This window comes from Passer domesticus, chromosome Z, assembly GCF_036417665.1.
Source record: "Passer domesticus isolate bPasDom1 chromosome Z, bPasDom1.hap1, whole genome shotgun sequence".
Taxonomy (NCBI): domain Eukaryota; kingdom Metazoa; phylum Chordata; class Aves; order Passeriformes; family Passeridae; genus Passer; species Passer domesticus.
In genome coordinates this window covers 899372-1185764 of record NC_087512.1, presented here as the reverse complement: position 1 = coordinate 1185764, position 286393 = coordinate 899372, and the positions used below count along the sequence as shown (strand labels likewise).

Below are 286393 nucleotides of genomic sequence, written 5' to 3'. Positions count from 1 at the left end.
CTGGAGCATTTGGTGGTCACTAAACATGTGTTTGAGCTGCTGGGGAGGGCATGGAGCATGCAGGGTTTCTCCTGGTGTAACACCAAGCAGCCTGGGGCAGGGGGATGGAACGAGGTGATCATGGAATCACAGAATGGTTTGGGTGGGAAGGGAGCTTAAAGCTCATCCTGCCATGGGCAGGGACACCTTCCACTGTCCCAAGCTGCTCAGCCTGGCCTTGGGCACTGCCAGGGATCCAGGGGCAGCCACAGCTGCTCTGGGCACCCTGGGCCAGGGCCTGCCCACCCTCCCAGCCACCAATTCCTGCCCAACATCCCAAAATGTGTGCCTGCCCTGTGGCAGTGCAGCCATGGCCTGTGTGCTGTCCCTGCAGGCCTTGTCCCCAGTGCCTGGGCAGCTCTCCTGGAGCCCCTGCAGGCCCTGGCAGGGGCTCTCAGGTGTCCCTGCAGCCTTCTCTTGTGCAGGGGAGCAGCCCCAGCTGTGCCAGGCTGGCTCCAGAGCAGAGGGGCTCCAGCCCTGGCAGCATCTCTGTGCCTCCTTTGGACCTTCTCTAACACCCCACGTCTCTCTTGTGCTGAGAACCCCAGAGCTGGGTGCAGTGCTCCAGGTGGATGCTCTTGGGGCAGGGTAGAGAGTGGGAATCATCTCCCTTGACCTTCCTATGCCTGTTTTGATACAGCCCCGGGAGTGTTTGACCTTCTGGGCTGTGGGTCTGGCACACAGCAGCTCACGTCCAGCTTTTCACACACAAGAACCAGCAACCCCTGGGGAGCCTTGATCCATAGGGCCCCATCAGACTCAAACCACTGTACAACACCCACCTCAAGGTCTGCCCTGTGCCTCTCCATCCCTCTCCCTTCCTGATGCCCATCCCTGGGGTGCAGGAATACTCTGGCCCAAACCATTTTGTTCTTGCACCAAGACTACCACCCAAGTTGCAGCTCTCACCAGAACAACCAAGACTGAGGGGAGCTGACCCCCAGCTCTTTGGCAGGAGATCTGTTCCAGCCAGAGGCAATTCCCCAGGCAATTCCTGGGCCAAGGAATCCAGGGAAATCCAGCCAAAATCCAGGAAAGCAGTGTGGGGGAGACAAGAGATCCTCACTGTGTGCCGTAAGTGCTTTAAGTCTGTGGCATCACCTCTGCTGAGAGCAGGGCTTCCCACAGCTAAAAATCACATCATTTTTGGTTAACCTGAGTTTGCCTTTAAGAGCAAATAAGGGATTCCTGGCATAAATATAATTTCACTAAAAACTAGAATTAAGGACTGGTTTTGGTCATGAATTAATAGGCAAATTTATTTTTGTAAACTCAGAGAGAGCACAAAATGTTGGGAAATGAAAACAACTGTTTGCACCAGGTGTTTTTGAAATAAATCCCAGCAACACCACAGATTTTATCCTGCACTTTTTTGTTGACTGAGGTGAATGAAGCCCTTCTGGTGACCCAGACTTTTCCCTGCTACATCCTGGGTATAAAAACCTCCCTCTCCACAGGCAAACAGTGTTAGTCAGTTGGTCACACCACAGCCTATTAATATGTAGATATTTTAATCACCCTCCAGATCCTCTCACAAATTGCTCTGCATGGCTTTTTCAGAACACACAACCAATTTGCTACTTTTTAGTGGCATTTCTTCAGCAGTTTCTCATCTGTCCAGAGCATCTTCTCCTCTCTAGAGACCCAGCACATTGTGGGATCTACCCCCAGCATTGCTGTCTCCCTAAAAAAAAGTTACTTTAGAGTTAGAGAAGTCTCAAAGCAAGTTGTCTTTGTCTAAATCAAATAGCTAATTCAGCTGAACCCCCCATTCCTGGATGGAGAAGCCACTCCTCTCCACTCACAAGAATGAGAATTTAAGGTTGCAATGAATCCCACTATAAAGTCCCCCTAGGAAAAAAAAAATCCTGTAATGACAGAGTTTGACTCATACTAAACTCACTGCAACTGTGGGGCAGGGGGTATGAAAAGGGGGAGGAAGTAAATCCAAAGGCTTCTCCATTCTCAAGTTTTCACTGAAAAGGCTCTGACATGAGCAAAAGCATATTAAAACTAAGTGCTTGGAGAAATGACTGCTCCCAGCTGTCTGTCCTGCCTCCTTCCCCTCCAGTGTCACCGTGTGTGTGACACAGACAGCCTGGCTCAGGCAGCAGCTGTTAAACCACTGGAAATTTCACACAGATTTAGGGTTTCTTTCATATGTGAAGTGTAACCTGCAGCTGTTGAGCAGCTGCTGTGCAGGAGCTTAACCACCCGTGCAGCAGAGCAGGGGATCCCAGGCCAGGGGGAGGACAAGTACCTGGGGCACCCAGAGCACCCACATTTGATCTGCTTCGACCACAGCCCAGCCCCTGGTGCTCATCAGAGCTTTGGTTTCACTCAGGACCGTGGCTTTGGGCTCTCTGCAGGTCCCTGCTGCCCTCAGGCTCCAGGTGCACCAGGCTGGTGCCACCCAGCTCAAACCCCCCCTGGAAGGAGAACTGAAGCAGTGCTGTGACCTTGCAAGTGTGGACACAGCCTCTGCACCCTGTGAGACCTCAAAGTATTCAAACATTCAATATTTAGGCTGGAGGGTGTGCATGACAGTGAAACAGCAGGATGTATGTACAGATCACAGACTCAAGGAATTACTTGGGTTGGAAAAGCCCCTAGAGGCCATCACGTCCAACCATCCCCAGCACTGCCAAGGCCACCACTGCCCCCTGCCCCCAGGTGTCACACCCACACAGCTTTAAACTCTGCAGGAATGGGGGCTCTACCTCTGCCCTGGGCAGCTGTGCCAGGGCTGGACAGCCCTTTTGGTGAAGAAATTTTTCCTAATGTCCAATCAAACTCCCCATGAAAGCCAAATCCTCTGCTATTGGACTTGGTTTTTTTGTGAGGATCATCAATTTTCTTACCACTTGGCTAAGCCAAAGTCTTAAATACTGACAGCTCTTGGCATTTTCTGGATTTCTCGGGACAGAAATGGAGCCCTGGGCTCAGCACAGGACATCAAGGAATGGTGTTCCACAGCCCTGTGGGAGCTACAAGGCTCCTGCTTACTCCTGTGGGCAAACATATATTTGTTACCTGGAGAACACTGCCTTTAGCCTCCAAAAAGGCTGAAACAGCAGGATTGTTAACCTGGAGGACCACAGCCATGCTAAGAATGCAACAATTTCAGTGCCCCTCTGCCAAAGCAGGTTTTCTCTGCTGTTCAGCGTTTCTTGGGGTTTGCAGTTCCCAAACCACCCAAAATGCCAGCAAAGACCAGAAGATTCCCTGGGGCAGGTGTTTGCACAGGCTGGGGCACGCCAGTGTCTTGGAGCTGGCCTTTCCTACCCTGCTCCATGCACATTTCCCTAAGGCACTCAGGAGTGAGGCTGTCCTGGGATCCTCTGATGGCTTTAACAGATTGACCATGACCACACCATCAGCCTCCTGACCAAGAGCTGTCAGCTTGCCACCACGGACAGAAGAACCACTTAGTTTTGCCACAGTTCTCTCATCCTCTCTAGACAGGCAAAGAAAACCAAGCAGAACGTTGGCTTAGAAAACACAACCAAGTAATTTCTGTATCCTACTGTCCATGGAAAGAGGTCTAGTTAAATTTCCTTTCATCTAACCTCATCCATTCTGTTTTCCATACAAATGATCTTATCCTCTCACCATAAAAGCTCAAGACAACACCAGATTGCTCGCTGTTGCCACAAAGTTGTTCTTATTGATAAGCACAAGTGAATTTATTTGGCCTGTTGGTGCTTGTTTAAGAAATGTTTATGAGAAATGCTCCAGACCAGTTCCAGTGGTGCTTCATTGGTGGTTCCTAGCAAGAACTGTGTAGTGTTCACTCTCTGAAATAACTGGGGGAAAAAACTAGCATTGGAGGATACCATTCTGTATCAACCCTGTTGTGGACCACATTTTTTGTCACACACATCAAACTGGGAGTGGTTTCCTAATTTCTTCACATGAAATTAATGAAGAATGAAACACAGGTTTGCATTTCAAGCAGCCACACACCCCACTAAAGTTTCACTGAGAGTGTAAATTAAATATAAGTGAAATATTTGCTCTGATTTGTTAGTTCTTATCAGCCTCAGCCAGAAGATATCCCAACGCCAGCCCCGGGCTCCCAGGGTGTAAAATATTCCTACTGGCAGCACAACCCCTGTGAGAGCACACAAGCCTTGCACACACACTCTGGGTGACAGAGCAGGAGACTTTCAAGAGAAGCCCCGTGCTGAGGGATGAACTGTTGGGATTTAGGAATGGACCTGGGGCAGAACCTCAGATCTACCCACCTTTGAATTTCCCAGAGTTTTTGTATTTGTGTTACAGCATGAATTTGTCTGTTCTTGCCCTTTGACACGTTCTAAAAACCAACAAAGCTCTTGAACTCCCACTGAAGAGCACTTACAGAGGCTGGCATGCTTTTCCCAGGAAAAAAATCCTACAGAAAGGAAACACTCCAACCAAAACATCCACATCCCTGGCTTGATCTAGCCCACAGGCACAGTGATGAGAGAGAATAGACCTGTAGATATCAGAGGGGGTGGAAATCATAAAAAATTCCAACTCAAGAGGCAGTTTCCTTCATGCAGCATCATCTCCCTTCTCCTTTTGAAGAAAGACACTCACTGCTTTGGAATCTCAAGAATTTGGAATTAATCCCGCCCCCTACCCCCCCCACTCTTTTTTTTTCCAGCCTTGTAGGTGGGAAATATTACAATGCTAATTGACATTTTCAATCACTGATCCTTTGAAAAACACCTGCATGGCCCTGCTGATAAAATTTGTGGGCAGCACCAGCCACTGGCAGCTCTCACTGAGGGCACGGCAGCTGCCCTGGGATCTTCCAGCCAGACAGAGGTGTTCTGACAAACCCCATTTTTCACTGAGCTGTACAGAAAGTTGCAGCTGCAGTTGCTATCTGTGCGGTGGGAAAATGTGTTCTGGAGGGTTTCAGCTGGAAAAAAAAAAAAAAAATTTGGTACAAAATACAATGGTATTGTATTGGTATTGCATTGATGGCACAATTGCAGTGACATGGAAGAACCTGGGAGCAATGCCAAAAAAAAAAAAAAAGTACTGAAAAAGTTAGTGTAAGACAGAAGTATTCTCAAGTCTCTGTATCAAAAGCAAGAACAAAAACCATTTTCAATCCACCATATCCATTCCGAGTTCACAATTCTGGCTGGGGCATCTCCACAGCAGAGAGGGTGGTAAGATTTTTAGCTATTGCACTGAGTGAAGGCATTTTCCAGTTGGGATCCTTGCCCACGGCAGATTCCATCCATTTTGTGGTCCAAGGGCACAGTTCTCTCTGATTTAGCCAAAGGAGGGCTGAGGAGTGCTTTGATCTCTGCTTATGAGTGCCTGGACTGGGAAAATAATTAACGGGTACTAATCAACCCCAGCAGCTGAAGCCAGACAAGTGCAAGTAAGAGTAAATCTGCCTTTCTCCAAAGGTTTGATTGCCCACATGGGACAGCCCTCATGGGAGGAAACAGACCTGCAATTCTGGGTGTCCTCAACTCCAGACTTTCTCAAGAGTGCCCTTCAGCCCAACCCAAGTTATTGTGAATGGTAATGGGGGCAGGAGGGAGGAAAGGGGAACGAGGAGGAACTGGACACTTTTCTTCTGCTGAGGAAACCCTTTGGCACCACCAACCAGCCTTTCAGAGGGGAGCACCACTTGGGAAGCAAAGCAAGAAGAATTCCCTGGGGAATGGCCTGTCCTTTGCAGGAGAGAAATCTCTCCCAAAGCACAGCTTGTTCTTCCTGCAGCACCAGCCAGCCCTGATGCTGCTCAGGGTTGGCTGAGTGTGCCTGCAGTTGTGTCAGGATATTTGTTGTCACTGCCCAGCAGAGTGCTCAGCAATCCCCTGATGTTCTCATCCTCCCCTGCACAAGTCAGTGCCTTCCAAGTTTTTCCTGCCTCCTCTTTGTAGGGGCTGAGGAAGCACGAGAGCTGTGGCCTGGGCTGCCAGCAATGACCTGGAGGGAACAGAAAAGACACCAAGCAAGACATTTCTCCCTCAGTGTTAGGAGAAACTCAGCCAGCTGTAATAATCTCAGGTTGTTCAGTGTGGAGTGTCTGTGCCCAGGATGACCCACGGAGACCTAAAGAGGTGGCCCCCAGCCACTGCTGGATGCAGCCCCTGGACATGAGGGCTCCCCTGTAAAGGCTTCAGATGCTGCAAAGTAAAAAGAGAAGCAGCCCTTTGGGAAATTAAATCCATTTGGGCAGGCTCAAATTAGAATTGTACCCCTCAAGGTTTATAGAAAGATGCGTCCATGTCCCTCCAGGGTCACTGCTGTGAGCAGCTGCTAATGGCCAGCACACCAGAGAGGGGTGGTGCCAGCTGGAAGGTGTTGGTTTCTTGGTAAATCCTTGGAGAAATTCATGGAATCACAGAATTATTTGGGTTGGAAAAGCCTTCAGAGGCCATCGGGTCCAACCATTCCCCAGCACCTCCAGGGCCACCACTGACCCATGTCCCCAGGTGCCACATCCACCTGGCTCAAGGGATGGGGACTCACCACTGCCCTGGGCAGCTGTGCCAGGGCTGGACAGCCCTTTCCATGGGGAAATTCCTGCTGTGCCCACCCTGAGCCTGCCCTGATGCCGTTCCCTCTCCTCCTGTCCCTGTTCCCTGGAGCACAGCCCGACCCCCCGGCTGTCCCCTCCTGGCAGGAGCTGTGCAGAGCCACAAGGTCCCCCCTGAGCCTCCTTTGCTCCAGGCTCAGCCCTTTCCCAGCTCCCTCAGCCTCTCCTGGGCCTCCAGCCCCTTCCCAGCTCCCTCAGCTTCTCCTCACTTGTTCTGTACAATACGAGATTTCTGCCTGGCTCCTGGTAGAGACAAACTGAGCAGAGTGAAGGGAACACCGACTTTGGGTTGGTTTTTGTTTTATTTTTTCTGTTCTTAGAGTTGTGCAGAGTAACAGCTCATTTGCATAGCAGCCCCTGTGGTAGGGTTTCCCTTCCATCTGAAGGCTCCTCGTAGACACCTTGCAGGAATTTTGTGCTTATGAAATTGTTCCAACCTCTGCAGCTCAGCTCCCCTTGGAACAATGCATTCTCTGTGAGCCCCTGAATAGAAAACATCAGCCCATAGTGATAGAGCTCCTGTTAGTGCCCAGCCCTAGACATGGGATAAAAGTGCTTTTCAATGTGTACTTGGGAAAAAAAATTTGCTTTTAATGCTCCCACAGTACTCCTTTTACAATGCCAATGCCACTTACAGCCATTGATAGGAAGAAGTTGGACTAATCTTAGCAAGAAGTTCCCATGACCTTTCAGTATCTGCAAGACTGCAACTTTTCCTAAAATTATCTTTGCAGGGAAAACAATGTAAAATATACCAAAGGACTTAGAGCAGACAAACCCTTACTTGTTAAGGAGCCCAAATATTGCAGGAAGATGGTTTTGGTGATTTTATGCAGCTGGTGTGAGGAGGGCAAAATTCACAGGGATCGAGTGGGAATATTGAAGAGCAAAATGAAAGTGAGCCAAAGGGTTCAGCAGTGATTTCACACAGTGCTTCATGGAGCATAACCTGGGGAACTCCCTGCCCTCTTATATCATCTCAAATTTGCAACTAAAAGGAAAGCAACTGTGATTAATTTTGGAACCCCCTTCACTTTCTTAGAATCAATAAAAAAACTCCTCAGGAAAAAAAAAAGTTTAAACCCTCTTTTTAGGAAGCAAGCTCATAAAAGGATGCAGGAACCAGCAAATTAGAGACACACCCATAAATCTTTCAGCAAATACACATCAAGCAGCAGCACTGGGAGGCAAGGTTTAATGGAAGAAGAGCTGAATTAGGAAGGAAAGAAGAGAAAGACAGAAAGAAATCTATTCTCCCTGATGTCTTTGTGTACAGTAAACTGTATTCAACACCTCTGCCAAGCAAAGCTTTTATTCTGGCCTCTGCATGCTGCAGTCAGCCAGACTGACCAAAATCCCCCCAAAAATGTGAGAGCTGGAATAAAACAGTGATCCTGGCAGACCAAGCATCATCACAGAAAGGTCTGGGTTAGAAGGGACCTTAAATTTCATTTCACCCCTGCCATGGGCAGGGTCCACTGTCCCAGGCTGCTCCAAACCCCATCCAACCTGGCCTTGAAACATATCAAAATGATAAGAAAACAGTAACAGGAAAAAAAAAATTTTTTTTTGAAGGACCAGGAAACAGCCAGAAGCCAGATTTGAGAAAAATAAATGCAAATAGGTTTTGTGATGCAGGAAAAAAATGCCACGCTCTTGAAATGTGTCATCCCATGACACTTTTTAGGGGAGTAGCACTGAAAAGCAGCAGGCTGTGGAACAGTCATCTGTTTCCAAGTGGGAAGTGCACAGTTTCAGAGCCAGACCTTTTCCTTACATAAAGGGTGGGAGAAGCACTTCACTGTTTTAATGACAGGGAACAAGAGAAAAAAGAAGAGGCTGTGGTGGGCTGGAGTTAAAATGGGGTAGTCACATCAGCCTGGCTCTGCCGGGACCCTGGACAATGACTCTGCACGGGCCAGTGTTCTTGTCCTGATGTGATCTCTGGGTTCTCCATTTCAAAATCGAACCTCATTTAAAAAAAAACAAAAAAAAAAAAAAACAAAAAACCCAAAAAAACCCAACCCCCCCCAAAAAAAGCACCAAAAAACCAAAAACCAAAACCAAAACAACAACAACAACAACAAAAAAACAAAAACAAAAAAAAAAAAACAAACCAAACCTAAAACCAAAAAAAAAACCCCCACAAACCAAAAAACCACCAGACCAGCTCTGTTTCTTAAAGCTTTTCAGCACAGGAATTTGCCAAGGCACAGGTAAGGTTACTCCTGGGACATTGGGGTGACACCCCTTGGAAAACTGTCCACAAGCCTAATGTATTTTACATGTATTTTAATATTTTTAAAGCAACAGCAAGCTGCTTTTCATGCAAGTAGAGATGAAATTATATGCAAAAACTGAAATAGATTCCTTTATTTTCATCGGGCCTTGCAGACCTCACCACTAAGTGTTTACAGGCTGTCCATTTAAGATTTATTTTTATATTTGGGTATTCAGAGGTAGGCTCTGCAGCTTCTGCTCAAGTAGAACTCCTTTTTTTCTGCTGCCTGTGAGTAGTTTTTTCCTAGTAAAAACAACCATTATTTTTACTAGCAGCAGCTGCTGTCCTGGGCTCAGCCCAGCAGCACCCAATCTCCACAGATGTGGGAGTTTTCCCTTCAATCTGGGAAACACCAGCTCTGATCTTTTTTCTTTAATCCAAGGGTTGCCCAGCCCTCGAGCAGGAATGAGCAGGGCCTGGCTCCCTGCTGTCAGAATATCTTGGAGATGTGGGCAGTGGGCTCATGGCTGGGCTCTGCCCATGGCCACCAAAAAGGGACCACAATCCTGACCAAATTCCAGCATGGTCACCTGGAAAATCTGCACTCCCAGCACTCCACGGCAGCCTCCTGCTGAACACCAACGGGATGTGGGTTCCTAAACCCCTGGGCATTTCTGAGAAACTCCAAATGAAAGGAAAAGGATCCTTTCCTGGCCGTGGAAGGTCTGCAAATGCCAGACGTTCCGGCTGCCTACATTCAGCCTCAAGGCCCCTTTGTCTCATGTGAGTTATTCATAATTACTCAAGCTGCTAATTTTCCTCTCATGTAAATGATGTTGGGAGGCAAAGCATGAAGGTAGCTAGGCACGTACAGGATAATGGATTGCAGGAGGAAAGAATGGAGCTGGCATGATGTGAGAACGGCTCTGGGTGCTAGGCAGGTTCCAGCAAACTGGAAGGCTTCTGGGAATTCCCTAGAGATGCAGGTGGCTCAAAAAAAAAAAAAAAAAAAAAATTTCTCTTCAGATTAATCACCAAAGCATTGAAAGGGTGAAATGTTTCTTCTCACATGGAAGAAAATCCATTTTAGTGCCATGGTGCTCCCTCCCCAAACCAGCCCCCTCTTCTTCCAGCTCAGGGATGTTTTGTTCAGCCACCCCAAAGTGGAGCCCCTGAGGACTGCTGGGTCAAGACTTTTGAGGACATCCTGTCTGTGTTTACTCTGCTGGAAAAACTTCCAAATGAGGCCTTATAAACAAGCTCATGGGTTTTTTGGGATTTTTTTCACAGCATCTCCACCTGACAGCTGAGTGGCCATCTCCTGGGAGCACATGGCCCTCAGCGCACAGCCACGAGTGCCCGCCTTCAGATGAGAGTAAACACCAGCAGATGCACTCAGACATCACCAGGAGGTTATCCCAGGCACTCCTGTGTCTGTGCTGGCATCACCAGCATCACCAGCACTTACATCTTAAACCTCACTGCTCCTCAAGTCAAGTGGTTTACACTCACAGCTCCCTGGCTGGCTGCAGTGTGTGCTTTGCTAGCCCTGAGGAGGTCAGGAGAGGACGAGGCTGGAGTTCCACAGGACAGTGGGGTTCTTGCTTGTCTCACATAGCGTGGGGGAGTGCTGAAAAGCAGCTCTGAACACACCTCCAGTGAGCCCATGGAGCCTCCAGACCACGTCAGGGATTTGTTCAGCTGGAAACTTTCACTAGGTGCAGATGTGGGCTGAGGTTTTCACACGTCTCTGTTAATTTTTAGCCTAATGGGGCTGAGCCCTACGGCCAGCATTTTCAGCTCTCATGACTTCCTGAGCCTGGGACTTCTTCCCACAGGACATTTGTCCTTTTGTACGGGAGCACCTCTGGGCAGCACATTTCCTCTCCTTACCTTGCACAGACCCACCGTGGACTTCACCATAAAGTGCTTCCAACCAAAAAGAATCTATAGCTCAGCTAGAAAAGATGGGATAGTCTCAAGATACTGGTCTTACTGACACATCTGTACACAGCTGAAAAGGGAAAAAAAACCAGCCAGAGGCCAGTGAAGTGCTAACAAGGATGGAAACACTTGCAGAAAGCTTTGAAAAGGACAGGGTTTCACTCTCCCAAGTCCATGCATTGTCCCACCAACGTGTCACAGAGCATGAGGAGTGAAGCTTTTTTTGAATAAACACACACAACCAGGGGGACTTGAACTTGGGCCCATTAATGGGAAGGATCACATTTTTCCTGTTCCAGAGAAGAGGAAACAAAGGTGTGGGATCTGTCTTAGTAACTGGAGGAAGGAGAGGGCGATTCCAGCCTCTTTCCAGCAAAAGAGCAACATGTGCCAGCCAAAGAGCTGAGTCAGCTAAGCACCATCTGTGTAATTAACCATAACATGAGTAAGATTCCTTGGTTTCTCTTATTTTATCTCATTCCTTTACCGCAAATCTATTTTTTCAGCCTCATGTACCCTTTAATCTGTCTTGTCTGGTTACAACTGTGTCAGGGTGAGCTGAGACACAACAAGGTGTTCTCCTTCCCTGAGGCTGGAGGCTCTTCAAACTGGGCTATGGGGGCTTGAAACCACTGTGCTGCCTCCCCAAAATACTGCTGTGATGGGCGCTGAGGTTGGCTCCAACAAGGTCTACAACAGGTCCCTGAGGAATTGCTCTGATCTCTGCTCCCTGTGATCAGGGCAGCACCCAGGGCACGGCTGGAGCTGTGCCAGGGAGGTTTAGGTTGGGTATCAGGGCAAGGCTCTTCCCCAGAGGGTGCTGGCTCTGCCCAGGCTCCCCAGGGAATGGGCACAGCCCCGAGGCTGCCAGAGCTCCAGGAGCCTCTGGACACCCTGCCAGGGATGCCCAGGGTGGGAATGTTGGGCTGTCTGTGCAGGGCAGGAGCTGGGCTGGGAGATCCTTGGGGTCCCTTCCAGCTCAGGGTACTCTGTGACTCATATCAGACACCACTTGGCTGCTGCTGACCAGGTATGGGAGTGAAAAAGGTCTCTCCAGTGACCAAAAAACCTCAAGAAACATCTCTGACCTGTAGCAAGACACTCAGAAAGGTGCAGTGCTTCACACTGCTCAGCAAGAACATCACTCTTGCCCAGCTACACCCCCACATCTCCTGGGCTCGAGTGCCTCCCTGAAAAGGTTCAGTCAAGTCACAGCTAATGCTGTGTGTGGCAGCAGCTGATACTGCTCAGAGCTGGTTTTCAGCTCTTAAATGCTATTTCTGTTTCAGTTCACTGCCTGCAATCTGTCTTGATGTGAAACACCTATCCCACAAAAGGTCTTTCAGCTCTACCAAGCCCCAACAGATAACTTTATGCAGAAATACCTAATTTGTCACACAGTCAAAAGAACACTGCATTTTCACGTGCAACTCCAGGAAGCAGCATGCTCTTAAGATGTCACCTGTTGGGTTTATTCCTCATTTCCTGCCCAGAAAAATCCATTAGTCTTCAACTCAACAACCACATCTCAGGGCTGTAACCTACCTCTCACCTTTTCTGTTCACTAGCTGGGTCAAGAGGCCAGAATGGGACTGGGAAATGCAAAGATGTCACTGGTCCATTTCCAAATTGCTGTACGTTCTCCAGAGGTGCATATTCAATAAAACCCCTCCTCTCTGATACCTTCATCCCTTGCTATCTCCTTTTTCAACAGTTGGGTTCAAGCTGAATGAATCAGTGATCTTTAAGGGAATAATATTATTCCTTGGGTTTTAACAGGGTAAAAAGTGATTTTACATGTTAACATTTTCAATATGTTTTGGAAGGCAAACTATAGCTAAGTAATAGCTTGGAGCACTTTATAATAGAATTCTAAAACAGTTTGTGTTGGAAGGAAGCTTAAAGTTCATATTGTTCTAACACTCCTGCCATGGGCAGGGACACCGTCCATTAGACACGGGGATCCAAGCCCCATCCAGCCTGGCCTTGGGCACTGCCAGGGATCCAGGGGCAGCCACAGCTGCTCTGGGCACCCTGGGCCAGGGCCTGCCCACCCTCCCAGCCACCAATTCCTGCCCAACATCCCAAAATGTGTGCCTGCCCTGTGGCAGTGCAGCCATGGCCTGTGTGCTGTCCCTGCAGGCCTTGTCCCCAGTGCCTGGGCAGCTCTCCTGGAGCCCCTGCAGGCCCTGGCAGGGGCTCTCAGGTGTCCCTGCAGCCTTCTCTTGTGCAGGGGAGCAGCCCCAGCTCTGCCAGGCTGGCTCCAGAGCAGAGGGGCTCCAGCCCTGGCAGCATCTCCGTGCCTCCTCTGCACTGGCTGCAGCAGCTCCACGTCCTTGCGCTGCTGGAGATTCCCTTTGAAAGTAATAAAATGTACAAAAATTATTCCATATTTGTTCAAAAAAGAACCACTGAATATCTGGTCTGTGTGGGGCTGGGGTTTTCCCCTCCTGGACAGGATGTCAGCAACGTTCCCATTCCACACAGAAACCACACATTACAACTTCAATGCTGAAAATCATCAGCACCATCACATCCCCCTGCAGAGCTGGAAGCAAGCCCAAGGGGCCTTCACTATCACTTAGCAGGCATCAGACAGTAAAGAAGACACCTCTGCTTCCCTTGTACATCATATAAACTGGAGGCACAGCCAAGTGGTGGAACCACACACAAGCTGAACCCTGTATGACCAAAGCAGGCTGGCACCTTCCATGAGGGCCAAAAATAAATTGGGTCAGGGTTGACTCGCTCTTCCTCACTCTTAACACCCCCTCAGGTTCATGGTGTTCAGTGCTTTATTTAAAAATTTAACCTTTGGGCTTCTGCTCTTACAGGAAAAATCTAACTGTCCCCAGCACAAAACCAGAAGATTTTTCCAGTGGGTGCTGGGGAAGCAGGGCTCAAACAGCTCAGGAGTGAAAAGGTAAACAAGCCTCCCTGAAACCATGGTTTCAAACAAGCCAGGTGATTTCAAACAGCCTTCTGTGTTGGGACGAAGAGATAGGGAAGGGATTAACTTCTATTTAATTCAATAGGAAAGAGAGCCTAGGCCAAGGCTGATGTAAAACTGAAATGCTTCTAAAGGGTGGAGGTGAGGAGGGAGCACTTTCATTTCTCCAGGTGGCTCTTTCATTTCTGGAACTAGGTCCTGGCTGAGTTCAAGACCTCCAAGGACTACTACGATTAATTGCCTCCTCCACGGCTTCTGTAGTCCTCACTCTACTGTATTTTTTCATAATATAATCACAAAAAACCATAAGGAACTATTGGGAAGGAACATTTTCAGTTTCTCTTCTGAACACTATCATGCAACAATTCATGCAACTTTCCTGGAAAAAATTGACCAACAAATAGAGATCAAAATAATGTTTTTCCAGGAATTTATTTTTTTTTAAAGACTAAATTCTTCTAACTCCATAAAATCAGAGAATGATAGCACCAGCACCCCAAAAAATTGTCCCGCATCTTCAAAGTATCAACATTAATCAATTTTCTAATGAATTCTAGTTCAATTTTCTTTTGGGGTGGCAAAATAATTGCAAAGTGCCTATTTCAACAAAAGTATTAGCTCTTGATGTCACATTAATTGAAGATTAGGCTACAGATTTTCTAATCACATAAAGGAATAATTCTAAGATAGATCATTAGAATCGACAACTTTGTATTGTCAGGCCATGGACCAGCTCCAGCTGAAAAGCAAAAAACTTCTACCCAGAAACACAGCCCATTTATGGAGATGTGTGTAGAGAGGGAAAAAAAAAGAGAAATTAGGAAAAATTGTGATTGAGGATGCAGATTTCTTCATAATGGCAAAACTAAAGTTGGATTTTCATAGGCGTCAACTAGCAAAATGAAATTATATTAATAGACTTTAAAAAAAGTGTTTTCTGAAGACGCATGTGAACGACTGGTTCTCCTCAAGGCCACACATCCCATACTGCCCAGGCATGGGACTAGGGCCCAGAAGAGATTTTTTTAATGTATTACTGCTATGGTATTGCACTGGGGATTTCCTTTAAAGAGCAGCCGCTGAAGGCAACAAAGCAAATTCCCCAGCTAGCATTTCAAGGAAATGAGAAGTGTCTCAGCCCTTTCTGAAAGCCTCCTCTGTCACTGCATAGCATGACCATATCTGCTGAATTCTCTCTGCAAAAATCCCCCTCTCAAATGAGGGCTCTGAAACCTTCTCAGAAGATGAAACCCTGCAAATTTCTCTGTAGTGAGTGAGAAATTTCTCTCTGTCAGCAACACAAATTCACCAGGAAAAAAAAAAAAAAAAAAAGTAGTTTAGCAGAACTTAGGGAAAATTTTCATAGTCGGGTTTTCTTTTGAATGCTTGTGCAATGATAAAATCAAAGTCAAAGATCTGGAGATAAGCTCCAGTTGAAGATCTGGAGAGGCCGTGGGGACCTCACCAGGCTTTCCCAGCTTGCAGGGCAGGATGCTTTAATGGCACCAGGTACGTAACACCCACCTTATGCAAACAGCAGCAGCCTGTTGGGTAAAGCACGGCTTGTTCTGGCTTGGGGCAGGCAGGCCCTGCCTCCCAAATGGCACATTTGGTTCCTGGTCTCACTGGGACCCTCCCCATCCTGTGGGGCTTGGTGGGGTGCCTCAACAAACACCCTCCCTTATAGGACCACAGGGTGGTTTGGCTTGGAAGGGACCTTAAATCCCATCTCATTCCACCCCCTGCAGTGGGCAGGGACACCTTCCACTACCCCAGGGTGCTCCAAGCCCTGTCCAGCCTGGACGTGAATGTTCCACAGCCTCAAACTGCACCAGGGGACGATCAGGTTGAACATTCAGAGGAATTTTTTATACAGAAAGGGTGATTTAACACTGCAAATGGCTGGCCAGGAAGGTGTTGGAGTCCTGATCCCTGGAGGTGTCCAAGAAATGGCTGGATGTGGCACTGAGTGCTCTGGGCTGGGTGACAAGGTGGGACTCGGGCACAGCCTGGACTTGATGACCTGGGAGTGATTCCAAGTGATTCTGGGATTCTGTTTCCAAGGATGGGCTGTCCATCACCCCTCTGGGCAATCCTTTTCCTCTCTTGGACACAGCAGCACAGGCACATGCTATTTTTAGCCATGGGGAGGGATCTGTCCCAAAACCATAGAGGGAGATGTGCCCTGCTGAGGTTCTGATGTGCCTGGGGGTCATGCCTGTCCCAAAGCCACAGGAGATGTGCCCTGTTGAGGTCCTGATGTGCCTGAGGGTCATTCCTGTCCCAAAGCCACAGGAGATGTGTCCCACTGAGGTCCTGGTGTGCCTGGGGCTCATTCCCAACCCCAGCCAAAGGAGATGTGTCCCAATGAGGTCCTGGTGTGCCTGGGGCTCATTCCCAACCCCAGCCAAAGGAGATGTGTCCCAGTGAGGTCCTGGTGTGCCTGGGGGTCATGCCTGTCCCAAAGCCACAGGAAATGTGTCCCAGTGAGGTCCTGGCAGGCCTGGGGGTCATTCCTGTCCCAAAGCCACAGGAGATGTGTCCCAGGGAGGTCCTGCTGTGCCTGGGGGTCATTCCTGTCCCAAAGCCACAGGAGATGTGTCCCAGTGAGGTCCTGCTGTGCCTGGGGGTCATTCCTGTCCCAAAGCCACAGGAGATGTGTCCCAGTGAGGTCCTGTTGTGCCTGGGGCTCATTCCCAACCCCAGCCACAGGAAATGTGTCCCAGTGAGTCCTGGTGTGCCTGGGGGTCATTCCTGTCCCAAAGCCACAGGAGATGTGTCCCAGTGAGGTCCTGGTGTGCCTGGGGGTCATTCCTGTCCCAAAGCCACAGGAGATGTGTCCCAGTGAGGTCCTGGCAGGCCTGGGGGTTATTTCTGTCCCAAAGCCACAGGAGATGTGTCCCAGGGAGGTCCTGCTGTGCCTGGGGGTCATTCCTGTCCCAAAGCCACAGGAGATGTGTCCCAGTGAGGTCCTGCTGTGCCTGGGGGTCATTCCTGTCCCCAGCCACAGGAGATGTGTCCCAGTGAGGTCCTGTTGTGCCTGGGGCTCATTCCCAACCCCAGCCACAGGAAATGTGTCCCAGTGAGTCCTGGTGTGCCTGGGGGTCATTCCTGTCCCAAAGCCACAGGAGATGTGTCCCAGTGAGGTCCTGGTGTGCCTGGGGGTCATTCCTGTCCCAAAGCCACAGGAGATGTGTCCCAGTGAGGTCCTGGCAGGCCTGGGGGTTATTTCTGTCCCAAAGCCACAGGAGATGTGTCCCAGTGAGGTCCTGCTGTGCCTGGGGGTCATTCCTGTCCCCAGCCACAGGAGATGTGTCCCAGTGAGTCCTGGTGTGCCTGGGGGTCATTCCTGTCCCAAAGCCACAGGAGATGTGTCCCAGTGAGGTCCTGGTGTGCCTGGGGGTCATTCCTGTCCCAAAGCCACAGGAGATGTGTCCCAGTGAGGTCCTGGCAGGCCTGGGGGTTATTTCTGTCCCAAAGCCACAGGAGATGTGTCCCAGGGAGGTCCTGCTGTGCCTGGGGGTCATTCCTGTCCCAAAGCCACAGGAGATGTGTCCCAGTGAGGTCCTGGTGTGCCTGGGGGTCATTCCTGTCCCCAGCCACAGGAGATGTGTCCCAGTGAGTCCTGGTGTGCCTGGGGGTTATTCCTGTCCCAAAGCCACAGGAGATTTGTCCCAGGGAGGTCCTGCTGTGCCTGGGGGTCATTCCCAACCCCTGGGCCCTTCCTGCCAGCCCCACACGTAACAACCAGGCCCTGCCTCACACCATCACTGTCCAGCATGAAGAGTGATAAATAATGGGGGAATGTCCAAATCTACTGGCTGATCCATGCCTGGATAGGTCCTCCCAGCTGCCCCAGACACACGGAAGCAGTTGTGAGCTGACTTGATGTCCCTTTTCCTCTCTCCTCAGCACACGAGTAGGGCCCCAGCCATAGCGATGCCTCCAGAGCACAGCATGCTCAGCACAAATATTGCTGCTGTTACTTACAAGCAGTAATTAGAGAGGGCTTTCTCCACCCAGGTACTTTGCAGCTGAGTTGGATGCATCATTTGCTTTGATGATGAGCTGCATCAACCCAGCTGGCCCCATCCAAGGAGCTCTGCTTGCAGGAGACCCCCAGCCCAGGGAGGGGATCATGTACCTTGGAGGACACCAGCACAGAGCTCCATTTGGATGTGGGATGAGCTGGATTGCTCCATTCTTTAGAGCAGAGCCTTGAGCAGTCATTGCTACCAGCTCCCCCTCTAAGGAAGATCAGGGGAAATTGTTTTCTAGCTCCTTTCCATATAAAAAGTCCTAAAAATGTGAAGAAGCCAGCAGGTATGGCTGAGACCATTCACACTTTGATTCTTCAGCAGGATGCTAAAGAGATGAGAAGATCCTTCTCAATACATAAATGTGACAGTTCAGTGCTGGTAAAGCTCAGGATAATATCCAGCCTGGCACAGTGCAGAAGAGAGGTGGACGTAATCCTGAGGAACAGCAAATTCATTTATTTATTAAGTCTCATGCCAAAAATACTAGAGCAGTATTTGCTTACAGAAATATTTAGTTCAGTCTGGGACTGCCCTTCCTGAAGCTGGTGTGGGATTATTTATCTAGGCAGAAAATTGCAGGGTGTACTCAGGTAGGAATAATGTGTCCTGAGCTGGGATCTGCTCCTGTCACTGGCAAAACAACTGGCCTGGCAGAGCAGCCCGTGGGGAAGGTGACAAAAGGGTCCTTTTCCCTCCTGCTCCAGAGGAGGAAACGTGAAAGCATCTCCTTGAGGAGCCCCTGAGCAGAGTGAGCAGCTGAAGAGGACACATTTCCCCCAGGTGTGCAAGTGTCCTGTGGCATCCCTCTCTTCTCCCCAGCCCTTGTAGGATGAGTGGGATTGGGGGGAAAACACTGATTTCAGGCAAAGGCAAGAGCTGTTAGTAGATCAAAGGCTATGGAAGAGAAAAGTTGTCCTAACCACAGCTCTAACAGGAGTGTGTGAGAGCCACAGCCATCTCTGCCTTCTGGAGACCCAACTCAGGTAGAGAAGAGCCCACCTGGAAGACCTAAGCAGAAGCTGTTGAGTAAATCTGTTTTACAGCAGATTTACTGCTGGGAAAAAAAAAAATCCAAACATTTACTGCTCTCAAAAACACACAGGGACAGGACAAACCTTGCTAAATGCTTTCACACCCTGATGAAGTCTTCATCAAATTCCATTGGGAAATTTTCTCAAGCAGTTTTCCCCAAGGTGAGGGAGGCAGCTCCCACCCCAGAAGTCCTCTGGTTCAGCCAAACACCATGTGGGCCTCTCTCCTTTACCACAAATCCACTTCTGACCTGACGTCCAGAGGCTGTCATTCCATAATTTGCCCCTCTTCCCCCCTGCCCATCATTACTCCTGCACTCTCCCTGCCAGCTGCTGCTGCTACAGCACCAAAGCTGTGTCAGAATCAGACCCATTTTCCTCCTGCACGGGGCTGGGCAGGTCAGCAGGGTGCAGGACATGGACAGCCACCCCCAGGCATCCCCATGGTGGGTGCCCAAGGGGGAAGAGGGTCTAGTGACAGACTGCACAATTTTGGATGGGGCTGCAGCCCCCTGTACCCAGTAACGTCTTGTTCCTACAGATAAAACAGGGACCTCATCCTCTTTGGTTCTGGGATGTCTCATGTACACTAGGACAGTAATATAAGCCAGAAATATCTCCCAGACCAGGCACTCTCACAGCTGATAATGAGAAACATTTTCTTTAACAGAACACTTCCAGGCATAGAAACGTTGAGAAGAAACCTTATCAATATTAAAAATGAAGACAAATTATTCCAAACCCCGGACAAGGATTCTACAAATCTGTGAATTGCTCCCGGTGGTGGGAGGAGAGAGCCAGCAAGCATCTTGTCAGGAGTCCATGCAGAGGTGGGCACCACTGCAGGAAAACCCTGGATAAGCTCCTGGGGCTGACCTGTCCCTCTGCTTTATCCCCGTGCTGAGCAGCGATGGGGTTCTGGGGTGACCATCCCAGCCAGGCAGCCCTGCTGGGGCAGTGGCTACCAGGAGCAGGAGGTGGAAACCTGCTTCAAAGCAATCCGGGGTAAACACTGCAGCTAAAATCCTGTGGGCCTATCACTGCAGCTAGCAAAGCCTCTGTCTGTGTCCCAGATAGCAATTTGGAGATAAGAGAGCATGCAGGGCCCACGGAGCAGTTGGATTGTGTCTCACCCAGCGTGGCAGTGACTCACGCTGCCAGCATGGGTAAGTAACTCCCCCCTCCATCCTTCTGCTCTTGCTCCATCTGCACTAAGATTGGTGTAGAACTATAGAAACTGTATTAATAAAGGTCTTTTATGTGGGTTTAATCGCCTCCCAGGATCTGCCAGACCACAAACTTGAAACTCTTTATGAATGTGACTCACTCCCAGGGCACACGTTCATTGGTTGACAGACTCTCCTGATTTTGCCCTGTGAAATTCTTTTTCCTATTGGAAGAGAGGGCCTGAGGTGTTACCTATGCTGCAATGGAAGTTCACTGACTCACAGTAACCCCAGATACTTGTATTACATTACTTGATACTCATTCATTCATCCCAGAGCAGCCTCACAATAAACAGTGACCCCCCCACTTCAGCAGAAATTACCATGTGGGCAGATACACTTCCTACTTTTGCAACACATTTTACAGGGTAAGGCTATCTGCAAGACTGAAAGGAAAAGAAAAGGAAGTTCTTTTTCTCCTCAAATATATTAAACATCCAGATTTGCCACGGTGCACTTAAAGAAAAGATTTTGGATGAAGAACCTCAATGTGTTTTGAATCAGTATCAGGTCCCACTTAGGAGCTGGTGTCTGACCTGCAGAGAAATGCAGTACAGCCAGAGACGAATGAATTTTAGTGACATTTTTAGGGTCAAATATGAGCTTGGCAAGTGATTCATAAAGAAGAAAGTTGATAAATATGGATGCAGAGATCAGCACCGGCAATTTAAGCTGAGCTGGGGTTGCTGCAATATTAAACCCATTAAATGCCTGTATTGTACAAAGATCCCTCCAGTTCCTGTTGCCCTGAGCTGCAGAGGGATGGGGGATCCCGGGTCAGGCTCACAGGCTCTGTGCTGCACACATAATCCACGGAGCCAATTAGAGGCTCATGCACATCATCACAAATCTCTGCTGGTGCAGAAAAACGGAAAGGGGAGATTTCCTGCTTACAAAGAGCCAGGAAATGTCCAGCTTGGCAGAGGTGTGAAACTCAAACCCTGAGCACAGGTGATGGGCTCAGCTGCTAAAGAGGAAACTATTCACAGGGGGGGCATTGCAGAGACCTATGGATTTGACCCTCTTAACAAGCATCTGTTTGTCAGGTTCAGCAGTTCTCAAGAGCCCGGGGGCACCTCCTTGGCGTGTGTTTATTTGTACATCTGCACTCACAGCACTGCACAGACCATCTCCCACCCAGGGCTGCCCCTCAGGCAACCTCCCAGGCTGCCCTTCCAGTGCAACAAAAATCAGCCCCCAGATCTGGACCTGCTCTCTGCCCTTACACATTTACACCAGTTAAAGTGCCTCGTTGGAAAAACTCAGAGCAAAGCAGGCAGGCAAGAGGTAAATGCATTCTTACATATCTTCTCCAAAGCGCTGGATTCTCTGCAGAGCAGGACATAATAAAAAGCTAATATTGCCACAGCTTGTCCTCCCCAAACTGAGCACTGGCTCACACACTAAAGAAAATGTCTTGGATGTCTGTCTGGAACACAGCCACTTGCTGACAGCCTACTATAACATTATATACAGGGCTATCTTACCTTCCAATTACACGTCCCCAGGGTGTTCCCTAAATATGACTACGCTGATTATATTCAGCAACCCTCCTTTTATTGAAAGGCACTTATTTCCCCTCTCCCTCCCAATTTATTCCAGACACACTAAAAGGCTGAATAAAAAACACTGAACTCTGTCGCCCGTTTTAATTTCAAACATTATTTAAATTTTAAATTTTAATTTCCAAACACGGGTTTTGTTTTACGTATTTCTCAAATGCTTTCAGTGTCCTGGTGCATCCTGCTGGTTACTCCAGTCACCACTACATTTTTTTTCCAGAGCAAACATCTGTATGAAGTATCTTCCTCAATTTGGCACAAATTTGGCACTAGAGGTGAGAGAAGAGAGTCCCAAGGATGAATGAATGGATGGATGGAGTTCCCTACTCCATCCACCTCGGATGCAATAACACAGAGCTCCTATCACACACAGGAAAGGTCTCTGATATCACCACTTCTTCTGTATTTGCACAGTACATTTGGCTCCCCTGTGAGCCGTGACCACGTCAGCATTGGCAAACTCCACTCCAGTGTTGACATCTCTTGCAAACACCCGCTTCATTCAACAAACAGCACTAAAATGCACATTAAAATTGTTGAGGCGTCAGCAGAGCAAAATAATACGCACATGGATATTTTACCAACATGCTCATGGACTGGAGAAAATCCTTATTTACCACAGATTAGCAGACCTCCTCTGTCAAAAGGCTAAAAAAAGTGCAGCAGCCTGAAATAGAAACAAACAAACCTTGTTTGGTCACTGAGGTCAGTGCTACTCTCTCGTCAGGAGCTTTGTCATCCAGCTCTCAGGAGTGCCCAGGGCTGTGCTGCAGTGATTGCAGCCATCCCTGCATGCCCAGGGCTGTGCTGCAGTGATTGCAGCCATCCCTGTGTGCCCAGGGCTGTGCTGCAGTGATTGCAGCCATCCCTGCATGCCCAGGGCTGTGCTGCAGTGACTGCAGCAATCCCTGTGTGCCCAGGACTGTGCTGCAGTGATTGCAGCCATCCCTGTGTGCCCAGGGCCATCATGCAGTGATTGCAGCCATCCCTGTGTGCCCAGGGCTGTGCTGCAGTGACTGCAGCAATCCCTGTGTGCCCAGGACTGTGCTGCAGTGATTGCAGCCATCCCTGTGTGCCCAGGGCCATCATGCAGTGACTGCAGCCATCCCTGTGTGCCCAGGGCCATCATGCAGTGATTGCAGCCATCCCTGTGTGCCCAGGGCCATCATGCAGTGATTGCAGCAATCCCTGTGCCTCACCCATCACACTCCCAGAGCCTGGTCCCCAGCCAGCATCCCCTGCTCCTGGCCAGTGCAAGATGCTGCCAGGCAGCCCTGGAACCTCTCTGCCTGCCTTCCTAGGAGCTGATACAAGAAGCAAAGAGGTGAAAAGCCATCCTGACAAAGGGACCAGGCTCCAGCTGCTGTGAAAGCCCCCAAAAACCCCAACTCCAGCCAGCAATTGCCAGTGCCAACATCTGGATTCACTGAACCCAAGCCGTGGCTTTGATTTTCTGTGATTCACCTGTGAGATAAAGTGCTCAATCAGCTGCATCAGATACAGGGTAGAAGAATAGACCACTATACTCTCCTCAGAAAACCTGGCACACGCAGATATCCTGGCTGAGGTTGGGCTTCCCAGTGCTGGAGGCTGCCTGCCCCGTAAGGCCATGGGGCTCCCCAGGACACCGTGCACAGCAGGCTTTCCTAGAAGACTGCTCCAGTAATTTTGTTGTCAGAGCATTTATTTTAAAGGTGTTTGTAGAAGGCAGAGATGGATAATCGTGGCTGAGCAGGAAAGCACAGGCTGGATGAAATCCAGGGTGAGTGCACTGAGCGGAGACACAGTGCTGTGGGGCTGCTCCCGTGAGCTGCAGGGAGATGGTTATGGATGTGCTGCACTACAGCCACTGGGGTTTGCCTTTTTTCCTTTCTCTTTTCCCTTTTCTTCTTTTCCATGAAGAGCTAATATCTTGGGAAGCCTTCCAAGGCAGCTCGAAAGGGAGGTGGACATGCCAAAACATGATGTGCGCTGGACACCGCTCCCCGCTGCAGGCTGCCAACCAGCTTCTCCAGCCAGCTGCTTTAGGAGTTGACAAGTTTTTCCATAGTCCAGGATCAAATTTAGAAGCAGTGATCCAGCTAGCAGCAAGCAGCACATATGGTTTCTTTGTCAGGAGAGCAGCAGGTAGAGATCTTCCAGCTCAGAGGACTGATCTGTCTGGTCTCAGGTCTCCCTGTTGACTCAGAGCTTTGGTGGGATTCAGGGTGGAAGACCCAAACCCACCCCAGGCAGGAGATGCCAGATAGGTCCTTTTATCCTCCCTTAACTTCCCCCACCACCTGCACTGTGTGATCCATATGTTTATTTGCTCTGCAAGGCAGGGCTGATTCCTGGCACTCTTTGGAAAGCCACCACCTGCTCCAAGAGACCTTGGTGACTGCCCTTTTGCAGTCATTATGTTTGCAATAAAATTCAAGCAAGCCCATAAAACCAGGGGGAAAAATCAGATCAAGTGTGGGTCCAGCCCCGGAAGAAGCAAGAATTTCCCTGGATTAAGCTCAGGGGTGCTCAGATCTCAGCCTGGGCTCTCTGCCAGGCACCAAAAGCTCCCTGCAAACCCAGTCTGGAGACAGAGCTTTGCCATGGCAAATGGGCTGGGAATATCTCTGAAGGGGCTCTGCAAATCCCCATGCACTGTAGCCAGGGCCCTGCCAGGAGACAGCACTGGGCAGCTACTGGGAGGGGGGAAATGGAATGTTAAAGTTCAGGTCTTAGCACCAAAATCTCACCTCAAGCTTTGTGCTGGGTCACACTGCAGAGTGGGACAACTGCCCTGGCTCTCCCAGTGCCTGGGCTGCTCTCTGGGGCTGACAAAGGCAGAAAAGCTGTCTCCACCTCTAGCACTGAGCTGTTTCCTCACCCCCAGGGAGGACCAAACCTGGTGTGCCTCAGTTTCCCCCAACAGCACTTGCCCAGCAGCGCTTTGAAGTCTGTCACAGTGAAGCTCATACCACCTGTAAGAGCTAAGCACCATTGCAATGTAATTATAATCATTTCCCCGCATTAAACGTGGCTTTTTCTTTTCCACTGAGAGCTTGCAGGAGGGAGAGCAAGAGGAGCCCTGCTCACAGCCCTGCTGCTCCAGGCCACGTCCCTGGACTCGCACCAGCCTCCTGCACCATGTTTCCTTGGGGAATGCAGCACAAAGAGCGTGGGAAGCACGGGGGGACCGGGCCCTTGATGTGCAGCTCCCAGACAAATCCCGTCGAGCCCTCTCCTTCTCCCTTGCCTCTGCCTCTTTGTAGCCGTGACCTCTCCCTGGCGAGGCCAATCTCCTCGATGGCATTTCGGGGCTGACCAGGGCGCTGAATGGGGAATCAGCCAGAACACAGCCCGCTTTGTTGCAATACTTCTGATATATGTAAATGGGGCAGGTTGCTGCTCCAGCCACCAGCAGGTAGGGGCCTTCCCCCAGTGGCAGAGCGTGGCCAAGCCCACGTTCCTGGGTGAAACACAAGCTGCATTCCTCCTTCCCGGCCTTCCCAGCAGAGAGAAACACGAACGGCCCGGATGAAGCCATCCAACATTTGGTATTTCACAGGGCAAGAATGCACTCCATCCTCTCTAGGATAGGGTTCTCATGCCATTTCTGCCACTCAGCTGGCTTGGGGGTCTGCAACAGGACACAGCATCCCACGGTGCAAGCTGGCAGTGCCTTCAGGCCCAGCTGGTCCTGCTCCTTGTCCGTGCTTTCTTGAGGTTCTTTTGTCCTTTACCTCTGCTGTGGGGTCACCCATTGTCCTGAATGATGATGGGTTGGCAGTCTTCAGGGGAAGGTGACAGATCATTCTCTCACCACGCTTTGGGGCACTAAACTGGTGTTTGGATACCTCCTGGTGCCTGAGGTGGGAGGTAAAACACTCCCTCCAGACAGATTGCTACTATCAGGTTCAGGCTGGAGCTCCGTGGGCCCAGGAGCAGGGAACTCAGTCACAGAACTGCCACTTGAAGCCCAGGACTTGTCCCATGTTTTGGTCTATGTAGTGAATAGACACACAAAAAAAATCAAGGTTTGGCTGAGGGACAGACAAATCTTTCAAACACATCTGAGGGGAGCTCCAAGACAGACACCAGACCTTCCTGCCGTGGTGTTTTAGTGACTAAGAGTCTATCCTGTGGCAGAGGGGAGCTGAGGGGAGCCACCAGAGGAAAGGGAAGGTGGGATTTTGCTCTACACATTCCCATTTCAACACACAACACTGTAGTTTTGCTTTTGGTAGCAAAACACCGGAGCTACCAGGCAACAAAGACAGCAAAGAGAAGAGAAAAGGAAGAGGAGGAGACAGAGGGGGAGTGGGATCAGAGATTAAAGGGCACCCTGAGCCTCATACAAAACATTTTGCTTTTGATCTTGCCCTTGATCATGGAGGTCCATCCCACTTTTGCACAGTCAGAGCTCGTATTATGGCTTGTTTTCTCAACAAAAAGAAATACAACACCAGAAACTGGCAGAAATTGGCTCTCACACACCAACCTGAGCAAGGGTCACATTTCCAAAGAGGTCAGTGTCTATCCTGTCTTATGGGAGGACACAACAGAGCCTAGAAGGTCTGGGGTTTGTCTGCAGCCCTGATTTCTGTGAGAATGTAGTTGAGCAGTTCAGGATCCAGCTCCTTCCACCATGCCCCAGGCTGGCAAGTTTGTAAGCAAATTGGACAAAGAAGGAGAGGTCTCAAGGAACCAGTTTTTCTACAAGGCTTCTGAAAGTTTATGTAGGGAAGAACAGAGTGAGGAAAAAAAAGATCCTGTAAGCATATCCATTCAGAGTAAGAATCAATCTGTGGGTTCACATCATATTAAATATTGGAGAAAAGCACCAGAGACCTCTTTAAAAGCATTGGCCATCAGAGAGCTTTTAATCAGAGCTCCTATTTTCTTCAACACCAAAGTCAATCAACACCAAGACACAAACTCATGGTAAATCAGGCATCCTGGCTGCAATGCTCGCAGGGTTTTCCCTTTCCTCTCTTTTGGACAAGGTACAAGAAATAAAAAGCTCATTTCCAAACTGTGCAGATTTGAAGTGAGCAGCTGTTCACCAGGGAAAGACCGAGAGCTAATTACCAGGCTCATCTAACCACCTCCTTGTGAGGCTTGTAGGATGATTCAGGTTGGAATGGGCCCTGGGGGAGCTCTGCAGCCTGAACCCCTGCTCGAGGGAAGGTCAGCTTGAATTCACTCCAGCTTGCTCAGGGCTTGGTCCAGCTGAGTCACAGGAGCCTCCAAGGATGGAGGCTGCAGCCTCCCTGGGCAGAGCTTCTGCTGCAGAGCCCTAAGTTGGGATGTCAGGGGCAAGGAGGTACTGGTTGGTGGTAAGGGAATCACAGAAATGTCACAGAAATGTCACAGAAATGTCACAAAGAGCACAACTGACCTCCCTCTCACGGCTCCTGCCTCATCACCTATTGACACCAGGAGGACAACAGTTTTGGCAAAACCCAGAGCAAAACCCACGTTAACCAAAAACACCTCTGCAAAATGAAGTTCTCCAGGGAATGCACAAAGCAGAACCTTTTCCCCTGCAGCTGCATTAGGAAAAATCCACCCGTTGCCTGCCCACGGTGATCTCAAGCCCTAAATTTAAACTAGGAAATCAGCTGTCATTGGGAAAGTAACCTGGGTATTTTCAGCGACCCAAGAGGAGGATTCCTGGCATAGCCTGGGGCTGCTCCGTGGCAGTCACAGAGCTCAGTTGCCTTTTGTGGGAATGAACCTCGGGACTGGCCCTGGGGAGGAGGGGAGCAGGGGCAGGTTCAGCTGGTGTGAGGTGTGATGGGTGCAGGTCCCAGCTCACTCCACATCCCAGGGCACAACCAAGCCCTGGGAAGCCTTTGGCAAAGCCCAAATGTACCCAAGCAGTGGTTATCAGGCCCGGAATAGTTGGTCTGTGACCACTGCTAGTAAAGAGCTGGATGAGCCCATAAATGCAGGTGTGTGAGGTTTCAGCCCAACAGAGAGGGGGGCTGGTCCCAGCTAGCCCAGCCCAGGTGTTTTTACATAATATTTGCTACCTTGCAGATGTATTTACATTCTCATCCCCTGCTTTCCTGCATGACCAGAGCTCGTTTCCAGCAATTTGATGCACACTTCATGCAGTAGGGCACAGAGAGCAGGAACTGAGCAGTTTAGATGATGATCCAATGTAGAAAAGGGCTGTGAGCACACTCTTACTGTATCCCTGGCTGTCCCAAAGCACTTTCTGACACCAACAGCGAGGTGCAGCTCAGCCCAACATGGGAGCAAGCCCAGGCGCTAAAATTTTGATAGGATCAGAAAATTAAAGTGGTTTGTTACAAGCAGCAACTTCTTCCTGCCAAGGTACAAGTGCAGCACATAACTGTACTGGTGGGAAAGAACCAGTGCTAATCTTCACTCCTGTTTTATTCATGGCCTCATTTCCCTCTGCCAGAGGCAGTGATGAAGACCCATCCATGGGATTGTTCTTGTGAATGAGTGAACAGGAAAGAGCCCAGAATTACTCTTAGTTCCTAGACCAAGACTGGGGGATTGATGCTCAAAATACCTACTTATTTACCTGTGATCTGAGTCTGTGACAGTGGGGACATCCTCCTCAGATTTAGCTTTTATGTCAGCTCCTGAGCTGGCACTGCCAGAGCACAGCCACACCGTGGTGAGAGCAGGGCAGGGTAACAAGCACAAAACTGCTGCCTGGTTTTGTGTCACCTCCCCCTGGCTGTAGCCCCCCACACAGAAATGTGTCCTTTCCTGCACACAGAAATGTGGCTCTGGTGACAGCTCCCTCAGCACAAGGAGCCTGAATCTGCTCAGCATTTTCCACCTGCACCAGGCTGTGCTGCAAGACCCTTCTTCCTACCAGGTTAGGGAAGTGCCTGCAGTGCAGCTGCTGATCCAGGTGTTTCTCTCATGTACCTTGGCAACACACAGCTGAAAGGCTCCCAATCCCACCTTTGTGTCCAGCATCTCCCTGCTCCTCTCTCCCTCATTCCCTGGGCTGCTGGAGACTCTCCCTCTGTGGAATAAGAACTGAGATGCTCCAGGGAAGGAGGCTCGATACTGAAATCACAGAAACACAGAATCTTAGGAGAATTTGGGTTGGAAGGAACTTCAGTGATGATCCAACTCCATGGGCAGGGACACCTTCCACTGTCCCAGGCTGCTCCCAGCCCCATCCAGCCTGGCCTTGGGCACTGCCAGGGATCCAGGGGCAGCCACAGCTGCTCTGGGCACCCTGGGCCAGGGCCTGCCCACCCTCCCAGCCACCAATTCCTGCCCAACATCCCAAAATGTGTGCCTGCCCTGTGGCAGTGCAGCCATGGCCTGTGTGCTGTCCCTGCAGGCCTTGTCCCCAGTGCCTGGGCAGCTCTCCTGGAGCCCCTGCAGGCCCTGGCAGGGGCTCTCAGGTGTCCCTGCAGCCTTCTCTTGTGCAGGGGAGCAGCCCCAGCTGCGCCAGCTTTTAAAATGCAGACTCCACTTCTCCACTTTCCCTCTGTTTGAGATATTTTCATTCCATTTACCCATCACTGCCTCTGTCACCTCCAAGAGCTCCCACTCCAGAGTGCCACAAGCCCATTTCTTTGGCTTCTTGCTCCTAGGTGTGACCCAAACATCTCTGACTGCTGCTAACCAGAGCTCAGCTTTCCTTTATCCTCCCTCCCAGTGTAAAATCTGATTTCTTAGTGATGCCCCAGACTTCATCAGGCCCCCAAGCCCCACTCACAGCCTCCCAAGGTCTCCCTTTCCCCCCCAGCCCTACACCCCACACTCCTGGAGGCAGAGGAGGCCAAACTGCACAGACAAGCCCTGGCTTGGCAGCGATGCCAAGAAACTTGGAGATTTCCTGCTGGAGCACCTATGGAAAATGAATAGCTTATTTTTTCCTCCGTGTGTTCCCATTTATTCACACTGAACACTCCCCAGTGTTTCCTGTCTCGGCAGAAGCTGTGTTTGCTGTATCCAAAACCCTCTCAAAAAAAGCCACTAGACAGTCACATCCCATCAGGGTGGCTGCCCCTGGATGTTTTATGGGATCACGGCATCAAACAGGTTATATTTGTACTGTTTTCACCAAAAATAATCCTCCCCACTCTCCAAAAGGGGTTTTCAAGGACAATATTTTTTAAAATAACTTTAAAAATTGTTTCAATTGTTGCAGAATTTCTTGAAGACCCCTTATTTTGCTATCAACAGAAACAATCAGATTTCAGAAACTATTTAGAAAACCTTGCCTTGAGTAAATGAACCCCAGAACACTCAAGAAGTCACGTCCACCTGTTATCAGAAGCCACACACCTTTGTAAGCACCTGGGTATATATCATTTAAACCTCCCCCTAAACCTCCTACTATTAAATGTGGCATTTATTACAGCTACCAAATGCTTTTAAAAAAATCTTTTTACTTATTTAAGAACTTAAAGATATTTTTGGGGAAGGTGTAATCCATTCTGGAAAGTCTGCTCCACATTTTTAAACCTGCTGATAAAGTCACTGCTGTTGTTGCAAAGGTTCTGTCAGTTCCCTGAAGAGATGCAGAAAGTATTTTTATACTAAAAAAGTTGTGGATGCAGCATCATGTCCATCCTTAACACATATGAAATGCCTCATTGTTAAAGACTAGAGCTGGATAATTTTGGCAGCCTCTTTTTATCACATCTCAATTACTTTTTTTTCTTCCAACAAAACAGAAATATTTTCTCTCGATTTCTTGAAACAAGGACAGTTCATGCATCATTTGGCAGCCCTGTGCAGGCGGTTTGTACTTGAATTTCCAGAAACACAGTGTGTTATTTACATTGCCAATTGCAACACTTTTTTCTGTGTAAAAGCTCCCTTAGATTTCACCAATCTTTGCCTTTTTTTTTTTTTTTTGAATAAACAGACCATGAAGGCAAGAAGAACACTGCAGGGAAGGAAAATAGCTCCAGTACTGTTCAAGGAGGCCAAACACAAATTCCACACTCTCTGCAGGCTTAGGTTGATAGATTTGCTGGGATTTCAAGGCACAGCCCCAGAATTTCATCTTCCTTGGGAGAGTGTTGATGCATGAGATAAATCTGTCTCTTAATGTGCTGCTTTTCCAGGGGACTGTGTTGATTAGCTGGTTGAACATGCACTTCTCACTGCTGTCCTGTGGAAGTCCTTCAGGGCTCTCCAAGGCTGGCAAGGAGGACTGGTGAAGGTTGAGGAATGGAAGGGGAGGTGAGCTGCTGGGGAGGCTGCTCAGCTGCAAATTCATCCCTTTTCTGTTTTATTATTTTTTTTTTAAACACGCAGATTTGTTGTTTAAACAATACCAAAGCCACAGATCCCAAACTGCCACCTGCTCCCACGCACACAGAGCCACACAGAGCGACCCCGGTGTCTGTCCCTGCCCTCATTCCACCCTCAACACCCATCCCTTTCCAATGGGAGCCCCAGTTTTAGGGAGACACTGGAGTCTGCAAACACCCATGATCATTTCTCTTTAAGCAAGCCAGATGTTATTAAATGGGAAACACCACATGAGCTGATATTCCACGTTCACGAGTTTTTAGAAACGAAACAAGAGCTTGCAGTAAATCAACCCCATTGGATTAATATGCGGGGGGGGGGGGGAAGGAAAAAATCAAATCCTGGAACATATAGTTGTAGAAATAAGACACAAGACCAGAAAAAGAAACATCCAGAAAGTTCATTTTTAACTCTAGAAGTTCACATTTTCAAAAGGCACAGCTCGTCCCACACTCCCACCCCTGCAGAGGAGAGAGGAGAAGCTGAAGGCATTTAGCAGACATTTGCATCTATATTCTGCAAGTAGCAGATGCAAAGGAAGGGATTCATTTCCCCTAACATAAGCCATCTAAAAATTAAATGCTGATAGTCATCTTGGATTCTTTTTAAACCCCGATTAAAATAGCTGCTATGTGCAGGTCTGCCCTGCTCTCTCCCCAGAGATTACAGAAAGCACTCAAGTGCCAAAATTAAATAGGGGGCTGAAATTAAACCAGAGGTATCCCACCCTCAGCACAGCTCCTGAATGCATGGCCTTGTATCCAAAGCACACTGGAATCCCTGGAAAAATCACGGCTGTAACCCTGGAAGGGTGTTTCAGTCCTCTGCTGCTGCTGCTCAGGGATTCGGGGAGGTCAGGCTGACCTGAGGTGCTGTGTCAGCCCCCAGAGCGACCTGCCCTGCTGGCTGCCAGCACCCAGCACCCTCCAGGACAGCACAGCAATGTCCATGTGCCTGGGCTCAGATGGAAAGGCAGGAGTGGAAGCAAAGAAGGTGCTCATGCTGTCACACTCTCTGCTGAGATCGATTTCTTGTGATATTTTTACTGTCAGATATCCTGAGCCCTACCAGAGCAGCATCACTCTGAGGGCACTGGAACGGGCACTCCCGCGGTGCAAAGGCAGGAACCACAGCAGAACCCTCAAAAAGGGGTCTAAAAGGGTGAAGAAAAATAAAACACAAAGAATTTAAACATGTCTGTGGCCCCTATTTTTCATTGTGCCAACCGCGCAGGCCAGGGAGCGTGGGCATGCCTGTGTGCAGGCACAGGAGCAGGAGGGAACACAGCCCGACCAAAGCAGCCTCTCCTCCCGAGCAGCAGCCCACAGCACCCCTCATCCAAGGCCAAGGGTGCCCCGCCAGCAGCACCAAAGCCGTGCTGTGGCAGTGGCACACTGGAGAGCAGCGAGGGATGCTCCCAAAAGGCAGCACCAGGAGACCCTGAGGCATCCAAGGCAGGGGAGGGAGAACTCCTGGAAAGGAGCCCCCATTTTTGTTGCTGGAGTTTTGCACTGCAAGGTTTGTGATCGAGGGCTCTGCCCTTTATTATTGGCACATTTTGAACACCCAGCTTCAGGGGGAGAGTGCGTGGGGAGCAGAGAGGGGACCAAGCTCATCTGCTTTCATTCTTTCTATTTATTTTTTTTTTACGTGGCAGGTGCTGGTTTTCCACGCACGCTGCCAGCTCCACACAAGCATTCCTTTTTTTTTTTTTTCCTTTTTTTTTTTTTTCCCTCCTTCCTAACACGTTCCTTTGAGAAACAAAGGTTCGACGCAAAAACGCTGCCCCCGATGAAATGTGGAAAGCGCCCGGTCTGGCTGCTGGTGAGTGCTGCTATTCATCTGACTAAGCAGCGTTTGACATTTGGGCTTGGCGGGTCTCAAGTTTCCCTCTAGTAAGATATGGGCTGACTCCGCCGCAGCCAATCTCGGTCGGAGGCGCGGATGGTGCCGGAGGGAGGGAGGGAGGGAGGGAGGCATGAGCACATCCCATGAGCGCATCCCAGACGGAGCAGCACCCACGGGCTGTGCGAGAGCGGCGCTGCGAGCCTGACCTCAGCTGCACCGCTGCCCGGTCCCCCTGGACCTGCTGGGGATGCTGCAAATTCACACCTTTTTTTTTTTTTTTTTTTTTTTTTTGGTGTGTGTGTGTGTGTGTGTGTGTGTTTTTTTTGGGGGGGCGGTTTTGGGTTTGGGTGGTTTGTTTTTTTTTTTTTGTTTTTTTTTTTTGTTTTTTTTTTGTTTGGGTTTTTTTTTTTTTACATTTCTTCATGACTTACACGTGGCTTTTTGCTCCTCTCCCCCCATCTACCAGGGTTTCGTGTTTCCTCTTGCCCCGCGTGGTTTATCTTCTGCAGGCAAGTGGAAGCTGCTGTACAAGAGCAGCGTGGTGTTTCCCAACCCAGGTCCGAGCTCGGCGCAAGACAACCAGCAGCACAAAAGGGAAATCCTTACTGTCAGCCAGTGCTTCAGAGTAAATCCAGTCAAACTGAAATCATACCAAAAGTGACAGGCTTGCGGAGCGCTGGCTGCGTGCTGCCAGGAGGCTGTGAGCTGAATCCACAGCTCAGACGTGTCCTCCCAGATGGAGAGAGTCCAAGCCAGACAACAATACCACAGTCCAGCCTTCTGAGAGGTGTAATCCACAAAAAATCCTGCTCTGGGTGGATGTGTCACTGCCCAAGCACAGAGAGCCAGCTGGAAAGAGCTGGCATGTTTGCCTTTGATGAGCAAAGCATTAAGTATGATTTGGTAGAGACTTTGTGGTACTGGGGAGATCTGTAACATCCTTTAATCTTTACATTTCTCTTTGCCTTTTGTCCTCCTGCTCCCAACCCCAAGATTTTGCTTTAACTACAAGCAAGGACAAAAAGAAGGGAGCTGCAGCATAAATGACATGAACACTAAAATAAGTGCCATTTATAAGTAAGGGTTCTTTAAGTATTACCACTCCCTGATGCAAGTACTAAACTCCTTGTCCACAAAATTTAAAACAGGCTTGTACAACACAGTTTTTCAATGAGTAAAAATCCCTTACCACTTCATTTTGTACCAGACTTCCCAGGACAGTTACTTGCAACATTGCCACAGAGTCTCCCAGCTCCTAACAGCACCGTCCCCAAAGACACACGTGTCACCCTCATTTCCACTTCTTGAGACTTTCTACTAGTGGAAATGAAATTTGCAGAATTCATTGCGTAACTTGTTCAAAAGGAGTTAGGAACAAACATAAACACATCTCGTGGATGACAATGAGCCCCTGGGAACCCTGAAGTCCCAACAGGCATCCAAAAAGTTATCTAAGGACCTGACCCCAGTCTCACTGAGTGCAGAAAAAAAACCAAAAAACTCCAGTCCACAAGTGCTGCTGAGCGCTGTAAAGCCATGGCTTATAAATTTTATTTGCCAGGTACCCCCATCTGTCGCCCTCAGGGGATGAATGGCCTCACCCCAGGATGGTTTTCTGCCCGGTCCCTGGCTGCCCAAGAGCTCGGGCAAAGCTCAGCCCGACTTTGAGCCATCTCTTGGTTGGAGGAGATGCTGGAGCCCTCCTAAGCAGGGTCTCGGGGCATCACTGCAGTGACCAAGCCATGTGGTGGGACTGCAGGTCTCACCTGTGCAGCATGCTATTGCAGTCCATGCAAGATGTGGCATGCTCCTCAGCTCCAAGTACACCCAAGATACTCATCTACTCTGCAAACACAGCCAGGCCTCCACATGAGCCTGGGGAGTGCTCATGTGGACAAACAGGGGTAGGAACGGCCTCGCGCACAAATACGGGTAAGAGCAGCCCTGCCAGAAGCAGCTGCACAGGAAACTCAGGGCATTTCAGGGACAAAACTGCGGTGTCACCTCTCCCAGGTCACCTCAGAGAACCTCTGGCAGCTGAGACAGCAGCACAGTGCCCTCCTGCTGCCTGCTTGGGCCAGGGCAGCATCCCCAGGGCACGGAGCCTCCACCCTGTCCCTCCAGCCTGCAGCCCTGGGCTGGGGCAAGCACAGCAGCTGTGGGAGGAACAGAGCAGGTAGAACCAGTGCTCCCCACCTGCCAGGGAGCTTGCTGCTGAGCAAGGCCAAGGGCACAGTCCAAAACAAACAGCAGCAGAAGCCACTTCTCCAAGGAACAGCTTGTTCATGCTGTCGAAACCTCGAGGATTACTGCAGAGCAGCCCTGTCCCAGCAGGCACCTCTGCTGGGCACACTCAAGGGCTTGGGGCACGCCTGGGAAATGGAATGAAGAGGTGAAACCCAGGAGCAGGGCCTGCCTTATGCCACAGGCTGATCCCAAGTCCCACATGTTTGCTCTGGTTGTCCTTAGTGCACACACAGAGGGAGGAGGGACTGACACAAACCCAGCTCTGAGCACTGACAGTGATGCAACTCTGCATCCCACGAGGAACAGGAATGCAGGTTTTTCTCTGCCTGTTCCTCAGGAAGGGTGCAAGCCTCACTACTGATGGTTTCTTGTCTGTGCCACAGGAAGATGAGCAGGCTGAACCCTGCCCCATAGGGGAGCAGCAGGCTGGAAGGGATTTCTTCCAGCTGTACAACCACCACCTCTGACACCTCCCTGGAGGGCAGGAGGAACAGGGTGCTCACTTTAAACTGCCCTTTAAAATCTAATTTTCCTTATTCTAGCACTGAGCTGCACAGCTACCACGTAACCTCAGGGCTGAAGCTGGAGGAGTCCTACCACTCTCAGCAGATACATTCACGCAGGTGCATAGTTGTGCAATAGCAGTTGCAAAAACTTCAGTCATTCAGGCATCAAGACCTGAAATCGGAGGAGAGAGACCTCTTTTACTTCTTCTCAGCACAAGGAGAGCTTGGAGAACACCACCAATCTGCAAAAGCCTGTGAGTGATGCCTCAGCTCACACTACAAGGCCACCAAGCTATCAGCACTGTGCACACACCTTCACAGGCAGCTGCCTAGATGTAAAAAATTTTTAGAAATACAGTTGCCATCATTAGAATGTTATATTCCCTGTGAAGAGTCCTTGCTTTGTTTTCCTATCTCAAACTCTCATGGTTGAAAGGAGCACAGGCAGCTCCAGTTGCAAGTTTACTAGCAGATTAACAAAAACCTTGATGAACTCCAGCATATTTCTGGTGGTTGATGTCCTAAAGGATTTTATTTATATGAAATCCATGCTTTAAACAGCTGATAGTCACTTCAAAACATGTCAAAATGACCCCTGTTCTGGTCTCAAAGGAGCTCACAAATCATAAATTTACGTAATAAATTAAACTTCCCCTGGGACAAACAACAGACTGTGAAATGCACTCGTTCAGCAACTGCTGAGAACACTCATTTCCTAATCAGGCCCTGTGGATGCAGCACACACCAACTTAACCTTATCTCCCCTCATCTGGGACTCAGACTATGTGCTCACACAGCAGCTGTGCTCCTCCAGAAGCACCGTGGTGCTCAGGTGCCAGGTTTTTCAGAGATGAATCAAACACACAACAGTGAAGAAGCTGCAGGAGCTGCACATGACCCAAAACCTGCCTGGCACAGCCCCATCCCCATTCCTGGGGAACGAGGAACCTGGGCACTGAACACCTCTTTTGGCAGCCTGGAACCCTCTGTCAGAAGCAGATCAGGAGCTGCTTCAGCTGTGGATGCTGCAGGTGACTGGCTGGAATGTCAGGAGCCACCACAGCATGGAGCTCCCCACCCGCAGCCTGGCAGAGGCCAGGGCCAGCAGGAGAGCTCAGCTGCTCAGGAGCACTTGGGGAAAGGGCCATGTGGCCAGGCTGGTGCTGGAATAAGCTCAGGGGTTGGGGTATAACATGAGATCAGGGCCAGGGACTTGAAAGTCAGGTTTTGGCTCATTATTTACAGTCTGCCAGATTCTGACATCCACTGCATGGTGTGCTGCAGCTTTGTACCAGGCATTTGGTACATCCATGATATCCCATCCCTGGAAACATCCAAGGCCAGGCTGGATGGGGCTCTGACCAACCTGATCTAGAGGAAGGTGGCCCAGTTTATTGCAGGGGGTTGGATTAGGTGTCCTTCAAAAGTCCCTGCCAACACAAACTGTTCTGCGATTCCGTGGCCTATTCCAGCACAATCAGTGGTAAATAATGGCTTGATGAAGTATTTAACACAAGGGAGGCATCTCAGTATTTTAAAGTACTTCATTACCTATTTTTCACAGAAAAATAGTATTTTAAAGTTCATTTTTTACCCTAATATTATTTTTATCCTAATAGTCCTTTCCCAGATCTTGAGGCAAAAACAACACTTGAGCTCAAACTGTGCACAGGGGAGTGTGTCCAGGAGAGCATGAGGAAGTGGGACAGTGGGGAGGGTGGGAGCCCAGCCCTTGGGTGCCTGTGCTGTGCTCTGCAGCGTTGCACATCAATTCCAAATGTCTCTTGCACTTGTGCTGTACATCCCCCAGGCCCACGGATGGGAGACAGCAACGTGGTCTGGTGGGAGGTGTCCCTGCCCATGGCAGGGGGTGGAACAAGGTGGGCTCCAAGCTGCCCTCCATCCCCATGTTCTATGACAGGAGACCACCTGCAATGCCAAAACAAATCAAAGAATCTCCTGATACACAAAAATCTGGCTCCTGCTCTCTCTGAGAAGCAGGCTGAGGGATGAGAGCAAGCTCACTGCACCTTCATCAATGTCATGGAGAGGCCCATTCCAGCAGTGGCACCCCTGTCACTCTGGCTGCTTCCAAACCTCGTGCAAAGTAACTGCAACCAGTGCCCAAACCACACAGAGAACAAGGGAGGGAGCAGGGAAAGAAAGGTGTAAACAGACGAAAAAGAGGAAAAAGAGGAAAAAGAGGAAAAAGAGGAAAAAGAGGAAAAAGAGGAAAAAGAGAACATCTCTATATGGTGAGAGCCCCAAGCCCCTAGAACATATAGAGATGTTTTCTTTTCTTATCTTCCACATGTGTAGGGATGGGAGTCACTGACACTCCCCCTTCCCACCCAGGGGAGTCACAGTGAAATCCTCCTCTGAAGCCAGTGATTGAGACTGGAATTACACAGGTGGTAGCAACATACCGCAAATTCCTTGGGTTTGGTTGGTTCTCAAGTCATCCTCAGGGAATCTATTTTTAGGCCTGCAACTGCATTTTTCCATGGCACTCCATGACCCTTCCTCCCACCCCAGTGCTGGGCAGAGCAGGGAAAGGCTGAAGACAGAGACCAGCCCTCAAAGAAACAAGACCTGAGCGAGGGGCACACGTGCTCTGAATACAAGAGTCATGGGCCTCCACCTGGAAGCTGTTCTGAGAGAGAACAGCAGCACAGAGCCCTGCAGCACACACTTCTGCCCAGAGCACCAGCACTCGGGGTTCCCAGTCTCCAGGACAAAATGCTCCAGGCGGTGCCAGAGGCAGGACACCCCCGGTGAAGGCACACAGCACGTGAACCTCATCCTTTGCTTAGAAACAGCATTAATGAATAAATGCTACTCTTTGTGTAGCTGCATCCAATACCTGCCACAGTGAGTTATTTGTTTAGATCCATGCTTGCCCTTTCTCTCAAACTCAAACTCCTCCATCTCAATTTATACTCCATACCCTACCCCATACTCAGCCTACTCCACATTCTCCTTCCTTACAATCTCTCCTGCATCTTATTTGCAGACTGACACTTGCCACTGTTAGAGAAGTAGTCATAAATGCTCTACTTTTTGCTCACCACAACCTCACAATGCTTTTCTCCAAATTAGTGTTACTTTTTACCATTCCAGCAACTGTAGATTTGCTGAATCACACAGTTTTATTATTATTTTTAAGGTGATTTAGAATTTTCTGGAGTCAGGTGAATGTACTTTTATAAAAAGAGCACATCTTTAGTTTGTACAGGTGAGGAATTTTAGCCTGGTGAGTGTCAGAAGAGGCTCCTGAAAATGAGATTTTTCATGCTCAATCCAATTAGTGTTCAGTAAATACAACTTCTCAATGCTCTGCCATCTCTTAAGTTCTCCCTCCAGTGTTAAATTTATATTGTCTTCTGCTTCGCACTCTAGATTTTTCAAATCCCATTTCAAGACCTGAAAAATCTCTCTTTATAAATAACCTCAGCAGAGGGGAAAAACACTGTTGTGTAAAACACTCTTACAAGAAAAACAGAAAGCCCAATGATTATATCATGTGTATCTTGTACTAGAGCTAAATGTTTATAAAGGGGGATTAATTTTTTTCCTCCCTGGCAAAGGCTAAAGTAAATACAACACTGGAGAAAATATGTGGCATGCACTCAACACTGAAGAAATATGTTTGGATATAGAGCAGTGAGGAACTCGAAGAAGAATCTAACACCATAAAAATTCTGAGCTTCCAGCTTGCTGTCAGTGTTCAGATCTCTCAAAGGAAAATTTGGGTGAGTTTTCCTTTGAGATGTGGTCAGACGGTGCATACAAGCTCCATTAACTGATTAGTTAGTAACAGGAATGAAAAACATTTCATAGGTTAAAGAGGTTATCAGGCAGAAACACAGAAATGAGGGCACAAAGCCTTTCCCCTCCTCCTGCTTCCTGCAACCCCACAGCTCAGGTTTTGGCTCATAGATGCTCTCTTTGTTCTTTTATTTTTTTGTTGTTATTCTAAGTCCCCTGCTGCTAATGTGGAGGACCCGGTGTGATGTCTGTGTTTGGGACAGAGAGGAATTTGGGGTGCCTGGCTCTTGGTGCCCAGGCTGGGCATCAGAACCTCTCCAGACTGGCAGGTTCACTCCCAGAGCTTGCTGCCTTCAGCTTCTGTGCAACAGCTCCCTGTCTCGCTGATTTTCAGAGATCAAAGCTCTGCTTTCACAATCACTAATGCCACATTTGGGCAATGCCTGATCTCACAGAAAACACATCCAGCCCAGGCAGGTGTGAACACACAGCCCTGCTTCTGCTGAATCAGAGCAAGAGCATGATCACCAGAGGGAAATCAATAGCTGCTCTGGTTTAGTGCCTGCCAGGAGGAGTCTGTCATGATGGCAATTTCAAACAGCTGTGGATTAGCAGCCTGAGATTACACCTGATCTGCCCTGCAACTCCTATGGCTCCAGCATTTTGACCAAGATCACTGGCTCTACAGCTGGACTTGTTCTCAAAGAGTGCCCTCAAATAAGTCCAAAAACATTACCTTTTGATCTTAACTCACTTCCATGAGCAATACTAATCCAGTATAAAACTAAAACCAACAACCATATGTGTAATTCAAACTTAACTCACGCTCCAACCCACCTGCTGAATTTACATTTTCATTTAAATGTACCAAAGTCAGCAAAGACATGACCAGCACTAGGTTCCTTGTAGCTGTTTCCAGAAGAGGGGAAGTGCATCCCTGTTACTAAACCCTGAGCTTTGAGCTCTCAGAAGGATTAATTTCCCTTCTGATCCCCCTCAGCATCCCAGTCAGACAGCACAGACTTTGGCAGGTGGAGAGGCCAGACAGAGCCCTGCCCAGCTTAACAGCATCACACCAGATGGAAAACGTCTGGATTTGCAGATGGAGGAAGAGCTTAATAGAAATACTCTCACGATGAGGTGAGACTTCCCCAAAAATGCGCACTTTAGGAGCTTCAACATGTAATTTTTTTATACATAGAACGCTGCACAACATCCCATCTTCATTACTGGAGCTCCACTAACAGTGCAGCAGAACTGCTTACATCTAATCCAGAAAGGAATGCAACAGGTAAGTCTGTCTCTGTCAGGCCTCTGTACCTTCTCCCCCCCCCCCACATACAGTTGTTTAAGATTAAGGTTTAATAGTTTTTTTTCTGGACTGAGGAAGCACAGAATCTATTCTCTTCATCTCCTGCCAGTCACCTCCCCACAAACTGCAGTTGGGACCCACTCTGTAAAACACCAAACACTTCCCAGTGCCCTTGGATTCCAGCAGCTCTGGGGTGCAGAGCAGCACAGACGTGTTGGTGTCATGGCAGCTGCCTGTTTAAAAACCGTAAAAAGAGAAACGGGGCCTGAATTTTCAAGTGTTTCAGTTTCAAGGTTTAACCTACCAAGCACTCGGGATGCCTTTGCGAGGCTGGGTCAGCTGCAGGGTGTCTAAAACGCTCCACCCAGTGGCAGAAAGCTACACCTGCCTGAAAAAGTAAATCCTGCACAGTTCTATGCAGGCAATAAATCCCACAAGTGCTTTCTTTCCCCACATGGTTCAATCAAAGAAAGAAATTAACATTTTCGTTATACTGCATAATAGAGACTGTTCATGTAAAGAATACAACTGAGCCTAAAATGGGGGGAAAAAAAAAAGTATGCACTCAGTACACTCAAAGTATGTGATTATCCCTCTAAAATCTAACACATTTCTTATCTCCCACTTCTTCCAGGACACTTAAATTCCCGTAATCCCAACTGCTCTCAGCAGAGATGCCTTAATTTCCCAAAGGCAGAAACACAGTTCTACCATTGTTACATCCAGGAAATCAGAGAACATAGCTGGGAATTAGTACAAGGATCAGGTATTCCTGCAGTTATTCTGCAATAAATGATAGGGCTTACTAGCAAAGGCAAGCTCAGACCAAAGCCTCAAGGCTCAGCACTCCTACATTATGTGGAAGATTGGCTCAGGAATCAAACATCAATGCTTCTGCTCATCTTTAATGATAACTCAGCAAGAAAAAGCCAGCGTTTTGAATCCCTGCCCATGGCACTGGGGTTGGAAGTAGATGATCTTTAATGCCCTTTCCAACCCAAACCATTCTGTGATTCTGTATTCTGAAGCACAGTAAACTGTGTTTGTGCAGGGCCTAGCACAGGTTTTGGCCTTCTGGGAATGCCATGCTCCAGGGTTAGAAGTGAAATCAGGAACTACAGAAGAGGAATGCAGAGGGATTGTCACTGGTCTCAACCATTCAACAGTTTAATTTGCACAAAGAAGACTTAGATGGGATATTGGGAAGGAATTGCTGGCTGGGAGGGTGGGCAGGCCCTGGCCCAGGGTGCCCAGAGCAGCTGTGGCTGCCCCTGGATCCCTGGCAGTGCCCAAGACCAGGCTGGAACAATCTCACCTGGTGGAGGGTGTCCCTGCCCATGGCAGAGGCTGGTATGACACAGTCTCCAAGGTCCCTTCCAACTAAACCATTCCATGATTCCATGAACACATCACTGACCTGGCTGGGTGATGTGAAAGAAGCTCCAAGTGTTACAGCTGCACTGCCTGAAGTCCCAGTAACTTCTGGGAAAGGATTTTTCACTGCCTCACTTTAGTGTGGCAAAGCCCCTCAGCAGAGGTTCTTACAGAAAATGAACAGGAATGAAAAATGGAATTATATGGGAATAAGCAGTTGGCTCACACTGCAAAGAAAGGTTACTGGCAGGAGGATGTACATCATCTGTGCTGATAACACATCTGTCAAGCTATCTGGAAGCTGAAGCTTATGCACAAAAAGTTCTCTGGAAAATAAGGTGGACATCATGATGCATTTTGCAGAACATACACCATAATTCAGGATGACGAAATGCAGCTCTCATGGCTAGAATTATGCATGAATCTCAAAGATTTGAGTGATAAAAAGGGGAAATGAAACATTATGTGCTAAATAAAGCACATGAAGGGGATTTACTGTAAACACACATTGATGAGCTCAGAAAGAACTGTTATTGCACAGGGATAAGATCCTGGAAAACTTATCCAGTTCTCTGAAAATGAGAATTCAGCAATCATCCTCAGTCAAATAAATTCCTGCCCATAAATTCCTCCATGATGGCAAAAAGAGGGGCAGCACCCATCCATGATCTCTGTGACCAGACCTGAGGGAATGACATGAAGCTCTGTAAGGGCAGGTTTAGGTTGGATATCAGGGCAAGGCTCTTCCCCAGAGGGTGCTGGCTCTGCCCAGGCTCCCCAGGGAATGGGCACAGCCCCGAGGCTGCCAGAGCTCCAGGAGCCTCTGGACACCCTGCCAGGGATGCCCAGGGTGGGGTTGTTGGGGGGCTGTGCAGGGCAGGAGCTGATCTTTGTAGGTCCCTTCCAGCTCAGATTATTCCATGCTTCTAAGATTCTAAGAAGGAACAGGGAATTAGTTATTGGTTATTACAGAAGGCACTGTGGGGTATTAAATAAAAATCCTCCTGCGAAAGATGACAAAATCCATGTGACAAATGTAATTTGAGCAGTGAAATCTCAGTAATCCCAATTTACTATGATAAGAGTAGAAAGAGGAAAACTGACACTGTATTAGATAAACATCTGGTTGGCTGCCCTACAGTGGCTGGGTTGGTTGGTTGCAGATTTTTTAATCCACATAAACAGTGCTAAATATCTCTACAGTTGTTAAAGCCACTGCATCCATGAAAAGGTGATCAGCATACTTCAATTGTTATCCATCAGCTGTAGCAACACCTGCCTTGACCCGAATTTCCTGCTAGGCTAGGCAGACAGGTTTGAGTAACTGCCTGGCTTTCACAATCCTCCCATGCCAGCAGAGAGGCAAGAAGCTGTTGTAGGTAAGGAATATTTGACAGTGGACACAGGATGAGCAGGAGTAAAGGCTGAAGTCTCTGGTGCTGCTCCAGGGCTGTGGAGAGGTGTGTGCTGTCCCTGACAGGGCTCTCCCCAGTGAGTCCCTGATGCTGCCATGCACATCAGAGCAAGCTGCAAGTGTGCATGGCAGCCTGAAGGACTCCAGTGGGCACAAAGACTTCACTTCACCCCAATGATATGTTGGTTCTGCCAAATGATTCATAACTCCAACTCCACTGCCTCTGAGGCAGCTTCCTCAAGAGCTGCACCTCCCAAACTGGTCAAGCACAGCCCCACACCAACAGACCCAAGAAATATGGGTGATACTATTAGAGGAAGTTTAAGAAAGAGATGCTAAATGCATGCAGTTACTGTGTGATAACAGCCCAGATGCAGCCCCAGCCCTTCTCAGAGGGCTGGCAGATTTTTTGGAGTTCTCTAGAAACTACCTAATAAACACCAGTTATTCCTCAAGCAGAAGAAACACTCTCTCCAAAATCCAACACTGATTTCCCAGAAGTAACAATTCTCACACTGGTTTACTTTAAAAATAAACTAACAAACAGAACACCAAGTGTTTTTTCTTTGTGTGTTATATTTATTATTCTTTTGGGAGGCACAATGAAAATTTCAGCTTCTGTTCCTTTCCCTTGCAGAACAGCAGGGTACAGGTTAACAGCCATCAATCTACAATCAATATATACTTCAGAAAGTCTCTGATTACATTTTCACATTTCCTGATAATAAAAGAGGCACATGTGCCACACAGTGTCAGTAGATGAAATAAGTTTAAGCAATACTTGCTTAAAAGGCTACACTGACTGCTATTTTAAGGCAGGTTGGGTGAAAGTTTGACAGGCAATTTCCTCAGGAAATGAAAATAATTTTGCCTACAGAAATGCATTGATTGAAAAGAGGCTTTTAGAAAATACTTCATCAGTGTGAAATTATATTGATGCCGCACTTCCTTTAGTTAGAAAGACATCAATGAATCTTTTTTGTTCGGAATTCTGACTCCTCAGTTGTTCCTTTACCTTGCAGGAAAGGCAGGCAGCGATGCTCTGGTGTCAGAGGAGGCAGGTTTCTCGGGGAATCAGCAGCTCAGGCCAGGCTGCAGTGCCCAGGAGGCCTCAGGCTGTGTTCTCAATGAGCACAGCAATGCCTTGCCCGCCGCCGATGCACGCTGACCCAACCGCGTACTTCCCACCACGGCGCCTGCTCAGAAACAGCAACAGGGAAGATCAGTTACCTGCAGGGAGCCACAGCAGCTCCTGCCCTGATTTTATGAGAGGAAACCAGCTACCAGCTGGGTGTCACTGACAATGACGTTTTAGAATGTGTATGTTGTTATTTTTCTAGTAAAATACCATGAAGTCTCAAGCGCTGTTGAAATATTTCTGAACAATGACTTCAGACATCATCTGGTTACACCCCCTGCCACAGGCACAAACTTGTTCCACTAGACCCCACCTGAACATTTCTGGAGCAGTTTTTAAACTACCTGAACACTGCTGAGGTAGTTTTTAAATGCTAGGTTTCGTACAACCACACTCCAAGAGTTCTGCAAGGTGCAAATGATCTGAAGTTTCATGGCTGAGCACTAAGACAGTGTTGCAATACAACCAAAGAGACACAGTGATCTCTACCCTGAGGGGGGAATTAAAATGCTGCTAAGCATATTAAGCAAGCTAAAAGAGCCAGAATTTCTGAAAATGGGTTAAAGGAGAGAGCAGGTGACAACAAAGTCTTTTAAAGCATCCCCTTCCAGTAGCTAAAGGACTGGAGAGGGACTTCTCACACAGGAGAGAAAGGGCAAAGGGGAATGGCTTCCACTGTCAGAAGACAGGGACAGATGGGATCTTGGGAAGGAATTGCTGGCTAGGAGGGTGGGCAGGCCCTGGCACAGGGTGCCCAGAGCAGCTGTGGCTGCTCCATCCCTGGCATCCCTGGATGGGGCTTGGAGCCACCTGGGATAGTGGAAGATGTCCCTAGGACTCCATGATTCTATGAAATGCACCACATTAAGAAGAGAACAGACTTTGCTCAAAAGCCATTTCAAAAAAATGAAACCTTCTCACAGGCTCCTGTGGGCTTAGGTGAACTATCAGATTTAGGTGAACTAATGAATGCTGTCGTAACAGGATGGGATGTGAGACAAGTGCAGGACCTGCCCTGCAGCACAGAGGTGGCAAATCCGTACAGAAAGAGGCCCATTCCAGCCAGGAGAGTTTTAGGCTGGCTGACTGGAAGAGTTCAGTCTCATGGTACCCGTGCTCAAAATCCATCCAGCAGGCATAAATCCATCCACCAGCTGTGCACCCACGCTGCTGTCTGTGTGCATACCTTAACTCATGCACCAGGTGAGCTGTGATCCGGGACCCCGAGGCCCCCAGAGGGTGCCCGATGGCGATGGCACCTCCGTTGACGTTGGTTTTCTCAGGGTCAAGGCCCAACACCTTTTCCACAGCCAGATACTGAGGTGCAAATGCCTCATTTACCTAAAGCACCAGAGAAGGGACAGAACTTTAACACCAGCCTTCAGCAGTATGTGTGCAAACAAGATTAAATGAGGTGAACTGGTCCTCCAGGTCCTTCTGAAATGTTAAATGCTGTGTTTGTAACAGCATGCTCAGCCAACATACATCTGTCAATCTAACCCAACTAAATTCAAATACTGAGCAAGTATGAGGTGTATTTTCTAAAAAAAAAGTACAGTATGTTCTGAGGCAGTGGGTCCATGAACAGCCTGCTGCTCTGACAGAACAAGGCCCTGTTCACATGTATCATAAATAAAAACATGAGCAGTCCAGCCAACGGAGTAAAACATCATGTCACATGAGGATATTTTTGTTCCACAGAATGCGATCACACCATTTCCAGTTTCCACGTGCCTGGAATTTTTGAGGTGACTGTGCAGCAGAAACTGGATGGACAGAGGTCAGGCAGGTTCCTGACAGGCAACAACACCTACATGGCATGAGTGGAATCCTTCTGCTAAAAAGATAAGGGGTAAAATCACTGCTCTTGTAAAAACATCTCACCTCTACTAAATCCATATCCTTCAGGGTCAGTCCTGCTTTCTTCAAAACCTCTGTTATTGCAGGTACAGGGCCTGTTTGGAAACCACATGCAGTTAGTTAAATTAAAAAAAAATATTAAATTAAGTATTAGAAACTTGTTTTACATAGGATAAATTCATAAAGCCTCATGAGAACCCCTCCCACAAGCCTCTGTGCAGACAATGAATTCTGGATATGTCACTCACCTGCTTTATCATAAATATAATATTTATATTATTATATAAGAGAGCTCCTATATCTCAAAACTACTTGGGTCTCCTTGCCAGCATACAGTCAGGGAAAGCCAAGAGTGTCACTACTGCAGCGCACAGAGCTTTTGAGTCAAGAGAAGTGACAGCCCCCAGGTAAAAAAAAAACAACTTCACAATGGTTGAGGCATTTTCCTTCCCAGTACTTGGTTCTATTTATTCTTTCCTCACAACTTGCAGCCTCCAGGTAAACAAAATGGGAAAAATACAGGCTGCTCTAGAGTTTGCTGGTCATGTGATTAGTTATGGGTATTGTTGTTTTGGTGTTCTTAATATAGCTGAAAATCTTCTAGTAAAAAGCCAAACATTTAATTCATTTATTCCAAACAATTAAATCCTCCCTCAGAACCACGACATGGACAACTGAAGAAAGTAAGATTTTGGGTTTCAGACTACTAAGAGTTTGGCAACAACACCGTCCTCTGGAAGAAAGCTTCCTTCCATAACCTAATATAAACTACTAAGGGAAATTAATCCCAAACACAGCTACCTAAGGAAACACACACTCCAAGAGAATTTGGAAGGGTTAATCAAATACATGCTTGTAGGAGAAACATACTGAGATGTTGGGTGGTGGCTGATCATTCCAAAACACCAACAATCCTAAATGCTACAACACCACCAAAAAACGGCGTTGAAAACACACAGCTCAAAGAATAAATACATAAAATAAGTAAAATTACCAAAAAGATAGAAAAATTAAAAGAAGTAAGGGCCCAGTTCAGAGCTCAGTGGAGTTTCAGGGAGCCCCAGGCAGCTTAACACCAGACTAAGTGCATCTTATTAGGGAAGGATTTTAGTATGCCTGTTACGCATCAGAGTAATGGCAGGGTCTCATGTAGACAACACAAAGACCCCTAATGACAGCCAAGTAAACTTTTCCCCCTCTCTCTCTTTTTTAAAACAATGAATTCTCTCACTGAACACTGTGAGACAGGACCTGCTATCAGTATGTGAAAGGACAGTGGCTCAGACTGAGCTCCTGTTTGTCAGATCTGCTGCTGTCACGTCAATAAGCCTCATCTGGTCTCTCTGAGCTGCTGGGGACAAGCTGTGGTGTGAAGGAGTTGGGATACTAAGTGATCCTCCATATGATTTATGAAGTTTTTAAACAAGCTAGAAGAGTTGCCCGAGCTAGAGAGAATGGGCTGGTTTAGGAAGAACAATGCCAGCACCAAGTCCCGCAAAAAAAAAAAAACCCTCCCTCCACATTTGCTTTGAAGGCTGTGTCAGTCAGACAGTCTGAGCAGGAAAACAAATCTGACAATGCCTCATTTGCATTTCTACTGACACACAGAACCTGCCAACAACAGCTCCTCTGAACAGAGCACAGAGAGGAAAAGCAATGCTGGGATACAATGCTGTCTGCAAACTAAAGTGAAGGGAAAAATCCTGTGGTGTCTGGATTGGCTTTGAGGGACTGTTTGCTCTAAGAGAGGAAACAGAAAATACCTAATGAGGAAACAGAAAATATGGGACTAAAGCAACAAAGAAAGAGTTTGTTTTCCCTAGCAATACCTGAACAGATGCATATCCTGGGATCCAAGCAGCCTGAGCCACTGAGTAACTGCTGAAAGGTCACAGTACCCCATCAGCAACAGGTGAGGCAGGCAACTCAAAGTTGCACATTTTATTAAGGGACTTAGAGCTTACAGGAAACAAAAGTGAATTTTAGGAGAAAACGGTTTTACAAAAATGTCTGAGTGTTTGTTTCCTTGACTAAAAGAGACAGTAAAAAAGGGGAAGAAGGAAGAGCCTGGGGGACTATGCTCATGCTATTACTGTGGGTCAGACACTGCTCACACCCTTCCAGCCAAACTGAGGAGCAAATCTGTCCCTGTGCACAACAGGGATGGACTGACACAGCGGGCTGGACAGCAGGACACACAAACACCTTCAGAGCCACCAGCCTGAGCACAGTGAAGCATCCTTTCCTTCCTTTAGAATGCCCATGGCAAGAACATTTTAGTGCTGCTTTATGCTGTAAATGATGTGCTTTATTGCAACTCACCAATGCCCATGATGGAAGGGTCACAGCCAGCTGAGTGATAAGCTACTACTCTTGCCAGAGGAGTGAGACTGTGCTTTTTAAGTGCTGATTCACTGGCAAGGATGACTGCACCAGCGCCATCACACACACCCTGGCAGTAAGAGAGAAGCACTCTCAGTGAGAAAATACAAAGAAACAAAAAAATCCTCACACTTTTTAACCCCCAAAATCGGCTTGAGTCTAAGGTACTATAATTAACATTTAACAATGTTTCTTCAAAACAACGGAAAACAATCTTGGGGAAAGAAAGTTAAATATATATAAATGTTTCATGAATTCCAGTGTGTTAGAAAACTAAGTCTTTCCTGCATTGGAAATATGATTCTGCTGACTTGCAAGAACATTATTAATAATGGATAATGTATGTGCTATTAATTATAAAAGATACTTTACAGACACCCACACTTACTGTGGCTATGATCTATTTTAGGTATGAATTCAGACTATGATCACAGCACTCCATCTGGCCCAAAGAACTTTAATCAATTAATTAAGATAATGACTGTGAGAGGAACAGTCCACAATGACATGCTGCTAAGCACTGAGTATATTCTGGGTAAGACCAAAATGTGGTTTGTGGGAGTGAGGACAGTAGCTGTGGTACAAAGATGAGCAGCAGCAGTATGCCCACTGAAAAAATGTAGGTTTAAAGCAAGTAAGTTCAGTTACCAGTGCCCCCCAAAAAAGTAGAGTGGCTACACAACCACTGCAGCCCCAACTGCACAACTCAAAGCTGATGAGGAAATGCCAATGCCTTACTGCAATATGAGTGGCAATCCACAGAATCAAATTTAGGACTTAGGAGCTGACTGAAGGATCCCCTGGCACCTGCCAGGATCACCTGGCACGAGGCTGGGAGAGTCAGCTGGGGCATCTAGCTGCAGAATTAGAAGTCATTTTCGTCAGGAGACACCACTGGGAGCCAACTCGGTGAGAGATAAAAACAGTGGCAATAAATTTGGAGAGCCACAGAGGGGACATGTGCCCAAGCCAGGGGGCTGATGTACTCACTGAAGCATTCCCAGCCGTGACTGTTCCATCCTTCTTAAAGACACATGGGAGTTTTGTCAGCTGCTCCATGGTGGTCTGGGGTTTGGGGTGCTCGTCCTTTTGCATGCTTTCCTTACCCTTTTTTGTCTTCACTTCAATTGGTGCCATCTCAGCCTTAAAGTAGCCAGCATCATTAGCTGCAACCACAAAAAGGAAAATGAAAAGGACCTGATAAAAACATCAAGATGATTTCTCAGCATGACCAACAATCATATTTTCATGTGCACACAGCTTCTTGCTCTATTCAAACCAAAAGTTCAGGGACAGCAATATTTATGCTTTATTTTGTTTATTTATTGTTGGGGTTTTTGGTGGTTTTTGTGGTTTTTTAAGAAATTGGGCAAAAACTACACAAGTACACTGTCAAACTTCTCCAAAGAAAGCCTCAAATACTGAAAGTTTATTTCGGGTTTAAATAGCTAAAGTCCTTCTGGTTTGGTTTTTTTGTCTAAACCACTAGGTTTATTTTTAGTACATATTCCCCTTTCCTGCTGCTTTATTTTACAGCCCTGTCATTTCTCAGATGACCAAGATGTAAATCTCACTCAGAGAGGAATGTGCTAAAAACCTCCTGAGCCACATTGTTTCTGTTGATAAAATACTGTATATCAATCAAAATCCTGCTCAAGGTGATCCTCCAAAGGCTCTTACTGTCAAGCAGGAATCTCAGAATGGGATTCAGCTGCCTAAACAACCTAAAACAATTCAAGTCATTGGAGGCACCTAAGATGCCCAAAAAAGCATCTGGCCAGATTGCCTAATATATAGCATGAGACAGAGATTTAAAACTGACAATGTCTGTTCTGATGTTGTTTAGCTACCTCTGGGCTTCTCAATAAATTCCTAAAAACTTTTTTCTTTCCTGATTACACACAGGGCTCTCTCTCTGCTGTGGGATAAGATGACCAGGTCCTACATGCAGAAATAAAAACAGCAAGGTAAGATCCTAGAAAACAAGAAACACAGTTTCTAGCAAAGGCTCTAGCTGCAGGAGTTAGGTAACAAGAGGAACAAGCAGAAAAGGTAATAAATGATGAAGAAATGTTACAAAAAGCACTTCTACATCCATTAGAAAAAATACAAAATCTTCCTTCAAGAGTGCAGCTGTTAAAATGCACCATCATTAGAATCTAAAACAATGCTTAGACCTTTCCTTATATTCACCTCCGGCCTGCAATGTACGTTGAGCCCCAGGATGGCCACTGCACATTCAACTGGATTTTGGCCTAAACTTCACAGAAACTGAGTCACAGAAACCTGGAATGGTTTGGGTTGGAAGGGAGCTTAAAGTCCATCTTGCTCCAACCCCCTGCCAAGGACACTTTCCACTGTCCCAGGCTGCTCCAAGCCCCATCCAGCCTGGCCTTGGGCACTGCCAGGGATCCAGGGGCAGCCACAGCTGCTCTGGGCACCCTGGGCCAGGGCCTGCCCACCCTCCCAGACACCAATTCCTGCCCAACATCCCAAAATCTGTGCCTGCCATGTGGCAGTGCAGCCATGGCCTGTGTGCTGTCCCTGCAGGCCTTGTCCCCAGTGCCTGGGCAGCTCTCCTGGAGCCCCTGCAGGCCCTGGCAGGGGCTCTCAGGTGTCCCTGCAGCCTTCTCTTGTGCAGGGGAGCAGCCCCAGCTGTGCCAGGCTGGCTCCAGAGCAGAGGGGCTCCAGCCCTGGCAGCATCTCCCTGCCTCCTCTGCACTGGCTGCAGCAGCTCCACGTCCTTCTTAGATTGGAAACCCAGAGCTAAACACCTCTGAATTATGGTTTTGGGCACATAAACCACCCAGAGAACAGTTTAAAACACAGCTCCTAAACAAACATCCCCTCTTCAGATTCCATGTGCTCTGACTGTTCAAGCATTCAAGAACATTCAATTTGCAAAAGAAAGCACAGGGTTTAGCTGAATTACAGCACATGCTGGCTCACAAGGAGGATGTGGGTCACTTTGGAAGACTGTTCTGCCGTGGAGAGGAAAGAAAGGAGTGCAGTCAGGCATGCCTGGGACAATGCTGCATCCCACCAGAGGGGCACCAACAAAGGACATTCACCAACATGAATCCTGCTCAGGCAGGAGCTGAGCCGTGACTGGCCAGTGGTGTTTGCTGCCTCAACAGCTAAGGAATGTCCCTGAGGAAGGCACGGGAAGGCAGTGGAAAGGGCCTCCCACTAATCCTTCTGAGGGGTGCAACACTTCACAGCACATTTTCAAAGTCAACCCCCTAAGAGTGTGTTATTTGTACCATGGGGCCAACAAAATCACAAATTACAGCACGCAAACAGAAGGACAGGAGCACCAAGAGCCAGAGAAACCCCGAGAACACTTTGAACCAATGCTAAAAACTGACTAGACTTGAGGCTGGTGTCACACGAACGCCTGCAGTGCTCGGTTCACTCACCAGCTTTGCACCTCTGCTGGGTTTTGAGCGCGTACCGGTCACAGTCCTCCCGTGAGATGCTGTATTTTGCAGCCAGGTTCTCAGCTGTCACTGCCATAGGTATTTTAACATGTGTGTCTGTTAGGGCTTCCCACAACGTGTCTTCCAGCTGTGGAACATCAGAAGAAGAAAATCAGAAAGCATGGAAATACTATATTTATTACAGACAGCTTCTAACTGTTCAGCGGTCTCTTAGAAACTAATGGCTCTTGGTAAAATTAATTCAGGTTACCTATAGATAATTTACTGACTTAGAATGAACACAGTGAAAAACAGTGTGCAAGTTCTTGGGTGCTATTCTAATTAATCTCCATTGCACTCTAGTGCAATTCTTTCCACTCACACGTGGCCCCAAGAGGCTCAGGGAAAGCTTTAAAAATACATTTTTAGTATTTCAGCGTATTTTGCTTCTGTATTAATTATTTATTAGAGCCCTTGTGAGCAAACTTACTGGTTGCCAGGAAGTAAATGGGAGGCACTGTGAGAAGGCACAACAGCCTAATGATTCTTTAGCTCTTTCTCTACTGTCAGGTAAAATCCCCTTACTAGAGTCAAATGTTTCTGGGGGTATAACATCTCAGGGGAGAAGATACCCAAGTTTACCTTCACTCAACCTGATAAAGGTAATCCAGTCAGTTCAGATGGGTTTTGCTATCTCTGTCAGTAGTAAAGTTCTGCAGGGTAAACCATTCATTCACCTGTCACTGTGTAATTCGGTTATCTTTATGGTAAGAACATAGCTGCACCTACTTGGTGTATCAGCAACTTTGTGAAGGTGCTGCCTGTAGGACAGTGCCACACAAGAACAGAACCAAGGACATCATATTCACCATCTTCACAATGGAAACACAGCAGGGAGAAAAAACCCAAAGGGCTGAAACACTGAAATATCCTAATTTTGCATTCTGATGTCAGTTATGACCTACTGAGTAAGTGGTGGCATGCTATTAATTTATCCTGCTGCACATTTCCCACAGTATTCACTTAGGACTTATCTTCAGAAGAAAATGTAAAGATAACTCGCTTGTCAATGGATTTAACTTCAAGGTTCCACTTTGAAATTGAGAGATGTTCACAGCTTGGAGCTATATGTGCTCTTTAGCAGTCTATCTATCTACTGCCAGCATTACTTGCTTAAACTGTGTGTGCCTCTGCTTCACAGACATTTTGTACATAGTGCTTGCAGAGGATGTACCAAGTGAACTAAATTTTGTCTCCAAGAATTTATTGGCATGTTTAACATGGAACAGGAACTCAAAAATGGTTTTGAAAAAGCTGGAAAACTGGCACACTTCACCAGATGGCCTGAACCTACTGTTTTGACACTGTCTGAATACTAGATAAACACTTTAAACTACAAATTCTGGGTCTAATCTCCAATAATTTCATTTGCAAGGATTTAGTGCCTACAATCCTGATACTAAGCAATGCTTTGCTCACAGAACAAAGGAAGTACCTTGAGCTCTGCTCCTAATCTGGTTCCGAAGCGAACCTTTCGAACCGCGTAAGGAGCCTGGCTCATGCTTTCAGCTCCGCCACACAGAACAACTTCCGACTCATTCAGGCAAATTTCCTGTCAACACAGTAAAAGAAGACACATCTAGGATTTAGCTGGCTGCTTGAGTAAGAAAATAACGAGTGTTTTAAAAGAAGAGGTTGTCACCTGCAAAGCAACGAACTTAGAATGAATCCAAACTTAGCCATGTGTGTACATGCATGAAGGGTTCACCCTTCTGTTAATGGTGGGGTCTGTCTCCTTCATGCCACGTCCCTTTTTCTTCCCTTCAGCAAAGAATGATTGTATCCATGAGGGAAGAAGAGAATATGGGTGTGCACACGTGACAGAGCAGAGGAACAAAGACATCAGGCATCGGCATGCTCGTGTGGTTTCTTTCACAAAGGGTTGTGCTTGTGGTTTTGAGCTCCCGCTCTTCTCAAAAGGAATACAAATTACACTTCAAAGCCTGAAGTAAGACCTTACAATTAAAAAAAAAAAAGGGACATAATAATTTTAGAAAACAATAGCTAGGTAGCTGCCAAAGTACCCAAAACACACTAATTCATCAATGGCAAAGCACACAAAACCTAAAAGCCCCAGTTCCTAAATGCACCATCAGAGCATTCAAAAATAGTACTTCCTTAATATGCTTCACTAAGTTTGACTTTGAGGTTTTTTATGAACTAGAATGAAAGAAAATTAAATTACCCCAGAGAAGCTATGGCTGCCCCATCCCTGGAAGTGTCCAAGGCCAGACTGGACAGGGCTTGGAGCAACCAGGGATGGTGAGAGGTGTCCCTGCCCATGGTAGGGGGTCGAACTGGGTGTCCTTTGATGTGCCTTCCAACCCAAACAGTTCCATTATTCTGTGATCTTGATATGCATTTGAGATTTCTAATTAATAACTTGTGTGTAGCAATACGTGCTGAGATGCTCCCCACAGCTACTAAAAACTTTGTGAGCACCTAAGCAGCACTGGCTGCATGGAGAAATGCCATCTTTGAAAAGGACCTCACCACCATACTTCCAATAAAAGTGGTCACATTCTGCAGCAGATTTTATCAGTGTGGAGAAACATGGGTATGGCCTTTGCAAAAAGCACTAGAAAAAACGGTTGGATATTATTGCAAACACGTAACCTTATCTTTACATTTTTCACATTTTTTCTTCTAGAGGATCAGACCTAAAATAATTCTTTAGCCAAGGAAAACCAAAAACATCCTACACAATCAACAACCTGCTTGTTCAAGTATTCATAAAAGCAACGTATGAGCAAATGAACTAAAAATCCCTGTGCTCTGACTCAATGGTTTTGGCCAACTCCTCAAAGAGAAGTTGATTTTCTTCTATTTTAAAAGAAATGGCATCATAAACTACTTAACCCATGAGAGGTTTGGATCTTTGAACAAAAGCACACTTAAAAAGCTCAGGTTGCTGCTTACACAGCCAGCCAGGTGAGAATACAAACAATGATCAAGAGATTAAAGACTCCTGGAGTCCAGTAATTCCAGTCCATACAAACAGGATCGTGAGATGCAACTGTAGCACAGCTGAGCTCCATTTCACCAGCTAACACTTGTTGCATTCCTCATATTAAACTGAGAATCACCACAATACTTGGATTTTAAGAACCAACCACACAATGTGGCATTACAGTAGCTGAACTCCTGCAAAAAGCTGTGCTGGACAATAGAAATCTCTACCAAAAATCCCAAATCTCTACCAAAAATCCCAAATCTCTACCAAAAATCCATGTCAAGACCCATCGCAAACACAAAGGACACGTTCCTAAATGTTAACAGCCTGACCAAAGCTACGACTGACACAAACACAGCTTTGTACCTGACAGCCATTGGCAATGGACTGGAAGCCAGAGCCACAGAGCCTGTTGACAGTGAGGGCTGGGACAGATATGGGAACTCCCACACGCAAACCAACGTGTCTTGCAATGTAGATGGCATCTGAGGAGCTCTGCGGGCAGAACAGGAAAGAGGCTTTGTCACACTCTTGCTGGTTTGGTAAGCAAAAAAAATTCTTGATGAAAAGTCAGAATGGTGTAATTGCATCCCAGACAGAAGATGGTGTATTTTTATCACTCACCAGAAGCACTTCAGTTTAGCTCAAGAAGACACTATCCTACAAGATCTTAATATGCATTTTAAAGAAACTGTGTTAAGTCAGCAACTTTTTTTTTTTTTTTCCTTATCCCTTATTTTCAAAACAGCACCCACACAGCAGGCTGACACAATAGCAGATCCCACCTGGCAAGCTGCAATTATTTAAAGGCAAATTAATATTGCTTAGACTAACAGGGGAAGGCCTCCCAAAACCAGAGAGAACACCTATGCTCTTGGGGAACATGCCCGAAGCTAAAATGTATCATAACAACAAAGTTCTGTGCACAGTGCTACAATACTATCCCAAGTGCAGAAAAAAAAATTAACCAAGCCACTTTTGCTGAAGAAGGGGAGTTTGAAATAGTCATACATTCATAGTTAATTAAACTTAATCAAACAATATCAATAAACCACATTAAAAAAAAAATCTACTAGCAGAGGGAAGTATGATGCAAAGGAAAAGACATTTCAAAATCAAAAGAAACTTTATCAGGAGATTGCTATATTTTATGTGAAAGCACTACAGGAGATTTGAAGCAGCAATGCTTTCCTGGGCCACAAACAGCTCTTACAAAATTGAAAAGCTGAATAAAAGAAGCTTAGATGGTAGCTGCAGGAGACAGAATAATTTAAAGCTACTCTTTTGGCTGAAAATCCAATGAAGGAATACCGCCTATTTCTTTGCTCATTGTGCAAGTTCTCAGCTACTTGCTTCTTCTGCATCCTTGAAACACAAAGTGCAAAATAAAAGTCCCCACACCTTAATAGTAATGGTGAAATCAGAATACAAAGCAAAAAAACCTAGGAATGTTCTTTGCTGTCTTGCCTAAAACAAAGATCTTCATTTGTAGGTGTGGGTAACTGCAGTTCAGTAATGCATACAGCATCCTCTTTGGAAAAGACATGATTGTCCAAATGTCTCTGCCAATCAAAGCATGTATCCTTTCAGCTCAATGGAAACCCATGTTCACTCAAAAAAAATTATATGGAAAGCACAAGAGAAATTGACTCATATCACGTACAGGCTTAACACAGAAAGGGATTTATGCAACTCAGTGAAAAACCACTGATGACCAAGTCATTAAAATGGCTGAAGCCATTAAAACAAGGGAAGCGTACCTGGGATTAGCAACCAACCAGTTAATTGACACATGCTTTTAGGAGGTCAGCTCGTCCTGTCCTGGTTTAAACTACCTCTGGCACTAAAAAAAGCAAGCTAAGCCTCGCTCCCAACAGCACCACAAATCACACAGGATACACCCCTCAAGCACAAGCAAGAAACACTAGACTGCGAGCTGCTACTGACCCCTTTCACCCCCACCCCTTCGGCTGCCAGCCAGAGGCAGCTGTCCCCAGGGCCACACCGCGGGAGCCTGAAACAGCCCCCGGAGCAGCAGATTTTCCAGGCCACCAACCTGCATGACGTTGCCCACGACGACGCTGTCGATGATCTCGGGGGGCACCTTGCCCGCGGCCAGCGCGGCTCGCGCGGCATGTTCCGTCAGGTCGGTGGCCGAGAAATCCTTCAGCAAGCCCCCGTAAGTCCCGAAGGGAGTGCGCTTGGCTGCCACGATGAACACACCTGCGGCGGGGGCAGAAACGACCCGCAGTGAACACACCCCCAGAGGGGGCAGAAATTACCCACAGGCACGGCACATGGCAGGCAGGAGAGCGCCAAGCCAGCCTCCGGCGGGTGACACCCCAAAATTCACAGAAACTTTGTAAGTGTAGGCAACGTGAACACAGGAAGCTCGAGATAAATAGTGTAATGGTGCTTCAGACAGGGAAGGCATGAAGGATTAACAGCCAGAAAGGAAAGCTGGGAAGATTCTGGGAATGCGGTGAGGTTTGACAACAAAGTAGGGTTGGATACAAATGTGGAGTCGGAGTAGGCTGCCACGTGCATCAAAAATTAGTGCTAATGCATTAAAAACATGCCAGTAACATCTAGGACATGCTGTAGTAGACACCTGTGAAAAAATTAGATAAGGAACAGTACTTTGGGTAGAGGCCATTTCTTTGTCCCAGAAAAATCAGCAGTTTTTCGGTTTATATGCAGAAACAGTTTCCACAAAAAAACAAAACAAAACAAAACAAAACAAAAACAAAACAAAAAAAAAAACCAAAACAAAAAAAAAAAAAACAAAACAAAACAAAAAAAAAACCCCACAAAAAACCAAACAAAAAACCAAAACCAAAATAAACAAAAAACCCACCAAAAAACCCCAAAAAACAACAAAAACCCACAACCCATCAAAACTCAAACCAAACAATAAAGCACAACCCCCCCAAACACTTTTTATATGCATTTCAATTTTGAGTATTTTAGCTTAAGAGGAGAAACATCCCCTAATCAAAAAATTCATGCTCCTGCCACCAGAAATACATATGCCACCTAAACTGCTTCAGCATGAATCTTCTGGCTCCTGAGAAGGAAATCCAGTTTTTACTAGGCAGGAGACCATGAGCAAGCACTTGTGTGCAAATGCACGGGCCAGGAGCAGTGGATACAAGCTCCAGCTCAGGGGAAGCCATCTCTGAACCAAAGCAAACATCTCCTGGCTGCCAGCCACACTGGCTCCCTGCTCCCACGTGCAGGAAAACAAGTGGGAGGCAGGCTGTGAACTCTCCCCCAGTTGAACCACATCGCTCACAACCCCGTCTCCACTGCTCCCATCAAACACCCAGCTATTTTAGGGAACGCTGCAGGGACACGCACAGATGTAAGAACGCAGACAAATGAAAATGCCTGCTCATTAAGCTGCTCGTGAGCACTGATTTCAGGTCATCTGATCCGTGTGACTTGGCTGTTTTGTCAGAGAGAGGGTGCTCCTCCACCCCGCAGGCATTTGCACCCCCGGGCTGCATGACTGCTAGAAAAGGACATTCCAAACTGGTCAAGGTCAAGGCTGCCCACTGACAAGGACCTGAACACAGTGTAGAGATCTAAAATGTGCAGGGAGGATGCTCAGGCCTTATCACAGAATGGTTTGGGTTAGAAGGGACTTCAAGGATCATCCAGTCCCAACCTCCCTGCCATGGCAGGGACACCTTCCACTATCCCACGCTGCTCCATGCCCCATCCAGCCTGGCCTTGGACACTGCCAGGAATCCAGGGCAGCCACAGCTTCTCTGGGAAGCCTGTGCCAGTGGCTCACATCATGGCAAAGCATCTCTTCCCAATACACAACCTGAACCTTCCTTCCTTGGCATATCTTTTCTGCAGTGAGGCCTTGACACTCACATTCTTCACCACTTGTCCTGTCCACTGATTCCCTGCCTCCTCCAAATTGTGCCAACCCTAACTGATCACAAAGCTTTGCTGCAGACCAAGCTAAAAAGAACTCTTTCTCCTCCCTCTTGGCCAGGCTGTCAGTTATCCACGTTATTTGTTCAGTCACAACCACCGTGGCGTTGCCTCACGAGCAGTCCAGGGGCGAGGATGGAACTTTGCCCTTAAACATTCCTTTCACATCGACACCACCTCTCTGTCTTTCACGGAGGCTGCTCACTGCTGCCCACTTCCCAGCAGCACCACGGGGCCAATAAACCAGCAGAGGTCACACAACAGAGGCAGCTGAACACCAACTCAGCAGAAAAGGAGGGCCTCATTTTCACTTGGATCAGTTCCGAGCCCGAGCTCACCTTCTGGCTGCTCAATAAAACAATAACTCAAGGCTCAGAGAGAGGATTGGACAGAACCAGCATGAGAAGAAGATGAAGGAGCAGCAGCACAGTCTGTGTTATGTTGAATTAACCTGGACACAGACACCCCCTCAGGGCACGTAACTCCAGAGCCTGCCAAATTTTGCTTGACTGGAGAGGCACCTGCAAATGCTACCCCCTCCCCAGAACTTCAGGAGAGGCAACAAGGGGTGGCTGAAGTGCTGAGTGAAAAAGGACTCTTTGACCTTTGACAACTCTTGATAAATTTCTATTAATTAGTTCTGTCCTACATTATCAAAGAAAGAATCCAGAGTCTCTGCAGTTTTCCAAGGTGAAAAACATGGCACGAGAGCAGAACAGTACCAAATGCATAGAGATCTGACAACTTTTGGGGAAAGAAAGCCAGGATCACTCTGAATCTTTACCAAACACTGTATTTGAGACATCTTTTAAATTGGTTTTGTTAACCACTTGCTGTCAAAGAGGGAACTGAAACACTACTTAATACTCCAACATATCTCAAATGTACTTGGTATGAAAATAATTTTTCATCAGATCCTATTCTGAAATCCTAGAAAACAATCAATAACATAAAAAAGAAAGTTGAGAAGCAAGAACGGTACATGAAAGTGTTTTGGACTGAGATAAGAGAAAATCCAGCAGTGGGCACAGAAAACTAAAATCAAACTCTTAAGGGCAAGGTGCCCTCTGTGCTATCCAGCTCAGCAAAACCATCAGAATTAACACAATGCTGACTACACAGGCCTTAGCACTGCAATCTCACACCATGACTGACATGTATGTTATTATTTAGGTACAGTCTGTCAAGTAGCAAAGTGCTGTCAAATAGATAAAAAGCCCTATTGCAATAAATTTCAATTTTGTTTTCATACAAGAGCATGTCTTAAAAGGTGTATTTTCCTCATTTTTAAGAGTCAAAGAATTTAAACAACGTAGAGCATAAATTAGTTCTTTGCACCAAACAGTTTTAGGAGCTGTGGCGACTTAAAGGAGTTTATCCTGCACTTTCAGGGCTAACACAGGCAGGGCCTGGATGTGACAAACTCCCTGTCACTGACAGTTCAGGTGTCACTCAGAGTCACTGCACGTAAACAGAGAATCACACAAATAAAGAATCACATCTTTGTTGTAAAAGACCTCTATGACCATGGAGTCCAACCATTCCCCAGCACTCCCAAGGCCACATCCACACGGTTTTAAATCCCTCCAGAGACTCCAGCACTGCCCTGGGCAGCTGTGCTAGGGCTGAACAGACCTTTCCATGGAGAAACTGTTCCTGACACACAATTCAAATTCCCAGTTACATGACAGACCACACTCCTCGCTGTTTGTTTGCAGCACAACTGAGCCAAGGGAGCTAAACACTGAACCACTGCAGAAAACAGTGCTGAACACACAGGCTGTCACTGACACTCTCCAACCCCCTCCTCACCTCCTGCACCCCCTCTGTGCTCCCCATTCCCACCCCATGACCACATTCCCACTCTCTGAACCCCAATCCCACTCTCTGAACCCCATTCCCACCCCATGACAACATTCACACTCTCTGAACCCCAATCCCACTCTCTGAACCCCCATTTCTATTCCGGACCACATTCCCACTCTTTGAGCCCCATTCCCATTCTCTGAACCCCATTCCCACCCCCTGACCATATTCCCACTCTCTGAACCCCATTACCACCCCCTGACCACATTCCCACTCTCTGAACCCCAATCCCACTCTCTGAACCCCATTCTCACCCCATGACCACATTCCCACTCTCTGAAACCCATCCCCACTCTCTGAAACCCATTCCCACCCCCTAACCCCAATCCCACTCTCTGAACCCCATTTCTATTCCGGACCACATTCCCACTCTTTGAACCCCATTCCCACCCCCTGAGCCCCATTCCCACTCCATGACCACATTCCCACCCCATGACCACATTCCCACTCTCTGAACCGCATTCCCACCCCCTGACCCCATTCCCACCCCCTGAGCTCCAATCCCACTCCCGACCACATTCCCACTCTCCGAACCCCGTTCCCACCCCCTGACCACATTCCCACTCTCTGAACCCCATTCCCACCCCCTGACCGCAATCCCACTCTCTGAAACCCACTCCCACCCCCTGACCACATTCCTACCCCCTGAACCCCATTCCCACCCCCTGAGCCCCTTTCCCACCCCATGACCACATTCCCACCCCATGACCACATTCCCACTCTCTGAACCCCATTCCCACCCCCTGAACCCCATTCCCACCCCATGACCACATTCCCACCCCCTGACCATATTCCCACTCTCTGAAATCCATTCCCACCCCCTGACCACATTCCTACCCCCTGAACCCCATTCCCACCCCCGACCACATTCCCACTCTCTGAACCGCATTCCCACTCTACGACGATCATTCCCACCCTCTGACCCCACGCAGCCCAGAGTTTTTGGGAAGTTCCTCGTTACTTCCAGCTGTCTGGCCGATCAGGCACGGACGGGACAGCGGTGAGGGAGATCCCCGGGAGGCACGGGAACGGCTCTCGCGGCTCTACTTCTGTAATTCCTGCGGGCCCCACGAGCTGCCTCGCCCTGGGGGCCCCTACAGCGCCCGAGCCCGCCCTCGGGGTGCGCCCGGAGCCCCTCAGGGATCGCGGGGGGACGGGAGGGATCGCGGGGGGACGGGATCCTCACCCCTGAGCAGCGCCATGGCCACACCGCGCCCGGCCGAGTGCGGCCCCGCCCGCACATTCGCCACGCGGAGAGCGGGAGGGGCGGCCTGCAGGCAGTTTACTTAAAGGTATTTCCTACGCGTAATTTTAGTGTCTTGATAAATGTATCGTAAATGTGGGGTGTTTATTTGTTTGGTTTTGTTTTTAAAAATTTGTGTTTGTTTGGTTTGATTTTTTTTTTCCGTGCGGTTTTGGCGAATCGGCGGCAGGGGAGCGGGGGCGGGCGGTGGCGGCTGAGGGGAGAGGAGCCCCTCCGCTCTCCTCACAGGTAATTGCAGCGTGTCGCGGTTAATTCCAGATAATCGTGGAATCCCTTCCGTTGGAAAGCACCTCCGAGATCATCGAGTCCAACCTGTCACCCCATCCCCACCTTGTCACCCAGCCCGGAGCTCTCAGTGCCACGTCCAGGCCCTCCCTGGACACCTCCAGGGATGGGCACTCCAACTCCTCCCTGGGCAGCTGCAATTCCCGACCTCCCTTTCCACGGGGAAATCCCTCCTGATGTCCAACCTGAGCCTGCCCTGTCGCAGGTGGGATCTGTAAACCTCCTCGAGGGGGTTGTGGAGGGTCGCACCCCTGAATTTGTGCACAATCCGTGGCTGACCCAGCGCTGCCCCGAATTGCAAGCTTTGGCTTCCCTGGACACGGATGGAGATGAGCAGGAGCTGCTTGCAGCCCTTGTGTTTGAAACCTGCCAGCATTTGGATACTCTTCAAATTTTCCAGCACAGCAGGCAGTGAAAAACACGGGGATAAAAGGGGTAAAAAGCCTGCAATCGTGTATTGGTCTCTGGAGGGAAGAGCTGCTCCCTCCTGGGGCTGCAGTGAACACCGAGTCTCAGTTTTGATGATGCAGCACCACGGATGCTGCAAGAACAGACAGCAGGACCGATCCATAGTTTACTCTGATAATATGAAATAGTTAAAACCACACACAAATATCCTAGAATCCAGAATGGTGTGCATTGGAAGTGACATTAAACCTCATCCAGTCTGCCCCCTGCCATGGCAGGGACACCTTCCACTGTCCCAGGCTGCTCCCAGCCCCATCCAGCCTGGCCTTGGGCACTGCCAGGGATCCAGGGGCAGCCACAGCTGCTCTGGGCACCCTGGGCCAGGGCCTGCCCACCCTCCCAGCCAGGAATCTGGACCTCCAAGGTACACCACAAAACCCCCCTCCAGAGTTCTGATGGTTTAAATGCACCTTGTGGTATGATTTATCTGTATAATTGCTCCAGTGGAACCATCCCAGCTGTCAGGCAGAAGACAGGGAAGCCATTGGAAATATTTTGTGTACAAATAAAAATTGCCATATGTCTTCAGGGATGCATTTAAAGTTGTGTAAATTTTCTAGAAGAAGAAAATGTTATCCTGTGAAGACTCCCATTTTTCATTTAAAATAATCTCTCAACTACTTTCTCTACATAATTCCAATGATTTAATAAATCTATAAATCAGTGAATGTGCAACACTGTCTTAAAAAAAGCCGAGGGTTTTGCTGTATTTTCTCCCTTTGCCATTGACTTCCCTCATCTAAGTCTCATTTAAGGCCAAGGGAAGGGATCCTGCCCCTGTGCCCTGGGCTCAGGTGAGACCCCACCTGCAGAGCTGCCCCAGCCCTGGCTCCAGCAGCACAAGGACGTGGAGCTGCTGCAGCCAGTGCAGAGGAGGCACGGAGATGCTGCCAGGGCTGGAGCCCCTCTGCTCTGGAGCCAGCCTGGCACAGCTGGGGCTGCTCCCCTGCACAAGAGAAGGCTGCAGGGACACCTGAGAGCCCCTGCCAGGGCCTGCAGGGGCTCCAGGAGAGCTGCCCAGGCACTGGGGACAAGGCCTGCAGGGACAGCACACAGGCCATGGCTGCACTGCCACAGGGCAGGCACAGATTTTGGGATGTTGGGCAGGAATTGGTGGCTGGGAGGGTGGGCAGCCCTGGCCCAGGGTGCCCAGAGCAGCTGTGGCTGCCCCTGGATCCCTGGCAGTGCCCAAGGCCAGGCTGGATGGGGCTGGGAGCAGCCTGGGACAGTGGAAGGTGTCCCTGCCCATGGCAGGGGTTTGTAGCAAGATGGACTTTAAGCTCCCTTCCAACTCAAACCATTCTAGGTTTCTGTGATTTACGCACATGCACAAAGGGTGGCATTTCCTCTCCTTTTCTGCACTCATTTACAATGGCTTTCAGGGCCATAACACTCCACACTCAGTTTCTAATTATCTGCCAATATTTCAGCATCTCTGAAATCATGTTATAACTTCTAAAACCTCCAGTGTCATCAGTAAAAATGATTATCCTAATTTCTGTTTATAAACCACTTAGAAATGTTTATATTGGATGGAAGTACATATTGAAAAGGGTTATTTTTTTGCATTCCCATTTTTGACCAAGAGCCACAATTTCTTCAAAAGTGTTTATTTCACAAATTTTTTTTTATCCCCAGCTGAATATTACAGTGACTATTACAAGCATTTTCTTATAAACAAAGGTGTAGTTTACAGATTTGTTCAAAATGGAAAAATATTTTATAAGCAGTAGTATTTCATCTACAGTATTCACTCATGTATGTCATTCAACTTTGACAGCAGCTATACCTTCTGCTCCTTAAGGTAATGACACTTTACACCACAAAAAATAAAATAAAAATATCCCCAAAGATTTCAATATAGTAGCACTTTTTCAATATACTTCTTTTCTTCTGATTTCAAATTAATCTTAAAGTCTTTGTCCACTGGCATTCACACCTTGAAATAATTTGGATACTCATCAGGGTTATGTCTTGTGGATTGTTTTACTTAACATCTACCTTGCTAGAATTTCTTTCAGAAAAAAAAAAAAAGAGATCAATTTATGACTGTAATATATATGTGAATCAATAAAGTTTGAGGAAAAAGCTTTATGGAAGTTCATGCAATTCATTTTAATTACGTTCTATTTATATGCAATGATAAAATGCTAATTTTTCAGTTAATGGTCTGAAAGAATAAGTTTGCACAATTTTATTCATTTACTATTGAAAACAGAGGAAAACAACCATTGTGTAGCTTTTTCATTTGTACCTTTTGTACAAATTTTGTACCATTTGTACCTTTTTGTAGCTTTTTCATTTGTACCTTTTACAAACCACACAAACAAGGAATCATGTCCTGCAAAGACTTCAGTGCTCAAGTTGCAGGGTGATGAAAAGCAGCCACTGTGCTTAAAACATGCCCACACTTTGGTACTGTTTCACAAACATTGAGAAATTCTTGTAGATCCAGTGGAATAAACTGCATGAGCAAAAACATGTTTGTAATGTTGGATTGCAAAAATTCAGTCTTGAGGTCTAATGTTCTTTTTCTACAGTCACCTACAGCAGCTTTATCAGATAAGATAAGCAACCTCAGCTACAAAATGCCAATTAAAAAAAAAAATGAAGAAGAAAGGGAACCTTCTGGTGAAAATGAAACATGGACATTGTCCTGGATGCTTCTTGTAGGTCAGCCAGCAAATGCCTCAGCTCATATTTGAAGTGTTGGTTCTGTAATGCTGGTGATTTGGGCGTTTTGATGGTTTAATTTATTTTATTTTATTCCCAATAGTGCTTTTCTGAGATATAAGCCATCACATTTGCAGAAATCACCATGGGTCACTATTGTTTGGGGTTTTTTTCCCCAAGAACTTCAAAGTGTTTTTGAAGACTTCCTCAATGTAAGATTTTATGAGTAGGCTTTTATATCCATAGACAACTTTTTCTATGACAGAATAATAAAAATATTCCACTGTTTTAATGCTTATTTCAGAGAAAGAGTGGTTGAGTTAAACAGCTGAAGGCACAGAGTGGGAAAATGCTAAACATAATAATCAATATTTAAAAATAAAGACAGATCTGGAGAAGAGCCAGCTTTCTCTAAGCCATGCTTTGTGTTCACTTTGCTTTTTAAATAAAGAAGTGTAAATCTGAGGAAAGAAGGCATGCTTGAGCATAGCAATTTAACTAAATTAACATTTAAATACAAATTTTTAAAAGTGCTAACAGAAAAGATAACATATATTAAAGGTATTTCATACAGAGTTCTCTTCCAGATGGATCTCAGTGGATAAACTACGTGATCACAGATCAAGCTGTTAAATCCCAGTTCCCATCTACACATACTAAGAGTTTTTAAGAAAGAACATATAAATTACAATCCTGAAAGTGCCAGTGAAGGACCATTATCCCCTAGAAGACCATTAAGCACATTTTACAGTGGCAATCAGCAACAAAGCCACTGCAGAAGAGGATTCTGCAGCAACCTGTCACGTAGTCTGAGTGATAAGCATAGGTTTAATCAATGCATTGGGAATTGTACTCCAAATAATTTACATCAGAAAGAGGTAGAGACCGAACTGCCTGAAACTGCTGACCTAACACGAATCCTGAGCAACAGCTCTCTCTTTAAACCACCTTACAGGAAGGCTGAATCCTGCTTTGAATTATTTATTCTTCAACCATGACGACTGTTGGAGAGTGGAAAGAAGGGAGAGGCGACAACTAACAAAATTCAGAGCACTGCAAGGACATTCATTGTGAAGAGAGGTAGGTGAAAATAAATAGATATTGTGGGTGAGTGGGTGGCAGGGCTTGCTGGGCGTGGGCAGCAGACTGGTGGCATTACCCTCACTGTATAGCCAGGGGAGATGAAGGCACTACTGAAGACACAGCAGAGGTGAGTGCCCAAGGATTGCAGTTTGGAGACAGCCCTGGCTCTTTACAAGCAAAATATCTGTAATTTGATGGGTGATAGTTAAGGGGGAAAAAATTATTTTTTAGCCTGAAGTCTGTCCTTCAGTGGTAACAGTTGCTCTGAACTATAGTCTCAGTCTGAGTCAAGGTATTTACCCACCAGCACAGAGCGATATAACTCTGCACAGCACTCAACAGATTATTTTAAAATGTGCTTTTTTGGATAGTCATATACATATATAGTACATACAGGACTACTGCAGTTTGTATATACACCGATTATGTACGTGATGTCTAAATCACAACACGTTCCTTGCCTAGAAAGGAAACTGCAGCAGACTGGAGTTAGTGTATCTCCAAGAAGCTTCACATTCTGCTTTCAATCTCTGAGCAGACAGCCTACCTGGTCATAAATTTGCTGTTTGGATTTACACCAGCTACAAAGAGTCAGATGGAGAGAGTGGATTTTTTCTCAGAAAGCTTTTAGTCGTGATGGAGCTGCGGACCACAGAAGGAGCCGCAAAAGCACGTGAGTTGAGATTGATTTAAACAAGACCACTGTGGGAGTGGAAAGGGCAGAATGCTGGCAGCCACACATCCTGGCTGCAGTTTGGCACGTTGTGCTGTGGCTGAAGCATCCCCACGCTGCGCAGTCGTGGAGCAGCACCGACCCTGGCGAATCCACCCTCGTCCTCCCCTGCCCAGCATCACCGAGAGCTCAGCGTGTGCTGCCAAGGACCAAAGAAAAACCAATGGCTGCTCCCCTTCAACGTCTGTGTGCTGAGGTCAGAGGGTTGGTTTGGCTTAGTTTGTAAGTCTGATTTGAAAAAAAAAACTAACAGAATCTGAATTGAAAGCAATTATTCATTTAAGGTTGTTGTAGCTTGGGTTCACTCTTAAAGAAATGGCTTACGTTTCTAACATACTACCTGACAGCTTTTTTTTTTGGTTTGGTTTTGTTGTTGTTTTTTATTTGTTTGTTTTGTTGTTTGGTTTTGTTTTGGTTATTTTTCTGTGTTAAAACATTTCATCTCTTATAGAAATTTTAAAATTTTTAAAATACTCTTCATTTATCCAAGCTGTGTGTTTGCATGATTCTTAACATTCTGGATGGCGACTGAACTGAATGGAGTTTTTCCATGGACAGCTACAGCTAGGATTAACCCACTGAACACAGGTAGGGCTGGATGATTAAACTGGGTTCCTTAGCATGATCTGTGCATGGGATTCTGACACTGGCCGTGTAAGAGGTACAAGAACCTTGACTGCCACTGGATGAAAGTGTTTGACACTCAAAAGCACAAGAAAAGCCAACAGTAGGGATCAGGAGGATGCTATACTAGAAGCAGAAGGCTTAAGGCAGTCCTTTGCATCATGATTATTTCACCAGGACAAAACCTTTACTAACATAAATTTGGTAATGCAAGAAAGTCCAATGGAACAAATTCCTGCCAATTTATCTAAATTCCATTAAGCAGATGCACTGAATGTATTTAGGAGGAGCAACAGTATTTCTCAAACATACAATTAGTGACAAATTCCATATCAGTGAAAACAAGCAGCATCCCAGCCCTTTTACCTTTATGATGTGATAAATACACACCTTCTGCAATTAACCTTTTCAATTCACTATCATGAATGCTGCTACTAGCAAGAACTGAAGGCAGAACTGCATGTTCTGCTATTCATACACTCAAGACCACCTGCTACTAGACAAATGACACATCCTTCAAGGCAGCACAAGTGTCTCAAATTTTGTTTTTGTCATAGACACCCATGAAAATCAAAATAAGCTGTCTCCCACTTCCTGGCTTTTGGAGATGATTATGGGCTTTGAACTATGTCAACATAAAATCAAGAAGTAAAAAATAAATCTATTTTTCAAGTATCCTTATTTCTTAGATGCAAATTACCAAAAAAAATCACATACAGACCAGTGTCTTTTTTAGTGTACATTTTAGCATCCATTTGTTACTGTGTTCTGGTTCTTCCATAAGCCTGTTTGGTCCATATTTAAAGAGCTCTTTTTTTGATTTTTTTTTTCTTTTGTTGCTGGAAGTCTCTGGGAGACTCTCTGGTGAGAGGTGAGTTTAATTCTACTTTCTTCAGACTTTATTGAGGAAATCCAAGTTGAGAGAAGCAGGGAGATGAATGGAGTCCATGGTGATGGCAGATGGGTTGAAGGGGAACAGAACTGGGAACATGTGCTTGAAGTCTAACAGCAGCTGTGGAGGGTCATTCCGTTCTTGCAACTGCTTCTGTTGGGTGTGGGAGAAGAAAACAAATTTAGCATCAGCTGTTGCCTTTTCTTGTTGTGTTTTACACCACCAAAGGTTTGGGAATGTGCATCGTTTTACAGATACTGCAGAAAACAGAACTATTTTGTTTTCCTCTGCAGCACCTTTCATTCTGTGCAAGTATTTACAGGAACTTCTATACAGACTGTAGGAAACACTGCTTCAGGAGAATGTGGTTACATTTTCTACATGACTACAAAGATACAGGACCTGAAAACAGGATGATCCCCTTGGCAAAACCAGGATTACATGACACCAGCAGACCACCTTTGATTAAACTGCTCAGCCATGGTGATATGTTCTGGGGGTAGCTGAACACATGCCCTTCCTTTTCCTCCCCGCTCCTTGTGAACATTAAAAGGTGTTTGGCTTTAATTTGTTTATTTTTCCTTCAGTTGCCAATTTCTACCTCCTTTCTCAGAAGTAACTCAACAAAGTTACTCAACACTCAAAGTGCTGTTGACTCAAAGTCAACAACACTTTGTTGACTCCTGCAACCTTAATCCTCAGTCGTATTGCTACTGAAGAGCTGAATTGGCTGAGCCTGGGATTTGGGTGCTTATTGCCCTCTGTGATTTACAGCCTGGTTATCCCTGCAGCTGTGTGCTGTAAGTGTGTGCACACACAGAGTGCTGAATTCAGGACAACCTGCAGCAGCAAGCCTTTTATAAAATGCCCGAGTTAGCAGTGATGTAATACAGGTGTCACAAGAACTACAGAGATGTCATTTGTGCCCTCCAGTTGGCAGCCCTTTAAATTTACCTGTATGTTTCGTATGAAAGCCACAGTCACACGTTCTTCAAACTCGTTCACAGGAGTGTAGAGATTGAGTATCTTTACAATCTGTGAAAAAGAAAACGTGGTTATAGTCGTGAGAAGCCAGCTTCTCCAGAACACAAATCACCAGCAGCAGGTTGTCATGATATGGCCACAACAAGTCTGCCATGGCAAAACAGAGGAAGAAGCAGCAGAAATATCACCCTGGTGTTTTTCTTTGCCTGCTGTAAGGTATTGCAAGATCTATAGACCTGTCAAAATCACTTATGGGAACATCTGTAAACTGGCAACAGACTTGGACAACAGATTTATACAGGGTTGGCACATGGTGACATGGATGACTTCTGATGTTACCTCTACAATACTTCTCTTGACGCTCCCTCACTCCCACTCCTCCTCTCAGCTTTTCTCAAAAATGCATGTTCAGGACAGGGTGATGCAGATATATTAGAAAGGCTCTCTGAGAACCACTGGAAATCAGCTCACACCTCCCACTTCTCCATTTCTACAATATTATCAAATTAAGGACAGGCAATCCAGCAGTAAAAAAATGTGAGTTTATATCCTCCTGGAATGAAGTCTCAAAGTTCAAGGTCATATCCAGGCAGCCTAGGTTGGTACTTCTAAACCTCCCGCCCCAAAGAGGAATCCTTGGTGGGCATCCTGCAGACACAGCCAGTTTAAGAGCTGGCAAAAGACAATAGGTGTGGCAATCCTTAAAATCAGTGGTTTTTGGGAAAGCTGCAAAAGGCAGGCCTCAGAGAGAGCAGAACTGCCATTAGAGCTAGGTGGGTTTAAAATGCCAAGGATCTGACTTTCACAACAAACTCCTCGGGGCTGGGTTTCATCTTTGCACATTTCTGGAGCTCCAGTGCCATCAGTGGCACTGTAAGAGAGGGGCCACCACTGTGACCACGTCTGGGAGGGGCCAAGATGTGACATCAGTCCTGAAAAGCACAGGCTGTGCCCACTGAAGGAATGGCACAGTGAAGAGCTGGCAGCAGGAGACCACCCTTTCCCACTCCTCAATCAAACCCCTGCCCTGCTCCCTACCTGCTGGGTCGTGAGCGACGTGCACAAGGAGCAGATGGCCTCAGCATCCTCTGAGGTTTTCTTCTTCAGCTGCAGGAGCTGTGCTGCCTGAATCAAGGGCTCCAAAGTTTGTGCTGCTCCACTCTGCTGAAGATTCTTCCCACGCAGCCATTCCTCCAGCTGGCTGATGTTAAACCTGGATAAGCAACCAAGACAAGATGTGAGCTGAGAGGTAAAAAAAAAAAGCAGTATCTTCAAAACTCCTCTTTGGGGCTCAAAGTATGTTGCAGTGCTGGTATATGTGGCTTTTTGTGATGTATATTTGTGATACATGCAGCAAGAGACAATCAGGCCAAAGCTTAGTACTCAACAACTCAGAGTAAAACACATACTCCAAGTACTTTACAAATAGATGAACCATGTAACAGCCAAAAAACAAAAGGGAGGTGCTTTTCTACAGCATTCAGATTACTCCAAGTTGCAACAATTAAAATGAAGCTTTTAACCAGGTTTTAAATGCTAACAAAATCCTGCAAGGTACCCAGATACTTTTGAGAATATCTACACAGAAAACGCTTTTGCTGTGCCCACTGGCCTCAAGGGGAACACAGAAAGATCCAGCGTAGGAAGGGGAAAAGGAAGATTTAACTAATTTGCATTGAGAAGTGCACTTTATTTTCCTATTTTCCACCAACTTAGTACATTAACAAAGCTTCCCTAAGCAGGCAGAGCCCTGCCCCAAGCCCCACCTCAGCTGCATGCCCGTGCTCCACGAGCAGACATCCTTCCTCAGCAGGAGGTTGTTCAGGGCGATGGCATTGATCATGTAGAAGAGCTGCTTGAAGACCTGCTGGATGATCTCTGGGTCCAGGCCCTGGTCACACATGATGCTGTGGAATGTGTTCAGCTGGCGAATCATTTCATCCAAGCTGTAGGAGCTGTCACCCGCATTGGAAGCGTATTTCCTGTAGCCCACTGGTTTGACACTGGAAAGCCCTTGGATACTCTCATTTTCCAACACAGCAGACACTGAAAAGAGTGTGGGAAATGGGCTAAAAAGCCTGCATCCATCTAAACTGATCCCTCCTTCCAAGGGCTGCAATGAACACATATCAGTTCTCAGTGATGCAGCACCATGGATGCTGCGAGAACCGACAGCAGGACAGATCCATGAACGCTGGTTTACTCTGATAGTACAAAATAGTTCAAAAACACACAAATACCATAGAACTATGCAAGAGTTTGGTTTGGGAGAGACCTTAAAGGCTATTTTGGTCAAACACTCCTGAAATGGGCAGGGACACCTGCCACCATCCCAGGTTGCTCCAGGCCCTGTCTAGCTGGACCTTGGACACTTCCAGGGATGGGGCATTCCTCAGATGAATCCTCAGGGATTTAGCTGAAGAGATAACTCCTCTCACACCTTCTCACTTACCCTCAAAAACAAGGTCTTTATGAGTCTTTTTCCTCTTCCCAATCCTCTCCTCTCTTATAATGTACATTTCCATCCATAAAAAGATTAACCACAAACCTGGTCTGGAGGAGAAAGCAGACCCACCAACACACCCTCACCTCTTCCACTGCCTCCCCAACAGAAATAATAGAGATATCTTCTGGAGTGGGAGGGAAAACCCTCATCCCTATTAGCTCCTATCTTGGGGTAAGATAAAAACTCTCTGGGTCATGCTGTCACTGTGCAGAGGTCTGAAAAACAGAGAATCTGGGCCAAGAAACACCCCTCAGAAGGGCAGCTGTGGGCTCACCGATCATGGGCTGCAGGATGCCCTCTGCAATGTTGATGAGCTGCTGGTAGATCTGGATGGAGACGTGGCCCAGCACCTGGCGGTACTCGGTCAGGTCGAAGTTCTTCAGGCAGTGCTCATTCTGCTTTGCCGTGTTTTGGGTCATGAAACCCTGAACAGGAGAGGGAAACACCCAGGCTCATTATCCCACACACTGACGCTCCATCAAAACCGCTGCGTTAAACCCCCCTGCACCCTTACAGCACAGCATACCAAAATATGTTACCAAAGTACATTATAGAAAAGATCAAAACTCAAAAATCACCTTTCAATTACCCAGGCATTTATTAATAAATTATTGCTAGAGAACTACCTTTTGAAGAAAATCATTAAACTACCAGTTTTTCATTTCATCCTTAGTAAGGATCTGCACATTTGTATTAACTGCAACATACACAGGAGTAGAACATTACATCTTAGGCCCTCTGAAACTAAACCACCTTTTTAGCTTATCCCTTTGAGTTCTGTTTATAGGAAACAAAATATTTTTAAATTAAGATTTTGGAAAATTGAAGAAAAAAATACAACTGCATGTTATGTGCTGCTTTGACAATATTTTAAATTGTTCTGAAATTCATAAATCTCCTGAAATAACTACATTTGTTGCCTGTCTTCTCTGATACAGCTGATCTATAATCCTGCATTTGGCTGCTGTAAGCCCTCAGTTCTGGGGTCAGATATTAATACCAGTTTTAGTGACAGAAGCCAATGAGATGTTTTAATTAACACAGATCATTTAATTACCTGTTCATATGGTCTTACTTGGTGTGAAAATCAGAACTATTAAACTGTTTTTGTTGGTTGCTGACTGGCAAAATGCAAAAATACAACAAGTATTTTCAATTTGAGTTGATTTCGCAATTTCCCCATTTTTCTGACTAATCATAGAGCACCATGATCTTCACCTGACAGGACTGCATGTGGGTTGGGATTTTCTTTTAAGCCTTTCCTTAAAAATAGGCCAGATTTAAAAGTAAAGATAACAGTATCTTGCAAACTGCTCTGAAGTGTTTCTCCACTCTATATTTTGCAACAATTGCCAATGGAATTTGCAAACAGATGGTTCATTTAACACAGTAAATCATGGCAAACAACATAAAATTTAAGACTGTGTTTTAACCCAGCTGGTTTTCTGGAGAGTATTTTCTTTAAATGCAGTATTATTATCCAGACAGAAGAGGGCAAACAAGAGCACAACTGCTAGTAAGTATTCTCTAAAATATTTTTAATTTAACTTTTAATTTTAAATCTTCAAAATCCAGTGCTGAGGTTTTACACACAAACTATTATCTTTTGAATGACCTGATTAGTTCATTTAATTTTATGTAATTTTTTTTTACAGTTTGAATGCTTAATATATCTAAAGAAATATCTAAAGACTAAAAAAAATCAGGATTTGGGTCTGTTAAAAATTTTAATATGCAGAATACACAGCTATAAGCATGGCAGTGTGCAATGTTGTAGGAGAACTGTGATAATCCCTTTTGAAAGGGATCATCTTTAACAAAACTTATTCCAAGCTACGAAATATTGTTTAATGAAAAGCTGTGGGACCAATTAAAACCAGAACAACCTTCAAAATGGCCCACCAGAAAGAGCACAGGGAGGCTGGGAGAGCTGGGGCTGCTCCCCTGCACAAGAGAAGGCTGCAGGGACACCTGAGAGCCCCTGCCAGGGCCTGCAGGGGCTCCAGGAGAGCTGCCCAGGCACTGGGGACAAGGCCTGCAGGGACAGCACACAGGCCATGGCTGCACTGCCACAGGGCAGGCACACATTTTGGGATGTTGGGCAGGAATTGGTGGCTGGGAGGGTGGGCAGGCCCTGGCCCAGGGTGCCCAGAGCAGCTGTGGCTGCCCCTGCATCCCTGGCAGTGCCCAAGGCCAGGCTGGATGGGGCTGGGAGCAGCCTGGGACAGTGGAAGGTGTCCCTGCCCATGGCAGGGAGTGGAATGAGATGGGATTTAAGATCCCTTTCCAACCCAAACCCTTCTGTGCCTTTATGAGCTTTCCCAGGAAAAGCTAGCTGTGCTGTATACAGATTATAGCACTGCTGTGCTACACCCACATTAACCAAGGAGAGCAGCCCCATCCCACAGCCAGAGGGAAGCCCCTGGAGCCCGGGGGAGGCAGGGCCGTCCCTCAGGGATGCCAGCCCGGGCCAGCTCTCACCTCCTCCCCGCTGTACTGCTTCAGGCAGTGCAGCAGGCGGCAGGTGTTGGCCAGCCAGAACGACGTCATCTCAAAGTCATCCTGGTGCTTCTGCAGAGACAAAGTGAGAACACGTGAGATCCCCCCCCTCCCTTGCAGTGGGGGGTGATGGCATCACAAAACTAACCAACTTGGAGTTTCCCCACCCATTATCAGGCAGCTTCCCCTCTGCAGCTGGGCAATATTAGCTGTTCTTCCCTGCAAACTTTTTTTTTTTTTTTTTTTACCGCTAAATTCCAACAATTTTATTGCTAAGATCACAATTCTCCTCGCTCTTCTAAAAAGGGAAGGGAAGCTCTAAGAGCAAATTGCCTTGAAAATCACTGTGAGAGCTGAGTGCCACGCTCTTGGATATGGTTATTGCCATCTGACAGCCCCGCAGCCCCAAGACAGGAGCAAATGGACACCTGCCTTCAGCACTTTCTTAACGCCATTGATGGTGGAGGTGAGCAAGGAGTGCACCTTCTGGTCATCATTGATGTAATCTGCATGTCTGATGCACATGTAGAGGATGTAAGCAGGAAGGCAGGGAACAGTAGCAGACACTGCCTGGGGCTTGAGATCTGGAAGATATCACAATTTTAAAAATGAAGGATTTCACAAAAAAAAAAAAGCAAACTTAAATTTCCCCAACTGCAGCACACAAACCACATCAGAACAGCTCCCTGAAGCTTTCAGGAATACCCGGCACAGTAAATCCTCTGCCTGAATTGATGACACATTAAATCACTCCTTCCCTCAAGATACGGAATCCTAATGGCAGCTGTGGGCATTTGGAGCCTCCAAAGAACAAGCTTGTCTGATTAGGGGAACTTCAGTGCCCACAGCAATGGGCTAGCACTGCTCTGTGAACACTTTCTGCAAACTCACTAGGCTCTGCTGGGGCTAGAGTTGTAGTGAATACCAACACCTTGCCAGGGAAGCCTGACTTCTGAAACAGCACTGAGTGAGGGGATGCTGCAGCAACTCTGACCAGCCTGCGCAGTGCAGAAGAGCTCACAAGTTCATTATCTATTGTCTGTTTTTACTTCATAAACCGAGCTACCTTTGTTCCACTGCTGTGCCAGATCCCAGGGGTCTGTCCTTCTGCCACCCCCTCCCCATCTATCACCTGATATGAAGCTCAGCAAGTTACTGCCTGCTCTAGAAACTGTAGCCTTGCTTTCTGTTTCCCATTTTTTGCTATCTCCAAGGGATTGCACCCATCCTGGTCTATCTGCTTAGTGCAGCACCACTTTACCTACCCAAACTGCCATCACCACAAACATGCAGCCCCAGAAGGGATTAATTGAGATCTATTTGCCTACCTTTATTTTCTAATCTCAAGTTTACAGACTGCCCCAGGCACAAGAAGGAGCAGCCAGGCAGAGAAGCAGAGCAAGTTCCCCACCTGTAATGAGGTTTCGGATGAGGAGTGGCTCATCTTCTTTGTAATATTCCAGCATGCCCTGAAAATCCTTCTCCTTCCTCTGGACAGCAACCTGCATGTTGCGCTCGTGCGGCCTCCTCTCCACTGGCACCATTGTATGGGATGCTGTGAAGAGAAAAGGTTATCAACACCTGGCTGGCACCTGGAAATCAACAACTATTTAGGCCCTCCACTGGCCTTAGTGCAGACACCACGTCAAAAAGTCATATATTGAATTCCCAATAATGTCATCAGCTTTGACAGACTTATAAAAACATAAACAATCAGGTTCTGGATTACCAGTCCACAGAGTTCTGACTCTGGATGAAAGAAAAAGTACAAAACTTGAACTCAGAAGAGGAAAAAATGAAGCCATGTTTTATTTTCCAAGAAATCACAAATTGCTAGAAAGTAGCAATCTTAGTGTATGATTTTCGCAGAGCCAGGCAAAAAGCAGACAGGCAATGCAAAATCCCTAAGCATGGCATCTTCTGTCTGCCTGCAAAGCTGCAAACCACGATGGCACACTGCTGAAGTGTAATAAAGCAGAAGAGACCAGCATGCAAATACTGCAGCAAGCAGCACGCAAATCACATTGACAGAGAGCAGCTGGGCGAGCTGTGGAAACCCTCCAGTTACTCAGCTTAATTTCACTTAATGCCTGGTTTACAGAAATTAACTCATGAGAATGGGGCTCTCTGATTAATCACGGCTTCTCCAGAGAAGAGGAAGTGCTTTCTATACAACACAGATGCCACATTTGAGGTGATTTCTCATTAAGCAGAATATACATACACAATTTGGTACTTAAGGGTTATAATTCCCCCTTCAAAATTGACAGATCAGAGCATTTTCCTGCTGGTCACTGGACTCCTTTTTGTATCTCTGCCTGGGTCACTGCATTGACTGCAATGACAGCAAAAAAGTTTCCTTAAATATCCTCCAAACCCTGGTACAGGGTGAGTGTCAGCTCAGCCTGCTGCTAGTTCAGTGCCAGAACAAGCAAAATCTTACTTTCATAGAAAGAAAAAGAGAAAAAAGAAACCCAGACCCTGCAGCTCTCCAAGACTGGCCAAAGAAGTAAAACCCAAGTGCAGCTCCCCCAAACTAGTATCTCCAATGCACAAATCACCTTCAAAATCTTGGACCTTCTTCATGTAAATCTTCAGCTGCTTCTTCAGCTTCTTTTCATTCTTTTCTGACTTTTCCAGCAATTCTTTAAGATCCTGAAAGACAGGAGTTACATTTAAAAGAATTCCCAACACTAAACCCAAGAACAACTCATTTGGGGTGAGTTGGAAGTCTGGAGTCTGGTCTGTGCATCACCAAGACATGGCATGGTCATCTCACTGGAGGAGGAGCACCACACACAGCATTTAATTCTGGCTGTTAATCACATTTAAACAGTTTTATTTACATACTGGGGTTGTTGAAAAAATGCTAAAACTCAGGAGGTACCAACATTCCCTCCAGAATTTGCACACAGATACAGAAGGGGAGAAAGGGAAAATTTATGATCATCCAGGCCAACTTTTTGGAGTGGCAACTGCCTTTCCACACTTCCAATACAAGCAAGTAAGATGAAAGACCTGTGCTGCCTCTGTGCCTAACAGAGTAGAAGGGTCCCCAGTGATCTGATTTGGAAGGCAGTGCCACAAAGTAGACAGGCTTAAAAAAGCATTTTTAAAAAAATTAAAAATAAAGCATCTATGTAGTCACAAAAGTCATACAGCCATGGAACATCAGCTCAAGGCCAAGAGCCAACACTCCCAAATGCACCAGTGGGAGAGGCTGATGGATTTTGCAGAGTTTGGGAAGGGTGAAAGAGATCCCAGCGCCCTTCTCTCCTTGTTATGGTTCATATCTCCTTCTCTCAAACCATTTTTTGCTCTCTTTCTGTGTTTTCAGCACAGCCTCTTACCAGGTTTTCATTGGTCAGACGTGTAATTTCTTGCTGAAGTCCAAACTCCACCTGGACCTCTGGAGAGAGCTGCAGAGTCTGCAGGAATGCCTGCTGCTGCTTCTCCAGTTCCTCTTGCATTAAATCCACCTGGTTTTTCAGAGCTTCCATCTCCTCCTCGTGCTCCCTTCGCTGGTCCTGGAGCTGTGCTTCCAGCAACCTGACAACAGGACCACACTGATCAGTCTGCGATGTCAGCATGACAGGAGTAACCACCACTTGAGTTTAGATCCTGCAAAATCAGCCAACTTGGGAAATACTCTGTCAGCCTCCCTATAAAGCTGACTAACAAGAAGCAATTATTGCCACACTAGTCTGTCATTTGCTATACTGCAGATTAAATACTTTTGAAATTAAGATATATTAAATCAAATGTTGTGATTGTGAAATCTCAAAGCACCCTTTTTTATTTAATTTCATCAAATATCCAGGTTCCTTTACTTGCAAAGAGCAAATACATGTCAAGAAAGCAACACAACACCTGCAGGTTTTGTTTTCAAAAGCTCAGCTTGAAGGACATTTGTTCCTGTGCTCCTTTCCTGTCAAACATTAAATTCTCACTCTTGAAAAGTGTTGTTTGCTAAGCCAGAATGCCTTCTTAAATCCAGTGGAAAAATGATTCATCACTGAGATGTTAACTGCAGACACCTGTGCTGATGGTGATGGTGACAGCCTGGCAGGTGACATGATAATTGATTTTAAGTGTCCCCTACCCTCTGCTACATGGAAATCTCCCTTCAGCCCACCAGCTCTTGCCAGAAGATTGAAGTGACTCCAGAAGGTTTGAGGATTCTCAGAGAGGGCCACCAAGCCAGAAACTACAAAGTATAGTCCCAGATTATACAGGACAATGGCGGCCAAGAGAAGGAATGACCCAAGGAGATCACCAAGCCCCTGCCCTGCCACAGCTCACAGATGAGCCTGGTCGGAGCTGTGGGTCACCTCACACCCAGCTCAGGGCCTCCTGACAGGGGATGCAAACAGCAATCCTCAAAGATGAGGAGGATTCTGCTGTTGACAGCCCCACACTGACCCAGAACATGCACAGACACAGAGCCACAACTCGCTCTGGTCCATTGGGAAATCGATTGTGATCCACACCTGTCAGCTGTTCCCCTACAGGAGCAACTATGCATGGAATTTTCTTGTAGTTGTTTTGGCATTTTTCTGTAATAACTTTTATAAAGAGTGCATGCTTTCAGGGAAGATTCCTGGATGAAAAGTACTAATCAACCCCAGGTTGTTTTGTGTGGTTGTTGTTTTTGTTGCCTTTAGAAAATTTAGCAACACAATCTCTACTCCCACATCCCAGCACAAGACAGAAAAGCATGTTTTCCACCTATAGAAACATGAGAAATAATACAGTCAGCCTTATAATCCTGTCAGGATTACTCTTAATAGGCTTGGAAAATACAGACCCACCATGAAATAAGTATTAAGTACTTAATTTTCATTTTATTTCTTCATACTGGGATTAGCTGGCATTCAGTCTGGATAATCTATGAGACACCCTCAGAAGAACATGTTCCTTCTATGAACCTGGGTCCCTACTTTGCCTGGAAAAACACATGAAATAATCTCTGTTATTTCTTCCTGTTACTGTCTAGTTTTACCCTGATACCTCTATCAGATGGTCTAAAGATGTGACCACTTTAGACCACTCTCTACAAAATACTTAAATTTTTAATCTCTTTAATGTCCTTAAAACTTTAATAAAATCATATATATTGGAGCCCCATAACTACCAAGCATGGGGGTGATGCAGGACAAGAATCCAGGAGGGATATTTGCCCAGCAGAGCAGGACCTGGGGAGAGCTGTGGAATGAGGGCACCCTGTGTCCATCACATGTCTTTCTCAACCACAGACAACACATGGATGGGAGCACAAAATCCCCAGGATCATGTGAAGGTGACAGCACTGGGACACAAGCACAGAGCCTCCCCTTCCAACAGGTCAAGGACTGGGAGAAAACACTTCTGAGAGGTGCCATGTCTTAGTGCAATTTGGGAGGGTTTTTATGTCTTCTTGGAGATCCCAGCTTCCCATCACCCAATTTCCCATTACTGTCACTTAATCCTTACTGGATCAGAGGTCAAGCATTAGTGACAACAGCCACCACCAGCAATGACCAACTGGAACCATGACTCCTCTGAAAATTACAGGAGGGTCTCAGTTCCTGCAGTTTGGAAATCCTACCTCCAGCTGCTCCCAGACAGGAGGACAGGGCCCTGTCCAGGACTACATGGCAACAGCAGAGCAAGAGAAAGAAACAAGAGGGAAAGGAAAAGGCAGGAGAAGGGAGAAGCAGCAGTGGGGAAAAACAGAAAGTGTTTGACCTGGCAACTTGCTTTAAACCTTGATAAGCCAAGCCGAGCTCTCCATCTTCATTGAGATAGCCCCAGTCCTCAGTCTTGCTAGAAATAAAGGACAGAAAAAGGAAAGAAGAGGACAGAGAAAGACAAAAGGTCAATTGAAAGAGAAGGGGAAAAGGTGCAGAAGCCTTATGCATTTAATTCAGTATTCGTTTTCAGAGCACACTTTCATTGCATTGCATTTCTTTTTCCACCACAGGGAAGGAGAGCCCTGCCCTGGTTGTGCCCTGTATGACATTTTAAAAACAAGTTTCTCCATCTCTTTTTCACAGCAGCAACTCCCATTGGCCTGAAATAAACTCTACTCCTTCTACTTCAGCCAAGGGTTTCCTCAGCATTTGACTCAAACACATCAGTCTTTCCTCAGAGCAACCTTTGGTCCAAACACCACATGCATCCACACAAGATCAATCTCCTCTGTATACATCCAGGCAGAATAATGGCCAGGAAAATCTCATCTCATTTTAATACTTTTAGCAGTTGGCTTTTTTAGTCTCCTTTTAGCAGATTGTTTGTTTTTTGGGTTTTTTTTCCAAGTTATATGAGGCAAGAAGCTGATTTATCTTCTTTAATGAGGGGCTGAACACATAACAAATGAGTGAGGTAAGCTGGTCAGCTTGATCAGAAACACTTGTTACAGCAAGATTTTACGTGGCTTTGATGTCAGTTAGAAAAAGGTGTTTGTTTTAAGCAATAACAATTTTAAAAGTGAGCAAGGAAACCATCAATCTTAATATATCACTATATTTTTAAAAAACCCAAAACCAAAACACAAAAAGAAGAAAGCCAAACACACATTTTGAAAAGAGCTGTCGCAGATGCCACTCCCTGGCAAGAGAATCTCTGCACATTTCAGTGGCAAAGCACAACACGCAAACACTCATGAGCAAGTCTTCACAGGAGAGAAGCAGTGAGAAACGTGGTGTTGCAGCCCTGCTTGGAAGGGGCTCTGGAGGTGCCTCTCCACCACAGACAGCTTGTGCACCCCTCCCGTGCCAGTGCTTGAGCACAGCACTTCCCAAAACTGGCAAACATTTCAGGCACTGACACTTCCAAAGTTCATCTGTTACAGCCACATGTAAGAATTTAAATTAAAAGCTTGTTGCTATCCCATACGTAGCAGGTTTCTAAAAGGGTCTGCAGGCTGACAGATAAAGGGAGGTTTATTGGTCTCATTTGCATGAATTTGTTAGTGAAGTCTTTTTTTTTGGTTCATATAATCTTATCAGGACATGTCCTCAGGCACTGAAAACCAAAGGAAAAAGCAGGAAGGGTCCCCACTATTTATTGCACATCAAAAACCTGTGAAATATCAGGTGATGAGCAGCATTTTTAAGAGATAGCTTCCTTGGAAAAATAGCTTTCCTTCCTTCTTTAATCATAGGCATTGAGGTAAATGAGGAGAGGCACTCAAGAAAATGTCATTATAAGATAAATATATAAAAATGCTGTTTTAAGGTAAACCTGCACTGGGAAAAAAGCATTCAGTCCATCTCTATCAACACAGCACTGACTCAGAAATCACTGCACTCCCCCTTCTCCCAGAAGGTCACATTGACCAAGATGTAAAAAGGGGTCCTTTCAATGTAGTTGGAGTAATTGGCATACGAAACCTAATTTCCTAGAATGCTGGGTCAATCCTATTCTCAAATAAGGCTGGAGAGGAGTTAAAAGGGCTGATTAACAAAGCTGTGTTTTCCCTTTATCCTGACCTTTGGAGGCACAGGTCTGGGGAGCAGCTGGGACCTGCAGTCAGCAAACTGTGCTCACCAAAAGCAAAAAATTCCTGCCCAAACACCCCCCTTCCCTGTGAAAGCAGCTTAAAGGAGGTGCATGTACCCCAAACCCAGAGATGTTGATTTCAGCATCTTCAGTAAATTACCCTCTCTTCATAAAAAAGGGCACATTTCACTTCCAGACACAGGTGGACCTTTTTGTTTCAGCTAAAAGGAAAAATAGGGTGCATCACAGACTAGATCTATGGCAGAGTGGGAAGGTATCCATGGGAGAGTGGGAGGCAGAGATATGGTACAATCTCCACAGGATGGTCTCTCCCAGCTGCAAAAGCATCCCTCATGTGAAGCCAGCATCAGCTCTTCCCTTTGCACAGCAGCTGCAGCTGGGACTGGCCCAACGGGAAAGAAAAAAAAAATATCCATGTACTCTACAGAAATCACTTAGAAGCAATCATGGAAGCTAATTTGAAAGACACAGCCTGATTTACTTTGAGCTACCAGGTTATTTATTATCTCTTAACACCATCACCCAATCTCTCACTGGCTCTGCATTTCCACCAAGATCAAACAGGCTTGAAAGAATGATCCCAGGAACTGAAACAGGGAAAAAAGCCTACTTAGCTTTAGATTCAGACATTGTAGGAGAAAAATGAGGTAGGAGCTAACTTGATTTTCCTCTTACCAGCTGAAATTCAGCAGGAAAGAAAGAAAGAGAGAAAGAAAGAGAGAAAGAAAGAGAGAAAGAGAGAAAGAGAGAAAGAAAGAAAGAAAGAAAGAAAGAAAGAAAGAAAGAAAGAAAGAAAGAAAGAAAGAAAGAAAGAAAGAAAGAAAGAAAGAAAGAAAGAAAGAAAGAAAGAAAGAAAGAAAGAAAGAAAGAAAGAAGCTGAATTTAAAGCATTTATAAAGAAAAGGCTGATTTCAGTCCAAACTTGCCCTTGACCTGGAATCAAAGGGCTTTCCTCTAGAAGCTTTGTGGAGAGAGAATTGATACATGAGCAGAGTTAGCAGCACCTGGCAGAGTTCTTCCTGTTTTCCTCCTGCTGTATTTAGAAGTGCTGCATGACATAGAAATGGAGAGAATAAAAGGTTGATCTCCCACCAAAATAAAGCCATGCTCTGTCCTCAGCCTAAATTACTAAGACATGGTGGCTTAGAGCTAGAAACAGCTCCTCAGTAGAGCGAGGTTTCACCACATCCATAAGCCTGGGCTGGTGAAAAACTTCCACCTGGTCAAAAAGCACCCCAGACTAGGGGGTATAGAGCAGCTGACACCCCTGAAGGACTGGGCCATCCAGAGGGACTTGGACAAGCCCAAGCAGTGGCCCAAGGGAGCCTCATGAGGTTTAACAAGGCCAAATGTTGGAGCTGCTCCTGGGTCAGGGCAGTCCCAGGATCAACCCAGGCTGGGGCAGAGCAGAGGGAGCAGCCCCGGGAGAAGGAGCTGGGGGTGCTGTGGGTGAGAGCTGGAGCTGCCCCAGCCTGAACTCCCCTGCTCTGGGCTGATCCCAGCGTGGGCAGCAGGGCAGGGGGATCCTGCCCCTGTGCCCTGGGCTCAGGTGAGACCCCACCTGCAGAGCTGCCCCAGCCCTGGCTCCAGCAGCACAAGGACGTGGAGCTGCTGCAGCCAGTGCAGAGGAGGCACGGAGATGCTGCCAGGGCTGGAGCCCCTCTGCTCTGGAGCCAGCCTGGCACAGCTGGGGCTGCTCCCCTGCACAAGAGAAGGCTGCAGGGACACCTGAGAGCCCCTGCCAGGGCCTGCAGGGGCTCCAGGAGAGCTGCCCAGGCACTGGGGACAAGGCCTGCAGGGACAGCACACAGGCCATGGCTGCACTGCCACAGGGCAGGCACACATTTTGGGATGTTGGGCAGGAATTGGTGGCTGGGAGGGTGGGCAGGCCCTGGCCCAGGGTGCCCAGAGCAGCTGTGGCTGCTCCTGCATCCCTGGCAGTGTCCCAGGCCAGGCTGGATGGGGCTTGGAGCAGCCTGGGACAGTGGAATGTGTATCCCTGTCCATGGCAGGGAGTTGGAACAGGATGAGCTTTAAGGTCCCTGTCAACTCAAACTACTCTACGAAAGAGAAATAAGAGTGTTTCTTGCAGAGAAAATGAGAGAAGAATTGGCTCTTGCTTATAAATCCCACTTCAGAACTGCAACCCCACCAGAAAAGGTTCTCATTAAAATATGTATTGATCAAGATGAGAAAGGGAAAGCATTTCCGTTTCTCATGCTGACACCCTTGGGCATAGAGCTGTGTAAATACAAATGCAAATTTTTGCTGGGGGAGGGAATGTTAATTTATGTCCACAAACACAATAATCCAGGCTCCCCAAGCATTTGTCTTCATCCATTTTATTGCTATCAACACTTGCCTACAGCTTATAAACCAACCCAATAAACAGACAACTGCACAGGGAACCTTGTAATGGGGAGGTTGGCGGTGCTTAATGAGCCACTGGATAAATCACTGCAGAAAATCAGGGTGAGAGCATATAGAGCTACTGCTGCTGTATTTCAAGAGCCAAGCTCCAGTCAAGCTTCACACAAAAGAGAGAATAATGAACTGACCCTGGAGACTGCAGATTTCCCCTCCCAAAACTTAAGAGACCAAAAACCACCAAGGCCAGATCACATGAACTTCTTAAAATTGCAGCTCACCCATGAAATTGCAAGGAAAGAGACTTGTACTCCTGTGGAAAATTAGATCCTGGAAATTTATAGGCCCTGGAGGGGTTTAAAATCCACGTGGATGTGGCACATGGTTTCGTGCTGGTCTTTGCAGTGCTGGGGGAAGAGCTGAACCTCAAGAAATCTTTTTGAGCCTAATGATTCTACGATTCAGTTCTTTCAGCAGAAGTCAAGTGAGGAAACCAGAATGTTGGGAGGAGGACTGGAGCCTCCTGGCAGGCTACAGAAGGCAATGTGCACCAGTATGGCCAGATACCAATTTATACTGGGGGCCAGTGGCGCCCCGGGGTCAGACACACATCCTGTGAAAGTAGCAGCCCTTATTTTGACTCCTTCACCAACCCCTGAGCATAAACTAACCTTCCCTGCACACTGGAAAATTTAGGGAGTAATTAAACAGTAAATTTTGGGAGTAAATTGTGCCCAACAATGGCATTTCACATCTTGTATGAGCACCCACAGCTCCAGGAGAATGTTGGAAAGAAGGGAGAAGAAGGAAAGAAGAGAAAGTTCATAGAATTCATTAAGTGACCAAAACCTACTCCTTGCTGCAGGAAGCACACCGAGCTCCGCTGATTTACAGCCAAGAATGTGATGTGCAAATTAATCTCATCACCTCTGCTGCAGGAGGGGCAGAAATTTCATCAGCAAGTTCACTTCAGGAAAGCAAAATATTCAACGGCAAATTGAAAAAAACCACAAAGACTAGTTCTGATCTAGCCACACATGATGTCCAGGTGGGAAACCAACGTCACAAGAGTCCTGGACCCCAACAATCCCCACTGCTCCAGGCCTCCAGATCTGGTGAAAGCTGGCAGAACAGCCTGGCCAGAGCCCCAGTCCAGCCATCAGGGTTTTGAGCTCCACTTAAATGGGTCTTTCCTCATATTCATACAGGTGTGAATAAAATCCTCATTAAGTCAGGTCCCAGCCTGGAATGTTAACCTTTTGCAACCACTCTACAAAGTAGTAAACCATATTGTGTTATTAAAAGCCATTAATCCACAATGGCTGGATCTTCTTCCTTGCTGAATGGGAATTATTTAGGGGGAAAAAGCTTCAAACATCTGCATTTGTCAAGAGAAAAAAAAAGATAAACATTCAATTTCCTTGAAGTAAAATAAAAATTTACTTTTCATAATATCTTGCTGTTTAATCCATATAATTTTTTTCTTCTTGCAAGATACTGCTTTATTATTTTATATCCTCCTGGGCAGCTGCAAGGACTGATTTAATGCTTGGCAATATCAGCCCATTGTTACTGTCAGGACAGACACATGTTCCAAGTATTAATCCTCGTTGAGGTAAACTGGCAATAAAACAGTTGTTCCTGACACTCAGTTTGGGTGCAAGAAAATCAATAATATGAGTGTTTCCAGGGAACACAGCATGTTTGTTAGTTCAGTTTACCACGATGGGCTTTTGCCTCTGGGAAAACCAGAAGAGAACTGTGGCATCTTCCCCAGGCTTTTGCCCCTGGGAAAACTAGAAGAGAACTGTGGCATCTTCCCAACAGGGTATGAGATACCTGAGGAGCAACTGAGGGAGCTGGGGGTGTTCAGCCTGGGGAAAAGGAGACTCAGGTGTGACCTTATCACTCTGTACAGCTCCTGAAAGGTGCTGTGCTTAGCTGGGGTTGGTCTCTTTATCCAGGCAGCACTGACAGAACCAGAGGACACGGTTTCAAGCTGCACCAAGGGAAATTTAGGTTGGATATTAGGAAAAAGCTTTTCATGGAAAGAGTGATAAAATTCTGTTATGGCTGCCCAGGGAGGTGGTGGAGTCACCATCCTTGGATGTGTTTAAAAAAAGACTGGATGTGGCACTCAGTGCTATGGTTTAGTTGAGGTGCTGGGGCTGGGTTGGACTCGATGTTCTTGAATGTCTCTTCCAACCCACTCATTCTGTGAATTCTGTGAAATAAATACAAATACAGTCCCAAATCTTAGTCTTCCTGCTATTTCCATACTGGAAGCAAAGTCAAAACCCCTTTGCTCACTTCCATGCTTGCCTTTCCACTTGTATCTGACTGGAACTAGATGATCTTAAAGGTCTCTTTCGACCCAAACCGTTCTGGCATTCCACAATTCCGTAAGATGTGTGCTCTTGATGGCCCACCCTTGAGTCCACAGCACAGTCCGGAGGCTGGCAGCCCTCAAGAGCACGTTGATTGTGGTGTGGATCCCTCTGTCCCACAGCATTCCCCCGTGCTGGGGGGGTCTGTGCCACACTTACCGGTTGGTCTCGCACATGCCCTGGTAGGCTTCGATCGCGTCCTCCTGGTCGACGTGCCGGTCACTGTTGGGCCAGCTGGCATTGGGGGAGATGCTCTCCTAAAGTCGGCGTGCAAAACAGCAACGTGACTCCCTGCTTTAAAACTCTGCCCAGCCCTGAAAGGTCCTGACACCAAACAACTCCCAGTTATTCTATCAAAAGCACCCCTGGGGCATCCACCGCACTGCTGAGTTTCTATGAATCCACACACATGCAGCAGGAGAGATAAGGGACGGAAAAAAGGTGCAGTGAACTTGGGAAGAGGATAAGCAGGGTGCTTGGCTTGGTCTGAAATACAAAATACACCAAAACCTTGAGGAATGATAAGACAGCAAATCAATAAAGATTGAGTTTCTGGAAAATGTCCATTGGAATGTGCTCTAAATACAAATCCCATCCCAGCTGTTTGAGAGACAGGCTCTATTCTTGCCTGTGTGTCAGAAGAAACACATTACAGCTGCACCAGCCTGAAGTGAGCAGAATCTGAAATTCTAGAAATTCTAGAAATTCTGGAAATTCTAGAAATTCTAGAAATTCTAGAAATTCTAGAAATTCTAGGAATTCTAGGAATTCTGGAAATTCTAGACATTCTAGACATTCTAGAAATTCTTTTCCCTCGCCTCATTTCCTTGCAGAAAAAGTTATTGCTTCAAAACATCGCCAGGAACATGCTGAACCACACACATTGGTGCAGGGTGGTGTGGGTTGGCTTACCCTCTTCAGGTGTGGGGGTAGGCACTCTACAGCAGTACCATGCCACAGATAGTCCTGGGCTGTCTGAAACACCAGGGACTGCATCTCATCCCCAGGCAGGACATCCTGTGTCCCTGCACAACCCCCCATAACCTCCCTGTGCCATCCTGCCCACCAGAGCAGAAATGGCACTGCACAGGCAGCCAGTGAATCTCCACCAACAGAGGAGAAGAAGGAAAAAAGAAAATCCATTACCCTCTCCTTTACCATGTTTTTCCCCGTCTCTTTCTGCTGGGCTGCCTTCATGATCTGCGACCTGAGGATGAGCACCTCCTCCTTGCGCACCTCCAGCTCCTCGTTGGCCGATTTCAGCTGGTTCAGAAGGAGGTTGTAGCCGTCCTGCACGTCGTTGGAGGAGTTGTTCTGGGTGGCGTGGTCTGCGATGGCCTTCCTCAGCTCATTGAGCTCATTTTTCAGCTTCTTGTTCTCCGACTCCAGCTCTTGCCTCTGGAAAACACCGAGCCATTAAGCAGTTTAGATAAACTGCCCTGTGGTGCCTCGTCCTGCTCTGAGATGCCTCTAGGCTGACTCAATTATCAATGGTTATGGATCAATACAAGCCAGAAGCTGGGTTTTGCTGCCAGCCCAGCCATCTGTGGTTCAGGGAAGGCTTTTGCTTTAGTCAGCAGCCTGTTGCTATTTAATAACAGCCCTAGCGGGGTATTTTTTATTTGTTGACACTATTTCTAAACAAAAAAGCAGGCTGTTAAAGAAGCTAAGCACGCTCTTTTCTCTTCCACCTTTTTTCCTTCTGAATCAATAAATCACACAACCCCCACAACATTCAGCTCACCTTTCATATTCATTAGATCAGCAGGAAGATCTTGGTTTGCCCAAACCATCATCATGGCAGGCATACCTTAGGTGGCCCAGGGTCTGCGAATTCCCTCTTCTTTTCTCATACTCTTTGTAATTCCCCCACCCCAGTGCTGTGTTTATAGCTGGAGGATTTTCTCACCTTGATATCTCCTCAGCCACTGGTGTTTGACAGGCAGGGCCAACACTGTGTTAGTTTGATGCCAACTGATTCTCCTGAATAACAACATCTTAGCTGAGATAACTGAAGGGCTTATTCACTTCTGCATGGCAGCAGAAGACAGCAGGATAGAGCTCTGACAGCTTTTACAGCCTTTATTTTAGTCTGTCGCCACAAAGCTTTGTTTGCAGGTGGCAGCATAACATTGGGCAGCTCCTTGCCACCACCATTGTGGCCCTTGCCACATCCTAAAACCCACCTGGAGAATCCCTGCTGGGTCAGGAGCAGCTTTGCTCCTGCACATGGTGCAATCACACAATCATGGGATGGTTTGGGTTGGAAGGGACCTCAAAGCTCATCCAGTCCCACCTCCTGCCATGGGCAGTGACACCTTACAATGTCCCAGGCTGCTCCAAGCCCAACCCAACCTGGCCTTGGTTCCAGGGATCCAGGGGCAGCTTTTCTGGGAAACCTGCACCAGAGCCTCACCACCTTCACAGCCAAGAACTTCTTCCCAATATCCCATCTAAATCTACCATCTTCAAGCTTAAAACCATCAGTCCTTGCTGTGGGTCACAGACTGGATGGGAGCCAGGCTCCTTGGAGTGCTGTTCACAACAACCCACCTCCCTTTGCATGATCCTGCACCTCTGGCTGGGTGGGAGGGTGTCACCCAGGAGTGCTCCCTCATGTCCCCATGCCCCCAGACTTCTCAGGCAATGCCAGACCCCGACAGGACCCTTGTCCAACACAGCACAAATAAACCCCTGAACGTGAGCTGACAGTCTGCTGTCTGATGAGGGGTCAGCTCTTTCCTAGGGACCAACCCCCATCCATGTGGATTCTCCAGTGTCTACAACAGCGCAAGATCATTCCCCAGTGTCACCCACGTGCCTCATCTCCCTGCTGCTTACTGAGCCTTTCCACAGCTTCCTTTCACAACCCCTCCTATCTCTGGGATATCTGCTTCATTATCAGCTTGGGCTGAGTCAAGCTAATGACTCCAAAAATGGCTGGGGGGGGATGGGGGCAATTTATACAATTTACTCAGTGTGTAGCTAGCACAGCTGTGTAAACCCCATTTCCATAGGAAACGGGTGTTGTAATTATAAATCCTTACAAATTATAAATAGCATGGCTTATCACAGCAGAGGTGTGAGCAGAATAGCTGATCTGGCATCTGGGCAGCATGCTCCTAGCTGAACAGACAACATCAGTAATGGGGCATATTAAGGTACTTTATACCATCTGTCATGAAAAATACCAAAAGGATAGGAAATGCCTTAGATCCATCAATTCTGGTTAATTCCACATTAACCATGTATATGAGATGTGGGCTTTTCTGTAATTGGTGTTTAAAGCAGGAGTTGGAAACGTGTGCATGGTGGGAATTGGTATCAAACTGGGTTTAACTCTTCTGCTACATCACCCCTCACTGGTGGTGAAAGCAGTTACTTGCTTTTCTACTCTTCTCTTAATAATAAAATAACACTTCTGTGGGTTTTGTTATTTGCTGGGTAACACATCTGCTTTCCTTTTTCTTAACCTTCATCCTCCTCCTCTTTGTGTCCCTTTCTCCCTCTCATTTTTGCAATGGGTCAGCCACACTGCCAACTCCAAGGCCTGGTCATTTCAAGTTCTGGCTAGAAACAAAGCCAGGAAGACCAGGAAAGAAAGCAAATACCAATAACCCTTCTCCAAGAGCCCCTGCCATACACTCCTTCCAAAATTTACATTTAAATATATTCCTTGCTCTTTTCTTTGTGGATTTCATGGAGCAGTGTTAAAACACCTTCTGTCCCCAGCTCACACACCCTTTTTGCATCAGCACTTGCCATGGAAGATCAGCAGCTAAAATAAAGTGCTGTGGATGTGGAAAGAGATTTCTACTGGCAAAGTGAAAAATGCTCTTTTTTTCAGCATAATCCAGTCAGGTTGATTTATTTGACAAACATCTGACAAATAAATTTGACCAAAATATTTTACAGTCAGAATGCACTGAACTTGAACTCACACTGGTCCCAACATATGCAGTGTTAAAGAGCTCTGACAGGGTTACCCAGGCACTAATGCTGATGGAAATAGCTTCACTCTTTAGCAAAGAGCCCACAGAGCAGTGCTGGGGGAAGTGTGAGCCTGCCTAAGTCACAACTAAGTGCTTAAGGTTAGCACTGCCATGCCAGGATTTTCCCCCCCTTTCTTCTTTTCTGGTACTGTGCTGGAAAAGAAAATTAAATCCTCCATGCAGCTCATTTTATGATGGGCTTCCAATTCTAAGGGACGAAATGAGTGAGAAACTGAATTACGCATCGTGCTCCTGCTTGGAATCCTAGAATGTGTGAGTTAGGAAGCACCTTTAAAGGCCATCTAGTCCACCTGCAGGGACAGCTGCCACTAGAGCAGGTTGCTCAGAAACACGGAGGCAGAGCAGGGGCTCCTTGGTGCTTTCACTCCCACTGCCACTTTCCCAGCTTGAAAAAACAAGGAGAATACATTTTTCACTGGCATGTCTGAGGGACATATCTCCCTGTTTTGCATTCCTGGATAATGATTAACCAAACATCTGGCTGGGTGTATTTGGGACAGCCTCTTCTGAGAAATGTATTTCTCCATTAAAAAGCACAGGTAACTTCTGCCTGTAAATTTATCATTGTAAGCTCGAGTTCCACACATTTCAGTCTTAGGAAACTAAAAAAACAGATGAGCCTCTCTAACAGAGCACTGTGCCTCACCCAGTTCCCTCCATCGGAATCTGCATCAAGAACAGGCTCCCCACCACATGCTAAATCCAAAGGCAAATCCTTGCCATCATGTGTGTCATGACAGCAATAATTATGGTAATAATTACACCAAGACACCGAGCTGGAGGACAGCAGACACCTCTGAAGTATCAGACCATGGGCTGGTTGCAGAAGCCAAACCTGCACAGCCATCCAGTAGCACCCACACCTTGTATTGTCCTGCTTGAGGGGCTGTGAGTGCCAAAAAAATGTCTGAAATGGGACACAGAAGTATGGAATCATACTGAAAAATAGTAAGGAAATAGTGTGTAAGTTAAAGCTCATCTTGTCCAAACTGAAAGAGAGAAGGTTTGGATCAGAAAGGAGAAAAAAAATCCTGTCTGTGACGGTGGTAAGGCCCTGCCTGGCCCAGGGTGCCCAGAGCAGCTGTGGCTGCCCCTGGATCCCTGGAAGTGTCCCAGGCCAGGTGGGAGCAGCCTGGTCCAGGGGAAGGTGTCCCTGTCCATGGCTGACTGACTGGTACCTCACAGGCCATTCAAGAGCATCCACAGAAATGGATGTCCCATGTGTGAGCTTTCAGGCACCTCAGGCTACTTCCCCAAGATAAAGTCTTTTTTAAGCTGGTAAAAATGGAAAATAAACATATTCACAATAAACTCTTAAAGGAACCAGAGACAGTACGAATATCTGAGATATAAATTAGTGGGAGAAAGAGAAGAACAGCTTTGTCATAGCCATGGAAGCAGCTGTCAAGGGGGAAGGAGAGAAAAGAAGCCCTCAAAATCAGCAGTCAGTCACTCTTGTGTTGCAGACAGAGATTTCAGCCTGTGTCCTATGTTCAGATGTGGGGAGAACAGCAGGGAGGTGCATTTGTTTCTCTTTTTCAGTGATCCTTCTCAGGAAAACATTCCTACAGGAAATGTGAATTCCCTGCACATTCATTTTCCATCTTTTTTAGACTAAAGTTTAAAGAACCCTGCATTTTTAGCAACACATACCACCTATTCTTATGAAATAGTATTAACATTAATTGGTAAATTTGTTAAAAATTTAACATTTAACAATTTTTTAAAATGTTTTAGAAATGTAAAACTATGAATGCTGTTATGTTAGTATGCAGAAAGTAGGAAATTTCAGAATTAGTATTTCCACTCTGAACTTCCAGGGTTAAACCTTAAAGAAAATACAGTTAGTGAGCTCATAAAGAAGTTGGAATTCCAGAAGGCATTCAAGGAGGTGGTAGTTCTCATCTGCTGTGTTTTCCCCTTCTAAACTGCAATTCTACTTTGAATTACAAGGTCAAGAGAGTTAAACCTTCCACAAATATGTTTAACCAGCTGGAGGACACTTGTGCAGTGACCTGGCCATGCTTCTTCTCCAAGGGACTAAGGAAATTCAGGGGGGGTTTCCCCCCACCACAAACAGCACATTTGGCCAGAGCTACACCAATATCATGCTAGGAAAATAAAATTTGATTATTAACTGTCATAAAAATCTACCGAGGGTTAGACATCCTTTTTTTTTTTTAATTTTTTTTTCCCCTCATCCTTTGGAGGAGATGATGCAGAAGGAAAAATTTATATTACTACTGACAGATGGTTTAGCATCATGCTATTTTGGAAAACATATGTTCCTCTGGACTTCTCAGTTGCATTGCAATATTTGTTAATGGGATAGGGAGAGAAGGAACACCAGAAAGGTAGCTCTGCACTGAAAAAACCAACAGCATAAAAAAATTTCCATTAGTAACGTTATCCTAGGACCTGGTTTTCTGAGGATAAGCAGAACATAAAAATTGGTTTAAGATAGTTAAGGCCAGAAGTGTTTGAATACAGTTAGAGCAGGAGGATAGAATGCACAGAAGCTGCAGTAGGAGCCAGGAGGTTTCAGTTGCTCTGATTGTCACAGGGAGAAAGTGATGTGGACTGTCAAAACTGTCAGGATTTAGAGCTTGGGGGCAAGACAAATTCTAGGGTAGGGCAATAGTGAGAAGACACAGGATGACTGTGCTCAGCTAGCACCTCTGCTGGGAGATGCAGCCATAGAAGGAGGCTCAAATCACTCCACAGATTTATCTGGGTTTGACCTGAGTGGCACCTTGGGATAGCACAGAAGGTGGCTAAGAAGCAGAGGTGGAGCCTGGAACAAGAAACAGCCCATAAGAATTTACACCTGCTGCAAAGCCGACTGCTGAGACCTGCAGTGCCTGTCAAAGGGAGCCCAACAAAATCCCAGAGGGAATACCTGCCATGGGAAAAGCCCTCTTCACCATGAGTGGGTTTGTGAGGTAACAAACCTCCATGGATGACTCCAGACAGGTAGATCAGCAGAAAACAGATGTCACCCCAGAAGAAAACACATGTGTGCCCATCCCATGCCCAGGAGCAGAAGGAAAGCTACAGCTTTCCAACTGCCCTCTCTAATACATCTGATTACAGCAGGTTTGGAATTATTATCACATTCACACCATTTGTTTGGGCTGCTGGAGCCATGCAACAGGTTACAGTACAAAGAAGAAGCCTCTCACTCACCTTCAGGCTGTTGTATGCAAAATCTTCATGTTCTGAAGTCACTTCAGTCTTTATTTCAATTACCTGTGCAGATTAAAGAGTACATTTGTATTTAGGAACTGGCACACAGCACAGAGTAGCTGGGCACATCTCCATCAGCATTCAGCCCTGCTGGCCTGCTCAACCATAATAATGTCATTAATTGCCATCAGACAGCATCCCAGCAACACCAGTGGGGCAGAGGACACTCCAAGAGAAAATGGTTTAGTCTCTCATTAATATCTTGACAACTGTGCCTCGCTGCAGCTTTCAAACAATGACAGTCATTAAGGGAGCAATCTCCAACACAGCAGTTGGAAAACAGGTTTTTAATCCTTCTGCAGCAGGAATGAGAGGCTGGGGAAGTCTCCCATTTCGTGTGTTGCCTGCAAATTGCAAGGGGTGATCAATAAGGGTATCTAGTGAAGCAAGTCAATAATTACTGCTGATGATTTTGTTGAGTCTCCTACTGCATTTGTTCAAAGGTACACTGATCTCACACTGGAGAGTAATAAAGAAAATAATTCCCAAACAAAGCAACAGAAGCCCCAGAAATTCCAAATATGCATCCAAGAGGGATGGCATTTGCCCAGCAATTTGTAAAAGAGCCATCTTCAGTGCTTCAGGACATCAAGCACACAGCAGCACTGCTCTTTCATAGCACACTCTGGCCTCTGACAAGCCACAGAGCCTTGGCTACAGATGGCAGGGAAACCACATACAAGAGATCTGCTATTAAAACCCCCAACCCAGAAGTCAGCTCACCACAACCTAGAGAGCTGTATTTTCAGACTCACACAGATTCCTGTCCCCCGAGTTACCACTGGGCTGCCAGTAATCTTAATTTTTTTAAATATACGTGCTTTTAATTTGCTTTCAGGCAAGCAACTCGAATTTTAGGGAGTTTGAGGTTGGTTTTTGTTTGGGTTTTTTTGGTGGTTTTTTTTTTCACAAGGAAGGAAGAATACAGCACAAGACTATCCCTGCCTTGCAAAGGAAATTAGGAACCCCTTCTTCCAGCAGCTTCCTGATATTTCTGAATTACTACATTACTTTTAGCCTGTATTTCTCTCTGTGATCATTACTGAGGAAAAAAACCTAACCAAGACACAGAGATGGTGATAAAACCAAACTGGGGACACCAGCCTGACTGACATGTGTGTGAAGTGCTTTTCAGCTCATGCCACACACTGCTGGATGGGGGGAAGCCAGGACAGCAAAGAAATGCTTGAATAACAGGAATCATCCAAAAGGGAGGTTTGTTGAACATGCATGGTGCCACACGTGAGACACAGGCCCAGTGCTGGTGGAATAACGTGTGCCAAAACTGATTCCACGTTTCATTGCTTTCAAGATACTGCCCTAAATATGTTATAACCAGTTTGTTTAAACAAATAAATACAGTAGTTCCCCTGTCCAATTGTCCTTAGCTGACAAAAAAAAAGTTTATCTTCATTTTCCAGATGGATTTGTTGCCTCTTATGTTGAACTTGTCACTCTCAAAGCTAAATTCCTACATCATGTGGCCTCAGGCAATCATGGAAAGCCAGTTACAAATATGAAATATTAGTATCCATTAAAAGATGTCTCTTGCCTGGGATTTCTTGCTGTCTTGCTCCTTTTTCTCCAGCTGGGCTTGCAGCTTCTTCCTCTCCAGCTCAAGCTCCCTCACTCGCTTCTGTAGCTTCAGGAAGAGGGTCATGTCCATGGCTGCTTTCTCCATCCCAATCTCCTGGAGAAGGACAGGAGGGAGGGGGAAAAAGAGAAGACCTCAGTGTCAAGTTCTAAACCCATGCACAGTGCTGGATGCACCCTGTCTGTGCATCAGCCACAGCCAGGAACAAGAGCATCCTAAGAAACACGTGTCCTTCCAAAGAGCAAATCCGCATTTTAAGCAACTGTGTTTAGTAAAATGCCTGACTTGCTTTGTTACATCACTGAATGCTTAACAGCCCAAGAGATAAGTAGGTGATGGGGGTTAAGAACCCCAAAAATGCCCCTTTTAGTCAAGAGTTTATTTGTTGGGTTTTTTTAACTAGCACCTAGAATATTTTATATCAAAGCATTGTCAATACTGATTATTTTGACTTCAGAAAATGCTTTCAGAGCTGTTCAAAAACACCAAAGCAATATAATGCAGCAGCCAGCAGGGGGAAATAGGGGCTTCTGCAGATGTGTATTGGGGTACAAAATATGGTCCTGAAAGGGTAGGGCTGACCCTAGGGATACTGATCGCCCGTAAGTGCTCAAGAGTCAGAAAAGTGGAGTTTAAAAAGCAGCCTATTCTGTCAGATGTAAGTAAAAAACGCATTTCTCTTTTGCACAGGATTCTTGATAGCCAAGGAATAATTTGTGCTGCTCTTTTCTGCATTAGGAGACTGTTGATTTGATTACAGGGCTCTGCTGGCCAGCAAAGCATCAGTGAAGATGCATGGGAATGAAAATGCTCGGGGCAAGAGGTCAATAAATTCTGGTGTCCTTGAAGAGAGGGATCATGATACGGACATCATGGTACACCCATCAGCACTGGGTGTAACTGCTGTGATGAATTTTCATCAGTCTTCAAGCTGGTATGGCCCAAAGACAGCTCTGTATTATTTTTAGAGCCCTGATGCTGCAACAAGTAGAATTTGCCAGAGCACCACAACCCTGCAGTCCCTCTCACACAACTGAGGGTGCGCTTCTACACCATGGAATCAGTTTCATCCATCACACCTCACTGCCCAGCCTGCAGTGTCCCCCTGTGCTGCAAACCCCACAGCCATCACACTGTGCCCTCCCTCCTCATCTGCTGTACCTCCACCTGCTGTATCACATCCTCGGTGTCCCCGATCTCAGAGGTGCAGATGGATGGGTTATTGGAATCAGACTCCAAGCTGCTCTGGTTGGATGGGTTTCTCCTGTGCCCCGGTGTTTGCTGCCAAGAAATGAGGCGGACACATAAAGCACCCAGTGTTGAAGGATTCCTCTCCAAGCGTTGCTTCTTGAGAGCAAATATGTGACTGTATACTTGTTACCTTACAGAGAATTACATGTTCTAAGTTTTTATGCCCTACCCTTAAAATTCATATTAACACTTCAAAGTGCAGAAGTGATATAGAAGCTCAGCTTAAAAATTCTGCATGAATTAAAGGCTCTTCATGACACCAAATGCCTGGTAAGTGTGAACATGCAAATCTGAGCTCAAGGTTGTGCTGCTGACAGCACCCTCCAGGACCCTCTTTATACACTCAGCCTTCCATCAATTCCAGCAGCACTCTGATTTTCAACAGTTTTTCTAACACTTTAGCAATGCTGTAAAAACTCTGGGTTTTTCAAATTCTGAAGTCATATTGCTGGAGGTTTTGTTTGTTTGCTTTTTTAACCCAACACCTACACACAAACATCACTGACACAAAAGCATAAGAGCATTAAGCATGACCCAGCTTCTGCTGAGGTTCACAGACATCTCCAAGCATTTCACAGAGAAGCACGCAAGACCAAGCTCCTTTTGCAAGGCACACAAAAGTTTTGGCTCCAGTGCAGATAGGTATCCTTAGAAATATCAAGCACAAACTGCCCACTAATGGCAGTTCTATTAAATGTTTTGGGTGAGCCACGTTATCTAGGCACCAACATCAGGTCCAGGGCACAAGGGAACAGGGATAATTCCAGTTTCAATACCTTAAAAATAGTCATTTCATCTCTCAAGTTGTCATATCTCTGCTCCAGACTTGCATACTCTTTTACCAGGTTCTGATAACGAGATCGCTCCTCTTCCAGCTCTTTTTTCATTTGCATATTTTCCTCAACTGTGTTTCGTGCAAATTCATCTTTAAAATAGGAAGGGGAAAAAAAAAAAGAAATTACCAACTTTAGCTGAGAAACCAGCTTCTTGTAAACAGGTGGAACAACAACAACAACAACAACAACAACAACTAATGAACAAAATACTCTCTGCCAAGAGCCTTTAAAATACATGTAAGCATTCACTAATATTTAGAGACTAATATAATCAATATTTAAAACAGCTTGAGCTCTTCTGCTTGCAGAGCAGTCCTTTGCCTTGAGTTAAAGAGAAGTCTCCAGTGCCTACAAACTGTCATTTAACTGTGGCAGCTCCAGCTCCCATGGACCAGCCATAAACCCACTTAAGAAAAGACCAAAAATACATTTGGGTTGAAAGGTGGTGCTGCATATAAAAACTTCCCTGCCTGCTTCCCACCAGCAGCTTTGGCACAGGAGGAAATCAACAACAGCTCTTCCTCGTGTTATCACTGACCATTTACCATGGCAAGATTGTGGGGTTCAAAGAAGCTTTCATCCAAATAAATTCAGTCATTTGTTAAAAACTCCCTCTGGAAGCAAACCTGCCCCCTCCTCTTCCTGAGAAACCAGGCAAATGTAGCCCATGTGTTGTTTTAAATGGGTGAACAACAAATCAACTCCCTCCACTTCCTTTCTCCCATCTTAGATGCTCCAAAAGCATCCTGTAAGGGATGAATAAATATTTGCGGCAAGATCCTTCTTAGTATGTTATCATCATTCCTTCATTTTGTGTTAGGCTAGGAGCAAAAGCCACTTCACAAGTACCACAGAACAGTGGTAGTTACATCCACAGCATGATGACCTTTGTAAATCCTGCTGCAAAATCAAAGCTGAAAAGGATGACAAAAAATAGAAAAGCTTAACACATGCATGAGAGTTCCTTTTGTGAAATGGGATCTTCCCAGGTTGCTTCCCCTATGTATAACTTGTCAGCTAAGTCTCTGCTTTTAAAAAATACTTACAGGCTCTTGTCACAGTAGAGAAATCCTTTGCCACAGCTCAATAATGTGAATTGTGCTGTCCCTTGGATCCCTTATTAATTATTCTTGGGACACAGCTATTCCCTACTCCATCAGCTTCACTGCCTCCCACACTGTCTGCATGAAATGCTTTAACATAACTGAACTAAAAAGCCTTGTTAGGTACATTATTCTGTGTTTCACCAATTAAACTGGCCTCTGGCTTACCTGTTGTGCAGGTAGCTCTGTTCATGCAGTAGGACAGCATGAACAGAATTACCTGCACAACAAAATAGAGACAAAAGCCACCAGGAAAGGGTCATGGGAAGATTAGCACTTTTCAAGGCAGGGAAAATGAGCTTCAGGGGAGAATATTAAGCCCTTGTCTAACGGAGGCATGACGATGCCATAGGCAGTTTTTCCTACCTTCAGACTGACAGAGGATCCTGTTGTTCAGCTCCTCTTTTTCCTGCTTCAGGAGAGCGTTTTCTTCTTCCAGGTCGGAGATACGCTAGGGAACAAGGCAGAGAGTTACTGCTGGCTGCAGGGCAGAGCTCCTGCAGGGATTCATTTCATCTGGCAGGAGACAGGGGGCTTTGTTCGGCCTCTCTTTGCTCTTTAAAAGATCTGTTCCCCTGTGCTTTGCCACTTATCCTTTGTACACCAGTAGCAGAAACACAGGAGAAATGCAATGCTACAAAAGAGAATAACTTTCCCTTTCCTGAGTGCACTTGTCCCTTAAATCAACATTTTCAGCAGAATCTTACAAAATACTGAGCAGCTGGACTTGGTGGCCATGACCTGCCGAGGCAAAGCTCTTGGAAGTGATCAGGTCATCAAATCAGAGGTTTATTTTTAGATTTCAATGGTCTTCATCTTTGTCTTCAAGTCACAGCACTGAGTCACAGCTGCTGGGGAAATAAATCTACTGCTTGTTCCCAGAGATGTAGCACTTCAGGAGCTGAGATGGACACAGTGAATGTGAGCTGAGTGAATAGATCAGGCTTTTTAAACTTTATTGTACCCAATCCATGCAGCACGATGAGTCACTTCAGTGCTTCCCACAACTACAGAACCTCTGGTACAGCGAGGAATGACATGTACCAGAGCCCTTGGCAAAACAACAGCAGCATATTTAGCAACTATTAACAACAATTGCCTCATAAAAAATAATGAGAACAGGAACTAAATCCTGAAAAGTGCTATTTTCACTTGTCACAACTGCAAAGCTGGACTGATGCTGACAGCAACCAATCCTGGAACATTAGTCAGCTTCCTGAATTCTGGTGCATTCAACAGCGTTATCTCAAAACACACAACCATCATATTGCCAAGTGAAATTCGCTGCCACAGCTAAGCAGGATGATTCTGCTGCTGTCAGGGGGAGAACACACATCATCCCAGCACGTGTCATCCCCTATGTCTGCTCCTTCACTTCCTGTAGCCACTGCTTAGGAAACAGCAGAAGGATCTGAAGGCGCCAACGATAAACAACAATGTAAACACCACAATAAGAGTTTTCAGAGCCCAAGAGTAATAATTTTGCTGTCATCACCAGATTAAATTTATAGGCAGCCCAGCTGGCGTGAATTCCTAGCACAGATTTCAGTCTTCCACACAAGCACGCTCAAATTAAGGCTTTTTATCAAACACTGGCTATGCCAGATACATGCTAATGATGAGGACAAAGCACAGTGAATATTTTCTTGTAAGTCACAACTGAATCAGTCGTGATCCATGCACAAACTGAGAAACCTCCCCACTCATTAATCTCCCTGTTAATTTACTCCAGCTGTCTGCATAACATCTGTCTGCACCTCTCACTGAAGGCTGGAGTCTGGATGTACAACTAGAAAGTGAAAAATCCCACAATTTATGTGTACAGAGCTACTCATGTTTTAAATGCTGTGAACTGAGCCAAGACTTTAATATTCTATACCAAAACCAACTGCACTCCTTCAACTTAAATCACATCTGCCATTAGATTAGCACTAGTGTCTTCAAGGTAGGAAGAATTCTTTAAAAACTGGAGAAGAGATGCAGGAGTGATAGTATGGAGGAAAACCTGTGCTACAATGGGACAGCAAGGAGCTCTACTTGTTCATTCCATCAGGAAAATATTAAAGACAGTGGGGTTATTTTACTAATGCTTTTTATTGGGAGCTGATAAGGAATTCTCTGCCCAAAGCTATAATGGCTGGAAAACAAAACTGGACAAAATTCCTGAGTATTCTCAACTGTGCTGAGACAATATTTGGAAGAGCAAGACTTAACAGAATCCACAAAATTCAGTCTCAGATTTTAAAATTTCTAATCCAGGTTGGGTAGAGGTATTTTTAAGATGTTTTCTTAAGCCACTGGATTTGTTTTCTGCATTCAAGTTTCTACATGTAACAGGAACAAGCTCAAAGATCAAAACCTGTGTGTAACCAAGCCCAGTGGGAACATGAACAGTCCACTGCACACAGGGAGAGGCAAAGGGAGCAGGTCATAGAGTGGCCAAGCAGCACCAACTCCATCCCTGATACCTACATGGACAACTTTTATACCTCCTGCTTCTCTTTCCACAGGAAACAGATCTTTGGAGGTGCTTCAAATGCAAGAGAACCTGCTCTGAAAGATTTCTGTGGAAGATGCTGAGCAGGGAGCACCTGTGATGGCTGCAGCTCTTATTTAAGTGTCTCCCTGGAACAACCTGCTCATAAGGCCTGCCTCCCACCCTCCCCCAGTCTTGTAAGGAGAGGATGATGGCATTTGGCACTTTCCTAATTAAATTCCTGGCCAGGTTGTGAATTATCCTAGCTCACCAAGTGAGAAGAATAGGTGCTACTAAAAGCCCTGGAAGGAGCAGTTGGTACTTATCCAGATGTTTCAAACTTTATCATAAAATTAAATAAGAAGAGCTATTCTAAAACTAAGGGCAGAATAGCTATGATGAAGAGATTAAAGGATTTTTTGTCAGTAACTAAATCATAACTGACATGGATTTGCAGGAGATTCAGAAAAATTAAAGGCTCATCTCAGTCTCAGTCAGAAGTGAGATGTCTTTGGGAATATGTTCCCCTACAACCATGCCCATGGTGTCAACTTGATATTGAAGGCAAAAACTGTTTCTCGCCTGCATTTAGTTTCATTATGCTTCCCAGCTTCTAGAAGATATTAGAACAACTCAAAAATCTCTTCCCAGAATTTTTCTTGGGAAATGTTCTGGCTAAATTAATATTTTCAGGAAGGAAACAGATCAGCTCCATCTTCCCACTTATAAGGAACCAAAGGGAGCAATGTAAAGCTAATGCCAGAAATAGGAGCCTGCACCATTAGAAATGTTTTATAATTAAACTGTCTATTTTCATGGTGAAATGCACAATCTTTGCTCTGCTGTAGGCATTTTTTACAATAAGGGAAAGCTTCTGCTTTGTTTTCATGCTTTTTAAAAGCATTTCTTCAGTGATTAATCCAACCTTCCATCCAAGTGCTTGAAGGCGATTTGCAATCAAGAACAAAGAGACATAGTTTATCCCCAGCTTCATCACCCTTAAAATCAGGCCCTAAAAAGCCTGTGCTGCACCCAGCTAATGAACAGAGCCCTGCGCCAAAAAGAATCTAATCATTTTAGAAGGAAATCACTGGTTTCACATGTCCCTGTGTGTTGCACCACGAGTGCCAGGAGTGGAGCAAGGGATCACCTGGCAGCTCTCTTGGTCCAGCCAAGGACAGCAAGTGTACAGATTGTTCATCTCTTTGAGAAGCACACCCAAAAGTGCGTTTTAGTCATGCCAGAGGTTCAGGGTAAATCACCCTGAGCACAGTCCTTCACCACAGCTTCTCAGCCCCAAACCCACCACCTGAGGACTCGGCCTCGAGGGGAGGTTGGCCACAGCAATGGTGCTGTGTAAAATGCACTAGAAGAGCCTCACAAGGACATTCTTCCATTGTAACTGTAATAATAACAGAGCTAATTCCAGGCTCTTTTTTTTTTTTTCTAATTTCCAAAAGTGACTCCTCTTCAGGTTGTCACATACCAAGTACTGTTCTAGAATAACAGCTGCAAAACAGCTTTTTCTTTGCAATTTATTGAGTAGAAAAGCCCTAAATTCTTTCCAATAGCAAGATCAAAGATTCAATTCAATTTTTGGCACAGAAGAGATATCATGGATTTAACTTGAGCAGCCGCAAGCATTTGCAGAAGGAAACTGAGCTCTCATGTCAGTACTTGAGGTTAAGAGAATGGGTGTTACTCAGAATTAATCTGATCAGTGAAGAAATTCAGGGCAAAAGGCCCATCTTTTCTATTTGCAGAACAAACTCTACACTCTGAAATCTCTTTCTCCCACTAGAATGCCTTCTTGTACAATGGTGGCAGTGTTGGACCACTCCCACACCAAGAGATAAAGCACAGGAGCTGCACATGATTGTCCTTGTGGTTCCCTTCCAAACCAGGATATTCTGTGGGTTTGCATGAAGGAAGAATAAGAAAAAAAAAATCTATTTAGTATGTATCCCAGCTCCAAATGCTATAAAAACCTGTAACAAACAGAAGCTGGTGGTGGAGCAGTGCCTCTCCTCAGGGAGGGAAGCTGGTCCACACATTGGTCATACTCTGTGTGTACCTACCACACCAGCTATGTCAGAAACTGAGCCTTGTGTCCCATCTCAGGCTAGGATGAGGAATATTTACATCTTCCTAATATTTGCAGCAGCTGTGACAGACCTCCCCAGTAATTTGCATTACACACCATGAGGAATGACTGTATACACATGAAGTTCTGGCATTTACATGAATCTCAGGACAAGAAAAGCAGCTTCAAGTAGTGCCAGGGCAGGTTTAGATTGAATATTAGGGAAAACTTTTGCACTAAGAGGCTTGTAAAGCATTGGAACAGACTGCTGGGGGCAGTGGTGGAGTCACCAGCCCTGAAAGTGTTCAAAAACCACACAGAGGACACAGTTTAGTGCTGAACACAACACTTGAGGACATGGTTTAGTGCTGAATGGGTGGTGCTGGGCTGCTGGTTGGATTTGGTGATTTTACAGGTCTTTTTCAACCTTTAAAACTCTGTGATTCCATGATGTTCATGGTTATATTAGGCATCCTGATTTCCAGATGTGTTTCCAGACTTGATGATTTTACAGGTCTTTTTCAGCCTTTACAACTCTGTGATTCCATGATGTTCATGGTTATATTAGACATCCTGATTTCCAGATGTGTTTAGGTTTGGGGCATTTCTTTGTGTTTGGCAGCACAAAAGGCGTCAGGGTGAGGTGTCCTGACACAAGGCAGCCACTGCTCCTGCAGGGTGGGGTGTCCTGACACAAGGCAGCCACTGCTCCTGCAGGGATGTCCACCTGTCCTGCCCCAGGAGCTGGGGTAAATCCTAGGGGCATTCAGCAGCAGAAATAACACTCAAAGAACAACACTCCCCTTCAGAGCTGTGAAGGGCGAGCTCTCACCAGCATGGACACCTGCAGGAGACAACCTGAGGCAGACAGACAGACAGACAGACAGAGGTACCTTCCTCAGCAGGTCCCTCTCCTTGCCGTGGCTGTCCTCCAGGACCTCCCTCTCCCCATGAGCCCTCTCCAGCTCCATCCGCAGCTTCTCCATCTCCTCCTGCAGGCTGAGGAGCTGCTTGCCATCGCCCTGCTGGGTCTGCTGGTACTGCTGCAGCTCCTTCTTCAGCTTCTCCACCTCGGAGGAGTGGGCTGATGTCAGCATGGACAGCTGCTCATTCAGAAGCTTGTTCTCCTTGTTCTGCAGCCAGCATCCCAGAAAGAAGGAAACAAGAGCACAAGAGACATCAATGCATGCAGTGAGGCGCTACAAAAGTGACCACTCAAATCCTCAAGCATGGTGGGTGACAGACCCACAATAACAAACCTTTCCATGCTAATGATGCTCATAAAGCAAAAAGCTATTTCCAGACTGTGACAAAAGCTCAATAATATTTTGGCAACAATTACAGAGCATTTGTCAAATTGGTACTACGCTGATATCACTCAGACCAAAGGCAAATAATTCTTGGTAGCACTGGCAACTAAACCAAAATACTACACTTCTGCTTCCAAGCAGCATTGCTTAATGTGGTTGGTTTGCAGTTCTGGGGGGGTTTGTAGGATTCCTTTTGCAGTTTACCCTTCTGTTCCTGAACCCCATGCCTGCAGAAACCTGGAGTGACAATACAGAACTGCAGATTCAAGCACAAGGAGCTCCCCAGACTCCAGTTAGGTCATGTGCCAGCTCAGCCATCCTTTCATTTGCTCAGGTTTTCATTTCTAGTACTCAGCTCTGATTTTCTCCCCAGTTTTGAGAACTGAAAATTTAGCAGGCTTAGCTGAATTTTGGGCTTCAAATCAAAGTCAATGGGCACTACATTGTGACTAATAAAACATCATCATTATTAAGCATCCCCAGGCCAAAGACCTAGAGCTTTATTAAAAGCCTACTACATAAGCTGTGCTGAGTGTGGGTAGACAATCTTGATACCACAAGAAGCATTCTGAAACTTAAAATGCATTCTGTTCTTTCAAGTATGCTCTGATCATCCTTCTGGCCCTTCTTAAGGTGACCTCCCAAAGCACCCCCTCTCACTGCATCTCAGTGCTCTGAAGCAAGATAAAGACACATCTCAAATGGAAAAACAAGTAAATGAGGCATATTAACATGTTTTCCTTTGCTCCCTAGTAATGAATTATTAATGAACATCAAAATTCAGCATTTGTATCATATTAGAAAATTATAATTTCTGCATGACCAAAGGCATTTCATAGAATCCTAGAATGATTTGAGCTGGAAGGGACATCATGATCCCTGCCAAGGGCAGGGACACCTTCCACTGTCCCAGGCTGCTCCCAGCCCTGTCCAGCCTGGCCTTGGGCACTGCCAGGGATCCAGGGGCAGCCACAGCTGCTCTGGGCACCCTGGGCCAGGGCCTGCCCACCCTCCCAGACACCAATTCCTGCCCAACATCCCAAAATGTGTGCCTGCCCTGTGGCAGTGCAGCCATGGCCTGTGTGCTGTCCCTGCAGGCCTTGTCCCCAGTGCCTGGGCAGCTCTCCTGGAGCCCCTGCAGGCCCTGGCAGGGGCTCTCAGGTGTCCCTGCAGCCTTCTCTTGTGCAGGGGAGCAGCCCCAGCTGTGCCAGGCTAGCTCCAGAGCAGGGGTTCTGAAGATATTTCCAAATAAATGCATGTTCAGAACCGTGCGTATATGGTTTTACACAACACCCAAGAAAGATTTTCATGCAAATATAAGATAAATGCACAGGAATGGTTCTGGATTTTTTTATTAAAAACTACTGACACGAGAGAGCATTTACTGGGTTGCTCCCCACTGCAATCAGAAATTGCTCAACAAACCCTGTTAAACTCAAACTTGCTGTTTCTTCAATTTATTATCCAGCCCTGCAGATCTGAGACAGTCCTGGTTTCAACCCAGGCTCTGTGAAAAAACTTAATTTATTTTGCTACCAAAGGCAGATGTAACAAATTCCTCAGCTTGTTACCCAAACCAGTTTTATTCACAAAAATGCTCAAAGAGGTAGTAGTGCTTGCACAGTAGAGAGAGTGTCGAGAGCTCACAGTGTGTCGAAATATTGGCTGCAAGAACATGCAACACTAAATTAGGCACATGCCTTGTAAGTGTCTCGGGCAATTCCAACAAACAGATTTAAAGAAAATTACCTGAAGGAAAAAAAAAAAAAAACAAAACCAAAACCAAAAAAACAACAAACAGGAAAAAAAAAAAGAGAAGGAATTGGTCCAATGTGAATAGAAAAGAAAGTGCTCCAGTGAGGATGTTTTGCAGCAAAATAGATCAAAATCTTTCTTCTGTGTGCAAAAAATCACTCACAGATTAAAAAACCTAATTAAATGGTTCCAGTTACAGATGCCAGAGCATCTGAGCTGAGGCTGACATACAATAATAGGTTTTAATGTTTTCAAAGAAAGATCTCTTCCTTAGGGGCACACGGAAGACTGCATCTCTACTCATGCATGAGCTAAAGTAGCAGAAATACAAACATTTTCTTTCACAGCTACTCAAAAAAAAACAATACAACTGCAGCTCTCCAGGTTACCTGTTATATGTTTGGGTTTTTTTCTTGTAAAGTTAATTGGTATTTTCAAAGGTTGTGTTTATAGGTTAGCAAGGACTGAAAGCAAGATCCTTCGGGAAACTACAGTACTGCAAATGTGCCATGCCAGAAAAAAACATTCCGTGCACTGGAAAGAGAATCCACTGGAACAGTGCTCCTTAGCACTTCCAGAGCATCCCAGGGAAACCTGGCAGCCCTGGAAGGATGGTTAAATTCAGCTCACTGGACAGACCACCACGGGTAACCCAGAGCAGGAAAAGCTACACAGAAAGCATCAAAGAAACTCCTACAAAATGGTCTGTGGAGAGACTGAGGGAGAGAAAAATGAGCTCGAGGCCATTATTTCTGCCTGGTTTAAAGCTCTCCATGACTCCTTCCCTAAAGCACATCCTTCTGCTGCTTTCATAACACATGACAGGAAAGCCAGTGTTAACCAAATGTTGGGTTTTTTCCTTCACTGTTCCACTGCCACGCTTCTCCTAGCAAGAAAATAGGGAAAAATACAAACTATAAAATATTAATGATGTTCCAGTGTCAAGTCCAGCTGCCCAGCAGCTCCAACACTAATGTTCACACTCATTGCATGAGTTCAGCCCAAATTATCTCAACCTGGAATGACTCTTCCAACTCCACCAAAATACCTTCTGGATGAAAGGTCATACCTTTCAAACCTTATTCTGAGTTTCCAATTCCTAATCTACCACTAGCAAAATCTAAGAATGGAAACAGGCATTTTAAAATTAAACACCAGGGCCTGGAAGTTGGACCCTCTTGCAGTGCAGTTAATGCAGTGTAGCCAATTAACACTGCAGTGAGGGTGACCACAACTCTCTGTGTGTCCTGACTCTGCACTGACTGAGCCAACACAGAGCCACTGTCATCACCCCCAACACAGAGCTGCTCCTGTCATACTGGGGTGGGGAGATTCCAGCTAGTGAGGGAGCTGTGTGGAACGGACAAGGGTCTCTGACAACATCTCAGAATGATAAACTGGAATTATCACAAACTGGTGCTACAAATAAGGGGTAATCCCAGCTGAAGAGAATGTTCTCCTACCTGTAAAAATTCAGTTTAAGGGTACAAGTGGATGTGAATCTCCCTGTTGATATTAGTCAATACAACTTGGTCCCATTCATAATTTCTTATGATCACCCCTCAATTCCTTGTACAGCAACACAGAAAGTATTTAACTAAGTAATTTGCACATTAGTAGGTGAAAAAATTATTCTGCTATGTCTGTAAAATCAAACCATTATTTTGCAGCTTATTAATGGCAAATGGCTACTGAAGAAAAGACCCCTGTGATCAAAGAGTCACTGTAAGGTCCTTAACTCGGGGATATGTCACATCACACCATCCCACCCTCCCCTTACTCCTGGAGAGTTGTTGTGTCTAGTAACAAAGTATTTACCTAAATTGCTGTTTATCTTCCAGGGAATGTGACTCCCAAGACACACAGTTCACACCACCAGTGGTGGCACACACTCTGCACACTCAGTGCCCACGGAGCAAAAAGCACAGCAGGGCAATTCAGCCCCAAACCCGTGACATTGGATCCCATCTGTGTGGAAACTCAGGGCACCGGGAATATTTCTCTGCCTGCTCTGGGCTGCCCTGAACCCCAGGGGAGCACTGACTCTGACCCGCGTTCATGGAGAAAGTTTCCTAGACTTCAAGATAGACCAGAATCCACAGAAGTGTGAAATAGATTATAGAGAGTAGTGTTGGTGCATCGCTTGGTGAGAAATTTAGGGTTTGGGATTTTTAGTATGTTGCGGATGGAAGCAAGATGGAGGGCACAGGGTGTCACCCTGGGTTTCTTCTTCATGCTTCTTCTTCCTTCTATTTCATGGGTTTGAGTGGCATTTTGTAATGGGGCAGAAAAGTCCACATTGTGGGCTCTTTGCATCAGTTATTGGGTTAAAAGGGAAAATAATCTACGTGTCAGTTCTTAATTGGATAGTTTAGTCTCAAAAGACCTTGTAACAAGAGACTGTTAACCATTTTGTGCCTTCTAATGAAAAGCTGCTGAACTCACAGTAGTGAGATTGTTTTACTGATAAGAAATAATAAACACTTGAGTCTGAACACTAATTACCGTCTCAAGTGCCTTCAATCCAGAGAAACCGACACACATGGAGCTGGCTTGGGCTTTCAAGCAACACTTTCCAAAACTGCCACTCTGTTTTCCCCCTCTGAGCCCTGCTGGGCAGTCCCCACACCAATTCCAGTGCAGTTTGGAGCAGGTTGTGTCCTTACAAACGCTCGGCTGCCGCCAACACAACTCTTCCCGCATGACACGGAAAGGCACAACAGGGAGGCTGGGCCTGTCCCAGCACAGCCCGGCGCGTACCTGCTCGTCCACCTTCCTCTGCAGCTGCACCACCTTGTTCTCCATGCCGATGTTGAGCTTCTTGAGGTGCTGCGCCGAGCGTGCCTCGATGCGGAGCGCCTGGAGCTGGCGCCGGGCCCTGAGGCGCCGCCAGTGGCACTGCAGCACCACGGCGGCGGCCCGGGCCCGGCGGAACCGCGCGCGGGCCAGCCAGCCCCGCGCGTACTTCTGCAGGATGGTGGCCTTGTGCTCCGTCAGCATCTGCAAAAGCACAGGCACAAAGGGAAGTTATGAGAGGCAAGGCGTGGAATTGAGGAACCACAGAACGGTTTGGGTTGGAAGGACCTTAAAAGATCATCCACCATGGGCAGGGACACTTCCACTAGATCAAGGTGCTCCGAGCCTCGTCCAAGCTGGCCTTGGAAACTTCCAGAGATCCGGCTGCTCTGGGAAACCTGCGCCAGGGCCTCTCCACCCTCACAGCCTTCCCAATGTCTTACCTAAATCTACTTTCCTTCAGCTTAAGGTCATTCCTGGAAGGTCACCTGTACAGCATCTCTGGTTTGGCTGCAACAAACATTAAATCCTTCCCAAACTGCCTTCACAGCCTTCCCAATATCTTCTCTAAACCTACTTTCCTTCAGCTTAAGGTCATTCCTGGAAGGTCACCTGTACAGCATCTCTGGTTTGGCTGTAGCAAACATTAAATTCTTCCCAAACCGCCTTGGAAAGGGCTTCTCCACCAAGAAACGCCCTGGTAGATGCAGGTGCTGATGGCTGGAAATAGAGGCTGTGGTTTTGCACCCTCCTTCATGGACAGGCACTGTTCTCAATGGATGCAGGCAGGACACCTCTCCTAGGAGCCTGCTTCATCTCAAAGTAAAACCTGCTTGGCCAGTGGCATGAGGGGATATTATCCTAGTTGTGAGGACTTGGTGGGAGCATCTGGGCTCAAGTGTGACTTTTGGGACCACCCAGAAAAGTACTGAGACCCACCAGAGCCACAGCTCCAGAATAAAACTCATTAACAGACACACCAACACTCAGCAATGAACGTACTGTCCCCTCAGCATCAGACATCACCCACAGCAGAACTGATCTGTAGGGTTTTTTTCTGTGTTCTGCCTCTGCATTATGATAATTTTTACTGCAGATAAATTGTGCCCTGATGGGATTTCATATCATGTGTATAACCTTCAAATGAAACCATGAGTCCTTTCACTACAGTCTGCAGCTAGTTCTCTAGCACAGTTCAATTCGTAGTAATTTTTATCTGTTTTCATGAAATTTCTGGCATGTTTGCATTGAATTTCTTCCCCAAAATTTACAGCTATCTTGTCAGTCAGTGGCAGTTCAATTTTGCTCTCTAAAATTGAAGGCTGACATTTTAGAGATACAAACAGCATGTTGTTAATAACTTCCTTATGCTTCAGTCTGCTAAGGAAATAAATAGGAGAATTTGTAGATTACCAGACATTTTATTGTTATTAGTTTGGGTTAAGTTGTCTCAGAAAAGGCTATCCTCTCAGCTTCTCTTACAAATACTTTGTTTCACCCTAAGGCTTTCTTTGCAGTTGCAAATTTTAATTCAGAATAAAGGGATTGTATGGATTTAGGAGGCAGCAAGAATGACTGTGAAATGAGGTTTGTACGTCTCCAGCCTCGGCATTCATAAATGGGGGAAGCTAGGGATGCCCAAAGAGGTGGAAGAAATCCCATTGTATTGCCCTGGGGACTTATTTCAGCTTTACAGTGAAATTTGGTGGGCACTGGGCATGCCCTCACCCACAGATCATCACCCACAGTCCTGCATCTGTCGCTGAACATGCACTGGAACCAACACTTATATCTAAAACCTATACCTAGGTGCTCCAGAGATGAAGGATGCTCAGATTAGAGAGGCCTGGCCTTCAGCCAGCTTCTACACCTGGTTAAGATTTGGGTGGCCTTGATTCTTTGTGAGTTTAACTGCTGGACCAGCTGCCTCCTCTGCAGAAGCTTCCACTTCAAAAAATAGATGCTGAAACAGCAGTGGCAGCACAAATTCCTTATCACCAGCTGCTGTGTCTCCAAGGACAGCCCTGGTCTCTCTGGGAGGTCACCAGGTGTCCAGGTAATTTCAATTATTTCCAGGAACAGGCTTTTCTCTCTTGATGCCTCTCACTTGGAGTAGCCCCACAACCCAGTTAGGCACCAATTCAGGTAACTACCAACATAGTTCTGGGTCTGAGGAGCAGAGAGAAGATTCTCCAAAGCTGTTCTCAGTTTCCTGACAGAGTGTAGCTGGAGAAAGGGGACAAAAGGCAATGACTTCCCACTGCCAGAAGGGGATATTGGGATATTGGGATATTGGGAAGGAATTGCTGGCTGGGAGGATGGCAATGCCTTGGCACAGGGTTCCTAGAGAAGCTGTGGCTGTCCCTGGATCTCTGGAAGTTCTCAAGACCAAGCTGGACAGGGCTTGGAGCAACCTGGGACAGTGGAAGGTGTCCCTGCCCATGGCAGGGGGTAGAATGAAGTGATCTTTAAGGTCCCTTACACCCAAACCACCCCAGAATTCAATTTTTTATTACTATATCACTGCTGTCATGAAACTCTAAATCTTTTGTGTCCCGCTCCAGGTTTAACAAAGAAAGATAAAGGAGAGACCTAATTAAAGAGATATTTCTATCAATAAATTACTTTCTGCCTTCCATGACAGACCCTCCTTGTCTTCCTACCCTACCGGGAACAGCCCCTGCATGCAGCTGCAACACACACTCAGTGGGATGGGGAGGTTTCAGCAGAGCATAGGTTAGACCAAATGACGTTTCCACATCTTCACAACACCTCCTGGCACCACAGTGACCAACTCTATTTAGCTGCTCTGCTGAGGTGCTGCTGCCAAAATGTTTTTTGCTTGCACAGCTTTAAATAGCAAAGCTCACCATCCATTCTCTGGCAACACTGGGGGCTGTCAGCTTCACAAACATCAACACAGCCACAACAAACACACCACAGAAGTAAACAAAAAGATTCTTTCCTCATGCAAAGACCCTCCTGGAGGTGTACCTGGTGGTAAATCCTCCTGACAAACATGCCCCGAGCAAAAGCCTGGATGGTGAGGGTGGCGCTGCGGACCCTGAGGAAGGCCCGGCGCATCCGCAGCATTCGGTACTGCTTCTGCAGGATGATGGCAGCCCTCGTCCTCCTCAGGTGCTGGAAAAGCCTGCAGTGCACAGGAGGAGGGTAAGCAGGGAAAATAAACTCAACTTTTTTCCTGATGCGGTAAGTTTTAAACCAGGGGGAGAGGAAAACTTTTGTCCAATGTGGCTTGATGGTGTTCAGGAAAGACCACCCCAAGAGCTGGGCTAAGAAAGCCTCCATGCTGTCAGAGAGCAGCCAGGGAACCCAGGAGCACTAGAACCACAGATCGGCACACCTTATTTTTCCCAAACAGCATTAAACCCAAGTATTCCCCAGGTTTTCCTTGGTTTGAACTCTCTGCCTTGCGTCCTTGCGCCAACCAGCACCCAGGTTGGCTCCAACACCTCCCTGACTATAAAAAGCACACTACTGACTCAGTGAAAACAGCAGCAAATTGATTTGACATTTAAACTGGTGTGCACTGCTTTGGCAACATTCCTGAGCAGAGCCTCGAGCCATACACAGACAGTAAATAATGAGGGATGTGGTCAACTCTGCACCATGTTGCTCCCATTCTCCAGCTGAACTCGTGTTCAATTTGCTGTTACACCAGTTAATAAATGCCCATAAACCGTCCATTAAATTTGATCATTAGCTTGTTTTGCTGGATTTATGATTCATTTATTGCTCTCAGCATGCAGCATTGTACAGAAATTTGATCCACTTCTTTTATTTTGTGTAAAGCCTATCAAAACTAAGAGCCACATCAGATTAGCTTATATATTCCTCTGATTGAGGCAAATGGTTTCAGGGCTTCCTGAAGAGGATAAGGGATGGTCTGTCTCCAAAAAGAGACAGTAGTTACTCAGATGCCATCCCACTCTACAAACCCTGCACAATGAGGGGAACTGAAAAATTATGTAGAAGAAACTGTGCAGCAGCTGGTTCTCACTGACACCAACCCCTTTCACAATCACAAATAACACAAGTTCAGCTAGTATCTCTGATGTTCTTCTGCTGATTGTCTGGCTTAAAGAAGGGCCACAAGAAGGAAGGTGGCCAATGTGTCAGGATGCTGTTGCATTGCTTCACTCCCCCCTCACATCCACCCCACACCTGCCACCAGCATCCCACCCTCCAGCAGAGTGCTACCTGCAGAAACCCCAGCAAGCCAGTGACACAAGGGTTCCTGCACAGAAAGGGTTAACATTAGCCTCCTTTATTATCTACTGTACACAGCCCCCATGCCAGTGATTTGGAGTGATTTTCTTCATTACCAAGGATAGAGCCAATCAATCCTGAGAACTCCCCCTGGATATCAGGAGACACAAACCTTGTCCCTGCAGGGGAGGAATGCATGCCAACTAGGCAGCCCTCCCCTGGCTGATCCAAATGCCCTTTACCAAAGGCAGTCCTGGGGAAATATTAGTTCTGTGAAACACTTTCACCTAAATGCTTCAGAGTACTGTAGCCACCTCCTTATAACCAGATTGTCTATGTTATGACCTTGGCCCAGCACCTAGAAATTAAACTAACGTAAATATGAAACCAGCTTGAGGCAAAGAATTTTGATGTCTTGCCCCTAAATAAAGCCAGATAGAGGGGCCAGAAATAAGTCCCAACTTTAGCCCAGAAACTCTCACCACACTGTTACCCACACACACATTACACGTCTTGCTTTCAAGCAAGCAGAGCATTTCCAAAGCTCCTGATACGAAACCCCCAAGTTCAAGTTCTTGAAGATGCAACAGATTGAAAACCCAGGTGGCCAGAGGTGTTTCCACACTTGGCTCCCTCCCTGAGGCTCCCCAGGACCCACCTGCGTGCCAGGTGCCCGCGGGCGTAGCGCTGCAGGGCGAGGGTGGCTCGCCTCAGCCTCTGGTACCTGGCCCTCTGCAGCCAGCCCCGCACTGTCTTCTGGATCATGATGGTGGCAGCTCTGAACTTATCTGCCCGCAGCTTCTCCAGATATGCCACCTGGCCTGCACGGAAAAAGATCTTGGTACGGCCAAACTGGAACTTGTCTGGATCCTTTTCAAAAGCATAAAGGAAATTATATTTAATTGAGGCGAACATTGCTTTTTTAATTTTTCTTTTCAGTCTAAGTTGATCAGTAGATACAGAGTAAAAACACACTTTGAATCAAATTTATCAACTGACATCTCTTCTTAATTGGGTAATGAAGATATTATTAGACTCCATTATTAGATAAATTAGATTATTAGACTTATTAGACATTATTAGATATCATTAGACTTACTACACTTGAGCATCTATACACTCATTAAAGAATGCAGCACTAGGACTCAGTCTTAAACTCCATATATTTACACAAATTTTGAAGGGATTTTGGGTTGGGTTTTTTGTGTTTTGTGGGTTTTTTTCCTTAGTTGGTTTGGGTTGGTCTGGTGGGGTTTTTTTTGGTTTTTTGTTGTTGTTGTTGTTGGTTTTTTGTTTGTTTGGTTGGTTGGTTGGTTTTGTTGTTGTTGTTGTTTTTGTTTGTTTGTTTGCTTGTTTTTTGTTGTTGTTTGGTTTTGGTTTTTTGTGGTGCAGAAGTTTATTTGGGGTTTATTTTCTTTTGGGTTTTGTTTGTTTATTTGTTTTGGGGTTTTTGTTTGGATTTGCTTTTGTTATTTGTTGGTTTTTATACAAATAAAGAAATCATAGACTCAGAAAATGGTTTAGGTTGGACAGGACCTGAAACCTCATGTATATCCAACCTCCCCGCCATGGGCAGGGAGCCTTGTACTACACCAGACTAGACTGCAACACCAGAGCACTTCAAGAAAAACATTTCTTTTTCAAAAAGATTAATGTTTAGATCTACAAAGTCATACATGTGCTGCAAAAGGCTCTGCAGCCAAGGGTAACGCTGGGTGCAAAAAGAGGAACCCAATTGGGTAAATTCATCAAAACCCCAGAGGAAAACAATAGACCAAATATTAAAACCTGTGTAAGGTGCTGTGCACATGCTGAGCCACTCAACAGCAGGAAACAATTGCATGCACATTTGTAATTTAAAAATACATATTAACAAGCAGTAAAGTTTTGGTAAGGTGAGGCAGCAAAACCTTCTGATTAATTTATGGTAAAAATGCCCCAATCTGTGGGATGCTTTTTCCACATGGGGCCACTGAAAGTCTCCCACACATCAAGATAAGGCATTTACTGCACTTTCCCCTTACTCATTTGTGCAAAGAGTCATTTAATGATTGATTAAGGTTCATGACGTTGTCCCAGGGTGGATTCCTGAAATGTGCTCTGGCTGTGGCTAGACAAAACCAGAAGGAGGGGAGGGGGGACACATGGTTTTAAAGTGTCCAGTCATTCATGCCCAGCCAGTGACAGAAAACTCTGGACTTCACCAGCACTGAAATTATTCATTCCTCTTGAGCACAACCAAGAAATCCCATGTCCCACGTGCTCCTGCCACCTCCTCACAAGACTCCCTAATTTCAGGAAAACTCCCAGGCTGCCTGGGGTGGAGAAGCACCTGCACAAGAAGCAGGTGAAGCTGGAGCAATTTCAGACTACATCAAAGCCATGAGTTCTGCACTTTTATCATCAGTGACAAAGATCTGGTCCCAGCTCACCTTAATGAGGTCTTCCAACAGGGTCTGACAGATCTGCTTCTTGTCATTCTTAGAGAGGTCTCTCTTGTTCATAAGCACACGGTATCTATTGAAAAAGTCAGAGTAGGACCACCTGAAAGCAAAGCACACGCTGGGTTAGTCTGCATGCTGGGCACTGCTTCACTAAAATAAAGTGCTTGGAGTCGTAGATGAGCCAAAGTGTGAAATATTTCAAGGGATTTCTCACCGCTACCCTCAGCATGGACCAACTCCAAAAGGAGCTACTCACCCCCAATCTCAGCCTGGCCCCAATCTCAGACACTGAGTGACCATCTCAGGGCCTTTCCAGCTGGAACAGAAAGGCCACAGATCACCCTGTTTTCATCCTTGGTGTGCTTCCCAATCTGCTGCTCTTTACCACTCAAATGCACAATGCTATTCCCGTCAGAAAGAAGAAGCTAGCTTTGGAGAAATCATGGATTGACCAAAAATAAAAATTAAACAGAAACCTTGATAAAGTTGTAGAGAATTAATCAAATAGATATTCTTTGGTTTTTGTGTTCCCAAACTCTGCTGAATACTAATTTCAATCGACTCCCTAATTGCTCCATCTTGAGGCCTGTGACTGACACCCTTCAAACAAACACAAAATCTTTTGCCTCTGGAAAGAAAAAGCAACCCCTTGGAAGATGCCTCACTATCTCCAGCAGCAAAGCCTCCAAACAGACAACGCTAATTGAAGGAATTAGAGCACTGTATCCTGCTGCTTGAAATATCATCTCCTGCTGCTGGTGATAGATGTAGAGCCTGCAGACTGCCATCCTGAAATTGCTTCAGCATCTGCCAAGTTTCAGCCTTCTCCAAATTAACACAGTGAGTTATAAACCCCTCAAAACCTGAGATTTTAATTAACACTAAACTTTTCCAGCAATGTCCAGAGTGATCATTGATATTTCAACAAAATACACATAACAAATGTCAAATGGAGACTGGAGAGAATTGCAGAGGATTTGATTTCTGCCCTCACTCAACAAAACCACCTGTGAGCCTGACCCTTACCTGCAGGGATGCTCTGGAAACCAGGATGAGAACAAACGGTGAAGATCTGCCATACAGAAACATCCTCTTCACCCACAAGCCCCATGCATACCTTAACTTTTTGCATTACTGCACCAAATTCTTCCTATTTTTACACTTCCAGGGATTAAGAGTGTGGGAGGGAAAATAAACTACAAAGGGCCAGAGCATTGCTTGTGACAGGTCATGGCCAATTTGCAGTGGTGAGGCTGAGTGAGACCACCTGAGCTGTCACAGCTGCCAGCACTACAAAATACATCATGAAACAAAATAGTTCAGTTGGAAGGGACCTGCACAATCATCTACTACAGCTGCTGATATCTCTCATGAAACACCTTGAAAGGTAGAAGCTGTGGTATTTGCTAAGACAGGCATATTGCTGATTTGAAAACACACAACCAACAGAGCTTTGTGTCACTTCAGAAAAGGGGAGGAAAGACAATGCTCTTTTTCATTGAAAAGAGTACAGTAGAAGGAAATGTTTACAAAGGGAATGAAGAGAGCAAATGGGGGAAAAAGGTGCACTTGTAAGCCGCATGTAACTCCTGCATGGACAGACAGCACCCACACAACTAGTAAAGAATAATGGGACTGGAAAAAACTGGAATGCCCTTAGGATTGCACCTAAAGCCAAAGGCAAAATGGAGAGCTTGTGGGGGCAGAAGCATGAGGGCAACTGTGATGAAAGGATTTCCCATGCTCAAATGCTCAGATGGGCTCCGGACCAGCCAGATTTAGTGCTGATTCAATCTCTGTCTCCATGGGCTAGTCCTGAGGCCAGGCAGATAAAGCTACCCACCCTCAAATATCCAAAAATACTGGATTACCACTAAAAAACTAAGAAGTCAGCTATGGGGATTTCCCTCTGGGGTGAAAACTGAACACAAAGATTATGCAAGACTACAAGCTTGTGTCCTGTAAGGTTTAACTTAAACTTGCCTTCTCTTTGCTTCCCCCGTGCCTCCGTTTTATAATTACATTTCCCGTTTTGCATTGTGCAAATAAAACCCGTTTTCATTTTAAGCACGCCCAGGGTTTACACAGCTCCAAATCAAACCTGAGAGGAGAAGCAGAGCATGCAGAGCCCGAGGCACCCAGCCAAGCACACGAGGCTGGCTCAGGAAAGCCAGGAAAGCTTGGGAGGGGGGAAGAGAGAAGGAGGGAGTATTCCCATTAACCTGCCAGAGTCAGCTCAGGTACTGGCATTATTAACTGCTGATATCTGGAGAAAAAAAATCACCCTGCAGGTGCCACCCAGGCTTTTCCAGCAAAGAGCAGATGGTGAAGAGGCAGAATGTGAAACTCAGGGCACAGGTCCAAGCTGGGCAGAAAGCAAAATCCATCATCTTCCAGGACCACGGCAGAGATGGAGATCCCACAGCTGCTCACAAACAAGAGTCAGACACCTGCAGGATTCCTTAAAAATAGATCATATGTCACTGCACAGTGGGTCTTCCTCCAGAGCTTGTCATTCTCATTTCCCAAGGTGGCAAAAATAGATTTTCCATGTCCATGCTTAATAAAAATGACTCATTTTTCAGGAGTAAGTTTCACATGAGATGCTGGAAGAGTCAGGAAATACACCCCCTGGTTTCTGCTGAGGTGTTTACAGGACTGGTGGCATCCACAGCTCCTCAGCCACATCTCCCACTCTGAGCCCCAGGGCACAGAACTGCCTCACTCGTGCTCTCACCACTCTCTGATTTGTCAGGGGATGACATCCCTGACACTGCTCCTGTATTATTGACCGCAGGGCATCAGGATGAAATCTGTGCCACAACAGGAGTTTCACTGAGATATTTGCCATCCCAGTTCACCAGCAAAAGAAAGCTGCAGGGGTTCATAGGTGCTGCTACAGAATCCTCCCCAGAGAAAGGAACAATTAAAGCACTCAGGTTTAATGTAACATGCCTCATTGAACCACTCAAGGCTCAAAGCTGTATAAAATTTCCTTACAACTATGTACTGGGAGAGAAACAAACATGATTCCCCCAGCCCTGCAAGGGAGATTTCTCCAGTGCAGAAATACTAAAGCTCAGTGCTTTGCTGTACATACACTTTTTAAATTATTTTTCTGCGCATACATCTTTTTTCTCTAGGTACAATGTCTTCATTTTAAAAGGGGAAAATTAAAAAAAAAAAAAAAGAAAAGAAAACTTTATTCGTACTCGCCAAACCACACACTGGCTCCCAGCAGGAGACAAAGGATGTGCTATGTTACCCCACACCTTTGCAGGTCAGGAAAGACTATGGGAAGGGTACAGCTCAGTTCAACTTGAGGACAGGTATCAAAAAAAAAAGCAGATTTCAGGTGCTTGGGATGCTGCCACACAACACACAGCATGGGCAAGCCTCAGTGCAAGGGGCTGGAAACCACCAAGGGACACTAAATAAATACAGCTCCATATTATTATCATGTTTTAAGATGCAGATAAGTGATGCAGAGAAAAGAGCTTGAACCAGGGGATTTTTATACCTGCACAAGTGAGAAACAGGAAGAAGCAGGCACAAAAGACTGGGCAGATGCTACTCAAACTGAGATCAAGCCAACCTCAAACAGCTGAATTTTGCTTTGATGGCAGCACAGGTCACTAAGGGGAAAAGGCAATAAAGGGAAGGGAAGGATGCAGGTAAAAATCTTATGCCTGTGGAAAAAAACCCTCCTTGGGCTCAAGCAGCAAGGAGGATGCTTGGCTGAGAGCCTGAGACTTGGTCCTCCTAGCAAAGTCTTTGTCACCTGCAGGAAACAGAGGGAATAAGATGGAGCACACACCACAGATGAAGTAAACGTTTTTCTGTAGTTTAAGCAGCCAGATTTGGGTGTTTTACACAAAAATGCAGCCAGGTGCAAAGCAAAGGGGCTGCTCCTGTCCAAATCTGAGGGGTTATGAACCTGAGCAGAGACAGCTGCATTTATTACAATGTCCAATTGAAGGGAGAGCATGGGTAGGAAACTGGGGCTGACATTCTAAGGGAGCTTCCAAAAAACATCTTTCCAAGCAGTCAACAACAGCCCAAAATATCCACTACCCATTGTTTCAGCAGTATTATGCCAGCTGCACTGAGTGAACAGCTGGAAGCAGTGTAATAGGTCAAAAAAGCTTCAAACTCTTAACCATAATATGGTTTCTTTCGGTACCCTAAAATAACTGAAGGTGAAATGTTTCCACGCAGAGTGAACAAATTCACCCAAGACCATCCCAGGTGCTGAGCAAACTCAGTTTTGTGTAGGAAATCCTGGCAGCAACACAAGGCACCCTCCCCTGAAGGGGTCAATATATGAAGCAGGAAGGAGCTGGATGATATTGATCTTTCCAGAGGAGTCAGAATATGTCTGGAAGGGTGCAGGTTCAATCTCTGAGCCAAGATTCGACGTGAAATTATTTTAGAAGCTGCAGTTCAGGGAGAAAATTTCTCTTGCCTTGTTTACAGCAGCAGAACAGATTTGCCTTTCAATTAGCTCTAAACCATGCGGGCTGGCCTGGCTTGAAATTAGCTGGAATATATTCAAAGGGAAAAATAAGGGGGGGAAAGCCCCTCCATTTACATATTACACCTTTGTTGGGTGTGGGCAAACAGAACTGTTGGTAGCCAAAGCAATTTATAGGTCTTGTTATCCTGAAATGACAGCCAGACAGCTAAAGGCACATTCTATAAAAAAATTATATATCCAAGGATGTCCATGATAGTTTTCAATTATAAATGTTTAATATTTATAGAGTTTAGCAGCTGGGATTTCACACTGAATTGATACAAAAATGCTGAATCTGACAGTGAGCTCCAGCGACCAGAGGAAGCAGCCAAATGCCAAGGATACTTAAACTATAAATACATAACAGCTACAAAGAGGGTAATTCAGAGAGAACTGCAGTGATGAGGTTATTCAGAGTGATGGCATGGTGGGAGACCACTGCTGCTGTGGAAAACCACTGACTGGAAACCACCATAACCAGCAAGGGGGGAAAAAATTTACAGTTTTGATAGAACAAATTTAAAAACTCTTTTTAAAGAGTTATTTTGCTATTCATGGAGATCTGCACCAATTAGTTCTCTACAGACTCATCTCTATGCAGCCAGTTTCTGTAAGGAAGATGAATGGTTTTACAGCACAGAGACAGCTTCCACGCTTCACCCAGGGAAGCTGATGATAGATTTACTACCTACACACCTCAGACACTCCATTCATCACAGTCATTTATGTACATGCTAACAGATACAGATTTCTCAACTGCTGAGTAACATTTCAAAGCAAATTATACATTTTCAATTTATTTCAGACACAGCCAGAGTGCAGCCTACCATGGAAATGGTAAAATAAACCCAGGAACACCCTAAATGGGAAGCCCCAGGCTTCAAATTTCTGCGACTACACAGCTTGAACAACTTGAACAACTAACACTTGTATTAAAAAATATTTCATTTTTTAGAGGTAAAAAAAATTATTAAGGACTCAAAACACTGAACTCTTCAGCAGCAGGTGGTTTTATCCAGAGATCTCTGCCTCAAAGGCACATCACCCTCAGAAAGTTACTCTAGTGACAGTATGCTGGAATATATTCAGAGGTAAACATCACAGGATGAAAACAAGAGTTTTTCAATTGTTTCTGGATAAAACTCACCTTGAGGTAAACAAATTTGGAAATTCTCTGTTGTTTTACGGGTAAATTGCTTACACCCAAGCGAAACAAAAGTCACAAAGATCAAGTTTTCTGTTATTATTTTAAAGTATTCCAAATCTAGAGCCTTCACTAGATGTTTAAATTTAATGCAATCACTCTCCTTTTTAGTTTTATCCTTAATCAAGCAATATAATCTCAACTTGTCTCAAAATATAAGGAAATACAGAGGAATAATCAATGCTCACTGTGATGAAAACTCAGAGAGAGCACATGTAAAACTGCAGAAGGAACTAAAATCTGTTACTTTTCCTACAAAAAAAGATTCTGTGGAAGCATCTTCTCCTGAGGTGGTCTATAAAGCCAATTTAAATACACAGATTATTCACAACCTTTCAATTGCATCATCCAGCTCCTGGGTCTGACTTTCAAGACTCGGATTTTCTGAGTAAGGAAGGTGAGCCTTCCAAAGTGAGTATTCTATTTGGTGCAGAGCTGCTCCTACACACAATTATACCCTAGAAATATTAAAATACACAAAGATCTGTCCCTCAAGAATCACAAACTTTGGAGAAGGTCACTCTGAAAGACTGAAATTTCTTTTTGCACCCTTTTTTTTTTTGTCCCTGGAGGAAGAACAAGAGCTGACAAGTTGCAGTGGTGGAAGAGTTCCGTATTCTTAGTGTCCTGAGAAAAGATCTCATAACCAAAAGCATGCAAGCAGAGCTGAGAGCATCACTTTTTAGTTTGTCAGGGTGGAGAATTGACCACCCTTGCATTGGTCAATTCTTTGCTGTCAATAGATCCTGGCTGGTCTCCAGGTGCTGCAGTGGTTTCTCCCCTCTGTTCCCCCTCCCCGGTTACTAATTTCACATTGATTTTAGTGCTGTAGAGTATTAACTGCAGTTAAGTGAGCAGAAATGGAAAAATGCCACAAATCTGTAGGATAATTACGAATGGAGAGGAACAGGGTATCTGTGCAGCCATGATAAGACCAGTAACAAACCTCATGAAACACCCAATGCTCAGGTCAGAGCTCCCCAAACTCTCCAGGACCCACCACGGCAAAGCCAGGGCCCAAAGTGCACTGGGCAGTGTGTCTGCTTGCTTGGAGAGTAAAGAACTGGATTTCTATGGCCTTTTCCACATGAAAAAAACCCCAGATTTTTTCATTCTTTCAGGGCTTGTACTACAAGAGGACTGACAGATTTGGTCTGGCAACAATGATGGTTGTGAAAGACACATGGGCTGGAATTTTTGATTCCCTACCATGGCTTAGGGATCATGTAATGAAGAAGCAGCTTTTTACTGGCTGATTCCGCAGAAGCCCTCAAGACTTCAGAGATGAGAGCCAAAGGTGATGCTGGGTCTTCTAAGAGGGTCAGAATCCCAACATGAGGTCCTAGGTCTCCACCCTCCCACACTGGCAGAGGACAGAGAGAAACTGGTTTCCATGAGATTATTTTTCTTCCTCTCTTTCTTCTGTTTTCCCTTCTTCCTCCTTAAGCTGCTGGACTCAGCTGGTCAGGGAGGAGCCCATGGCCAGTTGTGGCCTGCCCACAGAGGTCACTGGCCAGCAGAGGAGAAGGGCAGCAGAGCCACCTCAACCTCAGCTGCTGCTCTTGGCTGCCAGAAACCCCTTGCAGCTTTCCAGGAGGTGAGAGCAGCACACTCCTCCCCAAAATCCAGGACAGGAAGCTCCTCATGGTGCTCCACATCACGCTTAGCCAACACTTCACTGAGCATATTTATAACTTCTTTGTTCCATATAAAAAGGCTGATGGCTTTGCTGACATTAACACGAAGCTGCTTGGCACTAAAATGCAATTGATGCATTTTTAGAATTATTTGCCCTTGTCACCTTCAGGACTTATGTATAGTCTATGTTTTCTGATTTATTAGGCCTTAAAAACCTCTTTTGAATTTTATATCTCAATCAGCAGGAGCACACCACCCATAACCCTCCTTTTTATAATGCAAGAGTTTGAAGCCTAGGATGCTCTGGATGTGCCATGTGGAAGTCTACGACAATAATTTACAATCCTTATTTTCTTTCTCTGCAAGTAGAATCAAAAGTTCTTTTTGGCTGAAATGAGGATTGCAGCAGATTTCTGAAGACAGGGAAAAAAACAAACACAAAGAAAAGCAAATTGAGCAGTGGAAGAGGCTTCAGGCAAAGAGTGAAGAAGTGCTTTAGGGCAGTGCTTGCTTGCAGAGCTGTTGTTTTGTTACTTGATGTCCACCTAGGTACAGCATCCCAGCTGGATTCCTTTGTCTGCCAGGCATCAGCTTTTTCAGAGGTTTTATGAGAGCAAATTACCTCTCAGGACCAAACTGAAAGCACCAGCTGGAACACTGGACACAGCACAACACACTCTCTGCCATGCCCACTTTGCAGCTCTTTGCTTGAGAATGAATCTCTTAGACTTGAGGAACCCAAGGCATAGTAGGAGTTTGGCAAAATGAAACAAAAAATATATATAAAAAGCAGAAAATCTATCCTGGATACAAACAAACCTAAATAAACATTGTCCTGAGAACACAAGTGTTTTCTTCTTCCTCCCTCACCTCAGATAATCCCAGAAGGGTTTGGTCTGGAAGGGTCTGTAAAGCTCACCCAATCCCACCCCTGCCATGAGCAGGGACACCTTCCACTGTCCCAGGCTGCTCCAAGCCCTGTCCAAGCTGGCCTTGGGTACAATGAACCTGCTGGGTAAACGACAGGAGCAGCACAACCCCAGGGAATTCCCAGCCCAGCACCTGGAGGGGAAGCCAGCTGCACTGATCCGGATGGTCTCCAGCACCCCACAGGCTCTCAGCTGCTGCACTGCTCTCTTCGGATCAAACCTGCAATCAGATTGAGGACAGACATTAGCACACAGTGAAAGGGAGCCCACAGCCACTGCCTCTCAATCCTCAGTGTAACCCAGGCTTTGGGAACAGGCTGCACAGATGTCACACCTTTTCTCTGCATGTCACTAAGGTCTGGTTTTCAAGTTGCTTGAAACCTTGCTACTACCCTGCTATCAATGACAGGTGTGTTCTTGGGATAGGATGACCACCTGATGACCACCTTAGCCAGAATCTACCTGGCTTTGTAAAGCAATACAATCACAATAAAGAAGGGAACAGGCTACCCCACCACAAGCTGCCTGGTGAACCAGCTAGCAGAGCAACAACATATTTACAGAAATCTAATTCAACAGCAAAATAAGTCTGATATATTCAATTCCATACCCAATTACCTGGTGTAATTAACAAGTCCCACAAGTTTCTAGGCTAAGTTTTCTAAGAACAGTGGTGGTCATGTTCCAGACTAATGACTTTGGTAGGCACTACATAGAAATTCATGGTGTTTCTACCCTCCTCTTTAAAGTTTGCATCATCCCTTACCACTGGCATCTCATTTCCATCAGGAATTTGTGGCAAAAAACCTTATGGCAACTTCCAGCTGAACACTCAGGCAGTGCTTCCTCTGGTTCCTAGCAAAACTCACTGCCAGATCAGACCACCCTTGCACTTGAGTCCAGGTACCAGCATCTCCCATGGTTGTTCCCTCCTTCCACCCTGACTCTGAATGCACAAGGAGGTTCCAGCTTCCAGCTCTGGAAGTGACTGGAAAAGGTCCCTGCACCAAGCTCAGGCTCACATGATGCAATGTCCATAGCTGGGTGAGGTTTCCAGAACAAAGCATCTCATACAATGCCAGTTTTTTCCCTTTCTGAAAGCCCAAAATACTTACACCTGCAAGCCAAGATTACATTAATAATTCTGCCTGCTCTCTGCTGTACAAAAGCAGCATGAAAAATAGCCTCTCTGTGCCTTTTTTAATTCCCTGGACCTGTCAAGTCTACAAGCAAGTTATTCACTGCAACACCACCAACACTGTGCAGGGTGAAAAATCAGTCTGGGCTGTCACTCACTTCAAGGAAGAACCCACAAGGGTGCAATTTCCATAACAATAAATAATAAACAGGAGTGGCAGATCGACAGACAAGTGTCAGTCCTGGAAGATCCCAGGGCAATCTCTCTGGTATCCAAGGGAAACTCTGCAAAGCAGCAAAGCCCTGCTCAGTGGGGGTGAAACGCAGTCACCAGAGAGGCTGCAGTCACCTGTCAGCAACAGCTCCAGCTATGGGCTAATGCTGAAATTATGACTTTAAAAGTGGGACAATACACCTTATTACAAACTCCTTTTCCTTGCCATGGCAGGTAGAAGCACCTGACAGGTTGCTTTTGGCTTGGAAACGCAAGTCAAAGATCCCAAACCCTGCCTGAAACAGAATCTAAAAGGAAAACTGGTAGAGGAACAACCTGAGGTCAGGCATTCCCCTTGCACATCTCTCTTTGGAAGTCTTCTCCAACAGGAATTAACCTCAGACCCAGTCAGATGCAGCAGCCATCCCTGTGTGGAGCCAAGGTGTCCCAGGATGGGAGCCTGACACCCTCCAGCCCCATTACAGATATTATCTTCTCTGCAAGTTGTGAAGCAGGAATGCAGGCTGTGAGAGACCTGAGGAACTCTCCAGTCCAACCCACTGTGTTCAAGCTGGGACAGCTATGGGGACAAAGCCATAGCCCAGGGGTTTAGCCATGAAAACTGATAGAAACCTCCACAGATGGAGGCTGAACAATCTCTCCGGGCAGACTGCTCCATTGACAGACTGTTCTCAGGGAGAAGAAAACCAGGTTTACTCATCTCCAGTCTGAACCTCCCATGTCAGTTTGGGACCATTGACTCCTTCCTCCCACCACACAGCACTGCTGAGAGCACGGTTTTCTCCTCATGGTAGCCCCTCTAAAATACTGAAGGGCTGCCATCTACTCCTTCCTGTTCTCCAGGGTAAGCATCTCTTTTTAGCAAAAACATAGTGCTCTTGTGAGCTGAAAAATGTTATGTTTTAGAAAGAGAAAGCTTATTTTCTCCCTGAACAACAAACATAACACCAAGCATTCCACATGCTACAGACACCTGGGTGCTAACATAGAGCAATGCTGATGTTTCACCTCACAAATACTTCCCAGCACTGTGCATTTTCCAGCATGTGTCTCTAGATCCCACTTTTACATATAAAAAAAGAGAGCAAGTCCTACGAGGAGCAGCTGAGGGAGCTGGGAGGGGGCTGAGCCTGGAGAAAAGGAGGCTCAGGGGGGACCTTGTGGCTCTGCACAGCTCCTGCCAGGAGGGGACAGCCGGGGCGTCGGGCTCTGCTCCAGGGAACAGGGACAGGAGGAGAGGGAACGGCCTCAGGCTGGACCAGGGCAGGCTCAGGGTGGACACCAGGAGGAATTTTCCCATGGAAAGGGTGCTCAGGCCTTGGCAGGGGCTGCCCAGGGAGGTTTGGAGTGCCCATCCCTGGAGGTGTCCAAGGAATGCCTGGACATGGCACTCAGTGCTTTGGGCTGGTGACACAGTAGGGATCAGGCACAGCTTGGACTCCATGATCCCAGAGCACTTTTCCAGCCTCAGTGCTCCTGGAATTCTGTGACTTTATTTGAGCCAGGCTAAGGATACAAATTCCTCAAGATGGTGGCAGCAAGACCAACCTTGACCACGATCCCCAGGTGACAGTGCCAATTAAGCAATCCATGAGGGGAGAGTCTCTTGCAGAACCACCCCCAGGAGACACCTAAACCCCCTGTGGATGAGGATGCAACCCCACACCACAACATAAAGCAACCTCCTCCAGAATCATCCTTGTGTCTATTTTGGTCTGTCACTTGTTCCCAAAATCCTGAGCGTGGATCAATATTAGCATCACATTGGGCAGAGCCATCACTTGGACTAGGAGCAGGCACTGGCAGAATTATCCTCCTGGTGATTGCTACCCATAATATCTTAGGGATACAACTGAGTTCATTCAATTACCACCCCCTGAAAACCAGGAGCTTGCACATCCATGGAATTATATTAGCTGTATCTTGAGCATCACGTGAAAAACTGAATCCAAAAGTTCAAAGGCAGAGAAGTGAAGAGGGATGAGCTGAAAGGAGAGCCAAGCAAGGACATTGAGTCTTGGAAGGACCCATTGGCAAGATGAAGCCACTTCATCACTCAGAGCATCTACCACACTCTCACTACAGCAAGTCAGAGCAGGATTTTGTGCTTCATCTAAAGAAAAGAGTAAATCACACAGTGTAATCCTGAATTTCATTTAATGAACACCCCCTGCAAAAGGCAAGAGGAGACCAAGGCCAGAGCATGTCCAGTACCTACAGGATGGTGTGTGAAACAGATCAGCGGAGCACAGAAACACAGCCAGTCTTCTCCAGGGCTGCTAACTACTCATTTAAGGAATCAGGTAAATAGAAACCAGTTTCTGAATGTCTTGCAATGATTAATACCCCTCACTTTGCTGTTTGCAGGGGCAGAAGAGTCAAGCCAGGAAGCTTCCTAGTGGATACATCTCCCCCAGCACAACACGACCAAGGCTGAGTCTCTTTATAGAAGCTTTGCCTTCCTTTCAGGACACTATTGGAGCAGTCTTTGCACTCCTGAATTGCTATGTGCTCACTGGGAGCACTCAGCCTGCATCAGATCAGCTGGAGGGAATTCCTCCCTGCTGCTGGATTACATTTACAACCTTCTTCCTTAAAGGTCACCACCTGCACTTGATGCCTTTTGAGGACATCACATCTGTAAGGTCCTTGCATATTAATGGCCAAGCTTTCCTGGTATTACAGGGAAGAAAACTGGGCACAAGTCCATGACCAGGATGTCAAACAGGGCTAACAACTACCTGCTCTCAGCTGCTGCCTCTGATACATCTCTGAACTGGATGAAGATGAGGACTGGCCTTTTGCTTCAGCTGCTCACCTTCCTGAAGGTGATGCAAGCCACCTCTTAACTTTTTCTACATTTATTTTGGAAGCACCAAGATATTTCTGTTCCTTTTACAAGCCCACTACTTATCTCTTTTTTTTTCATGTCTTTCTCTTTTCACTGTTTGGAACTATAATCATTTAAACCAAAGCAAGTCTAAGATGAAAACTGCAGGAAGACCCTATTACTGCAAAGCAAGGCTCCTCAGTATTAGCAGAGCATAATTCAGAGCATATCTATCAATTATCAGAACCAGAATTAGTCTTCATTTCAGAGGCACAAACCCCCCATGCTGAAACCCAAAAAGGTGACTCCATCAACCCACCCAGCCCTTCCAGTTACAGGAACAACATTAAAAGGAGGGGGAAAGCTCTTGAGTAGGAGGAAGAGCCCAAAGCACGCCCTGCTGCCAAAAAGCTGAGCACATCTGCCCATCTGCAGGGCCACTTACTTGAAGGGGAGCTTCTCGTCGTTGGGCTTGATGCAGCGCACGTAGTGCGGGGTGGTGGCGTTCAGGGTCTCCATCAGCAGCTGCAGGGAGTTGCGGAACTGAAAGACAAAACCACTCGTCTGGAGGAGGGAGGAGGGAGCTGTGACCCTGCAGCCCCAGCCAGCAGGGGTGCCACAAGCCACCCGCGGGTGTGACACTGCGTGAGCCTCCCCATGGACCCAGAACAGGCAGGGGGGATGCAGAGGAGACACTGGGGGGTTCAGAATCACAGAATCACTGAATAAGGAGGTTGGAAGAGACCTCCAAGATCATCGAGTCCAACCTATGTCCTAACACCTCAACTCAGAATCTAGACCATAGCGCCAAGTGCCATGTCCAGCCTTTTTTTAAACATATCCAGAGATGGTGATTCCACCACCTCCCTGGGAAGAGCATCCCAGTACTTTATTATTCTTTCAGTAATTTTTTTTTCCTAATATCCAACCTATACCTTCCCTGATGTAGCTGAGGCTGTGTCCTCTGGCTCTGTCAGTGCAGCCCGGTGGAAGAGACCGACCCCACTTGACTACAACCCCCTTCAGGAAGCTGTGGAGAGCAATAAGGTCACCTCTGAGCCTCCTCTTCTCCAGGCTAAACAACCCCGGTTCCTTCAAATCTTCCTCACAGGGCTTGTGTTCCAAGCCCCTCACCTTGTTGCCCTCCTCTGTACACGTTCAAGCATCTCAATATTCTTCCTAAACTGAGGGCCCCAGGTTGAGGGCTTCCAGCTCAAAGAGTCATGAGCAACAAAGCTTGTGATTCTGCCCAGTTGGGTCTTGGAAACATCTCCAAGGATGGAGATGGCACAGCCACTCTGTGCCCCTGTTGAACTTTTTGACTGCCCACAGCGGGGGAAATGCTCCTTTTCTGCAACTGTTTTAGCTTAAAGGCTCCACAGTATATTGGGACACTGTCCAGTGAATTCCAGAGTGGCCTCCACCCTTCCCAGACCATGTCTCAACTGCTTTCAGCCAAGACTTCTCAATCCTGCTATTCCAGAGACACCACTAGAAGTCATCCAAAACACAACAGCCAAACAGAGATAATGGAAAAGCCTCTTTCCACCCCCAAGAGCTTTTAATTTACCTCTGCTTCAAACTGAAGCAACAAGATGTTAACTGGATTGCTCTGTCGCCAGTGACTCACTCAGACCCCACATTACCTGGTGTCCCACTGTCTTCCTGTGCTCCTTGTTGGCAGCTTTGAAGGCTGGCTTGGCAGAGCGCACGTTGATCCGCGGTGTTCTCTTTGCCACGGCCGCGGCGGGCACGGCGTCCTTGTCCTCCTGGAACAGGTCTGCTACCATCTGATACTGAAACAAAAGGCAGCACTTGAGCACCTCTGGCCCTGCTCGCTGGGGAATGAACCCACCCAGCTCCCACTGCTCAGGTCATCTCGCACCCGTCCTAAACCTGGAAGGGAAAAAAGGGCGAGAAAGTGAAAGCAAGGAGAGTTGTCTACATAAACCACATCAGCAGGACAGCTGATCATTCTGTGCTGCAGGTCATGAAACTTTAAAACGTGCACATTAAATCAAATTAGCCTCAAAAGAAAAAGAGGCTGGATTGGTGAGGTCTTGCCAAGGCACAAAACCTCCTGAACAGGAGGTGACTCTTGCTCCCAAGGCTTTGTTTCTGGGTGTTTATCCAGCCCTGCCCCAACAAGGATGCTGCCTACAAACACATACCCAAGGAACAGGATCTCCTGTGAGGACAGGCAGCAGCCAGGCCCCACCACAGCCCCAGAGGCACCCTTGCTTTTCAAAAAATTAAGGGACACAAACACTTCCTCCCTAATTAGCCACCTTTCAGGGCAGCACTACCATCCCACAGCCCTGGAAGCACCACATCTAGCTCGACAGATCCCTAAACCTGGGATTTCTTGCAAGCCAGCAGCAAAATTTCTGCTTCATAAACAACAGGTGAGCTGGAAAAGGCAGTTAATGCCTTTTTTGCTATTATTATTTAGGAGCCGGTTATTCAGATTTACGTTAGGCTGGGGAACCTGAATATTAAGTAAGCCACCATAAATCTTGTCTGGCTAGCAAGGCTGTTGAATTTTCACATCTTGAATCCATCGACACACCCACACTGGCTACTGCCACAGCTGCTCTTACATTCAAAGGGGAAGTCCTTAAATGTAAAAACACCCTCTCTGTCAGGAGGTGGATGTCATGTATCACCAAGTGAGCTGTGCTCCTGCCCAGTGACACTGCCAAAGCACCCACAATCCTCCCACTAGCACGGATGCTGGAGCACCTGAGGGGGAGACCCACATTCCCCACATCCATGGCTCACCATGCCCAACACATCCACCCCAAAACCACCAGCACAAGGCAGTGGCAGCTGCCTAGCACTCTTGCCCCCACCTCAGGCTCCTCCAAAAGCCCAGCCTGGTTGTATTTCCATTAAGATCCCAGGAAGAGTGCTGTGGTTTACCACTTTTTAGACATAAACAGACAGCCCTGTGCTGTGAAGGGCTGCCTAGCTCTCTGCCACATCCCTGGGCTGACACAGGAACACTTCCAGCCCTGTCCTGTGGGATGTTCTCACAGCTTCTTAGGGCAGCAGCCTCAATGCCACTATGGGAAGGAAATTATTTGCATTACATGAGCAAATTTTTTGCTGGCTTCACGACAGCACCAGCTAAGGATCTGCTTCACACTCAGCTTTCATTGCTATCTCTGCAGCTCACTCAACTCCTATCACAATAAAGGCTCTCTCCATCTTCACCTGGCCCTCTATACCTAAAAAAGACATCCTGACAGTTGTTGTGGATGACACAACACCATCTGGGATGCTCTGACTCCTGCAGGCATGGGAGGTATGGACAGCACATGTACTAATGAAGATATCCAACACAGGCTCTGCATTACTGCCTCACACCTGACAACGTGGTAAAGTCCCTGGATGTAATCTCGGGTTTCAAAATGTCTTCTCAACTCAGCTGGGAGGGCCACCAATCCCTCCATCCACTTGGTATTAATAACAGCAGTGCTTGTTCCTGAATGAGAGCTGGAGAAGGATCTCAGAGCCAAGCTCTCAGCTTGCATGATGCAAACCTGGTGGAACTGGGACCATCTCTAGCAGGAACCACACCACAGGTTCTGAGGGACAGATCCCTCCTCCCCAGCTGGAAGAGTCAAAGCCATTGGCGCATTATTTGTAATTATAGAGAACTGGAAAATAATACCTTCACAGCATGCCTGTATGCTTTCCATCAGCATTCAAATCATTGCCCTTAATTCAAAGATCAGCTCTCAACTGTTTTAGCTGACCAGCACTTACAGAACTAATTAAATGCTTTATAAAGTCTCTTTCACCATCCTGTTGATGGCAGTAATTGCATTCTAATTAGCAGAAGGCAGTTCTGCCTTGGTGGGAGTGCTTCATTAGTGATGGCTTGCTGACAGGGAGGTGCCCAGGTCCTTGCTGTGTCAAATTCAGTGTTCCCCCTTGCCCCCTGTGCTGCTTTAGTGGCAATGCAAAGAAGAGTTCAGGCAATGCTGTGTGCCAGCCTGATCCTGAGGACAGGACAAAGTCCTCACAGCACAGCCCTGTGCAGCACAAATCTGAGCTCTAGTTAAATTTACACATCTGGGTAGCAGACTCAGCACTGCCACTGCTGCTTTTGCTGGTTCAGAGAGAACAGGTTGCCTTTTACAGCAAAACAAAATTGTTTCTAATTGTTTATAGCCCTGGAGGGCAAATGGCAGGCAAGAAGCAAAAATACCAGGGAAACAATCTGCTGGCAAACGGGTTAGGGGCAGCAAGAGCAGACCATCAGGTGTTGAAGGATTTGGGAGAGGAATGTGACAATGCTCCTGCTGCTCTTCTTTCAGAACAGCACGGGATCAGCACAGGCTGATAAAAGCCACTGCTCCCATGTTGTTAGGGGAATGGCTTAAAGGCAGAGGCAGAAATTCAACAAACTATCTCCCAAAGGTTCTCAGACCCAAGTGCATTTCAGAGTGTTTTGGGCTGGGTCAGGGCAGCTGTGGTTGCCCCATCCCTGGAAATATCCAAGGCCACACTGGACAGGGCTTGGAGCAACCAGGGATAGTGGAAGGGGCAGGGGTGGCACTGGATGGGATTTAAGATCCCCTATAACCCAGCTATTTAAGACAAGTCCAGCCTGCTCTGATACTATATTATATTGTGGTTCCAATATGTGACCAGAGAGCCTTTATTTTATATCTGTGTTTTTAGGGAAAGATTTCCAGGTTCTCCACCGCTCTACACCACACTACTCCAATGAGTTATAATTTCTCCTCTACACCAAACACTCAAACAGAAATCTTTATCAGACACTGCCAGTTCTGCAGCACTGACTCCAACAGCAAGTTCAGCCCTGGCTAAATAATTAATCATACAGCATCAATTATTCCTGGAGGTTACCTGGCATTTCTAATGAGCTCTAATCATGCCCAGTTTTTCCCTGGGAAGCTTCCTGAACATGCAGAGCTCTTGATTTGGGCATTATTAAAGCCCAGCTTCATAGTTATTAATTTCACAACTACTCCCATGGATGAGAAAATTGCTCATCTTGCCATCTTCACAAGAATTCCTTGCTGTGAAACAGGCCAAGCCACTGATAACACTTAAATAATTTCCCATTCTCATCTCTTCCAACTTTGACAGGAACAAAATCCACCTAAAAATAATGTTTCCTCCACCTCCCTTCATCCCTCTCCTTATTCAGGGTGGCATTTAGAAGGTCACAGCCAGCAGCACACCCAAGGGTGTCAAAAAAAGAAGTTTGAATATGACACACATTTGCTTGCAATGTGCAGGGGGTCTTCTAAATTTGTAATGTAAAAAAACCCAAAAACAAAACAAAACAATTTTTTAAAAAATCCCAAAACAACAAACAAACAACATGCTGGCCTGTGCTGTGGAAGGCTTTGAAATGGTTTGGAGGAAAGCAGATGCACTCCTTCCTTAAATCACACACCAGGTTTGGAGCAGCAATGTTGTTCCAGAGTCACACAGCCTGGATTTTGGCTGCTGGATGGTGAGCTGGGCTTTGCAGGGCTGCATTTTCACATTAACTGCTTAATAAAACTGCCCCTGGGAGAGATGATGTTGTTTAAAGTTTCAGCTCGTTAATTGACAATGAAAGACTCAAGGCTGCAGGGAAGAACTTTTGGTCTGGTTTTAGAACAACAAGGATCTGAAATTCCTTAGCTGTCTGCGCTATTGACACTTTTAACCCAGCCTACCCAAATGCCCATACAGAGCAGGAGTATGGTACTGGAAGCCAGTGTAAAATCTACTCAATTTAGATAGAAAACTGTAAATTCTCCAGCTTGGAGCCACTGTCAAATGCTCATTTACTGCAGGCATGACCCACTCCAAAGCCTTCAGAGCCCCACAGCTCTTCTGCTTCCAACATCCCACCAAATCCACAGCTCACAGGAAATTTTAAACAGCAAGAGCCACAACAGCCTTTACCAGGAGACCTGGCATTCAAAGCCAGTCAATACATCCCTGCTGGCACTTGGTGCAATGAGATGTTGACAAGTTGTTTGTGCAACACTCGGGAGAGGGAAGGTACAGTCACAAAACCTTGTAAAAGACAAGTGACACCAAGAGTGATCATTAGTAGCTGTTAATTTGTTAAAGTTACATATTGGTAGCAGTGTAAAACAGATCCACAGCAGCTGGAGTGTCTCAGAGTTCATGTTACAGTTCCAGCATTATGTATTAACCCTGGTTTTTGCACAGTAATTATTGAAGTAATTAGAAGGCACAGGGACAAGTATGATGGATTTCATTACAGCTAAGAGGAACAGCTATTTTCACACAGGAGGGGGATAGGACCAGCAAGGCTACCCACAATGTACAAACTGCACTGGTGACAGTGACTTTTAACGCCAGATCCCTCTGCTTTTGAGCAACCTGGTCTAGTGGGAGGTGTTCCATGCCAGGGGGCTGGAACAAGATGATTTCTAAATTTTCTTCCAGCACAAATCATCCTGTGATTCTATGGGTGATGAGTGGGGAGCTCCAAGCAAGAGCTAAGTGGGATTTACAGTGCCCAAAAACTACCTGTGCCTAATTTTGACCCTTGGTGACCAAAACAAGAAGAGGATCAGCAGGTTTGAAAACTAACTCCGTGACACCAACACCAGGGTGAAGGAAGCCAGACAACAACCCACATCCATGCATGGCTGCGACTGTAACCCCAAACAGCCTCCTCTCCCCCCTTTTTCCCTGCTCCACACCCCATTTATTTGTCTCTTTGGTGGCTGTCAGTGGCTGGAGGCAGCTGCACGTTGGCACCCTGAGCCAGGCGTGGCACAGGGACGCGCAGCCCAGCTCCAGCCTGGACAGCTGCCCTGTTTTACCTTGCTGGCTTTCAGGATGTTGATCTGCTCCTCGTACACGGTGTCCCTGTTCTTCTCCAGAAACCCCTCGCTCTGGTACTCCACCTGCCAGGACACAAAGGGAAGAAGCTCAGAGGGACAAGTCCAACACACAGGGACAAGCTGCTCCCACCACTCCCCTGCTGTCAGGAGCTCACCCCCGAAAGGAGAAAGGAACAACTGGAATTTAAAGGTCACTTTTTATCAGAGTGAATCTGGGTGAAAGCAAAATCCTTACTGCAACATCAGATTGTTTCCTAGTCATTAAACTGCTGTGTATGGAAGTCAAGGGTAAAAAATGCAAGGATCATCAGTAACGCTATACGCTCTTTTGTTCACTCCTCAACTCCCTCTAAGCTAATCAATAAACCTCAAAATATGCCCTGCCTAAGCCTCTTGTAGGTCTCTTGGGTTTTGAAACTGCAGAGGGTTGGGACACAAAGGTATTTTTAAAAAGAAAAATTTAAAAAATTATTTAGAGACAACAAAAGAAAATTTATCTTTTTTTCACATTTAAAAAAAAAAAAACAACAAACAACTTTTTAAGAAATATTGCTTATGAAGGATCCACATGCAAAACCAGCTGCCTAAGGAAAGGTGAGTACCAGTCTTTGCCATGGTGAGTGCCTCTGGCATCCAGGACAAACCTGGTTAGGAGTAGCACCTGTAGGGCACCACAGCACCTGGATGTTGTCCAGCTCCTCAGACACATTCCTAGGTTGATCTTTTTAATTTTTCCCTAACAAATATGTGTTTGGGGTAACCTCAAGCTTTTGACATTTCTGTTTGCTGCAACACCTGTCACATCAGGGCTTCAGTGAAGTTGGAGGCCATGGACAAGACCCCTGAGCACCAGGCACTGGGATTTGGTTTAGTTTAGTGCCACAGTTGGTATCTTCTCCCTCAAAATGCTGGGATCTGCCTGAGATCACCCCTCACCTCCTCCCTGCACTGTGCCTTGCTGACACTCACAGCTCCTGCTCTTCAAACACAAACACATTTTCTGCCAAACTGCCCTTACAGGAGGATCCCACTTCACCACAGCTTTGGGAAAGAGGATTTTTCTCTCCTGGACAATCCACAACTCGCAGCTCAGAGCCACAGCCGGGAGGGGCTGAAACCCTCGGGGCTGAGCCAGACTTGAGCCCCTGAGCCAGGACCACCACCCTCCAGGCAGCCAGGAGCAGCTCAGGGGGCTGCCCACGGGTTTTTTGCGCTGCAGGAGCTCTCCCGTGCCTGCTGGGTACCTTGTCGGCGAAGTGCAGGACGATGAAGGAGGTGTTGGACATGCGAGGCTTCTGGAAGTGCTGGCTGGCGGCGTGGCGGTCGTAGAGCTTCTGAGCCCAGTTCTGGTCCGTGCCCTTGGGCACCTGCACGGGGACAAAGGGGACACTGCTGCTGCTCTGGGCTCACCTGCCGTCCTGACAAACGCACCCAGACTGCGTTTCCAGCAGGAAACACCCCAATCTTGGTTCTGTTGCAGCAGCTGGAACGGCTCTTGCAGGGAAAAAAAAAAGGCAAAGCAAACCAACAAAACGAGCTGGACAAATTTAAAAAAACAAACAAAAAACCACCGCAAAACAAAACAAAAACTACCCATAAACCCTGAAACAAAACAAAAACAAACAAAAACAAACAAACAAACAAAAACAAACAAAACCAAGCAAAAAACGAACAAAACCCAAAACCTCCCCCCACATAAAAACTAGAAAAATATCCCAAAACAAAAAAGCACCCACAAACCCTGAAACAAAACAAAAAGAAACAAAGAAAAAACCACAAAAACCAAACAAAAACCAAAACAGCCACCAAAACAAACAAAACCAAACAAAAAACTAACAAAACCCAAAATGTCCTCTCCCCAAAAAACAATAAAAATATTCCAAAACAAAAAATCACCCACAAACTCTGAAACAAAACAAAAACCCACAAACAAACAAAAACAAACAAAACCAAACAAAAAACTAACAAAACCCAAAACATCCTCTCCCCAAAAAACAATAAAAATATCCCAAAACAAAAAATCACCCACAAACCCTGAAACAAAACAAAAAGAAACAAAGAAAAAAACCACAAAGACCAAACAAAAACCAAAACAGCCACCAAAACAAACAAAACCAAACCAAAAACTAAAAAAACCCCCAAAACCTCCCCACCAAAAAAACAAACAAAAAATCCTGAAACAAAACAAAAATCCTGAAACAAAAAAGCACCCACAAACCCCCAAAAAAAGTCAAACCAAAAACAGAAACAAACAAAAACTAAAACAAACAGAATCAAACAAAAAACCTAGAAAAAAACCCAAAACCTTCCCCCTGCAAAAAAAACCAAACAAAAAGCCCCAACAGAAACAAACCCAGAACAAAAGAAAAAAAAACCAAAATGAAACAACACTCCAAATATTTACACACATACACACAACCCCCCCAAACAACAACACAGAAACCCCCAGTAATTAAAACAGAAATATTGAGGAAGCATTTTTACACTTAAGATACATTAACTACTCAGGCGCCAACATTATTTTTTAATGCTGTTTTAGGTGATAGAATAATTTCCAGAAACTGCCACGTGAGACCACATGCATGAAGTTCTGGTTTATATAACAGCGAAGTTGTTCCTCCTGGGGTCTGAGAGCCGCCTCTGATGGAGTTCATCCCCATCCCATGAACCACTGCTGAGCACAGCAGTGGCTGCACAAACACACACATACTGATTTATTTTTTTAGCAAAAAAAAAAAAGGATAATTGGATATTTAGGTCAGAAAAAGAGATGTTTCAGAAGAAAAGTCTCAGTCAATATTTAAGCTTAGATGGACAAAGCCTAGAAACCACAGAACAACCATGCAGCAGCAGAGAGAGCTCTCAATCATCCATCAGGGCTTTACGTAGGCCTTTATATGAAAAATCACAGAGGAAATAGGGACAGAGAACAGGAAGATGGAAAACACGAGACAGGTGAGGAATGTTTCTTTATGCTGCTCTGAAACAGCCTTTGATTTCATGACAGCAAACCAAAACACAGCAGAAGGGTTCTGAACACAGGGAGAAGCATCTCCTGCCAATCCCTGTAAGGAGGATGAATTAAAGCAGCAGCCATTCATGCAAGCTGTGTTCTCCCACATTTGTTTATACTTTACAATTTTTAAGTTTAGCCAGTTATGGATACACACAAAAATAACACAGGCTATATATAAATATTAAAAGGCACTTAGCTGTGCAATTATATACATATTTTATTTATGCAAGGTGAGACTCGCATGTTTAAACGATGGGGTTATATAAATGTAGATGTGTTTCCTTTCATGGGTTATATTTAATATTTGCATGCAAAAACATCCTTTCTGGAGGTATCACTGGGTGCCTCCTGTGCAGGACTAAGCCACAGGTGAAGAGCAGGAGCACTGCAGCCACCCTGAGCCAGATTTATCCTGCACCAACTCTCTTCCAGGGCATCCACTTTGCTGAAAAACCTGCTTATCTCGAAGCTGAACTTCAAAGGCACTGCTCCTGCCTCCCAGAAAGAGGGTTTGCCATATCCTGCTCACCATCCTGCAGCCTGGGTATTTTTAGCTGCCTGGGAAGCACCTGATAGGGACCAAGTTCCAAAGATAAAAATTAAGGAGGCCATTATCTGTACTATTATAACAGATTTTGGTATTACCTTGGCAGTTTGAGGCCCTTAGAGCAACTGAGAAAGTTATTTATGGGCTATCTCATCTTTTTTTTTTAGGGGATGGGGAAGAGGAAAAACGACTGCCTTGCAAGTTTTGTACAGAATCTTTAAACAGGATAAAGCTGATACCAGGAATTGCACAAGGTCACTGCCTGTCCTGCTCCTCTGTCCTCCCCTGTCCCTCCCCTCTGCATCCACTGTTCCTGGTGCTGCCAGCAGCTCCTGCAGCCACAATCACACCCACCCACTGCAGCCAGGGCCAGCCCCACAGGATCCATCCTGCATCCCAGGACCAAGAACCCACCAGCCAGGAGAGGAGATGCTTGGGGCTGCCGTGACTAAAGGCTGAGACTCCCTCCACCTCCAACAGAAGGACAATTAAGTGGATTGAAGAAATAAAGATCAATGGTTTAAAGTGAAGGAGGGTAGATTTAGATTCGATATTAGGAAGAAATTCCTCCCTGGGAGGGTCTGGCACAGGTTACCCAGCAAAGCTGTGGCTGCTCCATCCCTGAAAGTGTCCATGGCCAGGTTGGATGGGGCTTGGAGCAGCCTGGAATAGTGGAAGGTGTCCCTTGCGTATGGTAGGGGGCTGGAACTTGGTGAGCTTCAAGGCTCCTTCCCACCCAAACCATTCAGGGATTCTGCGATTCCAACCTAATGATCTGAAAGTCAACCCTCTGAAAACACAGTGGGAGGTGCTCGCATTTTATTTCTTTACTCCTTAGCACTCCAACAGAAGTTAAAGCCTGAAAAGAGCGTGGGCTGCCTCTGCAGTAGCACTCCAGAAACACGTTCCCCTGCAAGTGATGTGCCTGGCTTTAAAGTCATCAGAGCTGACAGCCTGACGTAGGGGAGGCTGTTCTGCCACACATCGGGCGGCCCGCCCCAGAGGAAAGCCCAGGGGTCCAACCCCTGCTCGTGGAGCAGAAATCCCCCACGGACAGGAAGGCCATGTGCTAATTCCTGATGTCCAAAAAGCTAACGAGTCCAGACAAGGAAAACACATTTGCTCAGATCCCCAAGTCCTCAGTGATGCATGGAGACAGGCAGGGTGGGAAAGCAGGCAGCCAGAAGAGGAGTGCGGCGTTCCTGGCACTTGACAGAAGGACACAGCTAGGGTCAAAGAGCATCTTCTGAACAGCACTAGGAAATGCATTTGGCACATTAGCAGCCTAACACAGTGGCGACGTGCCATGGAACACAGAATGGAGCCCTCAAGAACATGAAGGAGTTAGGGGCTTTGGTGAGACACATCCCCCTCGGCAGCCTCAGGGTCAGGCTGCTCCACCAGCAGAAAGATCCCTCACAAATCTTGGACAACGATGACAACACTGACAAGTAAACTTCCCAATCAGCCTGCTCTTGACTGAACCCTTTTGGTTGTACTTAAGGGAAAGGGACACTTGTTTTTTCATTAATTTTTTTTCACTCTCACTCCCACGCCAATGCAAAATCAAGGAAACAGTGAGGTAGCAGGACACCTGAAGGAGAAACCTGGGCATCCATGGTAACCTCTGACTGTACTCTCAAACAGAACCACAGAGCCACTCAATATCCTGAGCTGGAAGGGACCCACAAGGACCAGCATTGTCCAACTCCTGACCCTGCACAGGACAGCCCCAAAAATGCCACCCTGTGCCAGAGAGCATTGTCCAAGGCTCTTGGGAAGTGTCTGGAAGGCAGGCAGCATGCCCACATGGCATGTAGCTTCATTCTGAAAAGCTTGACAGCTTTTGACAGAGGCCCAGCTGCATTTCTGAGGGTTTTGTGTTTCCTCTAGGGATAAATTAAATCTCTTGAAAAACCAACCCTAACTGCCTGCTCCTCTTCAGAGAGTGCAAGTCATTCCAGAATGCAAGTGCAAGTGTCTCCTCAGAATTCAAAGTCTTCCAAAGTGTGCTGTCCTCTCCATCAAAGTAACTCCCTCCACAAGTGCAACCATACCCTAAATCTATTCCAATATCCAACCAATCTTCCCACAATGGATCTGGACAAGACAGCCCCCATCCTTCATTCCTCCTGACAGGCTCTTCTCCTTTTCCAGATTATTTCCCCCTGGCCGCACTGAGGTGACTGCACCCACCCTGCACAGCTCACCAAGAGGAGGTTCTCCTGGATGCCCTTCTGCCCTTTCCCACCTCTTTGGGCTCATCAGTTTGTGCTGCAGCACACCAGCATCCCACCACCACCGTGGTGGCCTTGGCCAGGACTTCTTTTGAACATGAATTCTCACTTCTCCTCTGGCACCAGAGCAAAACCAAGAGATCCTAAAAGCTACAGATCCAGGCAGGTGAAACTCCAGGGCAGAAAACAGGGAAAAGGCTCTTCAAGGACTCCAGGGTCCCTCAGCAGAGGACACAGGTCACAGCCCAGAGAGATTATAAGGGTTCCTGGGCAGACCAAGTATGTGACAGGACAAAGGACCAAATGAGCTCTAGAAGCCATCTCTAACCTTAGCAATTCTAGAACAGCTTCCAACTCCTATATTACAAAGCTGTTTTAAAAAACACAAACATGAACATCTCCCTCCTGGAGAGGGATTTTTCACAAAGACGTGGAGTGACAGCACATAGGGAATGGCTCCACCTGCCAGAGGGCAGGGTGTGATGGGGTATTGGAAAGGAATTGTCCCCTGTGAGGATGGTAAGACCCTGCCACAGGGTTCTCAGAGCAGCTGGGGCTGTCCCTGGATCCCTGGCAGTGCCCAAGGCCAGACTGGACAGGGCTTGGAGCAGCCTGGGACAGTGCAAGGGATGGGCATGGGGTGAAGCAGGATGATCTTTAAGGTCTACACCAAACCATTCCGTGATTCTCTGATTCCATGATTCTATATCCTAAAGTCTGTTTTGAGAAGTAGGGTTTTTCTCATTATCTTTCAGGAGACAGGTGTAGTCCTTAACACTCCAATCCCAGTTCAAGGGCCCTCTCTTTCACTGCCAATTCTTACATCAATTTTTCCCTAAACAGCAACAAGACTTTCCCATGACCTACACTTCCTGAGTTGCTTCAGCACATACCCAGCCACCTCCTCTCCAACCACACATTAAGGATTTTAAAAAAACCCACACTGTGAAGTGAGAACATTAGTGACAAACCCTCTGCATTTGCACTAATGCTCCATTATGTACCAAATATTCCCCTGGTGCCGTTTCACATCCCAGAGTGTTTTCATCCACGGCTGTAGGCTCTAACAAGGTGGCATGTAATTACCTTATTGTGGTCCCACCCCAGGAGCTGAAATGCTGCCGTGGGGGTGAAGGCTTTCATCCATAAACTGCTGCCTTCAGCTGACAGGTTTTGCTGAAATTTTCATAAATCTGGAGAACACTTGCAGGTTGTTATAAAAGAGGCGATTACAGGGCTGGTAATAAGGGCCTGTGACTAATGACAGCATTCCCCCTGACAGGTAAACACCCAGACAATTGGCATTTGATGAGAAGGGGGAAAGAATAGATCTTGCTGTGGGGGAGTTGGGGTTAGTGTTTTGGGTTTGGGGTTTTTTCTTTTTATTGTTTTTGTGGGGGTTTTTTGCTGTTGTTTTGGTTTGGGGTTCTTTGGGGGGGGGGATTGGGTTTTTTGTTTGTTTTTGGATTTTGGGGTGGTGGTTTTTTTTCTTTTTGTATTTTTGTTTGGTTGGTTTCTTGTCAAAAAATAAGTATGGGCTAAAAAAGTAGTACCAGGTAAATCTACTGCTGGTACACGGGAGCTGCAATGTCACCACCAGCAATGCCACCAGCAGCAATCAGTGCCAGGTGCTCCAGAGAGGAGCCAAGGGTGTGACTCCCAGCACCAGGGAAACTTCCTTTATGGTCCTCATATCACCCAGGAGACAATTTGAGCCTGCAGAATTTAACTGGCTTAATAGCGCAGACAGCAGATGAAATGGCGCTGAATATCAAGCAAATAATCTGACCTCCTTCCAAACCAGCACTGGATGAGATACTATTTTTAAGGACATCAAATTAAATCTAATTTTTTTCTCATTTTTAAGGAGATTTCCTGAGAGCAGACTTGAAAGGCAGCCCTGGTACCTGGAGGGCAGCAAAACTTCAAACATCACCCCCCTTCCAGACAAAGACAGGTGCTACATCCTCGTCCAGGGAAACTAGTCTGAACAATGGATCCCAACCCTTTCCCTCTGATACAACACGAGACTTGTGTTCTTGAGCCACCAGATCTGTCCTGTGCTTGTGGATCCCACAGACACCACAAGAATTCCTTGGGTCCTCCTTACCACCTTGGCCATGCTGGTGAGGTGGGCCCTTTATCCACCCCAGCTCTCCCAGCATTTTTTCTCACTCTTCCCTGCCTTTGTTCAGAAGTGTTCGGGGCCCTCCCACAGTCTGGAAAGACATTTCCTGGCACAGAACACATCCAAGCCTCCACAGAAACCCTTCCTGAGGACAACGTGGGTCACCCCACAGCAAGATCAGGATGAGACTCCTCAAGGCAGCCACACCCAGCAGGAAGGGAGTCCCCATCCCCTTCCAACAGGACATCTCCAGCATCAAAGAGCTTCAAAACAGGCATCACAGCCTCCCAAGGAAACCTGCCCTCTGACATTCCTTCTTCCTGTGCACATTTGATTATTCATGACTGAGCAATGTGTGAACAAGGAGCCCAACCTTTCTCCTGGATTGGCATCAAGGTTTGCCAGTCTGGGTTTTCTTCTCAAATTTCAAACAAGATTTCACTTTGGCCAGTATGAGAGAGAGAGAAGGCAAAAGATAGCAAACTGCTCTCCAACATTACAACCCTCTGAAGTTTGCATGCTAAATGCAGTGAGTTTTACCTTAAAGAGCTGTTGCAAGAGGACTCAGGTTTCCCCTGAGACAAAATAAGGCTCGAGGGGAGCTCCAGCTCCTTTTGGGCAATGCCCAGGACACCAGGTCTCAGTCAATGGCTGTCCCTCAGTGCAGCCAGGCCAGACACACGAGCACTGGCTGCACACTGAGAGCAGGTACCAGCTTTGGAGCAAACACCTGCCCAGGAGGCTCTGAATGTCCCAAACCAAAGCAAATCCCAGCTCAAGCCTACTCTTGCCATGAGCACAGCAGCAACACACGTGAAAGAAGATGTTTACCCACAGAGATTAAAGCCCATTCTTGGATCTTTTACAGAGACAGAGGCACAGGTGAAAAGGCGGGAGGTCTTCCTTACCTTGCACTCTTCATCCAGCAGGTCCAGGATCCCAAGCTTGGCCTCTATCAGATCTATGCAGGGCTGGTTGTCGTAGAAGTCTATGAGAGTCCAGGGGATTCCCTCCTTCATGTACTCTTCTTGTTCCAGCTTAAACACGTGCTGGGAGTGGGAGAAAGCGGAGCCACAGAGTGTGAGCCCAGCTAGCAGAGCACAGCCCTTCCCCTTGTCCCTGCTAGAGTTTTATATTTTCTTTTTTAGAGCCAGGTCTAATAAGCTCTCAAAGAAATTAATACACCCAAAGACAGCTAGAGCTGTTCTTGAAAGTATAAAATGAGCAAGATAACTTCTGCTGCAGTGTTAGAAACAAAAAGGTTTAATAGAAGGCAAAATAACAAACAGAAAAACCCGAGCCAAGTGCAGAAGTCTGCTCCTAGTAAAAACACCTCACAAAAACCCCTAGCTCATTTGTTTTCCTCTTTTTCTACCTAATTGTTCAAGCAAAACTTTTTAGCTTCTATCCAATTAAATGCCCTTACGTTTTTGGAGAAGTCCCTGAAGTCCTACAAAGTAGCTTTCCACCTAATCATTGAGAAAAACTTCTAAGCTTCTTTCCTTTTTTGAAAGACAAAAAAATAGTTTTGTCACTCTGTCATCAAAAAGCACACTCCTACACTGGAGTCCAGCATTCCATGGGCACATCCAGAGGCCACAGAGGCTCTGATGCCCTCACATACAGCCTGCATGTTGACACGAGCAGGCTGTATGTAAGGGCACCTAGAGCCTCTGTGGCCCATTTTTCTGGCCAGGAAAACAAAACCACCACACTGGAAAACCACGGCACAGGTTAAAACAAGGCTTGAAATGACTTTCACTGCAGAATGAGTGAAGCTGTCACTGCGGCGAGGTGGGAGCCATACCCTGATGTGGCAGTGACACATACATCTCCCAGGCTGACAAAAACCCTCCTCTGCTTTATTGCTCTGCTGACTGTGACCTGAAGCAGGTTCACAAGCTGGGAGCCCAGCCAGGGCTGGGAGCCCGTGTCCCCATCTGCGAGCAGGGCTCCACAAAGAGCACCCACCATCCCACAAGGGACATCAGCAGCAGCATCTGACCGACTCAGGGACACTTCTATCGAAAATTCTTGTTTAAAAGAACCTATAATAAAAAAATCTTTGCATGGCTTACGTATCTCAGACCTCTGCCCAAGCAGATAAATTGTCTCTGGCTATTTCTGAGACACTCTAAAGCATATTAAAAAATGATTTTTCAAATGCACTTTTTTTCCCCCTTCAAAGATAGCTTTTTAAAATCTCTTCAAACATGTCATCTTGGAGCTTGAATTTATAAGCTTCAGAAGTGATAGTCAGACACACCAAGTAAGATATGAATAGTGCAAATACAATCCATAATTTACTTTTCATTTTAGCAGCAGTGATCTATCTGATGCATTAGATAGACTGCAAATGTTCGTGTCCATGCATAAGATATGGCTTCAAAGGGCCAAACTAATCTGCAGTACTTAAATGCTCAAATTTAACAAGTTTTCCCCTGTATCCTGAAATTAACAGTATTTTTTCCCTACTTACAACTGACACAGAAGACAACTCCTTACTGGTTCCATTACCAGTGAAGGTAAATATATGGAGTTTATAAATATATGAAATAAATGCTTATTTCAAATAAAACTGGAAAACTTCTGGGTTTTGTGAGGCATGACCAAGTGAACAGTGGGGAGTGTTTCTAATTCTGTTATTTAATACAGAGTTTTCATCTCACAGGTTTAAGCCATGCTTAATGGGAAGGTTTCCACACCCATAACTTATTTTAATTCATGCTGGAAATCAGCATGAGACCATCCATGATTTGTTTTAGGATTGAAACAGCACAAAGAAGAAGGCAGATTACATACTTATTCAGAGCAATATGTGAGCCTTTGCACAAACCACATGCAAATCCATTTCCAGAATGAAGTTTATACATCAACTAAGCAATATTTTCTAACTTGATAGGAATATCTAGAACCACTGCAGTGAAATGTCTGGGAGAGAGGCATCCTAAGGATGCCCATGATCCGTCCAGGCTGCAGGTAAATGCTGTAAAGCAGCAGCCAGACACATCACAATCCTGCCTAGTTACATTTTCTGCTGGGTTTTATGGAACATTTCCAAGCTGACCTTACCGAGTTGAACTGCTGCTGGAGCTTTTCGTTGGCATAGTTGATACAGAACTGTTCAAAGCTATTCACTTCAAAAGTTTCAAACCTGCAAAGCAATGAATAAATCAGCATTAGGCGTTGCTTTGTCTCAAAATCTTCTCTTTTTTTTTCTTTTTTTTTTTAATTTTTCCTGCAAAGGTGCCATCCGTGTGAGGGGGAACACTCAACCATCCCTTCCATTTCCCTTGTCCCAGATCAACACTTTTTTCCTCAAAACATCTTTCTTTCCTTGGCACAACTCGAGGGATTCAAGAGGTCCCTCCTGGTACACACGAATGAGACATTTGGCTCGACTGCAGCTTCCTGCCCATCAGCTCTGTCTGAGAAAAGAAATGTAACTGCTTCTCCTGGGGAAAAATATTATGAAATATTAAGTTCCAAATACATTCACTGCAAAGGTGATGAAGAAACAGTAGCTGCTGTCTTAAAAGACCCAGCATGCCACTTTTAATGGAATTTAATAGAGCAGAAAAAGGAGGTATTAAATTTGTAATTATAGCTTCTGTACTGCATCCCTGTTAGCACAAAAATTAGACACACGTGAGTAAGCAACTTCTGGAAGGGAGAAGGGGAAAAGTGGTGATTTCAGCTCCAATTCCACATTCCTTAGAGGACCCTTAGAGAGTCCTTGGTGCTGGACTCACTGATCCACCTCTTCACCCAGACTTCCACATTATCCTAATCTGTCACAGATCAGCTCCAAAACAAGCCCAAAAATAGCTTCTTAGTCACAATTAGAAAGGAAAAAATATGCAGTTTTAGTGAGACAGACTACAGGTAAGGAGCAGGGAGCCAGCAGAGCCCCTGAGGCTGAAGCACACAACACCCAGGGACAGGCACAGGGAGCCAGGCCTGCTCTTAAAATCCAAAGAGGGTATTTTGAGCTACCTCTGGGAATTACGTGTTTTATATTTCTAATTTTAAGGCACAGTTGGAAGGGGGAAGGGAAAAAAAGAAGTCTTTGACACACGACTATAAGGATTAAACCAAGGGGAGAAGTGGGAAGGCTTCCTGTGTTGAATGAGTAAGCTGCTGTAATGATAAATATGTGACTAAATAATTGTTGGGGTAATAGGCACTGTAGGAGCTGGAAGAACAGTCTTTAAACACTGAGTAAATGAAGCCCTTTCTTTCCAGCCTCTCTTCCTCAAAATAATCAGTACTTCTGCCACTTCCTGAGGACCACGCTGCTGTTACCCAGGTGATGCAGTTGTTCCCCAAGTACTTCCAGATGACAATGCCAACACCACACAAAATGCCAGAGTCCCTAGGGAAACGCAATGCCAAACGGCAAAAGAAAAGGGGGAATGGGAGAAATGAGCTGGTTTTGTGCTTTTATCACCCCCACAGTCCTTGAAGAAAGCTGGGACTGCTTTCCCTCTGCATGCCCAGCACTGTCCCCACAGCCGGAGCCACCTGTGCCATCTGTGTGTGTGTGTGTGGCTGGTGCCATCCCCCTCCCAAAAACTGGGCTTTACAGTCTTTAATGCAACAGAATCTGGTGCCTGGGACAACAAATGATTACATTAAGGACATGTCTTGGCCCTCAGTGATGGATGTATCCCTGGAGAGCCCCCTCTGTGCTCGATCTCCGTGGCATGGCTCTGCCAATCTGCGCCTCCAGCCCTTGCCACTCAAGGAATGTGGCGTCCCAGGACTCTGGAAATACCAGCTGCTGCAGGCATGATCACAGCAACAGGGCAAGGAAGGATTTAATTAAAATGTAGATGGAGAGGCACAGCCAGCTAGGTGGGAAAAGGCAATGAGGGCAGCAGTGTATGAGGAGAAGAAATCGGAGTGGAAACTTGTCCCTTTCCAAGACACCAGATGTGATTTATGAACCCTCCCAGTGAGTGCTAGCCAGGGGCAGAGCTGCTGTACAACTCCAGTTCCAAGGGAGATCTCACAAAGTTGCTAATTAAGGGAATCTACCAGCACAATCTGCTAATTGACAAAGCAGATTAGTCGCTAGCCCTACATGTGTGCATGCCAGGAAGCCCTACCTGCTCAGAGTAACTGCACTGAGGGCAACATCCTGATGGGGAAAGCAAAACAGTGCCTGTTGGGTCTCTATTCATCTTAGTGCCCTTTAATTTGGTGGAAAAAACAAGCATATTCACCACTCCAGCCCATCGCTGTGGCTCCCTGGAAGGCACATCCAGCTTGGGAACAGCTCTTGTAAGTAGATTTTCAAGGGGCAAATGCTGCATTTTGGTTTTTCTGCTGCTCCCCAATCTGCTGGCTTCTCCTAAGCCCTCTGAAGCACCAAGGTTTGTATTAAAATATTTAAAGTTCATTAATAAGTCCAGCACACAGCTGGTTGCCTGGGTGTTCACACTTCACGTGGCAAACAAGAGGGGGAACAAGTCGTCAACACCAAGTCCAGGAGTGCCACATGAACCCACTCTTCTGACTGACTTCAGTAACGGTGCTACAGCAAATAACACCATTTCAATAAACACAGAAAGGCTTTCAGTGCTGCACCCTCTCACCTCAGTGTTAACAGAGAATTAAGGATGCAAAGTCAAGCACTAGAAAGTTGGAAGAAAAGCCCTACAGCTTCTGCACCCTCTGTTTGGATCCCATCCCTAGAAATTCCACCCAGAGCACTGGGACAGAAGCTCTGAGGATGTAAAGGATGGGCTGTGAAACTGGCTGCAGGCTCCCTGCCTTTCCAGCTCAATGCCTCTCCCAAAGGAAAGGAAAACACAAAATCCATTTGGGGGGGAAAAATCAGATCATTAGAAAAATGCATTAAAAACTCCAAAAACACGATTTAGGAACCAAACCACTCTAAAGTTCAGCAGAGTCAGGCTACCATCACTCACATTCCCTGCATTGTAAATTACTCAGCATTTAGACAGCAACACTCATTTACAAAAGGGATTCAGGGTCATTTTAGGACATCAGACTCCCACAGGCATTTCAGCCAAGAACATGGACACCTTCCCCTGCAAATCTGCCTCTTCAGTAGGACCTGCAGGTCCTTGTGGAAAATCCCTGCTGGTGTCACCAGGGCTGACAGCACCTGCTGGCCCCCACACTGGACAGGCAGCTGAAGGAGGTTTTTCTTCCACACTAACAGATTTCCAAGCCCAGCTTAATCTTTCATGAGCCTTATCCTCAAGCCTCCTTTCATTCAGATTTCTTAAAGTCTGATCCTCTAACTCAGGCATCCAATTTTCTGTATGGATCCATCACCATCACCCACAGGGCTCCATCTCAAAACTTTATTTATCATGCTCCAGCCTTCAGAAATTTCTGTGGGGGAAAACATCTTTTCTAACTCATAGAAAAGAGATGGGAAACAGCTTCTCTATCTCATACAGCCTTTGAACCAGACTGTGCCATATTTAAGATCTTCCCAAGTGAGCCCAGAAACTTAAAACCAGAGAGAGCAACCTCATGACCTCGAGCCATCCCACTGAAATCCCAAACCAAACAGAGCTGTGTGGTTATCACCCTTGATAGCAGTGCTCCTGCAAACCTTGCCACATGACAGCAGTTATAGATGGAGACCAGCAACCAGTGGGGCTGCACTGCTGCTCCAGCACTTTCTGGCATCCTTTCTGCTGCTGTGGCTGTCCAGATGTCAAAAATATCATCCTAAACACCAGCAGTGTAGAAACTTTGTGGGACGGTTTATACACAAGACCCAGTTCCAGAAATTGTGTAGGTGTAATAGCCCTAAAATCACACTGCTTTTTTGTTCTGATCCAGAGCTGCTTTGGCAGGATTTCATTCTGAAGTTGAGGTTCTGCTAGAGCTGACAGGCCTTCAGAGGACACAGGACTGGGGACTGAGCAAGCACAGTGACTGCCCTGGGTTAGGGACTGGCTCCTGGAGCAGCTGCAACTTTTGCACTCCACCTTCCCCTCCCAAACAGGAGCAATTCAGCACCTGAATTAGTAAGGGAGAACAGGAGACCACTGGTGTCCCACTGAGAACCACAGAATCCCAGAAGGGTTCTGGGTTGCAAGGGACCTTTTAGGGTCATCCAGTCCCCACATGCAGGGACACCTTCCACTGTTCCAGGTTGCTCCAAGTGCCATCTAACGTGGCCTTGCATGGACCTGCTGTCTGGCCCACCTCTGGCACTGCTCTCTTGTTCTTGCTGCCCAGAGACACACACACAAACACAAAAAAAAAAAAAGGGTGTTGAAAAAATGGAGGGTAAAACCCAAACCCACAAGTCTTCTTTTGTTTTGCACCCCACAGCTGACAGAATCCCTTCCCTTCTCTTCCATCTTCTGCTTCTTTGCAGCACTTCAGCTAAAATAAACTCAGACAACTCTCACATCCCTCTCCTACCACCACTCAGGATGACAAACCGGGCAGTAACAGGTACCCAGAACAACTTTAAAGCAGCTCATTGCCCCTGAGGGCACGGGCTGCAAGCCTTGCAAGAGCTTTTTGCACCTGACAGCCCCACCAGAGGTTCCCAAGCTCCTCTGAAAGCTGTCACTGCACCAGGGCCCTGCAGCAGCGGCTTCACAGATGAAGTGAAGGAGTGTCCTCAAACCCCACAGCAACATGAGGCAGTCTTTGCTCTCCACAGCAGCACCTTTACCCCAGCTCATCTTTAAAGCTGTTTAAACAGCACAGGAGACAGGAATACCAGATGGGAAAGGCACGGGAGGTAAATCCCAGAACGCAGCGCTCACACAGATGTGTGCACACCATTTTGTGCTGAGGGCCGCACACTCTGAAGGAGGATCAAAACTGCAAACTGCACGCTACTTTCCTGTGCTCCTTTCCAACATTCCCATCACCTGCCACCAGACAAAGCGGCGTGTGCTCTGCAAGAAGGCGAAGACAAGCTACAAAGGAGTCTCTGAGCAGCCCGGGGAGCTGAGGAGGGGCCTACCCGTAGATGTCGAGCACGCCGATGAAGGAGTGCTGCTTCACAGTGGTGTGCAGGGCCTTGTTGACGTGCTGCACGATCCAGTTGAAGAGCTGGGCGTAGATGTGCTTGGCCAGGGCGTTCCTGGCGTTCACCACCTGGTGCAGGGACATGCTCTTCACGTAGGTCTCGGCCGTGGTGACGAGCTTGCGGTGGCACAGCCAGTGCTGCATCTGGCTGTGCTCCACGCCCAGCAGGCTGCAGAAGTTGCTCAGGTGCTCGTCCTCGCTCTGGGAAGTAAAGTCAGCAGGTTGGTGACACCCCAAAGTGGTATTTTAACACCCCAAGTTCACAGCTCTGCGCAAGGAATGGTGGGTTTTTGTAACTGTCTAGGGAAAGCTGTGTCTCTGTGGGGGACAGGAGTGGGAATGCAGTGACACCCATCCATCCAGCTGTGGGAGTCCTCCTGGACAGGGTGGGACAGCTCACACGGAGCTCTGGGTGGTGGTACCAAGGCTCTGGTTATCCTTGAGCTCTCAGCTTTCACAAAAGAACATTCCCACAGCAAAAAGAATTCTCCACCTCCTCAAGCTGCAGCTACACCCTGCCCCAGAGCAGCCCTGGTTATGCCTCACACTAAAGCTCAGAGTATGCTAGAACACCATGCCTTTTACAAAATAGCTCCCTCCTGAATAACAAAGCTATAAATCATGCATTACCAGAAGGGCTTAGGCTTTACACAATTAATAAAATGAAATGTGAACTTCATTTTCTTTAGTGCAATATATTCTCCCCACTCTGAAATTAAGACAAAGCAGTTCCGAGTCTCTATTATGGTCAGATAGCAGGCACTGCCTTTTGGAAAATGATAGAACAATTTCCCCCTCCCCGTGTAATAATACATATCTATAGGAAGTAATTTTTTTCCAGTTAGGTAAGTGTACTTGGAAATGCTGGATGGGGTTGGGGATGCAGAAAAAAAGGGCATTTTACAAGAATTCTTGGATGTTTTATTGCTATGATACCTTTTTGACCAGAGTCAAGGTTGTACCTTGATTTAATTGATTTAATACCTTGCAATTATATTTGAAGGTAATTAAACAACATGAGCTTCATTAACAGAACTCAACATCATTGAAGCAGGCAGCCTTCACATATCCATGTTGCCAAATAGCAAATAAATTACATCTAGCATCTCACACTGAACACCACATTATCTCTAGGGTAACACTGAAATGTGTGCAGAACCCTTTTAATACTTTAATTAGGAACAAACGACCCAGCCTGGGATGCAATGGTAATTTACAGGACAGTATTTTCCATATAATTGCTTTGCTTTTCCCCACCTCTGAGCAAACACGGAACTGCCTCTAAGGCATCTTTAGTGTTACTTATTTTTGCTAATTAACCATGCAGTGCTCCTTGGGCCACGCTGCAAGCAGCAGCTCTGTGGCTTTGCCTGGAGGAAAGTGGTTGTAAGGCATCACCATCAGTGCTGGTGTCACCATCAGTGTCACAAGTCCCCAGGACCCTGCACTGGGCATTCTAAGGAAGCAGGAAGAGCTAAGGTGGGCTGGGATGTCAGGAATGTAAGTAATTTTTTAACAACCTTGCTTGCAGGCTGGCTAGAGAGGAGGAAAAATGAGTTATTTCCCAGGACAAACAAAGCAACTAGGAACTTTTGATGTGTTTTCAAAAAGGGCAAGAAAACCAGGAGGAAAAAGGCTTTCCAGCCAAGGACATGAGCCCAGCCTGACTCCTGAGCACACCAAGCTCCCCACTCCTGAGGGTGACCTACCGACACACTGCAGACCTCCCCATCTCGTTCCCCTTGGATTTTCAAGTTCCCCAGGTGCAGAATGGCAGCAATTATCCTAAAAATGGTCATCTGATGAGACTCCTTCACTCCTGCGGGAACAATTGATGGCTGATTGTCACAAAGGAAAATGAAACACGATTTTCAGTTTATTTGAAGGTGCTTGCAGTGCTCTATTTCCTCCCGAGGCAATTGGTTTTCAGAATCATGAGGCTTCTTCCAGCAAATACACCTTAAACTCTCAATTTTAACACGGATGGGTTTAATACACACAAACCCAAGGATGCTGCTCCACAGTGATCAAACAGGAGGAGAGTTACAGGGGCTCTGCAGCTTTCACAGAGCAAGGAATTGCTCGTCTGTCATCACAGTCTGCTGGCAACCAAAGCACACAAACTACAAATTACACTTACTCCAACATCCCACAAAAAGAAGGGAAAATTAAAGTCCTGCACCACGCCTCCACACTGGTGGCACAGCTGGATGCAGCAAGTCACCAGGGAGGTGATGGGGAGCTCTGCCTTACCATCCCCAGTGTCTCCACAAGAGACACTTGTGGGTCTTTACTGGGGGTGTAAGATGTTATTGCTTTGTGTGTTTTATTTATATATTGCTTTATCTATTTTTCTTTACAGGCATTCCCAGCAGGGGCTTTGCTCAGCAGCAGCCCACACGTGGCCTTCTTGCCATATCTTGCATTTTTTAAATATCCCAGCTGGGTTTCTGTGTCCCTTTTGTGCTCAGGGCCGGTGTCCTAATTATCCACCCAAGGTCTGAGACATCACCTGCTGGTTTCTGAATTATCCAGAGCCTCCCTTTCTCTCTCTCGGGACTTTTCTGTTATCAGCACAGTGAGAAATGTTTCAAGGTTACTGAAAGGAGCAATGCTCTGCTCTCACTTGGAACTCTTAGCTGGAGTTAAGCCTGGCTAGGATTGGGGATTTGCAGACACACAAAAAGGCAAGACTGGAAACTGCAGTAGCAATTTCACCAGGCCATGAACAGAAGCAGAGCTGGGAAACACTGAAGGAAAATGAGGAAAAGCAGAGACAGAGGAGCACGTGAAGAACAGAAAATCATCATCAGAATGGCCCCAGAGGAAGATGGTCTCATAGGGCTTCCCAGGGACCAGCAAGGAGACAGGGGAGCTGCTTGGGGAGCCAGAGAAGGGGAGCAAAGAGAGATTACACATGCCAGGGGGGTGGGGAGAGAGTTCTCCCAGGATTGCAGTCCTGTGGGCAAGTTTGGAGCAAACAGGAATCATATCACTTGAGTAGTTAACAACAGAACCCACACAAGCTGAACAAGAGGAGGGTAAAGACAAGACCCCAAAGAGAAAGAGATGACACCCATCTAAAACACAAAGAGGACAAATTTTGGGGAAACAAGTGCAATTCTAGAGCTTGCAGTGAGTCCCCACACTCACTGCAGGCACAGCTGGTCAGGGGATTTCACAGGCAACTCTAAATATCATGTGTAATAATAATTATTACAAATTACAACCCGTGGAAAGGAACCAAGAGGTACCAAGACTCACCAGGATTTATAAACATGGTTTCAGATAAGTACAAATACTCTGGGCGAGTTTTCCCTTGCAGATAGTTTTTCCTTTCAAAGAGCCCTGCTGCAGGCAGGGCACAGCTCTGCTCCCCTGCTGCCAGCACGGGGGCTGGACACAGCCACAGCTCCTGCAGCTGCCATGTGGATGTGGACTCTGCACAGCAGGGATGTACTCAGCTCATTATTTCCAGGAATCAGCTACCCAGCACAGCACTGTGATCCTGCAAGTGACATCACCCTCAACCACAACACAGACTGAACTGCACAGTAATAGCTCTTTTCCTGCTCGTAAACACGGTAAAAAATAGCAAATCAATACTGCAGCCCTGCTTTGACTTCAGAATGGTTTCTCTTAAATTCTGCATCCCTCTCCATTTCACTGCTGCTCCACAGACAGCTGCTAGAAACACTCCTGCAGCTCCTACTAAAGAGCAAAGTAAAGCCAACTAGGTCAACAGGACCGTCATAATTCAGGCAAAACACTGAAAACAATTGCCAGACTTCTGCTGGGCAGGCCTCAAGCAGAGCAACTCCTTACCAAGCAGGGTGAAGGCATGTCTGGTCTTCTCAAAGTCAACAGCATCATCCACGCCATCGATGGACGTGTCACCTCCCTGAGAAGTGTAGAAAAAGTCTTCAGCACACGCTAGGAGAGAAGAAAGAGGAGAAACAGGTCATCAAGCAGTCCTTCCTACTGTCACCATTGAGTCAGGAACAGATAATAAGTGACACAAACCCTAGGTCAGAGGCTAGAAACCCTGAGTTTATTGGAACCCCTTCTTTGATGCGCTGTTCCAATACAGGGGGACCTGATTACTCATTTAATCAACACATTTCACATGACTGGCTAATTAAGAAGACGCCCCTTGGTAAACATCTTATGAGAAAAACAACTTGTTCGAAACACCACCTGCAGATAGTTTACAATTCTTTCTCTCCACCTCCCTAAAACTTCCCAGACCAATTCATGGGAAATCTTATCTAGCTTTCTCCCCAGACCAATCCATGGGAAAGCTTATCTAGGCTTCCCTCTCTCTGACCAGACTGTGGTATCCACTCCCTGTGCCCATCCCTGAAGGACACCTGAGTCCTTTGAACCACAGTTTGCTCGGGGGTGGATGAAGCAGAACCTTGGCAAGTGGCTGCAGCTGCTTCTTGCAGTGGTGAAATCTCTTCTCCATGCACAGCAAGTGCAGCCTGTGGTGTATTTGGGATTCTAGTAACAGCTCTATCACATGGGGGAAGACCACTTCAGATACTGAGGTGGCTCCTTTCAGTAAATCCTCATCCTGTTTTACACATCCGTGACTGATTCAGGTATTTTAACACCTTTTCTACACAAAGCCTTAATCCTTGGGAGCAAAGGGAATGGATAATGGCTCATGGTGCCTGCATTACACCACCTGAACATCTGTGCTTTAGCAAAGTTACTCCAGGATGACACCAATAAACCCTGTGGAGGCTTGAGAGGCATTTCCAATGCAAATACAACAAGAAGAGATTGCAGGATTTGTGTCCACTTAAGAAAGCTGCACGTGTAATCCTCCTCCTTTAAACAAGCCCCCAGGAGGCCCAGAGCAGTGAGAGGTGTGCCCACGGCTGCTGGCTGAGCCCTGGCAGAGCCAGAGCTTTTCCCTTCAAGGGCTGGGGGAGCACAGCCCCTGGACAGCCTCCCCACCCAGAATCAGTTCTCAGCACCAGCCTCAGCCTGTTTTGAACTGAGTAGGAGTCATTAGCCAAAACCCACTCATTAACACACACAAACACATTTCCCAAACATGGTGAATAGAGAGAAGGAAGCCTACTGTACTCCACACCAGTGTTACCTAGTGGTAACCTTTAAAATCATTGCAATCTGCACTTTTCTTGACTCAAATTGCCACCAGAAGCTTCCCCCTCCCTTCCCAGGCCTCCCACAGGCTTCTGCATTAGCTGTACTTTCAGGCTGTAAAGAAAAACATTTAATTGCTTTTGGCACACAAAGCCCTGCGACCCAGAGATTTCGGTAATTCCACGCGTTGCTGGAGCATCAGGAGCGAGGGGCAGACAATGCTGATTGGGGTCAGGCAGACAATCTCCCTCCTGGTCCCCCAGCACAACGGGAACTCACCCAGCCCGTGGTGGAGCACATCACACTCACAGCCTGGTGCTGCTGCACATCGCCCTGCAAGATGCAGCCAGGGCTGGTGTGGGACCAGGATGCCAGCTTTCGATTTTCAACATTCACACTGGCACCTGCTCCTGCCTCAAGTCATCCCTGATATAACTGACTCCAGTCTCTGTATTTCAAGATCTCCGTAATTATTTTAACCACACAAACCCTTTGATTCACTGCAAACAAATAAAGCACATTTCTGCCTTGCACCACTGCCCAGGCATCATTAAGCTAGACACCACACTTCAAAAGGCACTTGCATTGCACATCACCATTTAAAGTCAAATATTTACTTTCTAGTTTAAAATTAAACCCGTTAGGATCACTCTGACTGAAGCCAGCACTGGTCTGCTTTGCTGGGCTTATGTATGTTTAGAGACTCTTTTTGTTTTCCAGCATCTTGCAACATAAAAGGAAGTAATAACAATTCTCTGTATTTGTAAGACTCAAAGGAGAATCAATAGCTCCTGGTTTTTAGATGGAAAAATATACATCCTCCTCCATGAGTAATAAATAAAAAGTGGATTTTCACATCAAGACACCTCTTGTTTTGTATAAGCCTTGGGAAGAAAAGATTGACAGGTAAGTACAGCTCACACAAGGAAATAAATCTAAGTTCTGACTAGTCATCTTCAAGCAGGCCAGTAAATCCAAGGCAAAGCTGGAAATGAAAAACATCACTCAAAAGAAAGACAAACAAGTGAATTGTGCACCTCTGCACCCCCTGCCCAGCACCAGCAGTCCCCCAGGCAAGGGCAGAGCCTGTGTCACACCAACAGGGGCAGCTCATGGACCCACACCCCTGTCCCCATCGAGCCCGTCAGCAGCCCCACATCTGACAGCCCCCAAAACACTTTGGGGAGGCTTTTCCCAGCTATTGCAAGGTGAAAGGGCAGGAAACACCCCTCCACCTTTGGAAAGAGCTGCCTCTTCTCCAACACCCACTGGACACCTGCACATGCTGTGACACAGCAAATGCAAAGTGCCACAGAGAGCAGCTGGAGACTGACAGGCACTGGCACCAAATTTTGATTGGAAGTGACCCAAGAAGGCTTCCTTGCAGCTAATGGCCCTGGCACCCACTCCTCCTGCACTGCCAGCTGCTGCCATTACACATTCAACCCTGAGAGGCTGAAGCTGAGAGCCCAGTCACAACCGCACAAACGTGTCCTGGGTGATGCACCAGGACAGCAAAGGCCTCTCAGCCTGCACTCCTGCCACTCACCACAAACACAGAAGATGCTTTTAGAGAGCTGTGATGAGTAAGACTGGTATTTCCCCCGATCCACATGTTCCCAAGAAGAGAGCAGTGGTTTCACAGCTGGAGCTCTCACACGTCAACTCATCTCCCAGGCGGAGATAAAATAGGTTGTGTCTGAATTTTAAGATGCCAGCAAACATCATCGTTACCCAGGGTATGTTTTTAAAAATGAAGCACCTAAGTCTGGCATAAACTCATGAAAACGGTCCACGTGGTGTGCTCTGTGTGGGCAATGTGCCTACAGTGACCCAAAAGGTCATTAAGACAAGCTCAGAACTACCCAGAAACTGAGATCCCCTCTCTCCATCTGCCATTCCACTGTAGTGTGGATGGCAACTTCTGCAAGACCCTGTGATGGGATCAGAACCTGCCTTGCTACCTATTCAAAATAGGTAAAAAGCCTGGTTTAAACCTTGCTTTTCTCTCTAAGCAACAGCAAATATTCAAGATTTTAAAATAATTAAAATTCATCCCTCCACCACCTGCTACGACTGCAAATCCTCTGAATCAGGTGTTCTACAGAGGTTTTGCTGCAAATCCTGGCGGAACAAGCCCAACTCCAGGAGTTAGCCATTAAAAAGAAATAAACATAACTAATTCAAAGGACACAACCACTCCTGCCAAGACACTGGCCAGATCAGTCCACGCTCACATTTGATTTAAAACCCACACCCTATGCAAGGTTGGTACAATATTAACACATGATCTCCCTGCATCAGCTGGCATACACCACAGCAATGTGGTTTCACTGAAACTGAAACCACTGCAGTTTCACTGCCAATTTTTACAAAATCACGGTATCACAGAATGATTTGGGTTGGAAGGGACCTTAGAGAGACACCTCCCACTGCCCCAGGCTGCTCCAAACCCCATCCAGCCTGGCCTTGGGCACTGCCAGGGATCCAGGGGCAGCCACAGCTGCTCTGGGCACCCTGTGCCAGGGCCTGCCCACCCTCACCCAAGTTCCCATCCCTGGTGATGGGGTGAGCAAACCTGTGCTACACCCCACAGCAGAGCCCTTCGGTTTCATCCCCCTGCCCTCCTCCCAGGGCACACAGGCCTCCCCAGGGACCCACATTTCTGACCCCACCACCTTCTCCTGCTGCCCTCACACCCAGGCAGCAGCCAGCAGGGCACAGGGATGTGCCAGCACTTACTGAGTCCAAGGTCTTTGAATTCTGGGAGGCTTGAGGAGGCACAGAGCTGGTAGAAGATGTGGTAGTTGCGCTCGTCCTCTGCCTGTGGGGAAATGCTGAGTTACCAGAGGCACAGAGCAGTCACAGCAGTGCTCCCACCCTCACACTGCTGCCCCCTGAGCCCAGGGACACCCTGGTCCCATCCCCTCTTCCCACCATCGACACCTGTCAGTGACACCAACACAAGGATGTTTTCCTTGCCACCTGGAGAGAGGAGGTGACAAACCTGACCAACACACACTGCCCACCTGGCAAAGAAAGCAAATAATTCTGTATTACCCTCCGCATCCTATCCCTCTCTGGAGTAACCAGGCTGAATGAAGCAGCAAGCACTGAGTTGCAAACCCAGAGTAATATAAAAGAAGGTGGTTTATTCTTCATGGCTTCTCAAAGTTGTCAGGTTTTTAAGATTTTTGTAGTTGGGGCATTCTTTTTTTTGTGTAAGGGCAAAATTTTTGCAGTAGCTTCTGATCTACATCCCCAGCAGCAACTAAGAAAGCCTCTCCTGAGCCTGCACAAGAACCCCAAGGGATGTGCTGTGGCACACATCAGCCTTCTGAGCCCCTCTCCTGCCCTTCTTCATCTTCAAAACTGAAGACTGCTGCCTGCCATTTTTTCTCCCTGGCTCCTTATCCAACAAGTCTCCCAGGTACACCTTAGCCCAGAACAAGGGGCATCAGGCTGGAATCATAAAGAACTCCAAGACTGAGTCCAAAAGACACATCTGGAAGCTGTGACAGGACAAGGGGAAACAGCCTCAAGTTGTGCAGGGGAGGTTTAGGCTGGCTATCAGGAACAATTTCTCCATGGAAAGGGCTGTCCAGGCCTGGCAGTAGTGGAGTCCCCACCCCTGGAGGGGTTTAAAAGCCGTGTGGAGGTGGCACTTGGGGATGTGATCACAAGGATGATGAAGCGGGACTTTGTACAGGAGCACAGTGGGACAGGACAAGGAGCAATGGCTTCCCATGGACAGAGAGCAGGTTTAGGTTGGATATTGGGCAGGAATTGGTGGCTGGGAGGGTGGGCAGGCCCTGGCCCAGGGTGCCCAGAGCAGCTGTGGCTGCCCCTGGATCCCTGGCAGTGCCCAAGGCCAGGCTGGATGGGGCTTGGAGCAGCCTGGGACAGTGGAAGGTGCCCCTGCCCATGGCAGGGGTGGAATGAGGTGATCTTTAAAATCCCTTCCAACCTAAACCATTCCATGATGATGATTCTGGGATGGGTGTGGCAGTGCTGGGGAGACAGTTGGATCAGGTGGTGTTAGAAGTCACTTCAACCTAAATGATTCTGTGGTTCCATTTGTAAAGAGATTTTTTTTTTTTCTTATCCACAGAAAAGACCCAGACTATTGAATACCTGGAATACAGCACCCAAAAGAAAAAAAGGACAAAGCCCCACCACTCCTCACCTGAAACACAACCCGAGATTTTTCCAGCAGATACGTCCTCATGTTGGCACCAATGATGTGGTATCTTTTATCAAAGCCAATCTGAATGTATTTCCCAAAGCGGCTGCTGTTGTCATTCCTTGTTGTTTTAGCATTTCCAATGGCCTGCATAAAACAAACAAAATTAAACATTAAATTTAAATTGAATGTTTGAATATTTTTAAACACTTTGCTTTGCAATCAGTGTTATACAAACAAGCCACAGGAAGTTTTGAGGAAAACCCCTTCCCAGATGCAGAAGGCAGAGGAGCAATGTGACTTTGGGGAGGACTCTTCACTGAAAATGGTTTTTATGGAAGAAAAATGCGTACAAACAGCAACAAATATTTGTACAGTAATTAAACCATCCACGTCCCAGAAGCCTCAACATTTGTGTCCCACTCTAGAGGATGCCCCCACCTTTGTTCAGCCTGTATGGGTCTCCTTCCCCCACAAACCCATTTACTTCAGGGTTTTTCTGCAAACCAGGCAGTTTTCTTTTATGTTTTTTTCTGCATAGGCAATGTTCTCATCAATTTCCAATAAAGACAGGCAGGTTGCCTGGCCTCAGCACTTAGAAATTACAGCCAGAACTGAACACAGGCAGGAAAATTACAGCAATAAAACTCTGGGGTCATATGGAAGAATAGTGTGCACCATGAATTTTTTTTTCTTGGATGGTTTTAAGTGCCCCCCTGGTATTGCAGCTACATTTCACAGAGGCAGGGGAGATGGGTGAGGAAAGGAGTAAACTTTAGGCAGGTTTACCAGGAGTAAATCTGCAGAAAACCAGCCAGATTTCCCCGTCAGCCACACACCTGCTGGTTTTTCTTACTGCTCACCTGCAGCACCACTGGCCTGGACACTGCAGCTCACCCCTATGGGCAGCAGGGTGTCAGACCACAGGTCAGGCTGTGTCTCACCCCGGATCAGCCACCCTCTCTCTGTCTGTCAAATAATCTGATACAAGGCACCGTGATGGGAAACCTCCCTAAAGGCTGAAGCAAGCCTAAGGTGAAGCACAGGACAACACCAAAGCTGCACTGCTGGCTCCTGCCTTGAAAAGAAAGTCACACGACCCTAAAGAGCTTCATGGACCTTGGAAAAGCCCAAATCAACTGAAGGTACTTCATGGCTCCAAAGTCTGTTTGGAAAATGGGATTTAGGCACTCAAGCATTTATTTTCAGCATCTGGCTTCAGTGAAAGGAAAACAAAGCTGCTTTTCCCCTTTCTTTAGTATTTATAAGAAGAATTCTTTTCTTTCAGAGAGGGATTTCCCTATAATGAGACTCATTATTGCCCTATCACAGATCATTTGGGTTGGAGAAGCCCTCCCAGCCCATCGAGTCCAACTTGCGCTTGATGCCCCCCTTGTCACCAGCCCAGAGCACTCAGTGCCATGTCCAGGCTTTCCCTGGACACTCCCAGGGATGGCAACTCCAACACCTCCCTGGGTAGCCCCTTCCAATGCCTAACCACCCTTTCCATGAAGAAATTCCTGCTAATGTCCAGCCTAAACCTCCCGTGGCACAGCTTAAGACCATGTCCTTTTGTCCCATTGCTGTTGCCTGGGGAAGAGGCTGGTATGTGATTGATAGCAACAGAAAACTAACAAAAATTAAAATGAATTTAAATTCATATCTCATAATTAATAAATTAAATATCTCAGATTAATCCCTCCTTCTCTATTCCATGTTTGTACAACAAAAGAAGGAGATTAGGGGGCACCATGCAGTGACAAAGGAGGAAGGAGATGATGAAACACTAACAGTGCCAGCTGCACTGCTTGGGCTCTCCACACTGCAGAGCCCCATCAAAGCCCAGCTCCTGGAGATGTGCTGGAGATACTCACGCTCAGCTTTAAGACCACCAAATGCAGGTGAAATTAGGGTGATCTACCTCCTAGGTGGAGGCTGTTGGTGCACCTCTGCATGTCAGTCCAGCTCCAGGACGCTGTTACGCTGCCAGTCAGACCTGTCTCTCAAACCCCTGGGGGCTCTCACTGCCCTTGTGACTTAGGGCGAGACAGAGTGATCAGGACAGAGGAGAGGGAGCAGTTTTACCTCCATGATGGGGCTGGAGGCCAGGACCTTGGCCTCGATGTTGGTCTCGCTGGCGGAGCCCCCGACGGTGGCGAAGAAGCGCATGGCGTATTTGGCAGAGACCGTCTTGCCCGCACCCGACTCCCCGCTCACGATGATGGACTGGTTCTTTTCGTCCCTGGGGGGAGCCACAGCAGCAGAGTCAATAAAAGATAAGCTTCTCTGTTAATCCATTTCCTTGCCAGCTGCTTGCACCCTCTTCCTGTCGCTGGTCCCTCGCCCTGTGGCCAGCTATGTTACAGAGACTGAATTTCTTCTGGACTAGGAAAGTAATAGTCAGTAATACGCAGCTGAGAACACATGAAGGACACTGGACATCTCCAGAACATCGCCAGAGGCCTGCAGAGACAGTGGGAACTGAGCCCCTGCACGAAGCACTGCTGCCTCCTTCATCCTGAGACTCTGGGAATCCCATTTCTTAGACAACACCCAACCTCTGCTGCTGGACACCTGTCTGGAGAACTATTAGCAGGCACTGGCTGAGTGTCAGCACCTAATACTGTATTTTTAATTTTCCCTCCCAGCTCCTTCACTCAAGTATTTGCTCATTAAAACACAGCCAACTCGTGAAAATTGCTTTTAAAACACAGTTACTCAGAAAGATTCCTCTACACTCAAAATGCATTAAAAACACTGAAGTTGTAAAATCAAGCATCCTAAAGTTGGGACATAGAAGAAGTCACCTGATTCCCTGTGCAATTATATGAGTATCAGTATTTTCACACAAGTCCCAGCATCTGGTTAAAACTTTGACAACCACAATACAAAGCATGTCTGGCATCAGACTCACACCAAAGACTCATCCCTAAATCCTGTGACACTGTGAGGCTGAAGTGCAGAGGTACTTTACCAGATAGCTCCAGGGACCTAGACTTTGCACGGAGAAGCTGGGGGTGAACCATCTCATGCAGCTCTTGAGCCTTGCACAGAGCACAGGCTCTTCCAAATGCCCTTTTCCACTTGCAAAATTAATCATTCACACAAAAGCCATTGCAGAAGTCACCATGAAATAGCCAGTCCTTCCCAGCATCGCACCCACCAGATACGTCCCAATAATTAATCTGTTTAACATGCTTGAGCTGCAAGGCAAAGAAAGGGCCAAGGCAGTGAGAGGAGCTCATTTTCAGACCCACATCCCTCCAAGGGAAGGTCTTCTGGCTCCAGGGCCAAGCACCTCTGCTGCAGTGGGATTTTCTCCCCAGGGCATCATCAGCACACAGCAAACCCAGCAATTCAGCTGCAGACTTTGGGAAGGGCAGAGTTTTCACTGCAGGATTTGCTATAAGCTCCCAAAATGCCTGAGCTCTTGGGTAAGCTGTAAGGACATAATTGAGTGTGTTTTTAAGTAAGATCAACTTAAGCTTCCCAGACTCTGCCCTGGCTTCCATGAATCACAGCTGAAAGCGGGCACAGAAAATCCCATACACAAGTACAACAATAAATTTATATCTTGCAGTAGTCTTGACATCAGGAAACACCATCAAAACACATTTCAATTTAAGATACTCAGTTCAAGTTTATACCAGTTGAGGACAGAGGCTAAATGATTGCCCTACCCCACTTTTGTACTTCCAACAGACACACCACACCATTACTTCCCTCCACTGTCAGGCACAAACATCTTAATTCCTTCTAGACTCAAGGTAATTGGTTTGAGAAAAAAGCCTCAGCCAAGTCACATGTAACATTTTGGTGTAGCCATGACTTTGAGACTCCTTCAGCAGCAGCAGACTGACAAGATAATTCCCAGCTCTCTCAATTTTTCATACACCAATTCTCAAAGTGCATCTTAATCCATCCCCTAGCCAGCTGGCTTTCCTGGGTACCAATGGGAAGGCAAGAGGAGCCCAGGAGCCAGGCAGCAGTGCAGGAACACGGGCTGTGAGTGGGGCACACCCTCAGCAATTAGAAATTACAGTGAGCCAGGAGCCAGCATCCCTGAGCCACGCTCCCGGTGACTCACCCTGGGTGGGGACAGCCTGCTCTTGCTAAGTCACGGCGTGGTGACCTCAGCAGGCCTTGGCAAAGCCCCCGAGGCTCTCCCACAGCCAGCTGGCAGGATCCAGGCACGGGGCTGCCAACGTGCCACTCTCACACCTTTGGACTCCCACAGGTGTGCAGCAAGCCTCTCCGGGCAGCACCTGCCAGCAGGAGTGGGCAGCCAGCAGAGGAAAAGCACTGCCAGCTCCACAGCCCCAGAAGGGAGCTGGGTGAACCCACAGCAGCAGCTGCTGGGACAGCTGGTGGCTGTCCTGGTTTACCTCTGACTGAGCTCTGATTGATGCTTTGATCACCTTCAGGGAGCTGGGAAGTCAGTCTCTCCTTCCAGGGAACAAGTGAAAGGAGGAAGGCTTAGATTGGATATCTGGAAGAATTTCTTCATTGAAGGGGCTGCCAAGCCCCAGCACAGGCTGCTGGGAAGTGATGGAGTCCCCCTGCCTGGAAGTGCTCAAACCAAGTGTGGATGTGGCACTTGAGGACATGCTGGTGGTGCTGGCTGACAGCTGGACCTGATCTCAGAGGCCTTTTCCAGCCTTAGTGGACCCATGGTTTCTGTGACTCGTGGACTGTGCTGATCTCCATCAGTGAAATCCCACACTGGCCACCAGCAGGACCCAACAGACAGAATTCCTGTCAGCTGCCAAGAAAGGGGCAGACAGAGGCTTTGGCATGGGCTGCAAGGGTGGTGAACAGACTGTCCTTGCTCAGAGGTGAGGGAGAAGCAGAAGGGAGAGGTGACAACCAAAATCCCTGCAAAAGGAGCTTTGCAAATGCAAAGCTGCCATGGCTTAGTGCTACACTTGCCTCAAAATTACTTTGGAATTATTGTTTCCCACCCTTCTCTGCATGACAGGCATGGCCCAAGTGGCACATTTCAGATAACATTTTCCTGCCAATCTTCAGCTAAATGAGGCCAAAATCTCAAAAGATGCATTACCTGGCATCCAGACAGCACTGCTGCAAGGTAGTATTTGGTAGCCCATTTTTTTTCTCTTTAAGATTCACAATTATGAGTTCTTGTCACCAATTTTGACCTCACTCATAATACCTCTATTACCAGCTACTGGGGTGGGCCAGGCTGGGAAGGCAGAGACCCACCCACCTGAGACCCCAGCTAAGGACCAACAGTTCCCCTGGGCTCCAGATCCCATCACAAAAATGCCTTTAAGTGGCATTCTGAGTGCTTCATGCCACCCTCTGGCTTGCCTCCTTTTAAACAGACATTTGCCAAAACACACTGAGCCTAGTGACAAAACTATGGCCAACACAATTTACTGCTACTGCAGCCAGGTTCCATTTTTGCAGAGTTTCCCAAGAATTTGCCCTAATGGCTGATGTGCTGCAATATGAAATGGGCCAGGTGAGCTCTCCATGGCACAAAAATCTTATGGATTATATCAATAACATAAAATGAAAAGAAAGCTGCTCTTAGCAGGCCACTCAACCTCCTGCATTTGCAGTAATGTGTCTCCTCTGGGGTTTTTTGGTGGATAGTTCATGTTCAGACATTTATTTTCCAACTTCAGGAATAAAAGCTTTCAGGAATAAAGGCTGCAGAGTCTTTCCAGTGTACAAGTTAAGCAACTGCTGGTGCCAGCAGGGGTTAGATTGATGAACCCTGCGGAGCAGACGGCAGCACACAGGATGCTCAGGCAGCAGAAATGGTTAAAGCCAGGCAGGAGGTGTTTGTGTTCAGTGTGGAATAAAAGACACTGAAATGTTTGGCCACCGTGCAGGCACAGTGTGCAACACGGCTGCTTAAAATACATTCAATTTTGGCAGGGCCAGCGCAGGAGAAAATTATTATTGAAAAGAACTTGGATAAAATGAAGTGTATGTGGGTGAATACTGCCTCTGCTGCAACATGGCAGTGCTGCCCCATCTCCTCCTGGGGCTGGGTGGGCTCCTGAGCACCTCAGGGCTGCCACCACAACTTTTTATGCTGCCACAAAGTGCATCAGAGCCCCTCAACCCATGGCTCACAGCTCACATGATGCTCAGGCTGGAAAACAAACACCACGATCTGGGCTACAGCTCCCACCCATCAGAGAGGCAAACAAAACTCCAAGGGAGCAGAAGTCCAGCCAGAACAAGATCCAGAATTCTTTCTTCAATGCAAGAGGGAGCAGCAGCTCCAGAGGTGTTTTGGAGGTGGGTTACACATCTTTCTGCAGGTGTTTGCCAGCTTAAGATGAGTGCCCCTCAAGACCACACAAAATAAGAGATGGGTGATGTCTCCAGCCAGCAGAACTTAGAGGGTGCTTTTACAACACATGAAAAACAGCATGGAATCATAGAAATCCTAGGGTTGGGAAGGACATTTATAGGCCATCTAGTAAAGACCATGAATGGGGACACCTTCCACTCCCCCAGGCTGCTCCAAACCCCATCCAGCTCATCCTTGGACAGTTCCAAATATGAGGCAGCCACAGCTGCTCTGGGCAACCTGCAGAAATTCCTTCTTTATATCTACTCTAAAAGTCTAACAGACACCATTTTTGAAAGGCAACATCTAAAGGTGCTGCCCAAGGCAAACAAAAGTCAGTTGGCTGTGAAGAGAAAGGGCCTTTGCTGATCAGCACAGGCTGCTAATTACCAGCCTTTACATCCAGGGAACATATTTCCCTGCCTGTCAAAGCAGTCAGTCCTTCACCTGCAGCAACACAGAGAGCACTGCTGCCCTGAGAGGAGCCCCCAGACAGCCTGGGAAAGGTGTGGAGAAGCATCCACACCCCAAGCTGCCCAGCTGGACACAGAGCAATCTGTATCAGAGCAGTCAGAGGTGTGGCACTGCTCAGTGCTTCCGTGTGCAGCCCTCACCACTTTAGCTAATTAATCCAGGGCAGAACATCCCTGGAAAATCCTCACTCCAGAAAAGCGCATGGTCGAGCTACTGCAATAAAAAAGGGTTTGAATCCAGGGATGGTTCCCACCACTGCTCTGCCAGAGACAGAGGAGACAGGGAACACCTCAGTGCAGATATGTAGACCCTCAGCCTTCAGCAACACTGCTTAAAAACAGTATTTGAAGACAAATATAGCCAAAATGTTCTTCAGACATATATATCACCAGTCAGAATTTCTCCAAAGTCAGCTTTCTTTAAAGCAGTAATCCAAACCCATGAGGAGGGACCGGGAACATCTAGGATTTGTTTTCATAGTCATCCCTTCTGAAAAACACCACTGGCACAAGCAGCTTAACTGCACAACTTTATCCTGGACTCTGCATCAGGAGCAAAACCAGTTGCACTAAAAACACAGCTTTTTCCAAGAGGGAAAAGGATCTGGAATAAATGAAGGCAGAGCCAGACCCTGTGAATAATTGTCAGGGGTCATTCCAGCTTTAATCCCAGATCTGACACTAATTCTCTGCGTCGTGGAACGAGTCAATAAGTCTCTCCACCATGGAAATCATATTTAACCTACTTCTTTCAGGTTGTTTGGAGGATTAGTGTTCATAAAGCAATCTGAAGATTAAAAATCCTTTAAGTACTGTGGTTTGAATTGAGCCTGACCACAATGAGAACGCCCACAAAAGCCCCAATGAATTTCTCCATTGACAGTGCTGCAAGGCTGAGAATGAGCATAGCTACTGCACTGTGTTGTTAGAAATATACAAAATGCAGTAACTTAACTACCACTGGGTTGCATCCCTCAAGTGCTAATGACAGTGATGCAAAACTGAGACAGCACAACTCTGCTTTCAAATGAGCAAACAGAAGTTGCACTCTGGAGGTGAAAATCAGAGTGTTGCAGCATCATAACATAGAGAAAAACCTTCTCTGAAATGGTCTCTGAAGCCAGGAGTTGTTCCCATTTCTGTGGGATAACTGGAATTTGGAGCAGCATGACTATTGAGAGCGGCAGCAGATTATTTTTCTTGTTGGGTCTAATTTGAGTTTTTAGAATCCCTGTCATTTTTACTTAAGGTAAACAGAAAACCACAATTTAGGGGCAGTTACCCTTTTCCCTCAGAGAAACCCAAGAAGATGTTTTTCATCCAGGTGAAAAAGAATGCTTAAGGACTTGTCTTCTGTTTGCATTTTCAAATATCAGCTGCAAATGCATGTTTTATGGTGCAGCTGCTGAAGCCAGCAGCACTACAAGGACAGGTTTTCAGGAGCTACACATTCATTTGGGTCATTTCTTACTCTGTATCTTTCATAAATGGCATGGATTACTCTACACAATGGTTTTTTGGTCCTTTTTTTATATACAGAAAAGTATATTTAACATAGATAATTTTCTTTTTGTAGGGATAACTTTTGATACAGTGGCACATACCCATGGGGGAAAATAGCATTGTTTTCACCAACAACCTACACCCATATCAGAGCTTCAAAATACATTCAAAATTCATTCAAAATACAAAAGAAAGAGTTGGATCCCAAAGAGGTGGACTTGATTTGAACTTGATTATCCTGATGGGTCCCTTCCAGCTCAGCATGTTCTATGATTCTGAGATGCACTGGGGGTGATGCTGTCCCTGGGATCCACCCTGCGCAGCTTTGGAGCCCATCTGCTCACACCCCGCTGGCTATCAGCAAGGAGACAGACAGAAAACGTGGCCTCCAATGTCTCAGCTGCTGGGAAGAAGCCTAAAAGCAGCAGTTTGGTCTGGAATGGGCAAGGGTGAGCAGGCACATGGAGAGCAGGCAAGGTGCAGCACTGATCTTCTCCTGCGCTCCGCCAGCTCGGCAGGGCAGGGCTGTTTCCTCCCTTTAACACCCATCCATCCCACATTCCCAACGCCAGGACCAAACCCCACGGAGCAGACCACGGCATCTCTGCAGAGGTCAGAGTGCTTTCATTAATTGTTCCAGCACTCCAGGCATTTTCCCCACAGGAGAATTGGGACTCCCAAAGGCCCCAGCCTGTTAATGCCCCAAACACTTCACACAGCCGGCTGAAAACACCCCTCCAACAGCACAGAAAACCCTCACAGCTCTGAGTTTCTGTGAAATGCTGAGCTGTGCCCAGTCTGGATGACCTTCTGACAGGACTGATGCCTTGCACACCCCATGAGGGAGGAACACAAGCTCCGCGGCCTCATGGAAATGAGGTCAGCAATTCCTTTGTGTGCCGTTCCCAAGGAGAGAAAAACACGCACCCGGCCAGCTTCCCCAGCTCTCTGGCACCCTGATGTTCTATTCTGTGCCGGGATCACACCACAGAGCATCCCTGGCTCCAGCCCAGGCCACCTGCAAGCTGCTGGAGCGCTGCAGAGGCAGGAGGCTTGGGGCTGCGTCCTCCCAAAAAGCACCACAGAGGAAGGAACCTGGGATGCTGTGCCAGCAGATCAGCTTCAGAATACCAGAAGGAAAAGTCAGTTGTTCCTCCACCCCATGCCAGTCCCAGAAAGAAGGTCCTTTTGACTGACCACCATCCTAAGCAACTGCTGCTTGGAAAACTCCCACACTGCCATCTGACTAATTAATCAATTAAAACCCAGAAAGGGGTTTTCAGAAACCACGCTCTGGGTTCCCCATCCCAAGACCTCCAGAAGTTCACTGAGGGTGTGGGGTGGCCAGCAGTGATTGGGAGGTGGGCAAGGCCAATCACAATTTTTTGGGCTCTGATGTAATTATGCTGCTCATAAGTGCTGTTTTGAATGTTTAATTATACTTGGTGCTACAGCTGTCTCCCCTCAGAGCTCCAGCAGTTTTCCTGCATCACAGCAGTAGTTACATGTTTGATGTAGGCTATTATCCCTCCTTTCAGTGATACTTCACACACACGCACACACACACACTCATTAGTTTCAGGCCTTTCTCTGCCTTAAGCTTTCCCATGCCAGTTCTGTCCCATTTATGAGTATTTATGCTTTTTCTATAAGGAATGTTTCATTTATTATTAAATCTGCTAGCACGGTCTTTATTCTAAATTGCCAAAAAAGGGAAAAAAAATACATTTTAAAAAAGTTCATTAGTTGGCTTCTCAGAGCACCTCTGTCCTCTCCCACAGCAAGTAAGACCAGAGGGTTTCTCCTCCAGTTCTTGGGAAACATTTTCTGGAGTGTCTCCCAATTTATTTTTTTTCTACATATCACCTCAAGAGAAGAAAAGCAATCCCTGAGGTGTTACACCAGCACCAGTACCTTCATGGGATAGCTCTTGCAAAACCTCCTCCCCTCATCCCCATCCCACTTTTAACTCTAAGCAGAAGAGAAGCCCCTCAGTTTTGCAGCTTCCTAAATTCAAGGCTCTTGAGTTATTTTTCTTCGGGTCCCCTTTTTAGACCATAGCTTTATTTTTGGGATGATCCCTGCTGCACAGCCCTGGTGAGGTGCAGCACAGCTCAGCCCCACAGCTCCCTGCAAGCCCCTACCCAGCCTCATTCCCCTGGAGAAAAAAACCTTCCCCGCCTTTAATATAACACAGGATTCAGCCTTATTTACCGTGCCAGTCTGATTCCCCTCACATCTCTGTCGGGGGTTAATCTCTCTTTTAACTCCTATCTGCTCTGTCTTTGTACGGCTTTAAATCCTCCTGTAAAAGCTTGAAATCTGAAGTGCTATGAAAGGGCATCCCCCACCGTGCCCATACCCCTCCCTGAGTCTATTTGCCTGTGTGCAGGGCTGTAGCTGCAATTTCTGCTCTTTTCCAGCTCCAGCCTTGCCCTCCAGAGCAGAAAAGAGAGCCGTGGTCACCTCGGGCAGCCCCAGTGGCACCTGCCTCTCTGCAGGACACAGACATTTCCCCTGTGGCTGCAGGGAGCAGGGATTTTGACGGTGCAGTGCAAAGCCTGGGAGCACTAACTTCCAATAAAAATGGAAAGCCACAGCTACGAAGAGTTACCTGCCTGCAGTCCAAGTGTTTGAGCACTTGGTGACAGAAGCAGCATGTGGGCCTTGGGGCTGAAGTGAGGAGACACCCTTTTTCCATACAATTTACAATTCAGGAATTATACAGCAGATGCTGAGCCCGGTTGGAGCTGCAGACACCAGGCAGGGGTTATCTGGTACCCACTGCAGTTCAGACAAGATATGCAGAAGTTGGATTCATCCATCAAATCACTCCTGCATTTCTTATTTTATTTCTTCTGCAAGGACTATTGACAACACTGTGAGCAGATCCTCAAGCAGGGAAGCAGGAAACTCCAGTCCAACCAACAGGTCAGCAGGACAATTGCCTTCCCACTGACATTGCAGGGGCCAGGTAAGGCCTGCAGAACCCTTCTGTACTCCTGGCAGAACATCACACTGTTCTGCAATTCGGATTTAGCAGTTTCATGTGAAACAGACCCAAGATATTTTTGCCTGGCCTCATGGAACAGCTTTGCAGGGATGCACCTGAGAAAGCATCAGCCAGAGAGAGGCACCAGAAAATAAAGCCCACGGCACTTGACCCAGTCCTTGCACTTCTCAGGAGGCTTTCACAAGCCCTTTACTACCCCAGATTTCTGCCAGTGAGAGCTGGACACTGGACTCCCTTTTGTGTCCATCACCTGGCATGGGCTGCTGCCGTGTCACACCATCCAGGGGCCCACACAAGGGAGACAAAGTTCTAGCCACAGCAAGACCCAGAACTGCCACATGGAAAAAACACAGAGGGGGCTGACCATACCTTCAGTATTTGATTTATGATTTGGGCAAAGATCACCTCTGCCTGCTGCCTGCTCCCTGCTTTTGAGACATGTTTGGCAGCCTTGGGAGGGCCCATTCCTCTGCTCCGCTGCCCACAGCACATGCCTCTCTCACCTAGTGCTGTTCAATTCTGTATGCTATTAAGTATACTGCCTGGGGTTTATTTAAATAAATAAATATATAGATAAATAAATAGATAAATAAATGAATACCTGTCACTCTTGCTCCGAGAATGGCACAGGAACGGGCGAGAAGCAGGATTGTAGAAGAGCAAAGAAGGCTTTGTTCCAAAGAACCGCGCGGTTTATATAGAGTGACACGATACATTCTGTTTGATTGGCTAGCTAACAAAAACACCTTCCTCACACACCGTCCTTGAGAAGAACAGAAAGACAAAGCAGAAAAACACCACCTGCAGATTGTTTATACTAACAAGTTATCACATCCTTACAACTCCCTGAAAGTTCTCACAAGCCGCTGTGAGAAACACTTGGTGTTTCTCTCTGTCCCATAGCATCCATAAATACCCACCAAAAAAACACCACAAAACCAACACAAACAAAAAAAACACCAAGAAATAGAACCTCACCAAACCCAAAAGCATTAGGAAACCTTACTTGGACTAGCAACTCCTAGCTTGTGCCCAGAACAACCCCAGTTGGTACAAGAGGGAGAGACAAGGGCCAAAGACACAGAAGTCACACAAATATATCCACTGTGGTGATTTTCCTAATAGACTCAGCCCAGCATCACGTGAAAACATGATGAGCACACTGACAAGTAAAGCTGGCAAGAATTAAAATGGAGCTGCAGACAAAACAGGGAATATCTAACTAAAAATAGAGCTAAAGCCCCCAAAGGCTGGGAGGGGCGAGCTGGTGTTGCACTGTCACCATCCAAACTTCCTCCATGAAGCCGGCAACAACTAGTGGGTCACATTCAAGGGTCAGAGCATGAATCATGGACTCTCTAAGGTTCAAAAAGCCCTCCCAAGACCATGGAGTCCCAGCTGTGCCCCATCCCCACCTTGTCACCAGTCCAGAGCACTCCGTGCCACATCCAGTCCTTCCTTGGACACCTCCAGGGATGAGGATTCCAACACCTCCCTGGGCAGCCCCTTCTAATTCCTGAGCACCCTTTCTATGGGGAAATTCCTGCTGGTGTCCAACGTGAGCCTGCCCTAGCCCAGCCTGAGGCCGTTCCCTCTCCTCCTGTCCCTGTTCCCTGGAGCACAGCCCGACCCCCCCGGCTGTCCCCTCCTGGCAGGAGCTGTGCAGAGCCACAAGGTCCCCCCTGAGCCTCCTTTGCTCCAGGCTCAGCCCCTTCCCAGCTCCCTCATCCTCTCCTAGGCCTCCAGCCCTTCCCCATCTCCATTCCCTGCTCTGGACACGCTCCAGCCCCTCATGTCCTTCTTGCCATGAGGGGTCAGAGCTGTCCCCAGCTTGACCTCAGCAGTGCTGGCACAGAGCAGTGTGAAACATGTGCTGCTCAGGTCAGGCTGACTGCAGCAGAAATACAGGTTTTCAAGAGGGAATTTTTGCCAGACTCCAGGCTCCTGCCCAGAGGGATGACACACAGGGAAATGAGAGCCAGGATGTGGGCACACAAGGCATCTTTTGTTCCTCTGCGAGAAAAGCCAGAATCAGCCAGGCCATCAGTGGCTGTGCTGTCCCTCTGTGTGACCATGGCACAGCTTTCAGGCTGCTCCCAGGAGGTAAAACACTTTCTGTGGCCCCCCAGCCCCACCGCACCTCTCCAGGAGAGGACCCTGACCAGAGCAGGTGCCTGCACTGCCCTGCAGGCAATCCACATCCCAAGGTGCTCACTCCTTCCAACCCAGGGCCACTAACAATCACTAAATGATCCATCCCAACACCACTAACCACCACCACAACTAACAATCACTAAATTATCCATCCCTCCACCTTCCCAAACCCATTAGCCACCAGCACCACTAAGAATCATTAAATGATCCATCCCTCCACCTTCCCAACACCACTAACCATCACCACCACTAAGAATCATTAAATGATCCATCTCTCCACCATCCCAACACCACTAACCATCACCACCACTAAGAATCATTAAATCATCCATCCCTCCACCTTCCCAAACCCACTAAACACCAGCACCACTAACAACCACTAAATGATCCATCCTTCCACCTTCCCAACACCACTAACTATCACTATCACTAACAATATCTAACTGATCCCTCCTTCCACCATCCCAACATTTGATTCTCCTGCCTCCAGCAGCAGCACTTGGAGCAAACTTGGCTCCATGCTGCTCATTTTGTTTAAAACAGCACTGTTCTAGTGAACTGAGTGTGTTTAGTCCCACACTGGGTATCTGGGGAGTTTCTAAAGAGCTGGTCACTGTTAAAATTAGAGGATGTCACATATGAATTTTAATCACTTGCCTTGTTTGTTGTTGTTGTTGTTGTTGTTGTTTTAAGCTGTTTCACATGCAAGTGCTGCAAAAACATCGTTTTTGAGAAAAGCTCATACTTAAAGGGGAGTTTTAATATACACTGAATACACTGTAGGTGTTCAGGTCCTTTATGAAAAGTTCTACTCAAAAAAGGGGTCAGGTGTTTTTTCACAACCTCTGCAGCCCCGTTGTACAGCCCACCAATGGCTTTTTTTTTTTTGCTTTTTTTTTCCTTTTTTCCCCTTTTCCTTTTTTTTTTCGTTTTTTCCTTTTAAATTGGTATTTTCTGATGACAGGACAAAAGCAAACACAGAATGCCACACAGTCACCTGTGAGGGTGCTTCCTGTCCCATCACTTGGGCGCTGAGGATGAGGCAGTGGGAAAGCACAGGAACAAGTCACTAATACTAGTACCCACTGACTACCTTACACTCTGCCCTGGCACCTTGTCTCTGCATGGAAAGCTCAGAAATAAAATCTAATTACCTCCAATTTTTCTCATTTAACACAGAGTCTTAAGTTTTGTGCCCTTTTCCCCTGCCATCCACTCAATCCCATTCAATCACTTTCACTGTGCTTTCCTTGTGCACACTGGGCCACTAATGGTCATAAAATATTCAAAAACCTCCAGGACTGGCCAGACTGTTTTCCTGCAAGTTTGACCTTCTGAGGCGGCAGCCTTGAGCTTTATTCCTGATCTATAAGGATGCACCAGACATAATCCAATTGTTTAAAAGCTGAACTGCAAAACAAGTGATATCTTTGCACCAGTTTAGGTTTAACAAGCCACATCCCACCTCACTCCAAAGCAGTAAATCTGACAGCAAACACCAGGCATCCCACAGAATCAGCATTTCAGCTGAAAAAGGGCAAAAAGGAGTCCTTTTCAATGCCCTTTATCCATCTCCCAGGAGCTATGCCATCCACACCCCTTGCCCCAGCAGCTCCTCCACTCTCCTTGGAGCACCGTGGAGGATCAAGCTGCAGAGAGCACAACACCCACCCAGGAGCACTCAGACTAAAAACTCAGTGTGCCACATTTTCAGGCACATTTCAAATAACCAGGTAAATTCCTATAATCCGTGTCCCAATCTCCTCTCAACCCTGTCTGAAACCCTCTTTTGTACCCAAGCCTGCAATTACCATAATAACAGCCCAAAACAGAAGGCACCAGGGGAGCACTGAGCAGTGAGCACCTTGCCTGAGAGCTCTGAAGGTGGTTATTTTCCCGTCCCCTTGAAAACAGAGCAGTCTGAACCACCCAGAGACAGCAGTTATCCTTTATGAGTTGCTGTCAAAAGCAGTTTTATTCTGATAAGGAGGGAAGCAGAGACAAGCATTGCTGGCTAGAGCTGTTAGCCCACTGCCTGCAAGATTCCTGAGGATGTGGGAGAAACTAGCAAACTTCATCACCTGAAGTTTGTCTCTACACAAACTTCAGCAGAAAAGCGAGTTGCTGCTTTGTGTTTTAGACACTTGCCCTGGAAAACCCACAGGTCCTGTCCACATGGGTCAGCAAAACCCTGGTATCTTCTAAAAAGAGCCCTGCAGCTTGCTGCTCAGTCTGGAATCACACAAGGACAAAATCCTAAGCCTTCCTCTCTCTGCAGGCAGCTCCCCAAATCCCTGAACTCTTCTCAAAGTGGCTTTGCCCAGAGCACAGCACTTCCAGGCTGGGCTCAGCTTGGGTGCAGTCCATCCGATCTCTGGCCGTGGCAGTGCTCCTCCAGATGCATTTCTGCATTGAAATCCAGCTCATTTTTATTAGAAATGCATCCTAACTCACCACCAAAACTCAGACACAGCAGAAAGAAAGATCCTTGGAAAATGGTTCAGTGCTTACTCTTGCTATTAAAAGCCAAGGCTGTACAAAAATCTCAGCTAATTCACAAGCAAACAAAAACACGCCGTGTGAGTCCTGACAGCTATAATAAAATGATCCCTGGTACAACAATTTTTAGTTTCCTCCCCAATTCTCTTTTGGATTATGACTTATTTCTTAGGAACAAAATGCTACATTTGTCCTCAGCAACACAAGAAGCAAGAAATAAATAAAGTAAAACTCTCACCATATCCATCTGGTGAAGGGAGGGATTTGAGGGACCCATAAATATCTCCAAGTATCTGCCAGTTACCACCTAACTCATAATCACAATATCTCCATAAAGCAACAACTAACATTACCTTCTGGATTTAGTTTGATTATCTCACCGAATTATCTGAAATGTGGTTTCCTCTAAGCTATTAAACATGACATTTGCAGAGCGGTTTGAATTTCTTCCAGGAAACTCATCCAAGAAGCAACAAGAGAGGGATCCCCCTGAGTTCCAAGCAGGGATCCCCATCAGCCTGGGTACAGTACTGGGATCAAGTCATTAGGCAGAATTAATTACAAAATACCTGACCTCCAGCACGCTCTCTTTCACCACTTTGCTTTCACTGAGCATCTGGGGCATTTAATGGCATTTTTGCTCACTTCTGACCCAAACCCCCGTGTCTGGGCCCCCCTGACCTGGCCATCTGCTTGTAGGCTTCCTCGGCCACGGCGAAGATGTGGGGGTCCATGTCCCCCATGTTCTGGCCACTGTAGGCATAGATGACATCCTGCTCGTAGATTGGCAGCTGCTCGTAGGGGTTGATGGCCACCAGCACGATACCTGAGGGCAGACAGACAGGAGGGAAGTCACACACCAAGCAGGGGGTCGGTATTTCAGGGTTCGCAGGGCTTGCCTTAGTTCCTTCAGTAAGGTTTTTAAAATGCAGTGATTGAGAGTTAACAAAGGGAGTGAATAGGGAAGGGCTCATAATTCTTATCTCAGCATCCCCTTCAACAGCAATGCAGTAAGCCCCTGTACAGTTACAAAGGAGATGCACAAAGCTGGTGAGAAGAGCAAAAATATGCAATAATCTCCATTGTGTGAAGACAGGCTTTGCAGGAGGGGTGAGGAGAGATCAACACAGCCTGAGCCAGCACTACAGAAAAGCAATTCCCGTGCAACCAAAGCTCTGCTAGGCCCAAACAAACACCCCGGGTTTTCCCCTGGCCTGGGCTGTGAGTAAAAACTCCAAACAAAGAATGTGCCCAAATCAAACTGAAGTACATAAATCACAGGGAAGGAGTGCCAGAGCCTGCTCTGAGGCTTTCATGTCTGCCTCCTCTCCTGCTCTGGGCACGGAGCTGGGAGGTAATGAGAGGCCCGGCCACACGTGGAGCTCCCCGAGGGCTCCAGAGCGCTGCTCTGTGCCCAAGCTGCACCTCAGAGGAGTTTTGGGTTGGGCAGGCCTCACCTGTCCCTGCAAGGAAATCCAGGAGCACCTGGCTGGGGAATCAGCATTGTACACCTGGCTGTGGGGCCATTGGTGTACACCTGGCTGTGGGGCAGTGTCACACTCCTGGCTGTGGGGCAGTGTCACACTCCTGGCTGTGGGGCAGTGTCACACTCCTGGCTCTGGGGCAGTGCCACACTCCTGGCTCTGGGGCAGTGTCACACTCCTGGCTCTGGGGCAGTGTCACACTCCTGGCTCTGGGGCCAGTCCTGTGCTCCCACCCCAGGACTCGGGCACACTCCCGCTACAGGAGCGCAGGAACTCTCGGCCTGCAGCACACACCAGGAAAGGCAAAGGTGAGTGGCTGTCCCAGCTCCTGCCCCTGCAGGACACTGGCCCAGCTGCTTCACCTCCCCGAGCCCTGCTCCTGCCTGCTTGCTTCCCGGTTCTGCTCAGGTCACACGCCAATTTTCCCTGACTCACCAAAACCGAGAAGCAAACCAAGCTGAAGAGCTGTGCTCCCTTCAGACAAGCACCTTCCTGCCCATCTCAGTGCTTTATAACCAAAGCACGAGGCATGCTGCAGCCAGGCAGAGCTTTGCAACTAGACCTACACAGCCCAGACGCCCGCATCTCCATTAATGCTGCACTCCAGACCATCATGAGCCTTCAACAGAAGCTGCCCTCACAAAACCTCACTGATTTTGGGTGACAGCAGGCCTGTGGGTGACTGAAGGCACATGTGCAGCTGCAAAAGGCTGCAAGTTATGCCAGTAATCCAACAGTACACAGCATTAAATGCTGAAAGTTAACATTACTAAGAGCCACAGTAGCTAGATACTTATAGGCCACTGTTTTAAAAAGTCATCTCCTTCTGCCAGTTATCTGCAGAAACCAAACTGCAACACAGTCACAGCTGTACACACCAGCTTTAAAAGGACACAGGGAATGGCTTCCCATTGACAGAGGGCAGGGCTACATGGGATATTGGGCAGGAATTTCTGGCTAGGAGGGTGGTGAGGCCATGGCACACATTGTCCAGTGCAGCTGTGGCTGTCCCTGGATCCCTGGGAGTGTCCAAGACCAGGTTGGAGAGGGCTTGGAGCAACCTGGGATAGTGGAAGGTGTGCCTGCCCATGGCAGGGGCTTGGAAAAAGATGATTCTTAAAACCCCTGCCAACCCAAACAAGTCTGGGATTCTATGAATTGCCTCCTTTACTTTCTTCTTAACTTTTCAAGCTGCAACTTGTTGCTGTCCATCCACAGGTAACTGCTGTCCTGAATAGCTTTGGCAAGGCACCCTCCCCAAAAATCACAAACCCAAGTTTACACCTGCCCTCCTCCTGCTCTGAATTTGTGAGTTAGACAATTCCCAAAGCCATGAAGAGAAGGAAGGAAATGCCAGAGATGGAAGGATTTTTGCATTTTTTCTGGAGGAAAATGTGCAATGGACATTCCTCTCTCTGTCTGGCATGCTGCTGTTCACTGTTTTTTTAAGTCCTACTACTGAAGTCCTACCGCTACTTTAAGTCCTACCCCACCCCGTGGGGGCTGCCAAGCACATGCAAGGCTGGCCTCAAACTCATCTGACAAGATGTTCCCACCAAGAGCAGAGGTACCATGAGCTCAGCAAGGCCACAGTGCTCACCAGCCCTCAAAACCCACCTGTTTTACACACACTCGTGCCTCCCACCCTAAACCCCCCTCCCCAGGCTTTCCTCATGCTGCAGCCTCGGGTTGATGGTCTCAAGGGGTTCCTCTGTGGCCCCACAACCTCCCAGGAGCTGGAGGTGTGCTCTGGACACTCACCACAGTAGGTGTAGATGTGGTTGGACTCGAGGAACCTGACTTTGAGGTTGTGCAGGACCGCGGGCTCGTGCAGGTAGCTGAGGGCTGTCAGGTCATTCTGCCCCACCAGGATGTCTGGGTTCCGTAGGAAGGGCAGCTCGCTCCCTGGCAGGTCGAGGGGGTACTCGTAGAGCTGAGGAGACACACGAGGAGCACAAAAAAACAACAGCCCTTTAATGGCTTGTAGCTTTTCCAGGCATAACTCCTGCTAGTGTTAAATGCTTACACGCCCCGCTCTAAATCAAATTAAAAGCCTCTTGATGATAAATGCTGTAGGGTTGCCAGGTCACCCCTCTGGTGACGGCTTTGAGCTGACCACCACATGGTCCTGGTGGACACTGATGGTCCACAAGCACCAAACTGGCCATGCCTGAGTCATCCTCAGGCCAGCCTTGGGACAAACAGCCTTCAGCCACCTCCGAAAGGCAGCTGCAGAAGCCCACAGCTTCACCTGATCTAAGCATCTTCCCGCTCTTGGAAAAGCGGCCTCATTCCAAATTAGATCATGCTCTTACCATCAGAGCCATTTCTCAGCTCGTTTTTAATTCAAGTAACTTTCATACCTGAAACCTGGCACCCCTTGAGGCAGAGAGGACAGGGAGAAGTCTCTGCTGCTGAAGTGTCTGAGGAGCCAGGTTACACTGCTGAAGTTGGCATATGGGCAGCCTTGTGATATTTCTGACTTGTTCCCCAATGAGCAACAGGGCCATCAACTAAAGAAAAACTGCATTTTTTTTTTCTTTACAGAGGAAAGAAAACAAAACTGCCAGTAATACTGCCTCAGAAAGGAGGCCTTGTGATCAGCTCCCATCAGAAGGGAGGAATCCCAGCTTCCAGGCAAAACTCCTGTCACTGCACTGGATCCCTGCCCGTGCAAACAACACAAGGAGGGCTGACCCAAGTGCACGAGGACAGGCTCCCTCAGCATGTCTGACAACCTCGGGCTGGTTTGATCCTCCAGCTCCACGTTGTCAATGCCAATTTTCAAGAGTTTGCACTCGGTCTCACATCTTGATGGCAAACACACCAGGGATGCCCTGTGATATTTAACAGTCAGCTCTTCATTGTGAGGGAGCACTCCTGCATACAGAGTAGGGCCAGAAAGCACAAAACCCGTGAAGACCCACTTAAAGCACAAGGACAAAAGGAAGCACTGAGCAGCTGGGTAATGCATGTTGGCTGTCAGGAACAAAAGGCTTTCTGCAGCTTTGAATGCCCTGAAGGTATGTGTGCTGGGTGTCTCCAAACTGATGCACACAAGTGCTGCTCCCTTTTGCAAGGGCATTTCAGACCTACATGACACAGATCCAGGCAGGACTTCATACAGCAAAGCATCAAACAGGGCACTCCCAGAGACCTCGGGTCTCTTGCACAACCCCAAAATGAGATGTTCCATGTTTCACCATGACTGTGAAATGCTTATTAAGCTACTACCTACAACACCTGGAAATGCTTTCATCACCTTGTACTTTAATGTTGCTGATCCTGAACTCAGCTGCACTAAACTATTTGACCTTGCAGGGCTCCTCAGTGCCTTTAGTTTCCGGGGAAATATCCAGATTAAAGAGGAAAAAAGTGATTCCTGCCCAAGTACTAAAACTGCAGGAGATCTCAGCCAGGAAGGGAGGATGGGGGTTGTAGCACTCAGCTACAGGACCCAGGACATTCCTCTGTCTGCCCTGGGTGATTCAAGACCCTGACAGGGAGCTCAGAAACCTTGGCATAAAGTAAAAAACACCTGTGCCTTTGATTTTAGTCCATGGAAAAAATTACTAACTTTGTGTGAGGATTTAGAAACCACAAGAGATTGAGGAGAATGATAGTTAATTTGTCACAGGGTGAAAAAGTAGAATTTTGGGGTTTTAGAATGGGAGTTCAAGAGGCAAGGTGGAGGAATGTGGGCATGCCCTGTCCTTCTTCTCCTTATTCTTGTCCTCCATCTTCTGCTGGGATGGTGGCACTTTTGGATTGGCTTAGAGTAGAGACAGACTGTCTAACATAGGTGACAGCTAGTGGAAAATTGTTGTAAATAAAGTACACGTAGTTCTTAGTATAAAAATTAACACCACTCCAAGGGCAGGCGCTGTGCCACAACACAACCTGCTGGACAGACCTCAGCAGGTCAGAGAAAGAGTGAAAGAGATAAGGAAAAATAAACAACCTTGAAAAGCAGAACCAACAAATCTCAACTTCTTCGGTTGTGGGACTGGAAAAAAAAAAGACTTTCTAAAACCTTGGGATCATCACAGCAACAGAAACCTGAGACAGGTGCACTTTGGCAGCCTGAGCACAAGGGGAAGAAAGGAGCTCCTGTGGGTGAGATGGGCACCCAGGCACCCATCTGTGCCCAGCCCTGGCTCCAGCAGCACAAGGACGTGGAGCTGCTGCAGCCAGTGCAGAGGAGGCACGGAGATGCTGCCAGGGCTGGAGCCCCTCTGCTCTGGAGCCAGCCTGGCACAGCTGGGGCTGCTCCCCTGCACAAGAGAAGGCTGCAGGGACACCTGAGAGCCCCTGCCAGGGCCTGCAGGGGCTCCAGGAGAGCTGCCCAGGCACTGGGGACAAGGCCTGCAGGGACAGGACAATGGGGAATTATCTTAAGCTGAAGGACAGTAGGCTTAGTTAAGATATAAGGAGTAAATTCTTTGCTGTAATGGTAGTGATGCCCTGGCCCAGGGTGCCCAGAGCAGCTGTGGCTGCCCCTGGATCCCTGGCAGTGCCCAAGGCCAGGCTGGATGGGGCTTGGAGCAGCCTGGGACAGTGGGAGGTGTCCCTGCCCATGGCAGGGGGTGGAATGGGATGAACTTTAAGGTCCTTCCAACCCAAACCATTCCACAATAAAATGATGATTCTGTGCCTGGTGCTTCCAGGGGACTGCAAGCTGGCATCTGTGCATCTCCTCAGCCAGATTTATCACTGTGGAAGGTAAAAAGGCATCAAGCATCCTCCACCCTTTATCCTCCCCAGAAAGCTGCCCTGTGCTGGAAGAGCAAACTGGGCAGGACAACAAAAGCAGCTGAGGACAAGCCAAGAAGAAGCAGCACCAAGCACTGGGTGCAGACCCCAACATCAACAATGTTCTCTGCAAACCTGGCACACTCACACACTGCCAACAGCCCGAGCCTGAGCTGCTCTGAAAGAAAAACTGCTTTGACAAACTGCCTGATCAACCACAGCTCATTCCTGTTCTCCATCTTCCATCAGGCAATATGGTGAAAATGCTCCCCACAGTGGGAAAGGTCTGGCTTGGAGGGGATGGGAATTACCCACCCTGCTGGGCACGTGGGAATCTGTACTGGGTGGTCCCTACTAACTCTTACAGGCAGCAGAGCAGATCACACCCTAGACAGCTCAGGAAACCCCACCTGCTCAGTGAAGAAAGATGGTTTAGGTGCAATTCTTCATGAAAAATGTATTTATTCTTCCCACTACAGCAGAGAGCTCGTGGTGGGCACGCAGCACCACTGCTCCAGTCCCATAAAGTGAATTTGCAGCTGATGCAAATGCCATGGTTAACTTCATCTGCAATTCCCTGCTGTCACCCAACGTCCCACCCCACGAGGTTTTGTGTGGAACAGAGAGCAGCTGCTCCTCCCCAGCCTGTGTCCTGCTCTGGGGGTGATTAATTGCTGGCTGCTCACACGCTACAGCCCGGGCTCTTTGCGCATTTGGAACCAGCGCCACATCTACATCTAAATGAGTTTTGTGTTTTTCCCTTTTAAAAGCCTCTCTTATTTAAAAACTAAGCAGAGAAAAAAGGGGTTTACGTAAGGGTGTGCTCAGAGAGAAAAGCTAAGGCGTGGAGAAAGCTGTTGCACAGCAGTCACCTCCGAGCCGTGTGTGGGTTTTCCATCAGCACCCGAGGCTGAGTGGATGCCACCAGCCATGCTCTCCACAATTTGTTCGGCAGCAAAAAGCACAAACTGGCATTTCTGACACACTGCTGCTATTAAAAAAGAAATGCATCCTGGTATCACAGGCTATTACCAGTTTGCCAGGAGATGAAAAGAGATGATGGAGGTCAAGGGCTTTTCTCACAACCTACTGTAACACAAGTGTCTAGGGAGGGAGCAGGCAGGGAAAAGCTGGAAGTGTTGAGGCAATAAAACACATTTTAAACCACTTCACAGAAACTATGAAATGGATCAGCCTTCCTCACACATTAATTCGAAGCTTTAAATTGCTAAAAAGAATAATGACATTCAAAAGCTTACAGTTTCATCTTCAAGTTTCAGCTGGAGGCTTTTATCTCCCTCTTTGTAATCCTTGATAATTTCTGCTGATCTCCAAACTTCATCAGGGTCAGGAATCCAAACCCTAGTGTACTGGAGAGGTGAAAAAGAAAAGAAAGAAAAAGTTTAAACATGATAAAACCTCAGGAAATTAAATGAGAAATAAATTAATTCTCCGTTAGTACAGTCTCACACTCATTGTAAAGTCAATGCAGCTAAACCATTTATTTGAGTAAAAGAAAAAATAAATCCAGTTTTAGTTCTTGGGGTAAATTACAGACCAGAAGTCTAACTTTTCAGTCTAATTTTCTCCTGGACAAAGTGTACACTGGCTTGTTACCAATCTAACAAAGCAGGGTAAAATCTCAAGGTAAATGTGGAATTTAATTTCCCTGGGAAAAAAAAAAAAAAAGCCTTCCAGAAGGCTTTTACGAAATAACACAATTCATCCCCCGCAGTCCCTACACCGAAGTGTGCTTATTTTGCTCAAAACAAGGCAGTTTGGATCCCACAGAGCAAGTCCTGACCCACAGCCACGGGCAGAGGCAGGCAAATGAGGACACCAAAGCCAGCTCCTTCAGCTGGAGGTGAACACTGAACACACTCCAGGAACACGCTTGGATTTAAATGAATTCATTAATTTGGTTAAATTTAACCTTTTTTTTTTTGTTTGCACCTACAAATCTGGGGCCACCAAGGGGGAAGCCCCAGGGCAGACCTGTGCAGCCCAGCCCAGGCGCCCATGAGGGTTTTGGCTGCTGGACTCCAGGCTGGTGCTGGATTCCTCCAGCCCACAGAGCCCACAGGAACCCTCCAAAACCCAGGGATTTTCTGGCCCTTTGGGGCTGCTCTCCCCTCTTCCTCCTGCTGGTTGAAATGAGAGCTACAGAAATTTACTCCCACTCAAAGCACCAGGAAATCCCAGCCAGCCCAAGTGACAGCAGCACCAGAGCCCCAAAAGTGGTTTTGGCCTTCATTTGAAACCAAACCCCAGCACACAATGTCCAAGTAACACTTTGTGGCAGCCAACGAGTTAACACAGCAGCAGCCAGCACCTGACAGGCCACTTTGCAGCTGAAAAGCAATAGATTTTTATATGTTATCACACATAATTATTTTTAGAGCTGCTCAATAGCTACAGCAGCAGGAACCTTTAGATGTTAATGGAGCCACACAATCGTATTCCCAGAACAACAGTTTTGCCAGGGAGTGGGGGAAAATATGTGAAAACTGGAATTTTCTCAGCACAGCAGCTCTAGCACCTCATGAGCCTTCAGTGCTCTCCCTGCCACGAAGAAGGGAGGCTGCAGTGGGGAAGGGGCTGGTTGGGACCCCTACCAGCCCCACCACTGGGGATTCATCCAGTGCCAGCTCTCTGCTGGCAAAATGTGAGATTCAGAGATGCTCCAGAAGTGCCCAAAATAGCCAAGGATCAGGATGTACCCAGCTGAGGGCAGCTTCAAACACAAGGTGTTGCTGGTCTTGGCAACCCTGCAAATGTTCCACCTGCACCAGGGGCTGGGCTGAGCCCCAGAGCTGCCTGTCCTGGTGGCTGCAGACAGGACACTGACCCCAGAGCAGCCTGAAATGGGGTGGCTGTGAACAGCTGGAGGGTGACACCTGGGTACAGCTCCAGCAACAGCAGGAGGTCCCATGGGCCACCACCCTCAGCAATTTGTCACCAGCCACGGCCAGGAGCCACCCAGGTGTCACAGGAGGGTGACAGCTCTCAGCACCCACTGCCCACAGCCGGGTGGTGGGAGGCTGCACACCCCACCAGCCACCCTGACCACAGCACTACAGAGTAATAATGATAACAACCATCATCATCATCATCATCATCATCATCATCATCATCATCATCATCATCATCATCATCCGATTTTCCCAGGCTTTGTGCACACACACCCATGTGCAAGGACCATGCAGGACAGAATGCACCATGCAGGACAGAACACAAAATGCAGGACAGAATACACCATGCAGGACAAAATGCACCATGAGGGGCAGAATGCACCACACAGGACAGAACACACCATGCAGGACAGAATACACCACGCAGGACAGAACACACCATGCAGGACAAAATGCACCATGCAGGACAGAATGCACCACGCAGGACAGAATGAACCATGCAGGACAGAATGCACCACGCAGGACAGAATGCACCATGCAGGACAAAATGCACCATGCAGGACAGAATACACCATGCAGGACAGAATGCACCACACAGGACAGAACACACCATGCAGGACAAAATGCACCATGCAGGACAGAATGCACCACGCAGGACAGAATGCACCATGCGGGACGGAATGCACCATGCAGGACAGAATGCACCATGCAGGACAGAATGCACCGCACAGGACAGAATGCACCATGCAGGACCAAATGCACCATGCAGGACAGAATGCACCACGCAGGACAGAATGCACCATGCAGGACAGAATGCACCACGCAGGACAGAATGCACCACGCAGGACAATATGCACCATGCAGGACAAAATGCACCGTGCAGGACAGAATGCGCCACGCAGGACAGAATACACCATGCAGGACAGAATACACCGTGCAGGACAAAATGCACCACACAGGACAGAATGCACCATGCAGGACAAAATGCACCACACAGGACAGAATGCACCATGCAGGACAATATGCACCATGCAGGACAGAATGCGCCAAGCAGGACAGAATGCACCACGCAGGACAAAATGCACCACACAGGACAGAATGCACCACGCAGGACAGAATGCACCACGCAGGACAGAATGCACCATGCAGGACAGAATGCACCACGCAGGACAGAATGCACCATGCAGGACAGAATGCACCACACAGGACAGAATGTGCCATGCAGGACAGAATGCACCACACAGGACAGAACGCACCATGTGGGACGGAATGCACCATGCAGGACAAAATGCACCATGCAGGACAGAATGCACCATGCAGTACAGATGTATTTGCAAGGCTTCAGGAGCCCCGGGGACAACCCTGGCTGGCAGATCCCAGATGTGGTCAGGGACACCCCCCATCGAGTGCTGCCCACCCTGCTGCAGAGCCAGGGGCTGTCAGCACAGGCTGCTGTGAATGCAGCTCCCCAGGCATCGCTAATGCTGTCCTCTCGTGCGTGCACACGCACACATCCAGAGAGGGGAGCACCACTCATCCTGATGTGCTCCTCCACCGTCCTCCCCTCCCTGCTGCCCTCCCGGCAGGGCAGGCTGATACACAAACCCCCATCCGAGCCCTCCCTTGCAGCCATAAATCCCAGATATGTGGTTTATCAACCACAAGCACTTTGTCACGGGTACATCTTCACGAGGCCAGCTTTAGTTAGAACCTGGGGAGGCTTGGCAGCCCTCGGTGGGGTCAGGCTGGGCTCACCACCCTCACCTCCCCTGCATTCCCTGCCTCTGACCTCTGCAACCTGCTCCCCAAAACTGCCTCACACCCCCTCCTTCTGACAAACCAACCCACTGGGGTGAGAGTCACAGTGTCACCAAAACCAGGGCAGGGGGGTGGGGAGAGCATCCCTGTGAGCTGCTGCTTCCAATAATCACATTTCCAGCATCATTTTACCACTCCACAAGCCTTGTCCGGGCTTCCTGAGAGCTTTAACAGCCTCTTGATCTGCTGGAGGAGCTTGTTCTAAGGGAGAGGGCACAGGGGCCCATCTCAAAGCACTGGAGGGAATGAAGGATTAACTCGACTTTGGGCTCAGGAGACAGAACCCCGGGCAAGCCACTCAACCTCCAGGCACTCCAGGCTTTCCATACATTTTCTCTTTTTTAAATTTGTTTTTTAAGAAAAAGATTCCTTCAGTCCTCGAGGATGTCTTTAAACAAAATGCTAAAATTCACTAGAAATAGCTCTGCATGCTCGGCCTCTAAAAAAATAATTTTTTTTTTAAATCTGGTTTACTTTGTGATTTTTTTAACCAGATCCCCAATAAAACTAAAGTCATTCAGTGCTCTCACTGCCTCTTGCATTATTCCACACAGCTTAAGCAGGAGCTTAATAAATTCAATCCCCACCTCCTGATTTGATTTAGATTTTAGCAGGCTGCCGCTGCGGATGCAGATTAAAACCAACATTAAATTAGAAGAGGCAGGTCTTGTTTTACTATTCAAAGCCCTCCGTGCTGGCCAAAGGCACTCCCAGCAAGCTCTGGGCAATGTATTCCATCTGAGCAAGGGGGGGATGCAGGTCTGCAGGCAAGGAGTTACAACTCCATGGACAGAGCATCATTTTCGTTACATTAAGAAAATTGTATGATCTTCCATTAAGTAAAAAATATTAAAAACTAGCAATTTCAGCTTCGTTTGGCTGTTGCAAGTCTTCATGGCGAGCTGGACATCAGCAAATCCATCTTTATTATTGCTGGGTTTTAATCCCCTGAGTTATTTCAGGAATGCCAACACTCACAGCTGACCGCGGGAAGTTTTCGTTGCTCCTGGGTCAAGGGCATTTTTCCAGGGGCATCCTTCCAACAAACTGCAGATAGAGGGAGGGCACAGCAGCAAAAATACTGGCAATGAAATAGGAGCAACCACCTCACCACTGGGAACTCAGTAAGAGAGGTGAGGACGTGGTATGTCATGACACAGGTTCTTCCACACAGGTTAAGAAAATCCTATGAAAGGACTTCAGCTGAAAACAGAAACAGTGATTTTTTAAAAAAAAAAATCAAAGGTGAATACACAAATGTTGACTAGAACAAGGTGGAAATCAGGATAAATTTCTGTATATTTTTCTCTGTAAAGAAAGCACACTTCTACTTTTCTCCCTCTGCAGTGGGCTTATTTCTAACCTCATTCTATATTGTTCTATGTCCAGTATTGCTGGATGCTTTTGAAAAGGACAAAAAACATACAAAAGAAAAACCAGCAAAAATGTCAGCCCTGGCTTCCCAAGAATTATATATTATATATTTATATTTACACACACAGCATGTGAATGGTTAAGCAGCTTACACTCAAACAGACCAATAACCACCTTCCAGCTCTGACTCACAAGACATCTATTACTAAAACTGAGGTTTTCCCAAACTGTGCTCTTCTCAAGCATGAGGAAAGTACAAGCTGTATGTGGAATTAAAAGGGGCCATATCACGTACTCAGGGGGTCATTTTTCTGTTCCCTATTTTCCTTTTTAAACTGGTATTGAAGATCACTCCCCAGAGATAATTTGAAGAGGCTCTTCCAGAAATAAAATAAATAAACAGAGGACTTTACTTGCGATCTGGATGTCCACAGATTCTCTCTCAGCCTCTGTCCTAAACCAAACAAATTTCTCTTTGTTAAATTTCGTTGATACAGACCTGGGCTGAGCCAGCACAGGTGGTTTGGGCCATGCTCTGCCATTGTGCCCAAGGCAGCAGGGTCCCACAGGTGCTTGTGGAAGGAGTGGCTCTGCTGTGGTCAATGTGTTTGTGTTTGCAAACCAGCAGCACCCATGGGTGCTGGGAAGAGCCACTGGATGCAGGTAGGAAGGGGACATGGAAAGGGGCCTCTCCTGGGTGCCCTGCAGCCTTAAAGTTCCTTTCTGCCCCACTTGGCAGTGACTCAGGAGAAAAATCTGCTTCACCCGTGACGCAGCAAAATATCTCCATTACGGGACTTGTGGATCATTACCTTTTCTATTATTATTTACATTACTGAAAACCGAGGCAGATGGCAAACCATAATCCTCCCTTTCCCATCCTCTGAATGAGGCTTTCATCCCAGCAGCAGTTTCTCCCCTGCCCCACAGACGAGCCAAGCTCAGATTTAGGTCAGGGCTGCCTCGGCTGTGCCGTGGCAGCGGGACCTGCTGACCCCGGTGTCTCAGCCTGGGCTGGCTCCTCTGCCTGCTGCCGGGTACCCCCAGCTGGCACACCCTCACAGGGCACAGGAAGGGGTGGCAGAGGGTGTCCCTGCCTGCTGCAGGGCGGGCAGGGGTGTCCCAGGGTTGTGCATCTCTCCCCTGCCCGATGCTCGGGGGGAATAACACAAATCCAGCGTGAGCCCAGAGGGGATCCACTCAAAACAGGGAGCTCTAGTAGCAAAAGACCAACTTCTTCCTCACCCTAAATCTCCACAAACACCAAAAGAGCTGGCAAATCAGCATTTCAACTCCAAGTGGGGGACACATATTACAACAGCATCATGCTCTAAGGACAGGGGGAAAAATAGTGTTTTACTTCTTAAAAAGCACAAAAAACATCATTCTGAGCTACAGAATGAAAGTGCTAACCAGCTGAGGGTGTTAAATGTAAAGGGAAAGACAGTGGCACTCTGCAGGAGCATCTCTAATTCCTCAACATGAGAACGAGCAAATTGAGTGTTTCCCAGGGCTGATAAAAATGTACAAAAACAAACAGCAGAGCCAAGGAGGGTGGGCATTATCTGCACCACCCCTCATATTCCCTGTCATCCTCGTGCTAGTGGAGAGGGACCCTGGACAAACACACAAATGCACACCCAGACAATGCCCCCTTTAAGGTAGGGCTCCTAAATTTTGGGGAGCACCCCTCCATCCCCAAACGCTGCAGGGACCCCTGAATTTGAGCAAACCATGTGCTTCACTGATGCCTTCAAGGCACAGGGATGTTCTCCTCTCCCCTTGAAGAGCTGCCATGCTGATGGATGTCTCCAAGTCTCCCACCAGCACTAAATATGCTCTGTTTCTCCTTGGGGAATTTTATTCCCCTGCCCAAATTAACTCCAACGATGATTTGCATAAAGTGTCACAGCAGCTGAGCAGTGCTTGGACAAGCAGCATCTGCAGCATTTATCCACTGGCTCGTCAGAAGCACTTCTAATGAAGGGGCATTTAAAAGGCTGCAGTTCATCATTGCACCAACCCCATGTCACCAAAGGCAGACAGAAAACTGGCACGAGCACAGTGGGGCTGCAGGAGAGCCCTGACACCAGGACAGAAATACTGGGGGCACCCTTGAAGGCTTTTCTTTAATTAGCTGTGGTTTTCAGGACGATTTCCAAGACTAATCAATAGTCTTACATGTAACTAACAGCCAACAACTCGTGTGTTCCCAACATCTCCCCTGCCACTCCTTCTGTGGCATCTCGGCGTCGCTCGTTACTGCGGGTTTAATTAAGAGTGACAAGTTCAGCGTCAAGGTCTTGAGTGCACACACAGCCCTGCTCTGGCTGCAAAATTCCTCTTCCAGTAAGTCATCAGATGCAGCAGAAGCAGGTAAAGCCCCAGGTGCTTTGGGGCAGTGCAAACAAACAATCTGGTGTTCACCTGGGGCAAAAAATCTGGTGTTCATCCCTGGGTGGGGAGCCTCGTGGGCTGTGACACCACAATTTGCTCCTGGCAGTGCAGCAACTTCTGGTTTCACTTTGCTTCTCTACCCTTTAAAACGGAACAAAACCAAAGGCAGGGTCAGCAGCCCTTTGCCCTGGGAGGCTCCAAAGCAGCACTGCCAGGGCTGGGAGCAGCCTGGTGAGACACGGCGTGCGAGGCAGGGCTCTTCCCTCTGCAGGGCTAAGCCCGGAGTTACAGTGTGTGCTAACCCTGCAAAGCCCTCCAAAACTTGGTGTTCACCAGGATTAGAGCAGCTCCAAGAGATGCTGTTATGAGTAGAAAAGTTGTCCATTTTTTTTAAGTTGCAGAGTTAGCAAGTTAAACTAATTGCTGCTAAGTTGGAGTTTTAACAATTTGTTGTTAATAACTTCATGTAATCACCTGTTGTTAATAGTTTTTCTTTAATTACCTGTTGTTGATGGTTAGAAATCCCTCTTCCTCGGGTAACCCCCTGCTGCTTTGTGGAAAATGACACCTGGGACTGTGAAGTGGAGGTGACATCAAAGCTAGTAGCAAGAAAAACCCCTAAAACAACGTGCCACCACGGAATTAAGAGATCTAAGTGATGTCTAAAGGTGAGGAACTGAATCCAGTGTCTGCTAAGATCCTTTTTACCTCTCACCCTGACCTCAAGGATGTTGGCTAGAAAGAGGACCTCGAATGTCAAACTGAAAAATTGGAATCTCCCTGTGCTCTCCTGAGGATGGAAGCCCCAGCTCTGCCTGCATACCAGCAGACACAGCTGCATCATCATCATCCTCCTCCTCCTCTGTGCCATTCCTGGGAGCAGCAGCAGCATGGGAGTGACCATCAGTTCTCCCCATCTGAGCTGATTTTTAATGAAGGCATTAAAAAAGAAGAAAGGTCTCCTGCCCAATTTATTTCAGATGCCAGCAGCCAGAGAGCTGCTGCGAGCCCCCTCCCCAGCTCCCGGGGTCCATCCATGCTGCCCCACAAAAGCACCAAGCTTCTCTTCTGTCAGGCCTGGCTCAGCCCTGCAAACGCTTCCCATCTGCTCACCACCACTGTCCAGCCCCTGCCAGAAAGAGGGATGCTCTGCAAGCCCCCAAAATCTCTGCAGAGTCCCCGGGAAGTACAAAAACCTGGCAATAAAGCCAACACGGGTAACTCGACTTCATTTGAGATCTCCCTGGAAGAGAGATCTCAAATGAGAGTGGGCATCAGCATCCGGGAGCAGGGAGCTCAGCACCCCTTTCCCTGCCTGGCTCCAGCACCCAGGGGTGCTCCTGGCCACACCCCAGCACCACCCAGCCACATCAGCTCCTCTGGACTCCTCACCTCTCCTTGCAAGTGACTGATTAAAAATTCCCACACTGCACAGGATCATGAAAAAATCCTTGATGCAGGATGAGCCTTTCACACACAGCTCAGCCATGCAGACAACTTTTTTAATTAGAATAAGGGTTATTGGGGTTTTACAGACTTGGGTTTTGCCCCTTTTAACCAAAAACCCCATGCAGGGGCCAAGTGTCCCCATAGCATGACTTTCAGCAAACAGCTTGTCATACTGCAAGAGTGAAATCCTTCCAGGCTACTTTCTGCAAATCCCTCTTGATTGGCATTAATTACCCTTCTCTCCTGTAATTCTCAATTAATCAAAACCTTTAGCAGTGATGTTTATGAGTGATGTGATGTAACCTTGCCTTCACTGTCCCTTTTTACATCCGAAATCCATGTCAGTTCACCATTCCTTGGTGAGCATAAGGTGGATCCAAAACATGCTCAATATACACCATTTACAGCTGACTGGTAATGAACAGTTAAAATTAACAGCCTTGGGTTTAATTAAATAGCCAAAAATGGCCTTTTACCCTTGGGTTTTCAGAGTCCTCTCTCTGTTACACAGCCCTGTGATGCTGTAGAGAAATTCACAAGCATATTCACTTCCCAGGGCAGTGACCACCCCCAGGTTAGATGATTTTAGATGAAAATGGTCCTGGGAGGAGCCTGCCTCTCGGGTGCAGGGATGCAGCCAGGGGACTGCAGGGCTGGAGATGTTTAAAGTAGTGTCTGCTGCTTGGCTGTAGCTGCAGTGACACCAGAGGCATTCAGGTTGTCACCAGCTTCTCCCAAAATCCAGGGTACCCCACGTCCCCCACCCCTGCAGAGCTCAGCCATCCTCCCCACTGGGCACCACTGTACCCAAACAGCACCAAAATCCACCATTAATTGCAGTGCAGCCTCTCCACCAGGCTGGACTGTTGACCTTATTCAAAAGAAGTAATTGGATTAATCAACCTGCACAGTAACCCCTCACATCTCCAGAACTCGCCCTCTTGGAACATCACTCAGGCATGGTCAATTCAAAGGGGTTTGACTTAAAGTTACAGGACATTTTTCAGCATTTTCCAGCGAGAGGGTTGTGCTGGGAAGACCCCTGGGGCCACCTCTGCATCCTTTTCATTGCTGAGCAACTGAAGGAAAACAAATTGATCACCAGGGATTTCAACAAGCAGCGTTTTACCAGAGGTAATTAAAAAATTCCAGCAACAAGGTCTGTTAGAAAGGAGACATTAGACACCTGGAGAACAGCCCCAGTGATCAGGACACAAAGCTGGAATAAATATGTTCAATTAAAGTAACTGGAGCAGTGAACACTCAGACACTCCCAGCTGCTGAGGAATGGGAGGGCAGAGAAAAGGAGGAAACCACTTCTTCTGTATTTCCATAAAATGGGAGAATGGTTTGGGTGGGGAGGGACACAGTGCCACCCCCTGCCATGGCAGGGACAGCTTCCACTGTCCCAGGCTGCTCCAAGCCCTGTCCTTGGGCACTGCCAGGGATCCAGGGGCAGCCACAGCTGCTCTGGGCACCCTGGGCCAGGGCCTGCCCACCCTCCCAGGGAAGAACTTCTTCCTAAATTTCTTTCTTGCAGCGGTTTCCAGGTATTTGGGAACGTGATTTGCACTGGCTCTGCTGCTCCCAAGCTGTTTCTACACAAGATCTGGGAGGAGCACTTGTGTCATGAGCTACTCCATGTTCAGGCACAGGCTCTGTCTCTTCCTCCTGTTAAATAAATCAGCAAGATTTAGGAATTGCTGAGCTAACACTGTTTTCTTTTTAATACATGAAATGCAAGGCACAGCGTGGCCGGACAGTCAGCTGTTTTCCTTCTCATTCCCTCACAGTTTTAGCTGTCCAGCTGAAATTCTGAGATTTTGGCTCTCCAGATGTTCCTGCACTCGTATCCTGCAGCCTCCTCTTACACCACACATCAACTCCATGGAAAAGCATCCCCTAAATCCCACACCCAGCCTCCTCCCACAAGGGTAAGGGAGATAAAAGCTTGAATGAGGAAGGATGCAGGAAGGAAAATCTCCATCAACCCCTGAATTTTGAACCTCAGAAGGTGATTTGGGAGGTGGTGCCTTTGGCAAAGCAGCATTTGTGGTCTGCAGGAAGGGCTCAGGGAAGGGGAACAACATGCAGAAGCCTGCCCAAGTGGGAAAATGGTGACAAGAAGGGCACCTGAACCTACTTTAAAAAAAAAAAAAAAGAAAAAGAAAACCAAGCAACAACAATAACCAAAAACAAAACGGAAAAAAACCCAAACAAACAAAAAAATAACAAACCAACCAAAACAAAAATCACCACCACAAAATGTATCCTTTCTAGCCTTCACCTTCTGGTTTGAATTTTGATTTTTTTTCCCCCTGGTCTGACCATGTCCCCAGAAGAGTCAGGCAAATCCAAGGTTATCTCTTCCCTCTGGAAGGGTGGCTGCCCCAGCTGTGAGTTTGTTTTTATATACAATTTTATATATTTATATATATTTTTATATATATATATATATAATTTTAAATATGTTTTTATACTTTATCTATTTATATTTCTATATTTTATAATTTTCTTTTTATATATTATAAATATGTAAATATATTTTTTATATATATAATAATTTGTTATTAACTAGAGAAGCAGCAAAACAAATAACAATACATCTTGAAGTTATAGCAGTTTCAGAGTGCATGGAGACAAGTCATGAGCTCACTCAAATTAGGGCTAAAGAGTAACTCAAATCCACCTCTGCCAAACACTGCTCTGCCACTTTTCTCTCTCCTCTAAAGGATGACCTCGTGCTTTGTCAGGTAGATGAATAAAATGAAGTAGAAAAAACTAAATTGGATAAACTTTACATTATTCAAGTTTATCTAATTGTAAAAGTGAAGCTTTTGCCAACCATGCTGAGTTCCCAGTTCGGAATGTGCAAGACCAAAGGTTTCTGCCTTTCCTGACAAAACACTCAGTCCCAGTAGCTGAGTCCCTTCAGGCTGCAGGGGTCAGTGGTTGGGCAGGCACAGCTGAACTCACTGGCCCCAGTCACTGCCAGCGTGCCCTCATGGCATCCCACAGCACCACCCTGTCCCACAGGGCCCCAGACCACACAGCCCGGAATCTTTGGGCTGGAAAAGCCCTCAGACCACCAATTCCAGTGGTTCCCAGCACTGCCCAGGCCACCACTGCCCCACGTCCCCAAGTGCCACATCCACACACCTCCTAAATCCCTGCAGGGATGGGTGCTGCACCAGTGCCCTGGGCAGCTGGGCCAGCCCTTTCCACAAAGGAATTTTCCCCAGTATCCAAAGGCATCAGAAGAGGCCATGCACACTCGTGGATGGGTGCACCAGGGATGTGGGACCCTGTCCAAAGGGGATGTGATCTGGAAAAGCAGAGATGTGGAGCAGCTCGTGTCCCCTCACAGCTGCTCCACCTTCCATCCCACACTGGGGGAAAACTGGAGGCTGCTGCAAACTTTCCAACAAGTTCTCTCAGACACTTAATTAAGAAAAAAATAAAATTCCTGGTTTGGCATGGTGCTGTCGTCACGCAGAGCTGCCATCCAAGCCCTCTTCACCCCAGACACCAAACCAGCCTCTGCCAGTGTTTCAGTGTCCCCCCTCCCTGTGGCACCTCTCACCTTCTGCTCCCTGCTCAGGCAGCAAGGCTGGCTTTCCTGCTCCCTGCCAGGGGCAGCGAGCCCTTATCAGGGCATTACCAAAGGCACTGCCACAGCACAGCCTCCAATGCCCAGCTACAGTGGAGGTAAGACCCACTTTGCATAAACAAAAATACTCTAGTAAGAGCAGAGACTGGAGTGTGAGAGGAGCGGGAGCTATCGGAGCATCAGCGAGATGGATTCAGCCACAGAAAGGCAAATATTTGCTTTCCCCTCCTCTCCCCATCCTCCCTGTGCTGTATTTGCAAATCGGGGTCACTTCCAGCGGCAGGATGTCCCCTGCATCAGGCTGGAAAGCCACCTGCCAAGCAGAGCAGAGCCACACACCCAGCAGCCCTGCAGAGCAGCCCAGCTCAGCCCAGGGATCACCTCCCTCCCTCTGGAATTTCCCTGGAGCTTCAGTCACTGATTTCAATCACTGCAGAGGCAGATTTTGGGGTGTTGGGCAGGAATTGGTGGCTGGGAGGGTGGGCAGGCCCTGGCCCAGGGTGCCCAGAGCAGCTGTGGCTGCCCCTGGATCCCTGGCAGTGCCCAAGGCCAGGCTGGATGGGGCTGGGAGCAGCCTGGGACAGTGGGAGGTGTCCCTGCCCATGGATCTGGATGATCTGAAAGGTCTTTCCCACCCAAACCCTTCTGTGATTCTGTGGGATTCTTCTGTGGGATTTCCCCACAGAGGGTCTGCAGGAGCCCCAGATTCCCATGCTCCTTCTGTTGCTGGCACTTCCAGCTGTAGGATTGTGGATCTGAGCTCCAGACTGACGCATTTCAGTGAAGCCACCTGGTTCAGGACACGACAGGTCCCAGGTCCTTGCCAGGTCTGCAAGGACAGCACTGATGGCCGCAGCAGTGCAGGATCTGGGGACATCCAGATCCACATCCACATCCACAAAGCCAGCTCCCGACTGCCAGCACTGATGTCCCAGGGAGGAATCCCAAGGGACTGGTTTCCACAAAAGCCCTTTTCACAGGAAAGCAGTTTAACCTGCTCAAAAGGCATTTCAGCCCGTTCAGAGAGGAGGTTTCCCCTCTGTCCATCTACCAGCAAAGCACTGACAAAGACCTGGGCTTTGTTTCAAAGGAAGCCAGCAAACCTCAGCATCCCCACAGCCTGTTTCCAGCCAGGAACACTGTCTGGGAAAGCTGGATTTTCCCTGCTCCTCCAACACTTCTTTCAGGATTTTCATGTGCAGGAGAAAGCCCACATCTCATTTTGCACTGACACGGGGAAAAATAAGCCACAAATCTCCCCTCATCACAAGACTGAAGAGGCTAGAGGCTGCTCTGGTAGTGAGACAGACTGCCACAGTTAATATCATTGTCACTCCTAACCTGTGTTTTATTGCTGCAGCAGATTTATCCCCGGTGTCTTACACACAGTCTGCAGGAATAAAATGCAGGAGACATCCCCATAAACTGTTTAAATCCCCCAGAGTGGGGGGGGTTTGTGAGCATGTGGAAGGGATGTTGGACACAAGCAGAGGGTTCAGCAGCTGCTGGCCCCACGCAGGCAGCTCGGGGGGCTCAGAGCATCCTCACAGAGCACCCAGGCCCCAGCTGGGAGGGACACAGGACATCAGCCCAGCAGTGTTTGGCTGTTGACAGGACACACAGCCCCTGCAGAGGGCCACCAGCATGTCAGGTGTCACTGCAAGCCTGCAGACACTCAGGGATGCTGCATTTGCACACCCACACTCAGCCCAGCCTGGGTTTGTGGCACCAAGGACATGCCACCCACCCCTCAGTGCTGGGTTATTGCCAGAGCACAGAACCCACACAGTGGCCTCAGCTTCCCCTAAGCTCTCAAACCAAGGGTGGGAAAAGCCACGTCTCTGTTTTTACCCTGCCTGCTTCCATCCCACAGCTCAAACATCCTTAATGCATCTCAGCCAACAAGCACAGGCCCTGGGCAGGGGCACTGCAGCTGCCAGGAGACTCCTCCCAGCATCAGTCATGGACAAGTGTGTTAACAGAGCAGACAACTTTCAAACCAGACGTAAATTATGCACAAAGCCTGTAAGAGACAAGGGTCAGCGCTGTTTATGGGGTTAAAGCAGGTAAGGCAGATGCAGCCAGGGCCTCTTCCATCTGCTGGGGTGTTTCAAAAGCTCTTCAGCTTTCAAAACATGAGCTCTGGTTCAGCTCTGCACTGATGTGCTCTGCCCTGACTTGAAAAATTACATTTGTTTTGTGTGAGCAGGAGGAGAGAAGCCAAGCCCTTCCAAACTGGCCTTTTCCCTTCCCAGACAAATTAACTGTATTGAAGTTCAGCCTCACGCCAGGACAGGTTTGCCCAGATCCCAGGTACATTCCAGCTGTTTCCAGCCGCTTCCCAGGCAGGTGAGAGCGAGCAGGGAGGGTTAAGGGAGGCAACCCTGCTGCCCAGCCCGAGCCTGGCCATGGCTCCAGAGCCCCCCACACCTCACAGGAGCTCTGGGCATCCAGCACCCGCTGCTAAAGCTGCAGAAATTCCTCCTGAGCCACTCATGGAGCACAGGGGCAACTCGGAGTCCAGAGCCCCCAGTGACCAACTCAGGCACCCAGAGGTGTGTGCAGAGGAAATTAATTTATCTAGACAAGCGCCAGGGCTATGTCTCTTCCAGCCATCTCTGTAACTGCACGTAAAAGCAGCATTTATCAACAAGGATGCATCCCAAACGTGCCAGTCTACTGGCTCTGAGGCTTGAAGGCAGAAGAAGCAAGATTTTAACCAGAGGAAGGTGATAACTTGCTCGGTGAAGATACTTGAAGTTTATTTCTAAGCTTCATGTTACATTATAATGTGGCCCTTCAAAGAGCAGCTTTTGGGGAGCAGCTCAGAAAACCAGAGTGGATTGTATCCTGTGGAAGGAGAGCAGTGGAATGCTGGCTGCAGGCAAAAGCAGAGGATTAGAAAACACCTACACCTGAATGATCACACAAAAGTGAAAACAACAACAATTGTTGTTTGAGATTCAAGACTTGGACCCCCTTCCAGAAACCAGCAGCAGTTCCAGCACATCCCTAGGGTAGATTTTTTTGCCCCAAAACGCTGCCCATGAATCACAGCTCCTCTTCCCCTTTCCAGGTGGGCTCTCCATCACGTTGGACATTCACTCCAGGATCTTGCAATATCGTTGTGTCTGCATCTCAGCAGCACCTTGCACATTGCCACAACCTGAATTTAGCTGCAGCGTGGAACTGAGGCCACGTTGGAGTGTGGTTGCCATACTCCAGAAGGATTACAGAACTATTTTTAATAAGGGGTTTAATAAGCTTTAAGCAGAGTAGGTTGCTTTTGCTCAGCTCACATGGCTGCAAAGATAAAACCTTGCACAAAGCAACAGCCACAAGCTGCTTGACAGAACTTGCAGCGCCAAAAATTATGGAGTTACCTCTTAAAAGAATGTTCTCCTTTGTTGCCTTTGAAGTAAAAGTTTATACACTACAGACTTAGGTTTGGCTGTCTCGCAGCTTTACAACATCACAGGGCTGCACCTCTGCAGTTTCTGTTTGGTTTTGGCCAGACACTCATAGGATGAGGAATGGGCAGCTCTGAAGGTTTGGAGCACGAGAAAAACACTGGAATCTCGCTTGGTGGACTCATATTCTTTATGCACTCAAGGTGAGCACCCTCCTGAGCTGGGGCAGCCAAAATCCATTCCCACACCACATCCCACAGACCCAGGCACTGCTGGTCACCCGCAGCTGGAGCAGAGCCACACCACGCTGGACCACAGCTCCCAACACCCCCAGCCACACACAAAGGTGACAGGAACCCATGGCCACCTCCAGAGAACACATCAGTTGAAAACCAGTCAGTGTCAGTATTATATTTTCCTCAGGGAAAAAAAAAAAAAAAAAAAAAAAAAGTAAACAGAAAAAGAAAGCAAGCCACCCTGAACCTAGGAAAGGGTCAGCACAACAAAATTTAAAATTATAAGCAACCATTAATTTTTTCTACTCTGTGAGCGTTTCTCCCTCCCCCACCAGTTAGCACAACCCCTATTGTCTGAAAAGCGTTTAACTGGAAGTGGGTCATGTCTCCTGGCATTACTAAATCTTCCCAAATTTCCCCCGATTAGTCAAATGCAATCTCCTCTCTGACATCTGAATGATTGAGGTAGTGTGTAATGCCATTTTTCCCCTGAATGAGCCACATCAAAGAGGGTTATAAGCCTGGAGATGGCACGCCAGATAAAAGAGTCGCCAGCAGATTGTGCCCAAAATGTTACCCAGGGAAATTAAATCGTTTTGTTGGAAGGTTTCTCCTTTGGAAACATTCAGCCCTTAGGATTGAAAGTGGAGAGACAAGAAACTGCCTTCAGAGCTGCTAGGAGGATGAAACCTCACTAATTGTGAGCTGAGTGGTCCCATAGTTAAAACACTTGTGCACACAGGAGATTTTCTATCAGCCACAACATCCAGCCTGCTCTTCACACAGGGACACCAAAAGCCATCCTGCTGGGAGTTAATAACAGCCTAAATTTGGGCAATGCCTCTCAAATGACTGAAAAATAAGGAGGGGAAAAAAAAAAAAAAGCAAAAAAGCAGTAAACCTGCTACCCCAGAAAAAGAAAATACCGTTTAATAACTGGGATGTAACAGCAAGAAATCGCTCAGGCATGAGTTATATCCAAAGGGTTCAAAAAAAAAAAAAAAAAAAAATCACCCTTTGAAGCAGAAGGATGCCAGGACCCTGGGAGGATCCAAGGGCTGCTCCAGTGCTGGTGTGGGGCTGAGCTCTCTCCTCACAGGAAAAGAGCTGGAGCTCTTAAATGCGTGCCAGGCTGGTGATTAGGTGAGATCTGGGCAAAGTTTAGTCAATAACAGCAGGGGTTGTATTCTGCTGATTTACCTCACGTGACCCCCCAGTGCTGAAACTTTGCTCCAGAGCAAAGGCTGGCAGGAGACAGCACTATTTTCAGTCCAAAAAAAAAAGATTAATAAATTAAAATAATATTTTTAAAAGAGAGAGAGGGACAGAGCCTACAGACCTTTTGGCATTGAAAAACAGAATATTCTGTTTCTGAGAACTGGCTTTTTATCCGAAGATAAAAGGTGCGTGGTGCAGAAATCCATATTAAAAAAGAAAAAAGAGGGGCCCCAGGGAGATTCCACTTGGGTGAGAGCACTGTTTCAAATGCCAGGTGGTGGACTTTGGGATGCAACCCCGTATTTTGGGCAGAGCAGTGCCTGGGGAGGAAAAGCCTGCCTGCAGCTGGTTTTTGGGGACTGCCAAGTCTCAGCCTGGAGCAGCCTCAGCCATGCCCACCTTCTCCAGCACGGAGGGCTGGAGGGGAAATTCAGTCAGGTTTTGTTTCCAAGGCTGGTTCAGGCCCACCCTGGTGGTCAAGCAGGCAGTGCAGGCTGCTCCAAGCTGGGCAGCACCGCTGGTGACCAGCGGGGACCATGGGGACAGTCCCCAGGACTCCCCAAAACCCAGGGAGTGTGCAAGCACTGCCATCCCTCGCCGCAGCAGCGGCGGCCGGGGCAAAGTGCAGCGAGATGAAGATTAGCTCTGACAGCCTCGACTCCGAGTTTATTTTGGCATGGCAGGAGCACACGAGGCTTCAAAGCAGCTCTGACGAGCGGGGGCCGGGCAGCAGCAGCTGCCCCGGGGCTGAATTCCACAGCCCTGCCTGGCACCGGCTGCACCCGCAGCAGCAGCGCTCTAACCCTCAGAGCTGCACTGTGGAGACCTGCACGCTCAGGACACCCCGGGTTTCCTCCTTCCCTCTTGCCTGTTTTTAAATGAGGTGTTTTATTTAGCAGTTCTGCCTCCATCCCCTGCCACAGGGCAGGCAAAGCACCAGAGCCTCCTTCACTCTGCACAGGGAGGAGCAGCTCATCTCCTAGCTGGGGCAGGCTCCAAACAAAAACAAAGGCTTTGGAAAGCAGAAGGAGAGAGAAAACAAGCTGAAGGAAGGGGGAGCACCAGATTTCAGACCTGGTGCTTCCAGGAGCTGCTTCTCTCTGGGCAGGGCCACGAGGTGTGTGCTGCAGGAGAGCCAAGGGCAGGGCTGTCACCCCGGGGACCTCTGCTCCCCGAAAGACACGGGGGAAAACCCCAGCTCAGAGGGGCAGGGAGGCCCTGCAGACAGCCCTAGGGCAGCTCTGCGCAGCCCACAGGTGAGATGCTCACAGCTCATCCTGCCTTCCCTGAGAGCTTTCCTGTGCTGCTGCTGCAGGTCTTGTTTCAGCTAGAACGAGCCTTGGTACCATCACCTGCAAGAGGACAGTGCAGGAGTCCACAGTCTAACTCAGCAGAGAATCACTTTCCTGCCTCACCTGGCCTTGGAAGGAATCAAAGAGACAGCACAAGAGACACTGACCAAGCTCTGGGTAGGCAGCTCTTTATCTCCAATTTCTTTCATTATTTTGTTCCCTACCACTGAATATGGGGTGAAAGGGGAATCAGATGAGCAGCAAGCAGGCAGCCCACAGCTGTGGGAAGGGCTGGCAAGAGCCACAGCAGTATTCCCACACCCACCTCCTGCTCTGGAGCAGAACCTTCTGTGAAACCCACCCCCAGCTCCCCACAGCAGGAGACTGAGTGTCCCTGAATGAGCCCCACGCCCTGCCCAGGGCAAAGAGCAGCCATACCCACAGCACCCACCTTCCCAGAGCTCACAGCAATTAAGCAGCATCAATCCACAAGGAGTTACTCAGCTTAATTAGATTGGAAATTACACCTCCTATCATCTCAGCATCTTGGCATCCACGGGCTGCCTTGAGATGTGCTCACACCAACCGTGCTGGCCTGGGGTGCAGCACCAAGGACCAGCTCCTCAGCAGGCACGGGGATCAGACATTTTTTTACTCCTATTTTCTTTTAAAGCCCTTTTCAATGCTCACTTCTAGCACACGTGTCAGCAGCCCCAGGTGCTTGCTCACACCCAGCCTGCTTTGGCAGCTGTAGGTTTGCCTGTGCCACCTGAAACCACCCCTGTGGGGCTTCCAGCACAATCCAGACATGCCCATGATGTTTAAAAAGCCATCTTTAAACACTTCAAGGGTCTTTTTTTTCCCTTTGAAGAGCAGTGACTGGCTGGGCCCCATCCCTGAGGTGCAACATGCTGTTGTGGCAGGTAGTGGCCGTGATTCACCCGCAAGCCATCCTGCTCCCAGCAGGCTGTGAGTGGTGGTTAGCACACCCTGGCAGCACCTCTCACGCTGTGGCATTTCCAGCAGGGAGCCTGGGCAGTGACTCACGGGAAGGGGAGGCTCTGCATCAGCTGGGTGTAAGGGCTTTTGTAAGAGAAATACCCAAAAGTCAGAATGGACATGGGTTTCCCAGAGGTGTAGGCTGTCCCTGGATCCCTGGAAGTGTCCCAGACCAGGTAGGACCTGGGACAGGGGAAGGAGTCCCTGCCAAGGCAGGGGGTGACACTGGGTGATCCTTGAAGTCCCTGCCAACCCAAACCTTCCTGGGATTCCATGCACAGCACACATGTCCCACTGAGGATCCATGGAAGCACCGAGCCCCTGGAGCAGCCAGAGGAGGCAAAGCCACCCCAGAGGTGCCACCACAGTGCCCGTGTGGGAACGTGGAGAGAGGGAGCTGAGGGCTGTGGGCTGAGGAGGAGGTGAGCAGGGTCACAACAGTGACAGAGGGAGGGAGGGAGGGAGGGAGGGAGGGAGGGAGGGAGGGAGGGAGGGAGGGAGGGAGGGAGGGAGGGAGGGAGGGAGGGAGGGAGGGAGGGAGGGAGGGAGGGAGGGAGGGCGGGCAGCCAGGGGGTTACAGCTCTGCTGAATCTGCTGAATTTCCTGGGCACAAACACAGGGCACTCAAAGCCACAACTCCCCAGGGAGGGGGAAACTAATAATGAAACCTAAAAGAGAACAACCAGGTGGGGTTTGGTTAAAAATGGCAAAGGGTGGTGGCACAGCAGGAGAGGAGGGCACGCTGCTGGAGGAGCTGCAGCACCACCCCAGCCCCTGCACGCTGCCAGGGCTGGCAGTCACCCCCTGCAGCTGATCTCTGCTCACAGGGAGGGTCTGCACACCTGTGCTGCTCCTGCAGTCCCACAGTCCCTGCCTGGACAGGCTTAAGGCATTCCCAGGTTTCGGTCAGCCGGAGGAGGCTTCAGACATGGACAAACCAAGGACAAAAGGAGAGCACCACTGGAGAGAGTCTCACATTGCCAGGCTGCAGGCTCTTCCCTGTAGGGATGCTCTTCTCCAAACCCTCTGGATACCACAGGAAAGGCAAAGGGCAGAAATGCCAAACCCTCCAAAGCTTCACTAGTACAACTGGTGAGTCCACCACGACCCAGACAACACATTGAAGAGTGTTCCCTGAGGAAAGCCACGTGAAGCCCACCACCCACCAGGCCTGGCCCTTCCCAGCCCTGCCACCATCCCTAGACAGGTCCCTGCTCATATCTGAAGGTTCAGGCTAAGTCAAAACCCAACCCAACCCCACAGGACATGTCTTAGAGCAGGCCAGAGGTGTATGAGGGCAAAGCTTTACAACCAGCTCGAGACACAGAAAGCTCCCAGGGAATTTTTTTCAGTTTTGATAAGCAGCAAATTCTTCCCTGAAGTGTTCTGCAGACATTTCAGGCGTCTGCCACAGCTCGAGGTTCAATAACAGCAGTCACTTTCCTGGCCTGGGTTGCACCTCACTCTGATGTTCCTTTAACCACCACCAAACACCTCTGCGTGCAGGAGGGGTCAAAGATCCAGAACAGCACCACACAAAAACACCCAGCTCAGAGCTTCACCTCGTTACCTGACATTTATTACACCCGTGGCTAACCCAGAAAGCCCAAAGTCCACCCTCATGCTCAAGTGGGGCTACTCCTGTGGATTCCCTGAAGGACAGCCTTCATGGTGAGAGCACATTACTCCCTTTATGGACAGGGCTTCCAAATTAATTGGTGTGTAAATTAAAAGTCCAACACATCCAGAACTGCACTGTTTTACAGCAAACTGGGAAGTTTAAACATGTATATGTAAAAACACAGTCACAAACATACACAGCCTTCTTTCTTGGTCACCAGAAGAGATGCATGAGTTCACGTTCAGGGTCATTATTTTCTCTGCCCCGTAATTGGCAGCAAGAAAGAACAACAAAGCAAAAATCCTCCCCTGTAAATACATTCCTCAACAAATAACCTCGGATAAACTCCTTCCTCAGGGCAGGAAAGGGCAGGAAGGACTCATCCCACCCAACCCCACGAGCACCAGCACAGCACCCACTGCTGTCCCACCCCTGACCCTGGGGCTGGCAAACCACTGCAAGGTGGGCTTGCACGCACTGTGATTTCCACACCACAGTTTCACACCCCTGGAGCAGAATCAGGGCAGGAACTCTCAATGACAGGTTTTTAAATGAGAAAACTGATCAATCCCAGCCAGCAAGAGGGCACACAGCTGGGACTTAGTGAATTAACCCTGCTGGAGCCATTCCTGGGGCTGTGCCCCAGCACCTGCACACAGCTCCCTGCTCCTTGGCTTGCCTGACCCAAGTCCAGGATTATTAAATGCACAACTGAGATGAAAATTGCACAGACAGAGACCAAAACGGGGTTATCTTTGCAGCACAGAGCCCCTGGAGCAGCGTGCCCTGCACCCACTCAGTGCCAGGAGAGGTGGGGTGACCTCGGTGCCCGTCGGGGCAGGGAAATGCCCCCCAGGCCACAATCTCCCACCTCCCTGGGGCCACACACGGCCCAGACCCAGTGGGCTGAAGGCTATTTCAGTCCCACGACAATGTGGCTTAAACTGGCACCAGTGATGACTCTGTGCCATGTGAATTGGCAAAGCTTGGCTGTGCCTCTCTCCGGTGGCACCGCGGGGAAGCCCGGGGGCCCCGGCGGCTGCGGCGCCCTTGGCACCATCCCAAGCTGCAGAGAGCTGGCTGGAGCAATCAGAGTTCATATTTCGGTGGTTTTCTCCCTGCCACTGCAGCTCATAATGAGGCAGGACCAGGAGGAGCCCGGGGATGCTGATGGACCCAGCTCCCTCAGACACGGCCCCATCCTTAAATAAAAACCCAGCGTGGCCTCCGAGCTGCCCTGCCCTCTGTGTACGACCCAGACACGTCCTCATCATCTAAAATAAAGAAGAAAAAAGCCAAAAACCTTCAGCTATAACCTGCTTTTCCTCACAGGAGCCGCAATGGCAGCAGCAGGAGTTCAGGAGTTCTGCAGCATGCTGTGGATGTCCTGGGACTGAACCCCAAACACTCCCTGTCCCCGGCCTTGTTCCCAGAAATTTGTTCTACACAACCCACAGAAAATCTTCTCTCCCCTCCCCAGCTGCTCCTCAGCCCCAAACCAGCCCACAGGCACAGGCTAAGGATGAATCCTGCCCGAGCCTTGCAGGATAAATAATCTTCAGAAGGTTTTATGCCAGAAGGTTTGTGCCAATTCATTGACTCAGTTAGTGAGTGATCACACTGGCAGCATTTACACACTTCTCAGAAGTTTCTCCCCAGGGTCAGAAACCACCAATTCATTCCAGCTATTTCATTTATTACAACTTTAAGCGAAAACCAGCGACTTCCATACCCAACACCAGCCATTAGAAGAGGATTCTTTTAATGCATCAAATCTATAAGAAAACACTTGGCAAGCAGCAGCCGCTTTGCACAACGAGAGGAAAAAAATAATATGAAAATAAATACCCTGGTTTCTTATTTACCCAGAGCTTGCAGACGTTCTGAAGAGCATATCTTCAGCTGCACAACAGCCCAGGAGCAGAAAGACACAGCTTATTCCATAGCCTGGCACAGGCACTATTTTGCATGAGGTTCAGAGGCTATACTTACAAGGACAATTAACATATTTTAAGAAGCACCTTAAAGAGAGCAGAACTTCAGAAGCCAAAGCAATAACAGTTGTTGTTGTCACAGGAAGCTATACAACCTACAACATAAAAAAACATCAAGAATAAAAACAACTCTAATTTCCGGTTTATTGCTGCAAATCAAACGTGATGATAATGATGGCGACATCCATAGGGTATCCTGGACCATCCCCCCTGCCCAGTGGCAGGGCACAGAGCAAAATGTGATCACATGCCAGGGTCACACTGGCACTGCACAGGCTGTTATCCCATCCCAGGGTCACACTGGCACTGCACAGGCTGTTATCCCATCCCAGGGTCACACTGGCACTGCACAGGCTGTTATCCCATCCCAGGGTCACACTGGCACTGCACAGGCTGTTATCCCATCCCAGGGTCACACTGGCACTGCACAGGCTGTTATCCCACAGCAGGGTCACACTGGCACTGCACAGGCTGTTATCCCACAGCAGGGTCACACTGGCACTGCACAGGCTGTTATCCCATCCCAGGGTCACACTGGCACTGCACAGGCTGTTATCCCACGCCAGGGTCACACTGGCACTGCACAGGCTGTTATCCCACAGCAGGGTCACACTGGCACTGCACAGGCTGTTATCCCATCCCAGGGTCACACTGGCACTGCACAGGCTGTTATCCCATCCCAGGGTCACACTGGCACTGCACAGGCTGTTATCCCATGCCAGGGTCACACTGGCACTGCACAGGCTGTTATCCCATGGCAGGGTCACACTGGCACTGCACAGGCTGTTATCCCATCCCAGGGTCACACTGGCACTGCACAGGCTGTTATCCCATGCCAGGGTCACACTGGCACTGCACAGGCTGTTATCCCACAGCAGGGTCACACTGGCACTGCACAGGCTGTTATCCCATCCCAGGGTCACACTGGCACTGCACAGGCTGTTATCCCATCCCAGGGTCACACTGGCACTGCACAGGCTGTTATCCCACACCAGGGTCACACTGGCACTGCACAGGCTGTTATCCCACAGCAGGGTCACACTGGCACTGCACAGGCTGTTATCCCATCCCAGGGTCACACTGGCACTGCACAGGCTGTTATCCCACAGCAGGGTCACACTGGCACTGCACAGGCTGTTATCCCACAGCAGGGTCACACTGGCACTGCACAGGCTGTTATCCCACACCAGGGTCACACTGGCACTGCACAGGCTGTTATCCCATGCCAGGGTCACACTGGCACTGCACAGGCTGTTATCCCATGCCAGGGTCACACTGGCACTGCACAGGCTGTTATCCCATCCCAGGGTCACACTGGCACTGCACAGGCTGTTATCCCATCCCAGGGTCACACTGGCACTGCACAGGCTGTTATCCCATCCCAGGGTCACACTGGCACTGCACAGGCTGTTATCCCACAGCAGGGTCACACTGGCACTGCACAGGCTGTTATCCCATGGCAGGGTCACACTGGCACTGCACAGGCTGTTATCCCATCCCAGGGTCACACTGGCACTGCACAGGCTGTTATCCCACACCAGGGTCACACTGGCACTGCACAGGCTGTTATCCCATCCCAGGGTCACACTGGCACTGCACAGGCTGTTATCCCATCCCAGGGTCACACTGGCACTGCACAGGCTGTTATCCCATGGCAGGGTCACACTGGCACTGCACAGGCTGTTATCCCATGCCAGGGTCACACTGGCACTGCACAGGCTGTTATCCCACACCAGGGTCACACTGGCACTGCACAGGCTGTTATCCCACAGCAGGGTCACACTGGCACTGCACAGGCTGTTATCCCATCCCAGGGTCACACTGGCACTGCACAGGCTGTTATCCCATCCCAGGGTCACACTGGCACTGCACAGGCTGTTATCCCACACCAGGGTCACACTGGCACTGCACAGGCTGTTATCCCACAGCAGGGTCACACTGGCACTGCACAGGCTGTTATCCCATCCCAGGGTCACACTGGCACTGCACAGGCTGTTATCCCACACCAGGGTCACACTGGCACTGCACAGGCTGTTATCCCATCCCAGGGTCACACTGGCACTGCACAGGCTGTTATCCCACACCAGGGTCACACTGGCACTGCACAGGCTGTTATCCCACACCAGGGTCACACTGGCACTGCACAGGCTGTTATCCCACGCCAGGGTCACACTGGCACTGCACAGGCTGTTATCCCATGCCAGGGTCACACTGGCACTGCACAGGCTGTTATCCCACAGCAGGGTCACACTGGCACTGCACAGGCTGTTATCCCACGCCAGGGTCACACTGGCACCTGCACAGTGTCCTAGACTCATGATCTGCCTTTTCCCCCTCCTGCATTTAAATGGGGTTTGAGAATCTCCTCTGCCCAGCAGCATTTTGCCTGGGCACGCTGCAGCTGGGCACATCAGGGACTTGGCAGGGCCAGCACAAGCAGCCTTATAAATATGTTTCTTTTCAATGCTCACGTTAGGTGAATTTCTGGTTGCTCACCATCTGGGGAAGGTTTTTTCAGGCTGGAATCCTCTATACCACCACCTGCCCTGTTCCTGGCACAGGCTGGTTCCAGGTCGCATCCTCTGCCACAGAACTTTTCGGCTGCTCAACTGTTGTTTGATTCTGCCACAAAATAAAATCCACAGCCAGATAATCCCAGACTGGTCTCTCCATGACTATTTTCCAAAGTGGAGTCATACACGTTGGAAGGTTGAGGCAGTTTTGGGACTACTCTCACGCTCATAATTAACCAGAGTTATTGATTATCCTGCTTGATGGGGGTGTTAAGCACCAGCCAGCCCTGATCCTGAAGGGGCACAGCATCCTGCATCCCGTGGAGGAGGCCTGCAGCAGAAGCTCAGAGCTGCTGGTGTTCCCAGGATATCCCTCTCCTGCCTCAGTTCTCCCCAGGCCAATCCAACACACCAAATTCATCAGCATGGTGACAAATTTACACGCCAAGAAAACTACTCCATGTCCCCACAAGGTCCCAGAAAACCATCTGCAGGCACCACATGGGAGTTAAGGGCTCTCCACACAACACATACCAGCTCCCATTGCAGTTCAGCAGGAAGGAGACCTGACAATTCCCACCTGGAGGCTCCAAAGTGGCTCCTCAGCAGTTTCTCTCGTCCTGGCTCCAGCAGGAGGAGGAATGACTCAGAGGAAGGTGCAGTTGTGGCTGTGCTAGCACAGCAGCACCTGTGGGATCAATAGGCTCTCAGTGAGCTGTACTAACCCCAGATCACCCGCCTCACCCTCCTCTGCTCCCCCCACACAGCCTCACCTGCCAGCACAGACCCAGGAGGCCTCATCCCTGTCCCTGGACATCACCCTGGGCTATCACTCCTTCCCCTGGGCACCACCTCTACCCTGGGCATCACCCCTGCCCTGGGCTGTCACCCCTGCCCCTGGGCATCACCCCTTAGCCTGGGCATCACCTCTGCCCCTGAGCTGTCAGCCCTGTCCCTGGGTATCACCTCTGTCGCGGGACTGTCACCCCTTCACCTGGGCTGTCACCTCTACCCTGAGCAGCCATCTCTGCCCCTGAGCATCACTCCTGTACGTGGGCATCACCTCTGCCCCTGGGCATCACCCCTGCCCCTGGGCATCACCTCTGCCTTGTGCTGTCACCCCTGCCCCTGGACAGCACCCCTGACCCTGAGCATCACCTCTGCACCTGAGCTGTCACCTCTGCCCCTGAGTTAGGGTTAGGGCCCTGAGCATCACCCCTGCCCCTGGGCTGTCACCTCTACCCTGAGCAGCCATCTCTGTCCCTGAGCATCACTCCTGTACCTGGGCATCACCTCTTCCCCTGGCGTGTCACCTCTACCCTGGACTGTCACCGTGTCCCTGGACATCACTCCTGTCCCTGGACTGTCACCCCTGCCCTGAGCAGCCACCTCTGCCCTGGGCATAACCCCTGTACCTGGGCTGTACTGCTGTCCCTGGCCTGTCACCTCTGCCCTGGGCTATCTCCTCTGCCCCTGGGCTGTCACCCCTGCCCTGGGCATCACCCCTGCTCTTGGGCATCACCCCTGTCCCTGGTCATCACCCCTGTCCCTGGACAGCACCCCTGCCCTGAGCAGCCACCTCTTGTCCCTGGCCATCACCCCTGCCCCTGGGCTGTCACCTCTACCCTGGGCATCATGTCTGCCCTGAGCAGCCATCTCTGCCCATGGGCTGTCACCCCTGTCCCTGGGCTGTCTCCCCTGTCCCTGGGCATCACCCCTGTCCCTGAGCATCACCCCTGCATGGAGCTGACTGTAGGCGAGCACCAAGACCTTCCTCAGCACCCCAGACCAGCCCATGCCCTTCACCTGTCAGCCACCAGCACCACCAGGCTCAGCGCCTCCAGGCTGTTGTGTTTGTTGTGGGTTTTAAGCCTCCTTTGATCTTTTTCTTGTACTCTCAAAGTCACAGGAAACATTTTTCCTGCTGCTTCAAAGGCCAGAGCTGGCACGGAGGCCCCATGCAGCAGACTGCCCAGCAGGACAGTCCCAAATTTCACCGTGACTCAGCTGCACAGACAGCCCATGTGGGCTCCAGCCCCTGGCCCCACCACCTAAAAAACCAGCTGCATCCCTAGAATGTTCCTGCAAAACTACAGGCAACAGCAGAAGGGCCAGTGCTCAAACACCTGCTCGCAACAACAAACTTTGTTGTTGTTAAAAATAAATCTAAAGTTAACAACACAGGCAGGTTGCCTCCAAATCCCCACCACTTCCTCATCAGAAAGTCCCTGGACAGCAACAAGGTCCCAAGCAACGCCCCAGGAGGCAGCTTACAACAGTCCAGCAGGAATGTAAACCAAGGCAGCACAGAGCAGACAACGCAGGTTAACCACTGCTCATCAGGTCAAAAATCAATTAACCAGGTTGCTTTAATCAGCAGGGAGAGCACAGCCCTGGGAGCCAGCCTCCCTCCTCCCCAGGGATGCTTCCCATCACATCCATGCTCTCCTCCTGAGGGATGCTCGGCACGTCAGAGCTGTTTAGCCACAGCTTTACTCCTGCCCCTCTCCGGATCTTCCAAGGGGAAAAGATGTTCCAAACTTGGCTTTTGAAGTGCTCCCGAGGAGGATGGAGGTCATCCTGCTCACAGACAGCCCAGCTCAGCCCAGCAGGGCTCCTGCAATCCCCACAGCTCCAGAGGAGATCACTGGAGCCTCCATTCATCCTGCATCCCCCTGGCAGCGACAGCCAAAGAAAGGATACGTGGCAACCCCCGGCGTTACATAAAAAGCTGTCGGCAGAATGAGTTACAGAAGCAGAAACCTGCAGCAAAGTTAAGCCCGGGGGACGGAAAGTGACCCTGGTGCCAATCTGGCAGCACCCCCACGAGCTGGCCGCGGCCACAGGGAGAACCCAAGCCGCTAAAATCCTCATTATGACAAGAGATGATGCTGACACTGTTACACGGCAGAGCCCTTTCCGAAGCCGAGCGCTGCTCCCGGTGCAGCTCGGGCAGAGCACATTCCCGGGGCGCTGCTCCCCAGCAGCCCCGGCGGATGCAGAGCGCAGCCAGAGCGCTCTCGCCACAGCAGAGAGCCCGAGCCAGGCGGAGCTCGCTCTGCCTGCGACGAGCTCTTCCACGGGCACAGCTCAATCGGCACAGATCCCGCTGGACACAAGCCTCTCCCCGGGAAAAGGAGCGGAAAGCCCCGGGCGGTGTGGGAGGCACCCGCAGCCGGGGCTGGCCGAGGGCTGGGGTTACCCAGGTATCCCACAGACACAAAACAACACAGGAAAATTTTAAACCAGACTGGGAACGGCGTTTTTCTAGTCCGGACCTCGGGCTCTGCTTTAAGAAAGAGCGCCTGAGCCTGCAGTTAGCCCCGCGATCACTTTTTGGGAGCAAACCCTGCGCCGGGGAAGCGCGGGGCCCGTCGGGGCGCAGTGCCAGCCGGGCCACCAGCCGTGTCACCTTCCCTGGCTGCCGGGAGGCAGCGGGCGCTTCCCCTCGCACCCCTGCCAAGGGATCTCCTGCAGGACTTGTGGAACAAGGAGGGCTCTGGAAACCGGACACCGCGGAAGCGTTCCGGCCGCTTACGGCACCTGCTCTGCGGCTCTGTGATTCGGGGGGCTGCTCCTTGCCCCGCTCCTCCCCGCGGGTCAGGAACACAGCCGGGCAGAGGAATTCCAGGGGCATCCGGGCAGGCTCGGCGCGTTTCGGCCGCGCAGGTGACGGAGCGCACGGAGGGCGAGGCCACCGCCGCGACCCACGGGCGAAGTCCGCCCTGCAGCGCGGAGAGCCCGGCGAGTGGAGCCCCGGGGAGCCGGGAGAGGCCCGGGAGAGGCCCGGGAGAGGCCCGGGACCCGCGGGGATGCCCGCTCCGCATCCCGCGCACCTGCGGCCGGCGGGTGCGGGGAAGTTGCGGGGGGCCGGGCAGCGGCCCCCGCCGGGGGCGGACGGAGCACGGAGAGGAGCCCCGAGCCCCGCGCCCTCCCCGCTCCCTACCTTGGTGTAGAGCTGCGCGGCGGACATGGCCGGGGCGGGCGGCGCTAGGCGCGGGGCATGGGGGCGGCGGGCGGCCGGACCGACGGCCGCACGGACACACGGACACTCCGACACACCGGCGCGCCGACCTTTACACCCGCCGCGGCCGGCCGGGCGCGGGCAGGGGAAGCGAAGGGAGCGGCAGCGGCAGGAGGAGGAGGAGAAGAAGGAGGAGGAGGAGGAGGAGGAGGCAGCGCCGCTCCGCCTCCGCCGCGCCCCGCTCAGGTATGGGGAGGCTCGGCTCGGCTCCCTTCGGCTCGGCTTTTATCATTATTCTTTCTTTTTCTTTAAAAAAATTATTTAAAAAAAAAAAAACCTCTTTTTAATAAATATTTTTTCCTCCCGGCCGCCTCCCCCGCGGTCCTGGGCATCCCGCCCAGCTCCGGCGCCCCCCGGGCAGGTCCCCGCGGCAGCGCAGGTTGGTGTGCTGCGTTTGGGAGGTTTTTTGCCTTTTATCCATCTTCCTTTCTCACAGAAGAAGAGTAATTAACCCCCAAGCAGGTGCCCCTTGGTGGTTTTCGGGTCTTCCCTCGCCCACCGGGCTCTGGGGATCCCCCGCACTTTGAGGAGTGAGGGACGGCATCACCGGGGTGTCCTTTGCCAGGACACCCCTGTTCCCGGGACACGAGCATTGCCCTCCTGGAAATCAACTCGGGAATTGTGCCAGGGATAGGTTTTTCTCCGTCTTGTGCCTGCAGGTGGGCTTGGGGTCCCACCAGCACCCTGGTCCTGTGCGCTGCTTGTGTGCCGCTCCTACACCGACGGCAGGAATTGCAACTTCCACAGCAACAGCCAAAAATTGATCCCGGCCCGTCAATCCGTGGCCGCGCTGCTTCCCTCCATCCCGCGGGAGCGCCCTGTTCTGCAATTCATGCTTATACGGCACTTTCGGAGCCGGGGAAGGAGAACGAAATGCAAAGTGCTCCTAATTAACCGCTGCTGCTATTCCTTGTCATCCGAGGTGTTTTGCATATTAACAGGGCAGCAGAAGCCACACTCGCGGGTCCTGCTCCCTGCCACCGTGGTTTGCTCGGTCACTGGGATCCCTCCTCCCGTGGTTTCGGGCTGTGCCTTTCCTCAGAGTGATCGCTGGTGGCATCTCACACCCCGCTCCTTGTCCCCTGCAGGACAAAACTCTTCCCCTCTGTCATGTTTTCCCTCTTCCACCCCAGAGCCTGGCAGGGAGCATGCTGATGTGGTGGAAGGACAGCCAGCATTGCAGATACCTCTCTTTTCCAGCTCTGACATCCTTGATGAATCCAAAACAAAAAAAATATTGCAGGTGGCTCTGGGGGGAGTCTGGGAAGGGGAGAAAAAACTGCACCACGTCTAGAAATTGCCCTGGGAAAATTTGACAGCATAATCCCTGCAAAGCCTCCAAGACAGCTTAGTCAGGCAAACAAAACTTGCTCCTCTCATTTCATTAAATCAACTGCAGAAACAAAACGTGGAGCACTGGTGGAATTAGAAGCAAAGCTTTCAGTGATAGCCCAGAGGCAAAGCACAGACATTCCCGTGAAATACCAGCTGGTGTCACATGCGATTCTCCATTAATCTAAAACTTTAATTAAACTCAGAAACTGAAAACCCCAAAATACATACAGAATCCCTGAAGTACATCCCGACTGCTGAGTTGCTGGAAATTGTCTCCTCCAGGAGAGAGAAACTTCTTTCCATTTGGGAATCAAAACTTCTGTTGATCGAATTTAACAGGCACAGGCTCTTAAATAGCAGTTTATGGTACCCCTCTTGCATTCATATGGAAGGCACCTTGAGGTAAAAATTAACTAAATACCAGGGGCTTTTCCCCTTTAAGCACAGCCAGTGGATTCTTTACAAGTACAGGAGTTCATTTTAAGGTCCTGGCCTTGTTCTGTATTGTAGTGACACATGGAGACCCCAGGAACAGATGGATGGATGGACAGGTGATGGCACAGTCCAGTGAGGAGCAACAATTCTGACAGCTCTAAATGTCATCAGGACAGGGCTGGCTGTTGCTAAGTACAACCCCAGGTCCTGAATTTTTGCATGCAAAGATGTCCCAAAGACCTCAGATCTGGATTTCACTCCTCCTGAGCCACACAGAAGTCACCACGTGCCACATCTGGGCACAGTCTGGGGCCTGGCAGAGTCACAGCACCCTGGCTGGGGTCAAACTGGCTGTTTCTGCAGCAAGGGTTCCTGCCTGGGTTAAAGTAATGATAAATTATTCCAGGTGATAAAGCAATGAATAATTAACACTCCTGCAAATAGAACTGATTCTGTCCAGAGCCCTGCAGCCCAGCCCCAGGGAGCAGGGACCAAGCCAGCACCATGCCACAGGGCATGGGGAACTACTCCAGAGCTCATCATCCTGTGTGTGGCCAAAAACACCCCATGGAAAGCCCTGGGGTCGGTATAAAAGCCCTTGCAAGCAGATGGGTACATGCAGAGAAGTCTTAAAGCCTTGGGAGATGCTGAGGATTCAAACTCTGGAGTGAGTCTGGGAAGATGTGATCAGGGACTGGCATTCCCAGCCCTGCCACAGGCAAGCCACCCACATGCTCCACACCTCTGCTCGTCCTCTGTCACCATGACAGATTTAATTAAAAGTACTGGGAAGAATATTGTGCAGAGCCCTGGTACGTGTCTAAGCGAAGAGGCTGTGACTGCCAGGATTCCAAATGCCAGTGGTTCTGTCTCTGCGTGGCTCAGAGCCCTGGTGCAGGGCAGGCTCAAGCCTGGGCCAGGCTGCTTCCCTCACCCGTGGTGTCCCTGTGCTCCAGGTTTAATAGCTGGTTTCCCTGCAGGATTGCTCACTGGGGCAGGAAATGCCACAGGATTGCAGGAGCAGCAGCTAACGCTCTGGAGGTTCCTGGCACCTGCAAGCCACAATTCCAGCTGTGCTTGGCTCTGCTGGGATTGTGGTGACCTGTAAGTCAGAGGTGTAACGTGAGCGCTGGCCCGAGGCAGGCGCAGGCACCACCAAGCTCTGCAGCACGCTCTGCTCGGTGCCCTATTTACCCAGTTTACTGCAAGGAGATCCAAGGAGCTGGAAGGAGATGGAAATCTGCAGGATTAAGGAAACCCTTCAGTCCGGAGAGAGAAAATCTTTCTTACTGTGTTGCTTGTCTGTTGGGGCAGCAAGAAGGTGCCTCTCAAGGAGGTTCTGGCCCAGCCAGCCTCACCAGCTCTTCTGGACCAACCTGAATCCTGAAAAGCCCTTGGCAGAAAAGGCTCAGCCCCAGAGCACGCTCACCCACCCACAGCTCTGTCTCAGAAGAGTTTAGTTGCCCGTTATCCCATGGGAATTCACTCCTGCTGAAGGCAAACTTCTTCCAGTCTGATCTTTTAATCTTGTGCAGACCTCATGTTCGTTGCAGAGGAAATTTGCCTCCAGGAGCAGGAGCTCAGACACTCTATAAATGTTTGATAGCTCTGACCACCTCTTCTGAGTTATTATTTTATTAAAAAGGGAGATTTATTATGGTTCTGGATGACTTGAATTCACAAAGCTCACCAGTGTGGTATTTTTTTTATCTCTCATATCAGGTGTACCCAACAAATGTCACAGCCTTTAATAACATGCTTTAATTAATCCTGGAATTCTGGATGTGCTATTATCTTCATTTTTCAAAGGGAGGTCACAATAGTGGAGGAAAATCTACATTGCTTGCACGGGCTACTCCAGGAGTCTGCAGCAGACCAGGAAATTAATCTCTTAATCATTCTGCCAATTTGACTCAGTGGTGGGAGCACAGACCTGTGACTACCTCAGCTCTCTGCACTGAGGAAACTATTTCCTTTATCTGGGATGGCCTTTCCCACCTGCAAAGCAGGAGCAGCTCTGATGTCCTCTGTGCAGCTTTGGAGATGGCTGCTCAACAGCACCATGCAAGGGCACGACACCCTGGCTACCAGCCTGAGGCTTCACCTTCCTGGAAGCTTCCTTCCTCAGTACCTGTTTGGATCCAAGGAATCCAAGGAAGAATCCTCGAGAAGCACTGCTCTGGTCTGTCTGGCTCCCTGCTGGGATGGAAAGAGTTCCAGCAGACTTGTCTCTCTCCCACCTGGTGACTCTGGAAGTTTTGTCTGTAAGCAACAATAAAATCCCACCACACTCCTTTTGCCCTCAGCAGGGCCAGGTTCTCCCACCACTCACACCCAGAATCAGCCGGGTTGCTGAAAGGCCACTGCTACTGTTTCAGATTGACACATCTCCACCTGGCCTTTTTCTCCACAGGGGACAAAAAGGCGTTTGTCAACTTGGTGTCTGCTTTAAACCAAGAGGACACAACTTTGCAGGGTGTTTATTTCCCATTTGTTCCAAGATGTCTGGGATCTGGGGCTCCTGAGCTCTGATCCCAGCAATTTATCAGCTTCTCTGTGCATCCATTTGTGTTCTCACAGAATAAAAACACAATTTGGTTTGCCAACAGGGCAAATTGTCCTTGCTGAAAAGGAGGGTGAGAGGACAAAAATGGCAGAGCAAGTGGCTAATGAAAGATGTAAGTTTTGGAAAAAAAGGGTGAAAAAGCTGGAGTGGGAGGAAAGATGGCAGAAACTGAAAGGCTGAAGGAGAGATAAACAGCTGCAGATGAGCAGCAGCAGAGACTCATATGGAAAAATGAAAAAAGAACATAAAACATTTCCAAATGTCATGAAGTCTGTGAGCAAGAAAGAACGAGGGGTTTTACATGGGTTCTTCCCTCCTGAGCAGGACAGAGGAAAAACTGAAGAAACACCTAGCAAGGAGCTGGCCAGCACCGTGGGGAGCAGCTGGGTCACCCCTGCTCCTCCTGCAGCTGGTGTGGGGACAGAGAGGCCAGCGAGGTGTCCCTGCTCCCCACTGCCACAGCCACCAGCCCCTCCTGAGGACATCCAGCCAGCTTCTGGGCTGCTGCCTTAAATTTTGTGTGCTCCAGCCCCCATTCCGTGTGTCCAGTGTAGCGATCCAAGGAAGCCCAGAGAGGCACGGGTGCCATGAAAATTGGAGGGAACAAATCTTTTTAACAAGACATCTCTAACTTCAGCCCTGCAGACTTAATTCTGCCCAAGTAGAGGATGCACAGACTTGGGACTCCAGTATTCCACAGAGCATTCAACAGATACCAGAATCTTGGAAAAGAATATCAGCTTTTTAATGTTCACCCCACAGTAAAATACATTCAGAGCTTTATACTTGGTATCTAAATACAAGGAAAATAATTTTGCAAACATTTTCCATTTGAAAAGCATTTTAATAAAGGCTTACTAGAAGTTTTCTACAATTTTTCTTTGTGCAGATTAAAAAGAATACCTGTGCATTATGCATGTCACAATAATACACTATTCTATTGTGGAGGGTAGACAGTATTCTTGAATTAAAATGTCAAGCACTTTGGATTGGATTAGATTTGTAAAAAAATCCATGGGGGAAAAATAAACTTTAAAATACTATGTTTCTTGTCATTTCCAATTAAATGTTTTGAATATCACAGTGGAGAGAGTTCTTCCAACTCAAGTCAGGTGTAAGCATCATAAGAAAACATTTTTAAAGGCAACTGAGTGAGCTAAATACCAGAGTGAGTGATGCCCTTAAGAGTCAGGCATTAGTGCTTTTTTTGCAGTGGGGCTCTTTACTTCAGACTTGCTGGACTTTGCCAGAATTAGCTGTATCTTTTCTTGGTACTCTCTCTCTGCTTCCATGTTTGCTTCGTGTTCTTTCTTCCTCTTCTCTTCCTCAGCTTTTTGGAGCCATTGTTGATAGGCAATTTGAGATGCGAGCTGGTCTCTGTATTCTTTGGCTTTCCGTGCTTTTCTGGAAATGCCAAATGAATAGGTTACTTAAGCAGTGTGAGTAAAAAGAATAAACTTTATTATTATTATTATTATTATGTAATCTGTTGGCATTCGAGCATAGACTAAAGAACCATTCAAAGCTCCTTTTAGCAGTTAAGAATAACTGCCACTATTACCCAAATGCTGCATGCTATGTTCTCCAGAGTTAACTGCACTCTGTTGTGTCCTATAAAGCAGACTGTAAAACTGCTGCTCAACCATAAAGAGGGAAAGAACAACTCCCTGTAACCAGCATGCCCTCCCTGCTCCTCGGCCATGGTGAGAGGACAGAGGATGGGGTGCTGGGTCTCAGTCCATCCCTGGCTCGGGCTCAGTGCTGCTGCTGACACCCATCCTCACCCTCCTGCTGAGAACAACTCCCTGCTGCACTGATATTCCTGGAAGTGGCTGTCAGAAGAAATCAATCTTCCCCTGCACCTCAGGACTCGTGTACTGCTTTCAGTCCCCTCTGGAGAAGCAGAGGAAGTCTTATGTGCTCAGGCCCTTCTGGAGCAGGAGTTACACAGACACTTGAATGCCAACAGAGTAGTCAGAACTTGTACACTACCTCAGCAGAGCTGAGCCACAAACCCCTCCTGACACTGCTGAGTGCCATCTCTGCTAAGTGGAGCATATCCCAGCTGGAGCCCAGCGTGCTTCCTTCACAAGGGTGACACTTCTGCCACAGCCAGGAGATTGTTCCCAATAAAGCCCTCAGAGAACACAACAGATACCGGCTCGGGAAGGAGCTACTTGTGTCCCACGGACAAGAGTGGAGAAAGGGCAGGAGTACAAAGGGGAGTAAGTGAGATAAGGCCCTTTGCCCAAGGCTTTGCATGACACCCAGAGGAACATTCCAGCTACTGCGTGTAAGGATCTGCTCCTCCAGAGGCACTAGGAGAGCCCCGTGCAGCCCGGGTTACGTGGTGCTTTGGTGGCTGACACAGGATTGTTCAAGGGATGTCTGTGGGTGGAGTTCAGCAATAAGCCCGGACACACTTGCTCTCCTGGGGCAGGAACAAGCAAACCTTTCATTATCCCTCCTCCCCAGGCTTCTGCCACTCGTAACAACAGCTCAGAGTGTGAGGGGATGTGCTTAGGAAATATGATTGATGTAAGTCACATGAAGATCAAGAAAACCAACACAAGCATATGTACCACTATCTTCTGAGGTCAGAATTAATGACAATACCAGCTGCAGTATCACAAGTCTGCTCTTGGGCAGTTTGGAACTGATAAGGCATGTGGTGGGAAAGCTTCCCTAAATAAAAGGAAGTCCACCCAGTGCTCTAGAGTTATCAGAAAAAAAACCCAAAACAAACAGCTCTGTGGCAAGTTTAAAAGATTGATCTGCAAAGAAATGGCCCAATGGCATAGAAGAAAAATACCTTATACGTTCTTCTTCTTCTTCATATTCAAATTTTCTCACTGCTTCAGCCATTGCCTTCTTCTCTTTAGCAATCTCTATTTTCCTCTCTTCTTTTTTCTGCACTGGAAAGCAAAACCAAAATTACTTTTAGAAGGCAACAGCTCTGCTGAGCTTGAAAGGACTGCAAGCTTGTAAGACTGCATTTGGGCTAAGTAGCCTAAATAACAGGTTTGAATTTTGTTGTTTCTGAAGTGGCACACAAACAACAGCAAGTGTATTCTCAGCTTAATTATTTTTCATCCACTCAGGTCTGGAAAAATTTCACATTCAAGGCATCGCAATAATATAATTAATAACAACGACTGTTTGCCCATGCAATCCTTACTTTACTAGGCTTTGATGGCAACGGGGAATTAGCATAAGGAATGCCTGTAGGAGTGCATTTTGGGAACAGGTTCAGGGAGGGTCACATTGCTGTCCACTCTGTCACACGGTCTGTTCCCAGCAGCAGGGTGCTGCACTGCCCCTGCCCAGACGTGTGCTCAACCACTTACACTTCTCCATCATCTGCGACTGCCTTGTGGTCACGACATCTCTCAGCAGCTGAAATCGAGCCTCCCGCTCTTGCTTCTGTTTCTCAACCCTCTCGGCCCAAACCTTGTCCCTCTCTTCCTTGAAGACCTTCTCATCTTCTCTTTCTTGCTCCTTCTCCTTCCTCAGCTGTTCAGCCAGATGATCCAGGTAATTAACTTGCTCCTTCAACAGTGTTTGCTGCAAACACACAGACATTTGCAGATCTGGGTAAATGAGTTCAAAAGAGCCTTTCAAACCCTGAAGAAAATGGTGATTCACAGCCAGTGTGGGATCTGGGAGCCCAGAGACCATTCCAAAACCTGCCATGGGAAAGAACTGCTCAGAATCCTCTACCTGGCCAGACCACAGAACAAATACAAAGCGATCCCTTTACCCACAGCAGCTCAGCTGCCTACAGCCCATCCATTTCACAGACTTCCACAGCTACCAGGCTACTCCATGCATTAAATATAATATGTAATATGTAAATATATATGCAATATAATATGTAATATAATATATATCACCTCCTGTAATTCTGCAGCAAGGTGTAACATTGAGCTGATACAACTTTCCTAACCTACAGGAGCTTCTAACCACCTCTCTCCTGTGTCCTAAATACCCTGAGACTCATTTGCACACTGAAGTCGGACAATCTACTTGTTTTAGCTTCAGGAAATTACAGACACATCCACTGATTCATGGCATCTCCAAGAAATAAAACATGAGAGTTTGCATCTATCTATATATTGTTTTTAAACAATTTAATTTTTTTAGTATTCATTTATTACAATAAGTAATATGATAATATTAATATTATTATAATAAATATTTCCTTTCTTCTGTAGTTACAAATATTTACTACATCAGATCCATGAAACAAAAAATAGTTGTCCAGCCTCCACAAAAAAGGACGATAGGATGATAAAGCTCAGGTGATTTACACACAATGAAATCAGCATGGAGGGACAAAATTCCAGGATTTCCTGAGAGCCCCCACCTCATTTATCCAGCCTGGTAGCCTTGCTGAGGGCAAAGCAGGCTTTAAAGAGCTGTGGTTTTAACAGCTAATGGGCTCCTGCAGAGCTGCAGGGTGCTGGCAGGAGGAGAGGCAGCAGGCTGCTCAGCAAAAGAATTATCTCATTCAGGGAGAAGGGCTTGTGTCTGTTCTCTGCTACCCTGTGCAGGGCCACAGAACTGCTCTACACGAGGTATTGTCCCCCAAGTTCACAACGAAACACCTTACTTTTTTATTTCTTATTTTCTCATACTCTTTGTCGGTGTCCTCAAAATCATTCTCCAAGATCATCTTCTCTTCGGCAAGTTGAATTTGTTTTTCTGCATCAAGATGCTTCTGCCTGTCCTGCACTGCCTTGAGCCACATCTCCCTGCATTCCTTCTGCTGATATAGCTTCTTCCTCTCCAGGTCCTCATTTTCTTTCCTTAACTGGTGCAGCTCTTTTTCCTACATGGACAAAAGTAGCCAGCTTGTAAAATTACTATGTAACTTCAAACTAAGTGATGGCTAGAGTTAGTTTATTGCAACATTGAAGAGAAAAACCTTGCTGGCAACACAGAATTAGTGTCATCCACTAAACAGGGTAAGGCCTGAACATTTCAGCATATCATTCACTATAATTCAGGATTTTAATCTGTAATTATCACATGCACTTCAGTACAAAAATGGTATTGTGCTGGGTGTTTTCCAAATGTTTCAGGCAGATAGAGTAATCTCTTTAGGGAAATCAGTGTCACTGCAGCACTTTTGATCTATATCCAAGGGTTCATACACAGCCACAAGCACTGACGACGTTCAGGGCCGTGTGTTCCTGACATTTCTGTAGATATTATCTGTCCTCTGCCTGTGTTGGGTGATCAGAGCACTGCATCTCTACCAGTCATAAAGCTGATATAAGTCAGTGATTCTGTCTTTGTGTTCTCATGGACAGTTACTGAATCTCCATGGTTTTAAATCATCCCACTTCATATTCCACTTCATATTGGAAAAATGTACAGTGAAACTGGGTTCTTAAGAAAGAAACAATGACAACTCGGAAATGCATATTTGTGATCAAATAGGTATTTGTATATTCAAGATTATTTATCCACAAAAACATTCAAAAGTAGCATCATTAAGTAATTCATAAGTATAATTTCTGGACATCTTGCAATTGAATAAGTGTACAAGCACAACTGCACTGAAACATAGTCATAACACAGTGTGTGACCATCATTAGCATTGTATTATCTCAGAAATCATGCTTCAGCTGTCTCTAAGGCACAAAGTTTTTTGCTAACCTGTTTTTAAATTAAATGTCTCTTTTATAATGTGAATGAGTCTTTAAAAATGCCTTAGCAGGTTTGTCATAAACAGCGTGTCTAATCTTTCCATAGGGAAGCAGAAGCTGCACTCCCTGATGAACACCCCTTTTTATGCTGGACATAAAGCACCCACGGGTTCTTGCAGTATTTCAGAGCCAAAGCTGACTTTGTATCTGCCTGAACTGTCAAATTCACTTTCAGAAGCTGGTGAAACAGCTTTGAAACTCAATATATATATAATTTGAGGAATAGCATTAGAAATCCAAAAAGCTTTGAACAGCAAAGGTGGAAAGAAGGCAGAAATAGTTAGCAGTCTGCTGTGCAAGTTGGCACATGTCTTTGAATGAATTCTGACATCAGTGAAGCTGTGTGAGAGCAGCCAAGGATGGGATCCATGAAGGTTTGTTCACTGGGGTAACACAACAAATGTGCAAACAAGTGGTTACCAAGCACCCTTCTGCATGCCAGGACCAAAGTGCTGTGGCACAAACTCTTGACACTACAGTCAAGATAACCTGAAGTCAATCTCTTTCCAAGAAATCACAATTCTTTAAGGGACAAATAAGACAAAGGAGGAAGGCAGCTAATGTAACTAATGTAGCTAAAGCAAAAATTGCTGTCTCTGCTTTGTCATCCCCCTCTGAGATATCCTGGTGCACACATGTGGTCTACCTTGCCAAAGGTGCGAGTTCTCCTTCACTAAATATTCTATTTTCATTGCAACAACCAGGAGAAACCTTTATGCACACTTAGCTGTCCATTCACCCAGATGAAACTCCTGGTCATTAGGGGCTACCAGCCTGCAATGAAAAACTTGTAATGAGACCATCTGCCACATCCCTCTTCTGCTGAGAATGGATTACATTGCATTTTCCATACAGAAACTCTCCTTCAAAGGAAGATTTTTTTTTTTTTCAGAGGCTCAACCACTTCACCAGAAATGTATCTCCTTGACAGAGCCCCAGGCTGCTGTCTCCAGGGGAAGGTGCAGAGTCTCTATTCTAACAGTGCTTTTCTGAAAAGGCCAGTTAAGGAGCAGCATTCTTTGCCTGGGAGGTATGGCAGTGCCTTAGAAGCTGTTACCAAAAAAAAAAATAATTCTATTCTACATGTTTTTAAATAAGCAAAACATTAGTCTAGCTTGGAATATTTTCACAGCCAGCATTTTCAGAGCTTTAGATTCATTATTGTCTCATTTTTATAAAATGGGGAAGTATATATGATGCCAGCACCAGATTCCAGTGTCTAACAGAGTCTCCTGAGTGATCATTCAGCCTCTACATGTAAATAGCTGCAAAATGAAGATTGAGTCTGAGCTAAATAGCCTCCCATAATTCAAAGTCAACACACAACACTGAACTAGCAAGCCAGACTAAAGCCAGCAAAACTAGACCAGGAGAGATGGAAAAGGATGATGAAAAAAGAAGGTAGTGGCTGAGCAGTTGGGCCAAGGTAGCCAAATCTGATGTGAGCTCAACAGCAGCCAGGTCTAACAGGCAAGAGGCCTTAAGTGCTGCTTGCTAATTTGCTTTAAAAATATTTATAAAATAAATATTTCAGCTGGGAAACAGGACTCCCCTGCTATCCTGCAGGAAACTGGAAAAAAAAAAAAAAACAAAGGTATTTGGCAAAAGCTTTAAAATATTTCGATTTCCCACAACACCTCTGAGAGACTGAGTGCAAAAACCCTTTAGAGTGCCGAGTTTCAAAAGATGTATCTGCCTCTGTAAACGGGAATGCCTTTGCCACAACTCTGGAAAAGAGGCTTAGCTTAACAGCACAGGCTCAGATACTAATGGAATCAGTGAAGATACAAATAAGGTGTGGATTAGTCTAAATGTCTAGTAAGCCTATCATTAAAGGGCCTTCTGCCCAAGCCTGAATGGGGAACACTATGGAAATTACCAGCCTTTCAGCATCCTGTCTGATCTCCTGCTTCTTCTCCTCTCTGCGAGCGGCGTGCACGGCCACCTGGGCGTCGCGCACATCCACCATTTCCCGGATCCGCGCTGCCACCTCCTGCGCCTTCAGCTCCTCTTCCTGGTCCTTAGCCAACAGCTCCTTCTCACAAATCTCTTCCAACTTCCTCTCCTGCATCTTCTCTTCCTTTTTCAGTAACTCCTTCAGAGTCTGCTGGGCCAGCTGGCAGTCACCCAGATCCTTCTCACTCAGTTTTTTACAGTGTTCGCGATACTCGTGACATTGGTTTCTGGAAGGCAACATGAAAGCTTTTTTTAAAAAGTCTTAAAACAATAAGCAGGTCTGAAGGTGTGTGGTGAATGAAGGTTCTCAGCTCATCACTGCTCAAAACACAGCAACCCAGGACACCAGTTATACCCCTGGTCTGACGTTCATTCCTTGTGGAACCCAAGGAACCACAGAGAGCCTGATGTGATGGAAGTTTTGATGTAATGAGCTAAAGGATTTGAATTTGTAAAAAAAAGTCAGAATCAACTTCCTCACAAGGGGAAGTGAAGAGGCAGCAGTGAACTCTGCTCCCTATGACAGGGACAGGACCCAGGGCACGGCTGGAGCTGTGCCAGGGAGATTTAGATTGGATATCAGGGAAAGGCTCTTCCCCAGAGGGTGCTGGCCCTGCCCAGGCTCCCCAGGGAATGGGCACAGCCCCGAGGCTGCCAGAGCTCCAGGAGCCTCTGGACACCCTGCCAGGGATGCCCAGGGTGGGGTTGCTGGGGGGCTGTGCAGGGCAGGAGCTGGGCTGGGTGATCCTGGTGGGTCCCTTCCACTTTGGGATATTCTGTGAGTTTAAATGAACACACAATACATCCACACATTCTATATACAATGTGTACTCTACATGTAGCTGGAACATTGGGGGGTTGTGTGCATATGTATCTTGTATTAACATATAAAACACATTCATGCTACACTTATCCAAACATGTAGGTTGGTCCCTATTCAAATTAAGAGGTAGAATAGGTTGGTAAGTCACCTGAAAGATCATTCATATTCAGAAAAGTACTGCGACTGTGGAAATGTGGGTTACACGGTTGAGCAGGATCCACTAGAAATTTATTAATTTTTAAAGTGAAATTCTGTGGGATAATTCAGACAAGTCACAATAAAAGCCTGGAGAAGGCAGAAAGTCAAATAAGTAATGCAGCTTTCAATTTTCATTCACTCTCTGTAACTGAGTTGCATATAAAGAGGTAATTTATCTTCAGGTGAAGAACACTGCTTTAATTGCAGATTCTGCTTTTACTTTTGCAAACAAAGCACTATTGAGATCAACACATGCCATCAAACATTATTTAATTTGAACAATCTGCAAGCATTTTAATTCTGTTCTATAAACATGATATAGATTTTCATTAAGTCAGAATGTGAAACTGGCAGACAAAGGCAAAGACCTGCAAGTGTGAAGGATGTGTATGGTCTGAGAATATGTGACAGACACATGTGAATGCTGTGAAGCGAAAAGATATCTCACAATTTCATGCTGAATGAATCTATGCAGATCATTGCAAAGGTGTTTAGAAATTCACAGAAGATATCACAGCCTGAATCATTAACAATTTTATGGCAGCAGTACTTACCTGAACAATGTGAAATACTATGACACTGCACAAGCTTTAGTTGACTATCCTGTGTAACAAAAATAATTAAATATTCATCAGGCAACTACCTCAAAGATATTACCAATCTCCATATCAGGGTAGTTATTTAATTTTCAGAGCAGAGGTCAGCAGAGAGGTTTTCTCTCTGCTGGCATTCAACAGTTGCTGCCCCACATTTCCTTGGGAACAAGGACATCTCTCTGTTCATCCTCTTGGCTAAAGCACCCAGTGCTGGGGAGCCTGTGCTGAAAGGTTAAGGGCACTGACACAAACAGAGAAAGGGACAGCACTGCTGTGAAAACATTTCCATTCTGCTTGCTATTTGTTGAACCTGCCCCAGCCTGAGCCCCCTGCCCTGGGCTGATCCCAGCGTGGGCAGCAGGGCAGGGGGATCCTGCCCCTGTGCCCTGGGCTCAGGTGAGACCCCACCTGCAGAGCTGCCCCAGCCCTGGCTCCAGCAGCACAAGGACGTGGAGCTGCTGCAGCCAGTGCAGAGGAGGCACGGAGATGCTGCCAGGGCTGGAGCCCCTCTGCTCTGGAGCCAGCCTGGCACAGCTGGGGCTGCTCCCCTGCACAAGAGAAGGCTGCAGGGACACCTGAGAGCCCCTGCCAGGGCCTGCAGGGGCTCCAGGAGAGCTGCCCAGGCACTGGGGACAAGGCCTGCAGGGACAGCACACAGGCCATGGCTGCACTGCCACAGGGCAGGCACACATTTTGGGATCTTGGGCAGGAATTGGTGGCTGGGAGGGTGGGCAGGCCCTGGCCCAGGGTGCCCAGAGCAGCTGTGGCTGCCCCTGGATCCCTGGCAGTGCCCAAGGCCAGGCTGGATGGGGCTGGGAGCAGCCTGGGACAGTGGAATGTATCCCTGCCCGTGATAAAAATGACTTTGAAAGCCCCTTCCAACCCAAAATTCCATGATGAGATGCTGTAGTTCAGTGCCAGTGCAGGCTGGTGAAAAGGGATGGTTGTTTTACCTCTTGGACAAGACAGGAACCTCCTGACCACTGTTGAACCCAGCAATAAAAGCAGAGAGCAGCCCAGGGATGTGCCTGCCATGAGCCATGGCACGTTCCAAGGAGCACCCTGCTCCCAGGAGGTCATCAAACGAACTAAGTCATTGATGGTTTTCTTACATTTCACCACTGGAGTCTAGCCTTTCTTCTCCTGGGTGGGAGTTAGTGATGATGAAATACCACAGCACTAATTAGTATTCATGAAAAACATATTTCTCAAATGTTGTGAGGGAAACATGCTATTATTAAGATTCTAAATCTTTATATTATTAAGATTCTACATCTTACAATTAGCAATCATTGTATTACCTTAACACAATGGGTTCAAAGTTCTCTTGGCATTGAAGAAATAAAGAACTAGTTGTTCTTTTCTGTGATTATAAACTAACCTGATATTTATTGAATTCCCACAGGGGAGTAGGAGTGAAATATGTTCAGCATTGTTAGAATTTTAATATAAAATAACCCTTTAATTGCTTGATTTCATCAAAATAATTCCCTCAAAGCAGCTTTTACACCAACCCATAAACATCTGCTCCCCCAGATGGCAGGTTTTCTTCCTCACTTTGCTATCTTAAGCTTCTTAACATTAAAACTGTGCCTGGATGTGGCTACTTCCCAAAGACAGAACCTGCTCAGTTATTTATTCATTTTATGGCTGCAGCACGATGTGGCTGGGATAACATCATTCCCCATATGGATGCTTCTGATGTTACCACAAGAAAGAGGATGTGATCCGTGTTTTATGCAAATTTTAAGACATTGCAGTTTTCTTTAAAGTTACCAATGATGAACATGTCCTCAGGCTAGTACTGGCTGAGTCTCTTCTCAGACAAGGTGTAGCCCTCCTTGAAAATGAATTCCAGCAGGACTCCCATGGTCCAAGCCTTGTCCCCTCTGTCACCTTGTGACAAAGGACTCTCCTGGTTAACATTGCTACTGAGAAGCTGTTACATCTGTACCCCCAGGCCATGGCAACCAGCCACAAAAAATAAAAAATGCTGCCTTTTAGTGCTCTGGAATAATGTCTGATAGTGTAGGTGTTCCTATACCTCAAGGTTTGAGAATCCATGCCTGAAAAAGGGCAGAGCACCTTGCTTGGAGTTAAAGGAAATACAAACAAGTCTGTATCAGGTTTCAGAAAGATATTCAAAAGAGTTGAAAATCCACAGGCAAAGAGAAACAGAAGATCATGTCTGTATCCACCTGCTACTGGATTGACTTGCCAGGGCTCCTAGGTGTGCCCTGGAGTAATCATCTCCAAAGGGGGCAGGTGTGCAGGAAGAGAATATGTTTTGTATCATTGAAAAATAACATTGCAAAGTAAAAAATAGCATTTATTTCATCTTTACCTCATCCTTTTTAATTTCTATTTGTGCAAATGTTTTATAATGTACACAATATACCAGCACAGTATATTATTATATATTTATATAGTTGAGAAATAAACATATTGGGGTGAATGTTTAAAGTTTTTACAGCTAGGGCTTGCAGTCAGGGGATTGGAGACCACTGTCCCAGAGGACAAGCTGTGACACAATTACAGACTCCTGCTTGTGGATTTTCAGGAAGTGTTAGTCTCCTGAGCAGCAAATCCTGCTCCCAGATCTCTGCCTGGACCAGGATGGTTTAGGAGGAAGAATAACATCTAACAGCCAGAGAAAAGCAGATGTGGGGCTACTTAAACAAGACAAATACAAGGAGGTACCCCAAGACTGCCACTCGCAACAGCTGTGAGGAGAGATGGCTTCACTGCCTCCAAGTCCTCTGAAAACAGGCAGCCAGCAGAACACCAACAGCAAAGGTTCAGCAACACTTTTTAACAGGATGCTGTGTGCTGTGAATATGGCTTAGATCCCAGAGCAGAGGGGGAAACGCAAAAGGATAACGGTAGGATGAAATAATCCCATGAGACTGAGTGACCCATAGATCAACAGGGCTACACTAGGATGACAAAGGACCTGAGACATTAGGACGGGCAACTACAGCATGAAAGTTCAAGTATGTGTCAGCAGATGATGCAGTTCAGTGGTGTGATTCATTTTGCAATTAAAATATCTAAAGTTAGACATCTGAACAGGAATCTGCATATGTGCTAAATTCCCACTCTGATCAATGAGAACGTAATTAAAGTCAGTAGAGGCTGGGGTGCAATTCAGCTGACAGGGCAGGTTAAGCCTGTTTGGGACTGACTTTAGGTTCCTGTAACTGATTTTGGTGAAATTTTGAATAGAACAGGAATGCAGATTCCCAGTGAATATAAAGATACCAACACTCAGACACCCACCTTTAGGTAACATCTCCCTGGTGTGTAAAACAAGCTACAAGTACAAAAATAAATATGGCACTCCAGCAGCACTCCCTCCAAACTTTAAAAGTGAGTTTCAACCTCTTTGTGTGATAGATAGAGAACAAATCAGAAGCTGTAAAAGGCAAGGGCCACATTTTCAAACCACCACGTGAAGTCAGGCAGTGTATGCACTTCTAACACCTGTCTAAGTCAAGAAACAGGTTTAACAAACATTTAACATTTTAACAAACATTTATCTGTGGAATTAGTTAATTAGTGTTTATGCACAAGTAAGAGCCAATGTTGAATTTTATCCCCAGCCTGTGCACACTGAGAAGCAGGTGCTGTAGATTTCACGGTACCGTGGGAGACCGGGAAAGACACTTCAAATAATCACAATTAAATAACAATATTATTTCTTTCATCCCTCCCTCGGAAAACCAGATTTACAAGAAAGGGAGAAGGCAGATTTCATGCCAAGGCCTCAGGTCCTAGTAAGTACCTGCAATTTAATGCTTTCAGTCAGGAAGATTTGGCACAGAACTTCAGGTTGCATTAAACCCTTAGCTGCAGCTGCTACTGTTGAAATATATGCAATAAATAAAAAAAAAAACGCTGTCTTTTTAGACAGTCTCAACGTTTCAAGAATCTTTACTGACATGTTGTCTTAGTAAGCTTGATTTAAGCCAAATTAACCTTCCCTGCAGCCTGTTCACTCCAACAGTATAAAGCTGGAGCAGGAATTACAAAAAGGGCTGACTTGGCAGGTGGAAATGCAGGGATGCTCATGGGACAAGGAGGACACACTGCATTTGCAAGAATTAACTACTTTGATTTTTTTCTGTCTTACTGTTTCAATCACTTTCATCTTTCCTTCCTCAGTTTATTATTGCCACCTTCTTTTTAAATTCTCCCTGTATATTTACTTTGGGCAAATTCTCTTTTGTAAGACATTTTTATGGCAATACCTGAACTGTTGCTCTCGTTTTTCAGCCACCACTTGTAGTCTTTCTTGCTCCTTCTTCTCCCTCAGTAATTTTGCTTGTTCCTTCATCTTTACTTCTTTCTGCTGTGCCTTTTCCTCCTCAAGTGCTCTCATCTCAGCAAGGTGCCTGCTCTCCTCTGCCTCCAGCAAGTCACGGAGCCTGTAATGAAAACATTTGAATAAAGGCTAAATCAATCCTTCTGTCGAAGGACAGTTTTTGTTTATCTGTTATAAACACAAAGTGGGCACTGGGCTCCTTTCAACACCTCTTGCAAATGTCAGAGAAGTGAACATCAAGTTTTAACTCAGGGATCAGTCGTGTTGTGTCCACCAAGGGAATCTGACAGGACAACATGAGTGATTCTGTCCAAGCACAGTTTAAACTCCTAATCTTGCAAACCCACTTTCAAAGCTGCTTTATGACTTCAGTTCCCCATTCATCAAACTATTCTGTTTCTCAGACTGCATTTGTCACCAGCTGACAACAATCAGATTTTTTACTATGGTTATCTTTCAGCATAGACCCACAGCACACCCTGAGCTGGAAGGAACCCCAGGATCACCCAGTCCAGCTCCTGGCCTTACAGACACCCCAACAATCCCTCCCTGGGCATCCCTGGGAGCAGTGTCCAAACGCTCCCGGAGCTCTGGCAGCCTCGGGGAGCCTGGTCAGTGCCCCACAGCTCTCTGGGAGAAGAACCTTTCCTGATGCCCTCCCTCCTCTATGCATCTATAATTGTATCTTCCCTCAAACGACCTCTTGCTATTTTAGCATCACTCCACAAAACACTTCATCCTGAAATATCTTTGATGAGAAAATTATGTCAAATAGGCAGTTTTTAAACACATCATCATTTACTTCTCTGTTAATCCCAGCAGTGAGGAACCTGGGGCTACCGAGTCCAGAAATCAGCGATTTCAGCCCAAATGCCACAGTGTCTCAGCAGAAAGGGACGCGGGGTCCCGGCAGACAGGCCGAGCACAGGCCAGTGATGCACCCTTGTGGCAAAGAGAGCCACTGGCACCTCGGGCTGCGGGAGGAGCAGCGCTGCGAGCAGGTCTAGGCAGGGCATGCCTCCTCTCGGCACTGCTGGGACCCGACCCCAGCGCGGCCTCAGCTCCGGGCTCTGCAGCACCGCAAGGACACGGCCCGAGCACAGCAGCCAGTGGAGGGACACTGAGGGACTGGAGCGCCTTTCCCAACGGGAGGATCTCTCCTAAACTTCCTTCCTAAGAGAGCTGGGACGGTCCAGCCTGGAGAAGAGAAGGCACAGAGGGATCTTACCAATGTGCATAAACTCCTGAAGGGAGTGATGCAGGAAAACAGTTACTCCTCATTCGTGCTCAGTGGCAGGACAAGGAGCCACAGATTAAACCACGTGAAATTCCAAATGAACAGAAGAAAACAGTTTGTTTTCTTTTTACTGAGAGTGTGGTCAGATATTGGACAGGCTGCCTCCATGTGTGGAGACAAGTAAAACCCAAATGGACACACACTCCTGGACTGCTCTAGGTGACTCCAGGGCTGGACCAGATCATCTCAGGAGGTTCCTTCTAACCCCAGTGCTTCTGTGGAACCCATGTGCAATTTCTCTGAAGGCACATTAGACCAGGACACCAAACTGATGACCTTCACAGCTACAAAGTCACTTGACGTGAAACAGTAACTGAGAAATTAAATCACATTATTTTTTCCAAAGATCAGTACAGCATAATTCTGATCTTTACACGGCAGTAATGTGCTTCACCTTTAATATTTTTGAAAGACTTCTGGAAAATTTTAATTTTTTCAGATGACTGTGCTGCAAAGTGTTATTTGTAGGAGCTAAACATCAGCTTGAAGAGTTTGCAACAAAACCCTCAGCAACACTGAACTGAATTTCTGACACTTTGCTACCCAGGGAAGCTGTGGATGTCCACAGCAGGGTGGGTGGGTGAGCTCACTGAGCCCAAACCACCCTGGCATTCTATGATTCCATGCCCCATCTCTGGAAATGCTCCAGGCCAGGTTGGACAAGGCTTGGAGCAACCTGGTTTGGTGGGAGGCGTCCCTGTCAAGGGGCTTGGAACACGATGAGCCTTAAGGCCCCCTTCCAACCCAAACCGTTCCATCACCTTATGATTGTATCAAGGTACTCTTCATTCTCTTTAAAAATCAAGCAATGAAAGTGCTATGTTACTACTTCTGGCCTTGTCTGTGGCGGGCAGGATGCTCCCAATAGCATGGCTACATGGTTACTGTGTCAGAACAAACGTCGCTGGTGCCCAGCCCTCTGAGCACACACTGAAAACAGCAGGGGCGCCGCGCTGGCTACGTGCTCGCTACCTCTCTCTCCTCACTTCGATCTCCTGCAGGTACTGCTGCAGCGTTGCCCGGACCTTCCTCTCGGCAGCGCGCTGCATCCATTTGTCCTCGCCGCCCTTGTGCCAGTCGCAGACGTTGCGGTAGTGGCGGAACACCCGCAGGACGCGTTCGTGCTCGCGCTGCTCCTCCTCCAGCGCCCTCTCTGCCAAAATCGTCTCCTCGAAGAGGTCTCTCTTGGTGGGCTTGGCTACCTGCCAGAGAAGGGAAATGGGGAAAGCATGGACACCTCGTAGCACCCTTCCAGGATAGGAAGGGGTCTGCTCTTTATCAGGAACTGTAGTGGCAGGACAAGGGAAATGGGCACAGAGTGAAAGAGGGAAAATTTAGGCTAGATGTAGGAAGAAATTCTTTGTGTGGATGGTGAAGTGCCTGCACAGGTTTTCCAGAGCAGCTGTGGCTGCCCCTGGATCCCTGGCAGTGTCCAAGGCCAGGCTGGACAGAGCTTGGAGCAGCCTGGGACAGTGGAAGGTGTCCCTGCCCATGGCAGGGGATGGCACTGGATGAGCTTTAAGGTCCCTTCCAACGCAAACCATTCATGGCTGAAAATACAAACTATTAATCTGTGTGTTTTTCAGCTGAATTCATGACTGTGCAAGTATCTAACACCAAATGACACGTTCATGGTAATTACGGGGTAATCACAGAATCAGTGAGGCTGGAAAAGAGCTCCAAGGTCATCAAGTCCCAGCTGTGCCTGATCCCCACCTTGTCACCCAGCCCAGAGCACTGAGTGCCACATCCTGTCCTCCCCTGGACACCTCCACGGACGGGGACTTCAACACCTCCCTGTGCAACCCCTTCCGAGGCCTGAAAGCCTTTTCTGTGAAGAAATTCCTCCTAAATTAGACAAGCCCTGTCTACACCCCCATAGCACTGGGCTACTCGGGACCCCCAAACACAACACTGGGCTCCCCGGGAGCCCTCACACAGCACCGGGCTCTGCAGGACCCCTCACACAGCACCGGGCTCTGCGGGACCCCTCACACAGCACCGGGCTCTGCAGGACCCCTCACACAGCACCGGGCTCCCCGGGAGCCCTCACACAGCACCGGGCTCCCCGGGACCCCCCTCACAGCACCGGGCTCCTCAGAACCCCCAAACACGGCACCGGGCTCTGCAGGACCCCTCACACAGCACCGGGCTCCCTGGGACCCCCCTCACAGCACCCTGCTCCTCAGAACCCCCAAACACAGCACCAGGCTCTGCAGGACCCCTCACACAGCACCGGGCTCCTCGGAACCCCTCCCGGCGCCGCTCCCGGAGGGTCCCGCCTCAGCCGGCCCCGCTCTGGGGCTCGGCCCCCACGTCCCCTCAGCTCCCCGGAGCAGAGCGGACCCGGCGTGGCCCCTCACCAGCGCCAATTCGCGCGGCCCGCAGCCGGTGAACTCCCGGCGTCTCAGGGTGTGAGAGCAGTGAGGGGGCTGGGGACGGGGCGGGGGCCGCGCCGCCATGGCGGATGGAGGCGCCGCCGTTGCTGAGGGGACGCGCGCGGGACGGAAGTGGCATCATGGCGGCGGGGGCACTGAGGGGTGTCCGGCATAGCGGGGGCACTGAGGGGTGTCCTGGCAGACCGGGAGCACTGAGGAATGTCCTGGCATGGCGGGGACACTGAGGGGTGTCCGGCATAGCGGGGGCACTGAGGGGTGTCCTGGCAGACCGGGAGCACTGAGGGGTGTCCGGCATAGCGGGGGCGCTGAGGAGTGTCCGGCATAGCGGGGACACTGAGGGGTGTCCGGCATAGCGGGGGCGCTGAGGAGTGTCCTGGCATGGCGGGGGCACTGAGGAATGTCCTGGCATGGCAGGGGCACTGAGGGGTGTGAGGCATGACGGGGACACTGAGGAGTGTCCTGGCAGACCGGGAGCACTGAGGGGTGTCCGGCATAGCGGGGGCGCTGAGGAGTGTCCTGGCATGGCAGGGGCACTGAGGGGTGTGAGGCATGGCAGGGGCACTGAGGGGTGTCCGGCATGCCGGGGGCACTGAGGGGTGTCCTGGCATGGCGGGGACACTGAGGAATGTCCTGGCATAGCGGGGGCGCTGAGGGGTGTCCCGAGGTCAGGGGATGGTCAGGGCTGGAAGAGACCTTCACGGTGATCCAGCACTGCCGCTGTAATTCCGAACCCTCCACACCGCGGCACCCCGAGCCGCAGCCCGGCGCCTCCTGAGCACCATCCACGGCGGCTGCCCTCTGTGGGCAGCCCCTGCCTGCCCGCCCGCGTGGCAAAATGCGGAATACCTAAAAGGTTCTGAAGAAGGGGTGTTCTTTAATCATGGGATCGTAAAATATCCTGAGCTGGAAGGGCGCCACAAGGGGGCCCGCCCCGCCTCGCACGGCGACCACAAAATGCAGCCGCGGGTGCCGCTACTGGGACATCAGTGGGGACAGGCTGGCACAGGAATGGAAAGGATTTAGGTTAATTATTCTTATCCTATGGAGCCAGCCTGGCACAGCTGGGGCTGCTCCCCTGCACAGAGAAGGCTGCAGGGACACCTGAGAGCCCCTGCCAGGGCCTGCAGGGGCTCCAGGAGAGCTGCCCAGGCACTGGGGACAAGGCCTGCAGGGACAGCACACAGGCCATGGCTGCACTGCCACAGGGCAGGCACACATTTTGGGATGTTGGGCAGGAATTGGTGGCTGGGAGGGTGGGCAGGCCCTGGCCCAGGGTGCCCAGAGCAGCTGTGGCTGCCCCTGGATCCCTGGCAGTGCCCAAGGCCAGGCTGGATGGGGCTGGGAGCAGCCTGGGACAGTGGAAGGTGTCCCTGCCCATGGCAGGGAGTGGAACAAGATGGGCTTTAAGGTCCCCCCAACCCAAATTCTTCTGTGACTCTGTGAAATGGAGCTAATGACAAAAATGTGTTTCCTGTTCCCACCTGAACCCACAGCTCCCAGGTCAGGACTGTCACAGAGACATGCAGGACATCCTGGTGATGCCAGGCTCCAGACCTGCCTGGCCTGGAGGAACATGGGATGTAAAACATTGGCTGTGCATCAGCGATTGCTTCAAGCTCATTGCCCTCAAAGGAGTCACGGGAAAAAGCTGTTGCTGAAGCTTTGAAGCTCTGGAACACACACACATACACTGCCAAGAACTTTGCTTTCTTGCACATAATCACATTAGCTTTGCTGATAACAAGTTGAAAAAAAATTATGCCAGGGAGGAAAGGTCAATGTTTAACCTGGCTATAAAGCTTGTTCTCATCCAATTAAAAGCCAGTGCAATTACTTCTGGTGTCAACCATGGGATCCTTGCACAGTCAAACACAGCAGTTTGATACACAGGATTTGCACACTGGAGAATGTGTTATACCACCACAGTAGTGCTTGAAAATGAATTTTTTGAGTTTATTTCCGTAGAGACTTAATGCTGTCATACTACTTGACTTAGTCCTTGAGATGTTTGTGAAAGGGAAACAACTTCACATCACTTTCCCCCTGAAAAACTTGCATTTGAGTTCTCGGAATTTTATAGTTTTGCCTAGTATTTTATGGTGTGTTTAATGGGGAATGTTGCCTCAGTCTTAAAAGCTACACAAAAAATCAGCAATCCGTTTTATGTGTAATAGACAGTGTACAAATGTGCAGCACTGCCATCTGCTTGACATCCAAAAATAAACAGGGACGTGTGGATTCTCTAAAACCCCCATTCTTCTGTGAAGTCCCTCCACCAGCTCTGAGAACATTTCCCCCTGAAAACTGGGTTTGTTCCAAAGACATTGCAGATGGCTTGTGACTTTATTTTACCTTAATGTTTGATGAAAAAACAGACTCTCCTTAACTTAGATGCCTGAGAGGACCCTGGTCACTGGCTTTCCTCGCTGGGAATGTGTATGGGATGTGGGATATGCAAAGGATATGGTCTGCTCTGGATTGGCTGGATTGAATTCTCCTTCCTGAAACCTCTAAGGAGTGGCACATAAATTTCATATATTCACAGAACCACAGAATCCCAGGATGGTTTGGGTGCAAAAGGACCTTAAAGCCTGTCCCTGGCGAGGACAGGGACACCTTGCACTATCCCAGGGTGCTCCAAGCCCCGTTGGCAGGAGGGAAGGGCTGGGAAGGCACGGAAGAAGGACATCACATGCTGAGCAACTCAGCAAAGCGGAGCCCATTTTCAGGAGCAAAATCTGCAGTGGGAAAATCTGGCAAGGACAGTGGGGCCTTTCTGTCCTTCAAGGAAGCATGAGAAACCGATTGGTATCAACTGACGGACAATTCCCTCTTTGTACAAAAGAAACTTTCAGCTTCTTCCTCTAGAAAGAAAATTAACTCTATTTAAGGGAACCAAAGTCCTCCCCACCCCTCATAAAAGACAATTTTCCCTACAATGGCTGCCTGTTCTCTTTGTCTGGGGTTGTGGTGGCTACATGAGCCAGTGCTTGGGCACTCCAGCCCCCTTCCCTTTGCAGGATGAAATGTCCTTCTCTCCTGCAGATGCCCCTGGCTTCCCAGGACGGGGCTTTCAGAAGCTGCCAGTTCCTCTCTGGTTCTGAATCCCCCTGGGGTTTCCTCACTGGTCACACTCCACACCATCTCAGGTTCCTCCAGCCAGGCTTTCTTGTGACTCTTCCTCCAGGCAGTCCTCAAAGTACTTGCTTAGGGAAACCATGACTCGGCTTTTTGTGTCTTTTGGGTACATTTTTTCTGAGGGATTTTTTTTTTTTGTGAGGGATTTCCTGTTTGCTCAGATCCACATGACTGGCTGAGTCAGGAACAGGAGAGTCACATAAATATAAAACCATGTCACAGTGACACGCTTTGCATCAGTAGCAGAGCCCAGAACTTCTAATAATGTATTTCAAAAATGTAAGTTAAATATAAATCTTTCCCTTACGTCGCTGGTCACCGGCAGCACATGCCAGCCAGCACCACGTGTCATGGTGCAGAGCCACACAGGCTTGGCTGTGGCAGGAATCACAGAACCCTGCAATGGTTGGGGCTGGAAGGGACCTCAAAGCCCATCCAGCGCCACTCCTGCCATGGGCAGGGACACCTTCCACTGCCCCAGGCTGCTCCAGGCCCCATCCAGCCTGGCCTTGGACACTGCCAGGGATCCAGGGGCAGCCACAGCTGCTCTGGGCACCCTGGGCCAGGGCCTGCCCACCCTCCCAGCCACCAATTCCTGCCCAACATCCCAAAATGTGTGCCTGCCCTGTGGCAGTGCAGCCATGGCCTGTGTGCTGTCCCTGCAGGCCTTGTCCCCAGTGCCTGGGCAGCTCTCCTGGAGCCCCTGCAGGCCCTGGCAGGGGCTCTCAGGTGTCCCTGCAGCCTTCTCTTGTGCAGGGGAGCAGCCCCAGCTGTGCCAGGCTGGCTCCAGAGCAGAGGGGCTCCAGCCCTGGCAGCACCTCCGTGCCTCCTCTGCACTGGCTGCAGCAGCTCCACGTCCTTCTCATGCCTGGAGCCCCCAGCATACACAGACATTTTTTGTGTCTCTTGTGCAGATTCCCCTGAGACAGCAGCCTCACGTCTTGGCTGTCCTCTCTCACCATTGTGATTAATTTAAATTCATGCTGGCTCTAAGTGCTGCAGCCTGGAAGTTCTACAGATGTTTCATGGTGGAGCTTTAAGCACCATTAACTCATCATTCACCTGTGACACAGCACGTGTTTCCTTTGCATCCATGTATCTCCCCATGGAATTTAACAGCAGCAAGATGCAAGTTTCCAGCACTGGCAATAAAATTCAGTCCTTAACATTTATTTGACTCCAAGCTTCAGGGGAGGAGTGAGACTTTTGAGTTGCAGGCTGAAAAGAGCTCTGTGATCTTTCTGAGTGAATGAGGGAGGCAGCTGATGGGACAGGTCTGCCTTTGGCCATGGCTGGCGGTGTCAGCTGCGTGCATGAGTCCTGCTTGGTCACTGTGGTGCCGATGTGGAAGTGCAAAGATCAGAGTTCTTCCCCAACCACGTCTGGGCCAGGCGCCATCTGACAAACGCTCCTTTTTACCCCAAATCCCCACGGTGGAAGGGGGTGGGAGGGTGGAGGATCAGCTGCTTCCCTCTCTCCACAGCCACAGGCAAGCAGAAAAGATATTTTTCTCCTTCCTTTCTCTCAGCCTTGAAAGAGCAAAGGGTAATTACATAAAGGGAACATGGTGTGAGAGGGGAGTGAATAATTCCAGCATGATTAGGACAGACCAAAGCCTACTAGTGGATTTACAGTTTTATTTTTATAAAGCTGCCTGTGGTACTTCCCTACCTCCCTGCCCCAAGAGTTGATCCATCTCAGAAAACATCTCCTTACTCTCCCTGTGTGCTCCAGGTTTCACCAGGAAGACTGTACCTCTCCAAGTTGCTTTATCTGTAGTTTGTAATTAGAAGGGGATATCACAGAGCAGCTCACCAGGCACCGTTTGGAGTTTCACCACCTACATCCTTCCTGGCTGCTCTCAGTCACAGCTCACAAAGTGGGTGAGATCAGCAGCAAGGTCAAAATTCCCCTCCCAGCAAATCAGAGTCCCTGAAGCAGAGCAGAGCATCAGGCTGCAGCTCCCTGCAGGCACAGCTTCGGGGCTGGGGCAGTGCTGCCTGGGGCAGAGTGCTGAGCTGTGGCAGAAATCAGAATTCCAAGTTAGTGACATGGATCCTTGCACATGAACACTCCAGGGAAATGCTGCCCTGCTAACCTCTCTGCTGGCATGGGATGGAGAGCCATGCACAGTCTTTCCCTTCCTAATCCAACTCTAGGCAGGAACAATTTCCCTACTGCAAAAATGTGGATATTTGTGTGGGAAACACACTTTTTTCATGCCTGAGAGAAGAACTGACTGTGTAACCCAGCTGGAGTGTTTAAAGAGGAAGTGAAAGTATTTGAGTTTTTCAAACTTGGCTACCTGCTAATTTTATGATGTCAATAAAATATTATTTTATTCTTTTTAGCTAGAAAGCAATCTCTGCTGACTGTAAATTTGCCTTCCTGTTATTTTTACATGAGTCTTTTCAACAGACCCAAATGATTCCAAGAAATAAGGTCATGTACTATGAAGATGTTTCTGCGTCATCCTCACATGCCAATCATGGGAGACTGATTTTCTGTCCTCACTGCAGTGGGGGCCCAAAATGTCCAGCACAATCAGCAGCTGGCACAGCAAAAGTAGGGGAAAAGGGCTAAAGTCAGTGGGAGAATGAGAAAAGGACAGGTTACACAGAGGTTTATCAACTGATGGCTCTCAAATGAATTTGTTGCTATGGGCTTTTTCCCAGAAGACTTAGAAAGTGAGTCCAGCCATCTAAGAACTGTTTGGAGTGGGCTTTTGGAAGAGAGGTGAGGTGCTGGCAGACTGAGGGAAAAAAAAAAAGCACTTGGAAATCACAAGCCAGTTAACTTCAGTTCCTGATTAACAACATCAAAGAGACCATGGAACAAGTAACTGGGAAATTATTTGCAGGCAAGAGGAAAATAGAGACAAATGCCAGGCAACATATATGAAGGACAAACAGTTTCATGCTAATTGCATTTCCTTATTTGATGGGTAACAGGTCTTGTGGGGAAAGAAGCAGTATATTTAATGTGATAAGGCTCTAACACCTCCCTGTGCCCCACAGCACTTTCATCCCCGTGGTCTGTCTGGAGCAGCCCCTGGGTCCCCACCTGTGGCTTGGTGTCACCTGCGTTACTGTCCCACCTCCTGTGGGTTTAAATCTCAGTAATAACCTGGAGAAGAAACAGATTTTTTATCTGGGGAGCACGTGGAGGTGTTAAGGACAAGGACTGCAATAGAAACAGAGGTTCCAAGAGATCATGAGGATTTGGAGGAGAGGGCTGAAAAGTCAGATGTGGCACAGAAGGGACAAGGCCTGCAGGGACAGCACACAGGCCATGGCTGCACTGCCACAGGGCAGGCACACATTTTGGGATGTTGGGCAGGAATTGGTGGCTGGGAGGGTGGGCAGGCCCTGGCCCAGGGTGCCCAGAGCAGCTGTGGCTGCCCCTGGATCCCTGGCAGTGCCCAAGGCCAGGCTGGATGGGGCTGGGAGCAGCCTGGGACAGTGGGAGGTGTCCCTGCCCATGGCAGGGGGTGGCACTGGATGGGCTTTAAGACCCAGCCAAACCATCCTGGGATTCTTGGATTCTGTGACACCAGCAGGATCGCCCACCTGGACAAGAGCAGTCAGGAGAAGTGGATGGGGAGCAGCTGACTTGGAAGCAGTTCCTTGGGCAGAAATAGATGATCACAAGCTGGGAGTGAGTCAGCAAGGCCAGGGTGCTGCAGCAGAAGGCAGAGAGCTCTGGTGACCTCTTCTTTACCACCCTTGGGGAACATGCTGGGTTTCCAGGCATTTCAAGAGAAACAAAGTTAGTGGGAGAGAAGGAGTTCTGGAAAGTATCAGAGCTGAGAAGTTGTTTAGTCTAGCAGGAGGAAAACAAAATAGACATATCTTCAGATACATGTTCTCATTGCGCAGAAAGGAATTTTATCTTTACGTTGTGGTTGTCTGGTGGATTAGGGGAAATGTGAAGGTCCTTTTCCTATCACATGTTACAGCTTCCAGTACCAACCACTGAGCCACGCTGATGAACGTGCAACAAACAAACCAGTGGGAAACCTGTTGTTTCACCACTATGTTTCCTAAACTGACTCAGACTGAAATTCAGCAAACCCAAACAATTTACCCAGGGCAAGAGCTCTATGGTAGGCAGCAGCTCTGGAAACACAGCCTCCTTTGGGGCTTTATCAGGTTAGGTAGTTTTAACTTCCTTTTTTCCCCAACTCCCTTCCAAAGCTGGCTGTGAAAATTCCAACTTACTGCTGTTTTAAAATCTCATGTTCAACAGGAATCTCTTGATTTTAATAATAATTTGTTAGGAAATGGTGCAGAATATCACAGCCAGGGCTTCTTGTAATGTTTGGGATAGATCTCTAAGGGCACATTTTCTTCTGGCAAGCTACTTTCTAGATCACCTTTAATAAAAAACTAGCCACTGTTGATCTTAAATAACACTTTGTTCTGAAACAAACAGCACACAGGTGGTAACACTTTTGTTAAGGGTCCCATTTTCTTCTCACTGTGAAACTACTATTCTTATATTTCTAATTAAAAAGTTTTAGTGAGCTAACAAGTGACAGAATTGGTAACAAAATCTGGATATTAAAGAAAGGTGGGGTTTGGTTGGCATTTTGGTTCCTTTTGGTTTTGTTTTTTTCATTCTTTATGTTTCATTTTAAATCACACATCAGATTTTGCCCTTCCATTTTTCTTCACACTATTTCCCCCAGATTACCAGTCATTCCTATAAAACTAGGAGAAATGGTTTCCAGGTGACTTTTTGTTTGTTTGTTTTTTGGGTTTTTTTTTTATTTTGTTTTGTTTAGGGGTTTTTTGGTTGCTTTTTTTTGGGTTTTTTTTTTTTTTTTTTGTTTGTTTGGGGTTTTTTTTGTTTTTTTTTGTTTGGCTTGGTTTGGTTTGGTTTTCTTTTTCTTTGTCTGCCTGCCACACTACAAGGAAAAGTGAAAATGCTGATTTTTTTAAATTTAAAAATACTCCACAATAACACACTTTGTTAATATTTAGTGCTGTAATAGAAACTATGATGGCAAAGAGAGCCTTGCTGGTAGGAGGACCTCTGTGAGCAGTCCTCAAGTTCTGACTCTGTGCTGATCTTTGCTCTCCAAGGAATTTAATTTGGGATATCAGCTTCTCCCCACTTTCTGCAGGGAGATTTCTCTTTTCAGCAGCCGGCACAGAATGTCTGCTGCATTTCAAAGCAGCTGCAGCTTAAATTCATGGGCTGTGGGCAGAGGCTGTCCATAATCTCCCTTTCCTGCTTTCCTGCTGGAGAGCTGGTTCAGCACATCCCCTCCAAAATCCATCTCCCCAGAAGACGCTGCATCACAGCGATTTTTGCCAGGAAGGGGCAATGGCAGGAAACTCGATACCGCTGCATCCTGCAGCCCTGCCGAGGGGTGGGATCAGCTCAGCTCGGGCTGCCAAAGGTCTGCCCTGAAAAACAAAGCCCTGGCTGCCAGTCCTGCACCTCCAGCTGGTTTGTAAACGCACAAGGCTTGGATCATGGGAATAAAGTGACATTTACAGATCTCTGCAGCCACTGAATTCCAATGTCTCTCCTTATACCTGCTCAGCCTCATATTCCAGCATTCGGAATGTATTCTGAGTGTCCAAACCTGTGCTGTGGAGTCACAGAATGGTTTAGGTTGAAAGCAACCTTAAACACTATCTGGTTCTATCCCCCTGTGAGGGCAGGGACACCTTCCACTGTCCCAGGCTGCTCCCAGCCCCATCCAGCCTGGCCTTGGGCACTGCCAGGGATCCAGGGGCAGCCACAGCTGCTCTGGGCACCCTGGGCCAGGGCCTGCCCACCCTCCCAGCCACCAATTCCTGCCCAACATCCCAAAATGTGTGCCTGCCCTGTGGCAGTGCAGCCATGGCCTGTGTGCTGTCCCTGCAGGCCTTGTCCCCAGTGCCTGGGCAGCTCTCCTGGAGCCCCTGCAGGCCCTGGCAGGGGCTCTCAGGTGTCCCTGCAGCCTTCTCTTGTGCAGGGGAGCAGCCCCAGCTGTGCCAGGCTGGCTCCAGAGCAGAGGGGCTCCAGCCCTGGCAGCATCTCCGTGCCTCCTCTGCACTGGCTGCAGCAGCTCCACGTCCTTGTGCTGCTGGAGCCAGGGCTGGGGCAGCTCTGCAGGTGGGGTCTCACCTGAGCCCAGGGCACAGGGGCAGGATCCCCCTGCCCTGCTGCCCACGCTGGGATCAGCCCAGGGCACCGAGTCCAGTTGTTAACCCAGCACGGATCTGCATATTCCCACCACTGATCCACACATTCCTGCTGTTCGTGGAGCATGTGGTGGAGAAGATTGGCTTCCGATAGACCCAAACAGGCTGGATGAAGGGGAGATAGCCGTGGGTTAGCAGCCCGGGAAGGCAAATCTGATGTAATCCTTTGTGCTGCAGTGAGAGCTTTCCACAGGGCTTAGTGTAACTTCGCTGGAAAGTTGCAGAAGTTTTGGGAGAAGAAAAAAAAAAGAAAAAACGCACCAAAAAAAACCCCTAAAACCCCCAAAACAACGCTGAAGTCAAAAGTAATATGCTTTGACATTTGTTCCCGGCACTTCCCACCCCCTGCTTGGAAATCTGCCGGCTCGGCCACGGGGAATCGCGTCCCGTGGGAGGGCCGGGCCGGGCCGGGCCATGCCGTGCCGTGCCGGGGCGGGCCGGGGGCGGCCCCGCGGGGAGCCGGGGCTGGTGCGGCGGCAGCGGCAGAGCCCCAGAGCTGCGCCGACATGGACTGCGGAGTCATCACCTCCAAGACCGTGCTGCTGCTGCTGAGCCTCGCCTTCTGGGTACCGCGGGGCTGTCCCGGGCCGGGGGGACGGGGTCGGGCAGGGGGACGCGCCCGCGACCCCGCACTCAGCGGGCACTGAGCTCTGCTGCATTTCTGTAGCAACGCCGAAGTACGGGGTTTTAAAGAACAAGGAGATTTAGGGGTTTAAGTTTCTAAGGAAAAAAAAAAAATAAGGTCAGAGCTTGTGGCTCTTTTTGCTCGTTGTTGTCTTCGTGGCGTGTTTTTAATGTACCCGTTTTTTTTAGTAGTGTTTTTAGTTAAAGCAGTCTACAGCCACGTTTTGTGCTTGGAGCTGCATGGCGAGGGCGTTGCAGAAGGGCTCTGCTCCATGTTTGGGGCGAGGAGACTTTTGGGGAGGAAAACTGCTGAGAACTTTGTTCCAGCTATGTCCTTGGCACAGTTACGGCTTTCCAAATCACTTCCGTGATAATTATTTACAAGCAAGTCTGAAAATGAGGGTGGTTTGTACACTTTTGAGCCTGACCCGCGTTGGTTTGGGGGTGTCCTCCTGGCACGGCTGCCTCGTGGCAGTGACAGCGGGGCCGGGGGCTCGTGGCTGTGCAGAAGAGCTGGGGATTGTTCTGGTAACCCGGCTGGGGCATTCCCCCTGGATGGGGATGTTTGGAAAACCATCACCATGGACCGCCCTGGGACCTGTGTGCTGCTGTAGGGAAGGGCTGTGTCACACCTCAGATGTGTGGGGCCGTGGGCTGGGGGTTCACGGCTGCTCTGTAGCACCTGGGTGTTTTCCAGACGGGGCTTTTCCAGGGATGTCTTAGCCTGCTGGCAGCAGCCAGGGCCTGGATCTGCTCTGGGTGTAGCAGGGACTCTTCCTGAAGAGAACAACCGGAGTTTTCCAAAGGGAGACGCTACATGAGGAGACAAAAAAATAAGGCAGAAGAAGGAATCCTGCTCGAATTAATCCCTGGGGCCCCGTGGGGTGTGGTTCCGTTCTGTAAAAACATGGCTTGCTGCTGGTTGTGGTGAGGAGCTCGTCCCCTCCATCCTGTGCCTCCTTTATGGAGGCCCAGCACAATTTATTGCCGCATGTGCTCCGTGTAGCTCCTGAGCCACTGGCACAAATGGAGCTGCAGGCCAAGTCACTGCTGCACACCAGCTGACATGAGCTCTCCGTGTCTGCTTGGTTTGTGGCGATTTCCTTTTGTTTTTGATTTTTGAAGTAGCCACAGAGAAACACTGCAGCATCCCTCTGTTTGTATGTGGAAAGCCCCCGGGCCTCAGAACAGGTGTACCTCGGGTTAGCATCACTGCTTGGCTTTTTGAAAATGGAACAGCCTTATATCCTCCTAGAAATGTCTCTGGTGCTTTTCCTTCTGCTGTAGGAGCACTCTCCAGTTGCGATTGGTCATCTGCTTCCATGGAGTGTCAGTAATGATCTTTGTGCATATCTCTGGCCTATGAATTTGGGGTGAACCGGAGCAGCCCTTTGGGTTGTTTTCATCCCAGTAAGAGCAGTGCAGCCCAGTACCTGCGGCATTCAGATGCTGCTGCCACCATTATGTGTGGTAATCACATTCCAGCAGCAGAACTGCAGAACCTGGAATTCTGGTTTAGGAGGGTGGAGATGGAGGGACTGATTCTCTTATGTTCCTGCAGAACGTTTCTGACAGTCGGGGCTCTGTAAGCACAAGGCTCCAGACGATTGTGAAAACAGGATTTGCAAAGAACATCAGAGCCCTTCTCCAAGGAGTAATTCATGTCCAGACATTGCATGCTGCAGGTCTTTCCCAGCTCAGAAGTGATTATGGAAAATAATTCACCACCTGCGTAGTCAGCAGATGGTGCAGATGTGGTTCTTTGACAGAAGTTACTACTTAAGAATATCCTAAAAAGGCAAAAATCCTCTTTTGGATTTCTCATCGTTACCATGCAGAGTGAAGGAAGTCAGATCTTCCACAATGACAACTCGGGCTTCCTAAATGAGGTGAAAAAGCAGCTTTTCTCCTAAGCACCAGGCTCAGCACTGTACGTGCAGGTCATGCTGCGGGTGAGGGATCCATTCATAACTCCCCCAAAAACTCAGTGACTGAAGATTATTTAATTACAAGGTTACCACGGGTGGTGCTTCAGGCTGTGGGAGTCCTTCCCACCTCCTCTTCTGCTCTTTAGCACCTACCAATTAGGTGCAAGTGAGTGGGTGCTGGCCTGCTCCAGGTTAAGGCTGGGGATGCAGGCTTTATCTCCTGGGTCCTAAAGGAGGGAGAGGAAGGGTCAGAGCAGACCACGATGTCCTTGGCAGTGTCTTTTGAGGGGGCTGGGCTGGGTGGGATGTGACGGTGCTTTTTTCAAAGGAGAGAGGTGAAATGCTGGGATTCACTTCCTGGTCCGAGGGAAGAAACTGAGACTGTTAAAACTAAATGGAAGCTTCATGCTCCAGTATGTCTGTATAACATGCAGTAAACGCCTTCCAGGTCGCTTTTAATCTCAAAGCATGCAGCACCTTGCCCCTGCTCACCTGCAGTTGCTAAGCAGGTCTTGCCTTCAGAGGGGGTTTGGCATCCACTGGTGGTGCTGGGGACCAGGAGCTGGACTTCCACCATCCTTGTGGGTCCCCTCCAATGCAGCATATTCTGATTCATCACCAGAGGGCTGCCTTAGGTGGTCCTGCAGTGAAAATCCTGCTTCCCCAGATTTCCCATTCACTTTTGAGCAGAAGTGGGCACTTCTTCAGTTTCCTTGCTTGACTTGTCCAACTGCAGGGAGAGGCACAAGTTCCTGCCCAGGGGGCTTTAGTAGGACCAGGGGATTTGAGAGAGCAGCATTTGATCTGCTGGCAAGAAGTGCAGCCCCCTGCCATGGGCAGGAACACCTTCCACTAGACCAGGTTGCTCAAAGACTCACTATATTGCTGTGGTTCACTTTAAATAATTTTTAGTGATTTGGAGGTATAAACTTACCCACAAGAAGAATTCCTGCATGTGTGAATGGCTTGAAATCTCTCATGCCAGTAATGAGTGCTTTGGGAATGCTCGCTCCGGAGCCTCAGTCAGAGAGAAATCTGGATACTTTTAATGAACAATGTATTGGATACTTTTAATGAACAATGTCTTGGATGCTTTTAATGAACAATGTATTGAATAGCCAAGGTTACATTGATGAAGGGAAGGGGAAGGTGGTGGTTTCCTTGGCAGGTGGAGCCACGGTGATTTTTAAGGTCCCTTTCCACCCCAGCCATTCTGCAATTTCTAGCTCATTTCTGAATGGTGAGATCAGAGCAGCCACATGATGCAGTGGTCACAGGATGGGGCTGATGCCCAGGCACTTTGGTGTGATCCTTTTGAGCATGCCTAGAAAGGGTAAAGCTGCTCCTTGTTTGAAATTGTTCTGCCCAAAATCAGGAAGCGTATCCGAACTGGCCTTCAGGAGAATGGGCTTTGCTGTATTGTGTAGGGGCCTCACAGAGTAAATTAAAATGAAGGTGCTGGTGCTGTGTGGTCAGCACAGGGGAGGTGTTGGGACAGTGATGCAGATTTGGAGGAGCAACCCCAGCTGGAGGGGCCCTGTGGCTGTGGAGGGGATGGCCAGGCTGTGTGTCCATCCCTAAAGACCTCTTCAAAGGTCTCCCAGTCTGCAGGTCACCAAAACCAGAGTGTGACAGGCTGAGAAGGGGGGGGTGGTCAGCCTGGAGATGAGGAAGTTGTGTGGAGACCGTGTGGAAATCAGCCTTCCAGTGTCTGACAGGGGCTGCAAGGAAACCAAAGAGGGATTCTTCATCAGGAGCTGTAGTGATGGGAGAATGGCTTCACGCTGACAAGAGGGGAAATTCAGGGAAGGTGTTGGGAAGGATTGCTCCTGTGAGGGTGGTGAGGCACTGGCATAGGTTGCCCAGAGAAGCAGAAGTGTTCCAGACAGGCTGGACAAGATTTGGAGCAGCCTGGGACAGTGGAAGGTGTGCCTGCCCATGGCAGGGGGTGGGGCTGGATGAGCTTTACAGGTCCTTCCAACCCAAACCCTTCTGGGATTCCGTGGTTCCATGTTGTGGAAGTGCATGTGGTAATTACAAGAGCTCAAGAGGTCCCATTTTGGTATACCTCTTAACAAGATTTAGGATTAGCTCTGCTGTGGTTTAGGTGCACCTTGGTTTAGTTGCAGCGTCTGGTGCCTGAGCCTGTAACAGCTGATTGAGAAATTGGGGTGGTTCTGAAGGCAAATATTGAACTACAGGGTGTTTTTGTGTCCAAACAGGCTGCTCAGATCCAAAACAGCCTGGCACTGGCTGATAAATCAGTCCGTGCTCAGCTGAAGTTACACTCCCTGCAAGCTCATGCCCTGCAGCATTTGGGGAGAAAACAAGTGGAAAGGGGGGTTCTGGCAAGTGGAAATTGGGGTTCTGACAAGTGAAAATGGGTTTCTCCTCCTCCAGGTCCTGTTGCCTCTGTGACTGTGATTAACAGCAGCACCCTCAGCCAAAGGCAGGGGTTTAAGCATTAGAAGTCGTAGGAATTGGGGCAAGATTCCTTGTTTTGCACTGCTGTACAATGTCTCTGAGGACATCCCACCGTTTGTGCTTTGTAGGTATGTGCTGGCTTTTAGGGATGGGAAAATAACCTCGGAATTAGGCTTGGGGAACAGAAAGGAGCATGCTAAAGCAACTCTTAAGGTGGATATTCACTTAATATAGCTTGAAAACAAGCCCACTACACCCAGAATCCCCTCTGAGTGTGTGGTTTTGCAGCATGTAAACTGCAAGAAAATGTTGGTTTAGGTTTGGGGATTTTTTCTCCTGAAAGAGAGACATAGATTTTCAGAGTCTTTTGGCAGCTGCTCATTGTTTTCATTTGAGCAAGAAAAGGAAAAAGCAAGCGCTTCCCACCATACCCAGCAAGCAGCCCTGAGGTGTGTTTTGAAGGCAGGCTGAAACGTGTCCCCAGTTGCACATCCCAGCTGAATATTTAGGTGTAACAGACCTTGGTGAGTCTGCTGTGGCTTGGTGTAAGCTGGCTCAGAGCAGTTGTCTGGGTTCTGCCTCACATCTGTAAGCTCATGTGAGGAAACTGATTTGAAGGTTTTAGTTTGAGGGTAATGACTGGCATGAGATTGGCAGGAATTCTCTCCTGGGGCTGCTGGTGCTGCTGGAATCGAGGGCAGCCTGGTAGGAGCTCACAGCTTTGGTGCTTTTTGCTCCAATCCAAAGCCAACATGCTGAGTTCCATATTTTTTATTATTTTGTAAATCAGTGTTTTCACAACATGAGGATCTGAGGGAAGAGCAAGTTTGTGTACCAACAGGAGACCCCATCTGCCCCAGCCCTGGCTCCAGCAGCACAAGGACGTGGAGCTGCTGCAGCCAGTGCAGAGGAGGCACGGAGATGCTGCCAGGGCTGGAGCCCCTCTGCTCTGGAGCCAGCCTGGCACAGCTGGGGCTGCTCCCCTGCACAAGAGAAGGCTGCAGGGACACCTGAGAGCCCCTGCCAGGGCCTGCAGGGGCTCCAGGAGAGCTGCCCAGGCACTGGGGACAAGGCCTGCAGGGACAGCACACAGGCCATGGCTGCCACTGCCAGAGGGCAGGGACAGATTTTGGGATCTTGGGAAGGAATTCCTGACCCTGGCACACAGTGCCCAGAGCAGCAGCTCTGCTCCTCTGTGCCTGTCCTTGCCCAGATGATGCTGTCAGTACCCAGTGAGCACAAGCTGAAGCACAGCCTGGTCCCTCTGAACATCAGAAACCTTTTTCACAGCGACCAAGCACTCACACACTGTCCTGGGTGAAGCCACAGAACACAAATATGGCAGTACCTGATTTGTCACTTAGAGAAATGAACACTGTAAGCAGGGTAGGAAAGAGTAGCTGGAGCCAGGAGGTCCCTTCCAGCTGGCAGAGTTCTAAATCCAGGATGGAAAAGGGAGAGAAAGGTGTGCCTGTGAGATTGGAGGTGCTGAGCTGGGGTCACTCTCTTTGCTTTGCCTCCAAGGGAGACTCTCAGTTCTGGGAAGCGCCTGGTCCATGTGGACTGAGGGGAGTTTTAAACTGGTTAAAATGAGGATAAAGTGAAGAAAGCTTTCTCAAAAGTGCTCAGTGCCTTTCTTTTCCCCTAAGTCCTTAAAAAACCTGTTGCCTCCCTGGAAATGGAGTAGTGCAGCAGGCAGGGAGGACTTGAAACTGTGGCAGTGGAAGAATAAATCTTGTAGTACAATAAATCAGCAAGGGAGCCAGATAGTGATTCCCTTTGTCATGCAAGCTGGCTGTTGGGTAATAAAATACATTATTTATGGAGGAAATGTGCAAAATCTTTCGAGCAGAAGATTTATCTGTCAAGGTAAATCAAAACCACTTCTTGTACACAGAAAAAAAGACAAAAAACAAAGACATGGAGTGCCTTCTGTGTTAAGGAGAGGATGGGCAGTTGTAACTGAGACCAGTGTTGCTGGGGGCTGATGCTAGATTTGAGAGACATGGGGCCAGCACAGCAGTAATAACTGTAAATGGCAAAGTAATAATTGAAGAATAATTGACATAATAATTTCCACCTGATTATGCAAAGATACTGGTGAAAAAAGTGGGATTTGAGCCTTAAAATTAACTCAGGCAGCTCTGTGAGCTGACTATCTAATGATGAGTTAGGTGGCAGTGGTTCAGAAAGGGTTTGTGTGGATATTCATAGTTCTTCCAGTTTGTATTTGCAGTAGTTTGCTGTAGAAGACAGCTGCTCTTACTGTGTCATGAAAAATGGTATTATTTCTCTTATCTGTCTTTGACCATAGAAAGTTTATGATACAGGGGAAATCCAGCCAGCCTGAGTTTTATGATGTGGTGGATATTAGTCCTGGCCCTGGGAATGTCCCATAGGACAAAGGAGAAATGTCTGTAAGTCTCACAGCCTCCATTTTTTCCTGTATAGAGGCTGCATCTTGCTGGACACACGGGGTGAATGCAGAATTCACCCTGTTCTTCAGCTTCTCCTTTTAACACTACAGCTTTGTTACTCTGTATTCTTGATTTTCCAGCCTTTTCAAAATAAAGTCTTATACCAGTTTGCAGTAGCAGATCGAGTCATAGAATCAACAATCTGAAATGGGAGGATGGTGGGAGAAAACTTTTAAAAAGTACCCCAAATCCTCCAAGCAGCAGACACTGCCTTTTAACATCCTGTTGGTAGTTTGGCTCCTTTGCTGTACCTTATCTGGGCTTGGCAGGGGACAAAGAAGCCTGTGCTGATAACTGTGAACGAACACTAACCTCTGTTCTCAGCCATCACGGAAGGTTGGCTTATGAAAACAGAGAAGTAAAGGTGGAAAAGCACCTGTTCTGCCTCACTGATAGAAGAAGAAAGATATATATATATAAAATATTTGCATGTATTTCAGAGCAGTGGTGTAGAGGAAGCTTTAAGCAGCCCCTTCTATGTCTGTGATTAAGTGGCATGAAGTATTTGCATGGCTACAAGCCTCCTGAAAAGGGTAGGGGCTTTTGGTCATCAGCATATAAAAACAGAGGAACACAAAGAGGCTTGTGGCATTTTAAAAATACATAAAATTAGTTATTTCCAGCAGCTGTCCTGTTCTGCATCAGTGAAACAGCCCAGGGTTCTGTTTCATGGGAAGGAGTGAATATTCACGGTGCTCTGTGTGTATGTGTGACTGAGGAGTGAATATTCACCGTGCTCTGTGTGTGTGTGTGACTGAGGAGTGAATATTCACCGTGCTCTGTGTGTGTGTGACTGAGGAGTGAATATTCACCGTGCTCTGTGTGTGTGTGACTGAGGAGTGAATATTCACGGTGCTCTGTGTGTGTGTGTGACTGAGGAGTGAATATTCACGGTGTTCTGTGTGTGTTATGTCAGTGAGGAGTGAATATTCACCATGCTGTGTGCGTTGTGTGACTGAGGAGTGAATATTCACGGTGTTCTGTGTGTGTGTGTGACTGAGAGTCCCCCCATGTTGTGTTTGTCCTCTGTGCACCTGCTCCCCTGCCTCAGCTAAGCGTGGAAGGGCTTGGTGAGCCCAGGCCCTGCCCAAACCTCAGGGAAAATCTGCTGACTGTCACAGCTTGGCTTTCTTCTCACTCAGCCCCAAGGAGTTCACTTTTTCACGCTCAAATAGTTTTTCTGCTTTCTGTCAAGGGCGTGGGGTATGAAAAATTGAATTATTCCGGTGCTAGGTCCTTGAAGGGTGCAAGCTATGGGGGTGAGGCAGCAGAGGCTGCAGCTCTGTTGCCCAGCTGTGAAAGGGGGCTTTCTTGCAAAATTTCCTTTTGCCTCATCTCGTCATCTTGTCTTAAGGAAGTCCCCAGCACTGTAAAGGAAGAGCAGCAGTTTCCTGGAGGCTGGTGAGTCAGCAGGGGCTGCGTGGGCAGGGCAGGGCCAGCGGTGGGTGTTGTGCTGGCTGAGGGTGGCCCAGGGAGGTGCTTCTCCCACATCCACCTCCAGTCACCCTGGGCTGCCCAGGGGTTTGTGCCCACATTGTGGGAGCCTTCTGGGCACTGGGCCTGGATGCAAGCACGCTGGCAAGCAGGAGAGCAAAAAAAAGTGTGACAAAAAGTGTATTTCCTGTCATTATCCTTGCATCCTTTTGTGTCATTTTAGATGGTTTGAGCAGGTGGTTGACTAATCATGGAAAAGGAGGTATTTGATCTATTCCTCCTCAAAAGTAATTGCTCAGACTGGCTTTTGTGTTTGGGGGATTGTTTATTTCTTGAGATCCAACAGAAACCCAATCAGATACTTTGAGATCCATCTTTTGCAATGCAAAAGGCTTGTCCTTGTACTAAACCATATACTCAACATATACATGACTTAGTATTCTTCATCTTAGATCTAGGAATGGGCCGTAGGCTTTGTGATGTTGAGGTGAAAAAAAATCCCTCCACCGGATTTTGGATTTGCCTTAAATTCTGGAAAGGCTTAAGGGAAGAGTTCTGATTTAAGCTCTGAAGTATTTTTCATCTTTGCTTTCAAAACTTGTCTCTGGGACTCACCTGCAAAAATCAGGGAAGAGGTCGTTAGCTGTGATGCCTTCCATTCCTAAGTGACCCTGCTCTTCAAGGCTTCAGGATTCTTCCCACTGAATTAAAAAGCATGGGTGAAAAGTTGGGTGAAGTTGTGGCAGTATCTGTGGTCATCGTCCTTTAAGTCTTTTCCCAAAGACTTCTGGTTTTGCCTCATTACACTTCCTTCTTCTACTTGGAAGCAGAAGTTTGGAAATTTCAGTAAACTTCTTGCTGGTTGTGCTTTGTCTCTGACCAGAAACAAGGCAAGCCTGAGTATTGCAATAAAACCCACTGTAAAAGTGCTTTACATCTGAGGTCCTTGAACTTAACACTAGACCTTCTGGTTTTGTCTTGCAGTCACAGAGCTTTGCTGGTCCTGAATTTAGGGGTCTTTTGTGAACTGGCTTCATAATTTATTTATTTGTTTTCTTAATTTGTGGCAGCCTTTTACTTGCAGCAAGGTCTTTCTTAGCTCCCCACAGGTGGTTGTTCTTTAGCATGTCCTGTGCTGCTTCCTTTGTATTGCCTGTTGAGCACACTGGAAATGGATGGAAAATGAAGTATGGATGAAAAATGAAGAATGTTTCTCCACCATGGTGGAGAGGGTCTTTGGAAAAGAGAGTGGATTGACAGGACAAGGTGAAATGGTTTCCCTCTGCCAGAGGGCAGGGTGAGATGGGATATTGAGAAGGAATAATTCCCTGTGGTGGTGAGGCCCTGGCACAACTTTGCTTGCCCCCCCTGTGACTGTCCTTGCCCAGATGATGCTGTTTCAGAGCAGAGAGTAGGTGGACAGACATGTGCATCCAGCCTTCCAGGCCAGAAATACAGGATACACTTTTTGAGTCATGCACCTTCATCCTTTTTGTGCAGCTGAAGGCAGAGGAGGATGGAGGTGAGGAGTCCCCACCTCCACCTTTTCTGTGGCAGCAGCTCTGTGGCCACAGAGAGAAAAGACAACTTTCCCAGAATGATGTCTGGGAAAGGCTGTGAGAAGATCAGAGAAAAGAATGAGAAACAATTCTTATCTTCAGTTGCTGCACCTGGTGTTGTGAACATGTGGAATGTGTTATGGAGATTTGTTTACCAAAGGGTGGCTTCTTAATTAGCCAATGGTCACGGTGTTTGGATTGGAGGACCAATCAATTGCACCTGTAGCAAACTAGGGTATAAAAAAGCAATGGGTTTCTTAATAAGTTAAATTATCAGCTTTCTGTGAATACATGGAGTCTGTGTTGATTATTACCTGGCCAGGGGCCCATTGCTGTGACACTTTACTGCTGCTGCCATTCCTGTCCCACTTTCAGTTCAGGAACAGAGTGTTGAGGGAGAAGGTGAGGTTGCTCCTCCTCAACTCCTCATTCCTGCGGTGAAGTGAGAGGGCAGTGGTGCCTTTTGAGATAAAGTGGTCTCATCCTTTCCCTGCATCCCTAAAAGGGGTCACAGGAAAAAGCCATGGTCACCGTACACCTGTAGACTGGGAAATAGGAAAGAGATTTCCCTCAAAGAGAGGAAAAATGAAAGGAAGCTTTAGCAACCACTTCAGCCATTAGCGTATCTGAAAACATAGTGCATGTGGAGAAGAAAAACAAACAACATGTTGAGAATTGGTGATCCTGTTCCTTTTCCTGATATTCCGCTTTGCAGAGGACCTGCTGTACCTGAGCCCCAGTGCAGCAGGATCTTGCAGGTCCTGTGCTAAATGTCTGGCTTCCTCACTTGGTGCATCTGATCCCAGTAATTCTGGGGTACAGACAGCATCCAGGAATGTGAGATTACGGGATGGGAGCTGTCTGAAACAAAGGATCTTCCTGTAATTGAAGGGCAGGCAGCAGACCTGGCTGGAGGGGAAAGAGCCAAACAAGGACAAGGAATTAGCCAAGTCCTAGCTCCAGCACGAGGAGTGTTTGATTAATTAAAACGTACAGTGCTGGGGAGGTAACAACCTGCTCCAAGGCTGCGTGATGAAATCCTGCTGTGACCTGTAGAAAACAGACCAGCTGGTTTCCCTCAAGTTTCCAGAATGTGAATACAGGGGGTGCTTCCTTCTCCTTGTGCTGCAGGATTACAGAGGGTGGATGAGCCATCCTGACTCTTGAGAGAATTTTTTTATGCCACCAATAAGGGCATGGCTGAGTCTTTTGGTGCTGTTTCCAGGGCTGTACCCAGTGCAGTGGGTAAAAATCTTTGGTCACCAGGGCAGCTGCCACTGCACTCTACCTTGGCCTCAATCAGCAAAACATCCTTCTGGGAGAGCAATTATTTTAGAGGTTGCAGAAATCTGTTTCCTCCAGGAAAAGGAGGGACTGTTTGCTGAGACTAGGTACATTCGTGCCTGCCTTGGTGGTTAATGAGAATGCAAAGGATGAGTTTTTTCTCAGGGAAAAAAAACCAAAAAAACAACAAACAAACAACCCTGTGGTGATCTGATTCCTCCTAATGCATCTTTGAGTGGGATGTAGTGTGAGCTTGGCATTCTGCAAAGACACTGATGCAGGTCTACAGACACCAGCCTTTCAGCTCAGCTCCCGTGGTGCCTTATTAGCAAGGAAGCAATACGGTGAATTTTGTCTTCTCTGTGTTGAAGTTTGAATGCCTAAATTAGGTAATAGTTTCAGATTCAGAGTTTTTTCCATCCGGTTCTTTGCACACTGCAGCCATTATTTCTAAAATCACAGTTAGAAAACAATCCATGACCAGTTTCCAGGTCAGAGGCTTAATAAACAGCTGCTGATCACTTTTCCTTCCTGCATTTCAGGCGGCAGCTGCGGGCCTCAGCTATGTTGGGGCGTACGTCATCAACACCTACAAGAGCTACGACAACTTTCTGCAGGACAAGTACGCCCTGCTGCCAGCCGTGATCATAATTTGCGTGGCCGTGGTGATGTTCATCATCGGGCTGATCGGCTGCTGCGCCACCTTCCGCGAGTCCCGCGTCGGCCTGGGGCTGGTGAGTGTCACCGCGGGGTCGCTGCCACATTCCTGGGTGTCGCCTGCCTCCCGCTGGCAGAGCAGGTGCCGGGGTCGGCTGTCACTTGTCTCTGCCCCAGCACGGGAAAAGGTGGTTCTGGGCAGGCCGCGCTCTCGAAGAAGGAGTCTGGACTCTTGCTTTTGGTCTTCAGTTGAGTTTATTGTTCCTTATCTACAAAGTTTTTCTGTCTGTCCAGCCGAGGTCTGATCAGCAAGACAGCCAAGGGCACTCTCCCCTGCCCACAGGGCGGTTGTCTCTTTTATAGTGAAAACTACGTATAAGATATTTACCTTCAATTTCCAATGCTTTTTGCCCTTGTTGGCAAGTGCACCTTCACCATGAACCAATCCACACATGCCAACATCATCCTGAACATGGATGCCAAGGAGAAGAAAGAAGAAGGACAGGGCACGCCCAAATCCCTCCATCTTAGAACTCCTGACCCCCATGTACAGGATTCCAAACCCCCCTATACAACATACAAAACCCCCCTGTACAGTGCTCTAAAATTTTTTCCTTCACCCTGTGATTCCTACTACTGTGCTACTTAAACTTTTGTGGCCTGTAATTCTTTATATAAGGTTGGCAATTTGCTCCATGAATTGCTCCTGGACCTCGGGAGGTGGACAAAGGGAAAGGTCGTGGTCGCAGCACTGCTGAAGCACCGCTTGTTTGTGCCAGTCACCTGCAGCTGGGATGCTCCCATCCGCCTCAGCGGGCTCAGGGAAGATGAGTGTGGGAGCAGCAAGTTTTGAGGAGATAGGTGGTGAAGGAGCAGGAGGAAATACGAGTTTCTAAGCAAGCAAACCAGATGTGTATCAGTTTTTCTGCTGACTTTAGTCCTCATGCCTCGGCTGCTCACAGAATTACTTTTAAAAAGTAATCCAGAAAGGTTCGCTTAGAGGTCGTGCCCTGGAGGCAATGTGAGCCCAACAAGCAGTGCACAACGTACCTGACCCAGCTGCTGGTTTATCTGTGCACTCTCCCCTTTGACACCCACCCTGTGCAGTGTTCCACAGGCTCTTCAGCCATGGCAGTGCTCAGGATCAGGCACAGAGCCCATGGAGCCACAGTCATTGTCCCAGCCACGCACAACAATCCCTGAAACGTTTGGGTTGGATGGGACCTTAAAGCTCATCCAGTTCCAGCCCCTTTTCCATGGGCAGAGACAGCTTACACTAGGTCAACCAATACAATCAGGTTGCTCCAAACCCTGCCCAACCTGGCCTTGAACAATCCCAGGGGTGAGGCAGCCACAGCTTCTTCTATTCTAAATTATCTTTTGGGAACTATTTTGATTGGCGAGGCAATAAGAGGTAACGATCACCTACTGCTGTAGATTAATGTGAAGTGTGTTGGGCAGTTGAATTCAAGTGTTGTGGGATTTTCTCTTACTGTCTCTCTTTTTTTATTTTCAGTTCTTGGCCATTATCCTGGTTATCTTCATTGCCGAAGTGTCCGCTTTTGTCTTGGGATTTGTTTACAGGGAAAAGGTAAGTTAAGTATTTTTAGCATCTCTGTCCCAACATAAAAGTAAAGAATAGGTCTCACATTGTTTGATCATTCCAATTTATCTGCGTTGGTTTTTTTTTTTTTTTTTTTACTTCATCCCCTGTCCTGCAACCTGCAGTGCAAATGGGAATGGGGATGTCTTTGCTGGGAACACGGTGAATATATAAAGTACCTGGAAGATATCACAACAATCTCTGAGCTGGATTGAACAGTTGTTGAGGCTCCCAAAGGAGGGCTTTGCCATCAAGGGTGACAAGCTTCTACCCAAGCACATGATTCCGGCTAAGTGCCACCTGAATTCTGTCTAAAACATTGGTGATTTTTCTTACTTCTAATTTTCCCCCCGACTTATTTGGGATACAGATATTTTGCAGTTTCCACCAGATAAAATTTTCCGCTCTCACATTAAAACCTCTCTCTCAGCTCTCACATCTGCATTGTTTTTCTCTGTCTAAACAGGTAAAAACTGATGTGCAAGGTACAATGCGCTCTGTCTTTGAGAAGTACGATGGCAAAAACTCAGAGTCTGCAGTTGTGGATTACTTGCAAGAAAAGGTAAGAAAATATTTAAGCATTGTTTGGAAAAGAACAGTTGGGTCCTAAACAAGGAATTTAGGCTGGGAAAGGATGAGTGGGGCAGTGTCCTGGAGCTTGGCTCTGTGTTTAGCATCCAACTCTCCAAGGCAGCTGAGGGTGCTCCTCACTTGCAGAGCTGGTGTGTCCAGGCTGCAGGCGTGATGCTCCTGTAGGGAGGGATGTGGTTGATGTGAGTGACCTTTGCATCCCAGCAAATGAGTGCAATGAATAACTGCTGCTGAGAACACCACACCATGAAATAGCCACATGATGGAGGACTCTACCCTGTCACCTTCCTGTTGGAGCTCTCACAAAGAATAAACTAAGAGGGATGTAATAGTGTGTGGAGGAGATTGATTTATTACATCTGTTTGTTTTCCTGAAGCACTGCTGCTTGTAAATCTGCTGCGAACTACTGGCATCTCTGGCTATGCCTAAGAGGGGTTTAACTCACCACAAGCATTGATAGTATGAACATATCTTTTATATATATATATAATGTAACTAGTAATGCATATGTATAATGTCATGTATCAATAACTGCTGTGTCACTGTCCTGTGTTTGGTAGCTTCAATGCTGCGGGGTTAAGAACTACAGCGACTGGACGACCACCCAGTGGTTTAATTCCACTGGGAACAACAGTGTTCCTCAGAGCTGCTGCCAGCAAGAGGCCAAGAACTGCACCGGGCACCTGGACCAGCCTCAGGAACTCAACACCCGGGTGAGGATCAGGGGCTCGGTGTCACAGCTGGGCCATGTCCATTTTCAGCCAGGTGGAACCGTGGAGGGAAGCACACCAGGCAGAGTTTAGGGATGTAGGTGTAGTTGTTTAAACAGATCTGGGGCAGGGGAACAGACTCACCTGGACTGATCACACTGAATCTGGAGGGTGATGATGCTCTAGGGGCTGGAGCCCTGTGCTCTGGAGCCAGCCTGGCACAGCTGGGGCTGCTCCCCTGCACAAGAGAAGGCTGCAGGGACACCTGAGAGCCCCTGCCAAGGCCCAAAGGTTGCCTGTAAGGAAGATGAGGTCAAACATTTTAACTGGGCTTGTTGCAACAGGACAAGGGGTAATGGGTTTGAGCTAGAAGAGGATCAGTGTAGATGAGATATGAGGGTGGGCAGGCCCTGGCCCAGGGTGCCCAGAGCAGCTGTGGCTGCCCCTGGATCCCTGGCAGTGTCCAAGGCCAGGCTGGATGGGGCTGGGAGCAGCCTGGGGCAGTGGAAGGTGTCCCTGCCCATGGCAGGGGGTGGAGCTGAATGACCTTAAAGTCCCTTCCAACCCAAACCATTCTATGATTCCATTAACTCCACACCAGGTTCTCCAGTCTGGGGCATAAGCCCCTGAGTTGACTTTCATAGGTACTATTGATGGCTCTGAGTTTTGGGCTATTGTTTAAATGACCCATGCTAGAGGAAATTCAGATGCAGCAAGTGTCAGTAAATTGCAGTTTGTCAGTGCCTCTCCTCGTGCAGGAAGAAATAAGCCATCAGGTCTGGAAGACAAGAATGGATTTCTTGTCCAATTTCCTTAAACCTGCAGTGCTGATAAGACAGGCCTTACCAGGCCCTGCTTCCTTGGGAGGGCTGGGAGGGAAATAATGAAAGCTTCCAGCTGGATGATCATTTTAACATGTTTTTACCTCTCTCTTTCATGGCAGGGCTGTGCACAGGAGCTGGAGTCTGGGCTGCAGAGCGTTATCAGCTATGCCATGCTTGTAATCCTGGGGTTTGCCATTGTAAAGGTAAACACTCCTCTCTTCCCTCATGGAAAATATACTGTTTGCCCTTGGATCTCGGGTCTTCTTCATCTTCACTGTCCTAACAGCCTACAGCTTCCTTCTGTCTCTGGAGTAGACTCTGTTCCTCACTTGTGTTTTTCCAATTGTCTCTGTTTCATCTGCCTCACAATGATGGGAGGGATTCAAAAGATAGTAGGGGATTTGGGATGGAAATTCAGTGTGGAATCCATTTTATCATAGTCACAGAATCCCAGGATGGTTTGGGTGTTAAGGGACCTTATAAACCCCATCTCCTTCCACCCCCTGCCATGGGCAGGGACACCTCCCACTGTCCCAGGCTGCTCCCAGCCCCATCCAGCCTGGCCTGGAAAACTTCCAGGGATGCAGGGGCAGCCACAGCTGCTCTGGGCACCCTGGGCCAGGGCCTGCCCACCCTCCCAGCCACCAATTCCTGCCCAATATCCCATCCATCCCTGCTCTTCCTGGTGGGAAGCCATTCCAGTCACTCCTTGTCCAAAGGTGTGTTTAAATAACTTGGATAACTCATTTTATCCCTGAACAATCGCAGCCTTTCACTGAAGTTTTCCCCATGGAAAGATAACTAGGAATTAATATGAATGTATTAATCACTGTTACAAACCAGAGAGGAAACACTCCAGCCAGAACTGTTGCTGGGAATTGGTATGCAAAAATAATGCTTTGTGCAGACGTATTTTTAAATGAGTTTTTTTTTCACATGATGAAGTCATCCGCTGTGTAGGTGTTCAGTCTGACAACTGAAACAGAAGCACAGCAGGACTAAGTCCCTTGTGCACTCCCTCTTTTTCCAGTTCTTCGCCATGCTGAGCATCTGCGTGCTTACCTGCAAGAAAGAAGAAAGTGGATATCAGCCTCTTTACTCAGGGGTGTTTGCTTAATAAACTGAGAAGAACAGTCTTGCTTCCTGATGATGAAACTGACGTGTGATCATACCACAGCTTTCTGAAACCTTACGCTAAGTTTGGACCTGTGACCACAGGTAGCACTGGGTGGTGTAGTAGGGTCCAGAAAGAAACTTTCTCCTGGCCTTCCTTCCTCTGCCCCGACAACATGCAGCAGAAACTTTATCTTTTAATCAATAAACTGGTGGAGACCACAGGAGGGGTTTCAGTTGCCTGCACAAAGCTCAAATTGTTCCCATGACGTGGTTTGAACAACAAAAGAAATTCTGAATGCCAGGTTTAAATGCTCTTCGTTGGCATGAGGATCTGTAGTATGTTTTTTTCTGTATCTGATTGTGCAGTTTCAGGATTTCCCCCCTTTCTTATGTCACATGTTGTAATTCTGTTTACTGCAGAAGTTGTTAGTGCAAGACAACCCCACGCTTAAAGTCTAGAACAAGCATTTGTGTGGTTGTTTGGAGCAGCTAGCAAACATGAAAAAAAAGAAAAACAAACAGGTTTTGAGCTTTTGGGCTCAGAACTCTCTTTGGTTTGTTTTTAATCACTTAATTATTGACATTAAAAATTCCTTATGAAGCAGGGCTTTTGAACATTTTCTTCTTCCTTTTTCCATGGTTTGCCTGGGGGAATTAGTGCCACGTTTCCGCCCTGACCATGCTACTCTGCTAAAATATTAAAAAGATACATTTCTGTACTAAGCAATTTCAGTAATATGCTGTAGCGCTGCTTTTGCACATTCTCTGTTCTCCTCGATTCTGCTGGACACAGATTGGATTGCCTCCCTGCTTTTATACAGTCCTTCTTCATAGTTTGTATGTTAATCTGTTTATAAGCTCTTCAGGATTTTGGGGATAGAGAACAGAGGGAACTGTGAGCTTTTATGTATCAGGGAATTGCGGAAAAGCAACAGAGATTCTGCTGATTCCTTCCTTGGAGAGATAAGCAGCCTGTCCTTAATAAAATAAACCTTTATATGTGTAGCTAATATGAAAAAAATTAGCTTGGGATCAGTGTAAACTGTTTAATTATCTCCATCCCTACCCCAAGAGAAAAAAAGTGATGGGTGACAATGTCTATAGGAGACACACCAGCGTGAGCATGTCGAAAACTGAGTTTTTATTAAGGGCTTTGTTTTCTGTTAAATGCTGAAATAAACTGAATTTCTACAACCAAGTAATAAATAGTGAGGCCGTTGTTGGTCGATACTATCACAATTCCCGGGAGGGAGCAAAGTCCTCAGGGGTGGAACCGGAGCGCGGGGTACTGAGGGCGCTGCCTCAGAGAGATCCCGCAATTCCACCTTCCGCCTTTCCTTCCCGCCTGCCTTCCCTTCCCGCTGCGTTCAGCGATCCCGGCTCCTTCTCAGCCGCCTCCACTCAGCAATTCCGCCTTTCCTCCCGTTCCCCTCAGCGATCCCGCCTCCCTTGGCGCCCGGCTCTCCTCAGCGACCCGGGCGCTGCGATCCCTCAGGGATCCCGCAATTCCCCTCCCGCCCGGTTCCCTGACCCATCCCCTCAGCAATCCCGCCTTCCACCTTCCTTCCCCTTCCCCTCAGCGATCCCGCCTTCCACCTTCCTTCCCGTTCCCCTCAGCAATCCCGCCTTCCATCGTCCTTCCCGTTCCCCTCAGCAATCCCGCCTTCCATCGTCCTTCCCGTTCCCCTCAGCAATCCCGCCTTCCATCGTCCTTCCCGTTCCCCTCAGCAATCCCGCTTTTCACCGTCCTTCCTTCCCCTCAGCAATCCTGCCTCCCGCCCTTCCTTCCTGTTCTCCTCAGCAGTCCTGCCTTCCGCCCTTCCTTCCCGTTCCCCTCAGCAATCCCGCCTTCCGCCCTTCTTTCCCGTTCCCCTCAGCAATCCCGCCTTCCGCCCTTCTTTCCCGTTCTCCTCAGCAATCCCGCTTTTCATCGTCCTTCCCGTTCCCCTCAGCAATCCCGCCTTCCACCTCCCTTCCCGTTCCCCTCAGCAATCCCGCCTTCCACCTTCCTTCCCCTTCCCCTCAGCAATCCCGCCTCCCGCCCTTCCTTCCCGTTCCCCTCAGCAATCCCGCCTTCCACCTTCCTCCCCGCTCCCCTCAGCAATCCCGCCTTCCTTCCCCTTCCCCTCAGCAATCCCGCTTTTCACCTTCCTTCCCGTTCTCCTCAGCAATCCCGCCTTCCACCTTCCTTCCCCTTCCCCTCAGCAATCCCGCCTTCCTTGCAGCTCCACTCAGTGATGCCGCCTCCCATCCCCGCTCCTGGCCTTCCTACCCTGCTTCCCTCAGAATCCCCCACCTTCCCTTCCCTTCCCTTCCCTTCCCTTCCCTTCCCTTCCCTTCCCTTCCCTTCCCTTCCCTTCCCTTCCCTGTCAGCATTCCCGCCTTCCCTCTCGTCCCCCTCCCGCTGTCCTGTATGACTTCCAGGTTTCTTCTCGCCTTTTGTAAACGTAACTTATGTGAAATTACTTGTACGAGAGGAATTTGCCTAGTGAAGGAAATAATCTAATTCAAATCGTACGTTAAGATTACATCACCCAAATAAATGTGTCTTAGGTGGGCGGAGGATATGCAGTAAGAGGGCGTGTTCATGTGAATTTTACTCTATAACAGATGTAACTTTTTACCCCTTGGCAAGCTGATTTGCGGGAATCTCCTCCTCGCACGCTGCGCTGTATAAACAATGCCTTGTTTCTAAGGTGAACTCTGTTCACAGAGCTCCTAAAATCAACAACACGCTCCCGCTCCCCTCACAGCTGCCGCCTCACGCCCTTCCTCCTAGTCCCTTCAATACCCACAGAATTACAGTCAAAGGTAACTCCGAGACCGTGCCCAACCTTTTGTCACCCAGACCACAGCACTGAGTGCCTTGACACCTACAGGGATGAGGACTCCAAACCTCCCTGGGCAGCCCCTTCTAATGCCACAACACCCTTTCCACGAAGAAATTCCTCCCGAAGCCAACCTGAGCCTCCCATGGCGCAGCTTGAGACCATACCCCGTTCTCCTATCACTGGCTGCCTGGCAGAAGAGACCGACCCTCAGCTGTCCCACAACCTCCTTTTAGTGCCCGGCATTCCGCCCCTCGCTCCCCTCAGCGCCGCCGCCTCCTCCCTCAGCGCCGCGCCCGCCCCGCCCTTTCCGCCCGCCCCGCGCGCTCCCCTCAGCGCGCATGCGCCCTCCCCGCCCTCACAACGCCCGCCCGAGCGCGGCGGATTCAAACCGGGGCTGGAACCGGGCCGGGAACCCGGGCTGGAACCGGGCCGAAACCGGGCCGGGCCAGCCGCGCCCGAGCGCCCTCCTCCCCCAGCCGAGCATCTTCCTCCGTCCTGAGAGAGCGGGACCGCGACGAAGGCCGGGAAGCAGCGGCGCTGGGCCTGGCGAAACGTGAGGAGAAGCGGGAGCTGCCGCCGGGCGCTGGGGTGACCTCGATCCCCCTCAGGGTGTCCTGGTTCCAGGCAGGTACGGAGGGTGGGCAAGGCCGCAGGTGTCTAAGAACGGTTTAATAAGCGCGGTAGTTGGTAGTATTTTAAGCCAAAAGCGAAAGAAAGACTTTTTAGGAGTTTCTAAGTGTGAGCCGCCGGAGGGAGCTGTGTGAGCGCTCAGTGCCGGGCCACAGTGTCAGTCACATGGTATAACTTTTTATTTTAATCAATTCCTGTCTATAATAGGGCTAATAACTCTATTATTATACGCATATTGTGTATTATTATACACATATAATATATATATATATACAATATATAATATATAATATATATAAATAATATATATGTGTATATATTATTTATATACATATATATATTTATATATGTGTATATAAATAATTATATATTGTTTTTATATATTTATATATATAATATATAAATAATTATATATAAATAATATATATTTATATGCACATAAATGATATTATATGTATATATATATACATATATATGTATATATATATACACATATAATATATACACATATATTATTATATGGTAACTGATATATAATCCTCTTTTTGATGCCTCCAGACTTCACTAATAATCGCTAACAATTTTTTTTTCTTAATTACATTAAAAAAAAATACATCTCTTTAAACATCAATCAGTCATCTGATGTAGTCTTGCTAAGTCTTCTAAAACTGCCTTATATAAGCTAGGTGTTTCTTGGCTTTTGCAGAAAATTCCAACTCCTTTTTTACTGGATGTAGTAAGGATGTAGTACTTTTTTTACAATGTAGTAAGGATGTTCCCAGTCTCGTTGCACTGATATCACACTGCATTTATCTCCAAAGTTCTGGGAAACTTACTGCCTTGTCTAGTGCCACTTTATGCATCCCTTCCTGCCTTTGGTTTAGTATGATAAAAGAGAATCACTCCATTTACTGTTTCATTTATGTTCCTTTTGCTTCTTTGATAGATCAAGGTCCTTCTAAAAATTTTGCTTTTGTAGGCAATGTTTGCAACTCGGGTCTTTGTTAAATTCCTGCCTTCATTTTTGTTCCCCCCTCAGTGTGATGATGAAGGATATGGCATCCTCAAGCCTGGAAGATTTATGCCTCCACATCAATATGAAGATTTCAAACATTAAAATGTGTCTCCTATTGAGAAACATAGGTAAACAAGAGCAACAGTGAGGTTTGGCTTGCACTTCACTCGAGGAAAGACTGAGGGGCTGGAGCTGGGAAGGGGCTGGAGCCCCAGGAGAGGCTGAGGGAGCTGGGAAGGGGCTGAGCCTGGAGCAAAGGAGGCTCAGGGGGGACCTTGTGGCTCTGCACAGCTCCTGCCAGGAGGGGACAGCCGGGGGGTCGGGCTGTGCTCCAGGGAACAGGGACAGGAGGAGAGGGAACGGCCTCAGGGCAGGCTCAGGGTGGGCACAGCAGGAATTTCCCCTGGAAAGGGCTCAGGAACTGGAGCTGCCCAGGGAGGTGGTGGAGTCCCCATCCCTGAAGGGATTTAGAAGCCATGTGGCTGTGACACTCGGGACACAGGTTAGTGGTGGCCTTGACAGTGCTCTGGGGAAATAGCTGGACCTGCTCTTAGAGGGCTTTTCCAAACTTTTAAGTGATTCCATGAACTCTGTTGGCTGTGTGGAGTACAGGGCTGACAGTTTGGCTTGCTGCTTCTCCTGGAGGGATGTGGTGGCTGAGGAGCAGGGAGTTAGATAATCACTGCTTGTGAAGGGCAGGAATATTGGATTTTGTTTTTGTTCTTGGGAGACTTTGTAGCTTCACGTTCTCTCTTTTACAGGTGAGGATGACTCCCGCAAGCCTGTGCTCCGTAAAATACAGAATGAGGTGATCCTTGTACATGATCTCCTGAATGAGATGGAAAATGAAGTTAAACAGCAAGAAAAACTGAAAGATTCGCTCAAAGTAATGTTGGTTTTTTTTTCCTGTTCATAAAATACTGAAAGAGTCAAAGCAATCTTTGATTTCAACAAACAATGAACATTAAAAATTGTATTTTTCAAGGATTGTACATAGAATCATAGAATTGTAGAATGGTTTGAATTGGAAGGGACCTTAAAACTCATCCAGTCCCACCCCCTGCCATGGGCAGGGACACCTTCCACTGTCCCAGGCTGCTCCAAGCCCCATCCAGCCTGGCCTGGAAAACTTCCAGGGATCCAGGGGCAGCCACAGCTGCTCTGGGCACCCTGGGCCAGGGCCTGCCCACCCTCCCAGGGAAGAATTCATTCTTAATATCTAATCTAAGTCTATCTTCCTTTATCCTAAGGACATTAAAATCATGTCTTTGTCACTGGCCTCAAAAAAATGTCTTTATCATAATAGATACAGTGATCTAAAGAGCAGTTCTACTTACACATCTTTGCAATAGCTGCACAAAGTATTCAATTAGAATATTTGTCTGTTACTCTACGGTGTGTTTTCAGTGCCTTTGTTATGCTTTTTGTGGAAATGTTGTCTGGGGAATAGAGGTGAGTTTACCATAGTATCTCATCTCCACCACCACCATTCTCCAAGCAGAACTTGCTCAGGGTACATTGCTAAAGTTCCTTTTGCCTGCTCAAATTTCTCTGACATTCTGAGGGCAAGGACAGATACTCTTTTCTTTGTCTCTTTACTAGTTTTCCTGGGGAAATTATGAGATAAGGAGGTGAGATGATGGGGAGAAAACAGACACCTCTTTAAAAAGCTGAAAATTAATTTAGTATTGCCCCAATTTCACTTGCTTGATGTTAGTAGGATGAGATTTCTGATACAGTCTGATATTAATTTCAGGAGATGCAGAAGGCTGCTGAGAGAGATCAGAAGGAAGCACAGCACCTCCTGGAACACATTCCACGCTATCTGCCCAAGCCACCCCAGAGCTGGTATGTGCTACCTGAGCCCAGAGGATCGGGCTGCTCCTGGCACTGTCCAGCTCCTGGCACTGTACAGCTGCGCTCCTTTCACTCCACACGCACCAGGAAACTGGGAGCCAAAGTCGTGTCTGTTGATTCTGGAGTTTTCTCTTGTCCAGGCTTGTGCCAGCACCCAACAAATCTGTCAGGTCAAGTCTATAAAATCCCAAGTTGTTCCCATGGGAGCTTCCAGGGGTAGGTGTGAGGTAGTAGAAAGCAAGTGCTTTTCTGAGTCTGAGCATCCCTTCCTTTAGAATCACAAACATACTGCATTGCCTAATAATTAAAGGGTTTGTAACTGCAGTGCCTATTCATTAAAGGGTTACTGACCAGAATGCTGGGTCATTAGAACTGGAGTTCACCACTGCCCTTCCAAATACAATTAAAAACCAAAAATCCTCAACTCAGTTGTCTTTCTGTGCGACTTTGAACTGTGTTTGTGGTAGTCTTGTTCTCTATTCCCTACAGCAATCCTGCATTTATTTCAGCTAGCTATGACACCCCCTTGCCTTGGTGAGGGCTGTGGCAAGAAGCTTTTCAGAATCCAGTAGCTCAAGTGTGTGGAAATGACAAGTATGTGAATCAAGAGCTGTTACTTGGAAAGCTTCTAAGACATTTCAGCTCCGAGTTTCTCGTCTCTTTCTCCATCCTGTTGGAGCTGGTTTTTTTTATGGAGTGTTGTTAGTGTGTCTCGTCCAGGTGGGGTCATTTGCAGAGTAACCCTTAAATCTTGGAGATCCCAGAGTTTCTTTTCCTCCTCGTAGCTTGTCAGAAGGCAATGCATTAGTATGAACTCAGTGCTTCCAGTATGTGCCTGAATCAACCAGCTTTACTTGGTCTGGTTCCTCATGCCAGAGAAGCCTCAGTTTCAAAACATGACAGACATGTTCCAGCAAAGTGAAAGGTTAAATGTGTGGAAAGAGGGTTCTAGAAGAGAAAAATGAGTGGTAATTTTTGTTGGTGTGTAGCAATGTGGTCATTGGTGTAGGTATTTTATTGAAACTGTTCTTAGCTGGTGAAGGGATGACTTGTGCAGAAGCTTTTTACTTATTCTCACCCTTTAGAGATTAACCCCTCAGTTTAGGAACCAGCCTCTCAAAATGTCTCTAGGGGTGACGTGTTCCTTTTCAATTTAGATGTTGCTTTTTGCGTGTGTAAGAATTGAAGTTTTTCAGAAATTGCCACTTTGGTTTTGCCTTTCCAACATAACTTCCTTCTTATTGTAGGAAATCCTTTGTCTTAACTTTGTGTTAGATCCTGGAAATTGCTTAGATTTTAATGAGGCTTGTTCAGTGATTGTGCCACTTCTGACGCCAAAAGATTCTTTAGGATGTTGGTTTCCCTTACAATCTTATGCTGCTTGTGATTAGGAAGTTAATTGTAATATGACTTTAGCCAGTTCTTCCCTTTCTAGAGAGACCCACAATATGTAAAACCAGCCAAGCTTTTCTGACAATTTTCTGCACATTGTGCTCAGCCAGCTCACAGCTGCTGTTCTGTCAGTGTCAGTTTGTTGCTGGTTTTTCTTGAGTAATAATACATTGTGTGATGATGCCATTTGTCAAAACACACTTTCTTATTTTTTCCCCATTTTGTCAGTTCTTGGTATTCACTGTGTTGTGCAGTGGAGGGTCAAGGAAGTGTAAGAGGGGATATAATTTTTCAAAACCCACTGTATCAGTGTAAATATGTTTTCAGGCCTCTTCCCCAAACCTTCCTTTCCTGACCTCCTCCCTTTCTGTTCCCAGATGTGTGGGGCTGTGAATATTAATGTGAAGTGATTTTTGTGAGATCATGCAGAAAGCAGAGCAGCACTTGAATGCTGGTGAGACAAGCCTTGAAGTCTCTGGGTAAATGAAAACACCCACACAGAGAAACTCAGCGATTCATGGCTTTAGCTATTGTTTCTCTCCTGCATCCTTGGGTTTTCTAATCTTGTTTACCAGAGAAATCTCACTGAAATAAAAAGCAAATTCACTATCTCTCAAGCTCTTTGTATTCCCTGTGTTTGCTGAGATTCAGTTTCTCTTTCCACCAGAGCCAGATTTTGTAAAAAAGCATAAGTTTTTTCCTGGGTGGAAACACAAAGGAAGGGTGTATGATAAGGGGAATCATCTAGAAAAGGTTTGTTGCAGTGGGATAGACAGCAGGAGACTGGAGCGTGGGAGGAATGAAGTTTCAAGATGTGAACTTGCTTCCCTTGGTTCTTGTGTTTATCCTTTCATTCCAAACCCCTCCTCCACCACCACGCGAAATGCACCCCCCTCCCCTTTCCCTCCTGTTTGCTGACATTCCCTGCTAGCTGCAGGGTGCCAGGATTCACCCTCCCAGGATTTTGTTGCTGTTCAGATGCAAACAGATGCTCTCCAGATGATGACATCTGCGTAAGTTTGGCTGCAGATGTCCTGGGTTTCCGAAGGGCTCTGTGCCGTGTCACAGAGCTGCTGCCGTGCCTGTGTCAGCGAGCAGGCAGTGTGCGAGCCCAGCAGGTGGCACTCACTGTCCTCTCCATGGCGCTGCTCTTCCTCGGGAGCACATCAAGTGACGCCTGAAGTCCTGGCCCTGGGCTGGGCAGATGGGGCACTGCTGTGCCCTTCGCTGCCGTGGGACCCCGCGTGCAGCAGTGATCTCTTGTGGGACGCTCACATCCAAGCAGAGGATTATTTCCTTGTCCAGGTCAGCTCTGTACTGCTTTATGTAATTCTGCTGCTCACCCCGGTAATGCCCATGTGTTCTGATGACAGTGGGTTTGGCCATATGCACCACCTTTGCTCTCCTGCTGAGGAGAAGCTGGGTGGGTGGCTGGCAAATCCCTTGGGGTTTGAGGCTGTAAGCTGAGGGTTTAGAGGAAGGGTGAATTTATAAAAATAATGATCTAATAATCAGGAAAAAAATTCTTTCACCTTTTGAATCTTGCCTAAAAGATTTTTAAAAGTGTCTGCTAGGTGATGTAGAATTTCTTTGCTTCAGAAGTTTAATGGATGAGTCAGGCTTCCCAAGATTTGAACCTGTTTTAAAAATCTATGAAGTATTTCAAATCTGCCCGTTAAGGCTGCAGCTCTGGGCTGTGTTTCATCTGATAAAAAGCCAGGCTTGCATTGTGTGAAATGTAATGGTACATTGAATTCTGAGCTGTGCCATGCTGCACTTGGACTGCTTCCAGCTCACCTGCTAGCAGCCTCTGTAGCACAGAAACCAAGAGCTGTGCTGAAGTCAGCTGAAGGATACGATTTGAAACAGAGTAGGCTTGCTTTACTGGTGTTTCTTTTGTGAAGTATCATTAATTGTGTTCATCCAGCCTAACAGATAGGCTGGAACTTAGTCTGTGACTAAGCAGTGTAGTGGAATTCTCCTTCCTACTTACCTGCTGTTTATGCACTGAATATTCCTTCATTTTACAGCAACACGGTGCCAACTGTGAATCACAAAGGAGAAACAAAGGCTGTAGAACTCAAAAATGAGAAGAAACCTGCAAAACAGAAAAAAGCCATTAAAGAAGCAGCATTAATAACCACAGAGGAGTTTGAAAGTGTTCCTGCGTAAGTAAGAGTGGCTTCCCTTGTACCCTGGCATGTCAGTTTGGGTGACACACATAGGTTTGGGAGAGTGACCTCTTGCAGAGCTGGGACTGACAGAGATGAAATATTTCATGGGGTGAAACATGACAATAGCTCCGAATGGTTTAAATGCATTTTAAACCATTTAGCAATGGTTTAAATGGTTTAAAACCAATAGCAAACGTGAAAATCAAATTAATTAATTAATTTCTTGGGCTCCTCTTTATGCTGGTATTGAGAAGATGAAAACTGATCAGTTAAAACCCAAACCCCTTACCTCACTCTAACTGTATGAACAGAGATTTATTAGCTAACAGGAGAATCCTCATCTGTTTTGAGAACTGACATTAAAAAAAAAGAATCATCATCACATAGCATGGAGTATTTTTATATATGTATAGAAAGAAAAACAGTGATAAAGGCTGTTTTTATTTGACACAAATATTGGTTTCTGGAAGCTTCAAGTCTTGACTTACCAATCTGTTTTCAGACAGGAAAAGCAATCAGACTTGTTAAAAACAACAACAACAACAATTAAAAAAAAAACAAAAACACAAAAACAAAAAAAACCACTTTGCACTGAAATTCCCAAATTTCTGGAATAGAAAGCTGTGGGTGTTTTCCCCTAACATCAGGACCTGATTAATGGATATCCTTCTCTGGATTCTGACATATAGAAATAACTTCTTAAGTGGCATTTGGGTGGCATGGGTAAATGTTGCTGCAAGAAGAAATTTCTCTTGATGCCTAAGGCTAAATTGTTATTGAGACTGTAGATTTACTGTGTTCCCTGACAATACCTGTTTCAGCAAGAAATATGGTTTTGAGTCTACTTTACTTAAGGCTTTCCAATAATTTTTTTCTATAGCCTTCAAAATTTTCAGGTGAGTAATGCCCATCTTCTTCCTTATCCTGAATGTTGAGCTAATGATAAAGGACTTCTTAGAAGAGCATGCACCTGGTATTTTTATTCTGCAGAACACCTCAGGTACTTTGTGGATTTACTCCCTGAGGTAGTTCTCTCCTGAAAAAATTATGGGAGGATAAGGCTGGAGCCTGGGAATTTTTTGTCTTTATCTCTGCTGTGGCAAGAAAAATAGACACAGACCATTCCAGACAAATATTGTTTTAACTTTCAGTTAAGGCTATGATCTTCCACATCACAAGACAGGTGGAAGGACACCTGGGGGCATGGTTTAGTGTGGCCTTGGCCATGCTAGGGGAAAGGCTGGGCTTGATGCTCTCAGAGGGATTTTCCCACATAAAGGAGTTTATGATAACCCTTGAAAGTGTAAGGTTTTCCTCTGCTGTTCATGGGCGTGGAGGATGGGGACAGAGGCCAGACAGATCCTATCCATTACAGATTCGCAAAACCACAGAATAAGCAGAGTTGGAAGGCACCTCTTGTGGAAATGTTGTAGCTGTGTTGGAAGGTACCCATTATGGAAAGGTTGCAGCTTAGACTGTGCTGGTAGAGCTCTAGAAATAATTTAATTTTATTCAGATGGGAGAAGCATGTTTGTTCTGTGGAGGAAAATTTACATGAATTTACATAGATCTATTAATCTACCAGTATTCCTGTTGCCTGGCAATGTTGTAGTACAAGATTGAGGGAGTACCTGCAATTTCACATACTGATTGACCAAATCTAAGCAGCAAATACTTGTAATACAAATTCTCTTACACTGAATGTATTCTCTTGGAAGAATGAGAATTTGTTTCAGGGCCCATTTCTTCAGATGAGCACTGGAGGTGGGGGGTGGTCACTGAAAAATTGAGGCTGTTTTCACTTACTTTGTGCTGAACATGAAGGAAAATCTATTCCTAACACCATCAGGCCACTGAAAGGGGCACACAGGCTTCAGTGACTTCAGAGTCCTAGGAGTGGGCAGCTGGCATTTAGCAAAGGTACACGCTGTGTTAAGGGGCAGACGTGGAGCACCCTGATCAAACAGAACACTTTGCACAATAAAAAACCTGCAAATTATCTTACCCTTCAAATCTGTTGCAGGAAGGTGCTTTTTGGAGGAAGATAAAGGACATTTCACAGTACCTGTCTTTGTTAACTTTTGACTTTGAGGCAAAGGAAAATGTTTGCTTTATTCTGTGTCTAGAATTCTTACTCTTTTCTAAAAATCTTTCTGCTGAAAGCATTTTAGGTTCTGTGCATTCATTATAATTCTCAAGTCTCAGAAGATGGTGGCTTGGGAGAATACATGGCTATTTTAGCCCAACCATTTTTGAGAGGGCAGGGGGTGGCCATTACAAGCTTTATCTCTTTTAGAGTGGTATATATGTGATATAATGATGTTATTCTTTCCTCTGAGGAACACAGCACTGTGCTGTGGTTTTCATACCAAGAGAAAAAATGCTTTGAAAAAGGGCTTCTGTGGATTAAAAAAAGAAACTGACTGGATCTTTTTTAGCAGAGTTTTGATTTTTATTGCATTTGGAATAGTGAAGCAGATTTTAAAGTTATTTTAAATCTAAATTAAATGCCTGAATTTGGAACTTGTCAACTTTGTATTTTTATATTAGCGTGCGTATGGGCTGAAATAAATGTCAGCATTAACGGGTTTGCCAGCCATGGTTGGGTAGACACTTGAGAGGGCTGTGGGACAGCTGGAGTTTTTATGATCCTTAGTTATGCACAGAATAAAAATTCCGTTTGGTTTTGACAGGGTTTAATTTCAGATTAAAGCATCTTGGATGCCTGAGGGCTTCTCAAAGAACATTTGTTTTTAGGTTTAGGCGACCCAGTCCTGTTTCAGCTTCAGGATGAGCTGAGGTGTTCCCTTGGCTTTATTAAGTGTTTTCTCTGTCTGTGTGTTGACAGTGGGAGCACAGGAACTTAAATAAAGGTATTTTATACCTCTGGGCTGAGCCTGCCTCGCTCTGCACGCTCCCCTGTGGCACAGAGAGAGCAATAAACAGCAGTTAATGCGCACAGGCAAAGCCCTGCTGTGGTTACAGGCTGTGTTCATGCTGTGGCTGCATTTCAGGGGGGGTAGTGCTGCTTTTATTACTGTGCAAAGTAGAGCATTTTTATAGTTTTTATAGCTACGGGATGGCTGCACCTCCAACGCTGAATTAATCGAGGTATCAACAAAGTTGAAAGCTGGTTGCAAGTAACTTAGGGGCTAGTGAGTTTCAAACTCGGTTTGGAGGCAGAGTAACTGCTTTGAATTCGGTTTTACACACCTCGCAGGCCTGTCTGCCTGGCAGGGACTGGCTGCTGTTGAAATCTACAGCACTTATTTTGAGTTGGCAATTGCAGAATGCCTGTCTGAATTGTGGTTTGGAATATGGAACTTGTAATTGATTACCTACTTCTGCTTTGAATTCTTTGTGTGTTCTCCAAAGATTGAGCCTGTCTGTTCAGATTAAAACAAGGGAGGAACTTGCTGTTCATTGATCTTTTCAGTCTTGCTGTCCCACAGCTTTTAGCCACCTGCTGTACTGACCCAGAGCTTTCATTCTTAAAATGAATTGAAACACTTGTGTAATTCCTCACATCTGCAAACCAATACTGAGCGAAACACAAACAGCCAGGTTTGGTTTGTTGTAGCAATGAATGAAGGCCACAGGACAATGCTGGCCCAGCCTTTACTGCCATTTTGGGGGAGGGATGTTGTGTTGTATTTAGCTTACTGCTTGTCATTTGAGTTTCAGATTTCATTTCTGTATAATGGCTTCTCAGTGCGCAGCACAGTTCCTTTTCCTTGAAGGCATGGCTTTACATCTATAAATACTGAATAGCCTTACTTGCAAATCTTCCAGTGTTCTAGTACTTCCACATCACTTTGTTCTTTATCTTCTGTGCTTCCTGTACCTCTAGGCTGTTATCAACAGACCTTATTCTTCTAGTACTAGTATTATGAAATGCTCTGAGAGTTCAGAAATGGATGCTGGTGGTGCACAACCTTATCTTCATAGCTCAGTAGGCTGCACAGTCAAATACAGAAGGCAACACACAACTAGTAGCTCTTCCAAAAACCCCAAAAAATCACAGAATCACTAGTTTGGAGGAGACCTTAAAGATCATCAAGTCCAACCCATGCCCTAACACCTCAACTAAACCATGGCACCAGGTGCCACACACAAAAAACCATAAACAAACAAAAACCAACCAAACAAACATTAACAAACAAATTTTTAAAAGGACCCACGGTGGGCATGGGGCTGCTGCGCTCCAGCTCCACTCCACGCCCACTGCCAGAACGTTCAGTGCCCTGGCCAAACAATAAATGGCCGTAACATCAAACACAGCTTATTTGTGGTGATTATATGAGCCAAGTTGTGCTCCTAGGCAAACATTTCATTTCATGCTGTTTTCTACTTTATTTCTCTGTGTTTAGGTGGTATGCTGTAAAAGCAACCTTTATTCCATTTTGAAAAGCTTTTTACAGCTTAAGCACTGAATGCATTCTGCTTTATTGAGCTTTCTAATATTTTATCTTTCTGGTTTAGGTTCTGTCATGGCTTTTTACCTTCAGGATTGTTAAGCAATCAAGGAAATGAACAGAATTAACTACTACATGTTTTCATTAATACAAAACAGGAGAAACTGCCTCTAACTAGGAATGGCTTCTTCAGTTAAGGCAGATGAAAGAGAAGAATAAACACAGAACTTTGTGACTTTCTGGTTACTGATTCTTATTCTTATTTGTAGGTATTTGAAAGGCCGTATAACATACGACCAGATTAATACAGTTGTTCAAGAGATTAACAAGGCCGTGGTGGGCAAGTACAAGATCTTGTATCAGCCTTTGAAGTCTATGAGTGCACCAGTCAGAAACCTCTACCACAGATTCATCGAAGAAGAAACCATGGATACAAAAGGTTTGGGGGTTTTTTTTTCCCTTGTTAGTACCAAACTCGTAACACTTGGATGTTGCAGCAGAAGTATAAAAATACTGGTCTTTTTTCAGTATTTCTGACTGAAGAGTTCCCCTAGTGATTGGCTCACTTTTTGAATGTTTTCCTTGAAAAATATGTCCCTTCGATGGTGTGTCATGGCAGGAACTTTGATACACAAAGATTTAGTTTGGAATTACTACAAGGTCTGGCAACTTAGTTTGATAACTAAACCATAGAAATGTGTTCTCAGGTCTTAAACTTGATTAGACACAAACTACTAAAAATTTGTTCTGAAGTTGGGAAATCTGGCTAATTAATTGTGCTGCAGTGGCTTTGAGGAAGAGGTAAGTCCATATGATAATCTTAAGAAGTTTTCTCCTCTTAAAAGCATAGAAGGAGTGAAAACCAAAATACCTTTCTTTCAATTGAAAAATAAGTTGTAATAACAGGCTAGTTTTTCCAAAAACATGTGGCACAGTAAAACTCTGATATTAAAATCTCCTTTTTGGCATGCCTCTCCTCTTGAGAACACGTATGTAATTATTACTGGAGGGGCGTACTGCACATGTCAAGCCTGGTGATGTCCTTAGAATGCCCTCATGTTTCCAAGTTCAGGCATAAAGAGTGGAGCAAATTGTCTTCTGTCTCACATAAAAAGAGCTGTCTCTGACAACACCATGGCACCCACCTTCTGTTTACCCCTGGACAGAATGCTAGAACTTCTGCCCTGGGCATTCACTGGGTACTCAGGAGTGCCCTGAAGATAAACTGCAACTTTTCTTCTTCCCTTCCTCCCTTCCTTCCATTTTGTTGCTCTTCAAGACGCTGGATATTATAGTATGACAATAACATCAGTGACTTCTGGGTTCTAAATGCAGCTTTTCTGTAGGGAGGGAATTCTGATCTGATTGACATACTGGCACTTTATTTTGAGACCTGTAAGATAAACACAGAATCACAGAATGGTTTGGGTTGGAAGTGGCCTTCAATATTAGCGACTTCCATCCCCTGCCATGGACAGGGACACCTTCCACTGTCCCAGGCTGATCCAAGCCCTGTCCAGCCTGGCCTTAGGCACTGCCAGGGACCCAGGCACAGCCACAGGGTTGGACACAGGACTCCAGATGAGGTCTCAGTTGCCATACAAAGGTCATTGTTGTAAAGGGCTTTATTAAAAGCACTGCAAGCAAGTGCAGCTGGATAAATTCGTGTGACTTGCCTTCTGGTTTGGGCTGTGATGGTTTGGCTTCTTCTCTAAGCATGTTGTGCCTCAGTTGAACAGCAGCGTATATTAATCTGGATTTCTTAAAGTACTGGCTTCATCAGTTTAATTGACAGCACATTTTTGGTGTCACTGTTCCTATCCTTAGGGCAGTAGTAAAGAGTTTGAGCCCACAGCTGTAGAAGAGAGGCTGAGCATTGGAAGGGCCCTCCTGGGCCTGGGGCGATGCTCAGTCTGCACTGTGATCCACAGTAATCTTGGCTGCAGTGAAGAAGCCATTCTAGCAACTTGAGAAAGCTGCAGCTAGTCAGAGAATTTTCTGTCAGCTGGGGGGCTTAAGTCTGAAAAACTGAAGTGCTTAATTTCTTTAACCACCTGAGAGATGGTTTTTATTTCTTGCTTATCTTGGGAAGTTCAGCTAGGAAACTAGGACATTCAGCATCTGATAGAGCGTGTGTTGTTGTGTGGTAGATAGTTTTGTTTAGGTTTTTTTGTGATTAATCATTTAGAAAGTCTGGAGAAAAGTCCTGGCAGGCTGTCAGATGGTTCTTATCTGGCCAGCACAAAATGATTAAATGTCTTTATCCATTGCATTTTTCAGGATGACGTTCCACATTCATTGATTTGTTTGTTTAAATCTCTCCTGTGAGTGTCTCTCTGCTTAGGATTCCCACTGGGTCTCAGCCTGGGCCGACTGCCAGCTGACCTCTTCTCTGATTTCAAGATGAGAGAAGATGCTGCCTGGTTTATCAGGGTCACTTCCAGCCTACTCAGGTGGTTCAGTGAATTTAGCTGGCTGCTTAGCACGTGGACCAAACTACTGCCCTTCTCCCACCTCTGATTTCTTCACCAAAAAAAAAAATCCTGCTCTGCTGAATATTGCCACTCTGGATTGCGAGCAAATATAAGAAGGAATCTTGTTATATCAAAATTCAGGGCGTTCTGATGCTCCCCCAGATGTAACAGACTGTGAAGGCAGCAGGCAGGTTATGCCTGGCTTCCCAGCACTCTTTGGGTGTGTTGGTGTCCCTGGAAGTTGTAAATGGTCTCTATTTGAGACAGTTTCCATTTTGAGCAGTAATGCAGTTCTTCTTTCTTTTCCTAGTAAACAAACTTCCTACTACTCAGCTGTATGTGGATTTGGAGGCATTACAAGCTCTGAGATTACAGCAGAGTTCCTCTGGGGAAATATCTCTAGATTTTGACAGTTATTGTCTCTGGAAGATTCTACTCCCTGTGAGACACGTGTGTCACCAGCTCTCCTGAGAGACCCAGGCTGTGAGAAAACATGAGCTGTTATTTCTCAGCTCTGCCTAAGCAAGATTTTGGGGGACACTGCACTTAGAAACATAATTTTGGACTTTAGCTCTTCTCTGGCAGCTTTGGCTTTCCAGCTTGGATCAGCTGTATCCCAGTGAAACTGGAAGGACTTAATAGAAGGAAGAGATGTTCAATTTTTTCTAAGATGTCACTGCCTCAGTGTTAAGGATAAAACAAGGAGGGAGAATGCTATCTTCTTTTTCTAAGCTGAAACACCCCTACCCTTGTGTCCTCCTTCCCATTAGACTTGGAAGAGTGATACTACACATAATTCAGGGATCATTTAGTTTGGAAAACAGCTCTAAGATCAAAAGTTCCAACTGTCAACTGAGCACCATGTTCACCACTATACCATGTCATCCAGGTGCACATTCACACGGTTTTTTGAACAATTCCAGGGATGGTAACTCCACCAGTGCCCTGGGCAGCCTGAATTTTAATGATAATTTGCTTATAGAAGTAGTTAATCAACTACAAGAAGGGGGGAGCTCTCAGCTTTGGTGCAGGACTTCCCTGTGCCATTTTCTTGGAGACACAGGGACGATGCTGTTGCAAGTAATTAGTCTTTTTCCATAATTTTCTTAAGTAATGATGGGTTTTTATTTTCCAAATCTGATATAAGTCAAGGGAACGGTGGGCTACATAGCTCTGATGCATGCAGAATGGCAAAAGATCTAATTCCAGAACCTGAGTGCCTGCTGGGAGACAGAGCTGATGGAGCGGGGCCTGTGGATGATGCAGTGTCTGAACTGCAGGGGAAGGCTGGCAGTTCTCTTTCTGGTGACAGGTTTTAAAAGTAGAGCAAAGCTCCCAATTCAGTGTGAAGCCATCCTACTGACTGTAGAGCTGTGAATTGTAGATTGTGGGATTACGGAGAAGAGGCTGCGCCGTGGCTTGCGGAATGCCGAGTGTATCCTGCAGCAGAATCATTTCTGTAACAAAACCGTTACTTGTTTTCCAGGAGCATTTTTCATTGTGGAGGAGGACATCAAGGCGTTCACTCAGCTGAAATTGGATAAACGCTTCCACAGCATCCTCAGCATCCTGAGGCACTGCCAGAGAGTGAGAGAGATTCGCGGCTCGGGGCTCATCCGCTACGTCCTGTGCTGACAGCTCCCCGTGCCCAGAGCCTGCCAGCCCTGCCTGGGCTCCAGGCAGCAGCAAGGAGGGACAGGGAGGCGTTTTGAAGCATCTACCCTAAAAAAAGGGTGGTTTTTAAGCATTTTAATTTTGCTTTACAAAGTCATGGGGCACTACAAACCCAAACCAGAAAGTCAGCTGGGCACATTTTCTGGTCAGTAAGATAAAAAAATACAAAGTTTTCTGTATTTTCACCACGCTCCTTTGGTCCTATTGTGTTTCTGAGTGGGTTTTTTTTTCCTGTTTTAATCTTTCTCTCAGAGAATTTTTCTCCCATTTGTTGCTTAAGAGATGGGAACAATGGATATTTAAGTGAGACAAAAGATGTGGCAGGAGAGGGGGTGACTATGGGATGGGGAGGAAAAGGGGTGCAGTTTGCTACTGTCCCTTAGCTGGGGGTTTTTCTTTTGGGAAATGCAGAGACACCATGAGCCTGGGCTGGAGGCCAGGGGCTGGGCTTGGCCCTCACGTGCTCTCAGGACTGGAGGGGAGACAGGGGAGGTTTTGGGGCCAGGCTGCTGCTGCTGTGGAGCGAATTCACTGCTACTGTCGAGCTCTGTCCTGAACTGCTTGTCCTTAGCACGCGTGAGCCTTTGCTTGTGAGAGCAGCCATTGAGCTGGCACCTTCCCAGCACCCAGCCTCACCAGCAGAGACCCTTCCCATCTGCTCCAGTGCCACAGGGGAAACCCAGGACCCTGACCCCCTCTGAAGGGAGAGATGTGTCTGCTGGCTGCTCACGGGAGCCTGGCTGCCGCTGCCAAACCCCACTGCTCTCCGCTGCTGCTTCTGGCTTTTTGCTCTGCTTCAACCTGACCTGATACCCAGCGAGTGCCTGGACCCTGCCTGTGGCTCCTGGCAGGCTCTGGGGTCACTGCTGCGCTCTGGTCACCACCCCAGGGTGCCATCTCTGCTGGTTGTGTCCTTGCTGCTGGTTTGCCTGCCTGTACACCTTCCAGTAAACACAGATATATGTTTATTTTAATATATATATATATGTTCTTCCACCCATCTCCGATTGTGCCCTTGCTGCTGGTTTGCCTGCCTGAACACCTTCCAGTAAACACAGATATATGTTTATATGTGTGTTCTTCCACCCATCTCTGATTGTGCCCTTGCTGCTGGTTTGCCTGCCTGAACACCTTCTAGTAAACATAGATATATGTTTATATGTATTATATGTATGTTCTTCCACCCATTTCTTTGCCTCAAAGCCCCATAATTCCAAAATTGTAATATTTTGGAGGAAAGGGGATCATATTTCCCAACTTCCTTGGCAGACACTGATGCCTTAAGTTTTACTTTTCACATTTTCCAGATCCATACTGCATTAGCATGTAACTATGAACTTCACATAAAGGCTTCTCCTCAAGTTCTCACGGTTCAGTCAGACAAAACAATCCTTTTCCAGCCCCAGAACCAAGGACACCGTTGCAGCTTTGGGCCCAAAAGTTGCAAACAACAGCAAAGTGAGGAGAGCAATCTGGGAGGGTGGGACTGCATCACCTGGAGCTGTAATTGGACAATTAACCACAATTTGGAAATGAACCAAAGCTTATAAAAGTGAAAATTCATGACATGCCATCCATCTTGGGTGTAGCCTCAGCCAGGCTCTTGTACAGGATACAGAGGTGTATCCTTTGAAGGCTTTTTAATAAATTCCTATTTTATTCCTTTAACATTGTCTAGCCTCTGTTCCAGGCAGCCTCTCAAGGCATCAACGCCTGTCTTTTAAACCAATACCATGAGTTGGAGTCTTTGTTTAAGATTCCATAGCTATTCAAAGGAAACCTCTGATTCTTTTTTTTTTTCCCCCCAATGCCTCAAACCAATTTCCAGATTTCCTTTTCTTAATCTTTCTTCTTATACTTAATTGTACATTTTGGAGTTTTCTACATCAGTTGAACAGGAAGATCTGAGGTGGTCCAAAGACTTCTAGACTGGTAGTTCTGCTAGTCCTGTGCTTTTCCTCCTTCTTCATCATGCAGCCAGATTCTTCCCTCAGATACTCAGACTGGCCTGAAACAGTAGGGGTTTGAAGTGAAAATATTCACATTAATCATGAAAATTCAGGTCAAACTTGTCCTGTTTTTATTGCAAAAGTCTTTATTACAGCTTTTGTTATGGAAGGTTGTTTTCAAATTACGTATTAGCATAGTAAGGTTCAGAGTAGATTTATTGTAATAAACTCTGCAAGTAATAAAACTGTTTTGGTAAGAAAAGCTGTGTTCTTTTTCTTTCATGAGCCTATATCTGCTGTTATCCTAACATCTCATCTAAAACACCTCCTCTTGTACTCTGTCAGCATTAACATGAAATTTAATGTGCAAAATACCCCAAATGATCTTTGAACTTTGTCAATAAAGAGGTTCTGCTGAGTTTCTATATTCCCTTTGTGTGTGTGTGTTCCTCTGTGTGTGTGTGTGGTGGTTGAATTTTGGGGTTTTGTTTTGGGATCCAAGCTGTGGTCTCTACTCTGCATTTTACTGGAATATATTTGAGGACCCTAGACATTGTCCTTGGCTTCTGATGGGTATTAAAAAGCAAGACCTGATAGTTTACAACATTACCCTGCTTTTGCCTACTCACTGTAAAGTCCTGTCAGGTTTTTTCTCTTCAGATGTCGCTGAACAGGTTTTTTTATTTTTATTTTCTTAGTATTTGTTTTGGTCCGGGCAAGCTTGGTTGCTGCATGAATTTTTTTCCCCCTTCTTTTCTTGTTTTGTTGAGGGGATTGCAGTTTTTGCTTAATTAGACGTTGGTTAACAGCTTTCGGTCTGTTACTATGGAGTTTTTAATTTTCTAAACTATTTTCCCTAGGGCAGATTCTCACAAATGTGCTCATTATTTTAATTCCCTGTCCTAACACTGTGTTTTCTTTCTCCCAAGGAGCTCTGCCCGTGGATTGTGGTCACCTACTGTGCCTTTCCACTTTTCCTCCTCCAAAAGCTCACGCTGGCCAGGGAGCTGGAGAAGAGCAATTCCCTGGTGTCCCAGGGGCTCAGTGAGCACCTGTCTCCTGTCTTGGATGAGCTTTTTGGTGTGTCCAAGGCATTTTGGGGACAAAATGTTCGCCTCTGGTTGCTGCCTCAAAAAACGGCGATTTTCTGCAGGGTGTGCACTGATTTCTGGCTGTCCAGTGCTCCCTGAATCACTCACCAGCAGACAGAGGGTGAAAAATGCCAATCACTTGTTTTTTAAAATTTTTAAAGTTTAATAGCAATAAAATTATTATAAAAATAGCGATATAATTTGGACAATTAGGATTAGGACAATACGAGACAATAAAAACAAAGAGTTACAGACAGTCTGAGTACCTTTTTCTGGGCAAAATAAGCCCAAAAAAGGACCCACGTTAACAGAGGATTAACCCTTAAAAACAATATCCTGTTGCATATTCATACACCTCATACATGATGCATAAATTCCATCCAAACAAAGGATTCTGTCTGGCCATCATCAACAACTTCTTAATCCTAACTGCATCTTCAGGGCTGATGGAGGCAAGAAGAAGTTTGTTTCTTCTGATAATGGGGCAATACATGCTCTTTCTCTGAAAGATTTAGGTGTTCTGTGGCTGCTATCTCAGTGTGAGTCCTTTCCTTTAAAAAAAGAGTATCCTAAATAATATAGTTTCTATTTTAACATTACGTTGTAACCTAATACTATATTTACCACACTACTTAAGAAAATTAATACAGCACAACTTTCTAACACAACACATACAATATTCATTTTAATATTTGCGAAAAGCCAATCATAAAATACTCATTTTTCACAGGGAGGCCGCAGCCCTGGCTCCCAGCCCCGCCAGATGGTTTAATTTAAAACCCCTGAAAACACAGCCCGTGTGCAGCCCCCCGGCGCTCACTCACAGCTGCCGAAAACGAGGGAACAGAGCAGAGGCAACACCGATTTAATTGCCTGATGTAGGAACGGGGAGGGAGCTGTAACCTTCCCACAGCCTCAGCCTCTGCTCCTCAGCTCCTGATTTCACCCCGTGGCTCTGTGCCCCGGCCAGCAGGAGCTGTGCAGAGCAGAGGGGGTGATGAATAGGTATTTGGGGAGCGAAGTGCCCTCCTGGACAAGCAGGGCAGTGCTGGTGGCAGCCTGATGGGGTGGGTGTCTGGGCAGAGATGAAAGGAGTGTCTACTGGATTCCCCCGCACGGGTTTTCTGTTTTCAGGATGACCCCAGAGTCCCTTTTTCCCAGCGCGCCGGCCGAAGAAAGATTTGGGATTCTTCAGCTCGCAAGGTTTTTTATTATCTATTATCTAAAATATTTTCTCTCAGACCCACAGAGCTCTGTCCATCAGGTCTGCCAAGGGCACACTGCCCGCCCTTGGGCTGTTGTCTTCATTTTATACAACGAGTTACATGTACTTTATTTATCATTATTTTCCAATACCTATCACCTATGTTAGACTGTCTATTTCTGCTTTAGGCCAGTCTAAATGTGCCACCATCACCAAGAAGATGGAGGCTGGGAAGGAAGAAGCATGGGACAATGCCCATGTCCCTCCATCATGCCTCCTAGACCCCCTGTAATAAAACCCCCAAAAGTCCACTTTTCAGCCAGTGATTAATTCATTATTACTCTACTTAGCTTTTTGTGCCTTGTGATTCTTCATATAAATTTGGTAATTTGCTCCATGGGTTAAGATTGGCTTTTCCCCCCATGCACGCCTCCAAAAAGTTGAGACAAAACCAAGCTGGCTTTTAAAATGCTCTTTGTTCCTGCTGCTTTGTTGTTTTGTCGGTTTAAAAAAAAAATAATCTTTTTGTTCTCCTCTAACTCCTCTTCTGAGGAGGCACTAATGGAAATAATTATCTGTAGAAATCAATGGTGGGAGCAGCTCGTACCCCTGAGTATTTAGTGCTGCGTGTTGTTTCAGGAGGCAGTGATTTCCATCTGTGAGAGCACATGTTCCCTTTCACTGAGCCCATGAGGAGGAAGAGAAAAGGAGCATTTCATGTCACTCATGGATCTCTGCTTGTAGGGAGCTGATACTGAACAGAGCTGGCAAGAGGGAAAACTGGGTAAAGAAGCTGGTGGATGCTGGAATATCACAGAGCAGTCTCTGAGCTGGAAAAGGTATCTCCCCCATGCAAGGTTTTATCAATTTTTTTCTCTTAATTAAAAAAAAAATAGAATAAATTAAGAAGTATGAAACCTTTTGTCCAGCATGGTGCATGCTGTGCCTCGTGGGACTGAATAATCCAGACAAACCACAGTGATTGCCATCAAAGATCTGTTTGCCTTCCTCTGCATGACGAATTTTGGATCTGTGTGTGCCACAACCAGGATAATATACAGTTAATCACTTTCAAAGCTCAATATCTCATAAGTAGGCTAATCATTTTCCACGTTAAAATGGTGCTTCCTTATTAAGTGGCTTCTTTTTCTTTTTCTTTTTTTTTTTTAATCTAACTTTTGTGTCACACAGAATTTCCTGGGAATTGGGATGCAGTTAAAATGCAGGCAAACTTGTTTAAACAAAACATTTTTAAACACACTGGGGCTTATGTACAGGCAGAGTTACTCTGACAAACAAAAACAGTACAGACAGAAACATGTAAGAAGTTTATTTCTGTATGTGTTGCTTTCAAAGCTGGGATCGAAACCAATTACGTGCATTTGTATTTTGTTGTATCAGGTGGTAGTCTTGGTTTCCACCGATGGAGAATTGCACTAGGAAAATTGGTTTTCCCACTTCC

General features: G+C 47.4%; 5 protein-coding genes and 3 long non-coding RNA genes across 12 annotated transcripts; 4 read left to right on the top strand and 4 right to left on the bottom strand.

Annotated features, from left to right (window-relative positions):
• Window positions 1-43848: 43848 nt before the first annotated feature.
• On the bottom strand, window positions 43849-62176 carry ACAA2 (acetyl-CoA acyltransferase 2). Its single transcript, XM_064403876.1, has 10 exons — window positions 62103-62176; window positions 57159-57325; window positions 55469-55597; window positions 53585-53701; window positions 52090-52237; window positions 49661-49836; window positions 48611-48740; window positions 46313-46383; window positions 45615-45769; window positions 43849-44486 (listed from the first exon to the last, which is right to left on the bottom strand). Exons 1-10 carry the CDS (start codon window positions 62116-62118, stop codon window positions 44402-44404), a joined length of 1194 nt encoding a protein of 397 aa, XP_064259946.1. The 5' UTR covers window positions 62119-62176; the 3' UTR covers window positions 43849-44401.
• A 2351-nt stretch (window positions 62177-64527) lies between these two features.
• MYO5B (myosin VB) lies at window positions 64528-214154 on the bottom strand. 5 transcript variants are annotated; one of them, XM_064402904.1, is made up of 40 exons: window positions 213935-214154; window positions 184405-184515; window positions 180155-180326; window positions 177591-177735; window positions 163022-163178; window positions 160940-161083; window positions 159496-159577; window positions 155461-155568; window positions 153345-153454; window positions 151571-151836; window positions 146668-146749; window positions 144504-144644; window positions 136912-137034; window positions 135647-135730; window positions 130460-130609; window positions 129259-129356; window positions 124745-124831; window positions 116313-116424; window positions 114539-114750; window positions 112645-112801; window positions 109615-109854; window positions 104683-104922; window positions 99597-99681; window positions 98068-98216; window positions 97202-97321; window positions 95999-96136; window positions 94387-94449; window positions 88334-88585; window positions 87347-87444; window positions 80655-80732; window positions 78278-78476; window positions 77489-77582; window positions 76339-76482; window positions 75360-75511; window positions 74910-74999; window positions 72703-72853; window positions 71689-71968; window positions 70961-71135; window positions 69893-69973; window positions 64528-69091 (listed from the first exon to the last, which is right to left on the bottom strand). In XM_064402904.1, the coding sequence occupies exons 1-40, from the start codon at window positions 213959-213961 to the stop codon at window positions 68939-68941; spliced, it is 5550 nt and encodes a 1849-aa protein (XP_064258974.1). In that variant the 5' UTR covers window positions 213962-214154; the 3' UTR covers window positions 64528-68938. The 5 variants fall into 5 exon arrangements, with proteins under 5 accessions (XP_064258974.1, XP_064258975.1, XP_064258976.1 ...); XM_064402905.1 differs by having other exon boundaries at window positions 88346-88585; XM_064402906.1 differs by lacking the exon at window positions 80655-80732.
• On the top strand, window positions 151703-160953 carry LOC135289376 (uncharacterized). The gene is made up of 3 exons (XR_010352140.1): window positions 151703-151856; window positions 153167-157659; window positions 160865-160953. It is a non-coding gene; the product is annotated as an uncharacterized LOC135289376 (long non-coding RNA).
• Window positions 214155-219171: 5017 nt separating the features above from the next.
• On the bottom strand, window positions 219172-235738 carry CFAP53 (cilia and flagella associated protein 53). The gene is made up of 8 exons (XM_064404234.1): window positions 235620-235738; window positions 234229-234458; window positions 231886-232062; window positions 225942-226245; window positions 222961-223179; window positions 221696-221912; window positions 221161-221263; window positions 219172-219752 (listed from the first exon to the last, which is right to left on the bottom strand). Exons 1-8 carry the CDS (start codon window positions 235716-235718, stop codon window positions 219530-219532), a joined length of 1572 nt encoding a protein of 523 aa, XP_064260304.1. The 5' UTR covers window positions 235719-235738; the 3' UTR covers window positions 219172-219529.
• A 699-nt stretch (window positions 235739-236437) lies between these two features.
• On the top strand, window positions 236438-237488 carry LOC135290304 (uncharacterized). Its single transcript, XR_010353049.1, has 2 exons — window positions 236438-236508; window positions 237149-237488. It is a non-coding gene; the product is annotated as an uncharacterized LOC135290304 (long non-coding RNA).
• Window positions 237489-245405: 7917 nt separating this feature from the next.
• On the top strand, window positions 245406-263431 carry LOC135289929 (tetraspanin-36-like). Its single transcript, XM_064403796.1, has 7 exons — window positions 245406-245559; window positions 257266-257457; window positions 258897-258971; window positions 259450-259545; window positions 260136-260288; window positions 261229-261312; window positions 262140-263431. The coding sequence occupies exons 1-7, from the start codon at window positions 245500-245502 to the stop codon at window positions 262224-262226; spliced, it is 747 nt and encodes a 248-aa protein (XP_064259866.1). The 5' UTR covers window positions 245406-245499; the 3' UTR covers window positions 262227-263431.
• Window positions 257478-265337, bottom strand: LOC135289930 (uncharacterized). The gene is made up of 3 exons (XR_010352663.1): window positions 265188-265337; window positions 260430-260581; window positions 257478-259733 (listed from the first exon to the last, which is right to left on the bottom strand). It is a non-coding gene; the product is annotated as an uncharacterized LOC135289930 (long non-coding RNA).
• Window positions 265338-265545: 208 nt separating this feature from the next.
• On the top strand, window positions 265546-283063 carry SKA1 (spindle and kinetochore associated complex subunit 1). The gene is made up of 7 exons (XM_064403830.1): window positions 265546-265684; window positions 266726-266829; window positions 267463-267587; window positions 268458-268549; window positions 271981-272118; window positions 276809-276978; window positions 280500-283063. The coding sequence occupies exons 2-7, from the start codon at window positions 266730-266732 to the stop codon at window positions 280646-280648; spliced, it is 774 nt and encodes a 257-aa protein (XP_064259900.1). The 5' UTR covers window positions 265546-265684; window positions 266726-266729; the 3' UTR covers window positions 280649-283063.
• The last annotated feature ends 3330 nt before the right edge of the window (window positions 283064-286393 follow it).

Bases quoted from the DNA above. Each gene is read 5' to 3' on its own strand.
- LOC135289929 (XM_064403796.1), top strand. From the start codon at position 245,500: ATGGACTGCGGAGTCATCACCTCCAAGACCGTGCTGCTGCTGCTGAGC. The intron at 258,972-259,449 runs GTAAGTTAAGTA...CTGTCTAAACAG, and splicing joins GATTTGTTTACAGGGAAAAG to GTAAAAACTGATGTGCAAGG. The intron at 261,313-262,139 runs GTAAACACTCCT...CTCTTTTTCCAG, and splicing joins TGGGGTTTGCCATTGTAAAG to TTCTTCGCCATGCTGAGCAT.
- SKA1 (XM_064403830.1), top strand. From the start codon at position 266,730: ATGATGAAGGATATGGCATCCTCAAGCCTGGAAGATTTATGCCTCCAC. The intron at 266,830-267,462 runs GTAAACAAGAGC...TCTCTTTTACAG, and splicing joins TCTCCTATTGAGAAACATAG to GTGAGGATGACTCCCGCAAG. The intron at 268,550-271,980 runs GTATGTGCTACC...TTCATTTTACAG, and splicing joins CCCAAGCCACCCCAGAGCTG to CAACACGGTGCCAACTGTGA.
- CFAP53 (XM_064404234.1), bottom strand. From the start codon at position 235,718: ATGGCGGCGCGGCCCCCGCCCCGTCCCCAGCCCCCTCACTGCTCTCAC. The intron at 221,913-222,960 runs GTAAGGTGTTTC...GTGTGTTTGCAG, and splicing joins AGAAAATAAGAAATAAAAAA to CAAACACTGTTGAAGGAGCA. The intron at 221,264-221,695 runs GTAAGTGGTTGA...TTTGCTTTCCAG, and splicing joins GTCGCAGATGATGGAGAAGT to TGCAGAAAAAAGAAGAGAGG.
- ACAA2 (XM_064403876.1), bottom strand. The intron at 53,702-55,468 runs GTACAAAGCTGT...CTGTGTTGACAG, and splicing joins CCATTGCCAATGGCTGTCAG to GAAATTTGCCTGAATGAGTC. The intron at 52,238-53,584 runs GTACTTCCTTTG...GATGTTCCACAG, and splicing joins GATTAGGAGCAGAGCTCAAG to CTGGAAGACACGTTGTGGGA.
- MYO5B (XM_064402904.1), bottom strand. From the start codon at position 213,961: ATGTCCGCCGCGCAGCTCTACACCAAG. The intron at 155,569-159,495 runs GTAAGTGCTGGC...CTTCTCTCCTAG, and splicing joins ATTCAAAGACCTTGGACTCA to CGTGTGCTGAAGACTTTTTC. The intron at 75,512-76,338 runs GTGGGGAACTTG...GATATCTTCCAG, and splicing joins CATCCGAAACCTCATTACAG to ATCTCAAGCCCCAGGCAGTG.